Below are 243,793 nucleotides of genomic sequence, written 5' to 3'. Positions count from 1 at the left end.
TACTTACCTCCTGAAGAGGGCTTCTGATCTGTCAGACGTTCTCATTATGATGAGAATTCTGTTATCAGCAGCGGACGTCTTCTTTGGAATACCAGTTCCCTTGCAATTATTGAGCTCACCAGTATGCTCTTTTTTCTTTTAAGGTGTTCCAAGCTGTTGATTTTGGTAATCCTTAAGGTTTGGGCGACATCTCTTACTGTTTTATTCTTGTTTTTCATCCTCATAATGGCTTCTTTGACTTTCAGTGGTCCTCACATTGAAAATGCCAACTACAGATTCCAAAGGTGATCAGATGCTTTGAAGCAAACCTAGTTCTCTTATACAGCACCTACACCAATGAAGCAATTTCTGTGAAACTCACAACCACTATGAAACCAAATGTCCCAAACAATATGGTTCCCTGAAATGAGGGAACTATGGATAAAAAAAAGTGCTGTAATTTCTACATGATCAAACCAAAATGTTTACAAATAACCTGGAATTAAATCTAAAAAGTGCATTTTATTAAATACATGTGAATTGTTTACAGGTACACCCTTCTTTATGAATACTCACTTTATGCAAATTCATTTTTTTTCCCACAAAGAAACCAGTGTTTGCTATCCAAAAGTAATTTGAATGGGTTTTCACTTTTACAAAAATAGCCTTCAATAGTAGTGAATGGGTCTTCACCTTGCGCTATCTTGGCTTATGGAAGGTTTCATAGGAACGCTCTACTTTCGTAGGGCAGGATATACTTGTATTCCAAATTTAAAAACAGTGGAGTACAGGGGCAAGTAAAGGAAAAGGTATCTTCATCCCATTCATTATGGAGGGCACTGCAGATTAACTGGAAAGTTGGGCAGAGCAGATGGAATCTAATCCAGACAAAGATCGTAGAACATAAGAGAAAAAATGGCGGAGCACCAATGTATAGAGACCCTAGAGTGCAAGGTCATAACTCACTGGGAGATGGATATAAGAATCAGGCGGCAGTTGTATACTTACCTTTGTAGAGCAGGGCAATGAGCACATGAATTGGGATGTCATGCCGCAGCTGCACAAAATATTGGCAAGACCAGTTTTGCACTACTGTGCACAGTTCTAGTTTTCACAGTAGAGGAATGATACTGTAGCAAGAGAAAAAGGATGCACAAGTGTCACTTGCATGTTCCCTGGATTGGAGAAATATAGTTAAGGAGAGATTAGATACACTAGGTTTTGTCTGATTGGAATACAAGAGACTGAGGGGCAACTTTAGAGAGTTTTATAATAATTATGACCATAGATAGTGTTATGTCCTCGGTTGTACCATCGGAGGTCTTAATAAACACTCAGAAAAGCTTGTAAGTTTAGAGCACAAACCTTTACTCACATCTCAGGCTACTGGTCATGTATTCATACACTGTTGCACTGAGCATGCTCACCACTCAGTGTGATGTGGCTCTTACAGTCTTGCAGTGTTCACGCTCCAGCATAAAATAGCCCCAAGTTTCCTCTGTATATAACAGATAGAATGGACAACCTTGTTGCCCAGGGCAGGGGAATCCAGAACTAGAGGGCACAGATTTAGAATGAAAGGGTAGAGGGGAAGTTGGGGGGGTGGGGGGGGGGGGGGGCTGGTGGAGAAAATAAAGGATAGAAGTGAAACTATAACATTCAAATGACACCTCGGACAGGTACTTGAATAGAAAAGGTATTAAGGGATTATAGACCTAATGCCAGCCAAACATTAGTGGTCATGCTTGGTCAAGGGGGCCTGAAATTTTCCACTCCTGTGTTGAGATTCTCCGACACAGTTTCAAGACGAGGGCACTGTCATTTAAAACAGAATTCTCCAGCCAGGCCTGTGAAGGCTAGAGCATTGTAGGCTATTTGAAGAGGAAGTTGATAAATCTTTGAACCACTCAGAAACTTGAGGTGTACGTATTGGTAGAAGAGGTCTGGGGAACATCAGCTATGATCATTCAGAACTATACGACAGGCTTGAGGGGCAGGGTTGCCTCCCTCTGCTCCAGTCTTAGCATGTTCTAATTACTTAATCAATTGTAGATACAATGCCACTGAATAGTTAGAAAAAACGAAAACACAATGCTGGAGAAACTCACAGGTCACAGTGCACTTTACCTAGCAAAGATACATCACCAACCTTTTCAGGCTTGTGCCTGCCTTTCATCAAGGTATGAGCAAAATTTAGGCAGGCAGCCGAACAAAATAGTGGCCAGGGGTGGGTGGGTGGGGGTGGGAGGAGCACAGTAATAGATGGATAAAGGAGGGATGGCTCCCCAACAAGGGAATAGCTCTATGAATGGAGAGGAAGGGGGATGAGGGCTGGAGGAAAAAGATTTAAGGATGGGAAAGGGAGAAAGGGGAGTAGGCTAGCAGAAACCAGTGATGATGTTGGAGAAATCCGGTATCGCTCCTCCAATTTATGGGTGGTCTTGGTTTGACAGTACATGAGACCATGGACAGACATGTCAGCATGGGACTGGGGCACAGAATTGAAATGGTTGGCCTTCGTGAGATCCACGTCCCCGATGTGGACAGAGCAAAGGAGTTAAGTGATCTAGTCTGTATCCAGTCTCTCCGATGGAGAGAAATCCACAATAAAAAGCAAATGAGATTTATTGCTTTCAGAACTATTATTTATATTCATGCATTCTCCATATGATGGACTTGAATTTAGGATTAACCTTTCAAAAAAAGTATTTCCTATCTTGCTTTGAGCAGAGGTTTGGAGATGTGTATCGGGATAATTCAGGGGCTCAGCTGTCTCATTCTGATTTTTACTGTTATATTGGTGCAGGGCTGTAGTGAATGCTATTTTAGTTGATAAAGGAGCAAGCCTTGCAACTCAAAAGAGAAGTTCCTGTAGGTTTCTTATTAAATTGATGAAGTATGTGAAGGTGAATTCCAAAATGCCATCCCATTGTTTCAATTAACCCACACAGTGAGGACAATTGAGAACAATTCTATTCTAGTGGATTAGCAGTGTTAATAAAGCAGCTGATTTTTTTGCATTCCCGATTTCCACTAGAAATCTAAAACTCAAGGAACAAGGAATCCAATGAAGATGCTGGAATATTTCCAATTTTATTCATTGGAAAGTCACAAATATTAAGTGAAATCCAGAACAAAATTACTTCAAGCCATCCTTGTCTCCACTCCCTCACTGGAGTCTCATTCCATGGCAAGTCCTAACAGACATCCTATGCAATGCTTTTTATGTAGCACACTGTAAAAGAATTAAGGCAAGAAGCTGCCTTTGCCAGTGAAAGCTCAATAGTTTTTCCATGGAGACAGAAGAGACTGGAGATACTGGAATCTAGAGCAATAAATAACAAAGCAGGTCTAGCAGCTTCTATAGAAGTAAAGTGATGTCAATGCTTTGGGTTGAGACCCTGCAACAGTGTTAAGCAAGGTCTCAAACAGAAACACTACCATCTATTTGCCTTTACAGATGCTGCTTGAGCCAGAGTTCCTCCAGCAATTTGTTTCTGGCATACAATTCTAGAATTTATATTTTGTGCAATTATAAAACTTAATGATTTTTAAGAATATAGTAAAATAGATGTGATATTGCATTAAATTAAGAATCAAAACAGGATAGACAATTTACTTCACATTTACTCTGCAATAAATGCAGATACAATAATTTGGACTGTTTGTATAACTGAAAATACAATTCATAGACAATATATTGTTTACTAGAGATGTACCACCTTAGTTCTAAGACACACTGTATCTTAGTACTCATCATTTGCTAGTCATGTAAAAGGTCACTTTTGTCCATTAACTTTGAAGGTATCTATAATAAAATATATAAAGCAGAGTTAGTTAAACAAATTATTCACAAAAATTGAATTTAAAAGTACAGCTTTCCTCCCTCAATGTTTGGCAATAGATTTGTGTGCTCATCAATGTGAAAGAAAGATAGCATTTGAAAACCGTTTGAGCAACCTGCATTTAATGGCTCCAGGTGAGGTTGAGGGACAGTAAGGCACAATATCAATTTGTCTCTACTCTGGTGCTGCTCAGAACAAAGTAGCGTTCCAACTTCTCTGAAATTCTGTGACCACCCAGTCAGACTGTCCACATAATGCCAAATTATGGGAGCTTGTCATTAAACAGCAATATTCCGTATATTTCGTCCATGTCATGTTGGAACCACAGCCAGAAAGACACCTTTACCCAATTATTCCAAACTCAATTTAGAGCTACAATAAACTTGAAATGTGGCTTTCAGTCCTCATAACTTCTGCAGACAAAAATGATCTTCCTCAGGTTCAAAACTACAGCTTAGGAAAGGGGCTCTTTGCAGATCAACTTTTAATCCTTCACCTACCCACTGGCTATATTCTAAATCTAAACTAAAAACATGGACAGGATTTCAGGAAAAGTAATTGAAGTGCTTTATCCAGGAGCATTCCTTAATTTACAAAATTAAAGGCTCCTCCAATAATTGGCAGTCTACAGACATCTTTAAACTTCATTGCAAAGATATTTGTAAAATTCTTATTTATATGCACTTTTTACAAAATTAAAATTCCATTGAAATGAGCAATTCTCCCTGTAAAGAATGTTGTATGGTTGTCATCTTAACAATAGTTATCTGATATCTATAATTACATCTGCAGTACTGCTATTCTAAAGCTTAAGTATTTTTTTATAAAACTGCTACTTAAAGTCTGGCAGCCTTTGTTGCTCTTAAGAGTAAAAAAAAGTATACTTTTCTGATGATCTAATTTTTCTTTTATTAGTTTCTTTAAAAAAATCTTTATTGCAGCAATCTCATCAAATTCTGCCTTTGTTCAAATTAACCTGAGAATTTAGTTATAAAGCTGACAAAGTAGATGACCAGATGTGAAGCGAGGAGACTTGTAATTCCAATCAAAAGAATTTAAAGCATAGAAAATAACATGATATCAGGATCCAATCGGTTATATTAACTTGCATTTGTGTTAATCCTATATGGTATAATTTCCCTGCGAATACAAATAAAGAGATATAGAAATATCAATGAACATGTCTTAAAATTGTCTTGGTGATGAATTGCTAAGTTAACTGCTTAAACAATTCATAAGACTGTCATGCCTGTAAAAGATTATGCATACTTCAGGCTGCAATGAATTTAAAAATAAAATCAAAATATGCAAACTTCATAAATCAACACTGCAGGTGAAAACACATTAAAATGTCCTAATTTTTCATTCAGTGTCACAGGTTCAATTACATTGTGGCAACACTTGTAATTTTCTGCAAAATAATCACCATTGTAGTGAAACGTACAACCTGTAACTTACTACTAAAGAGAATTGTGTGATGCTGTATTACCAAGGGGTGGAGAGAGGTTGCACACTGGCAATTTCCCAGATGTGTCTTTACAATAATGTTCTTCTCCATTGGGAGAGGAAGACCACCAAATCTTCCTAAGTCCATTTTGGCAAGGCTGAGCAGATATTCCCCCCCCATCCCCCACCGGACACTTCTGTACAAGTAAAAATATTCTTACACCAGAAATTCTAGAGTTGATGAAAATTTAGGCTGAGCTACAGGACAACTTCTCAAGGCTCCCAATTGTTGATTAGTTTGTAGCTGTCCTGTTCTTTTATTTCCTATTGAGCTGCTCTGGTAGAGCAATGTTTCACAAACAAATTTTTTTTTCCTGCAAAATGCGGGACAATTAGAATAAAAGATTATTTTTCCTACCACTAACTTCTCTTTTCCCTTATTTTTATTGACTTTTAATTATTTCCTGTTACACAAGTACCTGGAGATAAGACTATTTGCTACAACAAATTAAATAATGTTTGTGAGAAAATTATCAGTGGAAAAATGAATGAAGCAATTGGCCATTTGTACATGTATACATTTTTCAAGGTGATTTAGCTTTTCTCAAACGTGGAGAGTCTCTATCTTCGGAAATGACAGTCCCATTTACTCCATTAGCTGCAAAACAGAAAGACAGGATGCTATTGCACCTGGAACTGAATTTCATTACATTTTTAATTAATCATGATGTGAACTCACAAGCAGGGTGAACAATACACAATGCAGAAAGCGGATGATGGGGTAGTAACAGAATAGAAGCTAAATGTGCAGGGAGAAACACCAAAAACATCTTCACAAGGGGTATAGATTGGTTGCAATTGCAAATAACCATAACAGAAAAAGAGAGGGGTGCTAAACAGGTAGGCAGATATCAGTCATATCCCCAACCAAAATCCCATAGATAATTATGATTAAAACCTAGAATGCAAAGGAAACCTGGAAATACATTTTAGAACTATGCAGTGTTGTTTTTTTAATATGGTTGCAATCAAAAAATAATTTTTACTTCAAAAGGGTGTACACTTGAACATCTAATACTGATACAGAAAGAACATGAATCAAGGTCAAAAGGAAAAAGATTAGAACAATACAGAAATCTGAAATGAACACAAATTAAACTATAACATGAAACAATAACTTATTCTATCAAATACTAATTAATAAGCTACAAATTAACAATAGTTTTATTACAATAAAAGACCATTATATCTTAAAAACCATATACTTCAATAGGGTGAAAATTATTGACTTGCTTGCAATGCCACTACAAGCATTAAATGTCATCTAATCTTAAATGACCAAACTAACCTTTATTTTCTCCTTTTTTAGTTGTTTTGTTCTTTGTGTTAGCAGCTTTCTTTTTTAGAGCCTGTATTTGTGCATGTTCTTTCCATCTTTTAAGCTGGAAGTTAATGAACTTCCACATCATATATGCTTGTGTCAAGCAAATGGCAGCCAGGGCACTTATTCTGAAATTATCAATATGCAGTTATAATTTCATCTGATTTACATCGTTTACCAAAACTCATGCCTTAAGTCATGAAATGGATACAATATGCAAAAAAACATTTTAAAAGTTTTAGGTTCTTATTTCTCATGACCAAAAAAACATTCCTATTAAGAACACGTCACTGCACAGATACCAATACATAATCTTAAGCCCAATTCTCCATTGGAACCCTATGAATTTGAATCCCGCTACAACACAGCATATACACAGCATACACTTCATAGCTATGATGAGTACACCACAATTTTCCCTTCCTTAATCAAGAGGTTCCCAGGCACACTGTAGCTCTCCAAATGGTCAACAAGGGATTTGTCACAGTGGAGCAAGTCTACTTGCTGTTTTTTAAACAATGGGTCAGATGGATGCATGGCTGATCGTTCAGTCAGTGGTTGGGAATGCAGTCGACTTTATATTCCTGAAAATTCTGAGGACACAACTCAATGGGCAAGGTGACAAATAAAGGATATTAATTAGGAACTGAAATATTTAATGGAGAGAAGTGAAATGGAATAATTAACTTTGCCCTTACCTGCCACCATCTTACATCAATAATGCTAAAAATCCCAGAAACAGAATTTATTGTCATAAACAAGTCTCAAAATTAGTGTTTTGCAGCAACATTCACCAAAGTGCAGACGTCCATCTTACAATAACAATATAAAAATTTTAAAAAGTGCACAAAAACTAAGGCAGTGTCTTTGGTTCATTGATTATTCAGGAATCTGACGGCAGCGGGGAAGAAGCTGTCCTTGCGCTGTTGAGTGCTTGTCCCTAGGCTCCTGTACCTTTTCTTTGCTGGTAGTAGAGTGAAGAGGGCATGGCCTGGGTGGTGGAGGTCTTTGAGGATAGAGGCTGCTTGTTTAAGACACCATATCTTGTAGATGTCCTCAATGGAATGAAGTCCGGTGCCTGTGATGTCGCAGGCCAAGTTGACAACCCTCTGGAGATTATTCTCGTCTTGAGAGTTGGCTCTTCCATACCAGGCAGTGATGCTACCCACCAGATTGTTCTCCACGGTACACCAGTAGAAGTTTTGAGAGTCTTTGGTGACATAACGAATCCCCTCAGACACCTCACGAAGTATAGCCACTGGTGAGCCTTCTTCATGATAAACTTTGGTAAAATCCAAGGCCAAATGCTTGGTTGTATAATTGCAGTCAACCCACACCATAGAAGAGCTTTACTCAATGCTCTTTCAAGCAACGAAGGTAGTCCAATATTTGCCAGAAATTGTGATTTAAGGGCTTGCATGCATTTAATTTGTTTGTTGCATGGGAAAGTAATGAATGTGTTGCTCCTTAGGGGATAAAACAGTCACCCACTTATTTTAGACATTGATGGACCATTGATTGATCAACTTGAAGGTTTTGAAGAGATTTGGTGGCATGGATGTAGAGTTTACATTCACTTAACCTGTTCTTGTTCACCACCTTCATACAACTGTTCAGACAATATTTTTGATATGAATACATTTAAACAGGTCTCTTACATCTAAACTTGTAAATACAGGTAAGACACCAAAGATAGGTGTGTACGTGATGCACAATCTTGCTTATGCTCACTTCAGAAGTATTGTTAACATAAAAGGACTTCTACCTCTCTTTTACATACTGACAATTACTATGATATTGTCACAGGCTGTCCCCCAGCACCTTGTATTACTGTCGATTCTTCACAGCAATTCCTAAAGGTGCACTGACTGATCATTTTTACACAGCAAATATTCAAACACAAATTTGATTCTCCCATCTAACTTCCACCTAACCATTTAGAAGTAAGGAACTTTAGAATCCAACTTATCCCAATGATGGTGAAAACAGTTGTAGAATCTAAACATCACAGTGACCAAAATCTACTTGTATATCACATCAGGAGTTTATACTTATTGTCAGAGTACATGCATGACATCGCATGCAACCCTGAGATTCTATTTCCTAAAGGCCAGGCAGAATTTCTAATTATCAGTAACTATAAACTGTACTCAAGAAGAAAGCTACATATACAATTTAAAGAAATCTAAACAAACAGTGCAATACAGAAAGAATATTCATTGATAAATAATGTGCAAAGTGTGTGTGCTTTTTTAAAAAGGTGATGGTGGAGAGATCGCAACAGTTGCTGAGCCTGATAGTATGAGTCTTGTGGCACCACTTTCCCTGAAAGCGGTGTCACATGTAGATAGGGTTGTAAAGAGAGCTTTTGGCATATTGGGTTTCATAAATCAAAGTACTGTGTACTGGAGTTGGGATGTTATATTATAAGACATGTTATATAAAACTTTGGTGAACCCAAATTTGGAGTAGTGCAGTTTTGGTCGCCTAACTACAGGAAGGATATCAATAAGATAGAGAGAGTGCAGAGAAGATTTACTAGGATGTTGCCTGGATTTCAGGAACTGAGTTACAAGGAAAGGATAAACAGGTTTGGACTTTATTTCCTGGAGCTTTGATAGAGGTATTTAAAATTATGAGGGGGATAGACAGAGTAAATGTAGATAGGTTTTTTTCCACTGAGGGCACATGAGATAGATACAAACCAGAGGACATGGGTGAAGAGTGAAAGGGGAAAAGTTTAGGGGGAATTTTTTCACATAGAGTGGTGGGGGTGTGGAACAAGCTTCCAGCTGAAATGGAGAATGCAGGCTCAATTTTAAAATTTAAGAGGAATTTGGATAAGTACATAGATGGGAGAGGTATGGAGGGCTATGGACTGGGTGCAGGTCAATAAGACTAGGCAAAAAAAAGAAATGGTTTCCACAACCTTTTGCAGGGGTTTCTGCTCGTAGGTATTGGTCTCCCCTTACCAGGCCATGATGCAGCTGGTCAGCATATTTTCCACTATACACTTGCACAAGTTTACCAAGGCTCCTGATGACATATGAAACCTCTGCAAACTCCTGAGGAAGTAGAGGCACTGTCCTGCTTTCTTCACAATGACATTAGTAATGTTGAGTCCAGGAAGTCCTCCAAGATAGTGACTCCCAGGAATTTAAATTTACTCACCCTCTCCACCTCTGATCCCCCAATGATCACATCTAGTTTTCCCTTCCTAAAGACTATAATTAGCTACGTCGTTTTGGTGATGGTGAATGGGAGATTGTTGTTAGTACACCATTTAACCAAATTTTCAGTCTGCTTCCTGTTTGCTGATTCATCGCTCCTTTTTATACACTCCATTACGGTGGTATCATTAACAAATTTACAAATGGTAGTGTTGTCATACTGAACCACTCAATCATAGGTGTAAAATGAGTAGAGCAGAGGGCTAAGTACCCACCCCTGTGATTCTCTGGTGCTGATGGAGATCTTCTTGCTAATCTGCACTGATTGCGGTCTGAAGATGAGGAAATTCAGCATCCAGTTACACAGTGGGGCCCTGGTCTTGCAGTTTTGAGGGGATGAGAGTGTTGCAAGTTGAACTGTAGTCATTGAGAGCCAGGTATTCCAGGGTTTTGTGTAGAACCGATGAGATGGCATCTGCCATTGATCTGCTGTTGTGGTAGAAAAATGGAACGGATCCATGTCGTTGCTCAGACAGCTCAGGAATTTGATCCCAGGAACTAGTTTATGTGGCATGTCATCATAACAAGAAAAGAGATCATCCCTAAAGCCCTCAGTGATGTTTGGAGGATATTTTTTTAATACAAAACATCCAGGCTAACTTTAAAAAGTGTTACAACTACAAATACTGGTTTACACATTATGATCCAACTGCTTTCTTGAAGTCTAATTTCCACTGGATTTCTGTAGACACAACAAATCTAATCGCAAGAAATCTATGAAGTACTTGCTTCACTAGAACAAGTATTGCAATATTCCCACAATTATTTGGTGCTTCTCTTTAAGATAAATGGGGGCAGTGTGCCATTTTTGCGACCAGTTTTTCTACGTCTCTGCATATTTTATGGCAGAGAAAACGAACAAAAGATAAACTGTGGATAAACTGAAAAGAAACCTATTTGATTGTTAAAATAGCTTGCTGCTAAGAATATATTACTTTTAAATATTCATGTTAGAAAGGTGTACCATGACAGTCTTTTCCATTTTTTCCCCCATGTCAGAAATAATTATTTTCATTATAATCAGAATGCAAGTCTGTTGCAAGGATTTGAAGATCAGAATCAGATTATATGTAATGAAATATGGTACAGAAACATCATTAATGATCATCATCTTCAAAGGAACAATATTATTTTTCAGCAGATTTAAAGTTTGTACCTTACTGCCAGTATGTTAAAGTTTCCAGTGGTTAGGTCGAGACTTTGACTTTGAGATCCAGAAAGGCCAAATCCAATTGTGAGTACAGATAGGGAGAGAGTAACCAGTCGTGCCGCAACAAACAAAGCGGCCCAAAGTGTAAAACTGGAATTAAAAATAAATGAATAAGACGCAAAACCCAAAAGTATTTTCACTGCAAATAAATGGCAAAGGTATTTCAGAAGCCAAAAAATTCAGAGAATTTTAACTTTCCTTCAGAGTGATTCTGTAACTGAGCTATCTTTGGTTTTCCTTTGCTAAGTCCAGATAAGAACTAAAATCTTGGTGTATACAGTGCCTTTCAAAATCTCGGTACATTCCTTAGCACTTAACAATCAAAGGACTACTGAAGTAGGAAACACAACAGTCAATTTAAATGTTTTCCACAAAAGTAATAAAACAATGATCCCAATGTTTAAATTAAACTTATTTAGTGATGAATATTACTAAACACAAGGAATCTCTCCTTTCCTTCAAAAAGATGGAAGGTTAGATCTGGAAGGAGAGAAACTAATTGGATTCAAAACTGACAGTTGTAAGAGTAAGTGGGCCACAGTGGAGGGTGGTTAAAATCATTGGAAACCTGTGACCAGCGTAGTGCAGGAGGGGTTGGTGCTGCATCCACTGTTGTCTGTTACCTATGTATTAATGACTTGGACAGCAATGTAGTTAATGTGATAATTACATTTGTAGATGATATAAAAGTTGGTGGCACAGTGGCCAACAATAAAGAATATCCAAGTTTACAACAGGATTTTGATCAGGCAGGAAAGTAGGCTAAGAAATGGCTAATGGAATTGAACTCTGACGAGTGTGAGGCATTGCACTTTGGCAAGTCAAATCAGGGCAGGACTTGTAAAGGAAGTGGTTGAGTTTTGTGAGAGTTTTGTTGAAAAGAGAAACCAAGAAGTACAGGTGTATAGTTCCTTGAAATTCATAAATAATGACTTCTGATTCACTGAGGATATAATAGGAATGGGAATATTTTCTGTCATTTGGATAACTCCCTGCAGAGCATGTGTATCAACAAACTAAACTCCCATATGCAGATAACCTGTCCTCAATTTTTCCCCATACTTGAAATTATATTATATTTGTTTTTACTAAGCCTCAGAAAACTAAGTTAAGTTAGCTACAAACTGTGTGGAATCACAACATCAATACTTGCAAGTTACCCAAACAACAGTGTCAATCCTAATCCATTTCAATTTGATTTATATGATATGGAACTCGAAGAAACAGGTGTGCTAATGAGATGAAAACTTGTTTGGTAATGGAAAAAAAATCACGTATGTTTTACATGATAATTATTCTTTTTTTCTTAATAAGTGGTCTTTATATTCAGAATATTTACATTTAGATTTACCTTGATTAGATATATTTCAGTTTTTTATTGGCTTTCCTAAAGAGAGCTGGCTGAGAGGGGGGAGTTTTTTCTTTTTCTTTCTTTTTTATATATAATTTTTAAAAAAATCATTCATAATATGTACTTTTTTTTTACTGTATGTAATAACCTTGTTGAACGAATAAATTAAGTTATTAAAAAAAAACAGGTGTGGTTAAAACAAGTGGCAGAAAATTTCATTTAACAAATAACTCACACAAGTGGCTTCTTCCTAATTTACAAAATGAAGGAACTAAAACTTAATTTTATTACTTTGGTAACATTTATTCATGTTTTCCAGCCTTCACATTCAATTAAAAAAAAATCAAATTTACTTTCCTCCCATTCTTTTCAGTACTAAGCCAAATCTTCTCCATGCTTCTTGTAAAGCATTCTGCTTATTAACATGTTTCAATGCTGTATGTAACATACAAGCACACAGATTAGAAGCAGGAGTAGGCCATTCCACCCTCAAATCTCCTCCACTACTTGCTTATTAAGAACCTGACTGCAACTACCTTGAAAATATTTAAAGACTGCTATCTAGAGTTATAAAAAGCAAGAGTTAAAAACTCACAATCCTCTGAAGAAAAAAAAGCCTAATTTGCAACTTAAATGTGTATCCTTTAAAAAAAAACCCTATTTTTAGATTCTCTTACAAGATGAAGTTTCCTTTGCATACCAATCCTATTAAAACTCTTCATGATCATACAGGCTTCAATCAAGTCTCCTTTCTCTCTTCTACAATGGATACAAGCTTGCACTTCCAATCTTTCCTCATAAGAACCCACCCATTCCAAGTACTTGTTTGACAAGGTACTATCAATTCCTTCCAAACACATTAATATCCTTCCCCAAATAATAAAAATCAATAGTGTACAGAATGCTTCTAATGTGGACTCACCAATGCCCAAGGAATAAATTAGTTTTCCAAATTATTACAGCATTTGAATGCTGGATTTAACAAATCATACACCAGGATATCCAGTAACCTCAACATTTGAGTGCTTTCTGCAGTAATTTAACAAATTAACAATAGATCTATCTGACAAAGATAAAGATTCAACAAATTATGATTAATTGTTTAGTTTATTTCTCATCAAATAAGATTCAGGATTTATAAAAAACACTGATCCAAATCAGAATTCTTGCAGCATCTTGGCCAATAGTTACCTCTCTACTGACATTTGAGTAACATTAAATAATTAAGCATGTTGTTGTCAAACCTAAGTGCTTGCTGCTAAATGCAGACCTATTCATTAATCACTCATTTAAGTGGCAAGATATTTACATACTCACCCCTTCTCATTCTTTTCATCACTGAAGTAAAACAGTCGTGAGATATGAAACAAAAGTTCCACAAAATAATGTAGCACCAGAAGTACTAGGCCAAAACGGTTCAAGCTTAAAAGAAATAAAACAGAAAAACCATTCACAAAATTGTTTGTTCCAATTACAAGAAATTGACAATTGGCTTTCTAAAGTTATCCATAGTTCTCAGCAACAATATTAAAGACTAATATCAGCATTGATAAACTTGATCCTTAACTGTTAATAAGTTAAAGTAGACCAAAATATATACAAATTGAGATAAGATGGGAGCACTACTGCAGCTGTGGTAACAGCAATGGAGGTACTCCTCTACAGGGTTCTTCTGCCTGATTGTTATGCCTGATGGTCCTGTACAGATTTAAACCTCCTGTAGAAAGGGTCTGGTGTTTTGTTTTTAAAAAAAAACAGAACCTACGTACTATGTCTGTACCCAAAATGGCAGCGTTTATGCTTGTCAGCCTAGACCATGAATGTCATGGACTCTTGGGGAGCAGTGTGCTGCTGCAGGGCACTAGAGTGGAGAATACTCCAGCAAGAAGGAGAAGCCAGGTGAGAAGCTTAGGGGCTGAAGGCTACTGGAGATCAGCTTGTAAGAATCAGGTATCGGGACAGAGATTCGTGGGGATTCCAATGGCAAGGAGAGCTCTCAAATGGCCTCATCACAGAGCTTCCTAATGGTATAGAGGATCGGAACCAGGGGCTAAGGAGGGATACCCGGAGCTTAAGTCCACCGCTGGAACAGAAGAGAGGTCTTGTGGCTACAGAGATTATGGAAGTGCAGGAAGCAGTGGCTGCATCCAAGGACACTCAATGACTCTGAAGAGAATCTTTTGTTTCCCTTTTTTTAATCTTTGCAGGGTATGGGACTAATGGAACCTCGTGCACCTTTACATGCAAACAAAAGTAAAAATATGTTGTGGCAAAACATGAGTCTACAGACACTGTGATTAAAGTAAAAACACAATGCTGGAGAAACTCAGCTGGTCAAACGTATTATATAACAAAGATAGGTCACGTCTCCAGAATGGAGGACCATCGCCTCCCCAAGATCGTGTTATATGGCGAGCTCACCACTGGCCATCGTGTCAGAGGTGCACCAAAGAAGAGGTACAAGGACTGCCTAAAGAAATCTCTCGGTGCCTGCCACATTGACCACCGCTAGTGGGCTGATATCGCCTCAAACCGTGCATCTTGGCACCTCACAGTTCGGCGGGCAGCAACCTCCTTTGAAGAAGACCACAGAGCCCACCTCACTGACAAAAGACAAAGGAGGAAAAACCCAACACCCAACCCCAACCAACAAATTTTCCCCTGCAACCGTGTCTGCCTGTCCCGCATCGGACTTGTCAGCCACAAACGAGCCTGCAGCTGACGTGGACATTTACCCCTCCATAAATCTTTGTCCGCGAAGCCAAGCCAAAGAAAGAACATAACCAACATTTCAGGCTTGAGTCCTTCAGCAAGATAGGATGAAGGGCTCAAGCCCAAAACGTTGGTTATATATCTATCTTTGCTGTTTGACACTGTTTGACACTGTTTACACTGTTTACACTGTTTACACTGTTTACACTGTTTGACCTGCTGAGTTTCTCCAGCATTGTTTTTACTAAAAATGTTGTGAATTTATGATACATATCAATAAAGAAAATTTCAACAACTCAGAATTCAAATTCCAGATCTTGGAGACCGAACAAATCCAGAGGAGGCATTTTAAAAAAAACCAATAGATAAAAATCAGACAGCTATGTTTCTTCTAGAAACTAAATAGACATGCTTATCAGATGGTAAACAATTTTCAAATGAGAAACGTGGAAGATTTTGGAAAGATAAAACTAGACAGCATCAATTGTGAGCAGACAATGAATTGCTGGAGGAACTCGGCAGGTCAAATAGCATCAATGGAGAGAAATGGTCTGTCAATGTTTTGACTCAGAGCCCTTTATCAAAACCAAGATAAAAAGGCAAAATTAACTTTCTCTCGATAACTCAAAACTTTGATGGACCATTTCAAGCCATACGATCTGTTGAGTTCCTCCAGCAATTTTTTGTCTGTTCAAGATTCTAGTACCTGCAACTTTTGGGTTTTTTTTTCAGCATTAACTATAATTTCAATTACAATATACATGGATAGTATTTCAAATTAGGGGATATTGAAAATTAAAACAGTTAGACGGAAGAAAAGGTTAGAGAGAACAAAGTGAACATTATTTTAAAATCTACGCTATATTAAGAAGTGAACTTAAAGACATGTAGATTGGAGAGAGGACACTGGAAGACAGACGACTTGTGTTGAGATAAACAGCACTGAATTTTTAGGTTGATTACACATTCTATGTAATCTCCATTCACATAAGCACGGACACAGTGCTAACCACACTCTTGCAGCTAGCAAGAATAGTGGAGCTGTGATCAGGTTCAAGTAGACCATCAGCATAAAAGTGAAGAACTGCGTAGAGGAGCAGTCATTGAGGGAGCGATCTTCGTCAAAGAATGGTCTGAGGCAGAGTGGTAGGGGTTTGGCTCAACAGGCTTCTGCGAGAACAGGTAAGAGCTGGTGGTTATAGTGTGGGTATTGTTCAATACTTGTAAGTGCTAATATATTATGACTATAGGGTTAGTGCTCTGTGTCAAGTGTTATATGTGGGGTCCCTGGGAGACTGAGCCTCCCTGATGCCCACATCTGCACCAGATGCACCTAGTTGCAGCTCCTATGACACTGTGTTAAGGAAGGGGAGCTGCAGCTTGATGTCCTCATGAGGAAGTGATAGATTGGAGCCATAGGGAGTATGTAGAGAACACCTCTGTGCCCATCCCTGTCAGTAACTGCTTTATTGTTTTGGATAGTATTGGGGAGGATGACCATTGGAACCAGGTCTCTGATACAGAGTATGGTTATGTAGTGGGTAGGGGAAGAGGTATGCAATAGTGATAGGAGATTCCATTGTGAGTAGAACAGACAAGAGATTCTGTGAGCCTGATAAAGACACCCAGATGGTGTATTGCCTCCCTGGTGTCAGGGTATGGGATGTCTCAAATTGGGTCCAGAACATTCTGAGGGGAGAGGGCGAACTGCCAGAAGCCTTGGTACATGTTGGTACCAATGACATAGGTAAGATGTCAGGAGGTCCTGAAGAGGGAATACAGGGAATTAGGGAGGAAGCTGAGGAGCAGGACTTCCAGGGTGGTAATCTCAGGATTACTACCTGTGGCACGTGCTAGTGAGTGCAAAATTAGCAAGATCAGGCAGATAAATGTGTGGCTGAGAAAGTGGTGCAGGGGGCAAGGGCTTCAGATTCATGGTATCTCTTTTAGGAAAGGTACAACCTGTACAAAAAGGATGGGTTACACCTGAACCCAAAGGGGACCAATATCCTGGTAGGCAGGTTTAATATATTTGTTAGGGAAGGTTTAAACTAATTTGGTAGGTGGATGGGAACCAGAGTGCAAGGGCTGAAGAAGGGGGAAACAGCAGTAAAGTGAAGATGTGTGTAGTAAGGATGACAGGCAGGCGATGAATCAAAATAATCCCGAGAAGGATGGCAGAGATAGTACATTCAAAAACTGGTTTCAAGGTATTGTAGCTGGGGGTGGGGGATGTTATTCCCACAGGGAAAACTACTCGACCTGGGAATAACCAGTGAACCCCTTCCCGATGGAAGAATCGAACCAGGTATTGACCTGTGAAATGAAACATTTTTTAAAAAGTTGCCTGTCCGAGAACTCAAACTGCAGGCAAAACTCATGGCAACAGAGTTTGGTCTCCTGCTTGACATAGCATTGCCTACACTCCGTGCGGATGGCCAGAAGATTTTGTGCGGCTCCGGCAGTCGCTCTGCAGAGCACCACCTGCCAGCTCTGTATGATACTGTTCTGAGTTTCTCATGTGCCTAAACTGTAATTGTCTGTAATCAACTTTGACTTTTCACAACTGTCTTTGATTACCTTTTGCAGACCTTAAGTGTCCTATTTATTCATGTTGTCAACGATTGTTTTTTGGCTTACCAACTGATTGTACACTTCCTTCCCCAGCAGCTTTTGTGCACAATGCACCAATATCCTGCATGATTTTACGCAGTACATGATGCACCAGCACAGCACCATGCACACGGCACATCGCGTTCGCTCTCCCTGCACGGTTCTACGCAGCACGTCGGCATTCAGAACTGCTGAGCTAGTTGGTCGCTTACTGCTGGTTCGGGGGGAGCTGTGTAGTGGTAGGCCGGCGGCAGGGGAGTGGGCAGAACCAGCACAAACAGCTCCAAGGTCATGATAGCTTGACACAACAGGCTCCTATCTACTGGCAATTAGCCATTACAGCCATGAGGCATAGTGACTCAGCAGCACCCATAGGTCTATGGAGAAGCCCAGCCTACTCAACGTGAATGTCACAAGGTAGTACGTTCTCCAGATGTCATGACGCCAGGTCACCTGTTGTTTGTCTATAATCAATCCTGACAGCAAGTCAATAAATGCTTTTGCTCTTCTCTGGCTGAAACCTGAGGCGTGATCTCGTTATTCATCCAATTTCAACATGACGACATATGTCCATAATTTACATCTGCCACAGTATAATATTTAAATGCACACAGAATTAGAAATGAGATGGATCATCTTGCTGAACAGCTACAAATTGGAGAGTACAATGTTGTAGCCATTACTGAATTATGGCTAAAGGATGATGTTATTGGGAGCTGAACATCCAAGGATACATGGTACATTGCAAGGATAGGCAGGTATCTAAAGGGTGTGGAGTGGATCTGCTGGTAAGCAACAATATTAAATCATTGGAAAGAAGGGATTTAGGATAAGAAAAGGTAAGAGGAGGTAGAATCCTTATGGGTTGAGTTAAGGAATGGTAAAGGAGAAAGGACACTAATGTCAGTTATATTCAGGGCCCCAAATACCAGCCGGGATATGGATTACAAAATATAACTAAGTAGACAGGGCATCTCAGAAGGACATGGATAATATGGAGGATTTTAACATGAAGGTAGATTGGGAAAGTAGGTCAGGAGAGAGAGTTTGTGGAATGCCTTTGGGATGGCTTCTTGGAGCAGGGTGTTGATGAGTCCACCAGGGGATCAACTGTTCTAGATTGGGAGCTGGGTAATGAACCAGAGGTGATTAGAGATTTTAATGTAAAGGAACCCTTAGGAGGCAGTGATCACAATATGATTGAGTTCATTTTGAAATTTGAAAGGGAGAGGCCAACGTCCGATGTGTCGATATTTCTGTGGAGTAAAGGAAATTACAGTCACACGAAAGATGCACTGGCCAAAGTCAATTGGAAAAACATTAAAGGGGAAACCAGCAGATCAGCAATGGCTGGAGTTTCGAGAAATGAAGAAAGTGCAGGACAGGCACAGACCAAATTTGAGAATGAAAAAAATGAGACAATTGTGGCTGATGAGGGAAGTTAAAGACAGAGTAAAAGAAAAAGAGAGTGCATACAAAGAAGCAAAATAAGTGGAAAGATTGCAGACTGGAAAACTTTTAAAAACTTGAAGACTAGTAAGGTGATTAGGAAAGAAAAGATGAATTATGAAAGGAAGTTAGCAAGTGGATACTAAAAGCTTTTTAAAAAACAAAGAGAGAGAGAGAGAGAGAGAGAGAGTGACCAAAGTAGACACAGGACCAATAGAAAATGCTGCTGGATAAATTGCAATGGGAGGCAAGGAGATAGCTCTTCTCTGGCTGAAACCTGAGGCGTGATCTCGTTATTCATCCAATTTCAACATGACGGCATATGTCCATAATCTTCACTAACATGTTGGATTCACGTGGCTCTCTTGGAAGAGGAGTGCAGTCAAAATCATGAGAGAAGGTACTTGGGAAGCTAAATGGTCTTAGGGTAGATAAGTCCCCTGAAACAGATGAAATTCACCCTCAGTTTCTGAAGGAGGTAGCGAGGTAGCTATAGATTGTGAAGGCACTTGTAAATATCTAACAGGAATCAATGGAATCTGGCATGGTTCTGGTGGAATGGGGGATCATGAATGTCACTCCGTTGTTTAAAGAAGCGAGGCAGCAGAAAGGAAATTATGGATTTATTAGCTCGATGGTGGTTGGGAAGCTGATGGAGTCAATTGTCAAGGATGAGGTTACAGAATACCTGGTGGTGCATGAAAAGTCAGGCCCAAGTCTGCATGGTGTCCTTAAAGGAAAATCATGCCTGATAAACCTATTGCATATTTTTGAAGCTATCAAAAGTAGGACCAGGGAGATGCAATATTTGGACTTTGATAAGGCCTTTGACAAGGTGCCACACATTAGGCTGTAAAACAAGATGAGAGGCCATGGAATTATAGGAAGGATACTAGCATGGGTAGAGCATTGGTTGATCGGCAGGAAACAAAGAAGGAATAAAGGGATCCTATTCTGGTTGTCCAGTGGTGTTCTGGTTGTTGAGTGTATTTAAGCCAGAGATTGACAGGTATTTAATTAGTCAGGGCATCAAGGGTTACAGGGAGAAAGCTGGGGAGTGGGGCTGAGTGGGTGGCTGGATCTACTCATGAGTAGAATGGCAGAGCAGACTCGATCGGCCAGTGGGTCTACTTCTGCTCCTATGTCTTGTGAATAGTACATTATCTATATTGATTACGTCATTTTAAAATTGCCTCTCATTCTGGCAAATCTTCAATCTAACTCATGGATTGTTCCACAATGAATTAAATTAATACCACATGACTAATCAAATTATTGATTTACAAATCAGCTAAAATAATGTCTAGTTTGAGTGGCCAGAATAATCCTATCCAATCAGAAGGTTTTTCCATTCAAAATTTAGTAATGTCACACTCCAAAAAGCCTGCTTGAGTCATTAATTTGAGTCAAATCTTTACAATTAAACTCCTCTACGTTGAAGATAAATAGTACACGTATAAAATACATTCAGGTCAATGCCAAGCTGCAAGTTTGATCACAAATATCAGTCTATTGAATAATCAATTATAGGCTAAATGAACAAGATACAGCTTTGATTCTCAAATCACCTCATTTCAGTATAGTCTGATTTTTTTTTCCAATTAGGACCGTTAAATCAAAAAGGGGGATTTCTTCAAATTAATGTCATGCACCTGGTTTGCAAAGATATTGATGAATGCCCAAAAGCATTAACCTTTTCTTATTCAGCAAAAATGCAAAATAATTTTGAGAAACTATGCAACTGAAATGGGCATCTGTGAAATTATCTGTTTCACAAAAAATGCCACAATATTGAAGCAACCTATAAATTGCATTTCAAGAGCTATGATTCACTTAAAAAAAAGATTTAGAAGGCAATAAGGAGTTCCACATTAAGAATGTATAGATTATGGTTAAGTGTTATAATCGGGGTTGCTCACTTTATTTTGATTACCACTTTTTCAGTGAAACAAAAGAACTTTCTGGAGATCTGATTTACTTCAATGATCTTATTCAAGTGAATTTTTATCTTTTGAGGTTTAACATCTTATTCACACCACTTTTGAAAAGTACTTACTTTAACAGATAAGCTCCAGCAATATGAAAAATATACAAACTTGTATACACAAGCTGCCGGGGAATATCTTCCTAAAAGCAAAAAGACACTCAACTGATTAGAAACCAGCAAAGACATAAAAAAAATTCAAAAGATCAGATTATCAACCCAACTAATTGACTAGAATGTATCATGCAACCATTGGAATGGAACATTTTCACCAATATATTTAGATTGTTAATTAAAAAAGTCAAAATATAATAAATAATCAAAGCCAGTCTGCTCTCTTATGAGGTTATAGAAAATGGATTTTGCTTACTACACATGAACTTAGTTGCACCAAAACATTTTCCTTCTGAAAGAAAGCCATTTTGCAGAGATCATACCTCCGAACCTCTTATAAGTGGCCATACTGAGCTTATTTAACTCTTGAACTCCCATTTACTAACAAATAGTCTGGGAACATGATCTTTTTGAGGATATCAAGTTGGGGAAATTGGGGGAGAATGACCCCTCATTCAGCAAACCAGCCTTTGCTGAGAATTTACAGTGCATGTTATGGCAGAGATACAAGGAAGGGGGAACATGTCTTATGACTTGCTCCAAGACTCAATGTACAATGAAAAGGATGCCTGAAGGATTCCAGGATCAGGGAGTGAGAGAATAGGGAATGTGGTCCCAGAGCAAAGTCATGTTGGGATGGGAGGGAATAATTATACATCATAAAAGATAATATAGGTTACAAGGTTAGACAGTGAAATTCTGTTAATCTGAGAGTCAGGAATATGGTGCATCAGAATGGCAGGTTTTCCAAACGAATAAACTATATAGCCTATTAGCACACCAACACACCTTTATCTCATGTTTCTTTTCAATGTTATATGGGTACAGCAAATTTTCTAGAGTCCTTATTGGTAAAGGGAGCACAGGAACTGGGGCTCCATGTGTCAGAGGAAGTGTGAGAATTAGCATCTCAGTTAATCAGATGTTGAACCATTGGGATTTCTGATCAAATAGCAGATTGTATTTCCAATGTATACCCATTTTTCCAGATAGCTGATGTGGAATACCTAATGACACTTCTCAGCTATGTCCTTACTTCAAATGGATGTGGTACAAGGCCCCAATTCCAAAAAAACCCAGCATAATTAGGGCCTCCTTGTCAATTATCTGGGAGAACCGTGTGCTATGTGTTGCCCAGAAGCCCAGCCTTCTAAACTCCTTTATGAGCTTATCACATCTGGTGAACAGTGAGCAGCAGTGCTGAGCCACGAAGATATCCATTGGAAACACCTTGACACTAATCACCAACAGGCTATTTAACTGCAGTTTAGGAACATGGGGGGGGGGGGGATGAATTCAACCAGATCTTTCTCCATCAATGACAAATTCATTCTGATCCATCATTTGATTCGTGACTGGTCTTTTTCTCACTTCCTCATCCACATGCTCAAAGACCAAATTTTCCTGTCCGTGAACTACTTAACAACTCAACCAAGAATCTACTGGGCTTCAGCAGTGGTTTCTTCTAAGAGGAAAGCTCAAAACTCTTCATCATTATAAAAGTTTGTACAGTATATTAATATTAGATGGCCTTACTTCAAAGTAAAGTATGACCTTCTGCCATGGTGCTTATCAGCAAATCATTTTTATTTAACTTCTTGTTAGTCAACTCATCCTTCCCATGTTTGCTGCAGCAGCTGAAAACATCTGCAAAATATCATACAGAGGAAGAGTTTTACAGCTTACCTTTCGTGTTTTCTGAAAATAAAGCTCTGGAAAGGCATGAAACCAATAAGCTAACTGCGCAATGTAGAAAAACTTCACCTGAAAACTAAAAGAGAAATACATGACAAAGAATGTACAAATAAATATGAAATGTTGGTGCAAATCACAATAACGTACAGTCTGAAATGAAAATGCTACCAAATTAAATTAAATAGTTAAGTACATTATCATTTAAAATATTTTGTGAGCCTCATTGTAATAATTAGTAGTTCCAGTAAATCATGGAACACAATAGGAACTACTTAAACCAAACTTTTGCTGGCAACTACATTGTTGCAGAAAACAGAATATCACTTATTTCTTCATGACACACTTGCCTTTCTGACATTCATTCTGGTATGATGTTACAACTGTACAAATGATAATACATTTACCTGAAATGTTGTACCAAGAATATTAATACAAGATGAAACAGCATCTAGTGATCAAAACACAGCATATTTCACCTCTTGGACACAAGTCACAATTGGTCCACAATAAAGAACCAGTTCAAAACCAGTGCAGTTTTTTTTTTATTTGCACTACCAAAAAGTAGTAATTCTGCCTCGTCCGCAGAAAAAGAATCTCAGAGTTGTACATGATGTCGTGACAATGAAATTTGAATCTGAAATCTTATGATAATTTTCTTTAATGTTTGAGCAAGATTACACAAGCTAAATAAGCTAAACATGTTACAAATAAAGGTCTGGTTTAGGCATTATGTCAGATCAGGAGAAGTACAAGTGAAGAAACAAAAATCATTGCTCTTCAGAACTTAAACTTTAGTACCATGTTGGTAGCCTTAAAAGTACTTTTAAAAAAATCCATTGTTGTATCTGCTTTGTCAACATTTCAGAAAACAAGTCTCTCAAGAAGCAGAGAATAAAGATAATACTAAAATGAGTCCTGGGTGTGACTTAGATTTTGTACTCAGATAGAAAAAAAATTCTTATTTAATGAAGTGTTAATTTCCAATGATTAAAGAATAATGGCAGATATCTAGATGCTCTACCATGATTATTTGGTCCAACACTGAGTCTCGAGCTGCCTTCAAGAGCTTCTCTTCAGAAAGAGAACAGTTTCTAACCTTTAGGCTCTAATTTTTATAACCCAAGGTTCAGCACAATCAGCTTTTTATTGAAAATCCATCAACAATTCATACACGTCCACACAAATCAATGTTATAAGGAAGAGAAAAATAAGACAAAAATACATTGATGGGTCTTTCTCAAAAATTATGCATTATTTCAAACTATTGTGTTCACATGAGGAATTATGAAAATACTCACGGCATCAATGTATGGGGGTAACTTTCCCACAAATTCCTCGGACTTGTAGCATAATTCTCCTAAAGATAAAACAAAAATTTGTTTTGACGGTTATGATAATGACCATATCTGGCAAAATAAAAATTATAGAAAAGAATTTGTACATACGGATGCTAGAATGTACATTCCCCAGATGAAAGAAGCCAAGTAAAAGGCACCGAGCTGTCCAGATTCATTGAATTTGCTGTGCTTTGTTTTTGAAAAGTGCATCCGCCTGTTGATTTTCTGAAATTAAGATAGTCATTCGAAAGCTGGATAAAACGTGCATCATTTCAAAGATTCTAATAAATTTAACCATACTCACATCAAGAATATATTCTTGCACAATGGCATGGAGAATAATAGCCACCAACGTGTAAAAGAAAATTGTAGCTAAGTCCTTAAAGCCATAATGATAAAGAATAAACGATTCATTCTTTTCATCTGAGAAATTAAACAAAACATTCAAGATTTATTAATTCTCAGAAAAAAGTCATACATGTAAAACAAATGAAGGACTTGACCGGTGATAAATTTCTATGCATTTATTTCTAGAAATTAACAATCAAATTCAAAACAAGAGCAGAAATATACTTTAAGAGACATATAATGAATGTGATATCAGATGGAAGCTTTGCAAAATTTTATAATATCAAAGTGTTTCAGATGAGCTGAATGAAACTGTACATTACTCAATAGCAGCAATGAAAATTTATAAATGTGATCACAATAGAATAAGGAATGATGTTTCATTAAAGTGTAATCATGAAGTGGTTTCAGGATCTCTCTGATGAAGAGGCCACAACTAAAATTGAAGAGTATATACATTGATTCCAATGAAATGGAAAAATCTGAGAAAAAGTGCACAAATATGAGATGAAAGCAGGATTTCTGTTGATATTTTTAAGTAGGTCAATAAAAAATTAAGGTATGAGCAAAATGTAGACAGACTGCTGAACAAAATGGTCAATCCTGTAAGGTCGTCTCCTCTGCTTCTCCTTCTCAAAGTGGGTGGGAAGGATGTATTCTCTCTGTACCTGGTACCCTGCACCAATCCGCTGCTCCTGGAGTCTGCAACCTCTCATGGCTGCTGTTGATCACAGGAACCACCATCTTGGGTACTGACCCGTGGTTGCAGGATTTTACTTTAAAAACACCGTCAGCTCCTCTAACAGGCCATTTTCACTCCTGTCTGTGGATTTGACCATTGCAGTGATATATGCTTTAAGGGGTGAGAAATTATTTAATTTGAAGAGGTTCATAAAAAAGTAACATTAATAAGCATGATGCAAGTCTTTGTTGAAGGAAATGATAGCATATTGGCTTATATACTGCTTTTAATATCATAAAATGTCCCAAGCAATTTATAACAATGTAATGAGACCAAAATATTGAAAATGGGCTAAGAAACAGTCAGCAGGAAATGCTGTAGGTTTTAAAGAAAGGATTCAAAGTAAAAATAGAGAAATGATGGTTTTGGCAAGAAATTTCAGAGTTCAGGGCTTAAATAGCTGAAAACAAAATAGTGAGGGAAAGTCACTCAGGTTAAAAAAAGGATTAAAAAGGGGTTAAAAAGTTTGGTAGGATGTAGTTGGAGCTGACTGTAGTTACAAAACATGAAGTGGTGAAACAACAAAAAAACAAAATCCATAAAAAATGGCAGCATTGTCACTGGTATGGACCCAGGAGCAGAGACACAACGCTGCTCCAAAGGGTTCAACTACCCAGTTCGAACATCGGCCTGTTAGAGGAGCTGACGGTGTTTTTAAAGTATTTAAAAAGTATTTAAAGTAAAGATTTAAAGTAAAATCCTGCAACCACAGGTCAGTACCCAAGATGGTGGTGCCTGTGATCAACAGCAGCCATGAGAGGTTGCAGACTCCAGGAGCAGCGGACCGGTGCAGGGCACCAGGTACAGGGAGAATACATCCCTCCCACCCACTTTGAGAAGGAGAAGCAGAGGAGACGACGTTACAGGATTGACCATTTTATTCACCAGTCTGTCTACATTTTGCTCATACCTTAACAAAGGGCGCAAGCCTGAAATGTTGATTATGTATTTTTAATCTTTGCTATATAAATTACATCATCTGAATTGCTGAGTTTCTCCAGCATTGTGCTTTTACTTCAATCATGGTGTCTCCAGACTTTTGTGTTTTACTCGACCGTACAGGACCACAGCGACAGACAAGCAAGGGGCTCAGTGGTTGAGGGACCCACAAAGACTGCGGGTGACTTGTGGTCAGGGGACCCACATAGGTTGCGAGCTGTTGGGAGACTGGCTCATGGGCGCCAGATATTGGAGCCGGAATTTGAGAGGGTGCTGAGGGCAAGAAGGCCTTTTGACAGGCCTCGGGCACAGAAGGCTTCCAGATTTTATCGGGGGGGGGGGGGGTGTTTGGATCTGGAGCTCAGGTTGCCTATAAATCGAACAGGAGTCTATGCAGTTGCAAAGGATGCAGGTGCACTGTAGACAAATCCATGGACAATTAGAGACTCTGAAGGGACTCTTTTGCTACTCTTACTTTTGTAAGGGGCATCAGGCAACATTAATGGCAACTCCATGTTTGCCTTACAGCAGGCAGAAGGCAATTTTGTGTAATATTACATGTTCTGTACTATTAACTTGACAATAAAGGAATTTTGAATCTGAAATAAGTTTGAACATGAAGGAATTTAAATTAATGTAATACCAGAATGGAAGGCAGTCTGGAGACAGGCAGCAAAATTCTGGACGAATTTTTATTTATGGAGGATGGAAAGCATACATCATTGCAATGGTCAAATCCACAGACAGGAGTGAATTTTGTCAACAACATGAAAGTAAAAATAGGGCATCTTAGTGAGGTGGGATGTTTAGCTGGAAGCTCAGCTTGGGGCTAAATAGATCACTTAGTCTACAAAGAGATTTGTACAGATAGACAAGAGAGGATTCAAAAGATGAAATGAAGAAAGGTTTACATCATGATAGACAGTGGGAAAATGTGGTTAAAATTAAGTGGAGACAGTTAAAGCTGGGATTTTTTGGCAAATTCTAGGATACCACAATGATATCAAATTTGATATTTACTCTATGATTAAATCCTGCTTTAGCCATCTCTGTTTCAATCTCATTTTTTCAATTTAACTAAAGGGCTTGTTCTCTGACTCAATTCTACAAATTCCTTCCTGGAGTTTTAAATTTAAACATACAGCACGGTAACAGACCCTTCTGGTCAACAAGCCCATGCTAGTTAATTATACCAAATTAATCTACAACCCCATACAGTTCTGAAGGGTGGGAGGAAATCAGAGCACCTGGGGAAACCCATGCGGACATGGGGAGAATGTACAAAATCCTTACAGAAAGCAGCAAATTTGAACCCGTCACTGGCACTCCAACAGCATTGCACTAACCACCACACTAACCATCTGGTAACATTGTTTCTGATGACAACTGTCCAGGGTTGAGCAGTGGTATAACTACCATATATTTCAGCATATAAGTTGAGACGTGAAACCCAAAAAATCTCTCAAAAAAATGGGGGTCGACTGGAATGCCAGATATACTTTTGAGATCTTAATTTAGCTCAAAATCCAATCTGCGCTGATCTGGCGTACAAGTTGACCCTTGAAAAACAAAAAAAAACCAGACTGTGATAGATTTTCATTTAGATTTTTTATTGTAAACAACAACACAATTAGAACCCTTCAAAATCACTCTCGCTATCATCAACTGAAGCAAAGATGGCAGCAAGCACATCCATACTCTTACTGTTTAAACAGTCATCATATGGGACCTAGACTGTATCTGATGAGGTGGTTTCAGCTTCGTCATCAGTGTCCCACAGTAAATCATCTTCCATGCCATCAAATGCACAAGAGATACTGCACTTTTTAAATGATTTTTATCAGCCTCTACTTTAACTTTTTCCCCCATGTCTTGAGCACAAAGTGATCAAGTGAGGCAGCACACATTGCCCTGCCTTTTCTAAACTACTTTTCTGCACTCGACATCCATGTATTCAATTCCTTGCGCACATGGTCCTTGAATGGCTTATTCAAGCAGACATTGAGAAGTTGCAATATAGATGTCAAACCACCTGGGATAACTGCCATGTAAGTATTACACAGCTAATCTACGTTTAGAGTTCTCAGTTAAGTGGCTATGAAATATATCCCAGACTAGCAAACTCCATTCTTTGTGTAAACTACCTGTTCCACACATTGTCTATCCATAGTTTTACACCATTTTCATCCATCCATCCTTTTTCATGAAAATATTCAAAAATACCTGCAGGGAATTTCATTTTTGGTTTAATTTTGCATTTGAAGATTACCATGGGTCTTAACTTCGTCTTGCTGGCCGTGCACGATAACACCACAGTAAACCTGGTCCTTTCATGGCCTGTACTTCTGGTTTGTGCAGTTTTCACACATTTCCATTCCAATGTTCTATTGCCTATCATATCAAAATTCATGGGGGCTTTGTCCATGTTTCTGATATTTCCCAATTCAAACTGGTGTTTCTGCCAGTTCTGTATAACAAAATGGTGAAAACTTGCAACTTTATGATCAAGATCTTTTGGTAGTTTCTGTGAAAGTTTTGTTTTTTGTTATAATGCTAGATTTTTCCTGTTCATGAAATGACTGCACCAGCCTACTGTAGCCTCAAAGTCATCACTGAGGTCGGGGTGCGACTTGGCCCACTGCAGTGCAAATGCTCTTATTTTATTTTGGGTGACTTTGTAGCAATCGTGCCTCTGTTCATGTCCCCATTCTGCAACATGATTTTCCAACTCTGGCCAATGAGTGATTCCTTTTCTCAAAGAACATTGCCTTTTTGCTATTTTTCTTAAAGTCTCTTCTTACTTCCTCCAATCTCTCACCAACTTCTCATCCACATCAAATGTTCTTGCAGCAGCTCAGATGTTGGTTTTCTTGGCCATTTCTATCACTTTCAACTTAAACCTCACTTCATATTTTCGTCATGTGCTGCATTGCGTCGATGGACCCTCCATGATAGCAATCACCTCCAGCTAACGCCCAGCAGATCAATCTGCGTGACCTATTGGGGGGGTGGGGTCGACATATATGCCAGTCAATGGCCCATCTCAGGCATCGCAGGCTTCACTTTGGGGGGTCAACAGGGCACCTCAGGCAATCAGAAAATTGGGGTCAACTTGTACGCTGGATACACCATAAAACCCTTAAAAGTAGGTTGAAAAAGGGGAATCAACTTAATATGCCGGTCGACTTATATGCTGAAATATAGTGTAGTAATTAACAAGTTTAACAAACTTCCTTGCTTCCTCACTTTATGCCAGTGTTTATACAGCTAAAGTTCTGACATGGGCTCACAGCAAACTTTTGCTTTATTTCTGCCACCGTCAAAACTATATGCCACCTTTATCTCCACTTTGCAATTATAAGGAATTTAGAACAGACAGCAGGAGATTTTTTTTTTTAAAAAAACAAGTATTTGGGAAGTCCAAATGCACTACATCCATAGCAAATACTCTTAACTTATTGCTACAAAACATTAATGCATTTGACAAACTCCCTCTGCCTTTAACAAATCTCTGCTGGTACAAATATAATCTTTAATGATAAGTGGTCCATTTTTAAAACTCAGAAGCCTTGTAAATAAATTCAGAGAAATTTTCAGTTTAATTAATTAAAGAGTATGCCAGAGAAGTAGTTAATGTATGTTACAGCAGCAAATGGTTTAAGTTTCTATTAGGGAAAAGGTAAGAAAATGTTTATTTTCTGTATGGCTATCAAACATACAGTATAGTTATTCATGGAGGGTTGCCAGACAACACTCATTTGTAATTACCTTGGCTAGACATGTCTCATATGAACAGCAACCATTTGGATACTATTTTAGAGAAAAAAGGGTAGGCAACTAACGTAGCAGCTTAAAACATATTCTTTTTCCTTATTAATGCCTTTGTTATTTCTAGACTTAAATACTTCAAAGTTCCTTTCACTTGTCTCCCATAAACACGAGTTCATCTTAAATTCTGCTATCCGTATCTTGGATTACATCAAGTCCTTTTCACCCTTGTACCACTTAGTTTGCTAGCCTACATTACGACGTCTCTCTGACAGTACTCCAATATTAAAATTCCAAAGTTTTGCAGATTCCATGAATTTGCCTTTCCCCATCTTTGTAAACTTCTCCAATCCTACAACTTCTAAAATATTTGCACTCTCTAAGTTTGCACATTGATCTGTTCAATTCCTCAACAAAAGTCTTCTTTACCTAGTGTTAAGTACACAGAAAGCATGGGTGATTGAAGAGGGGTTGTTTATAGCATTAAAGAAGTGTCCAGATATGTATACAAATCACTTAGATAGGCAGAGCTATGGACCAATAATCTGGGCAACAGGATTAATAAAGATGGGCTACCACTGGATGGTATGGACAAGTTGGGCTGAATGGTGTGTTCTCAAGCTGTACAATTATATGATTCGACGTGCTTTCAGTTATTTGTAGTTCAAGTTCTGGAATTCCCTCTCTAAACAACCCTTTGTTCACCTGAAAAGGGCTTTTGAACATTTGTCCTAATACCTCTTTCATGACAACTGTGACAGACCTCATTAAATGTAAAGCATTGTTCTGAGAAATTTTAAAATATTAAAAGTACGTACCTGTTGCAGGGATTGTGATGTTATATTGAAGAGTGACAAACGACACAGCTATTTTAGCTGTCATCTGCAAAACAGGAAAGTGTCAGATCAATTTTCATTAATAATAATTTAAAAACCTACTCAATCTTAACCACAAAATGAATGCCATCTCATTTTCAATGGCTGTCAAGAAGCAAAAGTGCATACTTAACAGATCTTTATGATGACGTCCAAAATTAATGAAAATTTTGGTGAGGTGAACCCTCCCTTCATTTATTTGAATCAATATACAGCCCCATTGGTTCAAGGAATATGATCTACAATAGCTACTTCAAAAAACATTTTCTAAATACAAAAAATGAACAATAATGATTATACTTTTGTAAATACAAATTTTTACCTTCAATCTTGGTCTGTTGTCATTAAAGGTACACTACATAGGTCTGATCTCGCGGCTTAAAGATGAGGCTTCATAATGTTCCAGAAGGCATTAGCAGCAATAGTTTAATCTCACCGCAACTCTCCATAATCCCCCATCCCATCATCCACTTCAGATGAGGGAGCAATCTTGTCTAAATGATGAATGAAGAAGGGCATGCTAATAGTAGCCCCAGCATACCCAAAACCTTGGGTGAAGCCAAAGAACAGGACTACATACATGTGTTTAAAAAAAAACATGCTGTAAACAAGTTTATTAATTATACTAATATTGCAGTTGTTCCATATACACCTCCACTATGAATAATAATATGAAAGTCCAGCACAAAAATGGAATATTTGGAACTATTTTCAGCCGAAAGTACCAAGAACAGGATACATTTTGACCTTGCTCTGAAAACCCATCTACCATTTTAATTCAATACAAATAGTTGCACAAGAAAGCATGAGAGACCTAATCACCTTCAACTATTTCATCAATTAAATCAGAAGCAAAATACTCAAAAGATTTCCCACGCTTCAGATAGATATCAATGAAACATTCAGGCTTCATTTACAAGCCTCAGATAATGTGTTGCACAGGTGCCAAGCATTTATCATCTCCAAAACTGTAACCACATCCCCTTGACATCAAGTTAGCGGCCCAATCTACCATCGTCATGATCCTGTGGAGTCAACATTGACAAGAAATGTTTCAAGACTATACATGCAGACCAGGAGCTGGGTTCTACAGCATATTTATGATGAGCAGCAAGGCGGGGGATGGTAGATATGGTGCCAAAGAAATCTGAAAGGAAGGACAGAAAGTGACAGGTTAATGAACACACTGAGAATGAAGGGCTGAACTCTGTTTTAATGCAAGGAATATTATCGTTAAAATGGATGAACTTATAGACTGGATCAATACAGGAAATTGTGTTTTGACCATGAAGGAGACCTAGCTGCAAGAGAGAGAGGGGATAGCAGCTCAACATTTTTGATGGGATAGAGAGGGGAGTAGAGGCAAAGGAGTTGCATTACTAATCAGAGAGTGTTACAGCTGCACTCAGAAAGTATGTACAAGAGAGCTCATCCACCAAGGTGAAATGGAATGAGATAAAAATAAGAAAGGTGCAATCACTCTGTTTTGGTTCTACTACACACCTCCAAGGGATAGAGAAACAGGAATGTTACCAGATCATGGAACTTTGTAGCGAGAAACTTTGATTTCCCCAATAATGATGGGACATCCTTCGTGCTAGAAGCTTAGTTGGGGCAGAACTTGATAGACACATCCAGGAAATTTTCTTCACTTTACTGATATTCCATCCAGGGAAGGGAGTATAGTAAACCTTGTATTGGTAAATGAGCCTGGTAAGCTAATCAGAGTTTCAGTGGGAGAGCATTTTGGGAATCATGATCACAATTGCTTATGGCTTAAGACCTTGTGAAAAAGTACAAAATTCAGGAGGGCAAATGATGACAACATTAGATTGGGGGAATTAATTGGGAGCAGCTTTTATTAATAAATTCCACAACAGATGTGTGGGAGTTAAAGACCAGCTAATTTGAATCCAGATCATTAGCTGTTGCAGTAATGGGGATAACAAGATAAGAGAGAGGTTATGAATTAAGTCAAAAAGAAAAAAGTTACATTTAGGAATCTAAAATCAGAGAAGGCACTCAAGGAACATAAGGGTTGCAGGAAAGAACAAAAGCAGGGTATTAGGGAAACGAAAATGAGCCATAAGATGTCCTTGGTGGTTAGGAGAATCCCAACACATTTTCTGCTTGCATTACAAACAAGAGGATAATTAGGGGAGGATAGACCCACTCAAGGATAAAGGGGGGAATTTATGCTTAGAATTAGAGGAAGTGGGAGCGGTACTAAATGAGTACCTTGTATCAATTATTACGAGCTCCTGTTTTAGCAAAATGGGATTATCACTGTAAGGGATAGTATAGACAGGAAGAACTGAATGATCACAGTTAACATTTCACACAAGCGCCATCACAAGTCACAGCCCAGTGAAAATTCGATACAAAGGAAGGACTGAGGGAAGGCTTGTCACAGTCTATTCCAGATTCAATACATTTGCAAAGAAGAGAGAACAGCAGTTTGAAGCAGTTCTTGTGGCCAGCCATTGTGTGGAATTCAGAGCAAAGCATTCTCTGTGAATGACTGGGCCTTTTTGGTGGATTAACCTGTGCTATGAGGGTCACTCAAAGTGCTTCATTTTGAGTGTGACTAACAGTGGAAATCACTTGGAGAGACCAGTGCCAGGGTCTTGGAAGCTTTATGGAGGCCACCCAGTTTGAGTCTTGTCTACAAAAGGCGTGGATGGACATTTCTTCAAAGGCCACGCAAGGAGTATTCCTGAGTCTGTAGCAGCAACAACTCCAGTCTTCCCATCAGTTCAACATTAATTATGGGCATCAAATTTCAAGGGCCTACGCTTCAACATTGAATTTGAAAGACTGAACTTTCTAGATTTTGGCCTGGACTGTAATGGTTTTGGTATATCACATACGCACACCTGCGCATAGTTGGGGAGAGATTTAGTGTTAAGGATAGTTTAAGAGTTAAGACTATAGTTTAAGATTTAGAAATAAAATTTTTGTTTTAAAACACTGTCTGGTTCATTGTCTATTGCTGTTCATTACGCGCGGTTTGTAACATAGTATATACTAAGGAAAAAGACTTGGAAGACAATGACAACAGTGTGGAGAATACTAATGAGTTACAGCATTTTGAGATCAAGAAAGAGATTGTGCTGGATTATTTTGAACCAAATGAGACATATCACAGGTTATTGAAAGAGACAAGAGAAAAGATTTTCAGGCCCTCGACAAGAATCCTGCATCCACATGAGCAACATAATATTCCAGAGTACTGGACATTAATCAAAGTTGGGCAGTGGATGTTGTTTATATGGACTTTGATAAGATATTTGACAAGGTCCCTCTGAATAGGCTGATCCAGAAAGTCCAAATGCATGGGATCCACAGTGAATTGATAGCTTGGAATCTGAAATGGCTGGTCAATAGAAGACAGAGTGTAGTGGTGGAAGGATTTTTTTTCCTTCAAGCTTGAATCATATAACTAGTGGTGTTCCACAGGGATTAGTGATATATATACATTACTTGGATGAAAAAAATAGCAGGATGGGTTAATAATTTTGCAGATGACACAAAGATTGGAGGAATGAAAAGGGCCAAAGAATGCAGCAGGATATAGATGGATGACAGATATGGGCAAAGAAATAGCAAGGAATTTAATCCAAACAGGTGTGAGATGTTGCAATTTCAAGGGGAAAGTATTCAATTAATGGAAGGAATCTTAACAGCATTGACATACAGGGGAACTGGTAATCTAAATACAGAGATCTCTTAAAGTGGTTTTAAGTAGTGGTAAAGAAGGGGTATGGCATGCTTGCCTTCATTGGCCAGTGCATTGAGTACAAGAGTAGTCATGTGGTCCGGTACATAAAGTTGGGGTTTTTGTAGGAAGAAGTGGGAGAAGCAGAGGCAGGTACCTCTTGCCTGTGCCCCTACCTCTTCTCACCCCCCCCCCAAAACTTTTTCTCTTCAGGTGCCTACCTGCTTTTTGGTCATACTCCAAACTTTGATTATATATCTTTGCTTCCTTTGAACGTTGTGTGACCTACTGAGTTTTGTGTATTAAACAAACTCCAAGTTATCTGGCGGTTTTTGTTGGATCAAAGGACACAAAAGGAAGATGACTGAGATAAATAAAATTACAAGGGGTTTAATAGTGAATAGAATAGTCCTGTTTTCCCTCAGACAGCATAGGTTTAAAAACTTGAGGAAAAATAAAACTTTCCACCAGAGGGCTCCATTTGGTAGGGCTCTGGAATTCAGTGCCATAAAGTTTGCAGTTAGTACCTCTGGTTGCTGTCAAAGCATGCTTCGAGACAGTCTGCAGAACTACAGACGGTGCTGGAAAGCAAGTCTTCTTCAACCAAAGCGAACACAATAGATTGGATGCCTCTTCCTGTGTATTTTAACTATTCTGTTTAACTATTTTACAACTTGTTACTTGTAAAATTGATCTCTTGTAATTTTCGAATGATCTTATTTCTCTTACTCCCGCACAACTTTACTCCGGGGGAAATCAACTGATAATTGGAAATTGAAAGATATTGGTTCAAGATACACACTTTTAACCCAACACCCAAAACTAAATCTCTACTGCTTCTAATATAAATTTCCTCATTCACATTTATAAAGGAACGAGTCTTCGCACGTTTGTCATCAAGGCATTTTAATTAACCCTGAAGTGCAATCACATTACTCGTACAGTTGACTCAGACAGTTCTCCTCGCAGGTTTTTTTTAACATTAACAACGAGAATATTGCCATCTTCTCAAAGAGCGACGCAGAGCAGAACATCCTAGTGACAAAGACCTTTTAACTACACATTTAGATAGTTTTCCAATAATTTTAAACATACAAAGAGACAATCAAGTATAGGATTGCTAAGAATTCACATATCCAAATTTTAGAAACGATGGTAAACTTCAAAGCAGAACGAAGTTGGGAAACTCTCAATTGGACACGTCAACCCAAAGTGTTCCCGTGGGGAAGCCGATGCCAGCACCGCCACTTGTTTCGCGCGCTGTATATTGGTCCTTGTAGTCATCCCGCTACACTGACGCGTCAACGCAGCATGGAGCACTGCAAACCCCAGAATGCTCCGCGGTTCGGTGTGTCGGGAAAAGGCTCCGGGTGAGAAAAAAATAATAACCCGGAGAACCGGCCGGCCGGGCACACTGACATGTTCAGGGTCCGTCCGTTACTCCGAACCCCTCGTAACTCCGGGGCGATCAAGGAAAGGGCACCAACTGCAAGTTTACGACCGATTCAAAGTGGCCTGGCCAACAGCTGACCCCGCAGCGGGTTGAAGTGGGCATCTCTCACTCACCTCGAACATCAGTCCGAGAAGGAAGACCATGGCGACACACGACACGATGTCGGCGTGATTCTGTACAATGAACTCGTGACTGAACACCGGCGGGTTCTTGCTTTTCTTTCGCAGACCCATGGCTGTGGAAGCGGCAGCAACTGGAGACTGACACTCCGGGCCGGCACCACGTCTGCAGAAACCAGAAGCAGCCTGACTCCACCCCCCACGACACTGGCGCCCTGAAGGGCAGAGGTAGGCCTCCTGCGGCAGCGCCCCTCCAGGGCGGGAGGAGGAATCACCATGCCACTTCACTGAAATCTGGTCACCGCTGCATGTTGGAAACCTTTGGTATAAAATGTCACACGTTGTCCTGCTATAAACACGCAGCAACAATGCACCTAAAAGTAGCAAGAAGGAAAGGAATAATCCCCTCATTTCTAATTTGAACCTCTCCGAGAGTGTCAGTTAGATCGTTGGTCGTGTAACCCCTGTCGCTGCTCAGTAAAAACTCAATGCAAACTCTCACAAGAACTTTTTAAAGCAGATGTTTCCCTCTTGAACACAAAACTGGGATTAGATTAAGAGGCTGCAGGGACATGAAAAAGTTGTAGACACTATGCATAGCTAAAATAAACGTTGATCCACACGAACAAGAAACTGGGGGTTATTATTTTATTTAAATTTTTTTGAAATATTATTTTTCATTTTTTTCCAAAACATAGTATCACATCTGAAAAAAACCTTTTTAATGTATTTACACTTTCTTTCAGTATAATTCACTTCTCAGATACAAATACTATATCAGCTTACTTGTAATTTCCTTTTTTAAATTTTTCAAACAAAGGTAACAGACCCATGACTCCAAAATTCTCCAATTAACCAGAACCCACATATGTTTTGAAGGGTGGAAGGAACCCCATGCAGATAAAGGGAGAACGTACAAACTCCTGACAGATCCTTGTCACTGGAACAGCATTGCGTTAACCGTGTCACATTGGGTACGAGCAAAAATTTGAAATAATGATCCTCGATTAGTCTTAAGGTTTTTAAAACATGCGAAAACATCCCCAAAATAATAAATAATCAAGAAATTATCGGGAAGGTGGAATTTGAGATGATCTTGATCCCTGAAAATAAAGGGCTATCTGTCCCCATCATGTAATGGTTTACTTGACATTTCAGAGTACTGGAACTGCAGGGCAGAACTATCATTGGTTGAAGACACCATCTACAAAGGAAATAAAATCCATATCCCATATCCATATCCCAAGGGTCTAAAAGAAAATGGCTATAGACATTGTGAATGCCTTGATTGTTCAAAATCCCCACAAGTCTTGAGAGGTCCCTGTTATGATAGGGTGCTAGTGATAATCCTGACCACTAGAGGGAGTCAGACACAAGTTTGTGACAGCTTCGGTTAGATTCAAGATGGATGCCTCCAAATAGTCTTGAGGACTTTAGCTAATAAAGTATAGTTGTTTTAAAATATACCCAAGTTTCTTTATTACAGTGTGGAGTTATGGTAGGTTTTTTGTCCCTCTGTCAAAGTAATACTTTTCTTTCTGTTGTTCTTTGAATTTCCTCACTTTGTCCCCCTCTTTGGTTTTTAGGAGGTTCTCCTGAGTGGGTAGGTTTGATCTTAGCCTACGTCCCGTAAGGAAAGGTGACATACCACACTTGAGTGGTATACTAGCATGCTCCGGTAGAAGTCTGTTCCACTGTCTTTTGCCTTGTTCATCAGTCTTTTCACTGTCAGTACTGATTTTTCCACAAGACTGTGGAAAATGAGGACTTGATGTGGTGTTTACAAAGTCCCATTCTTTGGCAAACTGTCGGAACTTTAAATTGCAAAACTGCAGTCTATTGTCTCTTGCCGCACCATATCTGGAGAATATGGCTTTCATACCTGATATTACAGCATCTGCAATGGTGGTGTTCAGTTTACACACCTCTGGATACAGGGAGTAATAGTCTGTGACTACAAGATAGTCCTTCCCTTGACATTCAAAGAGGTCAGCGCCTACCTTCTGGTAAGTTCTGTATGGTGCAGGGTGTGGCTTTAGTGGTTCTGCAGGATTGCTTGCTTGATATTTCTGGCATATTGTACAGTTTGACACTTCATTTATTATATGATTGTTGATCCTTTGCCAGTACATTACCTCTTGTGCTCTTTTCTTACACTTTTCGATTATGAGATGTCCTCCATGGATTCTTTTTAGCATCTTTTCTCAGACGCTCTGGGATATGGATTTTATTTCCTTTGTAGATGGTGTCTTCAACCAATGATAGTTCCGCCCTGCAGTTCCAGTACTCTGAAATGTCAAGTAAGCAGTCCTGCTTCATGTTGGGCCATCCATCCAAGGTGTTTTTTCTCAGTTGTGTCAGTGTTCCATCTTTGTTTGCCTCTGACTTTATGAATTCATTTTTGCATCTGATATGGACAATGCACTTGTGATCATGTCCACGAAGGCATTCACGTCTTCATCCATTTTGGTGTTTACAGGCTCTCATGTGTCAACAGCCCCAGACAATGTGTCTGCTGTGTACATCAGCTTACCCAGAGTGTACACTACATTCAGTGTAGAGCATTGCAGCCTAATCATCATTTTTGTATTTTAAGTGGATAATCATTTAATGGCTTTTGGAACAATGCAATCAAGGGCTTATGGTCAGTCTCTACACTGATTGCTTGTCCTGACACAAACTGATGAAATCTTTCACAGGCGTATGTGATGCTGAGCAGCACCTTTTCAATTTGAGCATATTGTGTCTCCGTGTCTGTCATTGAGCGTGATGCATATGCAGTGGGTTGTCAGTCATCATATTTTTACAGAAGCATTGCTCAACGCCCACTATGTGATGCGTCTGATGATATCTTGATGGGTTTTGCTGGGCCGTAAAACCTCAGAACTGGTTCCTCTATGAGCAGTTTCTTTAGTTCCCTCCATGACTTTTCATGGTCATGATCCCACCCCCATTCAATGTTCTTTTCTGTTCGTCTTCTCAATGGAGCCATCTTTTCTAAGAGGTTGGATATTAATTTACCCATATCGTTGACCATTCCATTAAACCTCTGTACGCCCTTTTTGCATTGTGGCCTTAGCATGTTCCCAGTGTCGGATATCTGGTCTGATGCCCTCACTACCAATAATATCTTCTACAAATGTTAGTTCTGTCACCCTGTGCTGGTATTTCTCTCTATTCAGCTTCAGGTTTTCTTTCCTTGTTGCTTCCAGGACTTTCCTTAGTTTCTCATCATGCTCCATTCTCATGGTTCCCCATACTATGATGTCATCCATTGAGGTATAAACTCCATCCATAGACCGTATGGATAGTTTTGTGATACACTTCAAGAGCTGAGGCAATTCCAAATGGTAACCTTAAGAATCTATCTGCCAAATGGACTATTGAATGTGCACAGTCTTGAACTTGCTTCATCCAATTTTAACTGCCAAAATCCTGATGATGCATCTAACTTGCTGAAAAACTTTGCATTTGCAAACTGTGACATGATTTCTTCACGCGTCGGACGGAAGCTTAAAATGTTCTCTCTTTATTGCTCTGTTTAGATCTCTTGGATCCAAGCAAATTCTAAGCTTTCCATTCTTTTTGTCCACAATGACAAGTGAACTCACCCACTCTGGTGCCTCATCTATCTTCTGAATCATATTCAGGCTTTCCATCATGTCCAACTCTGCTTTTAGTTGCTTTTGAAGTGCAAATGGAAATTTTCTGCATGGATGTATTATCAGTGGCACATGTTTATCCACTCTGATTGTGTGTTCTCCTGGAAGGCAGCCTAGACCCTGAAATAGGTCACTGTACTCTTTCATGAGTTCATCATAGACTGTCTCTCCTTTGTTTTCCACAATAAGGACTTTTTTTTTAACCAGGTTTAGTTTCTCACAGGCTGTTAAGCCTAGTATGCCCTGTACATCCTTTGGTACCATGATGAATGCTTGTATGTGCTCTTTGTCCTTATGTTTCACTTTGACCATGCATTCTCCTTGCACTGGTGTATCGGTACCTGAACATCCTGTCACCTTCACTTTTGTTTGATTCATCTTTGGTCTCTGTCTAATCTTAATATCAGTCTCTGATATTATATTAATTTATGCTCCAGTATCCAATTTAACTGAAGTGTATATGTCATTCACTTTTAATCTCAACATCCAGTCTCTGCTTTCTTTCTTGTTTTCAGTCATAACATCTGCATAGAATTCCTCTATCTCCCTTTCATCTACTGCATGATTTGTTGCATTTGGTTCCTACAACATCGGGCATAATGATTGCTTTTGTTGCACATAGAGCATATTTCACCATACACTGGACACTTTTTTAGTAGGTGTTGTGTACCACATCAACTGCATGGCTTATGATTATCCTTTTCATTGTTTGTTCGCTGGCCACACCTCTATTTCCACTTTTGTCCACTTTTTTGTTAAGCAGTTTATGTCTGTTCTTGCTCACTGCCTCCATGTTGCAGCTAGTTTCACTGAACAGCTCTTTTGCCTGCAATTTTACAGTTTCTTACATGTGACTGGAAGAGCAAATTGTAATGAGGATGTGGAGAATCTGCAGAGGGATATAGTTAAGCTGGATGAGTGGGCAAAGGTCTGGCAGATGGAGTACAATGTTAGTAAGTGTGAGGTTATCTACTTTGGCAAGAAAAATAAAAGAGCTGAATATTATTTAAAGGGTGAAAAACTACAGCATGCTGTTGTGCAGAGGGACTTGGGAGTGCTTGTGCATGAATCGCAAAAAGTTAGGTTGCAGGTGCAGCAGGTTATTAAGAAGGCAAATGGAATGTTGGCCTTCATCGCTAGAGGAATTGAATTCAGGAGTAGGGAGATAATGTTGCAACTGTATAAGGTACTGGTGAGACTGAACCTGGAGTTCTGTGTCCAGTTCTGGTCTCCATATTTGAGGAAGGATATACTGGCTTTGGAGACGGTCCAGAGGAGGTTTACTAGGTTGATCCCTGGGATGAAGGGGTTGACTTGTGATGAAAGATTAAATCGCCTAGGATTGTATTCGCTCGAGTTCAGAAGAATGAGAGGAGATCTTATAGAAACATATAGGATTATGAAGGGTATAGATAGGATAGATGTAGAAAGGTTTTTTAAGCTGGCCGGGGAAACTAAAACGAGAGGGCACAGTCTCAAGATTCGGGGGAGTAGATTTAGGACAGAGATGAGGAAAAATAGTTTTTCCCAGAGAGTAGTGAATGTTTGGAATTCTCTAACCAGGGAAGTGGTTGAGGTTGCCTCATTAAACATATTTAAAATTCGGTTAGATAAACTTTTACATGATAGAGGAATTAGGGGATATGGGGAGAGGGCAGGTAGGTGGAGTTAGGTCATAAATTAGATCAGCCATGATCATATTGAATGGCGGAGCAGGCTCGATGGGCCATTTTTGGCCTACTCCTGTTCCTACTTCCTATGTTCCTATGTATATAGATATAACCATATAACCACTTACAGCACAGAACAGGCCAGTTCGGCCCTACTTGTCCATGCCGTAACAAATCCTCACCCTCCTAGTCCCACTGACCAGCACCCGGTCCATACCCCTCCAGTCCTCTCCTCTCCATGTAACTATCCAGTCTATCCTTAAATGTAACCAATGATCCCGCCTCAACCACATCTTCCGGAAGCTCATTCCACATCCCTACCACCCTTTGCGTAAAGAAATTTCCCCTCATGTTCCCCTTATAATTTTCCCCCTTCAATCTTAAACCATGCCCTCTAGTTTGAATCTCCCCCACTCTTAATTGAAAAAGCCTGTCCACATTTACTCTGTCTGTCCCTTTTAAAATCTTTAAAATCTTAAACACCTCTATCAAGTCCCTCCTCAATCTTCTACACTCCAGAGAAAAAAGCCCTAGTCTGCACAACCTTTCCCTGTAACTCAAACCTTGAAATCCTGTGAACATTCTCGTGAACCTTCTCTGCACTCTCTCTATTTTGTTTATATCTTTACTATAATTTGGTGACCAAAACTGTACACAGTACTCCAAATTTGGCCTCACCAATGCCTTGTACAATTTCATCATAACCTCCCTACTCTTGAATTCAATACTCCGATTTATGAAGGCCAACATTCTAAATGCCTTCTTCACCACACCATCTACCTGAGTATCAGCCTTGAGGGTACTATTTACCATCACTCCTAAATCCCTTTGTTGCTCTGCACATCTCAATAGCCTACCATTTAATGCATATGATTTTGGGAGATAAAGTGTGGCAGGTTTTTTTTTAGTATAGGTCACATACAAACACTTCAGAACAGATCACATTTAAAATACTGGAGCTCTGGTCAAGCCAGACAGGCCCGACTCCGAATCCCTTTGCAGAAGCTTTGGGAAGTGCCCAAGGGACTTCACTAATGGATTATTGTTTTGAAAAGCAACAGATGTAAGAACGTAGAGGATTAGGTTCGGAGCCATAGTCTGTCTGAGTGGAGGTTGCTGTTTTAAGAGGGTTGTGTGGTTTTGAAAGCAGAGAGAGTAAAACAGGCAATTTTCTGAGAGAGAGAGAGAAACACCAGTTCAGCAGCAACAGCTGGGACTGGAACAGGACAAGCTGCAAAGTTTGTAGTAAATCCCCATTTTGAAGACGGGTTGTGAGTGCTTAGTTCAGCCTGGTCAAAGCCCTTGTGGTCCATACGAAAGGAGAGGAATGGCTGCTTAATGTTTCACTTGAAATAAGAGAAACACAAAGGAACTCTGTGGTGACCTGAAAGAAGGAGGTTATCATCTGGAGAACTCTGAAGGGGCAAGTTTCTTTGGCAAGACACTGAATTGGCTGATTAAAAGGGATCAGTTTGTGTCCAGGAACAACAAATCTCTCTCTGAAAACTGACAAAAATCTTCCTGAGTGGTATCCATTTACTTTTCAAGCACCAAAGCCTGGTAAACTTCATAAATGTTAAATTCTGTGCACAGTATAAGAATTGCCTGTAACCAGTGAACTTGGAAGAATGAGAAGTGAGATTGGACTGTGAATTAAAGAACTTTTCTAAACTTACACACACACTACATACATGTGTGTTTAGAATTAGAAGGGGGTTAAGTTAGGTTAGTTAACTTTATAGTGATAAGTTAAAGTTTGATCCTGTTTTCATGTTTAAAGATAATTAAAAGTAACTTTTGTTTAAGTAACCATTTGTCTTGGTGAATATCTATTGCTGCCGGGTTTTGGGGTCTTCTGGGCTCGTCACAGGGGGAGTGACACAATGGATGCTGAAAGGTTGTTTTTCCTAAGTAGCTTCATGATAAAGGTTTGGTTATTTAAGACCTGAGGAGGAATTTCTTCTCTGAAGATCCTGAGTGTTTGGAAGTCTCTATTTCAGGGAGATGCAGAGGTGACATGAATAAATTTCTAGGTTGAGACTTATAGAAAGTTTAAGGGAGTCAAAAGGTATGGAGAAAAAGTGAAAAATATTATTTAGGCCAAGACTGGATCAACCTTGACTTTATCAAATGATGGAGCAGGCTTGCGAAGACAAATGTTTGTCTCCTGATCCTTTTACTTCTGCCCACAATGTTGTGCTAAACTATGTAAACCTGCTCAACATCAGTAATAACCCTTCTCAACCTCACAATCCACAATCATCCATTTTTGTTCCATCCCTGTGCCTATCTATTGATGTACAGTAAATAACTTGAGAGGCTGAGACTGAGTCACTGATTTACAGGCTTTTATTCACAATGAACAGGGACCTCATCCTGCACTGTGACCCAGGCTTTCAGGGGGAAGGTCAAGGTGCAAGAGGCTTTATACAAGGTCAAAAGAAGGAGGGGCCACAGGTACAGTCACAGGACAGGGTGGAGCCAGGTAATCAGGATTACAGCAATTCACCACATCTTTTATATTTTAAAAGTCTCCATGACTTAACCTTTTCTCATAACATTATAAATGAATTCCATGGCCTTTGTCTGCATTGTTTTCATAACTGTCTTGGAACAGAAATTGAATGTAGGACGCTTTCAGGCTGTCTGATGGCATTTTATTTTTTGCTCAGCCTTATTAATTAAAAAAGTTTACCCGAGATGTCTCAACTCAAATTTAACTGAGGAGTATGTATACAATTAAAAAATATAATGCATTTTATCTGCCATAAATTTGGCATCTGACTTATTTTATATTGGTTCATGTTACCCATCAACTGCAGTTAATTATTAATTTCAGAATTTAAATTTAAATAATAGGAATTCCAACATCAATGCTTGCATAACATCAGATATGCTGAAGAAACTCAGCAGGTCATGTAGAATCTATAGGAAGTAAAAGGCAACCAATATTTCAGTTGACTTTTCTTCCTGATGAAGGGCTCGGACCTGAAATGTTGGTTTTCTTTTGCTTCCTATGACTTGCTGAGTTTCTCCCGCACTTTTGTGTATTGTAAGTGACTCCAGCATCTGCAGATTTTCTTCTTTAACTTGCATAACATCATTCCCCTAACATGAATACAAGGCCTGTGCTGCCAGTTCTTTAGATATTACTGAAATATACAAACAATATCCATTCCATGAAATGGATTGGTATGACATCTTATATTGTGCAATGTGAAATGAGGGCTGTAATAAATACCTCAGACAAAGAACAGATCCAGCAGGACATAACTTGCCATCCAGGAGTGCAATGAGCCTGTTGCAGCAGAATTATTTACCTTTGGATTCAGTGATGCCACATTCTTACTCATTTTCAGGAAGGAGATAATCTGGTTCATATTTTCTCGGAGTATCAGATCAGCATAAGAAAAAGGTAGACAATTAAAATTACAATACAGGTGTATACAAATTCTGAACACTAAAAACAACAGATCTGATGAAGAATGTTGGTTGAAACTTGAGGACAAGAGGCAGCTCTGTGACTATGTTCATGATCAACATTAATGAAATTCAACAGTGAGTAAAGGATAAATAGTATTGGAGAAAGATTGGTTGGGTTTTACAACAAGCAGCATCAATCCACTCTTCTTCAATCTGTTTATTGAGTTATATTGAAAATATATACGAGTTATATTACATTCATGTATTTACGAGTGTACAACAAAAGTAACATTAGTATTTAACAAATATATATTAACCGTAAATTTCTTCTCCTCTTGTAAAACCGAAAGAAATGAGAGAAAAAATATTTTTTATTACAAAATCCTCTCTAACTATTCTAAAACAAAAAGAAAAAGGGACTGGGCAGTCCATTCTGAGAATAAAATAGGAGCACAAACTATTGATTAAAAAAATAGCTGTTAATAGATTTGTTCCAATCCTCAAACTTTTGTTAGGGTTTCAAAGACACCTCTACAGTGGCTACCTCAACTTTGCACCTATCACAAGTAAGGTTTACATTGGGAAAAATACGGGCCACTTATCTTTAGATGTACCACCTTGAAATGAATCAAGGAATGATGGGCACAAATTGATGAAGTATTACTAGTCGAAAAATATGATGCCATTGATCATCTGGAAGCAATTCTTGGAATTCCATTTCTCAAGAACCTTTAATTTTATTGTTGGATATTGGTTGCAAATTAAGTAACCAATTATATATTTCAGCGTTTAACCCTTTTTGAAGTCGATATACCTGAAAAAAGTTGCCTTATCATATTTGATGGGTAAGCAGAAGGATAGTTTGGAAGTAAAGTATGCAGAAAGTCCCTAATTTGCAAATACCTAAAAAATTGTGCTTTGCTCAAATAATTTGTTGGCTTAATGTCTTTCAATCTGTTAGCAATCTCCTGCAAATAGGTCTGAAAAGGTTATTACTCGTTTAGTTTTCCATATTGAAAATGCCTGATCAATTAATGCTTTAAAAAAAATTAAAATGTATTTTACTGGAGAAAAAATTATTAAACCCAAAAAATTTATGAAACTGAAACCAAATCCTTATTTTATGACTAAGAACTGATAAAAGACATTCATTTACATCTGAATAATAAATCCAAAATGCAATATATCAGATATTAGTAACCCAATAATAAAACCTAAAATTAGGGAGAGCCATTTTCTCCGACATTTTATTGTTTCTGCAATAAAGGTTTGCTCAATCCAGGATTTTATTATTCCAGTGTAAGAAGATATCTTAGAGTCTACCTTGTCAAAAATATTTTAGGGTTGAAGGAAGGTACTGCTTTAAAAGTATTGAAAAACTTTAGTAAAATTATCATTTTAATCACTTTAATACGACCAACTAATAATAGCGCCATTGGAGACCGTCTGCAAAGCATTTGTTTTATATATTCTATCAGGGAAGATAATTATATTTATATAGATACTTAAAATCAATCCACTCTTTTAAGTTAGAGCCCAAAAAAATGGAAGTGATCCTGAATTTTTAAAAAGATTAAAAAAAAATTTCTGAATGTATGTTCATGTTCAGCCAATTTTCCAAACTATATGTAATGTGTCATGTTATCTCAAATTACTATTAATTTGGTAGGCAGTTTTATACTGAATTGAATTATTTATAAAAATTCTGTTTTTAAATAGGAAGCCTTTCAGACCTCAATTTTTCTGTCTTGCTTTATTGAAGCATGTGTAATTAGTTTACAAAAATAGAAATGGTAAATTTATACTGAATGCAGTCAAAAACAAACCTCATACAAACTGCTTTATCTAAAAGTTTTTGTTGAGAAGATTCAATTCCATTCAGGTTCCCTTTCAGAGAAATTTTGCAATAGTTAGAATAGAGTAAGGTTTTCTATGGAATACTGTTCCTACAGAGTACTATTTCGGTGGAGCATTGTTTTGGCAGAGTACTAAATTCAGGATTTTGGTGAATTGGTACTTTGGTGCTGTGAGGGAAGAGACTTTTACAAAGGTGTATGTCTCTGTCTCAATTTTCTTGGCTAGTATGTAGCAACTCATCTGTGCTGAGTTGCATAGTTGGGAATTGGGGGTGGTGGTGGAGCTATGGAGGTGAAATTCTGGATATAATGCTGGAGTATGAGCCTAGGGAGGAAGAAGGAGTATCAGTGAGAGAGAGTATTTTAGTGAAGCTGCTCACTAAATCAGTTAGATTTAATATAATTATGGAAAAAGACAAAGATAAAATCCTAAAATGCTAGGAAGAGAGTTATGTATCAGACATAGCTGAAAACAATTATTTGAAATTAAGGTTAGAGCAATGGGAGTCATTCATGTAGGAGACTCGAGGTTTAGTGCAAATTTTTAAACAAATTCTACAGATGCTAGAAATCTGAACAAATATTAATACTGTAAACATTTAACATGTTAGGGAGCTTCTGTGGAAAGAGAAACAGTAAACACAAAACCTGAGACCCTTCAGAACTGCTAAATTAGGTTTAAGTTGCAAATAAGGTAGGGGAGGGATGAAAACAGTAAAAGGAAAATCTCTTGATAGAATGAGACCAATGCATTCATCGGGATACCATAAACTTTGTTAGAAAGGTGTAGATTAATTAAGGATGGTTGGAATGACTTTGCTAAAGGCAAGTCATATTTCAGTGAATAGCAGGGAACAAAGTTAATTATTACATAATCTTTATGGATTCTAGTAAGGTTTTTTTGACAACATGTTGTCATGTGGGATCTTGACAAAAAACTCATGGGATCAGAGGAGAATGGCAAATTGGATCCAAAATTGTCTGACAAAGCTAAAGTTATGTTTAATTAATGGCTATTACTAGTAGGGTTCCACAGGGCTCAGTACCTGATCCTTTGTGTTTTCACTGTATATTAATGATATACTGTATTAAAGATACAATTTAAGGGGCTCGGTACAGAACTTTGCAGATAATACAAAAATTGGCCATGTCGTTGATGGTGAGGAACAAAGCTTGAGAGTGCAGGGAAATGTAGGTGGTCTGGTTAGTCAGTCAGAAAATGGAATTTAATCCAGATAAGTATATTTGGGGAGATAAGGCAAGGGAAACAACTTAAATGGAAGGCTTCCACTAAGAACAATGGGGAAAACAGAGGGACCTTCGATGCAAAGGCTTACAATATTTACTTCAAGGTAGTCAGAGAGGTAAGGTTAAGATGATGCACAGTATGCAGTTTTAGTTAGAGCACACTTTCAGTACTATATACAAGTCTGGCCACTTATTTTTCACTCCTTGGAACTCACTGACTGAAAGTTTTGTAGAGGTAAAAGAAAATTGTCACATTTATTAGGTACTCATTGAGCTGTGACCTGCAGGAATACTGATTAGTGCAAATTTAAGATTAGGTAGGGTAGGGGGCATGGTGTGATGTCATAGGTTGGAGATGTGGAAAAACGGCTCTCCTGACATAATTAATTAAAACCCTAATTGAAATTTTAAAAAAATTACATAATGAAAACTTCCCTTAAAACTTCCTAACAATGGTTATGAAGAAATCTAAAGCTCAAGTTGTGAAAAAAATGATTACAAGAGGTTGGTACGATTGAAGAAATGGAGCCTACCATCATGACTGAGCCTGCCTACTTGATTCCTTTCACGCAGCGGACGTCCCGACAGACGACGACAAAGGTTAATCTCAGTGCCATTTCTCCGGGGAGTCAATGAAGATGGTGCTGGAATGAGGAAGCGAGTTCCTGAACTGACATCACAGGGACAACTGTGCATGTGCAGGGCTCAGCACATGCGTGCTACTATGGAAAAGGCTGTGCTTCATCAGACTACGAAGCCTGTTGAGCCCTTGTGACCAGTGTTGCTGGACAGACCAGAGCAAAGCAGAGGACCCATAGGTAAGTAAAACCTGTCGCCACATCTACAGAGGAAGAAATAAGAACAGAAGAAGAGCCCTCACAAGAATTATAGGGAAAAGAACTAGTACAATATGAATATGGGACCCAACCTCAACAGACTATTCAAGGTAAAATTGAAACCTCTCAAATTGTTCCATACTCTATTTATCTCTTAGGTCAATTTAATTTGATTTCTCAACAAATTCAATCAATGGCTACTCAAATGAAACAGTTTACTTCTGTTAGGGCCCAATTTAATTCACAATTTGAACCTATTAAAACTGATATGGCAAAATATGCTAAAGCTGCAGATAATATTAAAGTTAAAGTTCAAAAAATTTAGGATTTTCAAGACTGTCATTTTGATGTGGAACAATGCAAAGATACAGTTAATAAAATGGTAGATTCCTTTACAGCTTGGGAGGTTTAAAGGAAAGATCTTTTACAAAAAAAATATGTGTTAGAGATTCAAAGCCAAAAGAATAATGTTAAAATTGTTGGATTGCCTGAAGATTTTGAAGGCTCTAATCCAGTACAGTTTTTTCAAAAATGGATACCTTGTAGTGGGTGCACAGCATAGTATTGCGAACTGCCACCGTCAGTTCACAGCCTGACACATCGCGGGCAAGCAGTGCTGGGTGCCAAAGCACAGCAAGTGGATCAGATGAAGCCCCTGCCTAAAGGGGTGGGGTGTTAATGGCTCATAGCTTTAACCTGCTGTTCCTGTGGACCAGCTGTTCACTAAGAAGTTCATTAACAGGTAGGGAATAAAAGGTATGTGTATGTCTGCAATAAACCAGTCTTGAGTGGACTATCTTTGTGTGTATTTGCCTTTATTTAGTAGCATCTACTGTAGTAACTGCTATAAATTAGTGACCCCGAAGGCGGTGGCAGCAGTAGGTTCAAGCTGAAACCCAGTTTCACTTCGGGATATAACAGGTTTGTGGAGATGGTGTGTATTTCTAGAGTAGAGATGCATGAATTTATATTTTGTTGGAATTTGATTTTGTTACGGCAATATGATATGTTGATATTGAAACATTTATTAAAGATTTGGATTAAAAAAAAACCAGGGTGTTAGGGTCGAAAGATAAATTATCAATTTTAACTCCATTGTATAATAATCAGCTTATTCCTTTTTCAATGTTTAACAATCATTTAAAGATTTGGGATTCTAAAGGTATAAAGACAATACAAGATTGTTTTGTAGAGGGGCAATTTCTTTCTTTTAATCAATTGAGAGAAAGATTTGATATACTTGTAAATTCTTTGTTTGCGTATTATCAACTTAGCTTTGATAAAAGATGATTATGGTAGAGAGATGATTTTACCTACTTTGTTGAGATTTGAATCTTTGATTTCCTCTATACCGAAAAAGGGTTATATTTCAGTTATGTATAATTTGTTACAAGATAGAATGGATAAGTCAGATTGGGAGAAATCTAAATGGGAGAGTGATTTAGTATTTATTTTTCCTGATGGTGATTGGGCGAATATGTGTCAGGACAATGTAATTAAATTAACTAATGTAAGATATGGAATGGTTAATTATAATTTTTTACATCAATTATATTTGACCCCGGAAAAGCTTTTTATATATTTTTAAAAAAATGGGTTTAGTAATTTGGATTCTTGTTTTAGATTTGGCTCATGTTTCAGAACTTTTCTACATGCCATTTGGACTTGTGTAAAAGTTCAATAATTTTTGCAAGGAATTAAATTAGTTTTGGAAAAATTATATAATTTTATATTACCGTTAGATCCAACGATATTGTTTTTTGTTGGGAAATTTTTATTTGTTGAGGGGAATGGGATTGGACAAAATTCAAATTGCTTTTTTATGTTTGGTGTTATCAGTGGCGCTTAAGTGTGTTGCTAGTACTTGGAAAGATGATACTGAGATTAATATATCACGTTGGCACAATGAAATGAAAGTATGTATTGTCATGGAAAAAAATTACTTATAGTTTACCTGATAATCTTCTTTTGTTAGTAAGTGGTCTCTGTATTTGAAATATATGTATTTAGATATACTTTGAAATGTTATTAACATTTATAATATTTCTTTTTTTATATATATATATGTATATATATGTATATATGTATATGTATATATATGTATACATGTGTATATATATATATATATATACATGTGTATATATATATATACATGTGTATATATATATATATATGTATACATGTGTATATATATATATGTGTGTATGTATATGTATGTATATATATATATATATATATATATATATATGTATGTATATATATAATTTTTTTTGTTCCCCTTAAGGGAGCTAGCTGAAGGGATGGGTGGGTGTTAATGTAAAATCTTGTTTTGATTATTTCTATACTGTATGTTATGCTTTTTCTATCTTATAAATAAAGTTTGAAAAAAAATGATCATTCCCAAAATCTTCTGTAGCCCTTTGACGGTGACAGGTTTGGAGAATGTACGGATGTTGTCTACCTTGCCTGATAACGGAGATATGTCGTCTGCTGTAATTTTATGCCCTAAGAATTCTATGGTTGACTTGCCAAATTGATTCTTGTCAAGGTTAATTGTCAGACCAAAGTCTTGGAGCTGTTGGAAAAGGCGGCGCAAATGCAGGCGGTGATCTTGCTCATTTTGACTTGCTACAAGGATGTCTTCTGAGTAAATATACGCAAAGTCTAAATCTCTGCCTAGAGCATTCATAAGCCACTGAAAAGTTTGTGTGGCATTCTTTAAGCCAAATGGCATTCTGAGGAATTCGAAAAGACCAAACGGCATAATAATTGCTGTTTTGGGAATATCATTCTCATGAATCGATATCTGATGATATCCCTTAACCAAATCAATCTTTGAAAATATCTGGCAATGATGCAGATGGGTAGTGAAATCCTGTATGTGTGGAATTGGGTATCTGTCAGGTGTAGTGACATCATTAAGCTACGGTCGTCACTGCAGGGTCTCCATCCCCCTGTCTTCTTTGGTACCATGTGCAAAGGTGAGGCCCAAGGGCTTTTTGAGCATTGGATGATGCCCAGTTCTTCCATTGCTTTAAATTCTGCCTTTGCTTGCCATAATTTATCAGGTGCCAGACAACGAGCCCTGGCATGGACCGATGGGCCTGATGTGTCTTTGTGATTAGACACACCCTGGTCTGTTCTTGAGGCATTGAAGTTGGGGGTGAGAATATGGGGAAATTCATTGAGTAGAGCAGTATATGTGTCCTTGTGTAACTGGTGTACTCAGAGCTGTGAAATTCTCCCCTTGATGCACACCAGTGGATATGTCTGAAAGGTGGTGGCGGCGTGAACTAATTTTCTGCATTTTGGATCTACCAATAAATCGTGGGAACATAAAAAAATCCGCACCCAAAATGGGTTGAGTGACAGAAGCGAGGACAATTCCAATAGAACGTGGTTCCACCTATTCCGATTGCGACTCATCTAGAGCCGAAACCTGGAATGGCAGTTCCATTCGCCACTCGCAGGGTCAAGTGTCATTTTTATGCATCCTTTTAAAATAGGTCGGTGGGAGCAAACTCAGTTCAGCACCTGTGTCTACAAGGAATTTGTGCTTACCCACATCATCCTGAAGATACAATAGGCCTGTATGTACGCTCGCTGCTGAGGCCACTACTGGCGGCTGGTTCTCTCATTTCCCGATTGGTTGGACGCAATTATGGGCATTTTTTCCCCAGCGGCAATGGTAAAAACACCACTCTCGATGTACAGCAGCACGTTCCTCTTTCTTGGACTGGACTGCAGATACAGGAGGCTGGTAGGATGCGGGAGATGCTTCTGCTACAAAAACTGAATGCATTCAGGCAGACTCTGGTGTAGGAGTGCGATAAAGCCTCTCGAGCAATGTCATGGGGATGGCAGAAATCCATGTTACCAATGGGTATGGCAATGTGAGCTGGAAGTTTTGACAGAAATAAGGTTTTGAAAATCAGACAATGGGAATGACCACCTGACAATGCCAGTATCTCATTCATCAGGTCTGATGGATTCTGGTCACCTAGGCCTTCCATGTTCAAAAAACACATGCCACGCTCATGTCTAGTAAGTTCCAATGTGTCAAGAAGAAACTGGCAGAAACTGGTGTACCGATCTTCTGCTGGAGGATGATCCGATGAGGTGGTTGCATCCAATGTACTCACGACGTGTCAAAATTTTGTCTTCTGCCATTATACCCCGAAGGCGAAACTGGGTTTCAGCTTGAAGAAACCAAATTCAAGGCTGATGTGTCCAGAAAGGCAGCAAATGAAGCCCAACTGCATTAACTGTCGTGGCGGCGCCGGCAGTTGTTGGTGCTGTTGAAATGTCCTCCTTTTCTTTTTTTTTAAACTTTATTTAAGATTTTATAACATGAATAACATAGGATTACATTAAAAAAATTAATAAAATAATAAAATTACAATACACTATCAGTAATCTAAATAAACTATACCCTCCCCAATAATTATTACACATTAATAACCCAACTCAAATTAGTCCAACCCCCCTTTCGCCCACAAAATAAAGAGTGAAGAATTAATAACGTTAATAATATATGTGAGAAAAAAACCCACTTACAAAAAACAAACAAAAATATAACCGATTAAAATACTAACAAAAAGAAAAGTAATTAATACTAAAATATCAGACTTAAAAAACATATTTAAATCAAACTTAAATGCATATATTTAACAAACGGGGTTAAGATGAAACATATATTTAACTTAAACTTAATATAAAAATTAGTAAAGTTAGTAACAATATCTATCAAAAATTCTTAAACAATAATCAATTCTTAAAAAAAATTGTAGCATGAAAAAAAATGAAAAAAATTTTCTCTATAGAGATAAACCTTCACCATATCAACTAACTTCACATCTATCATCATATTAATCACATAAACCACCATCTTAAAACAAAATTCAAACCTCATTAAGCATTGTACAATTCAATTTTAGTACTCTTCCACCATTTTTCCCTTTTACTCTTGAATAGTTATCCAATAAAAGCTCCAATACCACATTTAAATATCCCCAATCATTACGTTAAAATTCAGATATCCAAATAATAAAAACACATCTACAACAAAATCTATATCTTCAACAAATGGAGCATAAACCACAAACAAAATTCAAGCCTCATTAAGAATTGTACAATTCAATTTATAACTTTCACCATTATTCCCTTTGTTCTATAACTAAAATAGCAAAAGAATATACACCAGAATTACCACTCCTTTCACCTTAAAGTTAAAGAAAAAATATAAAAACTTATCCATCCCATTCACATTTAAATTTCAAATATTCCTTATCTACTGAATAAACTTTACAAAAAAAAACCACATCAATTTTTAGTTTTTTAAACAATCAAATACTTTCTTATGCTTTTTTTTATATTTAAACAAAAAAAACCCCCTTCACTCTTTAATCTAATAATACAAAAAAAGGAAAAAAAAAAAACAGGTAGGAGGTTAAAAATACCCCCTCCCGTCTAAACCGCGCAATGCGGTAACTCCCAAAAAAAATGGGTGTGAGATAACTCACATGTAGCAGATGACTTTCAGGAAATAGTGCCTATCCAGTTCTCTCCCCCAACTCTCACTTCATCTTAAACTAACATCATCATTATTTAATATTCCTTTTTTAAAAAAAAATTAGAAAAAAAAGGACAACTCTTCTTTTAATCAGCTCCAACTGGCGAGTCACCATTACAACCATTCCTTCTTGGAGCACGGCTCTTTTCTTCCATCTCTTGTCTCCTTAGAAATCGCGGCGGACTATGTCTCTGTTGAAACTGAGTAATTGGCAGCTCTTGAGAAAATGCTATAGCTTCCTTTGAAGAATCAAAGAACTTTGGTTGGCAACCATCTTGGAAAACCTTCAAAACAGCTGGATATCTAAAGGTTGCCTTGTAACCTTTCTTCCACAAGAACTCTTTAGTAGGATTGAATTCCCGTTGTTGGAACATAACTTCTTGACTCAAATCCGCATAGAAGAAAACTCGATTACTTTGATTCATCAAGGGTGATTTTCTCTGTTGTGCATTTCTAATAGCCACTCGTAAAATTATTTCTCTGTCGTAATAATTCAAGCAATGAACCAAAACAGGTCTTGGACTTTGACCTGAAATAGGTCTTCTACGCAAGGCTCTGTGAGCACGTTCCAGTATTATACCTTCCGGGAAATGTTCTTGACCCAGCACCTGTGGAATCCATTCAGTAAAAAATTTTCTTGGGTCTGGTCCCTCCATACCTTCCGGCAAACCAATAATCTTTATATTGTTCCATCTGGATTGGTTTTCCAAATAATCAATCTTTTTCACCAAATTTTTATTTTGAGTTTGCAAGTCTTCGACCCTTTTGGTCACATCAAAAACTTGATCCCGTATTTCGTCTATATCTTCTTCACACGAATTAAATTTATCTCTCACTTCAAGCTTAAAAGCTCCAAACTCAGCCATCTGTTGAGAATGTATTTTCACCAAAGTATTAAACCTAGTACCAAGTTCAGTCATAATCTTGCATAATCCCTGCATTGTATAAGATAATTTAGATTCAAGATTCACAAGTCATTCGTTCATAACATTGCCGTCAGATGCTACTGCACATGTGCAAACCTGAGTAACTCTTTGTTCTAAAGGCTGTTTGGCACCCTCTTTAGGGGGCTCTACCGATGTAACATTGATCTCTACATCCGAAAGCTGTACCTCTCTCCTGGGATCCATTTCAGGCTGAGTCTCGATGTTTTTTCTGTAGGTAGGCTCCAAAACTTGAACTTTTAAAAAATGTAGTTTTTTGATGATCTGTTGTCGTTTTTTTTTGCTCTTTTTCACCAATTGTACCGTCAGAAGTTAAATTAACAACACTGAAGTTATCTAAACTTTTAAAGAATGTTAATGGGCATTTCTAGACAAAACAATAAGATAGAGTCAGGAGAGGACTAGAAGGCAAATCTGATCCTTATGCCATTTTGCTATGCCCTCAAATGTCCTCCTTTTCCATAATGATTCAAATTAGTTGAATCTTAACTTTGGGGTTACCAATGTGTAGTGGCTACTACAGTATATGCTACTAAATAAAGGCAAACACACAAAGGTTGTCAACTCAAGACTGGTTTGTTGCAGACAATCACAGACCTTTTATTCCCTGCCTGTTAATGAGCTCGTTAGTGAACAGCTGCTGGTCCTGGTTAAAGTGATGAGCCATTAGCACCCCACACCATTGTGCAGGGGCTTCATCTGATCCACTTGCTGTACTTTGGTGCCCAGCGCTGCTAGCCTGTGCTATGTCAGGTAAGTCTGTGAACTGACAGTGGTGGTTTGCAATACAATATATTATAATTCAATACAGACTTGTAGAATAGAGAAGTTAACTCAGAGGACTAAACAGAAATATTATTAATTGGTGGAGAGGGCTCATGAGGTCTTAGCTTGGCAATTGAAGATGGAACAGGCTTCTAAAACCATTAATGCTATTAAAAGAAATTTTAAAAATTACTTATAAACCTCAATATATAAATGTTTCTTAGATTTTTATGCTAATTTATATACATCTCAATTTAATAATGATGAAATAAAGATAAATATTTTTTTATCTCAAATATATCTTCCTCCTTTAAATTGCCAAGATTGTAAGGAATTGGATTCCCCATTTACCATTAGAGGCTATTAATGCACTTAATTTTATGCAGAATGGTAAGTCTCCATCTGAATTCTATAGGAAATTTAGATTTATTGATGCCTCTATTAATGGAGGTATTGAAACAAGCAAAGGAAATCCATTCTTTAACTGAGTCTTGTTCCAATACAATTATAATAGTAATACCTAAGAAAGATAGAGACCCATTAAAGACTGAATCTTATAGACCAATTTCATTATTAAATATTGATTATAGGATTGTAGCTAAAATTTTAGCAAATAAATTGGCTAAATATTTACCAAATTTAATCCATTTAGATCAGTCTGGATTTGTTAAAAACTCATATTCTGCAGATAATATTGCTAAATTGATTAGATGAAATCTGATTTAGCAATGGTTTAATTATTTGATGCTGAAAAGGTGTTTGATAGATTAGAGTGGAAATTTTTATTTAAGGTGCTAGAAAAATTTAGATATGGATCAGTACTTATTAATTGGATTAAAACTTTTATGTAAAATCCTAAAGTGGTGACAAATGCTAACTAGATTAATTAGACAAGCATGTCCTTTGTTTCTGGCTTTATTTGTTTTAGTGATTGTGACTTTGGCACAATTAATAAGACAAGATGTAACTATTAAAGGGATTATGGTTAATTCTGATGAATTTAAGATTAATTTATTTGCTGATATGATTTATTTGACAGAACCTGGAATTTTTTTTGTGCTCATTACATATGAGATTAAAGGAATATAGTAAAATATCAGGTTATAAGATTAATTGGGATAAAAGTGAAATTATGCTTTTGGTTGAGAGAGATTGTACTCAATGCAAAAAATATTGTTCAATTTAAATGGTGAGATAATAGAATTAAATACTTGGGTATTAAAATTGATAAACATTTAAATAATTTATCCAGGTTGAATTATTTACCATTACTTAATAAAATTAAAGATTTGAATAAATGGAACAATTTACATATAACTTTAATAGGCAGAGTGAATTATATTAAGATGAATATTTTTTTCCAAGATTCAATCTTTTTCAATCCGTTCCTTGTAGTATATCTCAAAAAATTTTAAAGGATTTAAATTTAATAATTAGGACATTTTCATGGGAAGGTAAATTGGCAAGGGTATCTTTAGAGAAATTAATTTGGAAATTTGAAATGAGGAGGTTTGGAGTTTCCACATTTTCAAAATTATTATAAAGCTGCTTAATTGAAATTTATTAATGGAATGTTTGACTTGGATAAATCATTAATATGGACTAATGTAGAATTAGCTGAAATAGTTGAAAAATCTATACTAGAATTTATTTATGTGGAATGCTAAATTATTGATTGGTTATATTGATCCTCCTATATTGAAACATTTAATTGAATTGTAGAACACAATAGATTGAGATAAGTGGGAAAGGTAAGATTTCCCGTAAAACACCATTATATTAAAATAAACTTTTCTCTTTTACTATTAACACTCAATTTTTAAAGTTATGGAGTCAAATGGGGATTAGTGATATAAGATTGTTTCAAAGCTGGTCATTTTATTTATTTTCAACGAATGAAAGAGAAAAATAATTTTTCAATAATACTTTTTTGTTGTTATCATTAAAACTTTTTAATTTATGAATGAGGTCAAAGTTTAAGATGACCTAGACAATGTGAGTTAGAAATTTTGCTTACACAAGGGAATGTTAATAAATTTATTTCAGAAATTTATAAATTGCTTCAAAGGAAAATACCTAAATTAGATATTCATAAATCAAGATTAAAGTGGAAGAATGATTTGGGTAGAATAATAGATCAAGATGAGTGGAGAGTGCTATGTAAGGATAATATGACTAAAATTATTAATGCAAGATATAGATTGGTACAATACAACTTTCTGCATCAATTATATTTAACGCCTCAAAAATTAAAAAGATTTAATTCCTTCAGATTTATGTTTTAGATGTCAAAAAGAAATAGTTTTTCTTTCATTCATTTTGGCAGTATTAAAGGTTTAACTTCATTAGATTCAGTTATTTTTATTAGAAAATATTAAAATGTATAATTTAAAATTAAGATTAACTATGTATCAAATCAAATTTTTACAAATGGCTTTGGCTGTTGCGAGGAAATGTGTAGCTATTATTTGGAAATCTGATATAGATTTAGGGTTGCAAAGATGGTATACTGAAATTAGATCTTTTGTCCCTCTTGGGGAAAATATCATTTTTTTGAAAATATGGAGCCCATATTTGTTTACAACAAGTAGGACTAAAAATCTAAACTCTCAATGACTCGTCAACCGCTTCAGAGGCCATACGAGGGTTCATTCCGGGTTATCTGCAACAACATGGCCACATTCAAGCTGGAGGTCAGGCAAGATGGAGGTCTTCACTACAGACAGGCACACCTGGACCTGGCGCATCAGGTTGAGACACCAGCACCATGCCGAAGAGGCAGGCCACCAAAGGCTGCAGAGACTTTGCCTCCGGGCACCAGGAAAATATGGACAATACTGCCAGGGTTCTGGTGGGTGGGGGTGGGGTCATGTGGCAGCCCGCCAAGGCAGTGATCGATCCATCACTCTAGGCAGCGAGCGCAACTAAGTCCAGCAGCCTGCACAGTGGCACTGGCTCCAGCAAGTGAACCAGCAGGTGAACGGCAAGGGCAGCTTAAAGGGCAGTGACCCCAAAATGGCACTGGCCTTGCTGTGCACCCAACAGACAGGGACAGGGTGTGGGGAAGAAGGGCATTGTTATCCAGGAAAGTACCCGTGCGTGGGAGACCTGCTTTTGTTATGCATGTTGTGACGTCAGCCAAGGGGGAGGGGGGCCATGGCGGGAACAGGGCGTATAAAAGTTGGGCCTGAGCCCTAATAAAATTCAGAGCTTAACCTGACTGCACTATGTATGTGTTACTGTGTGTCTTCTTTCGAGTAGTGCATGGCTACAATATTACATTTTTGGTTTTCTTGTATGAACAATGTCATAAACAGAAAATCTAATGAATTTAACATGACAGATTCTTTAATGCTTTCATGGATCCCTGTCAAACTGTTTAACAAAATCCTTTGAAACATCTTGGGTCATTTTTTAGTTTGATGAAAAATAACTATATGATCAGTTGTTGCTCTTGTTCAGTACATTAGATTACAGTCTTGAGTATTCATGGCTTGTCTCCCCCTGAATCCCAAGAACATAAGAAACAGGAGCAGGAGGAGGCCATCCAGCCTGTTGAGCCTGCTCCGCCATTATGGCTGATGTGGTGATGGGTTCATCTCCACCTAACTCCCTTTTCCCCATCTCCCTTAATTCCCCTACTATGTCTTAAATAAATTTTCTGATGTACCCTCCATAGCTTCAATGGGCTGTGCATTCCATAGATTCACCACCCTCTGGGAAAAGCAGTTGTTCCTCACTTCTGTTCTAAATCTACTCCCCTACATCTTGAGGCTATGTCCCTTAATTCTAATCTCCCCAATGGAAAGTGCCTACCTCTATCATATCTATGCCTTTCATAATATGTTTCTATGATCCCCTCTCATTCTTTTAAATTCCAGCAAATACAGTCCCATACAACTCTATCAAGGAAACAGTAAACCCAGTAGTTTTTAGCTATTCATAACAATTTGTGAAGAAGTGCTGATAATCTCATAGCTGTCATGTCAGGAGTCTATGCTTATTGCTGAAGTTCATGGCGAAGCTTCATTTTTTTCTCTCGTGTGTAAAATTGGCTTTGCATTTTATCTTTGAAGGAATACCTGTGTTCAATTTTACATGATTTCATTTGCAATGGGGAACTATGTATTACCTTGATTTCTGTTATGGAATAGTAGCATAAAAATGGATTGTGTAAGTCATGTAGGAGCTGGTTTGGGGGTTCATTTTGTCTTTCCTTGAGAATAAATGGAAGAAAAAAAAAACTTCCAGCTCTACACTCTAGAAGTTTTCTGTGGTTAGAGAGCAGAGCCTTGCATAGCTGGTTATCAATGAATTACAGCAGCAAGTGCTGTTCTCAGAGCATAACATGGGCAGATATCATGATTAAACAATTTCAAACAATCATTCTTGACTCGCATAAATAATGAATTGCTGAGAAATTGCACATTTGCGAGAGAGGAGAAAAAATGAATGCAAGGTAAAATGAATGCATTGGAGTTGAATGAAGTTTCAAAATCTAGCCTGACTAAAGAACTGAAGAAACTTTGATGTAACAGTCACATGTGAAATATACTTAGATAATCTGTGGAAAAACCTATCCATATCTCCATTGGATCAAATATTAACATAACCAATAAATACTTTTGCAAAGGTGTTAATTAATTAACTCGCACATGTTAAAGTTTATCATTCAGCAATTAACCAGAGTTTAAGGAACAGTCACACAGAACATAATCATAGAGTCATACACACAGAACAGGCTCCTCAGCCTGTCTGTGCCAACACAGTTGGCATTCTAGACCAGATCCATTTGCTTGCATTCAGTCCCTATCCTTCTAAACTCTTTCTCTCCATATATCTGTCCAAATGCCTTTCGAATGTCAAGATTGTGCCCATTTCTAGTTTCCTCTGGGAGCTTATTTAAGATGTGGACTATTCTCTGAGTGGAAAAAAAGTCCACAGATCCCTTTTAAATCTCTCATCTCACCTTAAACCTATGCCTTCTAGTCCTAGAATCAACTAATCTTAGTAAAAGACTGTGAGCATTCACTCTATCCAGGACCCTCGTGATTTATCAATCTTCATAGAATCACCCTCAAACTCCCATACTCCAGGAAGTAAAGATTCAGTATATTCAACTTCCCCTAAATAACTCAAGCCCTCCAGTCCCAAAATCATCCAGGTGATTATGCTCTGCACTCCTTCCAATTCATTGATGTCCTTCCAAGCAAAGTCTGATAATTAGACGGTCTGGTATGGGGACACCAATACCCCTAAGCATAAAGCCTGCAAAAGGTAGTGGACACAGCCCAGGACATCATAGGCAAAACCCTCCCCACCATTGAGAATGTCTACGGGGAAAGCTGCCTTTGGAGAGCAGCAGCAATTATCACCCAGCTCATGCTCTGTTCTCCCTTATGCCATTAGGAAAGAGGTATAGGTGCCACAAGACTCGCACCACCAGGTTCAGACACAGCTGCTACCCCTCCACCATCAGAATCCTCAATAATAAACTCAATCAGGGACTCATTTGAGGACTTTTGCACTTCATTGTTTGTATTTTTTCTTCACTGTATTGCACAGTCATTCGCATTTCTTTATTTGTTTACATGTGTACGTTGTGCACATTTTTTTTTCACTATTGTACCAATAAATGGTAATTCTGCCTCGCCCTCAGGAAAAAGAATCTTGGGGATGTATGTGATATCATGAATGTACTCTGACAATAAATCTGAAATCTTTCCTAAGGTTTAAATGTGTCATCTTTAAGCTTGGTTATAGTACTCTAAATATGGTCTAACCCAGCCATTCTCAACCCTTTTTTCAGTTATGGTGCCCCCTAGGATTTTGCTCAATGTTTATGGGCCCTCTTCCCCGTAAAACAGTCAAGTTTTGGTTTCTTCCATTCTTCTCTCCCACTGTCTGTATAAAAAAAAAAACATTTATGTTACATGAGGTGAAAAGAAAGCAAGGGGTGAGGGCAGAGGATCCCTATTGAGAATGCCAAAGTTTTATATTGCTGCAACATGATTTAGTTGCTCTTATGCTCAAGCAGGCCATGTGTCTTTGCTACCCTATCTACTTGCGTGGTCAGGCCATTTTCAGTGAGCTCTAAACTTAGAACCCCAGATATTTCTGTACATTAAAGCTGTTATAGGTCTTGCCATTAACTGTATATTTTCTGTATACATAACTGCATTTGATTTTATTTCACAAACTACCTGTTTAACCCCTAGTTTATGTCTAGCAGCATTGATGATACCCTTCTGTGTCTGTGTGAAGGAGAAAAAGCTTGGGTCAGGAGTGTGTCACTGTAAAGGGAGGTGAGAACTGAATGTAGTACTCCATAATATTAACTCTAAGCATCCTGAGAAACCTCTTCTGTACCCTTTCCAAAGCCTCCACATTCTTCCTTTATTTGGTGGGAGGGAAAACCAAAAATTACTCACAATTCTCTAAGTGCAACCAAACCAAAGTTTATATAGTTTCAATATGACTTCCTTTCTCAATGCCATGCCCAAAGAAGGCAGGTTTGCCATTACTGGGAGATACATGTGCAAGATTCCACATCAATGAAATTCTTTGTAATATAATGGCAGGCATAATGATTAATTCTGAAGAACAAGAGAAGTTGCAAATATATTGATCAAATGAAAGACTGAACAAACAAAAAAGAGATTCAAGCTACCAAAATTGTACATTTTAGTTTAAAAACCTGAGAAAGACCCATTTTGTAATTCAGTTTCACAATAAGTGAAAAGCAATACTATTATATGACCATTAAAAAAAAGCCAATTCATTTTTTCTTTATGAATTTTTAATTTTAACTTTTTTTATATTTAGACATACAGCACGGTAACAGGCCATTTTGGCCAATTTATACCACATTAAACTACACCCCCATTAGGTTTTGAATAGTGGGAGGAAACCGGAGCTTCCTGAGAAAACCCACGCAGACATGGGAAGAACATATAAACTCCTTACAGACAGAGCCCCAGTCCGGTCCCAATCAATGGTGCTGTAAAGGCATTGTGCTAACTGCTACACCAACTGTGAATGTGGATAGAATGTAAAATTTGAGATGTAAAGTTGAATCTATGTAACATTCTTGGAGTTGGAATACTGAGGAAAGTTTAAGGCCATTAAGGCGATGAAAATGATACAACAAAGAATCACTTGGACGGATGCAATATGGAGGGATAAGAATGATAGCTTTTGAGAAGATACGGCTGCTTTTGTAACAGATCGATGGTGAAGGGAAATTCAAGAATGAGTTAATGGGAAAAATTTTCTGGTAACGGTGAAATAAATTTATACCAGATTAAATGTAAGGGATTTAGAACAGAAGAAGGTGAATTTTATTTTGTATATGCAGAGGATTTGCATCATAAAAGATTGTCCTTGAAATGAGACGACATCCAGAAGAAAATATGTTAGCTTAGTGGTTTGTGATGAAAATAGATGATAACGAAGTGAAAGTATTCTGCATGCAGTGGAAAAAACAGCAAAGTGAACAAGTTGGGTTGAGTAGATTTTTTCTACATTGGAATTGTATTCTGAAGGATTCTACTCAGCATAGTTTTAGTGGGAAGGAGTGGGGGTAATGGATGAGGATAGTACACTGATTTAGCTTCTATGAGCTAACTATTGAATGAGATTTTGAAAACGATTTCACTAATAATTCTGTTAATGGTCCAGGGAGGTGCTTCAGGCCATCAAGTCTATTCTGGGGGAAGAAGTGACATCCAGCCCTTTATCTTCCTGTTTTTGATCTGTAACCTTGAAGGCATGAGGTGCTGGGTTCTCCAGCACTTGTGTGCATTGCAGGTGAAGATGCATCAAGTTTCAGTTCCTTTCAAATGTGACAGGAATTTTTTTCTTCAACTCTTGTTAAGGCAGTCAATTTGAGACCAGAATCTCTTTCTGGGCGAAAATTATTTTTCCTCCACTTCCTCTTAATTCTTGTATCTATCAGAAGTTCGAGCTACTTTGTTTTCCAAAGTGGAAATGTTGATGTTGTTGCCAATCTTGCCTGTAATCAGTGGCTTCAATCAGAATTGTCTTGGCTTAGCTGTTTAAACTTCAGTAATTCTCAATGCCAAATTTTGATATATGAGCTTTACCAAGTTACTGTTGGTTTCAGTAAGAACACAAAATGCTGGAGAAGCTCAGCTGGTCAAACAGTGTCCTTCATGTAGCAAAGGTAGAGATACATAACCAATGTTTTGGCCTTGAGCCCTTCATCAAAGTATGAGAAATTGCCAGCAGGCGTCCGAACAAAAAGGTGGGGTGTGGGGAGGGGGTGGCAAAGACGGGAGATGATGGGTGGAGAAAGGAAGGAGGGGACATCAGCAATGAGGGGGAGGAGGGATGGCTGGCTGGGTAAGGGGAAAGGGAGGAGAAAACTGGAAAGACAGGAAAGGAGAGTAGAAAGAAAAGGTGAGCAAGTTTAGCAGAAAGCAGAGAAGTCCATCTAAATGCCATCTGGCTGGAGAGTGGCCAGACAGAAAATAAGGAGTTGTTCCTCCAATCTACGGGTGGTCAGGGTGGGATAGTACATAGGCTGTGGACAGACATATGAGCCTGGGAGTGAGACTTGGCATTGAAATGGTTAGCTACTGGGAGGTTGTTGTTGCAGATGGAGATGAGGTGCTGAGTGAAGCAATCTCCCAATCTGCAACTGGTCTCTCCAATGTAGAGAAGGCCACAAAGGGAGCACTGGATGCAGTAAGTAAGTCCTGTGGATATAGAAGTGAAGTGTGCTTCATTTGAAAGGCCTGTTTGAGGCCCCAGATCATGGTGAGGGAGGAGGTGTGGGTGCAAATGTTTCACTTCCTGTGGTACAGGGGAAGGTTCGGGGAGTGGGGAATGCGATAGGTGGAAGGGATGAGTGCATGAGGGAATCACAGAGGGAGTGGTCCCTGCAGCAGGCTGAGAGGGGAAGAGATGGAAAAATGTTTGTGGTGGTGGGATCCTGTAGTAAGTGCTGGAAATTTTGGTGGATAATGTGTTAGATGAGGGGGCTAGTAGGAAGGTAGGTGAGAATGAGAGGGATTCTATGTTGAATCTGGGAGCAGAGGGGTCCAGGGCAGATGAGCAGGAAATGGAGGAGATGCGGGTGAGGGCTGAGTTGATAGTGGTGGAGGGGAAACCACGTTTGTGGCAGACATTTCGGAAGATCTGGACTGGAAGACCTCATCTTGGGAACAGATGTGGTGGAGATGGAGAAATTGAGAAAAGGGGATGGAATCCTTGCAGAGGAGAGGGTGTGAGGAAGTATAGTCAAGGTAGTTGTGGGAGTCAGAGGGTTTGCTGTATATGTTGGTGGAAAGCTTGTCTCCTGAGATGGAGACTGAGAGATCCAGAGAAGGTAGAGTGTTATCGGATATGAACCGGGTGAGTTTGAGATCAGGGTGAAAGTTGGCCGCGAAGTGGATGATATTGACAAGCTCATCGCAGGTGCATGAGCTTCCCCGATGTAGTTGTCAATATGCGGGTACCCACTTCCTCCTTTAATTTGGAGGAAGTGAGATGAATTAAAGGAGAAGTTATTTAAAGTGAGAACAAGTTCTGCCAGACAGGAGGGTGGAGGTAGAAGGTAACTGGTCCAGGAAGAAGCAAAGTGCTTTCAGGCTTTTGTATGGGGGAAAGTGGTATAAAGGGATTGGACATCCATCGTGAGTTGAGGTGGTCTGGTTTGGGGAATCTGAAGTCATTGAGGAGATGGAGGGGATGTGAGGTGTTGTGGATGAAGGTGGGGAGGGATTGAACCAGGGGAGAAAGAATAGAGTCAAGGTAAGATGAAATGAGTTTAGTGGGGCAGGAGCAGGCAGAAACAATAGGTCTACCCAGATGGTTGGAGGTAGAAACAGGCAGTGTGGGGTGGGAGACAATGAGGTTGGTGGCTGTGGAGGAGAGGTGACTAGAGGTGATGAGGTTAGAGATGGTGTTGCAGTCAGTAGCTTGATGTGTAGTGGTGGGGTCCTGTGGGAGGGGTCGATAGGAGGTGTCTGAGCTGTTGACTAGCCTCGGCAAGGTATAGAGGTCAGTGCGCCAGACAACAACAGCACAATCTTTGTCTGTGGGTTCACCGCTACAAGAACGTGCATCGCCACAATATCAGTTATTAAATATCATATTACATATGCTAGCCCTGAGTTCTTGGAGTTCAGAAGCCTCATGGCTTGGGGGCAAAACTGTCTCGCAATCTGATCGTGAAGGCCCAAACACTTCGGTACCTCTTCCCAGATGGCAGGAGGGAGAAAAGATTACGGGAGTGTGTGTGGACTCTTTCATGATGTTTATGGCTTTCTGCAAGCAACGGCTGTTATAAATGTTCATCATGGCCAGGAGAGAGGCCCCAATAATCCACTCAGCAGTCTTTACTATCCACTACAGGGACTTGCATTCTGGGATAGTGCAGTTCCCAAACCAGGCAGTGATACAGTTACATTGGATGCTCTCAATGCATCCCCTGTAGAATGTAGTGAAGGTGGAGGGTAGATGCTGTAATTTCCTCAAACTCTGCAGCAAGTAAAGGTGTTGTTGGGCCTCTTTGGCAATGGATCTGGTGTTGGGGGACCAGGAGAGATTCTCCACCTGGTGTTCTTGACTACCTCAACGGTGGAGCTGTCGATGGTCAGCAGAGAGTGATCCCCTCAGGCTCTCCTGAAGTTGACCACCATCTACTTTGCTTTGTTGACATTCAGTTGTTGGTTGTTGTCTCTGCATCAGTCCGTTAATGTTTGCACCTCCTCTCTGTAAGCTGACTCATCGTTCTTGCTGATGAGCCCCACCACAGTCGTGTTGTCTGCGAACTTGATAATGTGCTTAGAACTGTATCTCATTGCACAGTCATGGGTCAGCAGGATAAATAGGGGGACCACCATCTCAGTGTGATGGTGTTGGACATGCTGTTTCTGATCCTGACTGAGTGAGGTCTTCCAGTCAGGAAGTCAAGGATCCATTTACAAAGGAAGGTGTTTAGGCCCAGCAGTTTCAGCTTCCTAATCAGATGCTGTGGTATGATTGTGTTGAATGCTGAGCTGAAGTCTATGAACAGCATTCGCACATATGAGTCTTTATTTTCCAGGTGGATGAAGGCTAGGTGGAGCGTGGTGGCAAATAAAAAATGAGTGAGGATTTGGAAAAAAAATACACTCTGATATTCAGTGATTTGTTTTACAATAAATTCTCTTGGTTTGATCAGTTTATGCCTAGTACAGACCAAGTCTTAATCATTTCCTGTTCAATGTTGAGTTAATTGAGCCAAGTTGGAAAGTTGTAAAAAAAGATCTGTGCTTAATTCCTTGAAGAAGGGCTCAAGCCTGAAATGCTGGTTAAATATGTCTTTACCTCCTATGGATGCTGCAAGACCTACTGAGTTACTCCAGCATTTCTATGTTTTTACTACAATCAGAGTCTGTAGACTTGCATGTTTCACTCAGTCCTTCCATTGGCAGGCAATATTTGCAATTCATATTCACTTCATTGCCTTTGTACAGATAAAATATCTGCTGCCATTGTATACAACTTAGATTTGATTAACAAAAAGCAAATACTGAGTTGTTGCAGATTCTTAGACCACATTACAAACAGTTCTAAAAATAACCACTGAAGGCATCCTGTTTACTGAATTGCCAGCTTCTCACACAACCATCTTATACTACTGTTAGACAAACATCCATTACCAGCATAATATGTAGAAGACATAGCATAGAAACTGGTCAGTCTGATCAACTCCTTTATCTCATTATTTTCACACCACAGCCTTTCATTTCATTTAGGCATTGTTTCTGATTAAATAGGGATAAAAGTCATAGAAAAGGACAGGTCAAAAGTTTGGGAGAGCCATGGTTCTCAAGGGATATTGGAAACTTGGTTCGAAAAAAGAGGGAGTACTACAATAAATATAAGAAACAAGGAAAAAAGGAGATGTTTGGGTACTATATAGAATGTAAAAATCTTAAGAAAGAAATTAGAAAAGCTAAAAGAAGATATGAGGGCTATATCTCAAGTAGGGTGAAAATAAATCCAAAGGGTTTCTAAAAATATGTAAATAGCAAAAGGAAAGTGAGAGATAAAATTGGTCCAATAGAGAATCAGAAAGGACAAATGTGTGTGGAGCCAAAAGAGATGGGGGAGGTCTTGAACAATTTCTTTTCCTCAGTATTTACTGAGGAGAAGGATATTGAACTGTGCAGGGTAAAGGAAGCAAAGGGGGGTAAATATGGAGACTATAGTGATTAAGAAAGAGGTAGTACTGGAGGTTTTGAAACCTATAAAGGTAGATAGGTCTCCAGGTCCTGGCAGGATTTTCCCCAGGACCTTGAGAGAAGTTGGTGAGGAAATAGAGGAGGCTCTGGCAGTGATTTTTCAAATGTCATGAGAGACGGGTATAGTATCGGAGGATTGGTGTGCTACACATGTGGTTCCTTTGCTTAAAAAGGGTTGGAGGAGCAAGCCTAGCAATTATCGGCCTGCAAGTTTGACGTCTGTGGTAGGTAAATTGATGGAAAGTGTTCTTAGAGATAGTATATGGAGGGACAGAGTCTGATCAGGGACACTCAACAAGGATTTGTGTGTGGAAGGTCGTGTTTGACCAATCTTGTTGAATTTTTTGAAGAGGTGACTAGGAATGATGAGGGTAGAGCAATGGATGTTGTCTATGTGGACTTCAGTAAGGCCTTCAATAAGGTTCCGCATGGGAGGTTAATTCGGAAGGCTAGGTCCTTGGGTATTAATTTGGAGATAGTCAAATGGATTCAACAATGGCTGGAAAGAAGGTGCCAGAGTGTAGTAGTAGATAATTGTTTGTCAGGATGGAGGCCGGTGACAAGCGGTGCACCTCAGGGTTCAGTATTGGGACCGTTGCTATTTGTCATATATATTAATGATCTGGAGGATGGGGCAGTAAATTGGATTAGTAAATATGCAGATGATACTAAAATAGGGAGAATTGTGGACGATGAAGAGGATTTTCAAAGATTGCAGAGAGATTTAAACTGCTTAGAGGAGTGGGCAGAAAGATGGCAGCTGTAGTTTAATGCTGATAAGTGTGAGGTGCTTCATTTTGTAAAGAATAATCAAAGCAAGACATGTGGTAAATGGGAGGGCATTGAAAAATGCAGTGGAGCAGAATGATCTAGGAATAACGGTGCATTGTTCCCTGAAGGTAGGAGCGCATGTGGATAGGGTGGTGAAGAAGTCCTCTAGTATTCTTTCCTTTATAAAACAGTACATAGAATATAGGAGTTGGGAAGTAATGATGAAACTGTACAAGGCATTGGTGAGGCCAAATTTAGAGTACTGTATGCATTTCTGGTCACTGATTTATAGGAAGGATATCAACAAGATAGAGAGAGTGCAGAGAAGATTTACAAAAATGTTGTCTGGGTTTCAGCATCTGAAATACAAAGAAAGATTGAGCAAATTAGGTCTTTATTTCTTGGAATGTAGAAGACTGAGAGGGGATTTGATAGAGGTGTTTAAGATAATGAGAGGGATAGATAGAGTTGATGTAGAAAAGCTTTTCCCATTGAGAGTAGGAGAGATGGATACAAGAGGTCATGGGTTGAGAGTTGACTGGCAAAGGTTTAGGAGTAACATACGGGGAATCTCTTTACTCAGAGTGATTATTATGTGGAATGGGCTTCCAGGAAAGGTGGTGGAGGCAGGGTGTCCTCTGTGGTTGGAGCGACGCAAGATGGTGCCGGCGCTACCTCACTGGCATTGATCCAGGACGTCTGCGGGAGCGCTGTGACGTACACGGCCAGTAGTGCGGCTGAGCGCAGGGGGGCCGAGGGACATGAGCCTGAGTGTGTTAGCGTGTCCTTGGGCTTGCTGGTGCACAGTAACGCACCATCTTCAGAGGCCCACTTCCGTGTAGGTGGTGCTGTCAGCATGTGCACAAATACACGCATGTGCGAAACATAGAAGATAGGAGCAGGAGTAGGTCATTTGACCCTTTGAGCCTGCTCTGCCATTCAACGAGATCATGGCTGACCTTAAAGTTCAGTACCCCGTCCCCGCCTTCTCTCCGTAACCTTTAATACCCTTATACTGAAGAAATATATCTAATTCCCTCTTAAATATATTTAATGAACCTGCCTCTACTGCCCTCTGTGGCACTGAATTCCACAGATTCACCACCCTCTGGGTCAAAAAATTCCTCCTCATCTCGGTCCTAAATGGTTTGCCTATTATCCTCAAACCATGGCCCCGGGTTCTGGATTTTCCCATCATTTGAAACATCCCATCTGCATCCATTCTGTCCAGTCCTGCCAGAATTTTATGTCTCTATGAGATCCCCTCTCAATCTTCTAAACTCCAGCGAGTACAATCCCAATTTGCGCAATCTTTCCTCATTCCTGCCATTCCAGGTATCAGCCTGGTGAATCACCTATGCACTCCCTCCATTGCAAGAACATCCTTCCTTAGATAAGATGACCAAAACTGCACACAATACTCCAGGTGGGGTCTCACCAAGGCCCTGTACAGCTGCAGTAAGGTATCCTTGTTCCTATACTCAAACCCTCTTGATATGAAGGCCAACATACCATTTGCCTTTTTAACTGCCTGCTGTACCTGCATGCTCGCCTTCAGAGACTGGTGTACAAGTACCCCTAGGTCTCTCTGCACTTCCTCATCTCTTAATCTATTGCCATTCAAATAGTAATCTGCCCTCCAGTTTGTATTACCAGAGTGGATAACCTCACATTTATCCACATTGTAGTGCATTTGCCATGTATCTGCCCAGTCCCTCAATTTATCCAAATCACACCGGAGCTTCCTGACCCCCTCTTCCGTGCACACAACCCCTCCTAGCTTAGTGTCATCTGCAAATTTGGAGATATTACATCCAATCCCCTCATCCAGATCATTAATGTAAATTGTGAACAGCTGGGGTCCCAGTACAGATCCCTATGGCACCCCACTGGTCATCGCCTGCCACTCAGAAAACGAGCCATTTATCCCAACTCTGTCTTCTACCTGCCAGCCAGTTCTCAATCCACATCAATACTTTGCCCCCAATCCCATGAGCCTTAATTTTGTAAGCCAGTCATTTATGCGGGACCTTATCGAAGGCCTTTTGGGAGTCCAGGTACACCACATCCACTGGCTCTCCCCCATCTATTTTACCTGTCACCATCTCAAAGAATTCCAATAGATTTGTCAAGCATGATTTACCTTTTGTAAATCCATGTTGACTCTGTCCGATCCCTTCTCTGCTAGTCATATGCTCTGCTATTACATCCTTAATGATGGATTCCATCATTTTGCTCACTACTGATGTAAGGGTCACCGCCCTATAATTCCCCACTTTTTCTCTACCCCCCTTTTTAAATAGTGGGGTAACATTAGCTACCCTCCAATCCATGGGTACTGATCCTGAGTCTATCGAGTTCTGGAAAATAATTCTTAAAGCATCTGCTATCTGAATGACCACTTCCTTGAGTACCCTAGGATGTAGATTATCAGGCCCTTGGGATTTATCTGCCTTCAATCCCATAAATTTCCCCAAGACCATGTCCTTAGAGATACTGATTTCTTTCAGTTCCTCCCTTGCATTAGTCTCTGTTTCCCAACATCCTTGGGAGGTTATTTGTATCCTCTCTTGTAAAAACAGAACTAAAGTAAGAATTTAATTGGTCTGCCATTTCCTTATTCCCCATTATATATTCCCCTGATTCCGACTGCAAAGGACCTACTCTGGATTTCACCAATCTTTTCCTCTTGACATATTTATAAAAGCTTTTGCAGTCGGTTTTTATATTTGCCGCAAGCTTACTTTCGTAATTTATTTTTGCTCTCTTGATTAATCCCTTTGTCCTCCTTTGCTGCATCTTGAACTGCTCCCAGTCTTCGGTTGCGGAACTTTTTTGGCCAATTGATATTGCTCTCTCTTTGGACCTAATGCTGTCTCTAATTTCCCTTGTTATCCACAGTTGAGTCACCTTTTTTGGTTTATTTTTATGCCAAACCGGTATAAACGATTTTTGCAATTTCTCCATTAGATCTATGAATGCTTTCCATTGTCTATCCACAGTCAACTCCCCCATAAACACCACCCAATCAATCTTACTCAACTCCCGTCTCATACCATCATAATTCCCTTTATTTAAATTCAGGACCTTAGTCTCGGTTTTAATTTCATCACTCTCCATGTCGAGTGAGAATTCGATATATTGTGATCGCTCATACAACAAGATTGTTGATTAGCCCCTTATCATTGCATAATACCCAATCTAAAATGGCCTGCTCACGAGTTGGTTCCTCGACATATTGGTCTAGATAACCGTCCCATAAACATTCAAGGAATTCCTCCTCCTCAGTATTTTTACTAATTTTGTAAGTTTTACTAATTTAGGAACAGGTCCGGGCTGTGTGGGGGAAGAACGTTGATTATTTGGATGATGAAGACCAAGAATTGTTAATAGCTGCTGCTAATGTTATTGAAGGTAGGCCTAGAACATTAAAGGCATCTTCACCATATAAATCACTAATTTTAATGAGTCCTTCGCCAGGCCCTGATATAATAACAATGTTTGAAGAATTAACAAAACAAAATGATAATATGATGGAGTACAGGTCTAACAGTTTCCATAGTATTGATGAACAGTTGCTGATATTAGAGTCCTTAATGATGGATTCTGATATGTCTGGAGAAATTGCTTCAATGAAATTGGATATCAACAAGTGCCTGCCAGCTGATGATGTGGTTCAAGAGAGAGTGAAGAATGTCGAAGACAGAGTTGATCAAACTGAAGAGTTGATTACTGGATGGCAAGTGGAGAAGAGATTTTTTTGCAGAAAATTGATTCATTGGAGAACCAAAGTCATTGGAATAATATTAAAATAGTGGGTTTTCCAGAGGGTATTGAGGGAGCGAATCCTACAAGATTTTTTAAGATTGGATTCCAGACATGTTGGGGACTGAATATTTTCCAGAATGTTTGGAATTGGATAGAGCACCTTGTGCCTTAAGAAATAAACCTTTTCCAGATCAACCCCCGAGAGCAGTATTGATTAGATGCCTTGGCTATCAGGATCGGGAAATGATTTTGCGTGCGGCAATTCAGCTTTGTTGTGGAAGAAAGGGTATAGATCTGTTTTTTGATATCCAGCAATATTGAATGTGTTCTATGGGCAATTTAAATCATAATTTTTTTTCAAAAGGCACAAAATGCATTAACCTTTGCTAATTATTTGCCAGATTCCAAGTTGACTCAAGACCTTTCTACAAAACCTTTGGTGAGCATAGATAAAGCTGGAAATGGAAAGGGGAGAGGAAGTTGGAAGCTGAACAATTGATGGATTTGAAGGTGGATCCTCAAACTACATCTGAGTCATGAATGGACTATGTATTTTATTACTGTGAAGTCTGATTTGGGGGAGGAGGATGACCCAGTTGTTTCCGAAGTTGTCAGCCATTGGTGGTATTAACCGCACCTGGTTAATAGAGGGGGGGGGGGGGGGGTACTGCGTTAGCAGTTTTTTTGGGGGGGAGGATATCTTTGTTTTAGTTTAGATTTTAGTTTTTTTAGAATTTTAAAAATATATTGAAAAGGAGTTTCGAGCCTTTATTTTGATATTGTATTTTTGGTGTGTGCCTGAACTGTTGTAGTTATTATGTCTAATTTGAATTTTGCAACTTTTAATATTAAGGGTTTGAATAATCTGATAAAAAGAGTATGTGTTGGCTTGTATTAAGAAAATGAAAGTGGACATAGCCTTTTTACAAGAAACTCAGTTGACTGAAAAAGAACATTTAAAATTAAAAAGGGATTGGGTTGGACGAGTTATTGCATCTTCTTTAATTCTAAAGCATGTGGAGTGGCAATCCTAATACATAAAAAAATTGCCTTTTACACTGGAATTAGTTTCTGAGAAGAAGGGTAGGGTATTGATGGTTAATTGTAAGATTTTTTTTCTGAAGCATGGACATTGCTAAATGTTTATGCTCCTAATATAGATAATGAAAAGTTTATTACTGAAGCTATTATGGGACTGAATCAAGCGAATGATAATATATTGGTGGGAGGAGACTAATTGCTGTTTTGGAGCCTTTGTTGGATAAATCTCCAAAGTCTGTAAGAAAATCTAAGATGGCGGAATGTTTGGTGGAGATTATGAAAGATTTAAATTTGGTAGAAATTTGGAGAGGATTAAATCTGACAGGAAAAGATTTGAGTCTTTTTCTAGTATTGATTTTTAATAAAATGTCTGCTCAATTACAAGGGAGAGTAATTAATGCAGATTATAAAAGTGGAATGTTGTTGGATCATTCCCTTTTATTAATGTCATGTACTAGTGCTGGAATGGTACAAACTAGATATAGTTGGAGATTCAATATAGCATTGTTGAAACAACTTGAATTTGTTACTTTTATTAGAGATCAAATTAATTTGTTTGTACAATTGAATGAGAACTCAGTGCAAAGTAAATTTATATTATGGGATGCATTGAAAGCATATTTAAGAGGTCAAATTATTAGTTACACAACTAAACTTAAGAAGAAATATCTGGCAGATAGTTATAAACTTGAGGAGGAGATTAAAGAATTGGAGAAAGACTTGCAGAGAAATTTGACAGAAGATAAAAAGATACAATTATCTAATTTGAAAATGAATTATAATACCTTACAGACATATCATTATGAGAAATTAATTCAAAGATCTAAGCAATGATATTATGAGTGGGGAGAAAGAGCTCACAAAGTATTAGCTTGGCAGTTGAAAACAGAACAAGTTTCTTGTACAGTAAATGTGGTTAAAAAGAAGTACAAGGGTTACTTATAAACCTCAGGAAATTAATGATGAATTTCATTCTTTTTATCAGGATTTATACAAGTCAGAGATTGAACAAGATGTTGATCGAGTAGAATAATTTTTGGCTGGGTTAGATCTTCCATTTTTAAATGATTTAGAAGTTCAGGAGTTAGATTCCCCATTCACTGATTTGGAAATTAGAGGAATTACAAACTATGCCTAATGGAAAATCACCTGAAGAAGATGGTTTTATGTTAGAATTTTTTAAGGAATTCTATGATTTATTACTTCCGATATTTCTACAGGTATTAACACAGGCCTCTAAAACATCCTCCCTTCCGGAATCTTTTTCTAGAGCTTTGATTACAGTTATTCCAAAAAAAGATAAAGATCAGTTTAAAGTAGCGTCATATAGATCAATCTCTTTGTTAAATGTAGATTTTAAAATTGTGGCTAAAATGTTTGCAAATAGGATAGCAAAATATCTACCAAAGTTGATTCATGTAGACCCAGCAGGTTTTATTAAAAATTGTTATTCAGCTGATAATATTGATAAATTAGTTACATTAATTAATGCATCTAAAAATCAACATAATTTTATTGGTTGGGTAAAAGCCTTGTATAATAATGCTTCAGCTCGAGTAGTGACAAATGGATCAATTTAATCTTCATTTAATTTATCAAGATCAACTAGACAGGGTTGCCCATTATCTCCAGATTTATTTGCTTTGGTGATTGAACCTTTGGCTCAATCTATTAGACAGAATATTAATATTAGAGGTATAAAAGTAGGAGAATTGGAATATAAAATTAATTTATATGCTGATGATGTGTTAATATATTTAACAAACCTTAAAGAATCTTTAATATATTTGCCGAAATGTTTGGAACAGTATGGAAAAATGTCTGGGTATAAAATTAATTGGGATAAGAATGAATTATTACCAGTTTCAAATGAAGATTATTCAGATTGTAAACAGATTACTCAATTTCACTGGTCTGAAAAGATAAAGTATTTCGGAGTAATAGTAAATGTGGAATATCGGCAGTTGTATCAATTGAATTATATACCTTTATTGAAAAAAATTAAGGTAGATTTGAAGAAGTGGAAAGATCTACCTTTAACAATAGAAAGGGTGAATTGTATTAAAATGAATGTGTTTCCTTGTATCTTTTTCAATCTATTCCTTGTTTTATACCAAAGATTTTTTTTAAAAGAACTGAATGCTGCAGTTTGCTTATTTTTATGGAAGAGTAAATTATCTAGAGTTTCATTGCAAAAATTGTCTTGGAAATAAGCTTTAGGAGGCCTTGGGTTATCAAATTTTCAGAATTATTATGAAGCAGCACAATTGAAATTTATTAACCGAATGTCAGATACTGAATAAATTCCAACATGGGCTGAAGTTGAATTGACACAGCTTTCAGAGAATAATGCATATGATCTTATATATAAATGGAGACTAAATTTTGTGCCTGTATTTAAACATTTATTGAAAATTTGGTATAAGAGAGATCATATGATCGGATCTAAGGGTAAAATTACTGGTCAGACCGCTATATGGAGATGGAGATGGAGATGGAGATGGAGATGGAGATGGAGATGGAGATGGAGATGGAGATGGAGATGGAGATGGAGATGGAGATGGAGATGGAGATGGAGATGGAGATGGAGATGGAGATGGAGATGGAGATGGAGATGGAGATGGAGATGGGATTATACCATTTTCAATGGATAGTCGATATTTAAAAGAGTGGGATTTGAAAGGTATTTGAAGGGTGGGAGACTGTTTTGAGAAGGGTGTCTTTCTTTTGCTCATTTGCAAGAAAAATTTTGGATATAATTGAATTCAATATTTACTTATCAAATGTGAGCTTTTTTAGAAGAAGATTTTGGACAGGAACTTAAATTTCCTAATGTGACTAGGTTTTAAAAATTAATTACAGAATCTTTGAAAAAAGGCTTTATATAAAAAAAAATGTATACTTTATTAAAGAAAAGATGGATAAACCTAGTGCCTTTAAAATAAAAAATAAATGGGAGAAGGATTTACAACTTGTTGGAGGAAGATTGGGTAAAGATGTGTGAAGATGCTGTAACTAGATTGATTAATGTGAGATATGGTTTAGTTAATTATAATATTTGACACTAGAAAAGTTGAAAAGATATGGCTTTAGGGATTCAGATTTATGTTTTCAGTGTGGAATACAAAAAAAATACTTTTTTGCATTCCGTTTAGTCATGTGAAAAGATGCAAAATTTTTGGGTGAAAATTAGAGAATTTTTAGAATGTTTGCATAATATTCAGTTATTAATTGATCCTTTTATTTCTATTGGGGCTCATGACAGATTTAAAAGAGATTAAAATTGGATAAATTTCAAATTTCATTTATCTGCTTGGTTCTAGTTGTGGCTAGAAAATGTATAGAGGTAACATGGAAGGATGATGTAGAGATAAGTATTCAAAGATGGCATAATGAATTGAAATCATGTATTTATTTAAAAAAACATAGTTTAAATAATAATTACTTTTTACTAAAATGTGGGAACCATATTTAAAATATATGGGGCTGAGTATATGTAAATTTTTAAAATATATAATAAAGAGGCACTTATCTATTAATGTAAAAGGCTCCGTTATTAGGTAGAGATAGGTTGGGTATTTTTTAGTGGGGTGGTTGGGTGGGGGGAGGGGTAGTATACTAACTTACTAATTTATTACTTTGCAGAATAGCAGCCTTGTGCATATTATATGGGAGATTACCAACCGGATCCACTAAGGCGTCCTCCGCTTCACAATCTGCTCTGGAAGATGTGCGCAAGTAAATCTTATTTTGTCTTCTGTCTTGTCATACTGAAGACAGAGAAACCCACCTCGAGGATCGTGAACCACGCTGGTGCATTATTAATAAAAAGGGGAGAAATCTCCAGTTTGCCCAGTTAAATAATCATTTCAACATTCCTATTTAGATAAACTCCTGTTATCCAGATTCAAGGAACCAGCAGAATAGTTCCAGAAAATGAGTAACAATCTGTCATTTAAGAGAAGGTTGGATGAGGGGGTTGGAGGGTTATTGGCAATGAGCGGGAGGTTTGAGCTAGTGGAGCTGTTCTAGTGAACCAGTGCGGACTTGAAAGGCCAACATGGCCTGTTTCCGCTCCGTAAATGGTAATATGGTAATAAAATTCTGACCTCCCCATCTGCTCTTGTAAGAGGCTCATCCTCATCTCTGTCCATTTTAAACTAGAAGTTGCTGTGAACTCACGGGGTCACCACTTGTAACGACACTTAATTACCCAGTTTACTCACTCGTTTCTTTCAGCACAAAATGGAGTCGACTTTTTTATTCTCTTCAGACACAACACTGCATTCTTCAACACCCCAAACACCACCCAGCCATAGCCCTCTGACCTTCTCATTGACTCACTGCCACATAGGCAATACTGATGCTCTCACTCTCCTCCTGCATGTGAGATCCATCACCCATATGCTGACGCTTAACACATCCATGCATGTGCGTTATTACTCCTGTGTCGCTTTGGTTATGTCATCAGCAGTGCTCCTGACGCAGGTAAGTACGTGACCGCCACAGAAGAAACAAAGGGCTTTAAGCCCTTTTGTATGGAGGATGGAGATGCCTATTCCCACACAGTATACTGCAAAATAAATATACAGTGGACAGAAACAAATTCTGCAACTTTACTTATTCAAGTAAAAATGTCTGCATAATTTATCGAGTGACGAGAAAAAAAAGGCACCAAAACATAACTCAGAAGACAATGCTGCTCTTAGGCACCGTTGATAGATCTGGGCAGGAGACTTCCAGTTTAAAAAATCTGCAGAGAGAACTAAATATGAATTTGCAATGCTCTACTGAAGGGGAAAAAATACTATCAAACTACTAAGGTATGAAATGAAACCAAGGTGAAGGCCAGCTGAGAAAAAGAGCAATGCCATTCCCTCCCACCAGATGGCAGTCCTGGATTTAGTGACAAAATTTAAATTGCCACTTGTTGATGCTTCTTCAAAGAGAGAACGGTTCAGACCAATGCATTAGAGGAGAGAATATAACCAAGCCAGGTCTTCAATGGAAAGTATGTTAGATGATGAGATTGTTAGTTCTCCAGCTGTTTATTCTTTTACTCAAGATTCCAGCATCTGCAGTCACTTGTGTCCACCTAAAATTTTAATAATGTAAGTGATCAGAATAAAAATAATTCACAGCAAATGGGTGAGGCATAGAAACACAACACACAAAAAAAAAATCAAGGAGATAATACTAGGATTGAGTCTCAAAACATAAAAGAATTTTTCTATGGGGTTGAGGCATCTTTAAAGCGGGGTATATTAAATTAGAGGAAAATGTGACTGCTAAACATTTTTTTTTCAGTATTTACAAAATATAAGGATATTGGGGAGATGAATTTTGAATTTGATCTGTTATAATTATTAAAGTATGAAATTGTCAGGTCTTGAGAGAACTGAGGAGAAATGATGACAATTCATCTATTTCAGTGATGTAATGCAGCCATTCTCAACCTTTTTTGGTAATGACCCCCTCAGGGCTCTGTTCAAAGTTTATGGGCCCCCTTATACATGAAGTAGTCAGGCTTAGTTGGTTTCTAATGTACTCTCTCTTGCCAACTACATGAAAATATTAAAAATATTTATGTTACATGTGGTGAAAAGAAAACGAAGCTTTTCCTCCGAATGTAACAACTATGCAAACACATAGAAAATCATTCTTACAGAACAGGTAGGAAAGATTTGGAAATCTGATGTTTCTTTAACATTAGGAAGATGGCAAACAGAAATTCAAAGTTATATTCCATTAGGAAAAAAATACATATAATTTGAGAGGTAAATATTCTAGTTTTTTTTTAACAGATTTGGAGCACATATGCTCAAATATTAGGATTAAATTTATAAATAATTCATTTTATTCCCCCAGTTTCATGAAATTTTCCCTTAATGAACTGAAAGTGCTTTTATGTGAGATCTTTGAGTGCTTGGAAGAGTTATCCAATTCAATATGTATATTCAATATTATTTTAGTATATTAGTGTTTCTTTTTCTGTAGTTTTAGTTTTTTGGGGGTAGGTAGGAGGGGTTTGGAAAAGGGGTGGGAGTGGGAGAGTATTTTAGTTTTTTTCATTTTATTTTTTTTCTTTCTATGTTTAAATTTAACATATATTTAATTTTTCTTTATATAATATCTATCATATGTTTATTATAAATAAAATATTCAAAAGATGGTAGGAAAGAAAATAAAATGAACATACATACTGCATTATTTAAAAAAAATGTAATAAAGATTCTTAAGAGTGCAATGGTTTTTACATAATGAGTCATTAGGGAACCTTAAGCATAAACTTGAGGGTGCAAAAACTTAATAAAAAGAAATGGACTCCAAAATGGATAGGGACACTTGAAGGCCACCTCTTGTTGTGGTATCAAGTCTGTTCCTGGATTTTGGAAACTGCCTTGCTGAATCCACATTCAACTAAGTATGTTGAGGGACAGGCAATGACAATATTTCTAGTGTTTCCCATAGTTTTGGAAATTAATTTTTCAGATCACTCTTAACCCAAAACCCTTTTTAAAATTGATTGAACTTAGGTGCGCAATTGTATCACTCTGAAGATCAATCAACCTCTATTGAATCACTGGGTCAACATCAGTAGGTTGTTTCTCAAATAGATCTAATATCAAATGTGGAATATTGAGGTTTAACAGGTTATTAAATATTTCCTGCAGATCTGTGTGTATTTGCTTTTGATGCGTCAGATAATAAACAGTAATATTGTCTTTTATGCCTTCATATTTGTTTCCAGATTTGTAAATTGTAAAAAATCCTGATGTCTGATGTTGCTCCAATAGACTGAACTTCTTAAGGAAAGAAACAATGGGTTCCTTACTGACAATGAGGTTACTGTGTTTGCCCTGCAAGGTCTTGTTCAATAAATTGAATTTGTCAAAGTGGTCTGCCTGATAAAACATGTCCGCCTTTGCATCAACAAGTTTTTCTCCACGCTCATTTTGAGAAAGGAAACAATAATTTCCCAGAGTGCAACAAAATAATGAAGTCAATTTCCTTTGGTCAGCCACCTCACCTTGGTATACAGCAGCAGTGACTGGAACTACTCATCATTTCCTTCACACAGCTGCCGGAATAGACGGTCTTGAAGGGGATGTGATTTTATAAAGTTTACAGTCTTCAGGAAAATTTAAAGTGAACCATTTAAACATCCTCTGAAGTTTTTAGCCACTAAGTGCTTCCTATGAATGATGCAATGAACAGTAAAGACTGAAGGTATAAAAATTTTTTTGAAGTCAATAGTAAAGTTTCTTTACTAATCTCTCTGAATCCTTGCTCTGTGTCCAATTCAACTTCTATCAGTTCTTCACTTGGTTCTCCCCTGGAGCTGCCAGGTTCAGGATTTAAAAAAAAAAAGTGCCTCCATAGTAAATGTTCTTCAGTTACCAGCAGCTATTGTTGGAGACCTTGAGCAAAAGAGCTCACTATGGAGGACCAGCCTCTGCAAAGTTTCAGGCTCCTTCTTTGAGGTAGGCCTTATTTCTTTCTCCTTTTCTTTTTCCGGCTCCAGCATTGTACAGGTACACAATCCTTTATCCGGACATCTAAAATCCAGAAAGCTCCAAAAATCAGCATTTTTTTTTACTCGTGCTGGTACAGCGGAGGGAGAGACAGCAGCACGACTCGGGTGGGCGAGGGGGGAAGAGAGAGATGGCAGCGCAACTGCGCGATTCAGGTTGCCGGGGTGGGGGGGTGGGGGGTTTGGAGAGAAACAGGAACACACTGTCCGCCAAGGGTTCCAGATAAAGGATTGTGTACCTGTAATAACAAGTTTTTCCTTCTTTGTTGGCATCCTGTTCTTTTCTCCATCCCTTCTGATGGTTTATTTCACTGTCCTTTTAAACTTTTCTTTTGACTCTTTTTTAAATACTTTTTTTGGGGAAAGTGGGATTACATCATCACGTGACATGCCCCCGAGATATAACATTTTTCAGGTGCAATATTTAACCCTCTATTTCATTCAACCATTGAAGCGGCCCCTTCAGTTGTTCAGGCAACTATCTTCTCAAATGGAATTCTTTTCCATTTATGTAATTCTTAACTTCAAAAATAATCATTCCCTTAATTTCTGTTTTAATCCTTCTGGCCAAGCAACATCTCTTCCATCAGCTCTTTTCCATTCCCGAATCTGGCATAAGCAATGTGAAGAATGTAGTTCTCTCGCAGAGTGGATTCATCGAATTGTAAAGAGAATTTCTTGGATTGTAATAACAAATTGTTTTTCTCATCAGTTCTTCTAGAAACAGTGGGATTATTTAAAGAAATTGTTTGAATAGTTTCTCTGGCATTTAAGTTCATGACGTCAGATATTATTAAGGACACTAAAGGCAAAGTAAATGACTTGGTGACATTATGAGCATTTCCAATTTTAGCAATCAATTCACTGATTTTGTGTGATTTTAAAAAAGACCCTTTTCTAATTTTTGTGACATTTCAGTAATCATCTGTTTGAGCATTGGGCTTCTCTCGAAATGATCTCAAAAGGTTTTGAAGCAATTTGAGAGTTTATCTTCTCTTTATGTAAGGTCTCTAAATGTTTCAACTTGCTTGGCCTCAAACTTTTGTTTAAAAATGTATTTAAACAAATCAAACACAGAGGCAGAGAAGAGTTTTGTAGCAATATAATTAAACCATACAAGTATCCACTAAATATTGCTGACTCTTCCTTTTGGCCAAGGGTAAAATTATTTCTGAAAGTAAAAATTAACTATTACAAATCAAAAACATTTACAAAGGTTGGTTCGAATGTCAGCTTAAATTTTATGGAAAATTATGGACAATACATACCTTCTTCAATAAAAGCTATCAGAAGAAGACATACATTCACTCTAAGCAAAATGAGGGTACTTGCAGACACGAGAACTATGGAGTAAAACTTTTTGGCCTGCATGCTTATTTCTTGGAATTGAAAGCAGTAGAACAAAAGGGGAGAACAATGTGGAAGCCAAAGCTCATGTTAATCAAACCCAATTATGTCGAAGCAAGAAACACTCTGAAAACGTTAATTTTCCACATTTATCCAGGTTGTCTCCAGATGCCTCCAACCTTGAAAAAAACCTCACGTTGCTTTTCAATTACTCAGCCTAGCAGCAAAATTTAAAATTTAGAAATACAGCACAGTAACAGGCCCTTCTGGGCCGTGCTGCCCAATTACACTCAATTGACCTACAACCACTGTCCCTTTGAAGGATGGGAGGAACCTGGAGGAAACCCATGCAGACACGGGGAGAGCATACAAACTCCTTACAAACAGCGCCTGATTCGAACCTGATTGCTGATGCTATAAAAGTGTTATGCTATCCACTACACTAACGACACCATACCACTATGCCAATCGTGCTGCCCTTCCAAGAAAAGAAGTCTTCTTTCTCCCCCAAAAATGTTTAATCTGTTCAATTTTGATGTTCCCAATTCACCTTAGGGCCTCTTATTAAAGATTCGAGTCTATGGAGCCCCTTAAATGTGCTGTGGTCGCCTGCAGGGCACACATCGAAATGGGTGATGAAAAGATTGAAAGTAGTTGCTGGCAGAGCTCGAGATCTCCTTTTATTCAATAAATAATTTATACTCGATTAAACAAAATATGCAAATCTAATCAAAAACAGTATCTCCTGCAGCTCCATTCTATTAAAAGATTTTGGCTTGAAATTTTGACTCTCTATTGCCTTCTATGGATGATGATGTTCCTCCAGAATTTTGTGCGGTAAAAGAATTGCAACATTACTAGAGCTGAACAGTAACAATGCCATGGGTGTGAACCAAGGGAGAGTGAGGAGTGAAGACACAATGTTCTCCCGCAGGGTCCTACTGCCTAGTCTGACTGCTGATGGCTCCATATAGGCTTTAAACAGACTGTTAAAGCTGTTTTACTTAAAATCCTGTGGCCTCGAGAGGTTGCAAATTCTGGGGGAAGTCTTTTTCAATTCACTGTAATCCCCTTTTGTGAGTGGCATAATTTTACTTTTGTCCCAATTAATTCTGAACCCAGATCTTCCCATAATCTACGAATGTGGAAAGGGGAAAACACCTTCCCCCCACCTTGTTGAGAATAAACAGAGGAGGTAACCCTGAAGATGGTGACTATGGTGGCAAGGGGCTCTGCAGCAGAAGGATACCCACAGGCAGTGAGCTGTTAGCAACTTGTGGGTGAAGAACCCACATAGGCTGTGGGCTGTTGGTAACTTGAGGTCAACTGGAGACTGGCTCATGAGAACCAGGTATTGGAACTGGGATTCAAGAGGTTGCTGAGGGCAAGGAGGGGTCCTGAAGGGCTCTGGGCACTGAAGGCTTCCTCGTCATATCAGAGGTTTGGTTCTAGGCTCGGGACGCCGATGGTTGGAACTGAACTAGAGTCTTGTGCGGCTGCGGGAGCGCTGGAAGCGAATCTATGGACACTCAGTGACTCTGTGAGGTGTGAGGGGACTTTCTTTTGCTTCTCTCTGACTAAAAGAGGTGTTGGGCAATGCTAATGGTGAATCTTTCACAGACTAAAGGCATTTTAAAAATAATATTACATTTGTTTTATTAAACCATCAATAGTTTGTGATATGATCTTAAAAAGCTGCCTTGAAATGTACAGATTATGCAAATTACTGCAAATAATTGAATAACAGTTTTCAATTATGAATGTGATACCATGTCATAGTTAAACCAAGGAGTGTAGGCCAACATTTCTTATTTCATTATCATTTGATTGTATACAATACGATGAAACAGAATCTCTCCAGACCATAGTGCCTACACAAAACCACACAATACACTCTACAAAAAGATCACGTAAACAATCAAAATAAATATATAACTATTTGGGATGATTTCCTCAGTTACATCAGTCTCACAGCTTGTGGGAAGAAGCTATTCCCCAGCCTGGCAGTCCTGATGTTGATGCTCCTGTGCCATCTCTTTGATGGTGGTGCACAGAAGATACTGTGCGCTGGATGGAAAAGGACTTCTATAATTTCTTGAACCCTGTTTAGACAGTGCTCCCAGTAAATGTTGTCTTTAGGGGAAAGGGATCGATTCCAGTGATCATCTCTGCTTTTTTTAATGATCCTCTGAATGGACTTCTGGTCTGATGTTTTGCATCTACCATACCACATGTGGATGCAGCTAGGGTTAAAGTTATTAAATGCTGAATTCAAAACTTAATCTTACTCTCTACCCAAATTTAATTGTTGGAATACCTTCACATGAAGGAATGTAAGATTTAAGATGTCTCTGTGGCCACTGGAGTCATGATGAAATAACCACTGTTGATAGTAGAGATTCTATCACCAATGTGTATATGTACATATGTACAGATGGTAGTGTAGGATGTCTGTGATTGGCTGAGAGTGTAGCCACACCTACTGGCAGGTCTCAAACGATTGCTCCTAGCCAGACCTGATCATTCTGGACTGGTCGACCTACTTGTGATATGCTCCAGTCTTTTAGTTAATAAAAGCCTTGGTTTGGATCAACAAGTCCTTGGTTGTTTCGACGCGTATTACAACCACACAAGGCATTTTTACAGTGAATCAAATGGATTTTCTCTTCATAACCTGTGCAACATTTTAAAAGACCGAATCACGTGCCTGACATGCACTGATGTCATTATGTACTGACATCACATAGCCAGTTCGATGCCTTCTGGAAGTTGTAGTGCCACCATACACGCGCCCCCCCCCCCCACCCCCCCAGAATGAGCAGAAAGGTTTGTCTGTCTTTTAGGTGGTCGACCTCTACGACGGACGGATTTGTCCACATAAGCTGGTTTAAGCCTATCAATAGTGAAGGACTGTGGCTTCTCTCCAATGTCCAAAATACAGGTCGACCTAGTTTGTCTGAGTATCCTATAAGGTCCTTCGTAGGGCATCTGCAAAGGGTTACCAAGTGTTCCCCTACAGAAAAAGACATATTCATAGTTTTTGAGGTCTTTAAGCACCAAGTAAGAGTGGTATAGAGGTCAATTTTCCTACGGTCTCCCTTAGCCTGGTCAACAGTTCCTTAGGATCATTGTTGGAGGTGGAATGGAAGGGAACGAACTCCACTGGAACCACCAATGGTGCCCCATACATGTGCTCCACGGATGAAGCTTGGAGGTCCTCCTTTGGAGTTGTTCTAATGTCCAGTAATATCCAGGAAGTTCATCAGCCCAGTTTGGGCTATCTAATCGAGCCATCAAGCCCAGTTTGGGCTATCTAATCGAGCCATCAAGCCCAGTTTGGGCTATCTAATCGAGCCATCAAGCCCAGTTTGGGCTATCTAATCGAGCCATCAAGCCCAGTTTGGGCTATCTAATCGAGCCATCAAGCCCAGTTTGGGCTATCTAATCGAGCCATCAAGCCCAGTTTGGGCTATCTAATCGAGCCATCTAGCCCAGTTTGGGCTATCTAATCGGGCCATCAAGCCCAGTTTGGGCTATCTAATCGAGCCATCAAGCCCAGTTTGGGCTATCTAATCGAGCCATCAAGCCCAGTTTGGGCTATCTAATCGAGCCATCAAGCCCAGTTTGGGCTATCTAATCGAGCCATCAAGCCCAGTTTGGGCTATCTAATCGAGCCATCAAGCCCAGTTTGGGCTATCTAATCGAGCCATCTAGCCCAGTTTGGGCTATCTAATCGAGCCATCAAGCCCAATTTGGGCTATCTAATCGAGCCATCAAGCCCAGTTTGGGCTATCTAATCAAGCCATCAAGCCCAGTTTGGGCTATCTAATCGAGCCATCAAGCCAAGCTTGGGCTATCTAATCGAGTCATCAAGCCCAGTTTGGGCTATCTAATCGAGCCATCAAGTCCAGTTTGGGCTATCTAATCGAGCCATCAAGCCCAGTTTGGGCTATCTAATCGAGCCATCAAGCCCAGTTTGGGCTATCTAATCGAGCCATCAAGCCCAGTTTGGGCTATCTAATCGAGCCACCAAGGCTGACTTGAGCTGTCAATGAAATCATTCCATTAGCCTGGGATGATAGGCATTTGTATAATGAATTGTTGCATTGGGCAAGTGAGACAAAGCTATCCACAGCAGGGAAGTAAATTGTGGTCCTCTATCCGAAGTAGCATATTGCCGGTAAACCAAAACGAAACACCCAGAAACTGAGGAACGCCCGAGCACAAGTATCTGCAGTGGCATCCACCATAGGCACTGCCTTAGGCGACTGTGTAAACCTGTCTATTACTGTAAAAAGATAACGGTATCCTCTTGAAACAGGGAGCGGAACAACAATATCCACATGGACATGAGCAAAACGCTGAGTAACTGCCTGGAAGGACTGCAGTGATGACTTCGTATGCCACTAAACTTTTGCTTTCTGGCAGGCAATACAGGACCTCACCATTTGTGCATCCTTTTTTAAAACTGTGCCACGTGAACCTGTCCAAAACGATATGAACAGTCGTTCTAATCGATGGATGCGAGAAACTAGGCACAGAGTTGAATACTCAATGTTTCCAAGATGCCGAAACTATTGGGTGTGGGAGTCCCATTGATATATCACAGAGTACTTTGACATCCTTCAATTGTAGGTTCGTGATTGCAGTCCAATAAGCATTTGTCTCATGGTCATGTTCTTGGGCCATGGCCAAAGCTGTGCAGTCAATACCTTGATCTACAGATGAAATTCTGAGTGGAGCAGAACGGGAAAGTGCATCAGCTACTACATTGTCTTTTCTGGTGATATGTCGTATTTTTGTGGAGAATTCTGAAATGAATGATAATTGCTGTTGTGCCGACCAGGAATCTGCGACCTTGGAAAATGCAAATGTTCTCTGACCTCCAAAAAAAATAACAGAAGTATCAAATAGACCAGTAAATGGCCAAAAGCTCCTTATCAAAAGAACTGTATTTCTTCTTCATGTAGATGGCAGCTGAAGAATGCTGTTTCCATTGCCCGTTGACATATCGATGAAGTGCACCTCCTACGTCCATACTGAAAATGTCTGTAGAAAAGCAGTGGCTGCATTTAAAACTGGGTAGCTACACATAGTGGCATAAGTATGCAAATCTTTCATATTCAAGGTGGCATTGTTTCCCTCTTCAGTCCAATGATAGTTTTGATGTTTCCCGACACTAAATTAAAAGAGGCTTCATGATACGAACCTGCTCCTGGAAGAAACTGATAGTAAAAATTTACCATTCCGAAGAATTTCTGTAGACTTTTAACAGTAGCAGGACTTGTGTATTTGGTAATGGCCTCAACTTTGGATTGCAGTTCTCTAAACTCCAGTTAGACCATGCTGGAGTATTGCATTCAGTTCTGGTCTCCTCATTAAAGGAAGGATGTTGATAGTTTGGAGACTCAATGGGATTGTAGGTTAATTGAATGTAACTGGGCAGCACGGGCTCATGGGCTGAAATGGACTGTTACCGTTCTGTACATCTAAATTTAAAAGTTACCAGGATGTTGCCTGGATTGGAGAACATGTCTGATGAAATTTGGTTGACAGAGTTGAGACTTTTTTCTTTGGAGCAACAAAGAATGAGCGGTGATTTAATAGAGGTACATTATGAGGGGTATAGATTGGGTGGACAGCCAGCTCCTTTTTCCCAGGACAACAATAGCAAATACTAGAGGGCATCTGTTTAAGGTGAGTGGAAGAAACTTCAGGGGAGAAGTCAGAGGTACATTGTTATATTTTAATAAAATCACACAGAGAGTGGTGAGTACCTGGAATGCATTGCTGGGAGTGGTGGTGGAGGCTGCGACAATAGGGACATTCAAAAAACTCTTACGTAGGCATATGAATGCAAGAAATAAAGAGGGTTATGTTTGTAAGGTAGAAAAGGATAGATTGTTGCAGAGGAGGTTTACACAGGTTGGAACAACACCACGTGCTGAAGTGCCTGAACTGTGCTATAATGTTCCATGCTCAAGTCTGCACTTATTTTTGGTGCTACTGATAGCATTTACCTCTGATTTTGGTCATTACCACTGACCGACATTGTCAACAAAATTTAGGTTAAAGTGGTTGAATGCAAATTCAAAATATATGTAGCTACATCTTACAAGGCCTACATCTGACCTCACTAACCAAAAATTCTGTTTTGTAATCTGTGCAATTCATACCCTATGAAATTGGATTGTACATTACTTGCTTCATCTGTATGTCGAGTTAAAACTGGAGATCAGATTTTAATTCCCCAGTTGTTTCAAATTATATTTTTCTTCTGTTTCCTTATTAATTTTTCTCTGTTCTTTTTATGTTTTCTCTGTTCCAAAAATAATTTATTATTTGGTCTCCGTTTTTAAGATTTATATATATTTCCTTATGTAGGTCCCCTCCCCCACTGTACACACCTCACAGTCATACTCGTGCTCTAATGTTATGTCCCTTCACATGTTCTTTCTCTGCAACTCAAAGATAGCTTTCTCCAAGAAGCAACCAAGATATCTTTAGGATTGTGCCCCCTTATAGGGCATGATGGGTTAGATAAAAGTACTTTATCCTGATCTTTCCTAATCTTCCAACAAGCATTGTGCAATTTTTTTTAAAATAAAGCCTTCTGTAGACGTAATACATTATATATGAATCTTCAGCTAAGCCAGTAATTATACCATTAAAAAAGTACATTCAGTATCAAAATTAATTGTTTTTTGAGTTCTACATTTCAGTAAGTCAGTATTGTTTACTTACTTACTCCAGATATTAAGAGAAATGCAATACCAGATTTTATATCATGGACAGATTTATTGTGGCACTAACAGATTGAGTGTTTGAGACACAATACACAACCTTTTCAGTAAATCAATGCTCAATGAATAATCTCTTGTTAATCAACAGGGACCTAGAAAATTATAACAAAGCACACTAGATTATTACAGTTTCATTATAAATCATCAAGGTACAATTACCAGGATGAAGTTTTACTGAAAATTTGAAGTAATAACTCAAACAGTTTACACGATTTTTCTAGATTAATGACCAAAATTACAGGACATGGTTAGCAGAATCCCTGTGGATATTCCACCCCAGTGTATTTATCTTCACTTTTTTCATACTGATCAGGTGAATTAAAAAAAAATCAATTTTTAAAAACAAACAAATAAAGAGGGTTCCATTTTAAAAGGATAGCCATGCATCACAAGTTGCTTTTCCATTTCTGAGTTGCATTATCATGGCCTGCAAGACACAATTGTATGAATTTTGATCAATGTCAAAAAATACGGGACTGACATTTAAAAAGTTCAAAATATGTATTCTTCAAAGATAGAATAAAATTACTTCCCCATTCACTTCATGGAGATTGGTTTGGTAGACTGAGTGCCAATTTCAAAACTATGATTCAACATAATTTTTATCTGCCGATTTTCCTTGTTCTCGGTAAATGATCAAAGCATTGTGTCATTGGTGTAGTCACTTTTCATTGTCTAAATGCCCATTTTTCATGAGTAAATAACATGTTGATTTAGTTGTGGAGGTGATTTGAGTTTTCACATGAGAACTGTTGACTCAGCCTTTCAGCAGAGCATTAGAAATGGCCCATACATTATTTGTTCCCTTTCTTATAGCAACACAAAGATAATCTGTAATACAGCACTGTCATTTTTGTGCAGATTACTCAATTAGTGCACAGCAATGAAGGCCATGTTAGCCTATAAAGTTTTCCTCATGTTTCAATTGAAGTCTTGGGGGGGGGGGGGGGGGGGAGAGAGGTAGCTGCTGTGGTGTAGGGGATAGGGACCACAATCGGTTGGAGTGAGTTTGTTGCTCTGGGGGGGAGGGGGGAGAGGAGAGGGGTCACTGCCGTGAGGAGGAGAGAGGGGTCGCTGCCGCGAATGGGGAAGAGAGTGGGGGGGGGGTCCGCGAAATGCCGCTGCTGTGAACGCCATTCCAGTTTGCAGTGACAGTTCAACGTTCACAGCTGCGGGATCTTGTTGAGGGGGCCTGCACGATTGAAAGGCTGGGTGTTGATTGACGGGGGCAACTGACAGGGGGGCGCGACTGACGGCGGGGGTACTGATGGGGTGGGGACTGACGGGAGGGTGGGGACGAAGGGAATGGGAATAATGAGAACTGGCATTGAATCAATTAATCTAATGGTCTTTCCTCTACCATAAAAAAATAAGATGACAACAATACATTCTCTTTTCTATGGAAGCTAAATAAAATTTAAAAAAAACTGTCTATGACCTGACCGGGTAGGCAAAGCATGTTGCACGAGTATGAATTATTCCCAACAGTTTCAGTTCCATCCTATTCTCCGCTAAAATGAATAGATTGCTTACGTTCCTGATTCATGACGCTTCCGTTATCTTTGACTTAACTTCAAATTGTTACTTTTCTCAGTACAGGGATTATATTTCGGTCAACCCCTTAAAACTTTGTATTGAACCAAATTGCTTAATTGATGAAGCAAGTTATCATAACGCTCATTACTGGTGGCGTCATGTCTGCTTTCTCTCATGGGATCTAAAGTAATTTGAACATTTTTGCTTTCTTTTTCATAGACTAAACTGGGCCCAATAACAAGAGAAACATTCTGGAGAACACAATGGCTCCATGTCAAATTAGGAAGAAAGATGAGATTACAGAGTATGTAGCCTGTAAGGGCTAGTTGCTGATGCTCCAAGGCATTCTGCTTTTCAGGCTGCTATTGAAGAGGTGCAGGAGTCTGCAGATGCTGCAATCTGGGATTCAGTGGGTCAAGCAGCATCAATGATTGGGTTGAAACACCTTATCAACACTTCATGATGAAAGATTCCAGCCCGAAACATTGACCATTCTGTTTCTCTCACTAATGCTATTTGACCTGCTAAGTTCCCACAGGTGATTGTAGATCCTACATTACATTACCTGTTGCTCACCACAGCACAAATCATTTGAGTGTTTCACAATAAAAGTCTGAAATGTTGAGTAATGCCTTTTATCTTCTTGTGCTCTTTCCAGCTGTGTCAAAAGCATCACATCCAAGCTTGGCCTCCTGCCTAATATTACACAAGTCTGGCATCACCAGGCCAGCCACTGATTGATTAAGCAACATTTGAAATTAGAACGAATAAGCGATTGTAAAGAATATGTGATGAAAGATGAAGACAGTATACAGATGTTACACGTGTACCAGAAGGGTATGCGGACAGGTCTTGCTTATAAAAAGTTGTAAAAACAAAATGGAAATTCGGTCACTCTGTCAGAGTGCTGCATATAGCACAGTATATCTTCCAAATTCATGCTGGCATGATCCAATTTTGAAGAGAATCCTTTGCTACCTACATTCAGAGCCAAGGGATGTCAAAAGATGGAACTATTTCCCAGAATTCCACTATTGTTATTGATATAGTTGGGTGTGGTTACCAGCAGATTAAGGGCCATGTAGTACTATTGTCCAGTACTGGTGACTTAGCAGGAATATCATGTTACAACACAGAACAGAATAACACAGGAAAAGGCACTTTGGCTGACTTGTCTGTGTTGAACATGATGCCCAAATCCAATTAAACATTATATTCCTCCATTCGCTTTAATATTAATTTGTGGGGCGACACAGTTAGCGTAGTGGTTAGTGCAACAACTTTACAGACCAGCAATAGGACATGGGCTTGAATCCCACGCTGTCTGTAAGGAGTTTGTACGTTCTCCCTGTGTCTACGTGGGTTTTTTTGGGGGGCCCCGGTTTCCTCCCACCGTTTTGAAATGTACTGGGGGTGCAGGCTAATTGGTTGAAAATTGGGCGGTACGGTCTCATGGGCCGAAACGGCCTGTTACTGCACTGTTTGTCTAAATTTTAAAAAATTAAAAAGCCTCAAAAATGCTATTATTATATCTGCTTCCTCCACTACTACTCCTTGCAGCCCATTCCAGGCAATCATCAAAATTTATGAAAAAAAGTGTCCCACACATCTCAAGTAATTGCACACAGTATTTCAGGTGCAGTCAATCCAAGGTTTTCAATAGCTGCAACCTAACTTAACTTATTTCTGTACTCAATACCTCATGCAATGAAGGCAAGAATATATGGTTTCTTTATCACCCTATCTGCATGCGTGGCCACTTTCAAGATTTTTTTAAAAAAACTTTATTTATTTGTTCAAAAAACAAATAATATATGACATACAGCAATTAAACATGAACATTTATATATATATATATATATATATATAAATTTAAAAAAGAAAAAAAAAAATCACCCCCCCCTTCAGCCAACTCTCCTAAGGAGAGTCATAAAAAAGAAAAAAGAAAGAATATTTAAAAAAAGTTAAATATACATTTTAAAATCTAATCAATATAAATTGAAATGTAAATATTCCGAGTATAACAGCCACTTATTAATTAAAAATTTATAATTATCATGTGAAACATACATAATTTTTTCCATTATTAAAAAATATTTAATCTCATGATGCCATCTATTAATATCAATCATATTTGTATCTTTCCATGTACTAGCAATACATTTTTTTGCTACAAATAAAGCTAAATATACAAAAGCAAGCTGAAACTTATCTAATCCCAAGCCTTTCAGAGGTTGCAAACTACCCAATAAAAATACTGTTTTAATCTTATACAGATATTCTAAAAACAATTGAATTTTCTTCCAAAAAGATTGTATATGTATATGACCGAACAGCATGAAAAAAAGTTCCAACCATATCACCACATCTAAAACACAAATCTGATTCATTAAAACCATATTTTAAAAAAAATTTCAGGTGTTAAGTATAATTGATGTAAAAAATTGTAATTAATCATTGCATATCTATCTAGTTACACTATCATAACAGATATCTAACCAATCTTCTTCAGAAAAAGTAAAACTAATATCCGCTTCCCATTTACTTTTAGATCTATCCCAACCCTTTTTATCCATCCCATCCTGCAATATTTGATACATAAATTAAATATAACCCTTCTCTGGTACCTTCATAAGAAAAGTCTCAAATTTAGTCATTTTAGGTAAAATCATATCTCTACCAAACATACACTTTACCAAAGATCGAATTTGATAATAAAGAAATAAAGAATTCTTATCAATACCAAAATCTTCCCTCATCTGATTAAAAGATAAAAACTTACCCTCTTTAAAACAATCTCCCAAATTTTTCACACCTTTAAATCTCCAATGCAATAAACTTTGATTATGTATTGAAAAAGAAATAAGTTGATTATTATACAACGAAGTCAAAGCCAATAATTTACCCCTAGAACCTATCATTTTATTTTTCTTTATCCATAACTTCATTAAGTGTTTTAGTATAGGCACATTTGTTGTAACAAATTCATATTCCACCTAAACAAAAATTAATGTATTTCAAATTCAGAAATACTTGCCATCTCAATTTTAGCCCAACTAGGAGGCCGTACCAAATCCATCAATGAACTAATAAATTTAAGCTGGGCTGCCTTATAATAATTTTGAAAATGTGGTAAACGTAATCCCCCTAACTCATATTTCCAAGTTAATTTGTTCAAAGCTACTCTCGAAAATTTACCCCTCCATAAAAACTCCCTAACCATTTTATTAAATCTCGAAAAAAAATTTTATCAAGTAAATACGGAATAGATTGAAACAAATATTGTATACGTGGAAATATATTCATCTTAATTGTATTTATCCTTCCCATTAAATTAATAGGTAAATCTTTCCATTTAATCAAATCAGTTTTAATTTTTTCATTAACGGAGCATAATTTAATTTATATAAAGATTGATAATTAACATTCAAAATTATACCCAGATATTTAATTCGATCAGTCCACTTCAAATTAATAATATTCTTATAAACTGAATAATCTCCTTCACTTACTGGTAATATTTCACTTTTTTTCCCAATTAACTTTATATGCCACTTTCAAGATGATATGAATGTCAACTTCAAGATCCCTCTACACATCTATGCTTTTAAGAGTCCTGCTATATACTTCCCCTTACATTTGACCTCTTATGTGCAACAAGACACGCTTGTCCAGATTAAACTCCATCTGCCATTTCTCTTTAACTGATCTATATCTTGCTGTATTCTTCGATAGCTCTCTATACTTTCTGCTATTCCACCACTCTTTGTATCATCTTCAAACTTATTAACCCACCCACTCACTTTTTCATGGAATATTGCAGCACAATACAGGCCCTTCAGCCCACGATGAGCTGACCCATATATCCTACCAAAAAAAAACGAAACCCTCTCTACCTCATAACCCTCTGGTTTTCTTTCTTCCATGTGGCATGCGAAGAGACTCTTGGAGACTAGTCCAATCTAGTCCTAGATAACATACCTGTAATGAACATAATAAACAATATTCTAAGTATGTTTTCATCACAGATTAAGAGCTGTCACATTACATCACAACTCCTGAACTCAATCCCCGATCAATGAAGCCCAGCAAACCATAGGCCTTTTTAACTATCCTATCAACCTGCCTGGCGACCTTAAGACATCTATGGATTTGGACTCCAAGGCCCCACTATTCTTCCACATTTTTACGTATCCGACCATTAACCATGACCTACCAAATGCATCACCTTACACCATCTGCCACTTTTCCACCCAACTTTGTAACTTATGATAGCCTTCAACCTTGGTATCATCTTATTGAGTCATCTCTTTACCTCTTCGTCCAGGTCATTCATAAAAATCACGAACAGCAGGGATCCCAGAACTCCACTGGTCCAGACTCCAGGCAGAATACAATAAAAATTGAAAAGTAAACTATGTCACACATATTTATATCAAATTTTTAAAATGGCTTTGCCAAGGAGTCAGTGAAAAGCAGTTGTGACCTGCTGCCCACAAAAGAATTATAACCAGGTTTATTGCCATGAACGTGACATGTTTTGCAGAAACAGTATTGTGCAGAACTGGGTGCAAAATTACAATTCTGTAGAAGAGAGACCAGAGATTAAGATATTTGCAATGAACTATGGATATGAATGTGACAATCAAGAGTTTCCTGCACAAGATTGAAAAAATTGTAGCCAGACATGTTGCTGATCTCCTAGTTAAGCAGACTTACTTCTACCATCACAAGCCTTTATCACTGCATTGTTCATGCTGAAAATGTTATTTATGGCAAGTCGTTCAGCAGATTAAAAGTCCACGTTGAGTCTGAGATATCAACACTCAGCAAATGCAATTAAACCTAGTCATCTGAAATATAGCTTCTGTTTTCAAAATTGAGTTCTTCAAGAAAGTAAGTGAGAATTGGCGTTCAGTTATTACCTCCTAAAATCATCCGATGGGTTCCTGTCTCAATATGCACCCCAACTCATGATCCTTGCCTTAATTTAATTTAATTGTTAGAAAGATACACATGTCTAGATCAACATCTCAGGGAAATATTTAGGAAGATTTTTGTCTGAATATACATAAAATGTAATTGGACAGGAAGCACATTTGACTATGTTTTTGGAATTTTAGTTTCCTTGCATGCTTTTATATAGTTTCATTTATCTCTACATGATTCACTTGCTGTGGCTCTTTTACTGCTCCTGTACCATTATTATAATTGGTCACTTCTAATTTATCATCAACATGCTGTCCCCATGGACACTAACCAGACTTTTTATTTATTCAGTTACAGACACAGACATCACTGACAATATCAACATTTAAGAAACAATTCTGAACTACCCCTGAACTGAACAGCTGCTTAAGAATCAGCCGTATCGGTGGATCTGGAGGCATAAGTAAAACAGATACAAGTTAAAAGTACAAAGGCCTGTTACGGAGGAAGCTCACAAAAATATCCAACTGAAATATCTTCTGATGCCCAGGAGAACTGTTTCATAATCTATCTTTCTTCTCTACACAGGATTCAAAATAATTCTTGTATGGCCTTTTAATTTTACCCAGCAATACTTTTTCCCTTCTAGTTACTTTAAATAGGATTCTGGTGATTGTAGCTAACATTTGAAAGCAACACCAACTCTCGACATCTCATGATCTGTCTGTCATTTTGTCGAACTATTAGCATCTACACAGACATGCTTTGTAATGTCCAATCTCTTTCTTGTGGAAGGGACAATTGTCATTTCATTTGGCAGACATTGTAAGGTTGTAAAATAGTAAATATGTCCCAATGCCCCATGGGCGCCAAAGTGAAAGTACTGACATTTTCCCAACATTTTTAATCTTCACTGCTGAGAATACTCACTCAGTTTTCCTTCCTTTCCCAACTTTTTCAGGTGGTGTGCAAGATTAATTTCAGCTGCTTGATGCAAGTAAGATGGGGTTTCCTATTGGTAAAGCAAATCACACACAAGAACAAGTCTTTTAATAATGTATAAAGTGAAAATAATTCCAGAACATGATTTTGTTACTTTGTATATGATGTTTATGCAGGATATATAAAAGTAACTTCAATTTGGTATTGATGAATATTATTTGAAATTTTTAGTCTGAGAAAATCGGCAGGTAAATAAATTAAGATTTACATTTACTGTATGTAGTTTCTTTCAACCTCAATCTTGTCAGTGTTTTGACATGATGGAAACTGCCCTTAATTTTAGCAAAACCAGTTGTATTGGTTGAGCGATAAATATTGGCCAGAATATGTTTAAGAGCTATCGTACATTAACTGTAGATGGTTTGTCATCACTACATATTCTTGAGAGTCATTGACAGTATTTTCTATGTGCCTTATTTAACCTACAATATCTGGTGAGGCTACATTTGTTTAATGTACCACTTACATTAAAAAAAAATTCTTGGGATGATGGTTCTAATGGCAAGGCTAACGTTGCAAGAGTGTGGGTTATTTTGCGTGATTAAGGTGCTCCAGCAATTCTATTAGGGTTTTATAGAACAAGGATTTTTGACCTACCATTGATGAAGGAATGGTAAAATATGCACATGACAAAATGATGTTCAATTTGGACAAATGGGGTTCCTGTTGCCTTTGCACCAGTGGCCAGTGGAACGCACAAGTTAGGGGATGCAGTCAGAGAGGTTCTGATGTGTGGTTTCATTACATCCTGTATACCATACATTCTGCAGTCAAGTTAGGTTAATCATGGGGACTGTTTTTCCCCTGGAACCTCTCTAGCTTACATTTCTGATCTGCCTTATAGATGGTGTTTATGTCTAAAGGAGTCAGGACTTTAGAATAGGTGGTTTCTGATATATTCCAGTAATTAAAACATTTATATCACTGATCCAATTAAACCTGCTTAATTGTGATAATCTGGGAGACTGATAAACTCAAGAGTAGTTACTTATTTACATGATGGAGAGCTAATTTTGCCTTTCTTTGGAGGTGGTGTGCGCACGTGGTGCTATTGTTACTCGCTATTTTTCAGTCTCAGGCTGAATGTGGTCCACTTCTTGCTACACATGAACTTGTTAATTATCCAGAAGTGATTCATGAGCAAATAGACCACCACCAACGTGATAGTTGTTGAAGATAATTGGACATCACCAAGAATTGTAACAGTGATGTCTAGATCCGAACAATTTGGATGTTAACAGTACATTTCCTTTGCTCTAGGTATGACTCCACCTATGACTGGAAAACTTTCCCTCTAATCCTCAATTACAAAGGCTTCTGCTGCTATAATACAGCTCTACGTTGGCCTTGATATTAACTTCACCCATTGAATTCAAATTTCATTCAAGAAGTTGCAGGAGTGGATGCTATCATGTCGCTACCAGTTATTTCAGACTCTCGCTGCTTTCTATACTTCAAGTATTTATTGACTTTGTATTTAAAGACTACTGTTGAATCAGTACTTGTGACATTATTGTCTACTACATTCTCTTGCATCACTGGTTCTTATGCTAATTCACCTTTATCGCTACTCTCTGGTCAACCAATCATACAGCTGCTGGAAACATATTCCCTTCACTTAATCTTTAAAATGGATTGAGATTCTAAACTTCACATCTTTTTTTGTATACTTTATTTTAAAAGTCTGAAACCACAATTATATTCAATTTTAATAAAATACATATTTGGACAATATATGTGTATATTCACATCTCTTTTTACCCTTCATGGTGTAAAGAAGAGAGGCACTGCTTCTCCAACCACTTCACAACTTCAAAGCACCCTAGCAAATATCACCTTATCCTGCCCAAAGCATTCATGTTCCTCCTGAAGAGTGATGCTCGTAATCAGACAGCATTAACCATTGCTGACAATAGATTTGGCAAAAAAAAAGCATCAGTGGGATTAAAAAGAATGGTTGGTATTCTGGGCCGAAACTCTTCAAGACTGATGATGTGGAGAAGAGAAGCCAGTGTAAAGAGGACAGGGCTGGAGGGGGAGGACAGGGGCCACGAGGGATTGGTGAACAGGGAGAGGGGCATGAAGGGATGGTGAGGGTGGGTGGGAAAGTGGACAAAAGATAAAGGGATGGATGGGGAAGAGCAGGTGTAGAGAAGAGAGATAAGACTCAGTACTTAAAATTAGAAAATTCTACGATCACATCATTGGGCTGTAGATTGTCTAGGTGGAATATGAGGTGTTGTTTCTTTAGTTTATGTTGGACCTCACTCTGGCAGTGGCAAAAGCCTAGGAGAGACAGATCAGTGTGGGAGTGGGAAGGGGATGAGAAATGGTATGCAACTAGTAGCTTAGGATGGCTATTGCAGACAGAGTACATATGCACATGCACCTCATCTAATCTCATCTACTGTAGTCAGATCTCCCAACATAGCCTCTAAACATCAGTGAGATCGAGCACAGATTCTGCTAGGTATCCGACTTCATAAATTACAGATATTAAACATTTTTCCCCTTCAGAGATCCCTGTTGACTCTGCCCCATCCTTGTATTATTTTTCTTTTTAAAATACTTTTATTGATTTGGTAGAGAGAAATATTACATGTAATATTTGTTACATAACTTTTATATAATGCAATATAGAATATGAATCACAAGTGATTTATACATTGTCTTGTACACAATCCTCGAATAAAATGGAAATTGCCTTATGAAAATTTCACCTCGTATTTTAATATTGTGACATATTCATTGTTACTTATCTAATTGGACTAATCTTATCTATTTATAAATGAAAATAGAAAAAAAGAAAAGGAAGACCCCCTCCCAATCTAATCCTACCCCTCCCACTAAACAGTCATCAGCGAGTAATAAGTAAAGAATTGAGTATTGGCTCCTGGATATCGGACAGAAAACCCCAGAGCACCCCTGCCTTGTGTATTCAAATTATGATTGTAGTCTATAAATGGGACCCATATCTTGTCAAATTCGATCTTGATCTTTTTAATGTTATATCTAATTTTCTCCAAACTCAAACCAGACATAATATCTTGTCTTTCAATTGCCTACGATTTGGTGCTATCTTTCCATTTCACCAAAATTGCTCATCTGCCCATCAGTGAAGTAAAAGCTACTATTCTGTTTTGAATTAAGTTCAAAAAAAATTCTCCTCTTGAGAATAACTAGACAAATCAATAAAAGGGCATGTTTCCAATTTAATCCTTGATAAAGTTTGGAAGAATTGTTCCCAAAATTCTTTGTTTTGGACATTCCCAAAACATATGAATCTGAGAGGCCTCAAAGATTTTACATTTATCATGTAGTGGATCAACATCAGAATAAAAACTGAGGTAGTTTAACTTTAGACATATGTATTCTATCTACCACTTTAAATTGTAATAAACAATGTCGTGCACAGAATTAAGTATTATTAATCTGATCAAACGTGGTATCCCAGTCTTCATCTGGAATGGATATATTTAAATATCCTTCCCATTCATTCTTGATTTCCCTTGTTGAACATATTATTTTATTATTAGAGATATTTTAAAGTTGCCTGTTACGGCTTTCTAAATAAAAGATCCGAGTTTCAACTCAGGATTTCTAAGACTGAACTTTGAATTGACTTTTTAGAATTGTGCCCAAGCTGTAATCCACACATACACATATGTGCATAGTTAGGGTTAAGTTTAGATTTACACAAGTTGTTATATTATTAATAAATATATTGTTTTGGTGAATTTCTTTTGTTGCTGGTCTATGATGTAACATTAGACAAGAAATATTATCTGATTGAACATTTTTTTTGCATTTATTGCCTCTTTTAATTCAATTAAATATACTATTATGGAGTATGCAATTCAGCGATTGAAGATAAAATACAATGCTGTAGGAAAAAAAAAGAATATCAATATAGCAGATTTTTAGTTGTTTTGTCTTTTTTTAAAAAAACAAAGTACTTGTTTGGCTGCAGCAAGTGGGAATTTCATGTGTACGTTGAACAATGTACATGATAATAAATTCACATAATTTTCAATAGTAGCAAGACTAGGGCATTTGGCCCCTCGAGCCTGCTCTGCCATTTAATAAGATCACGGCTCATCTGGCTGTGGACTCAGCTCCACCAACCTCCCTTTTCCAAATTTACTCAGGACAGACTTGACTGATTGGGTAGCAATAGCTAGATTAAATTTGTGTACAGAGAATACCAGGTCAATTCTGCACATTGTTGGCTAGATGCTAATGCTACAAATGTTCTGGAATAGATTGACAAGAGGAACAGCTCACTGTGAAGCACAGGTCTTAAAGATTATAGCTGGGAAACTGCCTAGTCACTTAGCCTTTTATACATTCCGTGACCTCAACCATTTTTTGATGTCAAGCTGACTTGGAGTGAAATGGCTGTAGCTTCCATCATTCAATTCTTCAGATTCAGCATTGTGGCAAATGGTTCTATCATTTGGCTAGCACTCACATGTTAGGTCCTACCAAAGTAGAGGTGCTCTTTGGGACTTCTCCTCCAGTTTGCTGTTTAATTGTCCATCAGTATTCACAAACAATGATGGTAGTGTGACAGATTATAGATACATTTTTGGGAGATATATTGGGGCAGGTTTTTTAGTGTTCTAGTTGGATCATGTGGTTTTGCAAGCAGAGAGAGTCAAACAGGCTTTTTTTTAGAGAGAGAGAGGATTCAGTTCTGCAGTTTTGCAGTTCAGCTGTAGCTGGGATGAGAAGTGGACAAGTTGGCAAGCTTGTGGAAAAACCCCATTTGGAAGATGGGTTGCAACTGCTTAGTTCAGCCTGGTCAAAGCCCTTATGGTTCATACATGAGGAGAGGACTGGCTGCCGAATGTTTCACTTGAAATACGAGAAACAAAAAGGAACTCTGTGGTGACCTGAAAGAAAGAGGCTATCAGCTGGAGAACCCTGATGGGGCAAGTTCCTTCGGCAAGACACTGAAGTGGCTAGTTACAAGGAATCAGTTGTGGCTGTCCAGCGAACAACAAATCTCTCTCTGAAAACTGACAAGAACCTTCCTGAGTGGTAACCATTTACCTTTCAGGCACCCCAAACCTGGTGAACTTCAAAAATGTTAAATTCTGTGCAGAGTATAAGAATTGCCTGCAACCAGTAAACTTGAAGGAATGAGAAGTGAGATTGGACTGTGAATCAAAGAACTTTTCTGAACTTACGTACATGTTACATACACGTGCGCTTAGAATTAGAAAGGGGTTAAGTTAATAGTAGCAAGTTAAATTTGATTCTGTTTTCATGTTTAAATATAATTAAAAGCAACTTTTGTTTAAGTAACCATTTGTCTTGGTAAATATCTATTGCTGCTGGGTTTTGGAGTCCTCTGGACTCATAACAGTAGGAATGTAGAGCTCTGATCTGATCAGAGGTTATGTGATTGCTTAACTTTCGATCACTCATTCCTAGTGCCTTGTTCTATCTGTTCATTAATCTAATAAGTCTTCTGCTTCCCCTCTGCACTCATGAGGCACCAGGAGCAAAAGTACCCCCATAATTATTGATATTTACTATCAATGTCCAGACTTCAATGATACTTATTTTGACCATGGCAAATGATGGTTGCAAAAGCACATGGCTTCAAAAGATAAACAGCTGAAGATGGTTAAATATGTTCAAAAGTCAAAAAAAGCTGGAAGTTAATACCTGTAGTCGCTATTTCCTAAATGCACATTATCATTTTGTCTAGTTCTCAAAAACAATAATAAAGCATGTACTGCACATCCAAGATTTTTAAAAATTACAGAAAATTACGTTTTCCCATGTATCATCAAGAACACAATCCCTTATTAGCATCATATAAAAATAAAGTTTACCTTATATATTTTTTTAACAAGTTCCATTGAGGCAAAATGGCTCGTCGGATACTCCTGGAAAACCTTTAAAATTTGCTGTTCCCTCAAATTTCTATGAGATATGTATTCGCTAATTTTATCAGAAGCATTGTGCACAACTGGACCATGACCTAGAACACAAAATAGAGGAGAAAAATCATGTTAGCAATATTGCAATTGTTCTTTCAGCAAACCCAAGAATGTTCATAAATGCCAGAATTCATGAGGCAGGACTCAAGATAGTATTTTGCATATGACAGGACAAAACTATCCATCATCCCATCTGGATGGCCAGATGATGGCATTTCTGTTCTTTACATGTCTGAATATATAACTTTTGCGATATACAGTTGGTTTAAAAATAAAGTTTTAGTTCAGGAGTTCAAATTAATTTGTGGTACTACTGAAAATTTCACAGATGTGTTTAATGTTTTGTTTTAAAGATATAGCCTCTTTTGTAAGTAACAAATCTAGTTTTATAGTCTGCGCTTTGCTCTTGTTTTATCAATCTGTGACTTTAAATTTCCACAAATATTTGGTGTCAGAAAGAATCACAGCATTGAATGATGACTGGAAAATTGACATTCTTACTACACAAAATGAACTGAAATACATCTTTATTCTTTAGCTCTTTCCACACAATATAACAGTCCTGGATTTGGCGCTGAAATTTCAGCAGCTCTGTGTAGAACTTTTAACAGGTGCCAGGTTCACAATTTGTATGTAAGGAAACCAGAAAGCACACAGAACTTGCTGGCAGCCCATTCCTAACTTTGCTCTGATAGCACAAATGCTGTGGATCCGTCTGAAAGATGTGTGTCAGGTTAGACCTGGTGCAGGAAACAAAATTTCCATTTAATAAAGAAGAGTGATGAGGAACAAGTAAAAGGTAGTGTGCTTTTATTTATTTAAGTTCCACCAATGCCTCTAATTTCTTAGAAGACGAAGAAAGTTTGTCCCTCCACAACTTTCACAAGTGCACCACTGAAAGCATACCTGGGGAGCTGCTTGGCTCAGGATTAGAATAAGCTGCAGAAGTTAGTGAATTCAGGTCAGAAAAAAATGCAAACTTCTCTCCCCTCCATGGATCCTGTCTAGATCTCCCATTCAATAGGAAATACAGCCAACATACTGGGCCTATCACACCAAGGACACATTCTCTCCTTCCTCTTCCCATCAGGGAAGAGGCTTAAGAGTCGAAAGCATGCACCAGCAGGCTTAAAGACAGTTTCTTTCCTGCAGCCATCAGAATCCTGAATGAACCCTATGACAGTGTTATCATACTAACCTTGCTTGGTGCTAATTGATCTTCTCATTGCAATCCTATCATCTGTCATTTGTGCACTAGGAATGTTAGAGGTAACGCTTATCTGCTCGCAGAAGAATCCCTTTTTATTGTACTTGGTACTTTTCTAACAAATAAACAAAAATATTTACCTTTAATTGTTCTTTGTTTAGAATTTTAATGACCAGTATTCTTAATAATTTCGGTATCTTTTTAAATGCCAGTGACTCAGATATAGTAGACGCAGTCAATATATCTTTGCGAACAGGATATGGCAAAATGCCCATTTCATAAATGTGCTTGATTGATTAAATAGATTGAAAACTTATTGAAAGAGTTGAAAGAGGGCCAAGAACTTCAAATTCCTGGGTGTCAACATCTCTGAGAATCTGTCCTGGAGCCTCCACGTTGATGCAATCACAAAGGCTCACCAGTGGTTATACTTGGTGAAATGTCTGAGGAGATTTGGTATGTCACCGAAGACTCTCATAAACTTCCACACGTGTACCATCGAGAGCATTCTGGCTGGTTGCATCACTGCCTAGTATGGAGGCACCAACTCTTAGGACAAGAATAAATGCCAGAGGGTTGTTAACTCAGCCAGCGACATCACAGGCACCAGATTTCACTCCATCGAGGACAGCTACATGAGGTGGTGTCCAAAAAAAGCAACCTCTATCCTCAAAGACCTCCACCACCCAGATCATGTCCTCTTCACTCTGCTACCATTGGGAAAAAGGTACAGGAACCTAAAGACGAGCACTCAGCGGCACAAGGACAGCTTCTTCCCCACTGACATCAGATTCCTGAACAATCAATGAACGAAAGTCATTGTCTTACTTTTCGTCCACTATTATTGTTAATTTTTTTACAGTAATGTTGTTAGATGGTTATAATATGCATGTTTACGCAAAACATCAAATTTCATGACTTATTCATGACAAGAAATCCAGATTCTGAAATATATGTAACCAGCACAGCGTTCTGTGGAGATATTTTGTTCCATTGCATGACGTTGTCTTGGGTAAACTTGTACCTCTCACTTTGTTCATTTTAGATTGGTCACAGTGTTTGAACTACCGAAAGAAAATAGACACACACGCCGAGAGCAGTTCAGATTATACAAATGTTTATTACAAATTCAAAAGCTGATTTCACACTACAATATGCAAGCCCTTCCCAACTATACTTATCAATGCTTAGACTGGTCCCAACTGCCGAAGCGAGGCAACGACTGCACACTTGTAGTAGGTTGTCAGAGCGCCAGTAGCAGCTTCTCCACCTCCCCTGACCGGGACATTGGCTGGACTCCAGAAGTTCTTCTTCTTCTTGCTGAGAGATGTTGCCACCTCTCGGAGAGTCTCTCACTTCAGCAGCGGGACCATGCCTTATATTACCCAAAAACTGCTTACCCAAGCACCTATTCCCAGCACAGCAAGAACGATAAGCAAGCAAGCAAGCAAGCATGCTAGGTTAATTAACGAATAACATAATTTTCAGCTTATCATTTTTAATACAATGGATTATTCTACATCAAGGCTAGGCCTCTGACAGTCTGTGACCAAAACAAGCAGGAAGATTAAATGTTCTCGGTACACAGATGTCCTTTCTTCAGATAACAGCATCTCTGGCCCCTCGGTGGAATTTTGCTTATGTCTGCTGAGTCTAAAAACAATTAGGTTCTCAGCCTTGCAGAACCCAAAGCTGCAAGTTTAAAAAAAAGGTTCTCAGCTCTGCAAAACCAAGAGCTGGAAATTAAGAAAAAACAGGTTAAAAAAATAGGTTAGAATCTTCCATTACAGACGTTATCCGACTATAATTTCTGTAATTCACAGGAGAGCAGGGATTATCAGTCTAACCCTACGTCATCATGTAGCTCACCCCCTGTTATCGGTGATTCTTAAGGTTAAATTGGAACCTTGCCCTTTAATTGCTCTTTTTGGATCATTTCAAGATGATTTCAACTCAAAATCGAATTTTATCTTTTACTTCACTGATAGCCAGACGAGCAGTGGTTCTCAACTTCCCCTCACCTACCACTTTAAGCAATCCCTTACCAATCACAGAGCACTTATAGCATAGGGAATACTTAATCTGGAATGAGAGTTTTTAAAAAAAAGAGATTACCCTCCTACCCCTTACAGTATTAGAGAAAGAGAAGCAGAAGAGATCCCTTCAGAGTCTGTGGATTTGCCTTCAGTGCTGCTGCAGTCTTTGTAGCCGCCATGGACTCCAGTGGGACGATACCAGAACCCCTGAGGAAACCCACGCAGACGAGGGGAGAATGTAAAAACTCCTTACAGGCAGCACGAGATTTGAGCCCCGGTCCCAATCACTGGTGCTGTAAATGCAGTGCACTAATCGCGATGCCAACCATGCCTCCTGTTTGATCCATCGGTAACCAGAGTTGCAGATGTAAACATTCGACATGACCTGGAAGCTTTCAGTGTCCAAGGCTCCGGGAGACCTTCTTGTTCTCAGCACCCTCTCAAATCCCAGCTATGATACCTGGTTCTACTGAACCAGTCTCTAGCAGCCCACAGCCAGTGCATGTCCCCTACCGCAAGTCACCTGCATTCTATGAACATCCCTCAGTTGCTGAGCCTCTTGCTGGCCCAGCACCGTAGTCACCATTCTACAGGATTGTCTCCTCTGCTTCTCCTTCTTAATGGGGTATGTTCTCCCAGTTTCTAGTGCCCTGCAGCAGTCCGCTAATCCTGAGTGTGCCACCCCTTGTGGCCACGGTTGCGCACTGGCACTGCCATCTTGGGTCCTATAGTTGCAGGATTTTGGTTTAAAAACACCATCAATTCCTCCATCAGACCATTTAGTGCCGGCAATAGGACTGGGTGGTTGAACCCTTTGGAACAGCATTGTGTCTCTGCTCTTACAGGGCCACACCTGCAGTGGCAATGCCAAAACAGCAGCTCCGGCAGCGCTGCCAATCCAGGTGATCCATCAGGGTTCATTTGAACTTCCCAATTCAGCAGTTTTGCATTTATGACTTTGTTTCCAACTGATGCAGGTCCCTAGTTTGTTGGCGTTATAACACTATAATCCATAATATAAAGCAACAAGAAAAATTGCACTTACCTGGATAGATTATGTCAGCTTTAATGGCTAGCAGCTTTTCCAATGAAGCCATATAATCATACAAGTCCTCAAACACTGTTGTCCCTTCTCCTAGAATACAGTCGCCAGAAAATATAGCATTTTCCTCAAGAAGTAGTAATACCATATGATCACTTGTATGTCCGGGTGTGTAGATAGCCCTGGTAGTAAAAAAAAATACAATTTCAATAAACTCCTCCCTTTATAAGTGCACTTAGTTTACATGAATGTATCAAATAATATTGCAACACAATACAATGCAATACAGTAAAAATCCCCATTTCCCAAAATTCAACTAACTGGCACATTAAAAAAAAATTGACAAAAATAAATTGGTAAAAAATACGTTAGTTTAAAACTGGTACCCCCTAGCAGTTAATTCACTAATCATGCAACACACAGTCTCAAGCAAACAGCAAATTCACTTATCTGATATCTAACCATCCCCATAGGGTGCTGGATACAGGGGTTTTACTGTATATATTTCTGTCGAGAATCAAAATGTTACTAAACTTCCTTTTAAATATTTAAGTTGAAGTATTCCTCAATTTACAAACAAATTGGATGCTTGGAAGATATTTAATTAAGTGAAAACCTGTGAATCAAAAAAGACACCTCCTGCTAATTAGAATGCAGAAAATTGAGAGTGCTCACAAATCTTGATCAAACTAAAATTAAATCAACAGAAGTATCTGGAATACAATATAATTAACAAATGAGTCTCAAGTTATGAGAATAAAAAATACATAATCTGCCCTCTCAGGGGCCTCACCATGTATACAAGATAAAATGTTGTCTTTACAGAATGGATTAGGATGCCTCCTCCAGTGGGAGAATATGAGGTCACTTTCTTAAAATATGGGCTTGTCCATTTATGAAAGAAAGAAAACAATTTATCTCAGAGAAGAATGAACTTTGTAACATCCTTCCTTAAAGGCTGGTAGAAGCAGAATCTTCGACGTACATTCTAGATAAATAAGAGTTTGAAAGACTACTACAAACTGCCTTTCTTTATCACTTTCACAGAGGAGATGCCTGACAACTTATGTGATGCCCTCATCGTAGCTCTCTACAAAAATAAGGGAAGCAAATCAAACTGTGGAAACTGCAGGGGCATCTCACTGCTTTTCGCCTGCATTCTCCTAAACAGACTTGTCACTGTCTCGGAAAGGAATCACTCGGAGGCACAGTGTGGCTTTTGGCCAGAACGGAGTACAGTGAACATGATTATTTGGTGAGACACGTTCAGGAGAAGTGCATCAAGCAGAACAAGCCTCTTTACTCTGTCTTCATTGACCTGACAAAGGCATTTAACACTGGAAACAGGGAGGCTCTCTGGATCATCCTGAGACATGACATATGTACAAGGAAATTCATAAAAATGGTTCAGCTGCTCCATGACAGAATGACAGGACAGATCTACTACAGTGGTGATACATCAGCTGCATTTGCCATTTCTATTAGAGTGAAGCAGGGTTGTGTACTAGTCTCAATCTTGTTCAATCAGTTCTTCACTTGCATGTTTTCATATGCTATCCAAGGTTTGGAGGAGGGAGTGTAAATCAGGTACCAAATGGATGGCTCTCTCTTTGACCTTCGCCGCTTGAATGCATGGATGAGGTGCCTCTACAGTAATTCAAGAAACACTTTTTGCTGATGACTGTGCACTCTTGGCATACAAAGATAGTGATCTGTAGTTAATGCTGAATAGATTCTCAGACACTGCTACTATTTTTAGCTTGACCATCAACCTGAACAAGACTGAAATACTCCATTAGTCTTTGCCAATCACCAAAACAAAAAAAAAAAATCACTGTTGACGACACCCAGCTTCAAATATTTGGGGAGCATCATCTTGAGTGATGGGTCTTTGGAAAAAGAAATTGACTACAGGATCAGTAAGGCCAGCCAGGCACTGGAGATGCTGCGTACCAGAGTGCTCAATCAACAAGACGTCCGTATCTCCACAAAGCTGAAAGTCTACATAGCTTTAGTCATCCCTTCTCTCCTATATGGATGTGAGACCTGGACTCTGTACCGGTCGCATCAAACCACTGGAGAAATACCACATGTGCACCCTCCGTTCCATCCTTGGCATCTGTTGGCAAGACTATGTCTCCAACCTGGAGGTCTTGGGTCACATGAAATCCACCAGCATTGAGTCCCTGATCATCAGAGCCCAGGTGTGGTGGGTGGGACACATCATCAGAATGGACGACCACCAGCTGCTCTATAGTGAATTCAAGACCGGAAGGAGACCTCAAGCTCGTCCATGTAAACGCTATAAAGACTCTGTGAAAAAAACCCTATGCTACTGTGGCATCCAGCCAAGAAAATTAGAAACTGCAGCTGCTGACAGATCCCATTGGCGAGCCCTGTACTATGAAACCAGTTTTGAAGATAGGTGCTGCCAAAAACTGATGGAAAATCGTAAACGGCGTCAAAAAGCAGCAGCCACAGTCGTTACAAAAATGGACTTCCAGTGTCCCCATTGTGCTAGACTTTGCTCTTCTAGATTGAGCCTGCAAAATCATCTTCATGACCACAATGCACAATAACGAAGGATCACAAGATAAAGAAACAGAAGTAGGCCATTTTATCTTGTATACATGGTGAGACCCCTGAGAGGGCAGAAGTAGCCCATCGAATCTGCTCCGCAAATCCACCCTGAGCTAAACTGTTCTCACTTCTAGTTCCAATTTCCTGCCTTTTCTCCATATCCCTTGATACCCTGACTAATTAGATACCTGTCAATCTCCCCCTTAAACTCCCCCAATGACTGGCCTCCACAGCTGTATGTGGTAAAAAATGACCAATATAATACTTAGCTTTCCAGTGTTATCACAAACTAGCTTGTAACTGCAGGATATGTTTAAATACACATCTTTTCTGCCTTTGGCATGCACCCAATGGCATATAGAATATAGAATATCTAGGTCAATCAATTTTGTAACTGTAGAACTAGTGCCAAATATACATAATTTCATTTTTCTGTGCTGAAGAATCTTTAAAAATATTGTTTTTGTAATGATACAGCTGGGCTGTTGGGCAATTCCAACTCAATTTTTGTTTGATTTTCAACAATGAGACAGACTTTCTCTTTATTCGATAATTCACATTTTAATAATTCAATATTGTACTATCTATTCCCTAATAATGGGCACAATTGCTGAATTTTTGGAACACCAATTTTGGTTTAAACATCTCGGCTCATCACCATGAAGAACCTTTGTTATTGCTCAGCACAAGTATAAGCTCATGATCAGATTCATTTTGTAGAAAGCTCCCTTTCAGCGTGCAAGAAGTCGTTTTTGGCCACTTACACTACTTCAAAGCCCAATGTGAGCTCATGGAACACTATGCTAATTGACTAGATAGTCACTGATAAATAATCAACCTTTCCATTAAGTATGAGAACTAGCCAGCTTTTAAAAAAATACTTAGACATGCAGCACGATAACAGGCCATTTCAGCCTGAGTCTGTGATTCTCAATATACACCCAATTAACCTACACCCCTGGTACGTTTTGAACAGTGGAAGAAAATGGAGCCTCCACAGAAATCCCATGCAGACACGGGGAGAACGCACAACGTCCTTAAAGACAGTGCAGGATTTGAACTCCAGTCCCAATCGCTGGTGCTGTAAAGGTGCTAATGAACAGTAACCTTCTTAAAGAAATGCAAGACTTCTTGACTCTAGAGAAGTGACAGAGGATTGGGAAAACTGCTAATGTAAAAACCTGGTTCAAAAGTTAGCAGAAAACCACCAGCCAATTAGCCCAACATGCAATGTTCAAAAAAAATGTTAACTTTGAGTTCTTAGCCCATCTGAATTGAGTGCTCCATGGCAATAAAATAGGGATTTGGGAGGGGCTTTTCATTAGTCGCCAAGGTTTTGAATAAAATGTATTTTGTGTGCATCTTGGTTATTTTTCCTTGGATCTGTTCATCACTTAAAAACCTCCCACATGCTTGCTGAAGTAGTAAACTGGTCCAAGCCTCAACAAACTAAATGATGCAGTAAAACCACCAGTATCCAGCACCTACGGGGGAATTGGTAGATGCTGGATATGCAAATTTTGCAGTTGTTTGACATTCACTCTTACCAGCATTAAAAATAAACAGTTTAAAAGGCGAAAAGCAATGGAAAATGTAAAGTAATTTGAAAAAAATAAATCAGTATTGTACTCCTTATGTAATGTAATGTATTTAATCAGGTAATTCCCGAAACATACAAAATTTATATTTGAACACCAGTCACTGGCACTCTAACAACATTGCACTAACGGCTACCCTCACCGTGCCACCATCATAGTTAACTGCCCCCTCCCCCAAGTTTACAGATAAAGCCTTACTAATATAATTAACAATATTTTAACAAAGATAAAGACTCTCACTAGACAGGGAGGCGCATTGGGTGAGTTGCCCTAGCGGTAAGCAGCATTGACTGGCTCTTCATCCTAGTGGTCGCCATGTAATTCAAACACATCTTTATTGAAACTTTATTCAAACAGCTGCTTTGGGCGGGGTGTTCTGCTTGCTAAGTGCTTGTTCCCATTTTCACCAAGGGTTTGAGTGTTGCTTCAGAGAACATTAACTTTTAAAATTTTAAACTTTTAATTTTTTTATTCTTATTCATTCTAGTAATTTATTTATTAACCTGCTGATATACAGTATCTATTGTTTATTTTCCTATCTGTTTATTTATTTAATGTCTGTCTGTTTGTCTGTCTGTCTGTCTGTCTGTCTGTCTGTCTGTCTGTCTGTCTGTCTGTCTGTCTGACTGTCTGTCTCTGTCTGTCTGTCTGTCTGTCTACTTATTTAACCACTCATTTCTTTTTGGCCAGTTGCTTGGGGATGCTGGCTGCTTGAATTTCAGATTACGGGGATTTTTACTGTATCTGGTTTTGATTAGTAAAAACACACCGAAATGCTGGAGGTACTCAGCAGGTCTTTTCAGCGTCTATAGGAGACAAAGATATATTGCTGCCGTTTCGGGGCTGAGCCCTTCTTCAAGGAATAAGCAAGAAGCAGGAACTCTCAGACTTCAGACAATGTTGGCTGAGGGAGGACCAACAAAAGGTGTTAATTAGATATGATAAGGGACCTTAGAGAGGTTTATAAAAATCACAAGTTGCATAGATAAGGTAAACAGACAGAATTTTTCGCAGGGTAGGGGAATCTAAAACTAGAAGGCGCAGGTTTAAAGTGAGAAGGGGAAAATTTAAAAGGGGCCTGAGGCAGTGGGTATGTAGAACAAGCTGCCAGAAGAGGTGTAGAGGCAGGTACACTTGGTAGTATTTTAAAAAACATTTAGACAAATATATGAGTATGAAAGGCTTAGGGAGATAAGAGCTGAAAGCAAGCAAATTTGGGACTAGCCTGAGCAGACAACTTTTGGTATGGATAACCAAAAGGTTTGTTTTCATGCTGATAAATTTAACTAGAATTTCTCATGTAAAATGAAAATGTTGACAAATGTAAAGAAACAATGAAAATATCTTCATTAAAAATGTAAAATTTTTCCAAGAGTACCTCAATGTGGCTCCCTCAGTCTCCAAAACATCTCCATCTTTTAGATACGTGTACTGACTTTCACCTTTTCCAATCATTTCTTTTTGAGGTGGCGAGTGTGGAAGTTTGCTAATCTGAACATCACCATCTTATAAAATACAAATTGTTAAAATCTAGTTGAGAATGTAAACTTTATATGTTCACAATACAATAACTTTACATGACAACAAATACATTTTCAGATATACAGACATATAAATGATATCCTTTCAAATTCACTAAACATTTTATCTTTAAATTAAATAAAATCTTGTTTCTATACAAATAATGTTGAATGGTCAAATATGAAAAGATAATTACCAGTAATTTAGTTTATTTTAATTTAATTTTCCAAAACGCCACAATTTCTATTCTTATTACTGAATTTTTTAAAAATCCATAGGAGATAATTATTTAGTCTCAGCTCTACATTGGCATAACCTGCTCTTAAGTAGTGCTTTTAATGAGGAAAAACTTCAGAGAAATGGATGAAGTACCAAATGGGAAAGTAGACTGCAGAGCATGATGATATTGGATAGGACCAAAGAGGAGACAGAAGAGGGATCTGTGTGGCATCCCACCTAAAGGCCAGGCAAAGTTAGATTTAAAAGCACTATGAATGTGAGTGAGTTTTCAGGAAAGCTGGATTTGAGGAAATAGCATTAGAGATTAATTTAGCAAAGTTTTTAAATTATTTTCATGCTCAAAACAGTCTTCCCTCTCAGTCTCAATCAGTCAATTGAGCCATTGCTGATATTTCTTCATTTAATTCAATTAGTTTGAACGAAATCACCAAACATTTAACTTCAAAATCACTTTCTGATCAAAGTTAAAATGCTCTAAGGTTGTTGACCACTGTTATTACATTATTGAAAATTACACTTCACATGAGAGAATTTGATGGACAATACAGAATCTTGGAAAATTAAGGTAGACAAAAATTCTGAGTGCTGTTTTCTTCATTTTATTTTCTGTATATGACACAGAAAATATCAAAGTAAATATTTCATTGCACAATGAAAATTAACAGTACCTGGCAAAGGAATGTCTGTTTCTTCTATATTGGAACCCCATATATCCTACATGTACAGTGCCCTCCATAATGTTTGGGACAAATACACTTTTTTCCCCTTATTTGCCCTCTGTGCTCCACAGTTTTAAAATTGTAATCAGGCAATTCACATGTAATTAAAGTTCACATTCCAGATTTTATTCAAAGTTATTTGTAGACATTTTGGTTTAACCATGTAGAAATTACAGCACTTTTTATACATAATCCCCTCATCTCAGGGAACTATAATGTTTGGGACATTTGGCGTCACAGGTGTTTCTGAGTACTCAGGTATATTTAATTGCTTCATTGATGCAGGTATAAGAGAGCTAGCCTTGCTTCTAAGCTTTTGATCAACTTTGTATTCTGCAGTTGCCATTTTTCAACATGAGGAAAAGAGTTGTCCTAATAAAAGTTAAAGAAGCCATTATGAGGCTGAAAATAAGAATAAAACAGTAAGAGATATAGCCTAAACTTAAGGATTACCATAATCAACAGTCTGGAACATCATGAACAAGAAAGAGCTCAGTAATTGCAAAAGGACTGGTATTCCAAGAAAGGCCTCCACAGTAATGACAGAAGAATTTTCATCTAAATCCCTCAAGAAAAATTCCCAAATGCATGTCTGAGAGATCAGAAACACTCATCAGGAGGGATGAATGGACTAATGTCAATGGACTATATCAATGGACTAATGTCTGCAGGAGACTTCATGAACAGAAAAACAGAGGCGACGCTGCAAGATGCAAACCACTAGTTATCCAAAAAGTTTACAGTTTGCCAAGAGGTATTTAAGAGCTTGTAGAATTTTGGAAAAAGGTCTTGTGGACAGATGAGATCAAGATTAACCTGTATCAGAGTGCTGGCAAGAGCAAAGTGCGGAGGCATAAAGGAACTGTCCAAGATCCAAAGCTACCACCTTTGCCATGGTTTGCATCTTGCAGTGCAACCTCTGTATTTCTGTTACGTTCACTTGTCACCTGAAAAGTGTTTCTCAGACATACATTTGGGGATTTTTCTTCATTAGGATGAGAATTCTTCTGTCATCACCCATGGAGGTCTTCCTTTGCAATTACTGAGCTCACAAGTATGCTCTTTCTTCTTAATGATTTTCCAAACTGTTGATTTTGGTAACATTAAGGTTCAGGTGATGCCTCTCACTGTTTTATTTTTGTTTTTCAGCCCCGTAATAGCTTCTTTGACTTACATTGGCATAACTTTGGTCCTCATGTTGTAAAATGGCAACTACAGACTCCAAAGGTGATCAAGAAGCAAGCCTAGCTCTCTAATGAAACAATTAAACATACCAGAGTCTCACAAACACCTGTGACGCCAAATGTCCTAAACATTATGGTGCCCTGAAATGAGGGGACTATGTATAAAAAATGTTGTAATTTCTACATGGTCAAACTAAAATGTATTCGAATAACTTTAAATAAAATCTGGAATGTGCACTTTAATTAAATGAATTGTTTGATTACAAATTTAAAACTGTGGAGCACAGAGGCAATAAAGGAAAAAAAAAATATTTGTCCCAAACATTATGGTGGGCACTGTAGATCTAATCCATTAAAACATAAACTGAATTACAAAATGTCACATAAATTTCTATGGATGTGTTTAATGTATTATTTATTTTATGAAAATGCAATTAAGAAGTACCACAAATGTCACTGTTTTAAACTCCAACTAATTTACCACTGTAGCTTTGGTGAGGCATCTACAAGTTTTTAAATATTGGAGTAATTCTTGATCTTTACAGTGCTTCATCACAGCTCTGTGTCTGGTGATTGCTATTAGTCAAATTCTCAGGAAGATGCTAATCACACTATGGGCTACAAATAACACCGTGTTTTTAAATAACACCACGTTGATTCTTGTTAAAAATGTCAGTAATCTAATTCTCATGTGAAAGAAAATATTGGAAATTCTCAACACATCTGAAAGTATCTGTACAAGGAAAAGCAGTGTTAGTGCTTCGGGTCAGGGATTGGAAAGTGAGAAAACAAGCTCCTTAAAGTTATCAAAAGAACAGGGGGAGGAGATGGATAGTGGAAAAGGGATTATCACTGATGGAGCAAGGCCAGCACTTGCATTGGGATAAGTGAATTTGTTGAATTTGGTGGGATGAAAGGTGAAGACTAGGGGAACTTTTATCCTTGCATTCCTGGAAGACTGGCAGTGAGAGTATAGAAAATGGAAATAGATGGAACATCCTTTGCAATTCATGTCACCTTTAACAAGATTTCACCACTTGATGCATTCCTCCTCCTCACCTTTAAGAATTCCAAAGGGACTGTTCCCTTCTTGTCTCCCTGGACTGCACCAACCACTTCCTCAAGCAACAAGAGATGCAACATCTATTCCCATCAAGCATGAATCGAAACAGGCCTTCCAGGGGAAGTAGTGGTTCACTTGCTCTTCTAGTGTATTGCATTGGACCTTCTCTGTACTGGGGAAACTACACACACACTTGGCAACTGATTTGCAGAACAATTAGTTCTCTGACCATTACCCATTCTTATCTGACTGTGGCATCCTCTTTGGAGACTTAATGTGAACCTGAAGCACATCACCACATTGTCCACCTTAATATGTTATAGTCTTCTGAAATCTGAATCTAAATTTAACAATTTCAGATTATTTGCTTTCCCTGTTTGCATCAAATGTGGTCAGATTTTCTGTAGTTCATCTTTCTGGAAGATACTGCCACTTTTTTGCCTTCCATGTGCACTGCTTGAATCTTCTGTACATTTTCTGCAACTCTGCCTTTTGCAACTTTTACATTCTTTTATTTGTTTTCTAACTACTCATTAAACTATCAACCAGATGGTTTCAATTGTTTACTCGCCTGATGACCCAGCCTTCTATCTACCATATTCCCCTCATTCTATCCACCCTCAACAATTTAAAACCAACTTTTCTCTCCTTCCCAGTCAAAAAATTTAACTGTTTATTTTTCCAGTGACTCTGCCTGATCTCCTGAGTGTTTCCGGTATTTTCTGTTTTAATTCCAGATTTCCATCATCTGCTGTTTTTTGAAATCATCTTTCATTTTCATATGAATAATTGCCATTCACTTGAGAGAAACAAGGTGGGCTCTAGTTTCAAATACTAGCACAAGGAAGATTCTTCACATTCGCAGACTCACCTTCAATAACATTGTTCAAGATATCTGGTATGCCGCCAACATGATCGATGTGCCAATGTGTAACTAGAATTTCTTGAATACTGGTATTTTGTTCGATCAAAGTTTCTTTCAAACACCTGGTGTATTCAGGTACCCCTGGCTCACCTGTATCAATTAGGAATTTTCTGCAGAAAATATATTATGATATTCCTTAAAAGCTTGAAATTTACTTTTAAATATGCAATAATATTTGAAAAGTCAGAAAGATTCATTGCAAAACTTTTAAAAAAAATTGAGCATGTTGCAGGTCAGAGATTAGGTATTCCACAGTGAGCAACCTGCTAGAACTTTTCCTCCATTTACAAGATACAGGCCAGGAGTGTGACAGAATGCTCTCCACTTGCATGGAAAAATACAGAGTTAACAAATCAAGCACTGCCCACTCGATTGGCACTGCATTCAAAATCAAAAACCATTCCATCTGCCAGCAAAATCTCACAGCTGCAGTGTTTGATTTGCATTTAGATATGTCTTAGGGAGATAAATCAGGGCAGGGTTTTTTTTAGTGTAGGTCACATACAAACACTTTAAACCACATCTTATTTAAAATACTGGAGCTCTGCTCATGCTAGACAGGCTGGCGCCAAGAGCCTTTGCAAAAGCTTTGGAGAGTGCTCAAGAGACATCACTAATGGATTGTTGTTTACAAAAAGGCAACAGATGAAAGAACTCGTCCGAGCCACAGGCTGTCTGCAGGGGAACTTGCTGTTCTAAGAGGGTCATGTGGTTTTGCAAGCAGAGAGAAAAAAACAGGCTTTCTCTCTGAGTGAGAGAAGTTCTACAGTTTTACAGTCCGCAGCAGCAGCTGGGACAAGCTGGTAAGCTTGTGGATAAGCCCCATTTGGAAGATGGGTTGTGAGTTCTTAGCTCAGCCTAGTCAAAGCCCATGTGGTTTATGCAAGAGGAGAGGACTGGCTGCCTAATGTTTCACTTGAAATAAGTGAAACAAAAAGGAAATCTGTGGTGACCTGAAAGAAAGAGGTTATCATCTGGAAAACCCTGATGGGGCACGTTTCTTCAGCAAGACACTGAAGTGGCTGGTTACAAGGAATCAGTTGTGCGTGCCCAGCAAACAACAAATCTCTCTCTGAAAACCGACAAGAACATTTCTGAGCAGTAACCATTTACCTTTCAAGTACCAAAGCCTGGTGAACTTCAAAAAATGTTGAATTCTGTGCACAGTATAAGAATTGCCTGCAACCAGTAAACTTGGAGGAATGAGAAGTGAGATTGGACTGTGAATCAAAGAATTTTTCTAAACTTACACACGCATTACATACACGTGCGCTTAGAATTAGAAGGGGGTTAAGTTAGGTTAGTAAATAGTGATAAGTTTTCATGTTTAAAGATAATTAAAGCAACTTTTGTTTAAGTAACCATTTGTCTTGGTGAATATCTATTACTGTTGGGTTTTGGGGTCCTCTGGGCTCGTAAACACCTGCAGATTACTCTCCATGTCATACACCATCATAGTACTCATCTCTCACTGACAATGGGTCTAAATCCTGGAACTATCTGCTGAAGATATAAGTGGGAGGAGTTCACCAGAATGGCTGAAACAGCTCAAATAGGCAATTTACCACAACCTTCTCAGGGACAAATAAGGAGGAGCATTGTTGAGTATGCACTCACACAATTAAGACTCTGAGACGTGATGCTTTCTCATCCTTTACTTCTATTAGACTAATATGGCTACTGACACACAGGGTTATATATATGGAAGGGTGACATTGTGATGTCCAGCAGAGGGTGGGCTTATACCCAACAAGCATAATTACTGATTTGGTCAGAAATGCCCGTGTGATGTAATTGAATTGAAGACCTTGATGACGCGATGGATACCCTGTTTATAATATTTTACTTAATTGGGCTGCAGAGATGAAGTTCAAACACATTCGAGAACAGGGTTATTTTTTATTGCTAAGGTTACAGATAATGCAGATGAAGAAATGCAGTAGATGCCATCTATGAATTTTAGAAGGCATTTGATCAACTCCTGCACAAGGAGAGGATTCTTAAGGCTAAGATTTATGATCATTTAGAAAAGCATAGCCTTCTCAGAGATGGTCAGCATGGCGAAGGTAGGGCGGATTTTAGTAAGTCATTTGACAAGGTCCCCCATCATAGATTCATTCAGAAAGTCATGAGATCCATGAAACCTTGCTCTCTATGTGAATTTGGAATTGGTTTATCTGTAAAACTCAGAAATATAATCTGCCTGGAGCTCGGTGTCTCATGGAGGTCCACAGGGATCTGATCTGGAACCCCTGTTCTTTTGTGATTTTTATAAATGACCTGGACAAAGAACTGGAAGGATGGCCAGTAAGTTTGCAGGTGATACGAAGGTTGGAGGTGTTGTGGCTGGTGTAGAAGTTATTGTAGGTTACAATAGGATAGATACAAGATGCAGAGTTGGGCAGAAAAGTAGCAGATGGAATTCAACCCAGACAAGTGATAGGTGATGGATTTTGGAAGGTTGAACTTGAAGGTGGAGCACATGGTTAACAGAGGTCCAAATCTACTGATCTCTCAAGGCTGCTGCGCAGGTTGATAGGATAGTTAAGGTGGCTTATGGTGCTCTGGCCTTCATTAGTTAGGGGAATGTGTTCAAGAGCGCTGCGATAATGTTGCAGCTCTATAAAACTCTGGTTAAACCACACTTAGAATAGAGTGTTCATTTCTAGTCTATTCATTACGGGATGTAGAAGCTTTGGAGAGGGTGCAGAGGAGATTTACTAGGACGTTGCCTGGATCTTGCCTTATGAAGCAAGATTAAAAGAGCCAGGGCTTACTCCTTTAGAGCAAAAAAATAATGAGAGATAACTTTATAGAGGTACATAAGATAACGGCGGGCTTAGGTAGGGTAGATAGCGGCACTTTTTCCCAGGGTGACAGCAGCAAATACTAGAGGACATCTATTTAAGCCAAGGGGAGGAGAGTTTAAGGGAGATGTCTGAGACAAGCTTAAAAAAAAACCGCAGAGTAGTAGGCGTCTAGAATGTATTGGCAGGGGTGTGGGTGGAGTCTGGTACATTAAAAGCATTTAAAAGATTCTTAGACAGGTAAATGGATGCAAGAAAAAGTGTTACGGGTGTGAGGTAAGGAAGATTTAGATAGTTGAGTAGTTTTTTTTATATGTTGGCACAAAATGTGCTATAATATTCTGCATTTTAAAAGACTTATTAGAAAAGGCAGGGTCAACAAAAATAAAGAAATCAGTGGCAGTATGGATAAGAAATTGGTTTAAAGGCAAAATTGAGTCATGCAAAATATTCTTTTTATCATACTGTAGGATGGGAGTCATATTTCCTAGGGGTTAGTAAGAGGATATTTGTTTTTATTTGATATATATTAATGATATGGATGCAGGATTAAGAAAAAATTATATAAGAGAAAATGTCATAATAAACTGAATGAGCAGTTGAGCATCAACAGAATGTAATAGTGTAAAGTGATACAGAAACAATTGAAAACAGCACTGTTTTAAAGGGAATACACACATAAATCTTTGAAAATGGCAGGACAAGATAGTATTTTGGAGAATGCCAGATCCTAAAATCCATTGATTACAAAAGCATAGAGGTTGCGCAAGTATTTAATAAAACAGTGGTCAGGGCACAATGGAACATCACATCGAACTCCTTTTCTCTAACTGTGAGGATGTGAATACTCCTGAAGGTACAGATTCCTTTCAATGGTTCCCGGAATTAGAGATTTCAGATACACGGTTGGAGAATATGATGTTTTGCTCCTTCGAGTAAAGTTAGAGATTTATAAAACCACAAGAATGTATGACATAGGAGCAGAAATAGACTATTTAGCCCACTGAGTCTGCTCCACTATTCAATCATTAGCTCATCCATTTTCATCACTCAGCCCCATTGCCCAGCCTTCTCGCCATAACCTGGCTAATCAAGGATCTCTGACTTGCCTCCACAACCACCTATGGACAAAAATTCTACAGATTCCCTACCCTCTGACTAAATAAATTCCTCTGCTTCTCTGTTCTAAGTGCATGTCCTTCAATCCTAAAGTGCCTTCTTTTCCTAGACACTCCTACCTTAGGAAACAACCTTTCTACATCTACTCTGTCCATGCCTTTCAACATTTAAAATATTTCAGTGAGATACCCCCCCTCGTTCTTCAAAATTCCAATGGGTACAGGTCAAGCGTCATCAAATGTTCCTCATATAACTCTTTCATTCCCAGGATCATCCTTGTGAATCTCCTCTGAACCATCTCCCTTAAATGAAGAGCCCAAAACTGCTCACAATACTCCAGGTCAGGTCTCAACAGTTCCTTATAAATTCTCAACATCACATCCCACATCCCTACTCTTGTATTCTATTTTCTGAAGAGGGCATGCAGAATCATTGAGGACCCCTTCCATCCTGCACACAGCATATTTCAGCTGCTCCCATTGGGAAGAGATACAGGAGTATCTGAGCATGCACGAACAGGCTGTGTTCCCACAGGCAGTGAGAATGCTGAACGACCAAAGGAACAGCTCACACTATATAGATAAGATACTTGATCTACGTATGTATTATGTGTCTGTATGTGTGTCACGTCTGGTTGAGTATCTGCATGTTTTGCACTGAGGACCAGAAAATGCTGTTTCATTGGGTTGTACTATTAGATGACAATAAACTTGACCATTCCTCTTGAAATCAATTCCAGCATTGCATTTGCCTTCTTCACCACCAATTCAATCTCAGGGTATCCTGCACAAGGACTACCAAATCCCTTTACATCTGGGATTTTTCAATTTTCTCCACATTTAGAAAATAGGTTGCCCATTTATTTCTTCGACCAAAGTACATGACTGTACACTCTCCGACACTGCATTTCATTTTCCACTTCTTTGCCCATTCTCCTAATATACAAGTCCTCTGCAGCCTTTCCGTTTCCTCAGCACTTCCTGCTCCTCGACCTACCATTCTATCACCTGCAAACTTGGCCACAAAGCCATTAATTCCACAATCTAAATTATTAGTATAGAAAATAAAAAGTGGCTCGAACACTGACAGCCATGGAACACCACTAGAAACTGGAAGCCAACCAGAATATGATCTCTGTGTTCTGACTCTCTGATTTGTGCCAATCAGCCAAAGTTCTATCCATTCTCATATACCATGGTTTCTTATCTTATTAAGTTGCCTCACATGCAACACCTTTTCAAAGGCCTTCTGAAAATCCAAATACATAACATCCACTGCATTTCCTTTATCTAGCCTGCTTGTCACTTCTTCAAAGAATTCCACTAGGTTTGTTAAGATTTTCCTTTAAGGAAACCATGCAGACTTTAACCTATCTTGTCGTGTGCCTCCAAGTACTCCATAACCTCACCACTGATAATCAACTCCAACATTTTACCAATCACTGACGTCAGACTAACTGGTCTATAATCTTCTTTCTGCTGCCTCACTCATTTCTTGAATAGTGGGGTGACATTTGCGATTTTCCAGTTCTCCGGGACCATACCAGCATCAATTAGTTCATGAAAGATTATTATGATCTTGCGCTCAACATCAGCAAAACCAAGGAGATGATTGTGGACTTCAGGAGGAAGTCGGGGGAACACAACCTAGTCCTCATTGAAGGCTCAGTAGTGGAGAGGCTCAAGAACTTAAAATTCCTGAGTGTCAACATCTCCGAGGATCTGTCCTGGCATCTCCATGTCAACGCAATCATGAAGAAGGCTACCAGTGGTTATATTTTGAGGTGTTTGAGGAGATTCGATATGTCACAGAAGACTCTCAAATTTCTACAGGTGTACCATGGAAAACATTCTGGCTGATTGCATCACTGCCTGGTAAGGAGGTGCTAACTCTCAGGACAAGAATAAACTCCAGAGGGTTGATACCTCAGCCTAAGACACCACAGGCACAAGACTTCACTCCAAGGATACCTACATGAGGTGGTGTCTAAAAAAAGCAGCCTCTATCCTCAAGGACCCTCAACACCCAGGCCATGCCTTCTTCACCTGCTACCATCAGTGATAAGGTACAGGAACCTAAAGCTGCCATGTAAAATGGGGTTAACCGGGCAGTTTGCACAGGTAGCACCCCACTCATGCAGCAGCTTGAAAAGGTCCAAATCCAAACTGGTCCCTGACCTAATCAGAAGTAGTCAGGAAACCCAGTTAAACTTAACCAGCATACTCGCTGGTGTCACCTGGGTAAAGTGCCTGCCACGATCCGGGGGGGGGGGGGGGGGGTGGGGGGTAAAGAGGGGTTACTGCAGTGGGGCCCATGGTGGATTTAGGAGAGGTCACAATCGGGGAGAGTGAGGTCATTGCCATGGTGGGGGGGGGGGGGAAGAGGCCACGGGAAGGGGAGAGGGGTTGCTGCCATGAGGTGGGGAGGGGTGAGGGGCCGCTGCCACGGGGGAAGAGTGCGGGTCTCAAACTGCCGGTGCTGCGAACACCACTCCAGTTGTGACAGCTCAAAATTTGCAGCAGCGTGACGTTGCTGAGGGGGGGTGGTGCGATTGACGGGATAGGTGTTGATTGTAGATGGGGCCACAGCTGACAGGGGGACTAACTGGGGGGGGTGGTGAGTGATGGTGGGTGGGGACTGATGGGGGTTCGACTGATGGCCAGTGGGCGATTTACAGCCGGGGGGGAAGAGATTTACCTATAATTCCCCCGAGTGCGTGATGCGTCACTTACCACATCATCGCGGGGGATGGGATTCCCCTTAAATTTCCGGGTTGCCGATTTAATGGGTTGATCTCCCTGCAGCTTATAAGGTGTTGGAAGCATCTTTGCCCCAGTAGTCGCATCTGTGTCCCAGGAGGGCTACCCGGCTTAAAAGTGCTTAGTGGGACTGCCATCAGATTCCTGAATAATCATTAAACGAAAGGCACTGTCTTTTTTTTTGTGCACAATTATTGTTATTACTTTATTTTTTATAGCAATGTCGTAAGATGGTTATATGAATGTTTTCACCATGATGCTGCTGTAAAACACCAAATTTCATCAGGAGAATAAATCCTGATCATGTAATGACTGGATTGTTGCAACATATAGAGAAGGAAATTTGCCATCCTTACCTAGTCAACAACCTTGACCATATAATTCTAGATAGGAACATAGGAAGTAGGAACAGGAGTAGGCCAAAAATGGCCCATCGAGCCTGCTCCGCTATTCAATACGATCATCTAATTTATGACCTAACTCCACCTACCTGCCTTCTCCCCATATCCCCTAATTCCTCTATCTAACCGAATTTTAAATATGTTTAATGAAGCAGCCTCAACCACTTCCCTGGATAGAGAATTCCAAACATTCACTACTCTCTGGGAAAAACTATTTTTCCTCATCTCTGTCCTAAATCTACTCCCCCGAATCTTGAGACTGTGTCCTCTCGTTTTAGTTTCCCCGGCAGGCTCAAAAAAACCTTCCTACATCTATCCTATCCATACCCTTCATAATCCTATATGTTTCTATAAGATCTCCTCTCATTCTTCTGAACTCAAGCGAATACAATCCGAGATGATTTAATCTTTCATCACAAGTCAACCCCTTCATCCCAGGGATCAACCTAGTAAACCTCCTCTGGACCGTCTCCAAAGCCAGTATATCCTTCCTCAAATATGGAGACCAGAACTGGACACAGTACTCCAGGTGTGGTCTCACGAGTACCTTATACAGTTGCAACATTACCTCCCTACTCCTGAATTCAATTCCTCTAGCGATGAAGGCCAACATTCCATTTGCCTTCTTAATAACCTGCTGCACCTGCAACCTAACTTTTTGCGATTCATGCACGAGCACTCCCAAGTCCCTCTGCACAACAGCATGCTGTAGTTTTTCACCCTTTAAATAATATTCAGCTCTTTTATTTTTCTTGCCAAAGTGGATAGCCTCACACTTACTAACATTGTACTCCATCTGCCAGACCTTTGCCCACTCATCCAGCTTAACTATATCCCTCTGCAGACTCTCCACATCCTCATTACAATTTGCTCTTCCACTCAATTTGGTGTCATCCGTAAATTTGGCTACACCACATTTTGTCCCTTCCTCCAAGTCATCAATGTAAATGATGAACAGTTGTGGGCCTAACACTGACCCCTGAGGCACCCCACTTACCACTCTCTGCCAACCTGAAAAACTCCCACTTATCCCGACTCTCTGCCTTCTGTCAGACAACCAATTTTCGATCCATGCCAACATACTTCCCTGGACTCCACTTTCCTGTAACTTACTGATAAGTCTCTTGTGTGAGACCTTATCAAATGCTTCCTGGAAATCCAAATATACCACATCAACCTGTTCGCCTCTATCCACCGCACCCATTATATCCTCAAAGAATCCTAACAAGTTTGTCAAACAAGATCTTCCCTTTCTAAAACCATGCCTGATTGAACCCTTACGTTCCAAAAGTTTCACTATTTCATCTTTAATGATGGCTTCAAGCATTTTTCCAACTACAGACGTCAAGCTAATTGGCCGATAGTTTCCAGTCTTCTGCCTACATCCCTTCTTAAAAAGTGGCGTGACATTTGCTGTCTTCCAGTCTGCCAGGACCTGCCCAGAATCCAAGGAATTTTGGTATATGACCACCAATGCATCAACTAAAACTTGTGCCATTTCCTTCAGAACCCTTGGATGGATATCATCAGGACCAGGCGATTTGTCTGGCTTTAGTCCCATTAGTTTCTCCATCACTACTTCTTTTCTAACAACTATTTTATCAAGGCCTTCCCCAACATTCGCATCCTTAACTCTGCACTTAGGCATGCTGGACGAGTCTTCCACCGTGAAGACTGAGACAAAATATTTGTTTAATGCCTCGGCCATTTCCTCACTTTTTGCTACCAGTTTTCCTTTCTCATCCTCCAAGGGTCCTATGTTAACTCTGGCCACCCTCTTCCGTTTTATATATTTATAAAATTTTTTGCTTTCTGTTTTTATATTTTGTGCCAATTTACTTTCATAATCCTTTTTCCCATTTCTTATTACCCGCTTTGTAACCCCTTGTTGTCTCTTAAAGTTATCCCAATCTTCCAGTTTCCCACTGCTCTTTGCAGCTTTGTACACTGGCGCCTTCAATTTTATATTCTCCTTTATTAACCACGGTTGATTTTTCCCTCCCTTGCTGCCCTTTTTCCTGACCGGAATATATTTTTGTTGAGCATTACAAAATATTTCTTTGAAAATCTTCCACTGTTCCTCAACTGTTTCATCAATTAGCCTGTGCTCCCAGTCCACTCTGCCCAATTCCTCCCTCATCCTATGGTAGTCACCCCTCTTTAAGCATATTAGTGTTAGATCTAACTATTTCCCCTTCCATCTGAACGAAAAATTCAATCATACTATGATCGCTATTTCCCAGATGGTCTCTGACTATTACATCATTTACTCTACCCATCTCATTGCACAACACTAGATCCAGGAGAGCATTTTCTCTTGTGGGTTCCTTAACATGCTGGTCAAGAAAGCTATCGCGGATGCATTCTATGAAGTCCTCTTCCAGGCTCCCACGACCAACTTGATTTTCCCAATCTATGTGGAAGTTAAAGTCCCCCATGATTACTGCCGTATCATTATTACATGCCTCACTTATCTCTCTATTTATTTCCTGTGCCACTAAACTATTGTTACTTGGTGGGCGATAGATAACACCCACTAATAATTATTTTCCTTTTGTTATTCTTTATCTCTACCCAAATGGACTCAACATTATGCTCTTTAGATCTTATATGATCCCTCACTATTGCCTGGAGCTCCTCTTTGATTAAGAGTGCAACTCCACCTCCCTTACCAGCCTGTCTATCTCTTTGCACCACCTGATACCCTTGAAAGTTTAATTCCCATTTAGGGTCACCTTGTAGCCACGTTTACCCTAGGCATGGGTACCGATTTGCGCCTCAAGTTCACTAACCTGATTTCTAATACTGCGGGCGTTCAGATAAAGTGTCCTTATGCTCTTTGTCCTTTTAATATCTAGTGACTTCTGTAACCTTTTCTTTTGATTTTTCTGCCCACTATTGCACCAATTAGCAAATGGATAAGAAAAATCCAAATGAATTTAAAAAAAAGTCTGGTGCAGGGGCTTTGTGGAAAGATAGGCAAGAAGATCAAAGTGGGCAAAATAAACAAGGCTGTCAAAATAGATCAGTGTGTGGATGTTGCAGGGGTCAGATAGTAAGAGGAGCGCAAATAGGGTGAGCCAATGGTTTGTGAAAAAGAACCCATCAACGGTAAGAGAAAGTCAGTTCAACACCCCCAGCAAGAATTGAGAAAGAGGAAAGAAATGACTTTTAAGTTGCAGAGAGGATGGGAGAGAGATGGATATTTTTCCATGACCTATATGGGCTTGCAAATTAAACGCTGACCAAGTCCCATCCCCATGACCACAAATAGGGTTAAATTTCTGGACGTGCTCTCGGCATCGACTGAGCAGCCAAGAAGCCACCTTGCCAGGAGCGCTCCTGCACACAGGTAACACAGGCGACCGATGCAGGGTCTGGGCGGAGCGGTTCACGCTCACTGCCGCCTCCGCTTCGTCCGGTCCACCCAAGCCCCTGGCCTACTCACCGGGGGCCGGTGCCCACCAGGTACGTGTTGGTCCCCTGGAGGGTCATCGGGCTCGGGTTACAGCCCAACACCCGAACCACCCGCGCCGACAGCCGCTGGACTTTGGGCAGAACCGTCGCCATCGAGTCGCCGGAACCGTCGACCCCCCCCCAACTCGGCCCCCTGCTCCGTCACGCGGACTCCGCCAATAACCGGGGCCCTGAGCAGTGACGGGCGGCTCCGAGCAACAGTGGGCGCGCCGAACGCAACGGGGGTGGACCAGCTCGCAAGGGCCCAATGTCGGGAGGTGGCTCGTTAATGTTTGATGAACTATGGGCTAGTTTGTACCGTCAGCCGCTGCCTGTCTCGAATTATTTGGTGAGATGAGCAGGAGGATCCAAATATGCAATGTTGCTCATCAAGACCGTGGCTCCTTGGGTCGGACCACAGTTTACAGTCCCCCCCCCCCCCCCCCTTTACCTTGAGGAGCTGAGACCGAGGAGAAGCTGCTCAAGCAACAGAGGGGGGGAAACGACAAGATGCAACAGTATATTATGACTATTTGTCTTCTAAATGTACGAGTCTGCGTGCTTTGCACCAAGGACCAGAGAATGCTGTTTTATCAGACTTGATCAGGTCGTGGTCAGCACAGAACATCCAACAGGCACTCGACAGATACGGTGGGCTTCTTCCCTCAGCAGACTTGCCAAGGCTGCTGGTGACAGGTGCCTTCCCGCTCAGATCCTTCCTGTGCAGTAGAAATATGACCCCAAGATGTCTGTGGTGGAGTGGAAGACAGTCGCCCACTTCTTTGTAGAATGCAGATTGGCTAAGAATGTGTGGAAGAGGCTGCAAGTGCCCTTGTCATTGATCATCCCCAGCAGCAGGGTGACAGGGGGCTCCCTAATTTCCAGGCTGTCACCGAGGACTCATCTGCTGGAAGATCACTGGAACAAAAACAGAAAATACTGCAAACACTCAGCAGGGCAGGAACATCTGTGGAAAGAGAAACAGAGTTGTAGTGTTTCAGGTTTTTTTAAAATATTTTTTTATTTTTCACACTATGAACCATATCAATCAAAATACACACAAACATTTCCCTCTTGAATATACACCGTGGTATTTTCCCCCCTCCCTCCTTCCCACCCCCTCCAAACCCAGTAAACATTCAACACATACAATACAATAAAACCATTAAACAATGTCATCACACAATGAAAATAAACAAGAAAATGGTGTCATCTACTTTTACACACTGGATCAGGTCATTTTGTCTTCTTATCATTTTAGGGGGTGAAGGTCTGTGGTAGAACTCTGTTGTGTTCCATGTACGGTTCCCAAATTTGTTCAAATAATGTGACTTTATTTTTTAAATTATATGTTATTTTTTTCCAATGGAATACATTTATTCATTTCCATGTACCATTGCTGTACTCTCAGGCTCTCTTCTGATTTCCAAGTTGACATTATACAATTTTTTTGCTACAGCTAACGTTATCATAATAAATCTTTTTTGCGCTTCATCCAGTTTGAGGCCTAATTCTTTACTTCTTATATTACTTAGAAGAAAGATCTCTGGATTTTTTGGTATGTTGTTTTTTGTAATTTTATTCAATACCTGATTTAGATCTTCCCAAAACTTTTTCACTTTCTCACATGCCCAAATTGCATGTCCTATTGTTCCCATTTCCTTCTTACAGCAAAAACATCTATCTGATACTGTTGGGTCCCATTTATTTAACTTTTGGATCGTGATATATAGCCTGCGTAACCAATTATATTGTATCATGAGTAACCTCGTGTTTATTATATTTTTCATAGTTCCAGAGCATACCTTTTCCCATATTTCATTTTTTATCTTTATGTTTAAATCTTGTTCCCACTTTTGTTTGGGTTTATTGCTTATTTCATCATTTTCCTTCTCTTGCACCTTGATGTACATGTTTGTTATAAATCTTTTTATTATCGTTGTTTCTGTAATCACATATTCAAAGCTGGTTCCTTCTGGTAATCTCAGTCTGCTTCCCAATTTGTTCTTTAAGTAGGTTTTCAGTTGGTGGTATGCAAGCATTGAACAAAAACTATTCCATATTTGTACTTCATTTGTTCAAATGATAATAAATTATTTCCCAAAAAACAATTTTGTATTCTTTTAATTCCTTTTCTCTCCCATTCTCTCAAGGAAAGATTATCTATTGTGAAAGGGATTAGTTGATTTTACGTCAATAATTGTTTTTTTCCTTTCTACGTGAATCTTCTTCCATATGTTGAATAAATGGTGCAGTACTGGTGAACTTCTATGTTGCACCAAATGTTTCAGGTTGAAGACCCTTTGTTAGAACTGTGAAAGAGTGCAAGACAAGTTAAGTTTAAGTTGTAGAAAAGGTAGAGGAGAAGGATTGGATAGGACAAATGAAAAAGCCTCAATCTATTGCTGGTATCCACTCTGTCCCACTACTAATCATAAAGGCTAATAAATGGAGTTAAGCAGGAAAGTCTGCAAATGCTGTGATCTCTTCTCTTTGGCTTGGCTTCGCGGACGAAGATTTATGGAGGGGGTAAAAAGTCCACGTCAGCTGCAGGCTCGTTTGTGGCTGACAAGTCCGATGCGGGACAGGCAGACACGATTGCAGCGGTTGCAAGGGAAAATTGGTTGGTTGGGGTTGGGTGTTGGGTTTTTCCTCCTTTGCCTTTTGTCAGTGAGGTGGGCTCTGCGGTCTTCTTCAAAGGAGGTTGCTGCCCGCCAAACTGTGAGGCGCCAAGATGCACGGTTTGAGGCGTTATCAGCCCACTGGCGGTGGTCAATGTGGCAGGCACCAAGAGATTTCTTTAGGCAGTCCTTGTACCTTTTCTTTGGTGCACCTCTGTCACGGTGGCCAGTGGAGAGCTCGCCATATAACATGATCTTGGGAAGGCGATGGTCCTCCATTCTGGAGACGTGACCCATCCAGCGCAGCTGGATCTTCAGCAGCGTGGACTCGATGCTGTCGACCTCTGCCATCTCGAGTACTTCGACGTTAGGGGTGTAAGCGCTCCAATGGATGTTGAGGATGGAGCGGAGACAACGCTGGTGGAAGCGTTCTAGGAGCCGTAGGTGGTGCCGGTAGAGGATAATGCAATATATAACACAAGGTGCTGAAGAAACTCAGTGGGCTATGCAACATCTATCGGAAGTAAGGGTAACCATCATTCTTTGATGAAGGGGTCAGGCCAAAAACGTTGGTTACCCTTTTCTTCCTATAGATGCTGCATGACCTGCTGAGTTTCTCCAATACTAATAAATGAAGTTGAGTAGAAGTCTAAGAACATATAATCAAATGGTAATCAGACTCTCAGGTTTTATTGACCAGCTTACTATTTGACCTATCTCAGTTCAACTATTCATATTCTATTTGAAATATTCTCCTGAATCAGTTCCATGACAACAGCCCTGTACTTATTTGCAAGTTTTCACTGATCGAAAAATATTTTACTTCCTCAAGAACTTAAATGACTTCAATCCCAATGATCTATTATGAGCTCAGAGGACCCCAAAATCCAGCAGCAATAGATATTCACCACGACAAATGGTTTCTTAAACAAAAGTTGCTTTTAATTATCTTTTAACATGAAAATAGAATCAAACTTTAACATCTCTTTTGATTTACTTAACCAAACTTAACCCCCTTCTAATTCTAAGCACACGTGTATGTAATATGTGTGTGAGTTCAGAAAAGTTATTTGGTTCACAGTCCAATCTCACTTCTCATTCCTCCAAGTTTACTGGTTTTTTTTTTTTTTTTAATTTTTTATTTTTCACACCATAAATCACAATAGCCATGATATACACTTTTTCTTTTCCACACATTTACAGTGACTTTTTCTCCCTCCCCCCTCCCTCCTCCCAAGCCACCCCCCCACCCCCCCCCCCCTCATCCATTTTAGTTATACAATCTAGGTTGCATTAATTCAGTTAGACAATGTTGTCATTCAACAAAAATACACCAGAAATTCTACTGAGTCCATTCTTTTCTTTTCTTCTCCTTCCATCAACTTAGGTAATGTTTGTTCCCGGTAGGTTTTCGCTATTGTATTTAATGTAAGGCTCCCATACTTGTTCGAATATTTCAATATTATTTCTTAAACTATATGTTATTTTTTCTAATGGAATACATTTATTCATTTCTATATACCATTGTTGTATTTTCAAATTATCTTCCAATTTCCAGGTTGACATAATACATTTTTTTGCTACAGCTAGGGCTATCTTAACAAATCTTTTTTGTGCATCCTCCAAGTCAATTCCAAATTCTTTATTTTTTATGTTACTTAGGAGAAAGATCTCTGGATTCTTTGGTATATTGTTTTCTGTTATTTTATTTAATATCTGATTGAGATCATCCCAAAATTTTTCTACTCTCTCACATGTCCAGATTGCATGAATTGTTGTTCCCCTTTCTTTTTTACATCGAAAACATCTATCAGATACTGTTGGGTCCCATTTATTTAACTTTTGCAGTGTAATGTATAGTCTGTGTAACCAATTATATTGTATCATACGCAGCCTCGTATTTATTGTATTTCTCATCGTTCCAGAGCATAACTTCTCCCATGTTTCCTTTTTTATCTTTATATTTAAATCTTGTTCCCATTTTTGTTTAGTTTTACCATTTGTTTCCTCATTTTCCTTTTCTTGCAGTTTAATATACATATTTTTTATAAATCTTTTGATTAACATTGTATCTGTAATCACATATTCAAGGTTACTTCCCTCTGGTAAACTCAAGTTGCTTCCTAATTTATCTTTCAAGTAGGATCTCAGTTGGTAATATGCCAGCGCTGTATCTCCAGTTATATTGTACTTATCTCTCATTTGTTCAAAGGATAAGAATCTACTTCCTGAAAAACAATTTTCTATTCTTTTAATCCCTTTTTTTTCCCATTTTCTAAAGGCAAGGTTGTCTATTGTAAAAGGGAGTAGCTTATTTTGCGTCAATATTAGTTTTGGTATTTGGTAATTTATTTTATTTCTTTCTACATGAATCTTCTTCCATATATTGAGGAGATGGTGTAATACTGGAGAAGTTCTATGTTGTACCAATTTTTCGTCCCATTTATATAATATGTGTTCAGGTATCTTTTCCCCTATTTTATCTAATTCTAGTCTCGTCCAGTCTGGTTTTTCCCTTGTTTGATAAAAATCTGATAGGTACCTTAATTGTGCGGCTCTATAATAATTTTTGAAGTTTGGCAATTGTAAGCCTCCTTGTTTATACCATTCTGTTAATTTATCTAGTGCTATCCTCGGTTTCCCCCCTCTCCATAAAAATCTCCTTATTATTTTCTTTAACTCTTTGAAGAATTTTTCTGTCAGTTGTATTGGCAATGCCTGAAATAAGTATAGTATCCTTGGAAAAATGTTCATTTTAATACAGTTTATCCTTCCTATCAGTGTTAGTGGTAGCTCTTTCCAATGCTCTAAATCGTCCTGTAATTTTTTCATTAGTGGATTGTAATTGAGTTTATATAATTGGCCTAGATTTTTGTTTATTTGCACACCTAGGTATCTTATTGCCTGCGTTTGCCATCTGAATGGGGATTCCTCCTTAAATTTTGAGAAATCCGCGTTATTCATAGGCATTGCTTCACTTTTATTTACGTTTATCTTGTATCCCGACACTTCTCCATATTCCTTCAATTTCTTATATAGTTCTTTTATTGATAGTTCTGGTTCTGTTAAGTACACTATCACATCATCCGCAAACAGACTGATTTTATATTCCCTGTCTTTTATTTTTATTCCTTTTATATTATTATCTCTTCTTATCGATTCTGCTAGTGGTTCTATAGCTAGCGCAAACAATAATGGTGATAGTGGGCATCCCTGCCGCGTTGACCTGCTTAAGTTAAATTGCTTTGATACATGTCCATTTACTGTCACTTTCGCTAACGGTCCCTTATATAATGCTTTAATCCAATTAATATACTTCTCCGGTAAACTGAATTTTTGCAATACTTTGAACAAGTAATTCCATTCTACTCTGTCGAAGGCCTTCTCTGCGTCTAAAGCAACTGCTACTGCCGGTGCTTTATTTCCTTCTACTGCATGAATTAAGTTAATAAATTTACAAATATTGTCTGTTGTGCGTCTTTTTTTGATAAATCCAGTTTGGTCTAAATTTACCATTTTCGGTACCTGTTCTGCTAATCTGTTCGCTAATAGTTTAGCTATTATCTTATAATCTGTGTTTAGCAGAGATATTGGTCTATATGACGCTGGTGAGAGTGAACCTTTCCCTTGTTTTAGTATCACTGTAATTATTGCTGTTTTACATGAATCTGGTAAGTTTTGTGTCTCATCAATCTGGTTGATTACATCCAGGAGGGGCGGTATTATTAGGTCTTTAAATGTTTTGTAGAATTCTATTGGGAGTCCATCCTCTCCTGGTGTCTTATTATTTGGTAAATTTTTTATTATCTCTTGTATTTCTACTGTTCCAAATGGTTCTGTTAATTTATTTTGTTCCTCTATTTGTAGTTTTGGTAGTTCAATTTTAGTCAAAAATTCATCTATTTTCCCTTCTTTCCCTTCGTTTTCGGTTCGGTATAATTGTTCATAGAATTCTCTGAAGTTTTCCTTAATTTCTTTTGGATTATATGTAATTTGTTTGTCTTTTTTCCTTGTTGCCAATACCATTTTCTTAGTTTGCTCTGTCTTAAGCTGCCATGCTAGGATTTTGTGTGTTTTTTCCCCTAGTTCATAATATTTCTGTTTTGTCTTCATTATATTCTTCTCCACCTTATATGTTTGTAATGTTTCATATTTTATTTTTTTATCCGCCAATTCTCTTCTTTTGGTTGTATCTTCCTTTATTGCTAATTTTTTTTCTGTTTATTATTTCCCTTTCCAACTGCTCTGTTTCCTGATTATAGTCCTTCTTCATCTTGGTTGCATAACTTATTATTTGCCCTCTAATGAATGCTTTCATTGCGTCCCATAGTATAAACTTATCTTCCACTGATTCCGTATTTACTTCAAAGTACATTTTTAATTGTTTTTCAATAAATTCTCTAAAATCCTGTCTTTTAAGTAGCATGGGGTTTAATCTCCATCTATACATTCTTGGAGGGATGTCCTCTAGCTCTATTGCCAATAACAGGGGTGAGTGGTCCGATAATAGTCTAGCTTTATATTCCGTTTTCCTAACTCTCCCTTGAATGTGGGCTGATAACAGGAATAGGTCTATCCTTGAGTATGTTTTATGTCTAGTCGAGTAGTATGAGTATTCCTTTTCTTTTGGGTTTTGTTTCCTCCATATGTCCACAAGTTTAATTTCTTGCATTGATTTAATTATAAATTTGGTTACTTTGTTCTTCCTGTTAATTTTTTTCCCCGTTTTATCCATATTTGGATCCAAATTCAGATTGAAATCCCCTCCTATTAGTATGTTCCCTTGCGTATTAGCTACCTTCAAAAAGATATCTGGCATAAACTTTTGATCTTCTTCGTTAGGTGAGTATATATTAAGTAGATTCCAAAGCTCTGAATATATCTGACATTTTATCATAACATATCTCCCTGCTGGATCTATTATTTCCTCTTCTATTTTAAATGGCACATTTTTGCTAATTAATATAGCCACTCGTCTTGCTTTTGAATTATACGATGCTGCTGTTACATGTCCTACCCAATCTCTCTTTAATTTCTTGTGCTCCAATTCAGTTAAGTGTGTTTCTTGGACAAATGCTATATCTATTTTTTTCCTTTTTCAGTAAATTTAGTAGTTTCTTCCTTTTAATTTGGTTATGTATTCCATTAATATTTAGAGTCATATAGTTCAGCGTAGCCATTTTATATTTTGTTTATCTTCTCTTTCCGTTTTTCCATCATTACCTTTCCTCCTTTTCCATTTCTGTTTTCTTATTTTCAACTCTTTACCAGACAACATTCCTACAACATCCAACATTTTCCTTATTCTCCTATTTCTATCTTCTTTATCCCCAATCTCCCCTTCCCCTCCTGAGTTGCCCTTTATCCCTTGTCGGACAACCACATCTCCCCTCTCCATTTGGATTTGCGAATCCACTCGCAAGCGTCAACTGATTTTGCAGTGACCGCTCTTTTCCCCCACCCAGCCCCCCCCCAGAAAAGATTTCGCTTTTTATATGTCACAAAGGTCACTCTTTTAATTCCCTCCTTATTCTCTCTATTCCATTACCTTCCCTTATTAATTCTTGTCTATACTCTCTATGTTTTCCTCTAATTACAGATACTTTCACATATGCCCATTGTCTCTATTCACTCTTATACCTCTTTACCCGCATACATATCAATCGTGGTCATTTTTACCCTCCTTACCCGTCTTCATCCCTCAGTCTATTTTTGTCTTTACCCACATACATATCAATCGTGATGATTTTTGCTCTCATTACCCGTCTTCATCCCTCAGTCTATTTTTGTAATTGTTCTGCAAATTTTCGTGCTTCTTCTGGATCCGAGAATAGTCTGTTTTGTTGTCCTGGAATAAATATTTTCAATACCGCAGGATGCTTCAGTGTAAATTTATATCCTTTCTTCCATAAAATCGCTTTTGCTGCATTGAACTCTTTTCTCTTCTTTAGGAGTTCAAAGCTTATATCTGGATAAATGAAGATTTTTTGCCCTTTATACTCCAGTGGTTTGTTGCCCTCTCTTACTTTTTCCATTGTCTTCTCCAGTACCTTTTCTCTTGTAGTATATCTTAGGAATTTTACTACAATAGATCTTGGTTTTTGTTGTGGTTGTGGTTTAGGGGCCAATGCTCTATGTGCCCTTTCTATTTCCATTTCTTGCTGTAGTTCTGGACATCCTAGGGCCTTAGGGATCCATTCTTTTATAAACTCCCTCATATTCTTGCCTTCTACATCTTCCTTAAGGCCCACTATCTTTATGTTATTTCTTCTGTTATAATTTTCCATTATATCTATTTTTTGGGCTAGTCATTCTTGTGTCTCTTTAGTTTTTTTATTAGATTCCTCCAATTTCTTTTTTAAGTCTTCTACCTCCATTTCTGCTGCTATTGCCCGTTCTTCCATCTTGTCCATTTTTTTCCCCATTTCTGTTAAGGTCATATCCATTTTATTTATTTTCTTTTCTGTGTTGTTTATTCTTCTTCTTAAATCATTGAATTCCTGTGTTTGCCATTCTTTAAATGACTCCATGTATCCTCTAACAAGAGCAAGTATATCCTTTACCTTGCCTTTCCCTTTATCTATTTCACTGTATTCTTCCTCTTCTTCTTCCTCTAGGTTGACCATCTGTTGTTTCTTTGCTGCCCTTTCCTCCTCTTCTTTCTTGTTTCCATTGTCTTCTGTGGTCTCTTCTTGCTGCAGGTGTTCTGCAGCTGTCGTTGCCGGCTGTGGAGATCGACTCCCCAGCTGGTCCCCCCTCCCGTCGGTGTGTTTTTTTTCATGCGCATCGCGCATGCGCGACTCCTCGCGCATGCGCGGTTGCGCACTTTTACTCGGCTCTGTGAGCCATTGTTGTAGTTCTCTTTCTACCGACCTGAGGTAGTGGGGTCTTCTCTCCACAGCGGGCCTCTTCGGACAGGTAAGGCCTTCACCTTTTTCCTCCGTTGTCTTCTCTTCCTCTCTTCTTTCCGTTGATTTTGATTTTTCTCCTTTTGTCTCCATCTTCTTTCCACCTTTATACTCACTTTTCTTTAACTTGTATTTCTGTGCCTTTGTATTTTCTCTTGTTTTTCCCGACTTTTCTGGAGAGGGCTGGAGTTCACCGTCCGGCCACTACTCCATCACGTGACTCCTCCCAAGTTTACTGGTTGATGCAGGCAATTCATATACTGTGCACAGAATTTAACATTTATAAAATTCACCAGGCTTTGGTGCGTGAAAGGTAAATGGTTACTGCTTAGGAAGGTTCTTGTCAGTTTTCAGAGAGAGATTTGTTGCTCCTTTTTAAAAATCAGCCACTTCAGTGTCTTGCTGACGAAACTTGTCCCTTCAGGATTCTCCAGATGATAACCTCTTTCTTTCAGGTCACCACAGAGTTCCTTTTTCTTTCTCTTATACCAAGTGAAACATTAGACAGCCAGTCCTCTCCTCTTGCATGAACCACAAGGGCATTGACCAGACCGTCTTACAACTGGGCTTTCCATAAGCTTGCCAGCTTGTCCTGTTCCACTCCCAGCTGTTGTCTGCTGGCTGTAACACTGAACAAGATCTCTGTCTGTCTGTCTCTCTTAGAGAAAACCTGTTTGACTCTCTCTGCTTGTAAAACCACTTGACCATCTCAGAACAGCAAGCTCTCTTCCAGACAGCAGCGGCTCCGGCATGCTCTTTCATCTGTTGCCTTTTGCAAACAACAATCCATTAGTGAAGTCTCTCGACACTCTTCAAAAGCTCTTGCAAAAGCTCTGGAGCCGATACACTTACCATGGGGCAGAGCTCCAGTATTTTAAGTAAGATCTGTTTTAAAGTGTTTGTATGTGACCTACTCTAACAAACCTTTCCTAATTTATCTCCCAAAAACATATCTACATATACACTACAGACCAAACAATGCTTTTCCTTATTTATCAGAAGTAACATTGTGTAGCAGGCTGAGTGACCGCGCGAGTAAATGAGCCAAATCATCATAACACACAGCTGGTCCAAGATGTTGCAGGCTCCCCTTCACTGCTGAGAAGGAGCCCTCCACTTCCATGTAGCAGCCAGCCGGATGGAGAGTGACACCGTGACATGATGGTGTCACTTCTGGAAGTCAGAGAGTATGTCACCAGAAGTGGGTGGGCCAGCATGTACACACAGGGAATTCAAACCAGTAAAGTCAGTCTTTGTTTTACACTCAACTTGTGTGATTGCCTATTTATTTGGTAGCACTGCTGCAGCAGATGCTACGATTTCATTATTTCTACTTCCTTATACAGTAAATCATACTCTTGTAAAATAGTATTCCTCTTTTGTTTTCATTTATTATTTCATGCTATTTCATTTATTTTAACTGGCCATCTCCTTTCCACAATTATATAAAAACATCTAATAATAATTTGAACATCAGTAGCGTAAATCCTAGAGTACATTTACGAGAAAATTTTCCAGATATATTCCAGAGTTTATATATTTGGGACAGGTTCAACATTTCATATTTTTTTGTATGTATTTATGTTAGTAACTTGAAAACCTTCCCTTCTACTGCAGCTCCACCAGAAATGTCCACGATAAATACAGATCTCCTCTTCTGGGACCTTGTATAAATATTTCCATAGTACTTATTAGGGTTAATCACAATTTCTTAGAAATCTTGTGGTGCAAGAGTGAGTGAGTTTAGACAAGGATAGGCCAGAAATTTCCACATTTATCACACTGGAACCTACAGTATCAGTGAGAATGGGGCTGAAATGCTGGCAAATAAGAGAAACGGACCTGAGTCACATCATACGATCTCTTCTCAATTTTCTTGCCGGTGACAGCCACTAATTATTTGAGGTGGGAATTGCACAAATAGGAGCCTGACATCTAATCATCACAAGCGGCCACAGGTTTTAGATTCATTGCTAGGGATGGGACTATGTAGGTGAGATGACACATGGCCTCAAGGTCCATCAGCAGGACTGTTTGGAGTGGGATAAAAGCAGCAGAAGGAAGACGAGTAGATGGATAGGGAATAAGTGGAGAAAGAACATGAAAGTGAAGAGGCAACAGCTTGCAATGAAAGTTAATTGAACACTAATGAGATTTGTCTCTTACATCTTTTGTGTCCTGGGGAAACACAAGTCATAATAAAATAAGCAAATCAAGTAAGAAGAGAAGAACTCAATGAATGGAAATGAGAGAGCAATGGATCACAATGAAAGGGGAAATAAGGCCAGTAGCACGGGACTTGCAGGAAACAAAAGGAGAAACCATTTCCTGGCATTTTCTGGATTTGTCAAAGTTTCTGAAGTCCAGGAAGTTGTCAGGGGAAGTTGACTTTATTTTAATTTCATTGTATCTGCAAGGATCAGTTGCCCTCAGACCCACGTGCATCATCGCATGTTCACCTTGGAATGTTCCAAACACCCACATTTCAAAGCTGCTAGCACACACATGTCAAACTCAGGCACGCGGGCCAAATTTGGCCTGTGATATAATTATAATTGGCCCGCAAGATCATATCAAATATGTATTAAAGTTGGCCGCCGCGTCAATAAAGCGCATGCACAGCTAATACTACAAATTCCAGAATGCTTTGCAAATGCATTGGCGCCGGCGCGTCAGCCCGCTAATCGCCCCCACCTCCTCTCTTTACTTTCATTAGCATCTGCGACCTGTCGCCCAACTCACATGTAATAAACCCCTTACGAAAAATGGCTAAACGAAAGACAGAAAACAGGACCTTTCAAGACAGGTGGGAGGCAGACTATATGTTCATCATTTTAAAAGACAAACCTGTTTGTCATTGAAGCAAGTTGTTATTTTTTTGACTTGTGAAAAAAAAAACATTTAAAAGGAGCTTAAAGGCTACAGAGAAATATTATTTATTGAATATTTTATTTCTCATTTGTTAATGGTTCTTCTGGAAAGAGTTTAACCAAAACTATTATTAAACATTTATTTTAATAAGAAAAAGTTTAACATTACATATGTTGAAAGAAGAGAAAACATGCAGATGTTGTTGAAAATTTTCAATAAATATTTAGTTTGGCCCACGACTTAGTCCAAGTTTTTAATTTTGGCCCTCTGTGAATTTGAGTTTGACACCCCTGTGCTAGCAGCTTTCAGGTGCCAAGCAGCGGGAGACCCGCTGCAGAAACCTACCCTCCCCACTGCGTGACAGTCCCCTGGCGTGGGACTACAGGGCTGAGGTGGCCAGCGAGGGACTACGGGACTTAAGCACACACTCCATCCCGCTAAATTTAAAAGGTGAGAGCTTTTGATGAGTCAGGATTCTCGGGGAAGGCCGCCCCTGTCCCGTACTGCCCCGTTGGCTGCCCTCAGCTTTGTATTCCACCCTCCCCCCCGCCGCTCCAGCTCCGTACTCCCCTCACTGGCCGTCCCAGCCCCGTACTGCACCCCGCCGGCTGCCCCAGCTCCGTACTCCTCCTCCGGCCACCCCAGTCCCGTGCCGGGTGGGCTTCAGACAGCGAGGAGGGCGCTGTCAGGCAGCGGGGAGGCGAGCTGTCAGACTGCTGTCCCTGCCCAGACTCAGGAGCCGGCGTTTGCTCGGTGGCCCCTCTGCCAGATTCAGATGGCAGAACACTCTTTCAGTGCTGCCACCCGAACGTCTCTTCACAGACCCCCGAAGCCACATTCTCCAGGCGATCCCACCTGAAATTTCACACCCTTTTGGATGGGGGAATCATCTTGTTATGAAACTGGCCCAATGTTTCACATGCTGCCTGCTGCAGTTTGCACCGTCTCCTTGTGACCATGTGGGTTTCCTCCGCCTTGGTCGGTAGGTCAATTGGACGTCCCGCATTGAGCTCGTGTGCAGATGAGTGGTAAAACCGGGCGGGTCAAGGGGTCGGCCGAATGGGATGACTGCGGGGTGCCAGTGGGCGTGTGCTGGATCGCACGCTCTCGGTTGTCCCAAGGACACGTTTGTCTGCAGTTCCACTCTGAGCCATTTAATAGAGAGAGAGAGAGAACGGAGAAGGACTTGCTTCCCTTCTCCGTGGCCGTGACGCCGGTGGCTGAGGTGGGAGGTTCGATTCCCTTCGCGCTTTTAGTTTGCAGAACTGGCCTTCAAGTTCACTAATGCAGAAAGTTGTAAGCGTTGCAATGTCAGGAGGTCACCGGTCGCGTGTCCTGTGTGGCGAACGGATCTTGTGAAGGCGCGGAACCTCCTTGCAGACTCCGCGCTGCCTCCTTGACAGCTGGATGCGGACTTCACCCCGGTCACAGCAGTTATCGGGGCGGCTTCTTCGTGAGATCACGGGGACTGACGGTTTCCACCCTCCTGGCGCATTGAAGTTGATGTGGGCGTCATTTCTGGGAACCAGGTTCAAGGAGAGAGGAAAAATTCTTCCTCGCCAGGGTCAGGGTATGGATTGACAAGCGAGAAGGGCCAGCGGTGGATCATGAGAACCGAGCGAAAGTTTGACCAGTGCAACTTTGTACTGTCTCTCCTTAGTTTTCTCCTGTACCTGACAGACATTGGGACTGATCTCTGGGTGGCTGCAGTGTACCTCAGGGACGGGCATCCTGTCAGGTGTCTTCTGGTGCTGTCCGTGATCGTGGTTTCTGCTCTGGTCCTGCAGAGCTTCAGCTGGTCTTGGTATAAAGATGACCAGGACCAGTCCAATGCCATTCCGGAACACCTCTACCCCCACCACCGAGGATGTTCGTGGCTCTGCCTGCTGCATATTTTTCAGATGGGAGTGCTGGTAAGGTGAGTACCCTCCAATTGCTGGTGATGTTTTTGATACAGCTGGACCTCGCATCCTCAGTATTCTTAACAGTTCCTTAGCCAATTTGTTTCGTGTGCTGTAGTCCAGCCCCTCTTGAAAATACCCCAACCTCGAACCCCCACCCCACACCCAAAAATTACAGACCTGGTAAACTTCCATTCCTGTCCTTGAAAATGTCATTCTTAGCCAATTGTTGCCCTACCTACATCAAAACAACATATCCAAAAAAATTCCAGTCAGGTGACAAGGCCCACCACAGAACAGAGTTGGCCTTACTAAGAGTATACTCCTCACCACTGACTCAGGGAGCTCCACCATTCTAATTCTCCTAGACCTAAGCGCAGCGTTCGATACAGTGGATCACACTATTTTAATAGATTACGTTTGGCAGAGGGTAGGTGTCCATGGTACAGCCCTGAACTCGTTTAAATCTTATCTCAATGATAGGACATTCTCACTCAACGTGGGCAAATTTTCAACTGTGTCTGCTACCCTTTACTGCAGGGTCCCATAAGAGTCTATTCAGGGCCCCAATCTCATCTCCTCATACATGCTTCCCCTTGGCCAAATCATCGAAAACCATGGCATCTCCTTCCACTGCTATGCTGATGACACTCAGCTCTATTTCCCCCGAAGCCCAACAATCAAGCAAAGATAACCAGCCTCAATAACTGTCTGGAGGACATAAAGTGTTGTTGGATGGTTCAAAACTTCCTGCAGCTAAACGAAGGCAAATCTGAGATCATCCTATTTTCCCCCCTCCTAACTTAACCAAAATTATTGCCAATACCCTTGGTAACTTATCCACCCTCATTAATCCTCACAACAAATCCCTTGGTGTGATATTCACACCAAGGATTCCATCTTCAAATTTGACAAACAAGTCAATGCAGGAGTAAAAACTAGCTTTTTCCAGCTCCACTAATTCCAAAATTCCTGGCACTGAAAGACCTTAAGAAAGTTATCCACACCCTTATTTTTCTCACATTTAGACTGCTCTCACTCTCATATATGGGAATTAGTCAGTCATCATTATCCAAGCAAGTCTCCTGACAGGAGCACAGAAGAGGGACCATATTACCACTATTCTTGCCTCCCTTCACTGGATGCCAGTATGTCTCAGAATAGATTTTAAAGTTCTCCAGTTTGTTTACAAAGCCATTAATGGACTAGCTCCATCCTACATCACCGATCTCCTAACGCCCTACTTCACTTCAAGACTCCTCAGATCAGCCAATTTAGAGTGCTCAAATCGCAAACTCAGGGGAGATCGTCCCTTTGTGATAGCGGCGCCCAAACTGCGGCCCCTTCCTTTAACTCTTTTAAATCCAGGCTCAAGTTGTATTTTTACTTATAAACATTTTGAAGTGATTGTCGATTGTTACCATGTGTGTACAATTCTAAACCTCGAGGACAGTTTTATACTGTGCTTTAAGTAGCTACTTAAGTTAAAATGAAATGGTCAATGTGAGTTTTATATGTGCTATATAAATAAAATAAACTAATGATTAATGTTCAGTCAAAAATAGTCTCCCCTTTTCCCAGTTCAATTTCATCAGTTGCTTATTTCCCCCATCTGGTGCAAATGGTCCCGAAATATGCAGAAAATGTACACATGGATTCCTTCTCTCGACAAAGGGTCTCGACCCTATACTTTGCTTTGACTGACCTTTTCTCTCCACGGATGCTGCCTTATCTGTTGAGTCCCTCCAGCTTCTCATTGTTTGCTGTAAATTTGGAATTATTGTATGCATTGAAGATTCACTTGAATGTTAAAGATTACATGGCGTCTTCACACAGCACTCTCCCACCAGCACCACTGAAGATTAGAAATTAAATGTCAAGAAAGATGTGCTAAATCAGTGATAAATGATGGGACAACCTGTTTTATGTATAGACCTTGTTATATTCATTGATTCCATAATGCTTGATGCTTTTTTAAACAGCTCTGGATAATAGGTGAGCATACAGGTCTTTTGTTAAACTCAAGGTCAGATAGTCCTTGGGCGAAGTGATGATCAGCAGGGTGGGGATGTTATGGTTGTCAATGGACGTTGGCATTGGAATATGGTTGTGGTTTAGTTGTTGGGAGTTGAGTAAGAAGGAGAAAATATAGGAGGGGGCAAGACACCAGGTTTACTTACAAGAGGATCCAATCATTGAGCTTTAGGACTGATGTCTGTGATGGTCCTCCACAAGGATCTCTGGTACTTATGCTGCATTGACTGTTGCTCCCTTCACTATTGGCCTGTGCTTTTCCCCCTGCTTCTTCCTCCCTCCTCTCCTCCCACCCTCCCCCACACCTTTTTATTCAGGCAGCATCTATGGGAAGTAAAGGATAACCAACATTTCAGGTCTGATTTTTGCTTATACCTTGATGAAGGGCTCCAGCCTGAAATGTTGGTTATCCTTTATTTCTTATAGATTGGTGGTTCTCGGCCCTTTTTTTGCCCTAGGCCCCATTTTAATTAAAAAAAATACGCCCCGCCATTAGGTGAAAAAAGTTATTTTTCAAAAGAAGTTTTAATTGAATCATTTACTTCAAGTGTATTTCAATGCAATTAAGGTTGGGAAAACACTGTGCTATGTCTCTGTTACTTGGGAGAAGAGATTTTACTTACTGATGTATTCCACCATCTCGGGATACTGTTCACACTCAAATACATATGCCCAACAGTGATGCACTACAGTTTCTGTAGCGAGAAAGGTGTATTCTTACGCATTTCACATGCTCCTGACTATGTAACATTTTAATTTTATCACTTTCCAGTGCAACTTAAGTAACTATTTTTAAATAGTTCTTATCGATATCACACTGGTGGCGGTATTTCCTTTGCCATCTTGTGGATTTGGCTGTCACCATTGGGCTCTGTGTTGGTGGTACACATGTAGGTGATGTAGCTTATTGTGCTTCAGCTGACAACTCCTGTGTTGTTGATTCGGTATTAGTGGTTGTGGTCTCTTCTCTTGATACCTCACTTGATATTGGTGTTGCAGGCTTTGCTGGTATTAAAACTTTCTGCTTCATCTTGTGTCAGCCGGATGTGAATTCTGTTCCTCCTCAGCTGATTGCCAGAGTCTGTCTTGACAATGTATGATCTTGGTGTCTCAGCTTCTCTGATGACTTTTGCTGGGGTCCATCTTTTCAACATCAGCTCTGGCAATATTTGTGCATGTATGTTATAATGCTAGCATTCTTCTTGCATGTCAGCCAGTCTACTTCTGGTTTCCTCCTGGTCTTCTGGAGGCTGTATTTTGCTTGATAGAGTTGTTTTATATCTCCTGCCATTTACAAGTTCTGCTGGGACATTCATGTCAGTCCTTAAAGGTGTTGCTTGTAATGATAGAAGAGCTTGGTCTGGGTCTTTTGTTTTGCGACACTTAACTACTGTGTGTTTCATAGTTTGCCCTTGTCTTTCAATGAATCCATGGGTGAACTGTTGTTGCTCCAGCCATTTTTTTCAGTAATTTTTTTTTCTCTTCTCCCCCCCCTTCATATTTCAGTGACTTGTATCAATTGGATGGCTTTATTCTTGTTCTCTTATCCCACTGCTGCCACCAAGTTATGTCTCTGTTACTTGGGTGGCTTCTTAAATAACTTAGAGATGCAAGATTCAAATAACAAGAGATTTTACTTACTGATGTCTTCCATCATCTCAGGAAACTGCTCACACACTCATACATATATGCCCCACAGTGGTGCACTACAGTGAGAAGGGCATATTCTTGCGTGGTTACAAAATAGTTCACATTATTCTGACTATATAACACACTAAAACACACATTTCATATTCAACTACTACTTCAATATGTCAACCATCTCAAACACACATTCAACAATAGTTGTCACTTTAGTAGGACCCTTGCCCCTGATGCTGGCTGCAGATTTTATTTTGATTCGAAGGACTAATTTTGTTAGTTTCAACCTTAAATCCCCACATTTTATAATTTCCAGTCGGTTTCTATTAGCTTGTAGCAAATCGCTAACCGCACTGAAGCCACATTCTACTAAATAAGATGATATAAATGTATCAATAGTTCCCTTGCTAAAGTAGTCGAGTTTGGGTATTTCAACCACATCATGGTTCCTTTCACTTTGAACAGAGTTTTCAGATTCATCATGTGACAACTTGGATAACTTCTCTTGGTATTGCACTGGAACTTTAGATAAGTCCACCAGCAATGGCTGAGTTAACTAAGAGGGAAAATCCATTGCTTTTAAATCACAAAATCTATAATTGAAGTCAGTAACCAACATTTTTAAAAGGTCAAATGACATTTGTAGCAGGATTAGTTACCTCCCACTTATTTAACCAATAGAATTGACTGAAGTGTCTTGCAGAAATATTCCTTTGGCATAATTCTAGAGGTATCATGAATCCAAATATTTTTGTCTTGCATCAGCGAGCAACATATTTGCTACTTGGAGTGGCTTGTTTAATGTACTTAATTTCTCAAAAATGTCCATCAAGTAACTCACATTAGCTTTGCCATCTGTTGTTAGCAAGAGCTTCATTTCAGGTTTGTCCTTCAAAAACTCACTGAGGAGATCAAACAGTTCCATAAACCTTTTGAAGCAGTTACCCTTTGATAACCACCTTACTTCAGTGCGAACCAATAATCTCACGTTCTACATTTTATCAGCACAAAACTGCTTAAACCAACCTTAAACTTTGGCATTAGCTTTGATGGCATTGATATATTTGAACACAGAATGCAGTATATCGTGTAAAACTGGGGAAACTATCTTGGCAACAGGAGCCCCTTTCATACTTGCATCCCAATAAATCGGCTGTTCAGTGTCCCGGGATAGGAATGAAGGTTTGGCCTTTCACACTTGACCACTCCAAATTGAGACATTGAATGGTTTCACACTTGCAAGGGTTTATCCCCAGCGTTTGGTCTGTTCTACCTTAAATTGGAAGTGCCTGCAATGTTGTTGCCCATTTCACACTTGCCTGATTTCAACGCCAGCGTCGAGGCCGGCAATCCCCGGCGAGATGATATCATCTGGCGCTGGCATTGAGCAGATTTTGCTTTCACACTTGCCACTTTAAAGGCTGATTGGCTTTCGATTCCTGGGATCACTGGCAAGTGTGAAAGGGGCTTAAGTTTTCTCGGTGGATAACACACTGCCTAACTAAAGTGCTTGGATTTTCATCCTTCATTAATTTTAAACATCCTATTTTTTTTAACCCATCCTAGCAGGTGCACCATCTGCAGCACAAGGTGTAATGTTTCCTTTTGGTATTTCATTTTCATCCATGTAATTTTTGAGCTTGCTGTAGATTATCAACTGCAGTAGTGGTTATTTCTTCTTTGGCTTGGCTTCGCGGACGAAGATTTATGGAGGGGTATGTCCATGTCTGCTGCAGGCTTGTTGGTGACTGACAAGTCCGATGCGGGACAGGCAGGCACGGTTGCAGTGGTTGCAAGGGAAAATTGGTTGGTTGGGGTTGGGTGTTGGGTTTTTCCTCCTTTGTCTTTTGTCAGTGAGGTGGGCTCTGTGGTCTTCTTCAAAGGAGGTTGAAGCCCGCTGAACTGTGAGGTGCCAAGATGCACGGTTGGCATTGAGTAGAATCGTTATTTCTAACGATTCACAAAACAACATCTCTTCTTGAAACTGCTCAATATATCTCACGTATGCCAATAATAGAGCCTTCCTGTCCCGTACGGTAGATTCATCCAGTTGTATTGAGAACTTTCCTGATTTCAACTTCTCAATAAGCTGTTTTTCAACATCTTGACCCATGTCATCTATTCTGTTGCAGACAGTATTATTACTCAGTGGCATTCCACGGACATCTTTGTCATCCTTTTGCAGAACTGTTTTGAGAAACAATGATATTATGGGTTTAATCAGTTCCTCCCCAAATGTATGATTCTTCCCATGTTTTGGTATCAGCAGAGAAATTTCATAGCTAGCTTCAACGTTATGATTTGGAGCTGTAGTTTGTGCAGCAAATAATGAAATGATTTTTGATCTATTTTCAAACCTCTTTCAGTGATTTTTTTTAAAACAATATTCCAATTTTGAATTGACATGGTTAGAATGTTTTGCCCTCAAATGAACTTCAAGACAGCCTGCTTTCATTATTTCATTTGTCAAAGTCTATTAGGATAATAGACAAAAAGGTGCATGTTCATCGTGTACTGCAGATATAAACCCAAACTTCCAAGAGCTCCAAACCTTTTGCTGGTTTGGTCTGCTAATTTTGAATATACAACTGCGCAAGCTCCCTGAAACAGATTAATCAATATTTTATTATGTCTTCGAATTGAAAAATGTAATAAAAGTAATGATTTTTAATTTTTTTTAAATTTTTCACACGATAAACCATACTGACCAAAATACATACAGACATTTTTTCTCTTGAATATATAGTGTCATTTTCTCCCCTTTTCCCCCTCCATTCCCTCCCTCCCTCACCCCCATCCCATTTATTTAAAGTTCAATCTATAAGATACATTAAACCCGTTAAACAATGTTGTCACTGAATAAAAATAAACAGAAATTTTTTTCTTTTACTTTTATATACTGAGTCAGTTCATTTCGTTGTCTTCTCCTTCTGTCATTTTAGGTGGTGGAGGTCTGTGGTAGGATTTCTCTATTGTATTTCTTGTATGGTTCCCATATTTGTTCGAATATTGTGATATTATTTTTTAAATTATATGTTATTTTTTTCTAATGGAATACATTTATTTATTTCTATGTACCATTGTTGTATTGTCAAGTTGTCTTCTAATTTCCAGGTTGACATAATACATTTTTTTTGCTACAGCTAAGGCTATCATAATAAATCTTTATTGTGCGCCATCTAAATCAAGTCCAAATTCTTTATTTCTTATATTACTTAGAAGGAAGATCTCTGGGTTTTTTAGTATATTGCTTTTTGTGATTTTATTTAATATCTGGTTTAGATCTTCCCAAAATTTTTTCACTTTCTCACATGTCCAAATTGCATGTATTGTTGTTCCTGTTTCCTTTTTACAGCGAAAACATCTGTCTGATACTTTTGGGTCCCATTTATTTAACTTTCGAGGTGTGATGTATAGCCTGTGTAACTAATTATATTGTATCATGCGTAACCTCGTGTTTATTGTATTTCTCATAGTTCCAGAGCATAGCTTTTCCCATGTTTCATTCTTTATCTTTGTTTAGATCTTGTTCCCATTTTTGTTTAGGTTTACAGTTAGTTTCCTCATTCTCCTTTTCTTGCAGTTTGATGTACATGTTTGTATAAATTTTTAAATTATCATTGTGTCTGTAATCACATATTCAAAATTGCTTCCTTCTGGTAACCTCAGACTGTTTCCCAATTTGTCTTTCAAGTAGGTTTTCAGTTGGTGTTATGCAAACATTGTATCATGAGTTATATTATATTTGTCCTTCATTTGTTCAAAAGATAATAATTTATTTCCCGAAAAACAATTTTCTATTCTTTTGATCCCTTTTCTCTCCCATTCTCTGAAGGAAAGGTTATTTATTGTGAAAGGGATTAGTTGATTTTGTATCAATATAAATTTTGGTAGTTGATAATTTATTTTATTCCTTTCTACGTGAATCTTCTTCCAAATATTGAGCAGATGGTGCAATACTGGTGAATTCCTACGTTGCACCAATTTATCATCCCACTTGTATATGCTCAGGTATCTTCTCCCCTATTTTATCTTGCTCTAATCTGGTCCAATCTGGTTTTTCCTTTGTTTGATAAAAATCTGATAGGTATCTTAATTGTGCTGCTCTATAATAATTCTTAAAATTTGGTAGTTGTAAACCTCCTTGTTTGTACCATTCTGTTAATTTATCTAGTGCTATCCTCGGTTTCCCCCCTTTCCATAAGAATTTCCTTATTATTTTCTTTAGCTCCTTGAAGAATTTCTCTGTTAGGTGAATTGGTAATGATTGAAATAGGTATTGTATCCTTAGGAAGATGTTCATTTTAATACAGTTTATCCTTCCTATCAGTGTTAGTGGTAAGTCTTTCCAGTGCTCTAAGTCGTCTTGTAATTTTTTCATTAATGGCTGATAATTTAGTTTATATAGATGGCCGAGATTATTATTTAGTTGTATACCTAGGTATCGAATTGCTTGTGTTTACCATCTAAATGGTGATTCTTTCTTAAACTTTGTGAAATCCGCATTATTCATTGGCATTGCTTCACTTTTATTTGCGTTGATCTTGTACCCCGATACTTCTCCATATTCCTTCAATTTCTTATGTAAATCTTTTATTGATATTTCTGGTTCTGTTAAGTATATTATAACGTCATCTGCAAATAGACATCGGAAGAGAAAGATGAAGACCTTACCTGTACGAGGAGGCCCGCCATGGAGAGATAAGCCCGCTCCCTGAGGTCAATGGAAACCCCGAACTCAGGACTACAAAAATGGCTCACGGAGCCAAACAAAAGTGCGCAACCGCGCATGCGCGAATCATCGCGCACGTGCGATGCACAAGACAAAAACAACACCGACGGGAGGGGGGACCAGCTGAGGAGTAAATCTAGTAAATCTCCACAGCTGAAACAGACAAGTATAACACGACAGCAAGGCTCCCAACAGGAAAACATAGAAAATAATAGGAACAAGAAGGAAGAGAATAAAAAAAAGGAAATTAGAGAAACAACAGATAACCAACCCAGAGGAAGAAGACCAACACCAAGACACCTTTAATAAAAATAATAAAAATAAAATAAACAACCCAACAAGAAAATCAGAAGAGACAGAGGTAAAAGATGCAGATCCTGGAGTGGACCCAGAAAAAGAGGAGGGAAAACATCAAACTCTACACAGAGAAATGGAAGATGAAGGGAAGGGACAGTATATGGATAAAAAAATTTTTTAAAGAATATATGGAAACATTAAAAGAATGGCTGATACAAGAATTCAGTGAAATAAAAAGAAGAATAAAAGGTACAGAAGAAAAAGTGAATAGATTAGAGATGGTCATGACAGAAATAGGAAAAAGAGTAGACAAGGTGGAAGAACGAGAAACAGCGATAGAAATGGAGGTCGATGACTTAAAAAAGAAATTAGAAGAATCTGATAAAAAAGTTAAAGAAACACAGGAGCTGTTAGCTCAGAAGATAGATATAATGGAAAACTATAATAGAAGAAACAATATAAAGATAGTGGGCCTTAAGGAAGATGAAGAAGGCAAAAATATGAAAGAATTTATAAAAGAATGGATCCCCAGGGTCCTAGGAATGCCAGAATTACAGGAAGGAATGGAAATAGAAAGCGAACACAGAACATTAGCCCCTAAATCACAACCACAACAAAAACCAAGATCCATTCTTGTAAAATTCTTAAGATATACGACAAGAGAAAATATATTGGAGAAGACAATGAAAAAATTAAGAGAAGACAAAAAACCACTGGAATACAAAGGTCAAAAATTTTTTTTCTATCCAGACATAAGTCTTGAACTCTTGAAGAAGAGGAAGGAGTTTAACGCAGCAAAATCGACCCTATGGAAAAAAGGTTATAAATTTATGTTAAAATATCCAGCGGTGCTTAAAATAGTTATCCTGGGGCAGCAAAGCAAACTTTTCTCGGATCCGGAAAAAACACGAAAATTGCAGAACACCTACAAAACAGACAGAGAGATAAAGAGATGTAAAAAGATCAAAAATGACAACAAACTATATATAAAAAAAGAATAAAGTATAAGTAAGAATTAAGAAGGGAAAGAAAGGGAAGAAAGGAAGTAAGGAGGGAATTAAGAGAGTGAGCTTTGTAATATATGAAGATTAAAATCTTTTCTGGGGGGCTGGGTGGGGAAGAATAACAGTCAGTGCGAAATCAGTTGATGCTTACGAGTGGATTCGCAAATCCAAATGGAGAGGGGAGATGTGGTTGCCCGACAAGGGATAAAGGGCAATTCAGAGAAGGGAGGGACTATTGGGGTTAAAGGAATTTTAGATATGGGAATAGTGGAAATATTTTATGTTTTAGAAATGTTGTCTTACAATGTGTTCAAAAAAAGAAAACAGAAATGGATAAGAAAGGAAGGTGGTGATGAGGAAATGGAAAGGAAAGATAAACAAAATATAAAATGGCCATGTTGAACTATATGACTTTAAATATTAACGGAGTACATAACCAAATCAAAAGGAAGAAACTGTTAAATTTACTGAAGAAAGAAAAAATTGACACAGCATTCGTGCAAGAAACACATCTAACTGAAGTGGAACACAAGAAATTAAAGAGAGATTGGATAGGACATGTAACAGCAGCATCATATAATTCAAAAGCCAGAGGAGTAGCTATACAATAAAAATGTACCAATCAAAATAGAAGAGGAAATAATAGATCTAGCAGGGTGGTATGTAATGATAAAATGTCAGATATATTCAGAATTTTGGAATTTACTCAATGCACCTAATGAAGAAGATCAAAAATTTATGCAAGATTATCTTTTTGAAGATCGCAGATACACAAGGGAATATACTAATAGGAGGGGATTTTAACCTTAATTTGGACTCAAAAATGGATAAAACTGGAAAAAAGAATAACAGAAAGAACAAAGTAACCAAATTTATAATTAAATCGATGCAGGAAATGCAACTTTTGGATATATGGAGGAAACAACACCCAAAGGAAAAGGAATATTCATATTATTCGGTCAGACACAAAACATACTCAAGGATAGACCTATTCCTATTATCAGCCCACATTCAAGGAAGAGTTAAGAAAACAGAATATAAAGCTAGATTGTTATTGGATCACTCACCCCTGTTATTGGCAATAGAGCTAGAGGACATCCCACCATGAATGTATAGATGGAGATTAAACTCCATGCTACTTAAAAGACAGGATTTTAGAGAATTCATTGAGCGACAAATTAAAATGTACTTTGAAATAAATACGGAATCAGTGAAAAATAAATTTATACTATGGGACACAATGAAAGCATTCATCAGAGGACAGATAATAAGTTATGTAACTAAGATGAAGAAGGACTACAATCGAGAAATAGAACAGTTGGTAAGGGAAATAACAAATACAGAAAAAGAATTAGCAATAAAGGCAGATACAACTAAAAGAAGAGAATTGACAGACAAGAAAATAAAATATGAAACACTACAAACATATAAGGTGGAGAAGAACATAATGAAGACAAAACAGAAATATTATGAGCGTATACGGTATTGGCATCAAGGAAAAAGGACAAACAAATTACATATAACCCAACGGAGATCAATGAAAACTTCAGGGAATTCTACGAACAACTATATCAAACTGAAAACGAAGGGAAAGAAGAAAAAATAGATAAATTTCTAACTAAAATTGAACTACCGAAATTACAAACAGAGGAGCAAAATAAATTAATAAAACCATTTGAAATAGAAGAAATGGAGGAGATATTAAAAAAACTACCGAACAATAAAACATCGGGAGAGGATGGACTCCCAGTAGAATTCTATAAAACATTTAAAGACCTATTAATTCCTCCTCTCCTGGAAGTAATGAACCAGATTGAAAAAACACAAAACATACCAGATTCATGCAAAAGAGCAATAATTACAGTAATACCAAAGATGGGGAAAGATCCACTAACACCAGCATTGTATAGACCAATATCTCTACTTAACACAGATTATAAGATAATAGCTAAACTATTAGCAAACAGATTGGCCGACTGTGTACCAAAAATAGTAAAACTAGACCAAACTGGATTTATTAGAAAAAGACGAACAACGGACAATATCTGTAAATTCATTAACTTAATCCATGCAGTACAAGGAAAAAAAACTCCAACAGTAGCGGTTGCTTTAGACGCAGAGAAAGCCTTTGACAGAGTAGAATGGAATTATTTATTCAAAGTACTACAAAAATTCAACCTACCAGAGAAATATATTAATTGGATTAAAGCATTATATAAGGGACCAATGGCGAAAGTGACACTAAATGGATAAAAGTAATGATTGAATCAAAAGAAGAATACCGACCCTAAAAAAAAACTAGCGCGATTTCTGACTTTTTTTTCGCCCAGTGAGTGCATCACAGCTGTGCTAGCCTCGTGCTTTACTTTCCAGGGTCCCTATTTTGTCTGATTTTTGGCATTCCCCCTCAGACTGGCACCTGGGGCAGAACCCCCACCTCGCTCCCCCATCAATACGCTAGTGCACAAAGATGCATACAGATACAGGTCTAACTCACTACTGAACTGAAAAAGTAAAGGGTATGGACGGAGACATGATGAGATAATTTGGAATCCTCGTCACCGATGAGGTAATTTGGAATGGATGATAATAAGACTGGTCATAAAAAATATAATTAGAATGTTAACCAAGGATTACAACAGTTAAAATAAGAGAAATAATGGAAGAGCAAAAATAAAAAAGCAAAATGATTTTACTGGAATTTACCATAATTGTGTTGTACTGTCACAGTTGCCAAGTCAGACCTTTCACCCCAACATAGCGAGTTTATTTTTTCAAACCATTTTAAAAATTATTTCCCAATATATTCTAACACTCCACTAAAATATTCTTAAGCCTCACACCCCACTTTGAGAATCTATGCTTGCCATGGAACTATAAGTTGAATCCCTCACACTTAGTTAAAAACACAGGAATATACTGGACCAAAATAAACATTGCAATCCATAATGTTGGTTCTGAAATTAAAGTATTTAAGAAAAAGGTTTAATCTCCCATAATTCTCATGTCTATCCAGTTTCCCCCTCAAGTAGAAGGAAACCTCTAAATCGCTAGGTTTCTCAGGCAATCTTTCTCTTAACATTCGCTGCCTTTTAAATATAACCCATCTGCTCTGTTTTTCTGCTTGAAGTATGTTCCTCTGGATCAAGGTTAGAAAATAAGGTCAGCACTTGTTCTCATGACTGGAAATGCTGCTAGTACAGATGTGCAGATAAATTTAAAGGCAAAGATTCCATTATTGTTACATGACACTATATTTAGAATGCAACAAGCATGACATTTGTAAACTTTTTTTACTGTCAGCCAGAGAGACGCCACTTCGTCCAAGCACCTCAGAAATTATTGCTGCTGAAAACTTGATACAAATTTGGTGATTTAATCTAAATGTCATATTTTTACAATGTTCATGTTATGCCCTTATATGAATGAATGGATCTGTGTTTTTGTGAGTTAATTTGTGGTTGTCTTGGGTAAACTTGTACCTCTCACTTTGTTCGTTTTAGATTGGTCACAGTGTTTGAGCTACTGAAAGAAAATAGACACACACGCCGAGAGCAGTTCAGTCTATTACAAATGCAAAAGGTGATTTCACACTACAACATGCAAGCCCTTCCCAACTAGACTTATCAATGCCTGGACTGGTCCCAACTGCTGAAGTGAGGCAACGACTGCATACTTGTAGTAGGTTGTCGGGGCTCCAGTAGCAGCTTCTCCACCTCCCCTGACCGGGACGTTGGCTGGACTCCAGAAGTTCTTCTTCTTGCTGAGAGATGTTGCCACCTCTCGGAGAGTCTCAGACTTCAGCAGCGGGACCATGGCTTGTATTACCCCAAAAACTGCTTACCCAAGCACCCATTCCCAGCGCAGCAAGAAAGATAAGCCTAGGCTTCTAACGAATAACATAATTTTCAGCTTATCACTTTGAATACAATGGTTTATTTTGCATCAAGGCTAGGCCTCTGACAGTTTGTGACCAAAACAAGCAGGAAGGTTAAATGTTCTTGGTACACAGATGTCCTTTCTTCAGATAACAGCATCTCTGGCCCCTCGGTGGAATTTAGCTTATGTCTGCTGATTCTAAAACACAAGCAGGTTCTCAGCCTTGCAGAACCCAGAGCTGCAAGTTTAAAGAAACAGGTTAGAATCTTCCATTACAGTGGTGAAGGTCACTATGATGCAAAACACTTTTTTTAGGATGTTGATGTCTGAGAAATAAATTTGAAATTTGTATGATTTCATATTTAATCCCACATATTTTTATTTCTGCCACAATTTTATCAAGTCTACCACTCACCTACACACCAGAGGCAATTTACAGTGACCAGTTATTCCCACCAAACTGCATGCCTTTGGGATATCAGAAGAAAGAAGAGAACTTGAAAGATACCCACATGTTCACAGGGAGAACGTACATACACAACACAGGCAGGACTTGAGATCAGGACTGAACCTGGATCACTGGAATTGCAGGGCAGTTTGCTAGTTAAATTTGTACTTTAGCCTTGTGAGCATGTCCTAATCTTTGCTATCATTTTCTGACAATAATTATAATGGATTGTAATCTTTGTTTCTGTTTGACCATTGACAACTAATATTTCTTCAACCTAATTGGCTGACAGCCTGCCTGTTCTTCACTATATTTTTCAAGTTAAATTTAGACACACCGCATGCTAACTGGCCCATGAGCCAGTGATGCCCAAATACTCCAATTAACCTCCAGCCCCCATACATTTTGGAGGGTGGAAAGAAACCACAGCACCTGAGGGAAAACCCATGCAGACATGGGGAGAATGCACAAGCTCCTTAGACAGTGACATATTTGAACTGGCATCGCTTTCGCTATAACAGCATTGTATATTAACTATACCATCCTCTTTCCATATTTTGTCTCACCATATTTTGTAATAGCCTTTAATCTGTAACAATAGAATTCCTGGATCTGCTGAATTTGCACACAATATTCCAATTATGCCTGAAACACCATAATGTCAAAGTGGTACTTGTTTGTATCTCCCACAGATTTCAGCCAGTGAAAGTTTTGTACATACATATGCTTATAAAAGGGATTAGAATTGGGTTAGCTATTAGGTTTCATGCATTTCATGGACACAGCCTTGCAAAGTCTGAGAGTAGATGCAAACAAAAGGTTCTGGGTTTTACCAACATGTGCAAGCACACCCCAGAAACTGAAACATATGGAGAGAGTTGGGGCCATGTGGTTTTTGTAAAGCCTGGAAATTGCAACATTTGCAAACTGAAACAAAAAAAAACCCAGTGCCTAGAACATCATGAGGGGAGGGTCAGAGAACGAGAGAGGAGTCAGCAGGAGGCAGTCTGAGAAAAGGCTGGACAGAAGAGGAACCTGCTGAAAAGGCTTCCTTTTTTCAAGACTGGGCAGAGTTTGAATATGGTAGCTTGACTCTGTGAAAATCTGGAGTGGTGGCTAGTCTTACTACTGTAGCAAAGAGGAGAAGAAGTCTATGAGAAGAACCTGGAAGACACTCCTGTTTGGGGTGTCCAACAAGCAACCACCATCTCTTTGTAACCCACAAATTTCCTGCCTTGTAATTCTAAGTAAAGAACTGAAGTTTGCTTGAATGTTGTTTGATTCTGTGCACAGGATTGAAGATTACTGGAAATATTCGCCTTGAAATCATGAACAGTGGAAGATTGGCCAATAAAAAGAACTTTCTTGAAAACACATTACACACACTTGCACTTAGATTAGGTTTGGGGGGGGTTGTGGGTGAAGGATTGTGTAAACAGAGTGTTGATAAGTTGCGTGTTGATCTTTTTCTATACTCAGAGAATTAAACTAATTTTTAAGGAACCATTGCTTTGGTGTATTTTTATTGCTCCTGGTATATGGGGTTCACTGAACTCGTAACATTGTGGGGATTTGTCTGACTTTGAATCATTCTAAACTATTTGCAGTTTTGTAATTTATTGCTAAATTTTTTTTCCAAGCTAATTTAAAGCTTGTAAGGGGAAACGGCAGCAATGGATATTGGTGACTTTATGAAGCAACCATCTGCTGACCTGCAGAAATGAATAAACAACATTTGATATTCATTGTGAGGGAATTAAAGCTTGATGAAGTCAAAACTGGTCTGAAAAAAATTGAAATACAGAGAATTATAGAAAAACATTATGTATACAAATAAATATTTGAAAAAGAATGCTTAGAAAACTTTCCTATGTCTTTTGAACTGCAATTGCAATTAAAAAAAATTGGAGCTGGAAGAAGCTGATGAGAAAATATGAGAAGCACTGCACCCCTGCTGCCATGTCAGGAGTTCCTACCTGTATCCAGAGGTGCATGTTATCTTTTGACCATGGTCGACTGGATGACTAGATGGCCAGAGGCAGTGGAGCCACTTGAAATCTCCACAGAGACATACACGGGCTTTACTGAACACCTGGGTAGCACATTTTGGGGTCCATGAACACAACATCTGACGGGGGAAGGGGGGAAGGCAATTCACTTCCAGTCTGTAGACTGCCTTAGAAAATGCACTGGGGACTCAACTCCACCACACCACATCATACCACCTGCAGGCCAACAGGTTGGTGGATAGGTACCATAGGCAATTGAAGACATCTGATGGCCCTTCTTACCTAACCAAACTGGGCTGACAAACTACCTTGAGTCCTGCTGGGCATCAGCACTGCCCAAAAAGAGGATCGGCCAAGTTGGTCTATGGCGTGCCCCTAGTCATCTCGGGTGAATTCGTGGCAGCTTCCGAGGACTTGAGAGAGCTCCCTGTGGCTACATTGTCATTGACTGCATGAGTGCCTGGGCTCACTAGCCCCAGTTAAGCCCAGAGCTCACAGGGAAACCAGCATGTTTATCCCAAAGAACTTTGCAGTCTGCCGCTATGTTTTTGTCCGATGCAGGGCCCACCGGCTACCTCTTCAATGGCCTTATGAAGGGCCATACAATGTTGTCAGGCACAACGGATCCACCTGTGTGTTGGACATTGACAGTAGGGAGGAGACTTTTAAGCTCAACTGGCTGAAACCAGCCCACTTAGACATTAACCAGCCAGTTACTCACCCAACTCCACAGTGCAGGGGTTGGCTTCCAAAAGACAGTGTCCCAGTCATCAGTTAATGGGGGGTGTCATGTAGCGGCCCGCAGCCCGCTGAGCAAACAGCCGTTGAACATGATGATTGGGTAGACAACACGCAGGCTGAGCTTCCTGCTCTCATAGGCTACAGGAATAGCAGTCGAATTAGCCAGTCACCACCAGCGGATTTCAGGGGGTCCAATCCAGGCTCCCGCATCTGGGACAGCCAATCGGCAGCTGGCTTAGCTCAAGTCACGCCCCAGTGGTGACACGGCTGGTTCCCTATAAAAGGCAGAGCTGCATCCCAATAAAGCCAGTGTCAATTACACTCCCTTGGGGTGTGAGTCTTCTTTCTACCTCGAGCTATAACCATAGCAATCCTGCTACAGCACATGACCAGTACCGGTTCAACTGGCTGTTAGAGACTAAGGAAGATTTCAACATGCATATTGGCAGCATCATGGGATTTTAAAAAAATGTACTTTCAGACGCAGCAAGTGTTTCCTTGAAAAAATTATGAAGTGGATAATTTGATGTGTTTATTGCCATATATACGTTGTACAATGTTCATATGCTCCAAACACTGAACAGGTACTTCATTTAAAATAAAACAACTGCAATTGCATACATTAAATTCAATTAAAATATATAACAAATTCAAAAGATAATATTCACAGCTACCACAGTGCAAGAAAAATGTGGCATTATAATAGTGTATAATAGTCCTTTTGTGGTGTTGGAGCAGTCAATGGTCAATCAAGGAAGGTTCAAAAGCCACTGGGGGGGGGGGGGGTGGACTATTCTCTAGAACCTAAAGGTCCTGGACATCAGGCTTCTTCAGGTAACAATGGGAAGAGGTTGTGACCAGGGTGTTGAGGATCCTTCATGATATTGGCTGCCTCACTTAGGATATCTTCAGTAGATGGGAGATTGGAGCATTTGGTAGAGCTGGCTACATTTGCTACTTTCTGTAGTTCTGCATTCAAATAACAAAACCAGGCTGTGATACATCCAGTCAGCATACTTTCCACAATGCACCTGTAGAGGTTTGATAGAGTATTTGACAACATGCCATATCTCCGTGGACTTGTCAGGAACTATAGGCATTGGTGTTCCTTCTTGGTTGCCACGAAGTGCTGGCTCCAGGAGAGGTCCTCAGATGATAGTCTCCCAGGAACTTGAAAGTAATAATCCTCCTCATCTGTCCCACCAATGTAAATGGGGTTGTGGTCCCTCAGCCTCCCTTTCCTAAAATCAACAATAAGCTTGTTCTTGATGATATTGAGAGTGAGATTATTGTTCCATCCAACCAGGTTCTTTATCTTCATCCTACATTCTGACCCACCATTTCCAATTATTTGCCTAACACTTGTAGCGTCATCAAATTTATAGATTGTGTTGGAGCCAAACTTGACTGTGTGATCATGAGTATATAGGGAATAGTGTGGGGACTAACTGTGTAGCCTTGATGGTCAGTGAGGAGGAGAGTGTTTAGCCTCCTTTACTTGCTTATTAGGATCCTATAGCTTATCCACTGTCTATACCACATATACAGCATTAGTAAGTGCCCTTGAAATCAATGCTCCATGATCACTTTTCTCTGACTGAGGTCACTTTTCAATCCTCTTCATCCAGATCCAGGGTACTGCTCTTTTCTTCAGCAAACATGCCAAAAGGAATGGAGGACTCAGACACTATTTTCCCAGTGTTCTCTTATTACACACAAGCTTGGTGTGAGGTCCAACACTCTGTAGGGGGTCAAGGAGCTCTCCAAACATACAATTACATGGGCTTGTATATCCTGCCACAATCTGAATCACCACCTCCCATGTGACAGGCATCACCTTGTCAGCATTAAGCTCCACACTGTTCATCCGCAAATTGCATAATTGACCAGGCTTCCCTTTCCTCAGGCTTTGTTCTTGCACATCATCTGATCTGGGGAAACTCCAGGCTGATGGAAATTTACCGGCTGAGGTTGCTTAGCCAAACAAGTCATGGGGCCCCTCACTTCTCCTAATATTTACAACCTCTGCATTCTTTTACAGCAAGATGCAGGTAGGCATGAATTGATCAATTTACACCAGGCAGACCCTTACTTCCACAATTTTTCTACCATTTTATGAGGTGATACAATTTTTCTACCATGCCTGGCCTCTTCCACTGCTGGATCTTGACTTTGGATTTGTTGCATCAGTTGAATATTTGCGAAGGCACTTAAGTAAATAAATGAGCATGGGTGAGATGATGAATACAATGCCTAATGTTCTTTACCAGTTAGCTGTATGAGTGTCAGCTGGAAAATTTTCAAAGATCACGTGTGTAGATAATAGACTAATAGTGAAATCATAAATGACCTCTTTACTTGCCATACCTTCTTCATAAACAAAAGAGAGCCATGTAACAGATAATATTGACAGATGGCTGTATCCTTTTAATTTAGTGGTGAGCAAAAAAAATCAATTTGTGTTTTTTTACCTTGTGTTTACGGTGTGTGGTGCGCTGTTAGACAGAATCAGACACACAAGGTAAAGACTGAACAACAGGCATTACTCCACAGAAACCTCCACAGAGCCAGGCTGGCTGTGGCTGAGCAACTTAGTGTGAAGCCTCGGGAGGCCGGCACAGCCTTATATCCCGGAGGGTGATTGACACCCGACCGGGTGGGGCTTGATCCATTTATGCCGACTGATTGGCAGCCGGCCAGGTGTTGTCCTGTCACCTTACTCACCTGCTGGTACAGAGGTTGCCCCTTGCAGTAGGCCGGTGGTGTGCCACCACACTGTGTTTATTCCATTTCACCTACCATATTCACATTGTAAAACATGTCTTGCCTTCCTACAGTTGGTGCTTTGCATTTCTAATATTTGCAGATTCTCTTCCAGTCTAGTATCATCTGGAAATTCTCACATGCCCTGATTCCAAATTATTTTTTCCAAACTCTTAAATCTAAAATGATTTAAGTGTCATTGATTTGTATTTTTTCACAACCATAACATTTCAAATCATTAGCCAAAAAAATAAGTTATTAATACAACTTCAGTCATGGAAGTGTTCTGTTTCCATTTCTCCTTGAGTTGCTCCCATTCTCACTTTCTATCTCCTGTCTCTCCACCTTTGTGTCACTCTCCATTTCCCCTCTTTATACATTTAATATCTCCCCTTCCCACTTTATTTTCAAATAAAGAGGCCCAAAATGAAACTTTGACTCTCCATGGACACTGTTGTGCAGGGCCTGATTAACATAGTAGCGAAAGTAGCATATGCTATGGGCCCTGGAATTTCAAGGGGCCCACGTTTGTGTACTATGAGAGACATTTTCATTTACATCTTTGTGCAATGGCTGAGATACCACACTGATAGTTTGTGTTAATAAGACAGTACCTAATAGCTTGAATACAAGGTTAGTTCCAGGGATGGCGGGGTTGACATATGCTGAAAGGCTAGAAAAACTGGACTTGTATCCGATGGAGTTTAGAAGGATGAGGGGAGACATGATTGAGGTATACAAAATTATCAGGGGGATAGACAGGGTGAAGTCGGATTACTTGTTCCCAATGATGGGGAGACGAGGACTAGAGGGCATAGTTTAAGAATACAGGGTAGGCCCTTTAGGACGGAGATGAAAAAACATTTTTTTACCCAGAGAAGTGTGAATCTGTGGAATGCTCTGCCACAGAGGGTGGTAGAGGCAGATTCGCTGATTATGTTCAAAAGAGAGTTAGATAAGACTCTAGTGGGCAAAGGAGTTAAGGGTTTTGGGGATAAGGCTGGAAAGGGGTACTGATGGTAGTGATCAGCCATGATCTGTAAAATGGTGGTGCTGGCTCGACAGGCCGAAGGGCCTACTCCAGCTCCTATTGTCTATTGTCTATTGTATTGCCTGGGATTGTCTGATCTTGGAAGCTATGCAGGCACAGGACTGGTCAGTATTTGGAGAGGAGACTGCCTAGAAACACCAGGTTTCTGTGAGAGGTGCTGGACAAAGTGGCAACTCTTTGTCTGCCTTATGGTTGACAAAAGTTAAAGAATTTCGCGTATGTTGCATTTTAAATGTAGTATTGTTTGATAATAATGAACCTTCATCTTTCAACCCCGATTAAAGGTGATAATTGGCTAAAATCGCTAACCATGTAAGGGTTATTACCACAGTCTATGGGTGTGTTGTATATCATAGCCGCTGCACAATAGTCTGATTAAAGATAATGAGTTAAAATCCCTAACCTTAAAGGGGGATGCCACCATCCTCGCCTCTCTTGGCTGCCCATCTCCTCATCTAACTCCTGACATGGCAGCAGGGGTGCAGTGCTGCCGGAGTTCACCGGAGCACTGCTCTGGCATCTGATCGGGCCACCCCAGCAGCTTGCGGCGATAGCTCAATGTGGGAGCAATGGCCATCTTCATTATCCATAAATCCCCCACACAGCTGGAACCGCTTTGCAAGCGCCAGGGAAAAACAGAGCGATTCCAGCTGTGCGGGGGATTATGGGTAACGAAGATGGCCATCAATCCTCCATTGAGCCAACCTCTGCTGCTGTAAGTTTTGTTTTAACAGGGGAGGAGAAGGGTGGGGGGGGGGGGTGGGAGGGAGGGAGGAGGTGCAATTTCAGTGTAAATGCAAGTGCAAAATGTGTAAGTAAGTTTTAATGGGGGGGGGGTGATTTCAGTGCTTGCCATAGGCTCTATGTTCCCTTGATGCCCCACTGGTAATCACTTAATATTTAGTGATCTGAAAAAGCTAGCATCATTTTGTAAAGAATAATTAAGACTATTTCAAATTTAACAAAACGGACATGCAGGGTCAGCGTCAGAAGCTCTCTCTCAGGGTGGGGGTACTGCACTTCCCCCTCACTGTGCATGCACCTGCCGGCACTATTTAGGCCCATTTAAAATAAATGCCACAGGTCCTGCAATACCTAATCCAGCACTGCTGTTGTGTTCAAAAGTGGTTCGATGGGTTCAGAGAATCAAGGCTGTACATGTGTTATCAACAAACAGTCGTCTTTATTTACACATGGGAATTCACAAAAGGGCACATACTCACAGAGACTAACCCAGAATAATACAAAAATATCTACACATCAGGTGCAAATAAATCGGTGTTAAACATTCCGATTGGGAATGGAAGGGTTAAACACATAATTCCCATTCACCCACAGGAACAACACACTAATGAACAGAAAATTAATTACAACTAACAAAGGAACTAGGTTTTCAGCATTGACCACGGTTTGGGATCTGGGACAGGCCAATTGCAGTCTGCCCTCTGGTGCCCACCTGTGGCTGGCAGCATGGATTTCAGTGATGGAGACCAGGTAGCAACAAAAGAGAGAGATCAAGATCCACATGCTAGACTTTTTCAATGTAGGGCCTGAGCATATGACCCGTGAGGATCATTCGCATGTCAGCCTCACTTGTGGGCAGATCTAAACATTGATTGGCACCTGGGAGACCAATCACATCAGCTGCAAGGACCAATCATACATTAGCCTCATAGGTGGGCAGATCTATCCACTGATTGGCAGGTAAGGTGACTTCCGACTCGGTTCCAGCCAGAGAGGCCACATGACCCCCCACAATCCACATAACTACCAAGTTCCAGGTGGAGAGGTCACATGACCTCACCCCGCAATGCACACTACAGACACTGCCTGGTTCAGTGAGTCCCTTTAACTTCTCTTTGTTCACTCAGATTTCAGCATTTCAGGTTTTTGTATATCTCAACTTCAATCAATGTTGTGTTATGTTTCAGAAACATTTTTCTCTTTGCTTCCAAAGGTTCATAATGGCACTTATTTATGGATACAAGGCAGCATTCAAAAAAGAAGAAACTCCGCTGAAAGCCATATATGCAGTTACAGATTTGAGCATGTTACGATTGTTTGAGACGTTTTTGGAAGCGGCACCTCAGCTTGTTCTTCAAGTCTTTATCCTGTTGATGTTTGAAGATAGAGAATATATTCAATGTAAATTTGCTTTAATTATCAGTTATTACCATTATGTGCCATTGTTTGAAGAACTGGGTTTATCGATTAATCAGGATAGATTTTCTTTGTTTTAACACAGTTACCTGCTGTGCTATGTTCTACAGTCCTGTCTCAAAATTACTCTTGTGATTCACCAAGAGAACTAGCCATGATTTTTTTTTTCTTTTTCCAATACAGGAATTAATAGATCAACCATCAGCATTTTACTCTGGTGGGGGAGAGAGAGAGAAACCTGCCATTTTTGCCATTTCATTGTGTTGTCTGAAGATCATTTAAGGGTATTTAGTCTCCACAGACATTAGCTGCTGTATTCAGCTCCTGCACTGTTCAAGGTTGGCATGTGTCTGTGATAATAAGATCTGAATATCATCACAGCAGCTTTGATCCTATTTATTCTAGGAGTTGGTCAGATGCTGCTTCTTTCCATGCACATTGAATAGACTGAGTTTCTCCATGAAGGAGATCAGAAAAATATGTGTCCTCCTGAGAGAAATCTTGAAACTGTCCCTTTCTTTCCACTGCAAAATCTTTCATGCAGTGGCAATTTTTGAAGAGGAGCCAGGAGAAATGAACTGAACCCTCAGCTCAGAAAAGAAGGGGAAGGAGGAGAGCAGTAGTGATACGGGATTCGATTGTTAGGGAGACAGATAGGAGGTTCTGTAGGAGAGGTTGAGAATCCCGGATGGTCTGTTGTCTCCCTGGTGCCAGGGTTCACGATATCTCGGACCGAGTTCTTGGTATTTTCAGGAGGGAGGGTAAGCAGCCAGATGTTGTGGTCCATGACATGGGTAGGAAGGAGAAGGACGTTCTGCAAAGAGAGTTTAGAGAATTTGGTGCAAAGTGAAGGACAGAACCTCCAGGGTTGCGATCTCAGGAGTGCTACCCATGCCACATGCTAGTAAGGGTAGAAATAGGAAGTTAATGCAGCTAAATACGTTGCTAAAGAGATGGTTCGGGGGGGGAGGGCCTCGTGTTTCTAGACAATTGGCCTCTATTCCAGGGAAGGTGGGACCTGTTCTGACAGGATGGTTTGCTCTTGAACTGGAGGGGCATGAACATCCTTGCGGGTAGGTTTGCTAGTGCTGCTCTGGGTGGTTTAAACTAGATTGGCAGGGGGATGGGAACCAGGGTGCTAGAGTAGATAGTGAAGTGGAGGATGATAAAGGTCATGAGAGGACGGCATGTACAGACAGAAATCAAAGGTTTGTATGTGATAGAAATGTTCTCAGATATTTATTTCAATGCAAGTAGGAATGCCAGAAAGGCAGGCAAGTTTAGAGCATGGATTTGCATGTGGTATTACAACATTATTGCTATTCATGAGACTTGATTGCAGGAGGGGCAGGACTGGCAGGTCAATGTTCCAGGTTCCATTGTTCAGATGTGATAGAGGGGGAGGGATGAAAGGGGGAGGAGTGGCATTGCTAGTCAGGGAAAACATCACAGCTGTGCTTATACAGGACACCCCAGAGGGCTAGTCTACAGAGGCCTTATGGGTGGAGCTGAGGAACGGGCAAGGTTTGATCCCGCTGAGTGCAATAGTCAGAGAGAAATGGAGAAGTAAATCTATAGAGAAAAAGCAGACCGATGTAAGAAACAGAAAGTTGTGATAGTAGGAGATTTGAACTTTTCACATATTGACTAGGACTTCCATAATGTAAAAGGGCTGAATGGCTTGGAGATTTTAAAATATGTTCAGGAAAGTTTTCTAAATCAATATATAGAGGTACAAATACTGGATCTAATATTGAGGAACCAGACAGGCCAGGTGATGTATGTGCAGGTGAACATTTTGGATCCAATGACCATAATGTCATTAGTTTCAAGTTAATTACAGATAAGGATAAGGATAGGTTTGGCAGGATGATTCCTGGAATGGAAGGGCTAACATAGGCAAATCTTCTCTGTACTTTTTCCAACATCATTACCTCCCTTCTAAGGGACCAAATATAAGGAACATTTAGTGGCTCTTGGGCTGTGTTCATTGGAGTATAGAAGAATGAGAGAGAAATCAATGAGACATTTCAAATGCTGAAATGATTGGACAAAGTAGATGTGAATAAGATGTTTCCCTTGGTGGGATAATCCAGGACAAGAGGGCACAATCTTAGAATTAGAAGGTACCCATTTAAATCCGAGATGAGGAGAAATTTCTTTAGTCAGAGGGTTGTGGATTCGTGGAATTCATTGTCACGTACAGCTGTGGAGGCCTGATCATTGGGAGTTGATAAGTATCTAATTAGTCAGGGTAACAAGGGATATGAGGAAAAGCTTGGAAATTGGAACTAGATGTGAGAATGGTTTAGCTTTATCTTGTTACCCACTACAATTCCCTGACTGTCACAATCGCTCCACAGCAGATGCAATATCATTGACACTCCACTCAGCTCTGGATCGCCTTGAAAGCAGTAACGCATACATACGGTTGCTCTTCATCAACTACAGCTCAGCCTTCATCACCGTTATTCCTTCAGTGCTGGTCAACAAGCTCCAAACCTGGGACTTTGCACCCTCCTCTGCAAATGGATCTTTGATTTCCTCATGAGAAATCCAAAGTCAGTACAAATTGGAAACCATGTCTTCTCCTCACTGATGATCAATACAGGTGCACCTCAAGGATATGTGCTTGGCCCATTGCTCTACTCACTCTACACCCATGACTGTGTGGCCAGGCACAATTCAAATGCCATCTACAGATTTGCCAATGACACCATAGTTACCAGCAGAATAATATAGGTGGCAAGAAGGAAGGGTACAGGAGGGAGATGGATCAGCTAGTTGAGTGCTGTCACACCAACAACCTTGTACTCAATTTTAGCAAAACCAAGGAGATGATTGTGGACTTTAGGATAATAATGAGACACAACCCAGTCCTCAATGAGGGGTCAGCAATGGAAAGAGTCATGAAATTCAAATTCCTGGGTGTCAACATCTCTGAGATTCGTTCTGGACCTTTTCATATCGATGCAATCGAAAGAAGGCTCGCCAGTGGCTATACTTTGTGAGGAGTTTGAGGGGATTCGGTATGTCCCTGAAGACTCTTGAAAACTTCTACAGTCTGGCTGATTGCATCACTGTTTGGTGCGGAGGTGCCAATGCTCAGGACAAGTAAGAAGTCCAGAGGGTTGTTAACTCAGCCTGTGACATCACAAGCACCAGCCTTCACTCCATCAAGGGCATCTAAAGAGGCAGTGTCTTAAGAAAGCAGGCACTATTCTCAAGGACCCCAATCACCCAGACCATGCCCTGCTTAACTCTGCTACCATCGAGTGGTGTTCTGTCATCATTAAAGAACAAAATGTACAAGTTATTCAGCTTTTTACCCCTTCAAAACTGGATATCACAGGATATCTGAACTTTAGTTTAATGATTGTGGAATGGCATAAATGCCAACTTTGGTGTATTGTTGGCTCTGTAGCAGTAGATACTTGGGCACGTCTCTGAATAAAGACTGCGTGGAATCAATGATCTTACCTCATTGTCATTATATGATTAGTATGAGACTGATCTCACGACATTGGTGGCATTCCTGTGCCCTTGATGTCAAATGATACTCAATGCCTCTATAGTGAATTAGTGTTCATGTAATACAGGAACAACTTGGTGACTAACTCACCACTGTTATGGAACTGGTTTATAAAAAACAGTGCCCTTTTCGAGGTATGTGTGCCAGGCTGCATTTGCTTGGTTAGTAAAACAGTGGATGCTTTAGCTATGCTGACAGTTGAATGCCAAACTGTACCTTCTTCCGTTCACAACATGCTGTGTCTTGAATTCTTCAAAAATTAATAAGATTGGAAAGAATGGAGCATTTTGCCCTGACATTTTATATCTTCTGGTGTACTTCAATGAAAGCATAGGCCGACCTAGCCCCTGAAATGTCTGGAGATGACGCAGTTTTCTTCTTGCAGCCTGTGCTGGCTACCCTCTTTTTCCATTGAGAAACCTGCTGTGAGTTATTGGGGCTGTGGGGGAAAATCACCCAGAAAGAATTAATTGGTACTTAGTCCAAATGACAGAATAAATGGAAATGGCCTCGTGATTGAATGTTGAATTCTCTCCTTAGGCTTTTTATATCAATTTTTGTGATTTATTTTGTCATTTAATATACATCAGGTGCTTATTCCTTCTCTGTACAGAGTGAGCAAACATCAGAACATCTAGATTGTGTAATTTTGCTGTAATTTTGCTGTTGTTTCAAACAGAAAATTTCTGCACCATTTCATTAACTGTCACAGATGGCTATAATGAACAAAATGGATACAGTGTTACAAAAGGGTTTGCCCAGAAACCTTCATTGACAGCCAGGGAATGGTGAAGTTTACAACATGGATGGAGGTTATCTAACTCATAGTGTCTATATTGGCCTTTTATTATTGCAACCAGTATTTATTTGTTAGAAGAAACCTTAGACCATCTCATCAATTGTCATCCATTTGTATTCTTTTACTTTCTTGAATGAATATATTAAATTTGTGACTGCAATTTCATTAAATAATTCAAATAACTAAGGAGAATGAAAAGTTGTAGCAAGAACTTCTGTTCACCTTTTTTTTTCCATAGCCCAGAGTCAAGGTTATAAGCCACTCTGGTTCAACTGTTGGTTTTTGAAAAAAATCCTATTTTGCTGTTTTATCCATGTTTTAGGATGATGTGTGGGCTGCCTTCAGGAGAGTGAATGCGAGGAAAGCATCCGGTCCGGATAGAATACCCATCCAAGAATTAAAAATTTGTGCTGACTAACTTGTCAATGTATTGACGGATATCTTCAACATTTCATTCTGAGTGAGTGTGGTTCCCACTGATTCAAACAGGTGTTAATTGTACGAGAGCCCAAGAAGAGTGTGGTAACCTGCCTAAATGACTATCAACCAATGGGACTCACATCAACAGTGATGAAGTGTTTCGAAAGACTAATGTTGAAGCATATCCTATCCTATCTAAGCGGCGACATGGATCTTTTCTAATTTTCCTGACTTAGGAACAGCTCTTCAGTAGATGTCATCTCACAGGCTCTACACAAAGCCTTGGAACATCTGGACAGTAAAAATGTATACATCAGGATGGTCTTTATCAACTACAGTTTGGCATTTAACACAATCATCCCCTCAAAACTGATCAGCAAACTCCAAGCCCACTGAATAATTGGATCCTTGATTTCCTTACCTTTGCACCACAATCGGCGAGGATTGGTAAGAACATCTCCTCCACAATCTCCATCAGTACCAGAGCATCACAAGGATTCATTCTTAGTTCCCTGCTCTACTCGCTATACACCGATGACCACATGATTCGATACAATGAGAAGACGATTTACAAATTCGCTGATGATACCTTGGTAGTGGATTGTATGTAAAAGGGTGATAAGTCAACATACAGGAGCGAGATTGAAAACTTGGTTAAATGGTGCACCAACAACAATCTCACACTCAATGTCATCAAAACCAAGGAGCTGATTGTACGCTTTAGGAAGGGAAACACAGAAGTGTATGATCCAGTGGAGAGGGTGAGCAAATTTAAGTTCTTGGGAGTCACTATCTCGGACAATCTTTCCTGGAGCCAACACACTAATGGCATTGTGAAGAAAGCACGCCAGCATTTTCTATTTCCTCAAGAATTTGTGAAGGTTTGGCATAACCAGAAATCCTGGCAAATTTTTGCAGTTGTATGGTGGAAAGTGTGCTGACCATCTGCATCACAGTCTGGTATGGGGCCACCAATGCCACTGAATGAAAATCCCTGCAAAAGGTTGTGGACACAGCCCAGGGAATCATGGATAAAACCCTCCTTACCATCGAGAACATTTGTAGGGAACATTGCCATTGGAGAACAGCAGCAATCACCATGGATCCACACCACACACTCTGCTCTCACTGCTACCACCAGGAAAGAGGTAACGGTGCCATAAGAGCCACACCACCAGGTTCAGGGACAGCTGCCACCCACCACCATCAGACTCCTCATTGACAAACTCAATCAGGGACTTGTGTAAGAACTTACTTTTGCACTTTATTGATTTTTTTTCCCTTTCTCTATATTGCACAGTTTGTTTACGTGACCTAGTAGGACAGGAATGAAAACGCAGTGAATGAAAATAGCCTGATATATAACTTTTTTTCCCCAGAATGATCATGCAAATGATAGAGAAGTTTTAGAGTGCACAAGATGACTGTTTATTACTTTTAGTATTAGCATTGAAATTTTTAAGGAAACTGAGTAAACTGTTACTTTTCTTTTGCAGATGTGTCTGTGATTCTGTCAAGCATGAACATCTCTTGGGCTACTTTGGATTACTATGCAGCACTAAAAAACTCTTTAATTGATCAACCAAAACTAACTTGTGGGTTTGCTTATTTGTTTTACTTTTTTTACAAATTGTTGACCCTTAATGCAAAAGTTTTACTCGTAACTCTTTTGGCTATGATAAATATCATTGCTTTTGTGGTTTACTTTTGTGTTTTATGGCTTATTATGTTCATCTGCGTTTGTGTGCAGAAGACTAAGTTTTGTACATCCAAGATCCAGGAATTTATTTACAGGGCAGTTGTTGCCTTCATTTTAGTTTTCACATTTTTCAATTTGAAAAGTAAGAATACAAGAGTGGTTGCGACTCTATATTATACATTTCGAATAGTTGAAACTGTTGTGATACTTTTCGTATGCTGGTTTCTGAAATCTTCTACGGTTGCTAAAAGCTACAGTTTCCTTCTTAGTTTAATTATTGTGCCATCATTAATAGCAGGGATTGTTTGCCTTGTGTTGTATTATAGTTGTTACCATCCAAAAAGGGCATATGTTGAAGAGTCTAATCATTCTAAAAATTCAATAAACTTAGACAGATCTTGTGATGAGATTGATGGACCCTCACCTGAAAGGTTGAACAATGCAAATCAAAACACCATTATGATTAATTCAATAGGCACTGAACCTGAAATAATAAATGATAGAATAACACATTTTTTAAGCTTTTAACTGAATAAAAATTAGTACCACTGGAATTGACGACTTCTTTCTCTAGATGCAGGGTACTATATTTGGTGTCAAGAAGACCATTTGCACATCATAATTTTCACAGCGGATTGTCCTTTCAATTAGTAATATGTATGTTTATGCACAATCTGCTGTTAAAAAGCAGAAAATTGTTGAAAGGTAGCAATATTTGTTTTATTTAAAATACCTCTTATCAAAATATCTAAAAACACTGTGACAGATTATGTTGTGCTTGTATTGTACAGAGATATGTTTTTGGGAGATAAATTGTGCAGGTTTTTTAGTGTACATCACAAACACTTTAAAACAAATCTTATTTAAAATATTGGAACTCTGCTCATTCTAGACATGTCGGCCCCAGAGCCTTTGCAAAAGCTTTGGAGAGTGCCCAAGAGACTTCAGAAATGGATTGTTGTTTACTGTGACAGAATATAGATATTTCTGTTATAAATTGGGGCAAGTGTTTTAGTGTAGTTCACATACAAACATTTTAAAACAGATCTTATTTAAAATACTGGAACTCTGATCAAGCTAGACATGTCGGGGTCAAGAGCCCTTGCGAAAGCTTTGGAGAGTGCCCAAGAGACTTCACTAATGTTTACAAAAATTCAACAGATGAAATAACTTGTCGGAGCCACAGATTGTCTGGAGGGGAACTTGCTGTTCTAAGAGGGTCATGTGGTTTTGCAAGCAGAGAGTCAAACAGGTTTTCTCTCTGTGGGAGAGTGGGATCAGTTCTACAGTGTTACAGTCAGCAGCAGCAGCTGGGACTGAAAAAGACAAGCTGGCAAGCTTGTGGAAAACCCCATTTGGAAGATAGGTTCTAAGTGCTTAGTTCAGCCTGGTCAAAGCCCTTGTGGTTCATGCAAGAGGAGAGGACTGGCTGTCTAATGTTTCACTTGGAATAAGAGAATCAAAAAACGAACTCTGGGGTGACCTGAAAGAAAGGGGGTTATCATCTGGAGAACCCTGATGGTGCAAGTTTCTTCGACAAGACACTGAAGTGGCTGGTTACAAGGAATCAGTTGTGGATGTCCAGCGAACAACAAATCTCTCTCTGAAAACCGACAAGAACCTTCCTGAGTGGTAACCGTTTACCTTTCAAGCACCAAAGCCTGGTGAACTTTATAAATGTTAAATTCTGTGCACAATGTAAGAATTGGCTGCAACCAGTAAACTTGAAGGAATGAGAAGTGGGATTGGACTGTGAATCAAAGAACTTTTCTGTACTTACACCCACATTACATACATGTGCAATTAGAAGGGGGTTAAGTTAGGTAAGTTAAGTTAATACTGCTAAGTTAAAATGTGATTCTGTTTTCATGTTTAAAGATAATTAAAAGCAACTTTTGTTTAAGAAACCATTTGTCTTGGTGAATATCTATTGCTGCTGGTTTTGGGGTTCTCTGAGGTCGTAACATTTTTGGGGGCTCATTGTTTCAGATTGATAATTGGAGTTTTTGTAATTTATTAGTTAGTTGGTTCTTTTCAAGCTAATTTAAAACTTGTGTGTGGAAAAACAGCATCAATGGATGTTGATACATTTTTGTCACAACCATCATCTGCAGAACTGCAGAGCAAGAGAAAAGTGGAACTGATGGTTATTTCTAAGGCATTAAAGCTGACTGAAGTCAAGCATTGGATGAGGAAAATACAAATGCAAAAGATTATAGTGAAATATATAGGTGAGGGAAAAATTTGTTGAGAGACTTTTGAGTTGGAATTGGAGAAACAGAAATATGAGGCAGAAAAACTGAAAAATGGAGGGAGGATGATGAAAGAAAAAAACGACGGAGAAGTTAAAAATTGAGATGGAGGGAAGTAAGAGAATTGAGGCTGTAACTCCTGGGAAGAGGTTTTTGGCTAGTCGAGAGGTAAATCTAGTTCCTCTTTTTGATGAGGGAGATGTACATATTTTCAGCTTTTTGAAAAAGTTGCTGAGAGTTCAAGATGGCCAAAATAAAAATGGCCTCTTATGCTCCAAAGTGTATTGAAGCGAAAGGCACAAATTGCTTACTCTAGTTTGACTACAGAGCAAGTGGTAAATTATGATACTGTTAAACAAGCAGTATTGAAAGCTTATGAGTTTGTTCCAGAAGCATATAGACAAAAACTTAGGAGTTTGGTGAAAACATGGAATCAATCTTATATGGATCTTGCTCTGAAAAAAATCTGTATGTTGGTGCGCCTCAAAAGGAATAAATAATGATTTTGACAGATTGAGAGAATTGATATTGATGAAATTAAAAGGTGAGTTCCAAATGAGACTAAATTATACCTGGATGAGGGAGGCGGCAAACGGCTAGATTAGCGGACGAATTTGCCCTAATTCACAAAAATACATTTCAGAATAGTGAGCTTTTTCAGAGTTCATGTGCCTGTTCAGAAGGTTAATGTGGAGCAGACTAGTAAACCTGAAATTAAGTCTAGGGAGAGTTAAGTTGAAAGAAAAGATGAAGGTAAGGTAGGAAAGGACAGAACTTTTGGATTTGTATGTCATTTTTGTAAGAAACCTGGTCATGTTATTGCAAATTTTCTGGTGTTTAAAAAGAGATGAGAAAAGGAGTTTTTACCAGAAGCATATATTCAGACAGTTGAATTTAAGGAGAGCAGATGTTCCAAACCTGGTAAGGGTATCATGGATGTTTTCAACCTTTTGTGTCAGAGGGCCTGGTTTCAGTAAAGGAGGGAGGATCACAGGTTCCAGTTAAAGTTCTTAAGGGCTATCAGTCACTGTTGTTGAAAAATGTTTAACTCTGGATCAAAGGACTGACACGGGGGAGACCACTTTGATTAAAGGTGTTGGAGGTGAGGTAGAATCAATATCTCTTCCCAACATAGTGCTGAATTCAGAATTAGTTAAAGGACCTGTTGTAGTAGGGGTAATATCAAAGTTACCCATGCAGGGTGTCTCATTTTTATTAAGGAATGATTTGGCAGAGGATAAAGTTGGGTCAGTTTTGAGATTAACAAATAGGATGAGGTTATTTGGTAAGGATGAGGTTGAAGAGGGTTGTGAGATGTATCCTGTATGTGTTGTAACAAGGTCTTTGTCTAAGAAAATGATGAGAACTGAGGAAGATCCAGTTGATAGAGACTTGTCCAGTGTTTCTGAAATGGTTTTGAAAGTGCAGGGTAATTGTGAGAGTAAGGATTTCTCTTTTTCAACAAAAGAGTTAATTCAGCAACCGAGGACAGATACAGATCTTATTGACTTAAGAGACAAAGCAGGAAGTGAACAGGAGATTAAAGAAATGCTTGTGTTAGTTGTTGACCGGGTTGAGGAAGTTATGAATCATAAGATTATGGAAACAGAATCTTGTGAGGGTAACCTTAAAAAAACCATGGTTCCTGTGTGCCTGTCTAACTCAGCAATTTTGGAAAATTTAGAGGAAAGGTTAGGCCATCTTAAGTCGAGAACAGATGCAGTTGAAAGAATAAATTTTGAAATATACAAATTTGTTTCATGATGTGCCAAAAAGGACATGATGTGGATGTGGGAGAAGCAAGTCCCATAAAACAACACCCATATAGAATAAACACTCAGAATAGTAAAATCATGGATCAGGAGGTGGAATATATGTTGAGAAATGATATTATTAGACTTTCAAACTCAAGATTGGAGTTCTCCTTATATTCTGGTATCGAAACCAAATGGAACTGTTAGGTTCTGTACAGATTACAGGAAAGTTAATTCAGTAACTAAAACAGATGCTTATTCTGACTTGAGAATAGATGACTCTATTGATAAAATTAGGAAAGCTAAATTTCTTACTAAGTTGGATTTGTTGAAGGGTTGCTGGTGTGTGCGTCTAACTGAGAGAGGAAAGAATATTTTGGCTTTTGTAATGCCATCCAGTTTATATGAGTATAATGTGTTACCTTTTGGCATGAAGAATGCCCCTGCAACATTCCAAAGAATGATTAATTTGGTAATCCAAGCATTAACACATACAGATGCTTATATTGATGACTTGGTCACAAAAAGTGACACATGGGAAGAACATCTAAGGGAATTGTTTGCAAGAATGTGCAAAGCAAACTTAACTGTTAATGTAGCAAAAAGTCAATTTGCAAATGCCACTGTAACATACTTGGGTCATGTAGTTGGTCTTGGTAAAGTTTCACCTATTCAGGCTAAGGTGAATGCAATTTCTGAGTTTCCTGTTCCCAATGGCAAGAAGGCAGTGAGAAGGCTTTTAGGAATGGCAAGATATTATAGGAAATTTTTCAGACATTTTGCTGAGGTTGCTCTTCCTTTAACCAATCTTTTGAATAAAGGGGAGAAATTTGTGTGGACTAAAGTTTGTCGGATAGCTTTGGAAAATTTAAAGGAGATGCTATTACCCTGTGTTTAAAAAATCTCCTGACTTTGACAGACCATTTTCTTTAACTCGAGTTAAAATTCCTTTGTAGGGGGAAAGTGTGACCGATTATGTTGTGTTTGTATTGTATATAGATATGTTTTTGGGAGATAAATTGGGTAGGTTATTTAGTGTAGATCACATACACTTTAAAATAGATCTTATTTAAAATACTGGAGCTTTGCTCATGGTAGACACGTCGGCCCCAGAGCCTTTGCAAAAGCTTTGGAGAGTGCCCAAGAGACTTCACTAATGGATTGTTGTTTACAAAAAGGCAACAGATGGAAGAACTTGTCAGAGATCTAGACTGTCTGGAGTGGAACTTGTGGATCTAGGAGGGTCATGTGGTTTTACAATCAGAGAGAGAGAGTCAAACAGGCTTTTTCTCTGTGTGTCTGTGTTTGTGTGTGTGAGAGGGAGAGAGATCAGTTCTGCAGTTTTACAGTCAGCAGCAGCAGCTGGGACTAGAATAGGACAAGCTGGTAAGCTTGTGGAAAACCCCATTTGGAAGACTGGTTGTGAGTGCTTAGTTCAGCCAGATCAAAGCCCTTGAGATTCATGCAAGAGGAGAGGACTGGCTGTCTAATGTTTCACTTGAAATAAGAGAAACAAAAAGGAATTCTGTGGTGACCTGAAAGAAAGAGGTTATTGTCTGGAGAAGCCTGATGGGGAACATTTCTTTGGCAAGACAATGAAGTGGCTGATTAAAAAGGAATCAGTTGTCTGTGTCCAGCATACAACGAATCTCTCTCTGAAAACAGATGGGAACCTTCCTGAGTGGTAACCTTTCAAGCATCAAAGCCTAGTAAACTTTATAAATGTTAAATTCTGTGCACAGTATAAGAATTGCCTGAAACCAGTGAACTTGGAGGAATGAGAAGTGAGATTGGACTGTGAATCAAAGAATGTTTCTGTTCTTACACACACATTACATACATGTACGCTTAGAATTAGAAGGAAGTTAAGTTAGGTTAGTTAAGTTAATAGTAATAAGTTAAAGTGTGATTCTATTTTCATGTTTAAAGATAATTAAAAGCACCTTTTGTTTAAGTAACCATTTGTTTGGTGAATATCTATTGGTGCTGGGTTTTGGTGTCCTCTGGGCTTGTAACAACACAAAATTATGGTCAATCCAGTTTCCTCAGGAATCTTGTCTGGCCAAAAGAGAGGCAAAAGACGGAACCAGAGATTTAACTGGGGTCAAATGGGTGTCATCCTCTTCAGTGATATCAAAGAGGACAACCAGAGGGTTAGGTTTGAAGTTTAAATTAAGGATTGAGGTAGGGTTTGGAAAACATCCCTCCTGTATTTTTCAAGGCCAAGGCACGTCCAAAACATATGAATAAGAGAGGCCTCATCTCTTACATTCATTGCAACAAGAATTTACATCTGGATAAATATGAGATAATTTAGCTTTGGACACAACTTTAAATTGCAACAAACAATGACAGACACAAAGGGATGTGGAATTAACTAATTTAAGGATTAAATCACAAATCTCATCTGACAAATAAAAGGCTTAAATCCTGTTCCCATGCAGATTTAATTTTATAAAGAGGGGCAAATCTTAAACCTGCCATCTTATCATCAATAATAGATATTAAGCTTTTTAAGACTGAGTTGTAAATTAAAAAAAACCCATTAACAATGTTCATATTAGGTACACCAGAAAGTTAGGTCTCTGAGAGTGGAGAAAATGTCTGATTTTTCAACTAAAAAAAAATGGGTATTGGGTAGATTTAACTTTTCAGAAAGTTTCCAAATGATGAAAAGCAATTATTAACAAAAAGATATTTAAAACACTTAATATCCAGTCTATAGCATTCTTGAAATGTAGAATTGTGCAAGGAAGGTTGTGTTACAAGCCCAAAGGACTCGAAAACCAGCAGCAATAGAAATTCACCAAGACAACGGCTACTTAAACAAAACTGGTTTTATTTTCTTAAAACATAATAATGTCAATACTTATTGCTATTAACTTAACTTAACCCTCCTAATTCTAAGCACACATGTATGAAATGTTTCTTTTTCACTGTTCAAACATTCACTTTTCACTTTTCCAAGTTCACTGGTATCAGGAAATCTTCCACACTGTGCACAGAATTGAACAGTTTTAAGTTGTTTCCACTTAGGAAGGACTTTGTTGGTTTCAGAGATGTTCGTTGGACACACAAACTGATCTCCTTCAATCAGCAACTGAAGTGTCTTACTGAAAAAACTGCCTCCTCTTGGGTTTTTCCAAAAGGTGACCTACTAGATAACTACAAGGAATTCTTCTTTTTCCCCTATTCCAGGAGAATCTCAATATCCAGCCACAACCTCTGCAACTAACTACAAAATTTTAGGGTAAACTGAACTCAGAACTGAAAACCCATCTTGAAATGAGGTCTTGCAGCAGGTCTGCTATCTTACAGTCTTCAGCACAAACTTGCAGAATACTCTAACAAACAATAGACGTTTTCTCTTTGTTTGCAAAACCTCATGGCCCCTCTTAAGACAACAATCTTCAACCAGACATTTAAAACTGTGGAACCAATTTAAAAGCAAAAGAGTTCTCAGTTCTTGAGCCTGGACACTGTTCAAACATACTGGCCCAAACACTTACTTGTGAAACTCTCACAAGCACTTCCATTGTAACTAAACCCCAAAATCTTACCCTTTTAAGATATATTTTATCATAATTTTATTAACTTATTCCCTAAGAATTGGAAGAAATGATTGAATAGAATTGGGCTTGAAAGAGGAAAAAAAGCCATAAAATCCAACATATTTTCTGAACTGGGCTCATATCCTTAGTGTGCCTAACAACTGGATTATCAATGGACTTATCTAAAGAAAAAGGAAGTGAGGATCAAAGAAAAGCTGGAATAGAGAGATTTTTAACTGTACACAACTACGTTGCTACCCACAATAGTCAGTCAAGTCATTTATGAAAGTGCATCCAAAACATAAGGCTACGTATATTAGACGCCGAGTAATAAAATCAGAATTTAGGCAGTGCCACATCTCCATTCTTTTAGATTTTTGAAGGTGAACTTTATTTAATTGACGTCACTTACTCTTCCATATATAGGATGATATAATAGAGTTTAATGAGTCAACAAAAATCAGGAATAAAAGTTAGTATAGTCTGAAAAGGATACAAAAATTTAGGCAAAATATTTATTTTGATAGAGTTAATGCGGCTCACCAAAGGGTGGCAACTGCGTTAAATGCAGGGTAAAGAAATTTTCTTTAAAAAGACACTTGTGTTTTCTTGTAAATGTAGTACCTAAATAAATAAATTGATCTTTCACAACCTTAAAAAGAAAGTTAGTATACATTGATGCAATTGTATTCACAGGAAACAGTTTGCTTTTACGCAAATTTAGTTTGTACCCTAAAAACTGACTAAATTGAGTAAGTAGCAACAACATAGAAGGTAGGGAGGTTTCAGGGCTTGATATAAAAAGCAAAAGATTATCTGCATAGAGGGAAGCTTTATGATGCATTCCCTTCCTTTAAATCCTTAAAATGTCCTTGCAGCTTCAAAGTGCAATTGCTAATGGCTGTATAGTCAAATCAAAAAGTAATGGACTTGGAGGACACCCTTGATGGGTTTCCTGTTGGAGATGAAAAGGTTGTGACTATTGAAAGTTAGTGAGAATTGAAGTAGAGCACAAGTACAGTAAGCTTATCCGTATAAGAAAACTTGGGCCAAAACTACATTTTTCTAAAATCATAAATAAATACCTCCACTCCACAAAGTCCAATGGTTTCTCTGCATCTAAAGAAAGGACATTCAGGAACCTCACCCGAGGGTGAGTATAAAATGCCAAATAAGCGACATGCATTGAAATAAGAGTATCAATTTTTAATAAAGCCGGTTTGGTCCTCTGATATAATTGATGGTCATGTATTCTCCAATTTACAGGCCAAAACTTTAACCAAAATTTTAGCATCAACATTTAGTTAAGAAAATAGCCGGTAGGAGGAGAACTCCATACGATCTTTACCTTTTTATTTTGCAATAAGCGTAATACCAGCCTCTTTGAATGATGCTTGAAGCTTACCTTCCTTAAACGAATCAGACAACCCAGAACTTAAATAAGGTGAGTGCAAAGAAGAAAATGATTTTAAAAATTCCACAAGAAACCTGTCAGGTCCCAGTGATTTTCCAGATTGCAAAGAGATAGCTGCAGTTATCTCTATTTATGATATAGGTTCATCTAATCTCTTGTTCTCTGGAGAAAGTGTAAAAATATTTAAGCAATTTAAAATTTTTTCCAATTTAGCATTTTGAAATACAGAAGTGTAAAATCGGCAATAAAATTTCCTGAATGTGTCATTAATCTTGGAGTGATCTGAAGTAACATTACCATCCTCCGTTCTAATTTTTGTAATTTGCCGTGTTGCTTTAAATCCTCTCTACTAATAGCTAACAACTTACCAGATTTATCACCATAGATATAAAGCAGACTCTTATTCTTCAAAAGTTGGTGTTCAATTGTATGTGCAGAAAGGAGATCAAATTTAGTTTGAAGTTCCACTCAGTTTTTATATAGTTCTGGATTTCTAACTTGAGCGTATATAATTCCAGGCCACAATAACTGAATGCAACTACTTCTTATGTCTGCTAGAGATTGTGATATGGAGTTGTGCAGGATACAGCAGGGAGCATTTAAATCTTCAGTTGTATAATTCTGATATTACTTCCCTGTACTCAGCTCGTTGATTCATAATTTTGGGAGTATAATCTTCCACCACTCGAATCTGTAGACCAGAATATTCCAGTTTCCCTCTCTGCTGGACCTCTCAGATCAGAGTGTCCTTTATCTGATAATGATGTAGACAAATGATGATCGAGTGCCGTCTCTGTCCCAGAGCCAGTTTAGGTATGAAAGAGTGGTGAGCTCTATTGATCTCCAGCAGGGATGGGAGCATCTCCTTCCTGAAAACCTCGCTTGACAAGTCAAAGGATTTTGTAAATTCTGCCAAGTCCAAGATACACAGATTCTGTCATCTGCTGCAGCTCTCCAGATCAATAACTTTAATCCTTAACTTCGAATTACTTTCACATAAGCTGGAATAGACATCTTCTAATTCAGTAACACATTGGCTTTGGTATTCAGAAGCTGTTCCAGAAGCTTTGGTATTCAAAAGCTGTGCTCCTCCACTGATCAATTTTGGCTTCTAACAGGTAAAAAGAAGCTTTGAAGTCAGCAGTCTGTCGATCCAGAAATAGCCTCTATTGTTAGGCTTGCAGTTGCTTCTTCTTTTTCTTTTTTTCTGGATTTCCCACTTTTTGAGACAAAAAAGAGTATAAAAAAGGGAAAGCTACAAAATATATTACACTTTTATTGAAAAATAGAAAGTTAAAATGTGAAAAAGATAGAGACTAGACAGGTGTACCTGATTGTTGTGTCTACACCATATTGTAGCTGGCTGGAAGTTCCTCGTTTCCATGCTGTTTAACTCTATTACTTCATTCCAGTAATAAAATAAAATGTCCCTATCACAGCTTTTTTTTCCCTCTGAAGTTGAGATTTAAAAATTAACCAGAAAATAACATGCTGGATGAAGAGTGAACAAATCCTGAAAATAATAAATACTGTATATCATACAAGTACAGAGATCGTGATCATTTAATCCATTCAGATGTGAAGTAAACTTTGCATTAGGAATTTTTCACAAGATATTGGAGCAGAAGTAGGCCCCTTGGACCATTGAGTCTGCTCCACCATTCTAATCATGAGCTGATTCATCCTCCCACTCTGCCCCATTCCCTGGCTTTCTTCCCATAATCCTTGATGCCCTGAAATCAAATACCTATCAATATTTGCCTTAAGTGCAGAACAATGACCTTGCTTCCACAGCCGCCTGTGGCAACAAGTTCCATTGAATCATGACCAACTGAAGAATTTTTTCCACGTCTCTGTTTTAATTTGACACCTTTTTATCTTGAAGTTATGCCCTCTTGTCCTAGAATCCCCTACATCCCAACATCAACTCTGTCCGGGCCTTTCACCATTCAAAAGTGCCTCTGTGGGTTATTTTAGTTCACATTAATTCCTCATCCATCATTTGATTAAATGTTTTAAGGAACCAGCTAGATTTTGGCATTAAAAATCACTATCACTTTTATTTATGATGCAAGCAAAGAAATTTGGAATTTACAAATGAAAACATTTATTTATTATAAAGTTGTAAAGATCAGTAAATAGCAACAATACAATCATCCTTAGCAACTACCTCTACTGAGTCAACATAATAATAGATAATGAGAGAAGAAATAGTTGTGAAGATCATGAGAATACGAGGGCATGGTGCTGCATTTACATAACACCTTTTGTGGCCTCATGATGTGCCACAGAACTTCTCAGTCAATAATATAGTTTTTATACAGGGTTATTTTAATGACAGGAAGTACATGCAAAATGGACTTTTAATAGGGCTTGAGAGAAGTAACCATCTAATTTATTTCAACTGCAGTTAGTTGGGTCAAGAAATGACTGGAATACCTGGGGATGTTGCCTGATGTCAAATAGTCTCCTGGAGTATTTTGTATTCCTCCATGGGGACAGATGATGTCTTGGTTTAATATCTCAACTAAAAAAAGAAACTTCTGTTCTAAAGCCTCAATTACATTTCAATTTCAAGTTATTATTTATTTCCTGATCTGGGTATCATGAACAAGGCCTGCATTTATTGGCCATCCTTCATTGATCTGGAGAAGGTAGATGCAATCCATGTTCCTGAATTGCAGCAATCCTTCTGCTGAAGGTACGCCACTGTTCTATTGTTCCTGAGTGTCAGGGTTTAGCCCAAGTGACAATGCAACCATTGCATTTATTTACACATCAGGATGCAATGCAACTTGGAGAAGAATATGTAAATGAATCAAGGGCTCCAGTTGCCCTTGTCAATCTTGCAAAAAGGTCACGGTGTGGTGGCGCACATACTCGTGGCGAACCAGCCTCGATTGTACCGCTGCGTGGCGGGGCAGCCATGAGAAGATGGCACCATCGGGGGACCTCCTTGCCTCATGGTTTTAACCCAGTGTGCGCCTAGGGCAGCCGTTATGATGTCACCACCCACACAGGGGCAGAGTTCACACTACCCTTAAAGGGGCGGGCGCGGGACTTGAATAAAACAGTCGTTGAGAACCCCCAGCAAGGTGGCTGTGAGTCTCTCGCTTAGTAGCTGCTGCTACAGTGTCAGGGTTTTAGCCCAAGTGACAACGCAACCATTGCATTTATTTCCACATTAGGATGCAATGCAACTTGGAGAAGAATACGTAAGTGATTCAAGGGCTCCAGTTGCCCTTGTCAATCTTGCAAAAAGGTCATGGTTTGGGAGGGGATGTAGGAGAATTAACCAGTGCACTTTGGAAAAAGCATGTACTGCAGCTGTTGTGTACAGAGGTAATGAATGTTTTCTTTTCTTTCTTTGGCTTGGCTTCGCGGACGAAGATTTATGGAGGGGGTAAAAGTCCACGTCAGCTGCAGGCTCGTTTGTGGCAGACAAGTCCGATGCGGGACAGGCAGACACGGTTGCAGCGGCTGCAGGGGAAAATTGGTTGGTTGGGGTTGGGTGTTGGGTTTTTCCTCCTTTGCCTTTTGTCAGTGAGGTGGGCTCTGCGGTCTTCTTCAAAGGAGGTTGCTGCCCGCCAAACTGTGAGGCGCCAAGATGCACGGTTTGAGGCGATATCAGCCCACTGGCGGTGGTCAATGTGGCAGGCACCAAGAGATTTCTTTAGGCAGTCCTTGTACCTTTTCTTTGGTGCACCTCTGTCACGGTGGCCAGTGGAGAGCTCGCCATATAACACGATCTTGGGAAGGCGATGGTCCTCCATTCTGGAGACGTGACCCACCCAGCGCAGCTGGATCTTCAGCAGCGTGGACTCGATGCTGTCGACCTCTGCCATCTCGAGTACTTCGACATTAGGGATGAAAGCGCTCCAATGGATGTTGAGGATGGAGCGGAGACAACGCTGGTGGAAGCGTTCTATGAGCTGTAGGTGATGCCGGTAGAGGACCCATGATTCGGAGCCGAACAGGAGTGTGGGTATGACAACGGCTCTGTATACGCTTATCTTTGTGAGGTTTTTCAGTTGGTTGTTTTTCCAGACTCTTTTGTGTAGTCTTCCAAAGGCGCTATTTGCCTTGGCGAGTCTGTTGTCTATCTCATTGTCGATCCTTGCATCTGATGAAATGGTGCAGCTGAGATAGGTAAACTGGTTGACCGTTTTGAGTTTTGTGTGCCCGGTGGAGATGTGGTGGGGGGGCTGGTAGTCATGGTGGGGAGCTGGCTGATGGAGGACCTCAGTTTTCTTCAGGCTGACTTCCAGGCCAAACATTTTGGCAGTTTCCGCAAAACAGGACGTCAAGCGCTGAAGAGCTGGCTCTGAATGGGCAACTAAAGCGGCATCGTCTGCAAAGAGTAGTTCACGGACAAGTTTCTCTTGTGTCTTGGTGTGAGCTTGCAGGCGCCTCAGATTGAAGAGACTGCCATCCGTGCGGTACCGGATGTAAACAGCGTCTTCACTGTTGAGGTCTTTCATGGCTTGGTTCAGCATCATGCTGAAGAAGATTGAAAAGAGGGTTGGTGCGAGAACACAGCCTTGCTTCACGCCATTGTTAATGGAGAAGGGTTCAGAGAGCTCATTGCTGTATCTGACCCGACCTTGTTGGTTTTCGTGCAGTTGGATAATCATGTTGAGGAACTTTGGGGGACATCCGATGCGCTCTAGTATTTGCCAAAGCCCTTTCCTGCTCACGGTTTAGGATGATGAAAAAGTACCAGTCAAATGGGCTACTTTGCTGTAGACTGGGGTAGTCAAACCTTTTTGGTGGTGGGCCACATATAATATATAAGGAGCAACAGGGTAAGCCTGGCAGTTTTCAACCAGTTACACTGCAAGAAAAAACAATGTTTATATACTAGAAAATCCCTCTGCCATTGAAAATGCATTTTCTATCAAAATAGCTATACCACAATACTGAATAGCTTAACTGTTGACCTTACAGTAGTTTATTGATGTGCTCATATATTACAGTAGGCATTTCTGTATTGGCTGGTCTTGAATTTAAATGAATACAATAAAACCCTTTAAAACTCATTCAAAAAGCAGTGCAACATAAAAAGCTGGGAGGAAAATAAGAACAGGAGAAAATACCAAGAAAGGGACAAGTCTCCAACATTCCTCCACAATTCTTAGTGAATACAGTTCATGGCCCAAGTGTCCACTTTAATGATTTTGGTGCAATGTGTAAATCTGTAGATAGGCTATTAAAGATAGGGTATTAAAGTTAACAGATTTCCTTTTGTAAATCAAAAAAAAAATTCATTTTCCCACCATGTCTGAAAATTTCAGCACTCCCTTGCTATTTTCCATCGTTTTGGTTCCACCATGTTTAATCAAATGAGGTAAATGTAATTTTTAACTGAGGTAAACATTTTCATTCGATGAATAACAGTTGGTCTAGTAGTTGTTCAAAATGGCAGCTACATCTAATGTTGAAACTAAGAAGCGCAATTTATTTTTAGAGACTCTTCTAATGGGCCATATTCCACTTAAAAATAGGCATCAGGCTGGATTTAGCCCAGAGGCTGTAGTTTGACCACTGTGGTAAGCTTTGTGAGAATTGTTTTTGCTGTACATATTTGCATGAGTGGACAGTATTTCAACAGTTTTGTGTTGTAGAGAGTAGAGAAGTTGAATTACTCACTGTAGAATCCATGCCTCTGATGTGCTATCAAGCCACAAAATTTTAGGACTGATTGGTAATGAACTTGCATGTGTTGATAGTGGGGAATTTGGCAATGTAATGGCCTTGAAAGTCTGTAGGTGCTTGGATTTTCTTTCATTGGAGATGGTTATTGTTTGGCTCAAATGACACTTGCCACTCATCAACTAATGCTTGAATGTTATCTAGGTCTTGTTGCATGCAATTGTGAATTCCTTCATTTGCTGAGGAATTGTGAATGTAACTGGCCATTGTGCAATCATTAAGCAACATTCCCATTCTGACCTTATGATAAATGAGCTATGGAATCGGCTGAATCAGAAGCAACTCCAATTCTTGTACCTTGAAAGGTACTATCAGCCAAGTGAGCTGATAGTAACTTACATCAACTCCTTCTACAAATTGAATCCTCTGCCCCATATCCTCAACAATTAAACAATCACCCTGAAGGATTTGACATGGTCCCTCATGGTAGACTCGTTCAGAAAGTCGTGAGGAATGAGATCCATGGAAATTTAGCTGTGTGGATTCAGAATTGGCTTCACTGCAGAATACAGAGGGTAGTAGTAAATGAAATGTATTCTCTCTGGAGATCAGTGACTAGGGCAATTCTTTCGGGATCTGTTCTGGGATCCCTGCTCTTTGTGATTTTTGTAAACTACCTAGATGAAGTATTAGAAAGATGGGTCAGAAAGTTTGCAGATGACACAAAGGTTGGAGATGTTGTGTATCATGCAAAAGGGTGCCATAGGTTATGACAGGATATGGACAGATGGAGTTCAATGTGGATGGAGTTCAATCCGGATAACTGTGAAATGATGCATTTTGAAAGATTGAACTTGAAGGTGGAGTATATGGTTTATGGTAGGGTACTTAATTATGTGGAAGAACAAAGGGACCTTGGGGTCCAAATCCATAGCATACTGTGCAGGGTGAAAGGGAAGTTAAGGAGACTTATGGTATGCTGGCCTTCATTAGTAGGGGGATTGAGTTCAAGAGTGGACAGGGAATGTTTGAACACTAAAACTGGTTAGATCCTACTTGGAATATTGTGTTTAATTCTGGTCACCTCATTAAAGGAAGGAGGTGGAAGCTTTAGAGAGGGTGCAGAGGAGATTTACCAGGATGTTGCCTGGATTGGAGGCAAGGTTAACAGAGTCTGGACTTTCTCTTTGGAGTGAAGGAGGATGAGAGGTGACCTAATAGAGGACAATAAGATTATGAAAAGCATAAATAGGAATGACAGCCAGCACATTTTTCCCAGGCTGTATATACCAGAGGATATCTGTACAAGATGAGAGGAGGAAAGTTATCAGGGGTAATTTTTTTTATACAGAGTAGTGAGTGCCTGGAATGCATTGCCAGGGGTAGTGGTGGAGGCTGGTATTAAAGGGACATTTAAAAGACTCTTGGACAGGTACAAAGATGCAAAAAAAAATGAGGGTGATGGGTGTGAGGGTGAGGTAGGAAAGTTTAGGTTGTTGAGAAGGTTTACATAGGTCTGCACAGCATCATGGGCCAAAGGGCCTCTATTGTGCTGTATTTTCTATGTTCTATGTATCATTTCATCAACAATCTGTACATTTGTGTCATGTTTTCAAATGACATCCCTGAGATTGCAAGATTTCTAAATTTTGCTGTATTTATTTTTGTATTATCATTTGTTAGTAACTTGTATAAAATACTTTGTTATTATGTCACTTCTAGTTTCCTTTAGATAGCTGACCATCTTTCAGAATTTAGAATAAGAATTTTCAGAAGGAAAAATTATTTCTAAGAGAACAGTACCGTGGAACAGTTTGAGGATGCTCAGTCATGGCAATAAATTAATTTTCAACTATTTTCCTTTGTTGAGTGTGGGTGGGGGATGGCAGAGTTCAGTGATGGTGGCTCAGTTATTTTGAGTGCAGTGATCTCTGAGCATGGTTATCAGTGGTCAGGGAAGGGTGGAGATGTTGGCTTCCCTGAGTTATATTAGGTTTGAGTTCAAATCAGGATATATGTGTGATCCACAATGGGTTGTTGATGGCATAAATCTTCTTAACTTGATGGCTATTCAGGAGGGACATGAGAATGGAATGTTGATATTGAGAAGTATATTGGGTAAGGTGATTACCATTATTTCATGAGCAATTATGTCTTCCTTACACATTTTATGTGCTTTGGGTATGTGCATTTCAAATGCATGTGTGAATGGAAGTCAGCACTGTGTGCTGCCACTGGACTTAATCTTCTTCTTCTTTGGCTTGGCTTCGCGGACGAAGATTTATGGAGGGGGTAAATTTTCTTCTTTGGCTTGGCTTCGCGGACGAAGATTTATGGAGGGGGTAAATGTCCACGTCAGCTGCAGGCTCGTTTGTGGCTGACAAGTCCGATGCGGGACAGGCAGACACGGTTGCAGGGGAAAATTGGTTGGTTGGGGTTGGGTGTTGGGTTTTTCCTCCTTTGCCTTTTGTCAGTGAGGTGGGCTCTGCAGTCTTCTTCAAAGGAGGTTGCTGCCCGCCGAACTGTGAGGCGCCAAGATGCACGGTTTGAGGCGATATCAGCCCACTGGCGGTGGTCAATGTGGCAGGCACCTAGAGATTTCTTTAGGCAGTCCTTGTACCTTTTCTTTGGTTCACCTCTGTCACAGTGGCCAGTGGAGAGCTCGCCATATAACACGATCTTGGGAAGGTGATGGTCCTCCATTCTGGAGACGTGACCCACCCAGCACAGCTGGATCTTCAGCAGCGTGGACTCGATGCTGTCGACCTCTGCCATCTCGAGTACTTTGACGTTAGGGATGAAAGCGCTCCAATGAATGTTGAGGATGGAGCGGAGACAACGCTGATGTATCTAAACTTTTCTGTCTTAGATTTTGGACAGCTTCAAACAGGAACCTCCCTAAATCTAAAGGCTAGCACATCTACTCTTTTTCTATTTAGCCAATGCTGAGACTTTGATAAGGTTGTGTGATTCAAATCCCCTTTGTGCTAAATTGGGTTTATTCTCTGGACACATGGAAACTCAATTATTTCTTATGTAACTTTGGTTTTCTTTCCTAACATCCACAATCAGCTCTTTGGTTTTCTTTCCTAACATCCACAATCAGCTCTTTGGTGACATTGAGTGCCAGGTTGTTGTTAGTTCACCATTCAGCCAAGTTTTCAATTTCCCTCCTGTATGCTGACTCATTGCCCCGTTTTCTACAACCTGACATCATCAGCAAATTTTTAAAGGATGTGTTATCAAACTGAGCTACACGGTCAAACTTGTAAAGTAAGTAGAGCAGGGGGCTAAGTTCACAGCTATGAGATAATCCAGTACTGATTGATAGATTTTGGAGATGTTCTTACCAGTTGTGACTGCTTGAGGTCTGGAGGTGAGGAAATCCAGATTCCAGTTAAACAGTGGGGTATTGAGGCTGAGGTCTTGGTATTTGCTATCAGTTTTGAGGGAATGATGGTGTTGAATGCAATATATTGGTGTTTTTTGTCGCTTCTCAAAATATCTTCTTAACTAGTTTGAATCTGGCAAAATTTTGTTGGTGAGACACATGGATAGAAGGAAAATAGATGATTATAGGGTAGGGAGGTTTTAGCATTTTTTTAAGGAATATATAGGTAGGCACAGCATTGAGGGCCAAAGGGCCTGTACTGTAATGTTCTACGTTCTAGGAAACTCACAATTAAGCGGGAGGTTTGAGCTAGTGGTGTTCTAGTGAACCGGTGTGGACTCGAAAGGCCAACTTGGCCTGTTTCCACTCCGTAAATGGTTATATGGTAATGCCCATTAAAAATGTTTTTGACCCTTATGTTTTCTTTTCCTCCCTGCCTCCCAGTCTAGCTACTCTCCAATCTTTTGTCTCTCCTCCCCCTCCTTAACTGCAATCTGTCAGCTTTCTCACCCTCTCTCTTTCTCCCTAATGAGCATTCAACACTTCATAAACTTATCCCTCCAGGATGACTGTTAACTTGAAAAGAACTAATGTGGATCCTGTTTTTGACTGAAACCAGACCGGAGGCACCATCATCTTTTCCCTCTTAAAATTTCCTGCTCTATCCAGCCCACTCTACAAAATCAGAATTAATTGTCCTGAATGTGTCACAAAATTTGTTATTTTTTTTACAGGTGAAAATATAGGTATAAATTATATTTGAAAAATAAATAAATAACCAAGTGCAAAAGAAAATAAAGTGAGGTACTGTCTGTGGATAATTGTCCATTCAGAAATGTGATGGCAGAGGGGAAGAAGCTGTTTTTGTAACAATGGGTGTTTGTCTTTGACTCCTGTACCTCCTTTCCAACGTAGCAGTGTGAAAGGGCATGGCCTGGATGGTGGTGATTCTTGAGGATAGAGGCTGCTTTTTTTTGTAATATTTTATTTGTAATTTTAAATTTATTTATCAATCAACAATCATACCAAATACAAAACATCAAGAGAACCCCTTTCCTTCATCCCCTCCCCTCTATATACCTTATTAAACAGAGAAAGAATTAAGAAAAAGAAACACAAAAAGAGCATCCTATTGTCAGTACATACAGGAAAACTTATGGAGACACAATTAAAATCTTAAATCTAAATGTTAAAATCTTTAGAGGTCTACTGGCTAGCCAGTAGTGATTCTAACCTTATATTGGTGCCAGTGAGGTACCTAGATGCTCTAAATAATGCTGCCAGATTAATAGGAAGGTGTTATATCCTTTCCTGTGACTGTATGTGATCTTTTCAAGTGGGATGCAGCTATTCATCTCCAAAGACCACCTATCCATGGGTAGATGGGAGTTAGACTTCCATGTTACTGCTCTGTACTTCCTGGCCACACACAAGGCAATTTCTGTGAATTTAATTTGAAAATTAATTTGTGATCTACCAACCTTGGTAAAGTTTCCCAGAAGACAAAGCTCTGGGTCTACTGGAAAGATGACTCCTGTCATCTGGGTCAGGGTGTCATTGAGGTCATACCAGAAAGGCCTCTCTTTTGTGTAAAGCCAGGTAGAATGTAAAAAGGAACCAATTTCTACACCACACCTAAAACACATCTCTGATCATTCAGGTTCATATTGGTGTAATTTCTGTAGGGTGAGGTACAGTTGATGGCGAAAATTATAACAGACCAATCTATACCTGGCATTGTTAGTAGTCAACATATGTTCCTGACATAGATCTGACCAGAGTTGTTCGTCAATTGTTGTGTCTAATTCTGATTCCTGTGTCACCGCAGATTTATGCAAACCTGGCTTTGTGCTCTCACTCATCAATAAAAAAAAACATTCTAGAAATAAACATTGGCCCTATGAAGTATTGTAACCAAAGGCAACAAAAAAGGTTTTATTGGTCAAGTCCTATTTCTTCTTCAGCTGTTCAAATGAGATGAAAAATTATTTTTTATAAATATCTTCCAGACGTTGTATCGTCTTATGATACCAGGTTTCCAAAATTTTATTGATCAAAGTCATGGGTATAATTTCATTTTGTCTTAAAGGTGTCCTCAGTGACAATCTCTTTTCAGTCCAGAGTCTCCGCAGGTCTCACACCATATTATAACCAAGAATTTTAAAATGGGGTTGTTTGTCCTGCTGGCTATAATTCTGGAATTCCATTTATATCCGATTTGTACCCAGGAGGGGATAAGAGGCTGCTTTTTTAAGACACTGCCTCTTGTAGATTTTCTTAATGGAGTGAAGACTGATACCCATGATGGTGCTGGCCAAGTTTGCAACCCTCTGTAGTCTTTTCCTGTCCTGTGCATTGGGACCTCTATACAATGCAGTGACGGAATAGTCAGAATGCACTCACGGTACACCTGTAGAAATTTAGAAGGGTCTATGGTGACAGACCAAATTTCCTCAAACCCCTCACAATATAACCACAGGTGGGCCTTCTTCATGATTGTATCAACATGGAGGCCCCGGGATAGATCTTCACAGATGGTGACACACAGGAATTTGAGGTTCTAAACTCTTTCCATTGCTGACTCCTTGATGACGACTGGTCTGTGTCCTCCTGATTTTTCCTTCTTGAAGTTTACAATCAGTTCCTTAGTTTTGCTTATGTTAAGTGCAAGGGTGTGGTTGTGATACCATTCAACTAGCTGATCTATCTTACTCCTGTATGCTTCCTCATTGCCTTCTGTGATTCTGCCGATGACCATGGTGTCATTGGCAAATTTGTAGATGGCATTAGGATTGTGCCTAGCCACACAGTCATGGGTGTAGAGCATGTAGAGCAGTGAGCTAAGCACACATCCTTGAGTTGTGCCTGTGTTGATTGTCAGTAAGGAGGAGATGTTGTTTTTGATTCATACCAGTTGTGGTCTTCTGATGAAGAAGTTGAGGATTCAGTTGTAGAGGGGGATGCAGAAGACCAGGTTTTGAAGCTTGCTGACCAGTACTGAGGGTATGATGGGGTTGAAAGCTGAGCTGGAGTTGATTAAAAGTAGCCTGAGGTATGTTAGGTCTGCTTTGTTCATGAATGAGTGAGTCAGACACCAGACTGAGTCGAAATCAAGGTTCTTTGTTCTTTATTACCGGATTGTAACACTTGCAACTAACAGTGTTAGTTGGAGAAGGCGCATTCTCCCGATATCAGCAAGTGGTGTTTTTTTATACCCCAGGACATGCACTTAGTAAATTATCATACCATTACATTGTCCAATGAATTAGCTGTTGCTACCCTTCTCTGTTAGTCTGCTGCACATCACTCTTGTTAGTGCAAAGCTTATCTTGAGTGGACAAGGTCACATCTGCATTCTGTTACTCCTTAGTAATGGGTGACTCCTTCTCCGGTCCCATCTCATGATGTTTTTACCTTACAGGTACTGTTGCTGTTGTCTAGGTGACCCAGGGCTGAATTAAGAGCCAGGGAAATTGCATCTGCAGTAAAGCAATTGTGGAGATAAGAAAATTACAGTGGGTCCAGATCTTTACTTAGGCATGAGTAAATTCTGGCCATGAACAACCTCTACTGCAAGGTGTTCATATCCTGGCTCTTCCTGATGCTCTTTTTTTAAAAAAAAATCCTGTTGTATAGTGTTGTGGATTCTTTTGGATATTAAGGGAACCAAAGACATGGGTTGTGCAAGAACATTGTAAAAGATCAGAGATAACTCATTTAATGGTAGAGCAGGTGTAAGTCCAAAATGGTGTTCTTCTGTTTATGTTTTTATGTTCTTCTCCTTCCCCAGCTCCACACTGTTTCCCCTCCCCCCGCAACTTCCTTCTTTTTAACTTTAATCACCCCTTATGATTTTACTTTCATCATGTATTCAGTCTGCATATAAACTTTGCATATTATGGTGCTCCCGCCCTTTCCAGACTTTGACCTTCACATATCTATACCCCCTCCTTGAACTTGCATGACTTGTGTTCACCTCTGTTAGTTAATGACATAGCTAATTTATTTCCAGTATTCCTACTCTTATCTGTTTAAAAAAAAAATTCTACATCTGTTGCTTGGAAAAAAAACTTTATCCTAGTTTGCTAACAATAACACTCTGTTGAACAGGCTTTACTATGAACGCTTCTGGAGCAATTGCACTGTTATCAGTCCTCCTGCTGATTTAATTCTTATGGGCCCATAAGATGTAATGTGTGAGAAGACTGGGGCTGTCACAAGGCAATCCCTCTAGTGCTGGACCTGGCTTGAAATCTTCAAGCTTTTCTTGGCCATGCTTTCCACAACCAAAAGTGTCTGCAATTCTGGCTTGAAATCTTCAAGCTTTTCTTGGCCATGCTTTCCACAACCAAAAGTGTGGGATGTTTCTGGAGAGCAAAGGGCATTTCTGTAAAGTCTTCCCTTTCAACCACTCTGACCTCTTCAATGCAGATCGGCCATGGATTTTAACAGTATTCGAAAGTCAGGATCAGAATAAACATTGAAGAAAATGGTAATACAAATGATCTTTGATTCCTGTTAGTTCCACATCATGGATGTTCACCTTTTCTTCCTGGGTTGTGCTATAAAACTTGATTTGACATCCAAACTTTCTTTCCTCGTTTGAGTTACATTATTATTTACACTGAGCATAAGCTACAGAACAAATTATTATTTTTTGTTTAGTTGTTACAGATGAAATCCGAGATAAAGTCATGTTCAGAATTTTCTTTACTATTGTCTTTTTGGTGCAGTTGGCATGGGTGAGTTGGGCTAAAGGGTCTGTTTCTATGCTGTATAGCTTTAAATCGCTAAGAGCATTTACATTTTAGCATCGTCTGCAAAATATTTGGCAAAAACAGTTACTATTAAGCTTGTAAAGGACTTGTGTCAGAATAATTCAGCATCAGCTATCTTACTGATGTGACAGATTATGTTGCGTTTGTATTGTACATGTTTTGGGGAGATAAATTGGGGCAGGTTTTTTAGTGTAGGTCACATGCAAACTCTTTAAAACAGATCTTATTTAAAATACTGGAGCTCTGCTCATGCAAGACAGGCCAGTGCCAAGAGCCTTTGTAAAAGCATTGGAGAGTGCCCACGAGACGTCTCTAATGAATTATTGTTTACAAAAAGGCAACAGATGAAAGAACAGCTGCAGGCTGTCTGGAGTGGAACTTTCAGTTCTAAGAGGGTCATGTGGTTTTGCAAGCAGAGAGAGTAAAACTGGCTGTGTGTGTGTGGGTGTGTGTGTGTGTGTGTGTGTGTGTGTGTGTGTGTGTGTGTGTGTGTGAGAGAGAGAGAGAGAGAAAATTTAGTTCTGCAGTTTGATAGCAGCAGCAGCTGGGACTGGAACAGGACAAGCTGGCAAGCTTGTGGAAAAACCCCATTTTGAAAATGGGTTGTAAGTTCTTAGTTCAGCCTGGTCAAAGCCCTTGTGGTTCATGCAAGAGGAGAGGACTGCTGCCTAATGTTTCACTTGAAATGAAAGAAACAAAAAAGAACTCAGTGATGACCTGAAATAAAGAGGTCATCATCTGGAGAACCCTGATGGGTCAAGTTTCTTCGGCAAGTTACTGAAGTGGCTGGTTACAAGGAATCAGTTGTGGGTGTCTAGCGAACAACAAATCTCTCTCTGAAAACCAACAAGAACCTTCCTGAGCAGTAACCATTTACCTTTCAAGCCCCACTGATAATATTGATTGATAGCAGGATGTGTGGCAGAGAATAGTTAATTTCACTATTCAATCAGCTGTCAGGTTATCAACTTTGCATAACAAATCTATTAGATATGTAATGGATGATATTGTGTGGATCTGGCAGGACAGCTGTCATTATCCAATGATTACTGTTCGCTTCGCTTCTCTCATTGTGTTCTACGGACCGTCCTCCCCTTCAATGCGCAGATGCTAGCGAACCCCAGCTCTTGCTACCACTGCTTCATGTCTCACTTGCCAGGACCTGCCTTGGACTTCTCCTGAACTTAATTCTCTGCTGGATCCACGTTTTCAATGATCAGTTCTTCAACCAATTGGTATCAATCAAGGATCGTAAGGAAACTCGCCACCCTGCAGGTTGTCGCCTCCGTGGCCTCCAACACAAGGACTAATTGGCCCTGGCTGACCCCAGGCTGTGATTCCCACTGACTTTGAAACAAGTTCCTACTGACATCCTCTGTAAACCCACTGACTCCCACAGTTACCTTGACTACACCTCTCCATGATTATCTTCCATGTTTTGTTCATCTAAATTGAAATAGGGCAGGACTTGCTTAAAAGGTATCATGGAGCATAGGGACTAGGGGTGCAGATACATAGATCCTTTATTGTCATATAATAGTACAGAATATGTACTGCTGCACAAAATTGCCTTCTGCCTGCTGTAAGGCACACAGAGAGTCGCCATTAGTGTTGCACGTCACCCCCAACAAAATAAGAGCGAAAGAGAGACCATTCAGTTACTGAGTATCCATGAATTTGCCATCAGCGCTCCTGTAACCTTTGCAACTGCACAGTCCGATCAATCCATCGGCAACCCATGCTCCGAATCCAAACCTCCAACACGATCTGGAAGCCTTCATTGCTGGAGGCCCTTCTTGCGCTCAGCACTCTTCTGAACCCTGGCTCCAATACCTGGTTTTCATGAACCAGTCTCCAGCAGCCCATTTAAGTCTCCAAGCTGCAAGTTGCCTGCAATTTGTGTGGATCTTTGAGCCGCTGAACCCCTCACTTGTCCACTGCCATGCTCACAGTCCTGTTGGGTGGTCTCTGCTTCTCATTTTTAGCAGATATGGAGGGGGGAGTATTCTCTCCATTTCTGGGGCCCTGCGATGGACCGCTGCTTCCCTGGAAAGCGGGGTTCTGCAACCTATTGTGGCTGCTATCAAGTACAGGCACTGCCACTTTAATCACACGCCCTGCAGTTTCAGGATTTTAATTTAAAAGCACTGTTGACTCCTTTTACAGGCTTTCTAAAGCCTGTACAGAGCCTTTGGCATTAGGAGTAATGTTGTGTCTCTGTTCACCTGGAATTGCACCAGCGGCAATGTGTTGTTAGAGCACTTCTGGTAGTGCCATCATTTTTGTTTTAAAGCTATTTAAAGATGGAAACACAATAATAAGGAGAGCATTTGAGAAGCTTTATTTTATTGGTTGGGCATGGAATACAACTGTTGGGAGGTTATATTGAAGTTATACAAGATGTTGATGAGGCTACACTTGGAATATTGTGAGCAGTTTTGGTCACCAGCTATCAGAAAGATATTATAAAGTGGGAAATAGTACACAGGAGGTTTACAAAGTTCTTGCTAGGATTGGGGAATTTGAGTTTTTATGAGAGACCGTAAAAATTAGGTCTGTTCTACCTAGTGCACAGAAGGTGGGGAGGAAATCTTACTGATGTCTATAAAATCATGAGGGGCATAGATAAGGTGAATAGTAACAGTCAGTTTCCTAGAGCAGAAAAACTAAGATGAAATGGCACAATTATAAGGTAAGAAGGGTTGGATTTCAAGGGATGTGAGAGGACAGTTCTTCACTCAGGGTGGTGGACATAGACCAGGAGCTGCTAGACAAAATGGTAGAGGCAGGTACATTAGTTTCTGTTGTGATGGAGTGCTAATGATATTCCTGACCACTAGAGGGAGTCTGAGATGTATATTGGAGATCAGATTAGATGAAGAAAATGGCTGCACCACGTGGTTGTGAGTTGTTCATAAAATATTGTTAACATCAAAAGATCCCAAGTTTCTTTATTACTTAAAATAAACATCACATGGTGCCAGGAGTGTGCATTAATTGGTATCAGCGGAAAATATGGAAAGCTTGAAGACTGAATTGGACTGGGAACATCGACCACGAGTGGCAGTTGTTCAAACAATGATTTGTGCTGTATCTGCAAGCCCTTGGACTCAATAGCAAACCGGATCCACAGAAGATTGCACTGCTACTTACCATGGTGGGACTTCAAAAACTAGAGGTTTTCAACACATTTGTCTTTGCTGAGGCAGATAACCAGGGCAAGTTCAACATGGTTATCGAGATGTTTGATGAATACTACTCACCAAAGAAAAATAAAATGATTGAGATGTGCGTGTTTCATGCGCTCATGCAGCTGCAGGCAGAGAGCTATAATACTTTCTTAATGGACTTAAAACTAAAAGCAAGAACATGCAATTTTGGATTGCTGCAAGATTCAATGATCTGTGATCAAATTGTGCTCAGAATTATCGATAAGAAAGTGAGAGAGAGGTTGCTACCAGAGATGTAATTTACCTTAGCTGTAAAGATATGCTACGCCAGTGAATTAGCTCTGCAGCACGTGAAAAAGTTGGGTGAGGGAGCAAAAGCTGGTGAAAATGAAGACATAGCCAAAAATGTCTGGATGCACACATAAATAGAGAACGAGTCATAGGGAACAACAAAAAAAGCACAAAGACATTCAATTGTAAATGATGTGGCACTCAACATGCATTAAAACAATGCCCAGCCTATGGAAAAGTCTGTAATAAGTGCAAAACAATGTTTTTCCCAAAGGGAAACAAAATAGAAATGAAAGTGTGCACATTATAGAGGTAACTGCCCTCAATGATGCGCTCTTCATTGGCATGGTAGTGTGGGAAGATTTTAAACCAACAGACACTGAACTGCCAAGCATGAACAGAGCTGATCAGGACAAGTGGACTGTGTCATTGCATGCAAAATGGAGCAGGTATTCATTTCAATCTTGACTAAGGGAAAAAGGCCAATTTGATGTGTGAGCGTAACATCAGGGCAATGAAGATAAAGCCATACATCCATTCAAATTCTGTTGAGCTCAAAGTTCACAATTGACATGAAAGATACATGTTGAATAAAGGTGAAAGTTAAAGATAAAGAGCACCACCTAGTGTTTACAGTAATACCAGGTGGACATGAATCACTGCTTGGTGACAAAGCATGCGAAAACTTAAGCCAAGTCAATGCATGGAACAATGTAGAGGAAATACTGGATCAATTTCCAGACATCTTCAAGGGGTTTGGTGTTTTACATGACATGATCCTATTGGGATCCACACAGGAACAACAGAATGAGAGGCTCATCAAAATGCAACAATGCATCCAGAAGTATGGATTAAAGTTAAACAGAGAAAATGCTAGTTTGGTGTGAAAGAAATCACCTTGATGGTAGATAACCTGTCAGAGGCAGGTGTGGAGCTAGACAAGAGCAAGGTGAAAGCAATTCTAGAAATGCCCAGGCTCACAGACAAAAAAAAGTGTATTGAGAGGGCTAGGAATGATTAATTCCATTGGTAAATTCATTTGAAACCTGTCTTCCAAAACAATGTACCTGAGTAAGTTGTTACAGGACGAATGAGAATTCAAGAAGATGGCCAACCACAAGGAAGAATGGGGATGTCTGAAGATCATTCTAACTACAGAACAAGTGCTTTTGACATTCTTTTACCCATCTAGATGGATTAAAATAACTACGGATCCTTCAAAAGATGGAATAGGTGCTGTACTACTTCAGGCTGTGGGAGAAGATTGAAGGCCAGTAGCATGCATATCAAGGATGATGACCATATCTGAATGTCAATATGTGCAAATAGGGAAAGAGTGTCTAGGTCTCGTCCATGGACTCGAGAAATTCCACAGCTATGTTTATGGTCTACGAACATTTGTGGTAGAGACAGGCCACAAGCCATTAATAGACATAATCAAGAAAAACCTCAGTGAGATGTCGCCATGAATTCAAATACTGATGATGAAGCTACAACGTTATGACTTGGAACTGGTATAAACACCAAGGAAACATTGTGCTGGCAGATGCATTGTCCAGGGCAATGACACAGAGTGAAGCACTCAATGAGAGTTCCACAGAGACAAATGTGAATCTCCACATGGACCTGATCACTGAATCTCTTCCCATTTCTGACATGAAATCCAAGCAGATTGCAGCTAAAACACAAAAGGACACAGTTCTACAGAAGGCCATCAAGAATCTGAATGAAGGATGACCGAGAGGAGAATGTCAGCCATACTAAATCAGAGCTGAACTTTTGAACTGAGTGTTGTCAGTGGGCTTTTACTCAGGGCAGAATTATCATTTCTCAATCACTGCAACAAGAAATGCTAAAAAATGGGTGCATGAGAGGCACCTTGGAATGAAAAAATACAAGAGGAGGGCCAAAACTGCTGTTTATTGGCCAAGGATAAATGCTAACATTGACAGGATGATTTCAAGTTGTGAGATCTGTTTGAACATCAATCAAAGCAAAGGAATCCATGATAATAACTGATGTACCAGCAGAACCATGGCACATGATGGAAATAATTAATTGAACTATCCGGATTGGAGATTGCACTGCTTCCTAACATGTCTGGTGCTGTGTCATCAAATATATGAAATCGATCTTTGAAGGTCATGGAATTCCTCAATCATCTATAGTGATAATGGACCATGTTACAGTTGTAGAGAATTCAAAAACCTTGTGGAAGAGTGTGATTTTCATCATGTGACTTCAAGTCCTCTGCATTCCCAGTCAAATGGCAAAGCAGAGAAAGGAGTTCACATAGTTAAACAACTGCTCAAGAAAGCACAAGACAGTGGCTCAGATTCTTATTTAGCTCTGTTGGATTTCCAAGCTTCACCTTTTGAACCCACTGAGCTCCTGATGGGACGTAGACTATGCACTACACTTCCCTACTCTCCAGACCCAAACAAGAATAAGTATCTGCAATGGAGACAAAAACCAAACTATGACAAGTCAGTAAGAAGCTTAGGGCCACTGGTACAACATGACACAGTGAGACTCAGAAATTCTAACACCTGGGACAAGAAGGCCACTGTTCTAGAGGAAGTAAATCTAAGATCCTACACTGTCAGGTGGTCAAATAGGAGGAATCGAAAAAGCCTGCTGAAAATGCAAGAGATACTGCAAGAACAGACAAATGCAGAAGATCCAGCCTGCACACAAACAGAGGAAACACCATGAATGCTAGACCGTAGTGAACCAGCAGAGCCAACACATGCACCTGTGTTAAGAAGATCCACACATGTTATCAAAGTACCAGGCAGGATGAATCTCTAAAAGAAAAATAACTGCACACTTAAAAGATTGTGCTGCTGATGTTTGTATTTATGTTGTGCTTAACTTTACATTGAAATGAATACTATATTAGTGTGCCATATTGCTAGATTGAACATCTTAAGGAAAGGTTATAGACAGTTAGTGATACTCCTAACCATTGGAGAGAGTTAGAGATGAATGTTGCAGTTCGGGTTAGATGAAGAAAATGACTGCACCGCGAGGTTGTGAGTTGTTAATACCAAAAGAACCAATGTCGGCAAATGGAATGAAAGCTGAAGGGCATGTTGTTTAGTACGGGCAAGCTGGGCCTGTGGGCTTGTTTGTGTGTTGTAATGCTGTACACAGGGCAATTCAGTGGCAAGTGATTGTTCTTGAGAAATACATGTCAGTTGGCCACCACAAACATGATGAGAATGAATTAATTTGCATCTTCTGGTAAGTTAACAGCAATAACCTATGGGTGGTATGGTTAGTGTTGCAGATGGTGCGAAGCCATTACAGTGCCAGTGACCCAGGTTTGAATCAGCCATTGTCTCCTCCCTGTTGTGACTCCCATATCCCACACCCAGATCAATGGAGTGATGCATTTGGTGATTGAATGTCTTTAAAGATTCATTTTATTGTCATGTAATAAAACAGTGTCACATTACACAAAATTGCTTTTGTCTGCACAGATTTGCTATCGGCAGATATTGCCTAAAGCACCTCTTACAGTCAGAGAAAGAGAACAAAAGAAAGTTCCCTCCAGAGTCACCGAGTGTCCATGGATTCGCCTCCAGTGCTTCTGCAGCCTCCACAGCCATACAGTCCAGTCCAAATCATGGGCAACTCGAACTCCAGGTCTGAACCTCTGACACCATCAGGTACCCTTCAGCACCCCCTCGCATCCCAGTTCTGATTCCTGGTACCCCTTCAGCTAGGTTTGAGCCAATCTCCTGCAGCCCACAGCCTCTGTAGGTTCCTCACCTCAAGTCGTCAGCGGCCTGTCGCATGCATGGGTCTTTCATTGCCTCTCATTGGTCTGCCGCTGTGGTCACTGTCCCATGGATAGTCTCCTTTGCTTCTCCTTCTCAGACGGGGATTGGTCTCCCCATTTTCTGGTGTCCTGCACCAGTCCTCTGCTTCCCTGGAATCCCATGAACCAATTTTCTAAACATTTCAATAAAAGACCTAACACATTAAATGGTGGAAATCTGAAATACAAACACAATATAGTGGAGGTACCCTGCACAGAGGGCAGCTGTGGTGGAGAGTTAAAAATAGTTAATGTTTAAGGTTGAGACCTGTTTATCAGAACCTTTCAACATGCTACTGAATGGCCATTAAGCTGAGATGTTAACTCTATTTCTAGCACCAAAGATGTTGCTTAAAAGGTTGAGTATCCGCTGTTTTTAAAAAAAAAATTGTTTAAGTTTATCTTTTATTCTGACCAGCAGAACTGAACTGAATAATTTGATGGGGCAGGAAACTAATGTGATGTCAAAGCTGTTCTTGTGTAAGTGTCTGCTCCCTTTGCTTGTATAGAAGGCAGAATGATGTCCAACTTAGTAATTAACCTCCTTATGTGCTGAGAGGTTAACTATTCCATGGCAGCTGGGTCTGTGGGGTTTGGATTTGCTAATTCTAATATTGCTAATTCTAGGTGCCTTGTCACTTTTCTGAGGCTAGTTTTCACTTCAGAGTCAAATGGTCTATAGCAGGAGACCTTTATCTGAGTTATCACTGAGTTCCCATGACCCAGAAGAGGTCTTCAGAGGGGGTTTAGAATTCTCACCAGCTTAATGGCTAATAGCAACAGAAACATTTAGCTTCTAATATCTGTAGCGATTGGTGAAATGACCCGGTGATTTGATAGTATAGGAAGCCCTAAGTGACATCTCGTGGTGAAACATAGAACTGCAGAAAATGACTGGACCTCATTCAATAGACTTTGTGAAACACAAGGAATGCAGATTTTTGAATCTTGAGCAAACTATGACCCCTCGGTGAGGACTGGCTTGTGATCTGATTTTCCCTTCCTTCAGTCCAATCAGTGATATTATAGTTTGTACCAGAGAAAGTGATGTATCTTGAATTTTGTCTATGTTATAAGCAGAAAAATAGTCAGTCAATTATTGTTCCTGACCTGGAAATTTGACAGACCCTTTCTACACATGGATGGTGTCCGACCTGCATAATTCCTCCCGTAGCTCATTGCTTGCTCAATTAACATAGTGTGGGTTTGGTGCATCTGCTGTATGTTATTATTCTTTTTATATATGACTGAATAAAACTAATACTGAAATCTTAAACCTGTAGAATATTAGAATTGCACTAAATTTGTGACACAGGAAGGGATCATTTGATCTATCGTGTCCGTGCAGGTCAATAAAGAGTGCCTGAACCCAATATTACTTCAGATTTATTGTCAGAGTACATACATGACATCGCATATAACCCTGAGATTCTTTTTCCTGTGGGGCCAGGCAGAATTGGCAGTGCAAAAATAAACTCTACACAATGTGCACATTTAAACAAATGTGCAACACAGAGAGGAAAAAAAGCAAAGAATAAAGTGGGCAAGTAAGAGTCCTTAAATATCTCTGATTGAGTTTGATGTTGAGGAGTCTGATGCTGGAGTGGCAGCAGCTGTTCCTGAACCTGGTGGTGTGGGTCTTGTGGCAACAAAACCTCTTTCCTGATGGCTGCAGCGAGAACAGAGCATTTGCTGGGCGACGTGGATCCTTGGTGATTGCTGCTGCTCTCCCACGGCAGCATTCCACGTAGATGTTCTTGATGGTGGGGAGGGGTTTGCCTGTGATGTTCTGGACTGTGTCCACTACCTTTTGAAAGACTTTACGCTCAGGGGTATTGGTGTCACCATATCAGACCGTGATGCAGCTGGTCAGCACACTTTCCACCACACCTCTGTAAAATTTGCCAGGGTTTACGATCTCATACCAAAACTCTCCAAACTCCTGTGGAAGTAGAAGGACTGATGTACTTTCTTCACGATGCCTTTAGTGTGATGGCTCCAGGAAAGATCCTTCAAGATAGTGACTCCTAGGAACTCACCCTCTCTACCTCTGATCCCCCAATGATCACTGGATTGTACACATCTGCATTTCTCTTCCTGAAGTCGACAATCAGTTCCTTGGTTTTGGTGATATTGAGTGTGAGGTTATTGTTGGAGCACCTTTCAGCCAAGCTTCCTGTACGTTAACTCATCCGCCCTTTTTATACAACCCATTGTATCATCAGCAAATTTGTAGGTGATGTTGTTGTCGTACCGAGGTGTAAAGCGAGTAGACTGGCTGTGGTGCTCTAGTACTGATGTAGTCTTTAGAGCATTAAAATCATAGCTCTGAAAGTCACAACTCTTCAAATGCTCATTTGGATACTTTTTAAATAGGAAGAATTTTTCTTCACTTCTCTTCAATAAGTGAATTCCAGATTTTCATAATCCTTCCTCCACTCCCTTCGAATCCTTCAATTACTTATCTTCTTTTGTTAATTTTTTTTTGGGGTGTATACGAGCTTGCCAGGATTTATTGTGTAACAGATTTGTGTAATCTTTAAAGTTAAAATCTTTAGTTATAAAATATATATTTTTCAGTAAAGTAAGTTATTGTGTTAAATATATTTCTAGTGAGAGAACTATGGGATGGATTCAGGGTTACACAGAGACACCACAGAAGTCAGTTCAGAATCGCAGCGTCTGGAAAACAGAACCACAAAGCTTCTTAATTGTTCTTAATTGACACTCAAGAACCATGTGTGATTCTTAAAAGTGCAATCAGCATTATGCTAGCAGGTGTTTCAAAAATCAAGTGTCATTTGCGTCACATGTGCTGGACTTTCCAGAATCCTCAACCACTTAAGATTGTTGGAACAGAGATAGTACATGAGGCCATGCGAGTATGGGAGTGAGATGCAGAACTGAAATGGTTGGTCACTGGGAGGTCCCTGTCACCGAAGCAGACAGAGCGAAAGTGCTCAGTGAGGCCTCATATACTATCCCACTTGAACAGCACCTGATTTTTCCATCTGGATGCTCTCTAGCCGAATGGCATTAACATCGACTTCTCCGGTTTCTGCTAACCTACACTCCATTTTCCCTCCCTTCCCTTTCCCTTGTCTTCTTCCCCTCAGCTCTCCACCCCCTTCCCTCCCTATTCACCCAGCCATCCCTTCTTCCCCAGCTTGCTGCTGTGCCCTCCCTCCCTTCTTTACCTATTACCTCCTGCCTTCCCCCACCCCCATTACCTTTTCGTTTGGATGCCTGCCAACATTTTCCCGTACCTTGATGAAGGGCTCAAACCTGAAAGGTGAGTTATGTTTCTTTATCTTTGCTATATAAAGGATATGTTTGACCTGCTGAGTTTCTCCAACATTGCAGTCTTTTACATTTTACTTCTTTATGAAAAAAAAAAACATTCAATTGCTAAAAGCTTAATATGTGAAAAGCCAAACACTGACAGGACTTCTCTGGGAAAGAAGGAGAAATGAAGAGAATTCAAACTGCTTATCTTAAAACAGTGACCTGACCACAAATATATTCAGAATTTGGCTGCCTTTGATGTAACCAATAAAACCAATTATGTTTCCTTGGACCCCACAGAATCAACAGGCTGCTGCTATTTGTAGAGTTTAGATTCACAGATCAAGCTTTAGTTTGAGTCCTTTTTAAAATTACATTCCCAATATCACTTATCAACCCTGGAACTCCACAATTTTTATTTCAATCACATGATGAAGTCACACAATTAATTATTCCTTCTTTAACGATGTAATTTCACACATTTTTGCTTTAACTGTACTTTAACTGCTTTAACTGTAATTAATTTCTATTCATTCATTTACAGTATATGCCATATCAGTGTTGGTCAATAATAAAAAACAAATACAGCCAACAGACTAAAATTCCTGGTAAACTATTATATGAGGAGATCATGATACTATAACTGAATGATTCTACAAGGCTGTGTCATTGCGCAATACTTTTCTCAATCTTTCTTGCCACAATGTTGCATTTGTCCTTGTAGTGCGTGTCGAAAGAACCAAAGACTTGTTGATCCAAACCAAGGCTTTTATTAACTAAAAGAGTGGAGCATATCACAAGTAGGTCGACTAGTCCAGAATGACCTGGTCTGGCTAGGAGCAATCCTTTAAGACCTGCCAGTAGGTGTGGCTACACTCTCAGCCAATCACAGTCATCCTACACTACCATTGGTGATAGAATCTGTACTATCACAGTCCTGAAGAATGGACTGAATCTGATGAGTAGTTGTTCTACTTAATGTAAGATCAAAGTTGCCCAGACCTTAGATGGCCAATGCAATATGAAAATGATGCTTGCATTTGGACACACTTAGAGGTTGAGCTCCAAGTCAATTTTGAAACTTTTACTGAAGGTCATAACAGCGTAGGCCTTGTATTCAACATCCACAAGAAAAAAGTTCTCTGTCAACCTGTTCAACGTCACTACTCCACCCTCTGGCAATGATGGTTCACAGTGAGACTCTGGAAAGTGTGGACCAATTTTGCAGATCTTGGAAACCACCTCTTAGGGAGTGCACAAGTTGGCAATGAAATTCACCATCATTTTCAGATATTCCGCCAGCACTGTCTTTGGTTAATGAAGGAAAAAGGCATTTGAAGATCTAGACTTCAGTCCTGGCACAAACATCATGGTCTAAGGGCAGTGGTAATCTCTGTCCTCCTATGTGCTTGTGAGATCCAGACCACCTACAGCAATCATTTCAATGGACTGACCATCAATACTATCACAAAAAGTCGTCTTAAATTATGAATGGATAAACAAAGCAATGTTGACATTCTCTCCCAGGCCATAGCTCCAATTGCACTCCTTTGGACAGGGAGTGTTACATACCCAATAAGCATTCAGTAGTGAACTTTGAATAGATTGCCAAGCTTCAGAGGAAAAGATTCATTAATAGCCTCTTGAAAAAATGCATCAGCTCCTCTGACTCTCTGCAGCGCACAGAAGCCCAGAATAAGTGGAGGAAAAAGTGAACCACTCCCAAAAACTACCCACCCTGCTGTCTTATCAGCCTCCACCTGCTTCATCAGTGGAAACTTCTCCAATACCCAATTGACCACATCAGCCACCAGAACTCACAAAATAGGAGAATATGCAAGTCATCTTCACCTCTTGGGGATCTCCTAAAAAGAGGCAGAAGAAAGTAAAGTCTAGCAGGAGAGGTACAATGATTAAGAACTGGTGCAAGAGTGAAGCTGTTGAGTTGGACAAAGGCATTCAGAATACGTAAAAGGGAACTCAGAAGGCAAAACTGATTAATTACATATACTGAGCCTGATAGACGAGACCAACATTTATTTATTCCCTGATGGTTCCCAAGGGTTCTTTTTTATTATTTCATACATTTTCCTGACATTTCCCTGATGACTAATGGTTGGTAGTAGTTAGAATAGTTCAGTTAGAGCTGCCCCTACTTCCCTCCATAGTCTTAACCCACATTCCCAAAATGGATAAAGCAACATTAGATATAACTACTCCTGGAACTTATTTAATTTTCAAAACATAGTGAAATAATTATGGCCAATGTAAAAGTCTGGTAAATGCAATTAAAAAGAAGGAAAGTAATCCTCTTCATACTCCATAAGGAATTTATCTGGGGACTAAACTTTCTGACATGAATCAAGCAGTATTTTACATTGCCATAAGCAATATGTCACATTGATAGAAACTGTACTTGGAAATCACAGTGTCTGCAGACTTTCATGTTCCACTTTCTTTTAATTGGGAATTGGGAACAAGTGGAAGATTTTAACTGTAATAACAGCTTTATTCTTAAAATAAATATGAAAAATATGAGTTCGTTTAAAAATAATTAAATTAATCAATTTTGTTGCAAACCAGATGGAATTCAGTGGAATTGTTTAAGTTACATTCTTTGTATCTAGCCTGGCGTATGGTGGCATCAGTGAGCTCACCTGAAAAGCTTGCAGATTACCACCAAAATCCTCTTTGGTCTATGAAAGGGTTAGAAAAAAAATTAAGTGCAGAAATCTCGTCTTGGTTCAGATCAAATTCAGTTTTCCAATGTACATGAAAGCCTTTTAACTATTGCCACTTACACGGTATGTCTACTGTCAGAAGCACTCTATAAAAATAGCAAGTTGCATGAGATTAAGCAGTGGTAAACTATCACTTATCTAAAGACTGCAGCTTTATTTTAGTGGGAGGTAAATACATTCAGTCTAGGATATAAAGATTAAATTATAAAACACCCAGATTTTTTTGTTAAACCCCTGAAAATTTCAACTTCAAAGTTGTAGCATTCCAAATTTGTATACTAAGTCTCCTATATTTATAAAACATTCACCATAATTAAATGCAAGTTATAGCTTAATGAGTTTCCAAGCAAAAATCTGGCTTTGATTATCAAAATTATGAGTCAGCCATAGTTGTGGTTGATATAAAAGGAATTTTTATCTGTCTTTTAGACTCTTTTGACATTTGATTGCCTTATGGAAAGAATATGATCTAAATTGGTTCACATGTGGCTTCTGTGGTATTAGGAGTTGTATTTTGAATCAAGGATTTGTCTTTAATGCTCAGTTGTTAAATCACAGAACCCATATGAACAAATTGCTCCTGTCAAAGACAGATTATTCAATGAAAAGGGTTAATTATATACCATCTGTTTTCCTGATGATCAGAGCAGTGTGCCAGATTTAAAAAAGCACTGGTTTTCCTCAGAGGTAAGTAGCCAATTAGTCCAATGGATATTCAAATACATTCAACATTTGATGTCCTCCATAACCTTTTAAGGCTGTCTGAATTGCACACATTGTAGAACACTGGAGAAGGAGGGAACAACGTTTTATTTTTTCCTTTTAAGCCACTGGACTGGTTACTTTAAAGACTCAAGTGAATGTTTAGGGATCAGCAATTTTTGGACAATCCGAGGTGACAAAACCCTTAGATTAATTACATCTATTTGCTTCAAATTCTCACCGGTGTGGTGAATGTTAAAGAACCCAAGTAAATGAAATTTGGATAAGATCAAGAGATCCCAGTCTCAGTGAGAACTGATGGTGAGGAAACCTCTTGTAATACTGTGAAGGCATTTCCAAGGTGTTTTAGTCAGGGGAGTTCTAATATTTGGATTTGGTAACAGTGGAGGAATATATTATTGATTAGAGAAGAACCTAAAGGTCCCCTTCTTCCCATATTCTCCTTAAGAAGGAATTTTCAAAAATAAGAGATGTTTTTCAAGATGCCTGATGAGTTGTTTCATGGCACAGTGCTGATTTTAGCCATAGTGACCATGTCACAGCCTTATCCAAACATGAACCAAGTTGCCCCAAGTATGTAGGTAAATGGTAGAATTTTAGAGGAATTGATGAGAATGTAGGGAGAATAATAAAATGGGTTTAATGTATAATTAGTGTAAATGGGTAGTTAATGATTGGCATGAACTCAATGGTCCAAAGGGTCCTATTCTCCATCTCCCTAAAACTCCATGACTCTAAGAAATGTGTCATGTATTTTCTTACAATGCAGGAGGCCACTCAATGCACTGAGCAGAGGCCAGTTTCAAGTGCCATCCCAGGAATTAATTTCCCAGTTTAACCTACTTTCCACGATCTCCTCCCTGATTCTCCTATCACCCTCCTCTACCAGGAGTAACTTATTAGCCTAGCAACCAGCATGATTTTGAGATGTGAGAGGAAACATGGAAAAAATCTTCATGGTCACAGGAGAATGTGCAAACTCCAGACAGACAACACTAGGCCTCACAATTGAACCTGGGTTGCTGGAGTTATGCAGCAACACCATTGGCTTTGCAACCGTGCCACCATCATTGTCATTATCAATGATCTTCCATTATAAGGTTGGCTCATTGATGATTGGACAATGTTTAATTCCTTTTGCAGGCTCCTCAGAAAATGATGAATCCATGCCTCCATGCACCAAGACCTGGACAACATTTGGATATGAGCAGATAATTGACCATCTCCAACAAAAGAAATCTAACCACCAGTCTCTGGCATTACTATCATTGAGAAGCACATCATCATTTTCCTGGGAGATGGGACAATGGAGGAGTGTAGTCTGTCTCATAGGTTGAGTTTATTTCCACTGCAACATATCTAATCTCTCCTTATAACCATCCTCCACTTCAGGCACGTCTTTTGAACTCTCTTTATTGCCATCCCATCCTTCCTGTAGTGTGATAATCAGAAGTGTCCACAGTATTTATGGTGTCCAACCAATATTTTGTATAACTACAACATGACATCCTAATTCATATACACAATGCCTTGGCCTTTGAATGCAAGCATACCAAATGCCTTTTTCAAGACTGGTTTTGTTTACAGGCAGATGTGGGCTATCACTAGAAGTAATGGATTTACCATTCTGATCTCCAGGTAGATCTACTTAACTCTCAGAAAAGATGCAGGAGTTTCTTTTCTTCACATTATCTTTATTTTTTTTATCAGGGTGTACTATTCAATGCTTCCACATTAAAACTATTCAAACTCTTCTTCATGTGCTGGTGATATTAAAATCCATGTGCGATTCCATGGTCTTTCAGATTGGTGGCTTTGGTTCCCTTTTAGAATATTAATGCTAGGCCCAACTAACTTGGTGCAGCGGCATAATTTTCTTCTTATCCTGGTTTCCTGGCATGATCTGTGATTATGATTAAAGAGCAAGCTATTTAATTTGGTAATGACCTATGTGTGCCACCAAGATTATAGCAATAACTAGTTTACAACCAATATCAAATCATTCAAAATCAGGAGGAAAATTAAAATGCCCACAAACCTGCCCACACCACCACATTTTAAAATCATAAAAGCAGAAACATGGATGGCACCCATCTGCTATTTATGGCTTTCTTCTTTATATGAGAGCTTAAACTTGTGTTGAGATGTGAGCTATATGTACAGGATGCCTGTAGATGTATATTATCATCATAACTCACTGTTTGGAATGGGAGATGAATTATATTTTAAGACATGATTGAGTTTTGAATATATTCTTGCAGTCACAAATCTAATCAACCAGAGGCATTAGCAATCTTTAACTGGTAGGTGTTTCATTCTTGGTCCATTAATGTAACTAATGGCAATTACAAACAAACACTGATCTCAGAGTAGTGAGAGGAAGAACTCCATGCACCCAATAATGTGAATTAAAATAACTCTTCTAAAAATAATCAAAAGTTTTTCTTTCTTTTTTATTTTCTATATGTTTTTATTGAGTTTAACATATAAACTTGCATATTTTTTTAAGGAAAACACATAACAAGTCATACAAAAAAAGGATGGAACTACACTAGACAGTTCCTTAATCCACATGACAAACAAGTTTTTGAATTCATCTCTGATAACTATGTTGAAACCCATTTGCCACAGTTTCTAAGATCATGCTAAATGTAAAGATAAAAGGAAAATATAAAGCAAAGTGGTCAAGGGATTTCCTGCCAATATAATATTTTATGAGGCAGCTAAATTTCACTGGGCTGATAGTTGGTAATTTTTCTGTATTGCACATTGCACAGCCAGAACAAAAAGTGAAAGGAAAACAAATTGCAAAGCATTAGTAGAAAAAAATTCCTTTGAAAGAGTAAGAATATAATGCAAAAAGAACCACATAAGGTAAGAATATATGTAAAAAATTGAAGTCAGAAGAATGAATACCACAGATAAATTTTATTTGTAACATGTAACAAAAATAAAGGATAACTTCTCTCATTGTGAAAAACTTGTATTGTGGGCATATGTTATCATAATTGTCCTTTGAGAATAACATATGCCCATTCTTCACAATACAAGTTTTTCACAATGAGAGTTACAGCAGTAATTTTTGATGTCCAGTTTATGTTTTTACACTTTTTGCACACTAACCTGTGCTAATCAGATTATGAATGGTGGTACACTGAATCTACTACAAGTGTACCATGCAACATTTTTCAACTTGATACTGTACTCCTACATGAGAACTGTGGACTCAGCCAGCATGAAAGACTCTTTGATGTCATTTTACTGTTCAGCTGCTTTGTAAGAATAAGCCATATTGAAATATATTTCAGTATCCAAATTGTCTGTACAACGTATATTGTCCGTCAGACAACTTTAGAACTGTAGATGTTTAAATTGATTGAAAAATGATAAGGATTCTGTACTCTTTTCTCCTCTTCCCCTTTATCTTCTCTTCAGTTTCTATTTCTCTACTTATTTATTGGGGCAGCATGATGGTTTTCTCTCAGGACCCAGTATCTGAGTGCTAAAGAAAGGCTGAAGCATTCACAATCACGTTCAGCCAGAAGTGCCATTTGGATGATCCACCTCAGCTTCTCCATGAAACCCTACATTGGAAGTTATAGGACATATTCTCTCCAGAACTAGCTATATTTATGGATAAGTGTAGATGACATCATGATTTACTCAATAATGTAAAAACTTGTTCCAGTATGACCAGGTAAGACAAATCAAAAGTTGCTAATTACTAACTAACCAGTCGACTCTCATTAGCAACATGAAGAAAGATATAATTAACAGTTCTTATCAAGCAGTATTTTCTCACCAAAAAAATCCTCATCAACGAAGCTCAGTTTGTGTTTTGCAAATATCATTTTGCTTGGACACCATCAAAAGATAGGTCAAAGCACAGAATTTCAGAGGAGGTGAGAGTGGTGCTACAGAGGACCGTACAGCCTACTAACTATTCCAGCTACCAGTCAAGTGCTATCTGTGGGAGTTTGCCCATTTTCCCTGTGACTCCACAGGTTTTCTACTGGGGTTCAATTTCTTCCCAGATGTCCCACCAACAGTGCTCTTGATACTATCTCTCCTTCCCTCCCCAAGATATTGTTGGTTGGCAGGTTAACTGGCCATTATAAATTATTCCAAGCTTCGGCAGATGATGGGAATATCAGACGGGTGTTGATGGGGATCTGGAGAAAATAGGTTGAGGGTCAATAAGATTGATTGGATTGCTCTGAAGTTGGCAGAACTCAGTGGGCTAAATAACCTCTCTTTATGCTGCAAGAAAATATAAAATGATATGACACACTTGTTTTGACATAAGGCACCATTTGACTGAGTGTGGTATTAAGGAGCCCTGGAAAAACTCAAGTCAGTCACTGGAGTGATAACTGTTAAAGAGGTAGATGGTTGTGGATTTTTCAGGTTAGTATCGCAGCCACAAGACACCAATGCAGGATTTTCTCAGGACAACCACCATCAATGACTTTCCTTTCCTTGTGCCATAAGTGGAGATGTTCACTGAATACCACATAATGCTCAATTCTATTTGGAAACTTCTCATCAAATGAAATAGTCCTGGTCTTCCCAGATCAAGTACCAGATAACATTGAGAGGAAAAAGTCTCTTATGCAGCAAGTAATATTTATGATACTATCTCTAACCACCTTGCCTTACTCTGGAATCCCTCACCATCTGTAGTGCACTGAGGTAGCAGCAAGCAAACACAAAACTTGAAAGACTGTACAACAGGCTTTATTCCAGTAAAAGTCTGAATGCCATGCCTTGGTTGGCTTCCAGTGTGACTGGCTCAGGAGGGACCAGCTCACGTCTATATTCAGGTCGGCTGATTGACAGCCAGCCAGGTGGAGTCAGCTCCTTAGGTGATCTTGCTGCAGGTACAGAGATCGCCCCCTGCAGTAGGCTGGTGGTTGCATCATCACACCATCAACATCCCTGGTGTCGCTACACCAGCTACTAAACCACCAGTGAGCAGTTAACAGCTTGGCAGCCCAAAGCCCTTCTTCCATCAACAAGGTATATATCAGGAATGTGATGGAGTACTCTATAGTTGCCTGGATGAATGCAACTCCAACAAAAAAAGAACATGATGCCTTCCAGGGCAAAGCAGTCCATTTGATTGTCATCTCACCCATTGCCCTAAACGTTACTTCTCTTCACCATGACTGTAATGTGGCTCACCTTTTAAATGCACTGCAGTTACCTTCCTAGGCATCTCTAGAAGAATCTCCCAAACTCACAGCATCCACCACTAAGATCGATGAGGACAGCAGATACATGAGTCTCATCAACTTGAGTTGGAAGCGTATTTCTGTTCCTTTCTCATTGCTGGGTCTCTGCACTGAAACGTGTCCCATGTCACTGTGGGCATATATTTCCCAGAAGGATGAAGCAAGTTAAAAGGATGCTCATCACCAGCATCTTGAAAGTAATGAAGATACGGCAATAAATACTGGCTTTCTCAGCAATACTCAGATCCTGGAAAATGAAACATTAGATGCTGACAGATCTTTGCTTGTATGTCTACAAGCTGAATATATTTGGGTGTTTTTTTTTACTTGTCTCCACCAGGAATATGATTTTATTCCTTGAAAAAAAGTCTCAATATGCTGTCCTAAAGACTTAGTTGAGATCTATTGGTAATCTTTTGAAGATATCTCCTACAAGTGTGTTCCCAGGGATTAGCTACCTGAAGCACTGATATGTCCTGTAGTTTGTCATGGGGTTGTGACAGATATCTGATAATCCCATACAAATGAAAGATCCTTTGTCTGACCCCACAAGTACATTTGCAAGGTACTGATGGACATGGCTTTGATGCAAGTTATTCACCAGTTAGTAGTGACAGCTAATAATGCATGTTACCTAAGTGCTTTGTTTTACTATTCATCAGTTATATTTGAACTGATTAATTGATGGATTTGGGCGGTCTATAACTCATAAGGACACTTGCAAATTTCTTGTTCTATCATACGCTGAGGAGGAGATGCAATTAAAGCGAGGCAGCACAAATAATGTTTTTTTTAACCACGACTCTGAAATAAAACAAGTTGTGGAATATCTTCCTGTTAAATTTGGGAGTAATGAAAGCAATCCAAATTTAAAAAGGTAGATACAATTTATATCTTTGGAATTTGATATGTTGAAGCTTCTGGTGGACAAAAGCTTTATCGTCTTTCCACTGCCCCGGGGTCAAATATGTTTGGTCACAATAATAGAAAATTTGGTCAACAATGTCAGGCATACTTTACAAAATCTACATCAGCTAACTCATGTTCTTTGTGCAACTGATGTAGAACCAAGATAATTACTTACTGGGTGGCTGCAATAAAAAGTTGAAAGAAAACAGTCAAGGAAAAAGCAGAGAAATTTGAGCTGTGGTGAATTTTCTTTCATTTTTTAAGACTTTATCAAAGATCAGTTTTAAAAAATAGTGAAATGAATTCACAAGAAATTGTGAATTGACTGTTTTTCTTTATTTATAATTTGCTTTTGTGACTTCTTGCAGCAGATGAGAAAATTGCCTTTAAATTAATCATGAATTTGCCTTTATTTAAGGAATGATTATTTTACGTCAATGGTTATCGGAACTAAAATGTTTCAACAGAGGTTTCATTAGTTTAGCTGGTCAAGGCAGAAGAGACTTGTACATATTCCCACACAATGCATTCATTGGTGATACAATATTTAATATTCATCAATGTTTCTTAGCGATTCCTTGCAGTCATACATCTGTTAGTTTTTCAAGGCCAATTACTGTAATATGCTGCTGAGGAGACAAATCACAATCATGTTTACCATGCCTTTCCTTCAGCAATAATACCGTTTAATCAGACATAAGCTGAGAATTTGTATTTTGCCACTGGAGTCTGAAGAACACTGATTGGGAAATGGACTGCATGGGCTTAATTGTACATTGCATGACAAGATTTTGAGAAGTTGTACTGAACTTCATTCAATGTCTGAGAATTACACAAATTAATCCTAAATCAGATCCTTTCTAATCTTACTGACTGCTCCCTTGCCATAGTAAGCATGTTTGCATATTAACTAGTAGCAATATTATTAATTGGTAAGGCTTCTGGAAATGGACTTCGCAAAGTTGCATAATATTAATAGAATGCAATCTTTCTCGCGCTAGCATTTCGTTTTGCTTTGATTTTATTTAAAAAATGCTTTAATTTCTGAGGCTTTGGGAGAATTTAACTTGGCAGAAATTTTCATGCAATTAATATTTAAAGAAACAACTTGATTGTTGTCCTATTGATTGGGAGAAATTAAATATTGGTGTGGTTTGCCAATTGGCAGCCTCTGCAGTATTATAGTCAGGATGAAGTTATTGGAATGTATATTATCAGGGGCATTTCACTTTGGCAGCTACATGTGAAAACAAATGGAACTGGGTATGTTGGAAGAGATCTGTGCTTCCAACTCACAATGGAAAGTGAACTCCCTAGATTTGTGAATGACTACTGTGGATTGAAAAGTAATAAATCTAACATTAGTGTTGAATAAAGGGAGGAAAGGCAAAAAGGGGTTATCCTGACATCAGGGGAAATCATTGTAAAGATCCCGTTCACCTGCTTTCGCCCAGCGGCCAAAGAGCTGCTCCTTGATTTCACCCAATGTGGATTCCACCCAAGAGAAGAGAGGAAGTGCAGGGTTTTTAACCACATAACACACGAAAGAAAATTAATACACCAAAATTCACCACTGTACATGACCTATTTCAATCTTACAAAGAAATGAAAATTCCATGAACTGGGGGGATTATGGAGACTCCTTATCAAATGAAGTCTGTCATCAGAAATTAAATAGTGTTCTGTGGCTGCTACATGATGACGTGCATGCAATGTTCCAAGCCAATGTTTTCTCCAATCCTTTCCCACATTTCTTCCTGCAGCATTACTACCTCACTTCCATGGAACTTACAACTGGAATAAATCTAATCTACAGGATGCTAATGTATGATACAAAGCTCAGTGGGAAAGTAAGATTAAGTGATTGGGCAAGAGGTAGACAATGGAATAGAAAGTGGTGGTATGAAATTATACATTTTGTTGGGAAGAATGGAAAAGCAGAACATTTAAAAAGACAAGAGAATACTGATATATGTTGACATTTAAAGAGATCTGGACATACTTTGTGTATACATCTCAGAAAACGCATGCAGTTACAGCAAATAATTAGGAAGGAAAATAAATTTGTTATTCTTTGCATGAATACATATTATTGATTGAGAATGGCTGGGTTAGAATTTTCCTTGAACTTCTGTGTTATTTTGAATTCCTGAACCAAGGAAAGATGAACTTACCATCAAAACGTTGCAACAATAATTGACCGGGATTGATTCCAAGGATGAGGAAACTTTACTGACTAGATTAATGTAAAAGAATGGGAGGTGACCCCATTGATTTCTTGTCTTAGAAGGTTTGATATGATAGACTCACAGGCAAAAAAAACCTCCCCACCATCGAGAACATCTATGGGGAATGCTGCCGTCAGAGAACAGCAACATTCATCAAAGATCCACACCACTCAGCATACACACTCTGTTCTCACTGCTACCATCAGGAAAGAGGTATAAGTGTCACAAGACTTGTACCACCAGGTTCAGGCAGAGATGCTACCCCTCCACCATCAGACTCCTCAACAACAAACTCAATCAGAGACTCATTTAAGGGCTCTTACTTTTGCAATTTATTGATTTTTTTTCTCTCCTCTCGGTATTGTACAGTTGTTTACATATGTTTATTTGTTTACATGTGTACATTCTGTGCAGTTTCTTTTGCACTACCAAAATGTAGTAATTTTGCCTGGCCCATAGGAAAAAGAATCTCAGGATTGTATGTGATGTCATGAGTGTACTCTGACAATAAATCTGAAATCTGAGTGATCCTATAAATTTTAATTTCAAGAGAATAAATAACTGGATGAAGTCCATGAAGGACAGAGTAACAAGAGAACAATGCTGCCAACACCAGAAATCTGAAGTAAAAGGAAATAGGAAAGGAACTGTTTTGCAGGTGAGGAAGGATTTGTGAACATATAACCATATAACCATTTACGGAGCGGAAACAGGCCATGTTGGCCTTTCGAGTCCGCAACAGAGAAAGGACTTACTGTTTAAGATCAATGACGTACTTTTTAATCAGAATTACAAAATTTCAGCAATGCATTGTGGTTAAACCTAAATGAAGGCAGGAACAAGCAGATGGGGGAAGGATAGAACAAAAAGGAATATCTGTGATGAGGTGGAAGCGAAAATATAAACAGCAACTGGGTCTTGTATTGAAAAAAATGAGAAAGCAAGAGATATTTCTGGAGGAGATTTAAATGTGAATACTGTCGTGTATTTACCCTAAAGAATAGTCTCACATGATCAGAACTGTGATCACTCTTTATTCTGTTTAAGATGGTGTCTAACTGAACATGCATATCGAATGTAACTTATTACATGATGTCACATGGATATCCATGTTCCCATAATGCTCTTACCCCACAAAAATAAATGTTAAGATGAGGTTTTTGTGAACACTGCAGTGAAACTTGATCACCACTTCAACTAATTATTTTCACTATAAATACCAAACAATCTAACTTGAAAATGCATTAAACTGGGAAACAAAGCACATAGTCTTTGAGATGTGCTGGAGGGTGTTTTTCTCTCTTGGATCTTCTCAGGAATGAAGAACACAGACCAGGAGTAGGAAATTCAGACTTTTCTGGAATATATAACCTCTCATCGCTGGCTGACACCTCTGGTTGTGGGTCTGGAGCTTGGCTGGGATCTTGCCCCTATGCAGCCACTAAGGATGGTGTCTCAGTAACTGGTAATGGGGCTATCCAAGGTGCAACGGAATTTGGTTGTGCCAAAGGGAGAACATCAGGGAGATTATCCAAAATCAGCACTGAACTGGGTCCTCGACTGCTCTTAACTGGTGGATGTGTCGTTTCCATATCTTCTCACCCACTAATACCAAATATGAGAAGCATCCCTCTTACTCATGTTTCTCTCTATATTCTCTTACCAATACTTGTTCTCTGATCTCCAGAGATCTTGTTGGCTTACTTGGGGATGTCGACTGCTGAATACGAAGTCCGATGTTTGGGAGTACCACAGCAAGTCGGGTTCTCACGTTGCACCCAAACATCAGTTCGGCTGGTGTGCATTTTGTAGTGGAGTGCAGTGTGTTTCTGTAGGATTAAAAAAAAATTCTGCAATTTTATGATTTCATTATGTTTTTAATACACTCTTTGCTTTCATCGCTCATTTAAAAGTCAGAACAAAGTGCTCCACTTCCACATTCATGCTCAGATTGTAGGGTGCAGATAATATGTGCTGCACATTGTTGTTTTGCAGAACTGCTTGAAAGTGTGTGATACAAATAGAGGTCCATTGTCTCAAACCAGTTCTATGGATAATCCATAACCAGTGAGCACACATTGTAGTCTTTCAATTGTCTTTTCCAATGTTGTTGACTACATTTGCCACACAATTGGCCATTTGGAGTGTGGATCGACACTAATCAAAGTTTTCCCCTTAAATGGACCAATTAAATCAATATGAATTCCATGCCCTGGTTGTGATGGCCATTTCCATGGATTAGCTTCTGCTTGTGGTGCTTTCATTTGGATTTCTTGGCAGATGTGTCATTGTTCAATATCTACGTCAATCGATGGCCACCAGATGTGCATGTGTGCTAGAGTCTTCATCTGGACCATTCCTGGATGATTGGTGTGGAGCTCTTGCCATTTCTTGGGGATGATCGTTCTTGTCCCCCACAACGGCCAACCCTCTTCGATCAAGATTTTGTTTTGCCGAGTCAGGGGTACTATTGGTTTTGGGCCTCCCATTTAAGGTGAAGTACAAAATCTTCAATAGTGTGTCTTTTCTTACCTCTTTGCTGATAGCCTTGGCTGTAACGGGCAAGTGGTGAAGTTGTTCCTGGTTGATAGATGTGGCTTCCACAGTCCAATTGATGTTCCCTTCTGTCTGTTCTGTTGCAGGCAGAGGTAAGTTGGATAATACATCTGCATGACCGTTCTTGTCTGCACGATGATGCTTTAGATCATAATCATATGCCATGAGCTTCATCGCCCATCGCTGAATTCTCGCAGCTCCCAGCACAGGAATGCCTTTCCTGGGGCCTAAGAGCAAGCTCAGTGGTTTATTGTCCGTCACTAAGGTGAACTTCCTACCAAGTAGGTATTGGTGAAATTGCTTGAGGCCAAAGATTATGGTCAGTCCTTCCTTCTCCAGTTGCATATGGTTACATTCAGTCTGTCAAAGGGTGGGAACCATTTGCAACTGGTTGTTCTTCCTTTTCTGTCACTTGTGACAATATCACACCTAAACCAACAGGTGAAGTATCAACAGCAAGGGTGACTTCCGTGTCTGGGTCATAGTGAACGAGAACATTGTCCCTTGAAGTCAGCAGTTTCTTCAAGCAATTGAAAGCTTTGTTGGTTTCAGCATTCCAACACTATTTCTGGTCCTTCTTCAACAATTGGTTGAGCAGGTTGCACAGCACTGACATGTTGGGGATGTGCTTTCGATAATAATTAACCAAACCTAAGATTGCAACTCAAGTTGATTCAATGGGCAGGGTGCACTGCAAACAGTTTCAGTGCCAGCTGCATCCATCCTGACTCCTTCATGATCAATAGTCAATCCCAAATATATTGCTGAGGGTACCATAAATACACACTTGTCTTGATGCAGTCAGACTTCAGCTTGTTCTAACTGGGCCAGGACCTTCTCCAAGTTTGTTCGATGCTCGTAATGATGATGTCATCTAGATACTTTCAAACATTCAGTCCTTGCAATAATTTGTCCATAACAGTTTGAAACATTGCTGGGGCTGTTGTTATTCCATGCAGCACCCTGGTATAAGTGAACAACCCCAGGTGAGTGCTGATAGCAACATACTTCCTTGATTCAGGATCCATTTCGACTTGTTGAGATATGCATGTGATTATTCCAGTTTTGTGAACTTTTTTCCATCATTCAGAGCTTGAAATAATTCCCCTGCTCTCAGAATTGGATGTCTGGGACATGCAGGGCTTGGTTATAGACACCTCATATTCAAATTTCAACACTGGGTTTTCTGACTGGTGCAATAGGAGCTGCACAGTCGCTGTAGTGAAGTTTCTCGATTATTCCTTCACTTTCTAATCTGTTGAGCTCTGTCTCAATTCCTTTTTTTTTAATACATAGCAGAATGTACCAATCTTGATTTTAAAAACTTAGATTTGGTTTCTGGTTTCATTTGCAATTTGACCTGGACACCCTGAATTTTCCCATGTTCTTCCCAAACACTGTCTGGTCCTTCTGAACCACGTGCTTCAGTTTTGATTTTTTACAATCGTTAGCAGTTTGTAGATTCTTCACCGCACCAAATGGATTGTGACAACCAATCCCTTCCAAACAAAGCGGGTCATTTTGTATCTACTGTGTAGAGAGGAAGCCCTCTCTTTTTATGTCCTTTATTCTCGATGTCCACTTCACATTTCCCTAGTACTTTAACTTTCTCTCCTATATCAGACTGTTTCATTTTAAGTTTGGGCAGCAGTTAATCTTTCAGATCTTTCGGCATTAATGACCCAGCTGCCTGTGTCGAGCTCCATCTGGACAGGTTCGTTGTTAACTTTAATACGAACAAGAATTTCTGACCTGTGATCAAATACACGACGGACGTACATTAATGCGAAGGCCCCGTCGTCCTTGGAGTCACTTTGGTACTCTGGCTCACTGCTACAACTTCCGTTCTTTCCCATGATGCTTTTAACTTTGGAAGATTGTTTTTATACTTAAATTTCTGGTTTTTCTTCCTCCTGTGACCCTCTTTCTCACTCTTTTCGTTTTGTCTTGGACACTTTGACTTGATGTGTCCCACATTGTCACACAGGGAACACTTAGCCTTTTTGTAATAACAGTTATCAGGGCTGTGCTTATTTCTCCCACAGCGGAAACATTCTCACTGGTCCATTCTCTTCACTGCATGCTCACCATGTATAACGTCGATGTGACGATCAGCCATTTCGAAAGTCTATGCTAACTCATAGGTGGACATAATGTCTAAATTATTTTGTGATCAACATGGCAGTCAGCCACACTGATTACCTTGTCCAAAAATTTTCTAAAACTACAAGTTTCCGACAAAACTTGCGCAATGTGGCCAAATATTGGCTCACCGTTTTTCCAGTATTTTGCTTTCTGGTATAGAATATGTATTTTTCCATGATCACCATTGCCTCTGGGGATGGGTGGTCTCCAACAAGGTCACATAACTCTTTATAAGACTTGGTATGTGGTTTTACCAGGGCCAATGGAATCTTGATCAAACCATATGTTCTGCTCCCCACCTCACTCAAAGATAACCTGTTTTTTTTAATTGCAAGTCTCAGTATCTCTCACATCATGGGCAACCTATCTACATAATCATACCAGTCTTCAGTCTCTCTACATTCCCCAAAATGTCTTTCTGCTATTTTCACTACTTAATATTCAGTACCAAAGGAAATCCTGTGGTGGTACACCATCAACCTACTGCAGGGGGCAACCTCTGTACCTGCAGGAGTGTAAGGGGACAGGACAACAGCTGGCTGGCTGCCAATCAGTCGGCCTGAATGGATCAAGCTCCACCTGGTCAGGTGTCTATCACCCTCCCAAGGCCTCACGCTGAGTTGCTGCAGCCAAAGCCATCCTGGCTCTGTGGAGGTTTTGTGGATTAAAGCCTGTTGTTCAGTCTTTACCTTGTGTGTGTCTGATTCTGTCCAACAGTGCACCACAATTCCACTATCCATTCTCACTCTTTCATTGTCAGCAGTAAAAATCAATCCATGACAAAGACAAAAACATGATGCTCGACGTTGTCCCTGTTGTCATTTTCACTTCAAAAAATCTCACCTCCGACGTCCTCTTTACTCAAAGTTCTGTAGGTTCCGTCATCCGTAGTGGAGAATTTGTTGTTTTTATCCTTGTCGCCCTTTCTGTTCTGTATTCACCCTAAAGAATAGTCTCACATGATAGGAAATGTGATCACTCTTTATTCTGTTCAAGATGGCATCTAACTGAACACACACATCAAATGCATGATGTCATACGGACATCTGCATTCCCATAACAAATACCAGAATTATTAGCAAATATTTTGTTTGAAGAAATGGGAGCAATGGTTATAATATATAATTGTTTTTTTTTCATGATAAGTAGCAGCAAGCTTTAATGTTGATGCTTGCTGACGTTCCTACCACTTATACCAGGGGTTCTGTCCTTAGTCCTGCACCAACTTTAACCTGATGCAGGATCTATAAATGGAAAAATAGAACCACGAGGAAGACAAATAAGCAAAAAGTAGGTGGGTGCTTTAATAGTTTTAATTGCTTCAGAGTATGAGTGAAAGTAGATTGTGTTCCTTTTAGTTATTGTTTGCTTTGTTTTTAGTTGTTTTTCTCTGCTTTGCAATGCCAGGGGCATTCAGAAGGATTGAAAAACTTGAGTTTTAACAGATATCAAAGCAAGAGTTGGAACTTTGGAATTCGTCGAAAGGTCTCAAGCTGGGTCACACCACCCTGTCACAATGTTGCTGATCATATTCCCACTCAGAGCCTCACCACGAGGCTCAAGGACCCTCTGCACTAACCTTCTAGATCTGGTATGTTCTGGGGAATGGAGAATGCAGGTGCACTTACAACACTGTTTACAAATTTGCTGACAACATGTTAGTGGGCTCTATAAAAAAGGGTGATAAGTCAGCATATAGGAGGGAGATTGGTGGACTAACAACAACCTGGCACTCAATGTCTCCAAACCAAGCAGCTGATTGTGGACTTTAGGAGGGGAAACCAGAGGTGTACAATCCAGTAATCATTGGGGGATCAAAGGTAGAGAGGATGAGCAAATTTAAATTCCTGCGAGTTAGAATCTTGAAGGACCTTTCCTGGACCCAACATACAAATGTCATCATGAAGACATCACATCAGCATCTCTACTTCCTCAAGAGTTTGCAGAGGCTTGGTATGACATCGGAAGCCTTGGCAAACCTCTACAAATGAATACAAATACAGGCTCCATCATGGCCTGGAATGGGGGTACCAATAACTCTGAGCATAAAGCCCTGAAAAAGGTAGTAGGCACAGCCCAGTACATCACAGGCAAGACTCTCCCCATCACCAAGGAAAACTACATGGATGACACAAAGATTGAAGGTGTAGTGGTTAGTGCGTATGGTTTCCAAATCATGCAGAGGGATCTGGACCAGCTGGAAAATAGGCTGCAAAATGGCAGATGGAATTTAATGCAGACAAGTGTGAAGTGTTGCATTTAACAAGGACAAACCAAGGTAGGACATACATGGCAAATGGTAGGTCACTGAGGAAGAACAGAGGGATCTGGGAATACAGATAAAGAATTCTCTGAAGTGGCGTCACAGGTAGATAGGGATGCACAAGAGCTTTTGGAACATTGGCCTTTATAAATCAAAGTACTGATGATAGGAGTTGGTACATATATAAGACATTGGTAAGGCCAAATTTGGTGTTTGTGAACAGTTTTGGTCACCTAATAGCAGGAAAGATATCAATAAAATTGAAAGAGTGCAGAGAAGATTTACAAGGATGATGCCTGAATTTGAGGAAATGTGTTACAGGGAAAGGTTAAACAGGTTAGGACTTTATTCCCAGGAGTTTTGATAGAGGTATACAAAATTATGAGGGGTATAGATAGAGTAAATGCAAGTACGCTTTTTCCACTGATATTAGATCTAAACCAGAGGAAATGGGCTAAGGATGGAAGGGGAAATGTTTAGGGGGAACATTCACACAGGGAGTGGTGGGAGTATGGAACGAGCTGCCTGCTGAAGTGGTGAGTGCAGGCTCAATTTTAACATTTATGAAGAATTTGGACAGGCACATGGATCTGAAGGGTATGGAGGGATATGAACTGAGTACAGGTCAGAGGGATTTGTCAGAATAATAGTTTGGCACAGATTAGAAGGGTTGAAGGGCCTGTTTTCTGTGCTGAAATGTTCTATGTTTTTTTCTGGATTGCTGCTGTTTGAAGAGCAACAGCAATAATCAAGAATCTACACCACCCAGGACACGTTATGTTCTCACTGCTACCATTAGTAAAGAGGTAAAGGTGTCACAAGACTCACACCACCAGGTTCAGGAACAGTTGCTACCCCTCCTTAATGACAAAGTCAATCAGAGCCTCATTCAAGGACTCTTATTTATTCCTGAATATTTATTTTTTTCTACATTGCACAGCCAGTTGACTTACATTTTTTTTCTTTGCTGACATTTCTCTCTTTTGTATATGTATCCTTTGGTTGAGAACAGTTTACAGTTACCATAAGTAGAAATTCTGCCTGGCTCACCGTAAAAAGAATCTCAAGGTTGTATGTGATGCTATGTAAGTACTCTGACAATAAATGTGAACTTTTAAATTTGAACTTTGGTTCTTATGATCGATAGACACAGGTTCATTATTATTCCAACTCTGGTGCTTTTTTATAATGATGAAAATCATAAAGCAAAGCTTGACCTTTCCTAATTTTATTTACCCTATAAAGGAGTTCATCTCAAATTTATGCATGTGCTCTTTTAACTCAATCTGTATGCCTTTAACAAACTTTATTTTATAACAAACAGGGGTTAAAATTTTTTTGTGGACTATTTACTTCAAACAGATTAATGACTTTGTTAAATGAGAAAATACATGACTGACTAATTGCATAGAAAATAGCATACAGGGGAATTTCAAACCCAGCAAAACAAAGTACTGATTCCAAAATGGAATATGATACACAATTTTACTCTGTCTTCAATTCATCAAAACACAAGCTTATTAAAAGAAAAGTTGAATAAAATAAACAATGTCCAAAAATGTGGTATGGTTTTAAAAGTAAACACTGATGAGTTTACATTTTAAGGCGCGGTCACTGAATAAGAACAGTTTTTAAGTTGGATCGGATGGTATTTGAATTACGTTAATTGCCAGTATCATGCTACCCTGGACATGGATGACTGTTAGCTGTTAAAGACAAAACAGTCTCATAGTATCTAAGAATACATTTAAAAAGAGCCATTTTAGTAGCTAGCCCACTTGGTAATACTGTATTGTGGCTGGTTCATCGATAATGCAGTCATACTATTTGGTCCAAGCTCATTAAAATCATACTGCTCCTATTGTGTTAATGTTTCCATACTTGCTAGTCCTGACAGCTGACATTTATTTCTATCTTGATAAGGATCTGTCCATTATTCTGAATGGAAAGGCATAAATTGCAAAGCTGTTTGAAAAGTAGCCTTCCCCAGCCATACTGCTTCCAACTGTAAAAGAATTACATGCTTCAGCTTGTATTAGTTGAACACTATCTTCGTAGTTCCTCTGAAAATGTATGTGCTGCCAAAAAGTCCATTAAGAGGACAGAAAAGAAATCTCAAGTTTCACCTGAAGCTTATATATAAACCTTGAATCACCACTATGTTCTTGTCTGGGAAATGATTCAAAAATGTTACCTAATTACATCAAGAACAATAGGACTGGCCCGTAATGCAGTTAGAATGGAAAGAAGAAAAATGTGATTGTCCTGGGCTTTGCAATTCAAAAAGATTAAATCTTGCCTCGAGTACCTCAAGAAACATTGGCCTGAATTTTTCTAAGTGCGGCTTTCTCGCTTCATCGCTTGCCATCAAAGTCCAGATCCAGAAGCTTATCATGCTGACCTACAGCAGTCTTGACTTGACTAGTGAAACCTTAAGGAACACGGAGGTTTCACGTGTTGGAATCAGGAAATGTGTCAACCCAGAAGAAGCTCCTCCACCTACTTTACCAAGACTGTTGGACTTTTGGAAAACTTTGCTTTAAACAGCATTTGATAATATTTTACATTTAGTTTTGAGATGCAGTACGGTAATGGGCCCTTCTGGCTCACAAGCTCATGTTACCCGATTACACCAATGTGGCCAATTAACTGACTAACCCTTTAGGACTTTACAAAGAATCAAAATTTAAAAAATGAAACCTAAAGATGTTTGAAAGTCCCAAAGCAAGATTCAGACTGATTCTCATTTGCTTGGACTGATTTAAACACACTTTAATTCATTTGAATTGAATTGCTTATTGTTCTGTGTATCAAGATATTGTGAACATTTTTGTTTTGTGTGCTACCCAGGCAAGTCAACCCATACTTAAGTACAGCAGGTAATGCAATAATAAAAGAAAAGTGCAGAGTTTATTGTTACAGTAAATCACAGAGCGTAAAAATGACAAAGTGCAGGGTATCAGGAAAAGCATAGTAAAAAAGTGCATCTTTTACCAATGAGAGGCAGATCAATAGCAGGAAAGAAGCTATCCTTGGAGATTTGTGTTTCCAAGTTCATGTAGCTTTGTGTGAGAAGATAGTGAAACTGGGGTGGGATGTGTACTTTTGTAGGATGGCAGCTTTCCTAAGACAGTGTAAAATATGTAGAGTTGATGTAGATGAGGCTTGTTTACATGATGGCCTGAACTGCGATATGAATTGTCTGGAGTCTCTTGCAGTCTTGGACAGAGCAGCTCCGATGTCAGGATACTTTATTTGCTGAATCTGTAAAAATTGATGAGATCTTGGGGGCACCCCAAATTTTCTGAGACATCTGAGGAAGTAGAGTTTTTCCTGCATTTTCTTGGCCATAACGTCAATGGGGTTGGACCAGCATGAGCTGTTTGTGAAGTGTACTCGCCCCCCACAAAACTTGAAGCTCTCCATCATTGCCACCTCAGCACCATTGATGCATAAATTTGCCAATCATTTAGGTGGGGTGAGTGGAGATTCAATTAATAACTTTCACTTTGCAGATGGACTATTTGCATGAGAGTAAATGACAAATCATGAGTGAATTGTGGCAATTATTGGGGTTGTTTGTTTGATCGAGAACAAGTTTAAAGATTTTCATGGAGATCCTGAGGAGACAGTAGATGTTGGAATCTGAAGCTTAAATAAAGGTCTGCTGGAGGAACTCGGTGGGCTGAGCAGCATCAGTGGGAGAAAAAGAATGGTCAATGTTTCAAGCCATCACTGAACCTCCCCAGGAGCCCAAGGTCCCCACTTGGATCCCTGTCACCTCCCCACTGCCGTCACTGAACTTCTCCAGGAGCCTGAGGTCCCCGCTCCGATCTGAGCCCAGTAGTATCAGCGGTTAAAACAACAATAAAGAACAAGAGAATGGTTTTCAAGCACGTAATATAGTTTAATTCTCACCTGAGAACACGAGAGCTCTGTTGGATTCAAAATGGTGCTAACAATGTGTCAGAGTCCCACTTGAGCACGGCAGGTAAAATAAAAATCAACTTTTTTTCAACTTGTTACATCATGTCCACTGCTGAAAATTTTCACAGATAACTGCTAATTTTGGTAAAGTGGCTTTCGATAATTGGGAAAGTACTGTACTACATTCCTTTAGTCTTGACAAAGAGCTCGGGCTTATTATATCAGCCATTCTTTTTCCTCCCACTGATGCTATTTGACCCACTGAGTTCCTCCAGTAGATTTTGTTTAATTAAATTGATTAGAATTTGGGGCAAACCTGCGCAAAATTAGAGAAAATTGTAAAGCCATTCTTTACTCAGTCAAGGTGGAGAGACTATGGTGTTGGGTACAATGTGAGTTTTTACATAGTTAATATTACACTACACAGGAAGCTGAATCAGATGTAAAACAAGCTTTGCAGGCTAATGCTCAACTCCAGTGGGATAGGTTAAACTTGCCCATTGAGTGATAAGGAGACCCCTGTCTGACAGCAACCTTATGAGACATCATGCCTGAGGCTGATTATATTATCATCAGGTTCAGACATTAATTCATCAATAAACTGCCAGGATATTTTTCTTTCACTCTTTTTAGTACAAGTAATGGAAGTTAGAACTCTTTTTCAGCATTATTAATTAAACAAGTTTTTTGGACTTTGCAATGATGTTGAAAGTTTCATATTTACATTTAATAGTTTTATTATGAGTGATTTAATTCAAGATACAAGATTCCTTTATTGTCATATTGCAGAACATGAAATATTATACAAAATTGCCTTTTCTGCCGAAAGGCAGTCACTATTAGTGTTGTCCAGCACCCCTTACAGTAAGAGAGAAAGAGAAGAAAAGAGAGTCCCTTCAGAGCTTTTGAGTGTCCATGAATTTGCCCCCAGTGCTTCTCCAGCTTCACAGACTCCTGTTTGATCCATCTGCCACCTGAGCTACAGATCCAAACCTCTGACACAATCAGGAAGCCTCAGCGCCCAAGCCCTTCGGGATCCCTTCTTGCCCTCAGCACCCTCTCAAATCCAAGCCCCAATACCTGGGTTTTGCAAGTCGAATTTAGGTCTTTTGTAGGTGGCTACTTGGAACTTGAATGTCATTGGACAAACAAGGGAATTTATATTCACCAGATGAAAAATAGTTGGATGACAATACTGTCATATCTCAGAGCAATAATCACATAATGATTGAAAAGATTCCGTTATTACAGTACTTTCCTATTGATAATTGATTATTTTCCCCTTTTCACCGCTTCATGTAACATATATTCAAACACCAATTATTTTCAGTTCTGTGTATTCTCAGTTCTATCACCACTTTCTTTACGGTTGTATTAAAGAAGCAGACTATCTGAGGATGACATTGTATAGCTTAGAATGTTTGTGAACAAGTGAACAAATTACAGAACACATACCAGTTTGTCAATGACTGAATTTAGCATTCCAATTTTATTCATTGTCATTTGATGTGGAGGAAGTTCTAAATCAATACTTTGCTTCAGTAATCACCAGAAAAAAATGACCTTTGTCATGGTCAGAATAGAACAAGTTTATGTGCTCAAGTTAATATTGTGATTAAGAAACAGGAAGTACTGGATCTTCTTAAAAACATTAGGATTGATAAGACCCCGGGAACAGATGAGATATACCCCAGGTTGCTAAGATAGGGGAGGGAAGAGCTTGTTGGGCATTGGTGATGATCTTTGCATCCTTCTTGGTCATAGGGGAGTTGCTGGAGGATTGGAGAATGGCAAATATAAACCCCTTGTTTAAAAAAGGTAATAGGGAGAATCCAGGGAATTATAGACCGATGCATCTTACATCAGTGGTGGGCAAACTATTGAAGAGGAATCTTAAAGGCAGAATTTATGTGCATTTAGAGAAGTACAGTCTTCTCAGGAATAGTCAGCATGGCTTTGTGAGGGGAAGGTCATGGCTCATGAGCCTAATTGAGTGATACAAAGGTTGGAGGTGTTGTGGATAGTGTTGAAGGCTGTTGTAGGTAACAACATGATTTAGACAGGATGCAGAGTTGGGCAGAAAAGTGGCAGATGGAGTTCAATCCAGATAAATATGAGATGCTGCATTTTGGTAAGTCAAACTTGAAGGCAAAGAACATGGTTAATGGTAGAGTATTAACAGTGTAGAAGAACAGAGGAACCTTGGGGTTCAAATCCATAGATCTCTTCAAGTTGCTGCACAGGTTGATAGGACAGTTAAGAAGGCCTATGATGTATGCTGGGCCTCATTAATCAGGGGTTTCAGCTCAGGAGTTGTGATGTAATGATAGAGTTCTATAAATCCCTGGTGAGACCACACTTAGAGTATTGTGTTCAGTTCAGGTCACCTCTTACAGGAAAGATGTGGAAGCTATAGAGAAGATGAACAGGAGATGTACCAGAATGCTGCCTGGATTGGAAAATGTGTCTTATGAGGCAAGGTTAGTAGAGCTAGGGGTTTTCTCTTTGGAGTGAATAAGGATGAGATTTGGCTTTATCGAGGTCTACAAGATTATGAGAGACATAGATAAGGTAGACTGTCATCACCTTTTTTGCAGGATGGGAGTAGCAAACACCAGAGGACATTGGTATAAAGACAAGGGAAGGAATGGTTAGGGGAGACACCAGGGGTAAGTTTTAAAAATACACCACAGACAATTGTGGATGCCTGGAAAGCCGGGGTGATAGCAGAGGCTGGAAGAATAGTGGCATTTATGAGACTCTTAGAGTGGTACGTGGATGAAAAAAAAATAGAGGGTTACAAGGTAGGGATGGTTTAGTTTTTTTTGTGGGTATAGTGTATCAGGGGTGCAATGCTGCCGGATCTTATCGGAGCTCCACTCTGGCACCTCATTGGGCCCACTCAGGGGAGTGACAGTGATGTTCAAGATGGACCCCCCCAAAACAGCTGAGGACTTTTCTCTATTCTGGACATACCTGTTTCTTCCACGACCGGTCATCCTACTTTATAGTCCTACAGTTCGCTGTCAATTATACAACGCCAAATACAACATGACGGCCACCAAGACCAGGTCTCACGAGACATTCTTGTCTCCATTTTTGGTGAGCTCCGGCAACTAAAAAGTTTGCACTGCACCCCTATGCTGTATATGGGTTAGCTCAACTTTGTGGGCTGAAGGGCCTGTACTGTGTTGTAATGTTCTATGTTTTGTGTTCTATTTTAGTTTTAAAACAATGATATTTGTCTTTAAGAATCAAGCACCAGAAAGTATTACAGACTTCAATTTTCAATTCAAACAGAGAGGCCTCTTCACGGCAGAAACAGATGTTGTTTTTCTCCTTGTATAATTTCTGTATAGCATTTTCACCAAAGCACTCTGAAAATCTTTTCACACACACTGCTTTTGTGGATTTGAAAGTGTATCTGTAATTCAAATGTAAAAATTATTCCTACCATATTTTTGAAGAATTTACAGCAGTGTAAATATTTGGAGGAGATTTAAGGCCAGGTATCCTCATTGATGGTAGCAAAATTTCTTCCCTGATTAAGATGGACACTTACAAGTGCTAAACGTTTCTACATATTTAATTAATATCCAACAGTTAAATTTTAAATCTGCACAACAGGGTGTGAAAAGAATGGTTACTTGTCCTTCATTTGTGTGCTGAGGTAGGACCATGTCTTTTACAATTTTCAGCTCCAAAACATCAGCTTAGCTTCTTTAATTGCACACAAAGAGACTTCAGTCATGGCAACATCTTCAAGATCTACTTGTTCCTTGATCTGCCACAAGCCCAGATATCACTACAGATTGGTTCATCGTGTAAACCTGAAGCATTCAAAAACATGAAAATAAAATATGCAAACGTGAACCTGCAAAGTCTGAGGAATCAAATATGCTCACAACAAAATGTTCGGCGCAGGTTTAAGAAATGATTGACAGTACACTCTTATGTGTTCAGCAAGAAGGGTGGGAGCAAAAAAATGTTGGAACTGCTGTTAAATTTATTAACACCAGGTGGCATTATGCCTGCACAATATCACAGTTGTGTTCAATATCCAAACTGTGAATAGATAAGGCATAACATGATGCTAATGTAGTTAAAACATCCACAGTTCCGATTAATCTATTTTTTTAATCCAGCATCAAAATACGATGAAAAAATTCACATTTTCCACATAACCCAAATTCTAAATGTATGTTTTTATGAGGGTTGGGAAACATGTTGACATTTCTTTGTCAAGATAATTCTCAGTGTCTGGCAAAGTCTATCAAGAAAGCATTACTTTACAGCAGCAACTTTTAGGAGAAATCATTGTTGTCAATATATTTGGCATATAGAAATGTTTGCTGGATATATGAGCAAATCATTTACTCTTATCCAGAATATATCACTGTAATGATTCAATGTATTGTAAAGATCCTAATGTAAGATTGAGAGGGTAATATTTTCTGCATGATAGGCAGATGGTGTAGATTTTATTTGAGTTGTAGGAGGTTTATGGAGGCTACCTGAGGCAATTTTTTAAAAATAAACATCGAGTGGTTAATATCTGGAGTGCACTGCCAAATGAGATAAAAGGACTAAGTTTAAGAAGTATTTCATCTGATATTTAAATAAGCATGGCATTGAAGGATATGTTCCTAATGCAGGCAAATGGGATTCAAGAAGAGGGAAAAAAAGATGAGCATGGATGTGTACAGTTTTATGACCCTATAACTCTGTAATCAATTCACACACCCCAACATGACCCCATCTTCCTCATTCAGAAAATGGAAAAAAAATCTCAAGGGATACAATACATGCCTGGATCTGTATGAACAAAGACTGGCTGGTCTACATTGCTATTCCTAAATTAGGATAAAAAATGCTTCACCTTATTAGAGCAATGCAGTAATGTTTATTTTATTGTAATAAAGAAACTTGGGTTCTTTTAAAACAACTATATTAACTAAAGTACACAAGACAATGTGGAGACATCCATCTTGAATCCAATCCCAACTGTCACAAATGAGTCTCTGTCTCCCTCTAATGATCAGGAGGATCCCTACCACTGTATCACTCTATCCCCTTTCCTTAAGATGTTTAATCTAATAACATGACACACTAATAGAGTATTCATTTCAATTTACAGTTCAACATAAGTGTAAACAAACATCAACAGCACAAACTTTTTAAGTGTGCAGTTCATTTTTCTTTTAGAGATTCAGTCTGTCAGGTGCTTTGATAACGCATGTGGATCTTCTTAACATAGGTAATTAAGATGGCTCTAAAGGTGTCCACTATTGTCTAGAACTGATGGTGTTTCCTGTTGGTGTGCAGACTGGACCTTCTGCATTTGCCTGTTCCTGCAGCATCTCTTGCATTTTCAGCAGGCTCTTTCAATTCCTTCTCAGTGATTGACCATCATCTGTTCTGACAGTGTAGGATCTTGGATTTACTTCCTCTAGAACAGCGGCCTTTTGTCCCAAGTGTAGGAATTTCTGAGTCTCACTGTGTCATGTTGTATCAGTAAGCCTTTGACTGACATCATAGTTTGGTTTTTGTCTCCATTGCAGATGCTTTTGTTTCCATTTGATATCCTCGACATCTCTGTTCTTGTTTGGGTCTGCCGAGTAGGGAAGTGTGGAGCATAGTATAAGTCCCATCAAAAGCTCAGTGGGTGACATGCCATATTTCAGGTGGTGAAGCTCTGTAACTCAATAGAGCAAGATACAGATCTGAGCCACTGTCTTGTGCTTTCATGAGCAGCTGTTTAACTATGTGAACTCTTTTCTCTGCTTTACTGTAGATGTACTGGTCTTGAAGTCGGATGAAAATCATACTCTTCTTCAAAGTTCTGGAATTCTCTACAGCTGTAGCATGGCCCAATGTCACTGTTATCAATTTGAGGAACTCCATGTCTTGCAAATATCAATTTCATATATTTGATCAGAGAAGCAGCAGGACGTGTTAGGAAGCAACGCAATTTCAGGATAAGTTCATTAGGTCAAAAAACAGGAAGTAATTCTTTCCATTCACGTGGAACAGGTCAGACCCAATACTCGCCCATGGTTCTGCTGACAAGTCAGTTATGATCATGGGCTCCTTTGTCTGCTTTGCGTGATGTTTCAAACAGGTCTCACAGTTGGAAACCATCCTGTCGATGTCAGCATTTATCCCTGGCCAATAAACAGCAGTTCTGGCCCTCCTCTTGCATTTTTCCCCTCATGCACCCTTTTCAACATGTTGCAGTGATTAAGGAATGATAATTTTGCTCTGAGTAAAAGCCCATAGACAACACTGATGTTGTATATGGCTGAAATTTACCTCTCGGCCATCCTTCATTCAGATTCTTGATGACTTTCTGTCCTTTTCTGTTTCAGCTGTGATTTGCTTGGATTTCATGTCAGATATGGGAAGAGATTCAGTGATCAGGTTCATGTGGAGATTCACATCAGTCTCTGTGGAACTCTCATTGTGTGCTTCATTCTGTGTCGTTGCCCTGGATCAGCTCAGGCAATAAGTTTCCCTGGTGTGTACACCAACTTGACTAGGCTTAAGTTTTCATATGCTTTGTCACCAAGCACCCATCGGGGATTACTGTGAACCTTAGGTGGTGCTTTTTATCTTTAACTTTCACCTTGAGTTTACATTAGGGCCTGTCCATTGCAAGATTTGAGCTGTATAGGATTTGCATGGGTGTATGGCTTTATCTTCATTGCCTTGATGTTGCGCTCACAGACCTGTGTCCAGCTTGAAAGGAATATTTATTCCAAATGACACAGTCCACTTATTCTGCTCGACACTGTTTACACTTGGCTGTTCAGTGTTTGTTGGTTTATAATTTTTCTACACTACCATGCCCACAAAAATTGTGTCACAGAACAGTCTCTTCCATATTGTGTAAAGTGTCTTCTACAGTGTGCATACTGTTACTTTTTGTTTCCCTTTGGAAAAACATTGCTTTGCAGTGATTCTGCCCTTTGTGCTTATTACAGACTTTTCCATATATGGTGTTTTGGTGCATGTTGAGCACCACATCGTTTACAAATGAATCTCTCTCTTTTTTTGTTGTTTCCTATCACTCATTTTTTGTTTGTGTGTGGACACACACACTGTGGCTATGACTTCATTTTCACTGGCTTTTGCATTCTCACTGAACTGCTTTGCATGCTGCAGAACTAATTCACTGATACAGCACATCTTCACAGCTCCAGCTAAGATAAGCTCTGACTCCTGCAGCAACCTCTCACTTTTCAATAATCTCCACCACAATTTGATCACAGATCACTGAATCTTGCAGAAATTTCAAGTCTGTTAATGAAGGATCAAAGCTCTCTCTTTACAACTGCTTGGATGAGTGAAACACATACCTCTTGAATGTTTCTTTTCTTTTGGTGAACAGTGTCCATCAAATATATCAATGACCTTGTCAAACCTGTCCTGGTCAGCTGCCTCGGCAGCTTAAGGTCCCACCACAGTAAGTAGCAGTGCAATCCTCCATGCATCAGGTTTACTATCAAGTCCAATGGCTTGAAGGTATAGCATAAATCTTTGTTTAAAAAAGTTCCACTCATGGTTGACATTTCCAGTCCAATTTACAGTGTCAGGAATCTTTACACTCTCCATATTTCTGCTGATAATGACTGATACACACTCTGCACACTCCTGGTGTTTCTTCCACTCCTGCTACCATACACACTCCTTGAACTATGTGATGTTTCTTTTATTGTAATAAAGAAACTTGGTTTCTTTTAAAACAACTACTGTATATTTTATTAGCTAAATTACACAAGACTGTGTGGAGGCATCCATCTTGAATCCAACCCTAGCTGCCGCAAACTAATCTCATACTCCCTCTAGTGGTCAGGTGGATCACAAGCACTCTATCACAACAAATGTAATCACCTGGTTTCTTCCTTATGCAAGACAGACCTTTTGGCTAGAAAGATGAACTAGAATCTGTTTTTGATAGAAACTGGAATTTCCCTACAGCAAAATGATAATTGTAAAGGCTATTTGCTGGGAGAGTTCTTACAGCTCAGTCGTTTTGGTTTAGCTGATTAATTAGAGGATTCATTCTGCAGCTTTATCACATTGGCTGGAAAAAAAGGGAATGCAAAACAACTAATACGAGAATTTGCAGATATAGGACTATAATGCTTTCAAATTAGCAGTGTTCTTTTAATTCTGAGATTCACAGGTCATCACCACTCTGTTTGCTTCCTTGCAATGCTTGCAAGCCAATCAATAAAATGTGAGTAACCTTGCCTGTGAACCAGAATGAAAAGTTCAACCATAGAGGCAACAAAAGACAGCAGGGACCTTTTCAAATCCTTTCATGTGCACTTAAAAGGGCTCTCTCGATTTGTAACCCTTTTTACAAAGCTCAAATAATTATGATTAATGTGTAATGTTAACGTGCTAAAATGGCTGAATCACCTTAGGCAAATTATGTGCTGATTTTACTTCTGTACTGCTGCCCAGGAACTTCCCCAGGCCATTCTTCCTGATCATGTTATTAACACAGGCTTCTGCACGTGAAATACTCAAATATTAAAAGAAAGAAAAGTTTGTAAAATTATCTTTAAAAAGGAGTCTTAAAATGATATCTTTCCTATGTAATCTGCAAAAAAAGAAGAGAGTTCATGTATACAAGAAATTTGTGGTGGAACTTGGACTACTCATTTATAATTTTAAATGAAAATGGCGGTGCTATCAGAGCCGCGGCAACAGCAGTGCAGAGGACCCGCAGGGAGCGAGGAGCAGAGATACAGTGCCTACTGGGTTCAACTGCCCAGTAAACTGCCATCAGCTCCACACACGCTTTGAACAGCCCATTAAAGGAAATGACGGTAGTTTATTTAAAATCCCGCGACTGCGGGGTCTGTGCCCAAGATGAATGGCAGCAACAACGAGGGGTTTCAGACTCCAGGGGAGCAGAGAACTGGTGCAGGGTACCAGAAAATGGGGAGACCAAGCCCCTTCTGAGAAGGAGAAGTAGAGAAGACAACTCATGGGATGGTGACCACAGCAGTGGACCAGTGAGGGGGCTCTGTGCTGAAAGATCCACGCAAGCAGCAGACTGCTGGTAACTCATTGAGGAACCCATGGAGGCTGCGGGCTGCTGGAGACTGTTGTTGGGAGACTCATGCTGGGCTGCGGACTGCTGGAGACTGTTGTTGGGAGACTCATGCTGGGCTGCGGACTGCTGGAGACTGGCTCAAAACTGGCTGAACGGGTACCAGGTATTGGAACTAGGATGCGAGGGGATGCCGAAGGGTTCCTGACTGTGTTCAGATGTCGAATCTGGGTTGCCATTGGTTTGTACTGGACTCTGTGTGGCTGCAGAAGCACTAGAGCCAAATGTACAGACACTTGGTGACTCGGCGTGGGGGGGGGGGGGGGGGGGTGGGGCGGAGGCGTGGGGGTATATTTTTTGCTTCTCTTTCTCTGATTGTAAAAGGGACCAGGCAATTTCTGCTGATGGCAAATTTGCCTTACTTCAGGCAAAAGCATTTTTGTATAATATGACACTGTTTTATTACATGACAATAAATTGAATCTTCAATCTTAACATCAGATTACAATGATATGCAACAGTCCATTCAGGAGAATGCAACTTTCAAAATGAACATCAATACAAGAAAAGGCAAACTGCAGTCACTATTGGATTCATTATCTGGTTGTAATATTTGAACATCATAGCAACCAAACATTTTTTTAATTTACAAATGGGCTGGACAATTCAATATAAAGTGAGAATTGTCCTGGCTACTGCTTTACAGGGAAAAACTGAAAATGCATAGAGCTGCAACAGATGTGCTCTTTGGAAAATGCCTCAGTTGACAACAACAGACAAGAATGGAGAGATTTCCTATTGAATACCATTGAGTTGATGCTAGAGTTGCACTTGGACTGCCTGCCACAGCATCAAAGCGGAAGTTCTCGCAAATGATGAGATCAGCATGACAAGGTGTATCCAGATCCACTGTTGGGACAGGAGGTTAATGGTCAACATGGAGTCACTCCACCGGTCAGGCCAGGCTATTACAGAAGGCGGGAGACAAAAGAGGTAGTGGAGAACATACATAAATTGCTTTTACCCTATATTTGCTCCAGATCTGTCACAAAGGTAGAAAGCCCACATCTCTCATCCAAGCTCACACATTTAGAAAAGCTGCTGGTGATGTTGGATAGGTGACAGGTGGGCTAGGACATAAGGTGGGGGCAGGGGAATATTATTGTGATTAACAGTTGCATACTTCATTAAATACCCACTTTAATATCCGGCAAATGGAAGCAATGGCATATTTTTATCAGTGGAATCCTACTGAAGTTATAGATTCATGAAATCAAGGAGGATCCTAGGCCTTGAAAGGCTGCAGATGTGCAGCAATGCAGTCTGGAATGACAGTGATGTTACTAATGTTTCATTTGGATCAACTCATGATGAAGATATCAAAAGAGACGAGTGAGTCTTACTGACAACTAGCTCAATTGTTTACATCTGTTCCCTTGGCTTTACACATGTCTGGAATGGATTATGCTGGCCTGTGCTGAACATATTTCACCTTCACAAACAGATGGGCTTCAGTAAAACTACTGCCATTAGTTAACAGTAGAAAATTTGACTGAGCTCTCACATAAAGATTTTGAAAAGGGGGCATTATATTTTTGTATTGATCCAGAATTTGCTGGAAATTTAGAGTTTCTAGTATATATCACTATTGACTGGCAAAGTAATCCAGCAAGTATTGACAAGGAAGGGAGATGTTATAGATTGCAGGTGTACATTTTCATTGTTTCTGCATCATCCACGCAAAAAATGGGATTTCATGTATCACCACCTTCCCTACAGTTCTGCCATTATAGAGTGATGGGTTGCTATCTCCTCTGAATCTCCTAACATCAGTGTATCCTTTCATAAATGATGAGCCCAAAATGGTTCATAATACTCCAAGTGGGGTCTCACCAGTGCCTTGTAAAGCTTCAGCATCACATCCCTGCTCTTAATTCTATTCCCCTTGAAATGAATGCCAGCATTGTATTGGCCTTCTTCACCACTGACTCAACCTGTAAGTTCAGGCTATCTATCCTGCATGAGGATGCCCATGTCCCTTTGCATCTGGGAATTTTCAGTTTTCTCCCTCTTTAGAAAATAGTCTGCTTGTTTTATGCCTTCTACCAAAGTGCATGACATTGCATTTCATTTGCTACTTCTCTGCCCATTCTCCACATCTGTCTAAGTACTTGTGCACAAAGGTGTTTCCTCAACACAACCTGCTCCTCCAATGTACCACTGGATCATCTGCAAACTTGGCCACAAAGCCATTCATTTCATGATCTACAACACAAAAAGAAGCAACCTCAACACTGTGGAATACCATTAGCTTCTTTTGGCTTGGCTTCGCGGACAAAGATTTATGGAGGGGGTAAATGTCCACGTCAGCTGCAGGCTTGTTTGTGGCTGACAAGTCCGATGCGAGGCAGGCAGACACGGTTGCAGCGGTTGCAGGGGAAAATTGGTTGGTTGGGGTTGGGTGTTGGGTTTTTCCTCCTTTGCCTTTTGTCAGTGAGGTGGGCTCTGCGGTCTTCTTCAAAGGAGGTTGCTGTCCGCCGAACTGTGAGGCGCCAAGATGCTATTGGCATCTAATGTAATCCCTGTATACAAACTCACTGCTTGCTGACAATCAGCTAATGCTCTACTCCATGCTAATATGTTTCCTGTTATACCATCCACAACATCCAAATACACAACATCCACTGGATCTCCTTTATCCAGCCTGCTCATTAAAGTGATTTTAATTCTTTTCATGATTTAAATCTTTTCAACTCTTTGTCACCAGGAACATTTAAAACAGGCCTTTGATAGGTGTTCTCTTGGCCGTCCTGCTTGCTTTGTGGAGAGCAGTGGCAACTGATTCTTAGTTTTGGTTAATTTCTCAGACGTCCAAAAAACGGAAGAGCGGGCAGTAGGGGGTATCAGGAAGGAAGAGACCAAGGGCCAAGCGTTGACAGTGGGTTAGACTGAGCGAGATCCAGTCAGTAATATAAAGTTGTTTATAGCATTAAATAAAAAGTGAAAAAAATGATGTTTAAAATGTTAATATCTATTTTTCTTTATTGTGCTTTTGTTTGTGGATAATAAAGCAGCACAGAAGTCAGTATTAAATCTATGCCTTTGTGCAAGCAACTGCAGAAAACAAGGATAATACAATGGAGAGAAAACCTGTTATTTGTAGGTTGCCAGGAAGTTGTGGCTTCTTCCTGTCAATGAACAGGTGTTATTTACCTTGTGGCGTGAACTGGACAGCTGGCTAATAGGACCTTCCAGCTGGACATTTCTACCTCATTCAGGCCAGCCACACCTGCTCCCAATGACAAACAAGAACCTTTCTTCAGCCAATCTGTCAGCGCAAAGCTATTGGTTCAATCAAACTTCCCCAGCTGTAATATTTCAATTGCCTGGGATTCAGCATGACCTTTGCTACCAGTACAATAGTTCTGTTCCCCAGGTACACAACTTTATTATCTGCTGATAGCATACTAGATCAACTTTACTTTTGCTATTAATAATCTTTTAACCTGAAATTCTGTGATGGGGAAAGTATGAGTGCTTTGCATAATGACGATAGAATGTTTTAATGAAAGCTTAATGATTTCCTGCAAGCACATTATATCTGATATGAAATAATTACAAAATTATGTCCAAAAGAAGGGGAGATGTTGAGAGATACTGACTTGGCACCTCTTACCAAGGAAATGAGTGGGACTGAAGACTTGTGGAGCCAGATCTACCACATTTATTTATCATATTAGTTTTGTTCTCAATCTACAACAAGCCTTTCTTGGACTGTATGAAATATATATTACAAGAAATTAAACTAAAAAATGCACTGACTAAGGAGATTGTAACACATTGTATCCATTAGAAGGAATCACCATTATGGGTGTTCATACACAGAAGTTTAAATTATGTTTTACATGCCAAAGCATTTTTTTTGGATTTGATTTTAGTGGGAAGGGTGGAAAACATGACATTCCTCAACTGGAATAGAAGTCCATAACAACTTGCTTCTCTCTATTTGATGCAGAAATAGGCTCAAGTCATTTTATAAAAATGGGCTTCACACACAGGGCCTGAGTTCATAGTCATGGAGTTGTACAGAACAGAAATGGATTCTTTAACCTCAGTCCATGTTGATATTTATGACTATTTACACTCATCTGATTTTGCCTGCATTAGGTCTGTATCCTGTGCATTAATAAATGTCTCTTAAATGTAGTGATTGTTTCTGATTTCACAATTCTCCTGTTGCGACTATTTTTTTTAGTCGCTTGGAGAGATTGGAATGTTGTAGTTGTTTATGATTTGTTCAAATACATCCATACCAAAGTTAAGTTTTCCACAGCTTGTTAAACCTTGCATCAGTTATCATATTATTAAAAGCCATTAAAACACTTGGTTATATGAGTAAACGATGCTTAAAATAGTCAATAAAAGTTTTGGACTATTCCAAGTCCCTCCATCTTTGCAGAACAAAAGAAATCCAAAACTGACCATTTATCTTAAAGACAGAGTGGGGGGGGGGGGGGAGAGGGAAAAGAGAGAGAGAGAGAGAGAGAGAGAGACACACACCTTGGCTAATGACGTTTTTATGGAGACACTCAAAGAATGTAAACAATATCTACACAGACTGCTTGCAACTTGCATTTTAACTCTTACAATACCAACCCATAATTATAATCTAAAAAAATCACCATTAAAAAGAAAAAAAAAATCAAACATAGTAATATATATCAGTTAAATATTCAAAAGAAAGTCAATCATCAAAGCTTTCTGCTTCTTGTATGGAAAGTCAGTTTTAGTCTTAATTCAAACTTTACGTACAAGACTTCTTTTGACCTGGATGCTATCAACAATCTTCCCCAGCAACCAGGAATTTTGAGGCACTGAATGTTCAATGATGATCATGACATCTCTAGCTGTGAAATTGTGCCTGATCTTAAACCATTTCTGCCACTCCTGCAGTAGTGGAAAGATACTCTTTCACCCATCTTTTCCAGAACAAATCTGATATATATTGCACCTGCTTCCTTTTTGCCTTTTTCAAACTATTCCAGGATGAGAAGTAATGGATTCAGTGGGTAACTGAATCCATTTGCTTAGACATTATCTGAACATCATTTGCAATCTTACTTTTGATTTCAGGACCTTCTGGTAAAATTTCTTTGAACTTAGCATGATTTTGAGGCCTTTTGTGGCTGTAGAAGAAATCGAGGACCTAACATCCACATTTCATTCTTCAAAAAAGCCTTGGCTTTCAAACCTCGGGAAGCCAGATCGAAAGGATTTAAGTGTGTTGACATATCTCCACTGTATTGGACGTGAGACTATCAATTTCAGTGATTCTGTTAGCCATGAAAGTTCAAAACCTTGTGGTTTTATTGTTGATGTATTTGAGCCCAGAGGTGCTAGAAGTCCAAAATATAGAGTCTGTTAGTTTCATCTGCAACTCTTTTTTTCAATTTTGTGTCCACTCTGCTCACCATCAGTAGCGGCTGTCAACTCCATTTGTGGGATAGTGATCGGTTTTAATAGAGCCACTCTTGCTTTTCACATTGCAAATCCACAATGTACCCAATCCCCATTATTATTGTAGTAACAGATAACTAACAGTTCTGTAACCATTTTCACAGGCATCAGCCAAAATAATGCAATTGAGCAGATACTACAGTTCCAAAATTTGTGGGTTTGAAGCACCTGTCAATCTTGAAGTCTTTCAGCTTACAAAGACAGTTGTCATTGGTCAATGTTAAAATAGAATAACCCTATCAATCAGATTCAGTTTATTATGGAACTCTAGAATCTGCTTTAGTGATTAGCTGATCTTGCATGTATTAATTGGTATTTGATGCAATATTACCAACTCATGGCTGTTTTTTTCTGGTATTCAACAACTTGATTTCTCCATCTGGTGGGGTAATTTATTAACAATGATGAACATATTAGTGGATATGTTAAGCTCTTGAAGATAGCTGATCTCTGTCACGACATTGCAATGTCCTCTTAAGTATATAAACCCTTCAGGTCATCTTGTCTTATTAACGACCTCTAAGGAGCCTTCTGTACACAAGCTGTAAAAATTCTATGCTTGTTGCCAAAATGCTTTAGTTAAAAACAGCCTGTTTGAATCCTTCATTCAGAGTTAGATGTTGGCAACACTTGACAAGATCTTGTGGTTGTCCACTCATAAACTGCTGAAAATAAACAATCCTCTGAGCTTTGACACTTAATTTCAATACTGCATTCAAAGGTTTTCATAAATGCTTGAAATTCAAGTGGGCCACCTTCAAAAACTGGAATCTTTCTCTTGGGCAGAGAAGGTAGTCTGTAACTGAATTAATGATGCAGCCAATTCATTTTGCCTTCCATGCCTGGGATATAGTTATTTTGTTCACCTGGATTTCTATTACCTGTCGGGAGCAGGTGATATTTTGCTTCATAGGATGGCATTAGGCTCAGATCTCCATCCAATAAGGTCATTTTTGGGGTTTGAGATTTGGCCCCACAATGCCTTAACCTATCGAGTTCACTTCGAGTATCAGGTACCACTGAACCTTCGAGTGCCTTCCATCTTGCCTGATTAACAGCAGTTCTTTTGTCCAGTTCCAGTTGCTCCTCTTGGCTTTTTAGCTGCACTTCGTAGCTGCTCTTCCTTTTCTGTCCGAAGTTGTTCCTCCTCCCTCCATCGCTGCTCCCGTCTCTGCTCTCCTCCCTCCATCACTGCTCTCTTCCCTCCGTGGCTGCTTCCATCTCTTCTCTTCCCTCCGTAGCTGCTCCCATCTCCGCTCTTCATTTAGTTCTTATATGGCATATTTATCCTCAAACCATTCTGGTTCTAATTCAAGAGTGGCCTTTTCAGGCTTAACTTTCACATGTGTAGCCGCAGTTCTTGAAACGCTGGAGCTTGTTCTAGAACTCCTTACATCTGCTTTTAGTATTTGACGCATTATCTTCTGGTCACATGTCATCCTGTATGTCAGATGTTGCCTTAATATCTGACTGTGTCTCCACTCTGGATTACCCATCTTTGGTACAACTTCAGCCAATTCCAAATGGCTGATCTTCTATTCTGTAGATGGCATTTGCATTACTTCTGTGGGATTTTTATTCCCAATAGCTGAAACCTTCTCTCATTCAGTCTGGCTTGAAGAGTCGTTTCATTTCCACTTGTATCTAATTGTCACCATTACAATTAATAGGCGGCTGCTACATTATCCAGACGGCTGATCGTCGCACTCGGACATCAAACATAAAC

General features: G+C 39.2%; 3 protein-coding genes and 1 long non-coding RNA gene across 7 annotated transcripts; 2 read left to right on the top strand and 2 right to left on the bottom strand.

The window, feature by feature from the left end:
- Positions 1 to 3,568: 3,568 nt before the first annotated feature.
- On the bottom strand, positions 3,569 to 36,524 carry tram1 (translocation associated membrane protein 1). 3 transcript variants are annotated; one of them, XM_069921252.1, is made up of 12 exons: positions 36,303 to 36,524; positions 30,962 to 31,025; positions 24,651 to 24,769; positions 24,455 to 24,571; positions 24,308 to 24,366; positions 23,001 to 23,085; positions 21,273 to 21,343; positions 13,760 to 13,864; positions 11,038 to 11,181; positions 6,619 to 6,779; positions 5,842 to 5,928; positions 3,569 to 3,787 (listed from the first exon to the last, which is right to left on the bottom strand). In XM_069921252.1, the coding sequence occupies exons 1-11, from the start codon at positions 36,420 to 36,422 to the stop codon at positions 5,855 to 5,857; spliced, it is 1,119 nt and encodes a 372-aa protein (XP_069777353.1). In that variant the 5' UTR covers positions 36,423 to 36,524; the 3' UTR covers positions 3,569 to 3,787; positions 5,842 to 5,854. The 3 variants fall into 3 exon arrangements, with proteins under 3 accessions (XP_069777353.1, XP_069777352.1, XP_069777351.1); XM_069921251.1 differs by having other exon boundaries at positions 5,850 to 5,928; XM_069921250.1 differs by having other exon boundaries at positions 3,569 to 5,928.
- LOC138755383 (uncharacterized) lies at positions 36,085 to 91,952 on the top strand. The gene is made up of 4 exons (XR_011352237.1): positions 36,085 to 36,536; positions 73,482 to 73,590; positions 77,767 to 77,859; positions 91,561 to 91,952. It is a non-coding gene; the product is annotated as an uncharacterized lncRNA (long non-coding RNA).
- lactb2 (lactamase, beta 2) lies at positions 89,781 to 128,083 on the bottom strand. Of its 2 annotated transcripts, XR_011352236.1 has the most exons (8): positions 127,876 to 128,083; positions 117,288 to 117,451; positions 113,068 to 113,194; positions 107,515 to 107,693; positions 103,119 to 103,267; positions 97,201 to 97,282; positions 95,238 to 95,322; positions 89,781 to 90,232 (listed from the first exon to the last, which is right to left on the bottom strand). XR_011352236.1 is itself a non-coding variant. In XM_069921253.1 (7 exons), the coding sequence occupies exons 1-7, from the start codon at positions 127,995 to 127,997 to the stop codon at positions 90,192 to 90,194; spliced, it is 864 nt and encodes a 287-aa protein (XP_069777354.1). In that variant the 5' UTR covers positions 127,998 to 128,079; the 3' UTR covers positions 89,781 to 90,191. The 2 variants fall into 2 exon arrangements, 1 of the variants encoding a protein (XP_069777354.1); XM_069921253.1 differs by lacking the exon at positions 95,238 to 95,322 and having other exon boundaries at positions 127,876 to 128,079.
- A 13,277-nt stretch (positions 128,084 to 141,360) lies between these two features.
- xkr9 (XK, Kell blood group complex subunit-related family, member 9) lies at positions 141,361 to 173,280 on the top strand. Its single transcript, XM_069915417.1, has 3 exons — positions 141,361 to 142,201; positions 164,741 to 164,928; positions 171,191 to 173,280. The coding sequence occupies exons 1-3, from the start codon at positions 141,891 to 141,893 to the stop codon at positions 171,919 to 171,921; spliced, it is 1,230 nt and encodes a 409-aa protein (XP_069771518.1). The 5' UTR covers positions 141,361 to 141,890; the 3' UTR covers positions 171,922 to 173,280.
- Positions 173,281 to 243,793: the final 70,513 nt, after the last annotated feature.

Source organism: Narcine bancroftii, chromosome 2, assembly GCF_036971445.1.
Source record: "Narcine bancroftii isolate sNarBan1 chromosome 2, sNarBan1.hap1, whole genome shotgun sequence".
In the NCBI taxonomy this organism is placed as follows: Eukaryota; Metazoa; Chordata; class Chondrichthyes; order Torpediniformes; family Narcinidae; genus Narcine; species Narcine bancroftii.
Note: the sequence above shows the minus strand (reverse complement) of the source record. Positions and strands in the feature narration are given on the sequence as shown.

Coding starts and splice junctions, on each gene's coding strand:
- xkr9 (XM_069915417.1), top strand. CDS start 141,891: ATGAGAACCGAGCGAAAGTTTGACCAGTGCAACTTTGTACTGTCTCTC. Junction 142,202..164,740: donor CAGATGGGAGTGCTGGTAAG/GTGAGTACCCTC, acceptor TTGCTTCCAAAG/GTTCATAATGGCACTTATTT. Junction 164,929..171,190: donor AGATAGAGAATATATTCAAT/GTAAATTTGCTT, acceptor TTTCTTTTGCAG/ATGTGTCTGTGATTCTGTCA.
- lactb2 (XM_069921253.1), bottom strand. CDS start 127,997: ATGGCGACGGTTCTGCCCAAAGTCCAGCGGCTGTCGGCGCGGGTGGTT. Junction 113,195..117,287: donor CTTGAACAATGTTATTGAAG/GTGAGTCTGCGA, acceptor GTATTTTATAAG/ATGGTGATGTTCAGATTAGC. Junction 97,283..103,118: donor TTGTTAAAAAAATATATAAG/GTAAACTTTATT, acceptor CTTTACCAATAG/GAAACCCCATCTTACTTGCA.
- tram1 (XM_069921250.1), bottom strand. CDS start 36,422: ATGGGTCTGCGAAAGAAAAGCAAGAACCCGCCGGTGTTCAGTCACGAG. Junction 24,367..24,454: donor GAATGTACATTCTAGCATCC/GTATGTACAAAT, acceptor TTTTATCTTTAG/GAGAATTATGCTACAAGTCC. Junction 21,344..23,000: donor ATTTTCAGAAAACACGAAAG/GTAAGCTGTAAA, acceptor TTTTGCTTTTAG/GAAGATATTCCCCGGCAGCT.